This window comes from Diabrotica virgifera, chromosome 9 (assembly GCF_917563875.1).
Source record: "Diabrotica virgifera virgifera chromosome 9, PGI_DIABVI_V3a".
NCBI classification, from domain to species: Eukaryota; Metazoa; Arthropoda; class Insecta; order Coleoptera; family Chrysomelidae; genus Diabrotica; species Diabrotica virgifera.
In genome coordinates this window covers 148,308,534-148,596,891 of record NC_065451.1, presented here as the reverse complement: position 1 = coordinate 148,596,891, position 288,358 = coordinate 148,308,534, and the positions used below count along the sequence as shown (strand labels likewise).

Genomic DNA, 288,358 nt, shown 5'->3' with positions numbered 1-288,358 from the left:
AGAGAGAAAAGAAGAGCGGAAGTAGAAAATAACATATATTTTAAGAGAATAGACGGAAAGGAACTATATTTAGTGACACAGACATTGGCCGAAAAGATAATGAAGAAATTACATGAGGACAATGGGCATATCCGTAGCAGAAAAGTTTGGCTCGTTTTTAGGGAAAATTACATCAGCCGACAGGATAACCGCATTGCAAAGGAAATTACCCAGAAGTGCGATGTATGTCAAAAATATAAGAGTCGGAATTTCAAAAACGAAAATGTTGCCAAAAATATTGAAGCCCGAAACAAACTAGACATTGTAGCAATAGATATGTTAAGCGATCTAATTATGACCACTAAAAGGAACAAACATATTCTGGTAATGGTGGATGTGTTTTCAAAATACGTAAAATTATATAGTTGCCGCACCACAAAGGGGGAAGAAATATTAAGAAAAATCGACAATTTTATAGCCATAGTAGGAACACCAAAAAAAGATTCTACTGGACAATGCAACGTATTTCCGAAATGATCGTTTCAAGGGACAACTTCGAGAACGAGGAATAGAGACAAATTTTGTCAGCATCAGGCATCCACAGAGTAATCCTTCGGAACGATTCATACAGGAAGTGACGAAATTTCTTCGCATTGCAACAGATGGTCAACATCGCCACTGGGACAGGAAAATGGCGGAAATAGAAAGGTATCTAAATACAATTCCGAGCACAGTAACAAAAGAGACCCCAGAATACATCATGAAGGGTGTACTGCCGATAAGGCCATGGGAAGACCAAGAGCCAAAAGAATATCAACAAGTGATTGAAACCGTACAGAGAAGATTACGGCGAAGCAACGAAAAATATATCCAAAGACAGGAACAAAATAGAAAAAGAAGACCAGTGACTTTCCAAAAGGGTGAAAAAGTACTCGTGAGGGCATTACGAGTATCAAATCTTCCTGGGGGCATTTGCGCAAAGTTGATGCCTGTTTTCGAAGGCCCGTACATCGTGAATAATGAAAATGGGATAAATAGTTATGAGTTGAGGCACAGGAACTCGGAAAAGATCCGAGGAATTTATAATATTCACGATGTATACAAATATCACGAATAAAAGACAGAATTATATGAAGTAGATAGTAAGTTAGGATAATAAGACGTAGATTAAAGTAAGGAAATATACAGGGAGTTGGTTTTGCCTCGAGAAAATTTATTTAAAAATACAGATAAATTTTATCGAATACAAGGCGGGGATTTGTTATATTTCTATTTGATATGAAAATTAAATTTTGATAATTATAAACAGAATTCAATTTAATATAAAATATTTTCAATTTTCTCAACCACGGGCATATAAATTTAGAACAACCTGTATACAACAAATTTTTATATTTAATTTTAAGAAGTGATTAGAAGAAGCATACGAAACTCGGGACAATGCGCTTAGAATAAACAAAGTGAATGGCGCGTACCATTATCGTTGTTCGCGGAAGGTTCGATCATTAGCCTATGCTAAATAAGACTCAGTTGAAATAGATAATAGTTCATTATCGTTTTCGCGGAAGGTTCGATCATTAGCCTATGCTAAATAAGACTCAGTTGAAGTAGATAATAGGTCATTAAATTTTGTAAATAGTAGAAAGTAATTTTAGAATGGGAATTAACTATTTTTTTTGGAAATCCATTAAGCATATTTAGAAAGATTAAAAATTGGTTTTGAGGAATACTGCGAATGAGAGTTGGTGGTGGAAGGTTGATTTGTGAATCTGGAAGGGATATTTAGAAAGTAGGGGAATGAATGAAAAAGATAGATCAGAATGTTTTGAGCTGTCGAGAAGTGAAGTCCAGTAGTAGACGGTAGTGTACGGAGAGTGAGAAAGCCGGTGTAGTTCCGTGAGTGTGGAGTATCTATCGTGGAACGAGAGGTAGGCCAGGTTGAGAGTAAAAGAACCTCCTTGAGCCAAGAGTGTCCCGGTAGCTGATTGCAGTTTCGAAAAAGGTAGAATACAGCATCACGACAGAAGCAGGAACGAAAGCTATACGAGCTAGTTTTCAAAGGAGAACATTACTGAAAGCCAGGACGAGGTTTTGATCGCAGCCAAGGATAGCAGGAAACGGGTCTTGTGTGAAGACATTCTCAGTTCACCAGAAAAAGGTCAGTCTCATTTGTTTGGACATGAATGTATGGGTTTTTCGTATTAAATACCACATTATAAATTGAAGAACATAATAAATAATATCAGAAAAGCTTCATCAAACTTAAATAGAATTGTTGCTAATAAATCCTAATAGTTAAATGTTAATAAAAACTTTCAATTGGAAACCAAAAGGAAATAAGATTCCCATTTGTAAATGTTATGTTTAAGAAAAATAAGATCTAGCAAATATTAAGCAGTGATTGCCATTTAAATAAAATAAACAATATTTTGATTATAATTGTAACCCATATGTGTGTATTATTTTACTCTTTTCTTTCCTATCCCGATTAGGAACCATTGAGAAATACTTAGAAGCCACGAGAGTAAGTAATTAATTTTATAATTCGCCCTGAGATTGAAAACATATTGATATGTGATCTGGTAAATTAATTAGATTATGATTAATGCATTGATTAAATTAAATGACATATAAGAATATTATCTCATATCAATAATCAAGATCACATCAATATACTTTTGTGTTATTATTTGGGTAAGATTGTTAATATTTTATATCAATATTGTTTTTGTTGCTTGGTACAAAATCCTTCTAATAATTTAAGTTTATCACTCATTCATATTGACAAAGGACGATTTTATTGAAAGATAGTTTATTCGATTACATAAAATCAAATTTAACTTAAGAATATCCGTCAGAAAAATCATAGCATGTGATTTGACTTTAAAAATTTAAACATCAAATAAATTTAGTTTCAATCTTAAATTCTGTACCATCTGTGAATAAGTCGATAACTCAAAAATGCAAACTTTTCGGTATGGCCATTTTAAACATTTTATTAGTTTTGAAGAATAAAAAATTTAAGATTTGACTTATCCACATATTCACGGTCTGTACCATCTGTGAATAAGTTGATAACTCAAAAATGCAAACTTTTCGGTATGGCCATTTTAAACATTTTATTAGTTTTAAAGAATAAAAAATTTAAGATTTGACTTATCCACTTATTTACGGATGGTACAGAATTGTGACTTATTCCCACGGAAATTGTAAATAACATTTTATATTAAGTTCCAATGTCATGGTTTGTTCGTTAGTTCTTTGTTTTGTAGTTTTAAGTCTGATGAAGTATATAAACAGAAGAAAGCTGACACTATTATAGGTTTGTTCTAGCAAACAGTCAAACTAGTCAGAAACCGTCAACAAACAGTTGGTCAGTGAGAAAACATAATACAGTCACCAGTGCTATCCCCTCTACTCGCGCTGGTCCACTATTCGCTGATGGTTTCAAATCGTTTGAAACTGATGCTAGAACAGATCTAATAAAACGGTAGGTACATACTATGAAGCACCCAAGTTTTTCCTTCCTTTCAGTGAGAAATAAAAGGTATCTCCTAGTGTTTTCTCTATGTTCTTTGAATATTTGATTAGTACCCATTACTCCCCAACAAAAATAAAGTAATATCACACTATTTTGTCATTTTTAGTGGGGTAATATCAATATCCACAAATAGCATTGACATTTAGAATTTAAAACAGTTTCATGTTTTCAATATCATACATTTATCTTGAATACCTACATTAACTCAAAAATAAAAATAGATACATATTAGGTATATTTATATTAGCATAAGTATAAACAGAACATTATTTACATGTAGGTACCTACATAAAACCATTGTTTTGTACAATAGATCCAAATGTACAATGCAATCATTTATCACAAACACAAATAATAGGGCTTTTCATTCACAGTCATTTGTTTCGAGCTTCTGTCATATGTCGTATAATCCGTGTATATTAATATTATACACAGATTATAAAACTTATGACAGAAGCTCGAAACAAATGACAATCGATGAAAAGCCCTATAATGAAAACTTGAAAACTATAAGATTACGGATATACCGATTACCAACAATACTCTGAAATAATAAATTTTATTGATCTTGAGCATTTAAATAATTTATTTTTAAAAAACAAATTATGTAAATAAAAATATTGCAAAGATAATTGACAGAATCTGCATTTTATTTGGTGTCCTATAGTCCTATGTCAAATAGTGTTGGGAACTATCGAATAAAACTATCGAATAATTCGATAGTAACTGAAGTATTCGAATTATTCGATGGTTGAAAAATCATTCATTACTTTTTTTTAATACGCATGCGTCTATTTTATATTCGAATGTTTTTAGTAGAATGAATAGTTTTTAATGAACGAATGTTTTTATTCGAATGTTTTAAGTAAATAGTTTTAGTAATAGTAATGGACGAATGTTTTTAGTCGAATGTTTTAAGTACCTAAATAGTTTTAGTTGGACGAATGTTTTTAGTCGAATGTTTTAAGTGAATAGTTTTAGTAATGGACGGACGAATGTTTTTAGTCGAATGTTTTAAGTGAATAGTTTTAGTAATGGACGAATGTTTTAAGTCGAATGTTTTATGTGAATAGTTTTAGTAATGGACGCATGGTTTCAGTCGAATATTATTTTAAGTAGCATGAATCCTTTTAGTAAACTCAGATGAATGAATTTTATTAGTTGAAATGAAAACCTGTTACAGAGGTAGATGAAAAAAGGAATAAAAAAAATAACAAAGGAATTAAATTTAATTTAATATTGATTTAATAAAGTTTATATAAAGTAGAAAATAAATAAATGTGTTGTTTTTGGTAAAATATTTAAAATGCCTTTATAGGTATACCTATTAAATAATCTAAAAAAACTTATTTCTGTGCTTACAATTTGGAAATTTAATCTAATCTAATAAAAGAATTGAATACTTGGTTTTATGCCCAATCTAAAAAATAAATAGGTAAAACTTGACTTTCATAAGTTTTTTGGTCTTTAAGTGTTGTATTTTTTATTCGCTCCGAGCGTTAACAAAGTGTCAAAGCAAAATCGACCGACCTGCTCATGGTGGCGGTTTTTTGAAATTTTATAAGGACGCTTTGTGTATGTTTAAATGAGACATTTAAAAAAATGCCGTATCACGCTAGTGATATTATGTATTAATATAAACAGAAAATAAAAACGCACTATAAATTCTTCACTTTCCAATATTGATTATCAGTTTGATTTTGTATGCATAACCTCACTATCGCAGTTTATGTCAATAAATATTTATTAACGAAAAAGAAAATATTTTGTTGCACTATAAATTACAGTATAAATTAATAACTAATGAATTCTAACAATTGTATTTGGTTATTATCACTACAAAATAAAATATTCAAGTTTAACAAAATAATCCCATAAGACTCAATGTTAAAACGTCCTTACAAAATCTGACAGCGTATCACGTGACTGTACGTAGAGGGGAGACGCACGGAGCCAATAGTCTTGTATGTTAAGAAATATACTTGATCCTATTTAAATTTCTACTTGAAAGTTTATTTCTGTGGTTCTTTATTATTTTTCTTTATTTGTATTAAATAATAGAAATTGGTAGATGCATTTGTCATTTTTAGCCTTAAAATATTAAATGATGTATTTTATTGATTATACACGATAATAATATTGTTGGTAATTATTAATATTTTGGCAAGTAATGAAAATCAAGTATAAATACAGTTATAATATAAGATAAATACAAGATACGATGTAATAATGCCGTTATAATCCCTAACGCATCACGCATCAATAATATTGATCATCACAGTAGAAAACTGTAATTCAACATGGTGGCTGTGCATGAGCTCGTCACATGATAAATGATAAAAAGTCCTGTAGAGGTACATACTAAATTAGCAATGATTAAATAAATTGATTGACATCATTAATTGGGATAAAAAATTATATGCCTAACCTCTCTATCTTCATTGTTGATCTAAATCTTAGAATATAAAATTTATTTTATATTGCTAGATCAAAATAGTAGGAAACTACTGTTTCAAAATGGCGGCTGCGCATGCGCTCAATTAAATTAGTAACGAATAGATTTATTGGAATGAATTCATTCGATAGTTAAATTCATTCATTTAGTAATTATTCGATAGTTCAAATCATTCGATAGTTCCCAACACTAATGTCAAATTTAACTAACTAAAATTCCCTAGATTTCAAATGCTTGAGCACAACCTTAGCCGAGAAAACCCGAAGTATCGTTTATGACAGAACGAAAACTTGAGTACGACGCTGCCGTAAGGTCGACTTCCATAGAAAAAAGTGTTGTGTGATTTGGTAGAATGCGATATTACCCTTCAAAAAATATGTCACGTATTTCAGCACCTGGAAAATTGGAAGGATACTACAAATCTGGCCTCCACATAAGTGGTCTGTAGCTTCGACATGATAGGTGTGAAATTTTAAACGTTCTTGCTGTTGATTGGATAGGAAGGGTCAAGGTCCCTATACCATAGGTTGTATGGTAACTTTGACATTGACAAATGAAATATTGTCATCGTGACGTCACCCAGACGATCAATTTTACGAATTGTTTGTAAACATAATAGGATACGTGGTTTGGAGGCTATATTTTGTTATTAAATATTGTTAGTGTTTTAATTTGTGTTTATATCTTGAGATATAATGTATCTATAGATATCATTAAGTGTTTTTAGTATAATAACTTAAACCCAAAACTCTTTTACAAGTGTTAAGATACATTTTAATGTGTTTATATTAAGTACCTACTTACTTACTGGATTTTCTTTCTGCTGTATTGTATAGTAAAGGACATTCTTGTATAGAGACATTACAGTTCTGTAACGTCTCTTGCGGTTCTTCAGCTTAGACTTATTGAACAATATATCTAATTAAGTCTAACTATAGATAATAGATCTATATTATATGTAATTGTTTCATATAAAATTATAACAAATATTGCAGCCATCTGAAGATCGTTTGAATAAACAATTATAAACTAAATGAATATATAAAATGGGGAAAATTCCCTTTATTGCACTGAAATTGTATTTTTTATAATTTATGTTAATGTAAAATTTCACAGGTACCTATTGGCTGTGAGTTTCGACGGTAGCGCTATCTCGCGGTTTGAAACTTATACTTTTCTGATAAAATTTATGTATGTGAAATATACAAAACGAGAAAAATAGATACTTATCTAGAAAGACACAAATTATGAACTGAAATATTATTGTAACCTGATTACTAAACGAATACACAGAATTAATAGTAAAATTAATTATGATTTTTTATTTTATTCATTATAATTTTAATATTTAATATATAAGTTCGTGAGACTGGATGACTGCTTACGCAAGAGACCATTGAGAAAAAGAATAAGTTTATATGAATTATTTAACATTTTAAAGGTTACCTCTGTTTATTTTTGTGTGCTTACTGCTTTGATTATTAAAATTTGCAATTTGTATGAATTGTAATTTGTTTGAATTCTATCAAAATGGATATTAAACATTATACTGGATTCAGTCTTATTTCCCATGATATCCAATTTCAATCAGCAACACCAAAAAAGGAAAGGATTTAGTTGATACAGGACATGTACGCAATGTTTCCGAATATAATAACTGCATCCAGTACTGTTATATTCAATATTTTTACATGAATCAATACAACAGCTGCAATATCTTGTTTTCTTTTTTGAAAAATCCATATTACCCGCCATTTCAGTTTGTGAAGTTTATCAAATGCACAAAACAAAACTGCCAACTGCCACTAACACAGCGTTGCCACATTTTATTTAGAAAATCTACTGTAAGTTTAGCTTACTAAAATCTACTTATCAAAAACTAAAATATACTATAAAACTTTATTAATATATTTGTATATAATTTATGACTTTTTGTAATAAAAATAACAGCTGACTAACTAGAAATTTTTTTTATTTAGCTAATGCCTCGACAACTAATGGGCATTGGCATGGTGATGGTACAGTGGATTTTACCAATTAGGTAGCTAGTGTTAAGTCGACTTTACATTACATGATTTATCATGTGATTTGTCATATGATTTGTTCATGGAGTAAAATTTACATGTTTACACTGTGTGATTTGTCATATGATTTTGCCATAAGCATTGTGTTTTATCATAAGCATTGTCATGCGGCTCGTCATGGGCAAAATCATATGATAAATCACGTGATAAATCATGTAGTGTAAAGTAGACTTTATGTGTAGTGTGTGTGTTGAGTAAGTGTCTTGTTACTTTGGAAAGTCGATGTCATTGTCTTTGCAGAGACGCTAATTGTATCCGAACGTCTGCGGTCCCTCCGGTGGGTACCGATCCCCCAAGGATAGAAACTATTTTCATTTATTAATTTATAATAAACGAAAAATTCTCTACCCTGGTGAAATTCAAACTCACGACCATTCGGACCTTTCGATCCAAAAGTAGGCGCTCTTACTACTGAGCCACAGAGGGAGTTTAACTAGAAATTAATATGACTGTTTGTAAACAAAAACCAAACTTTTTTATATTTTAACTGGGGAACAAAATGACCAACTATAATTAATTTTTATCAGTTTCATATTTAATATTTATATATAATATTTTGTCATCCACTGATTTTAACATCTGCATATCTGGATCACATTCTTCAAACAATTATTTCGCATTTTACATTAGAAACACGCAAACACAACATTTGTTGTTTTGCAAAGTTACATATATTATAATTAGGCCCGGTCTTTTCACCTCCGAATAAATATTTATTAGGAATCAAAAATGAATAAATGAATAATGAAATTCAATTCATTTTTGATTTACATTTACTCTGTGTGGAGTATGAAGGGAACCAGTCTCGTTGGAACTTTACCGCGCTGAGCAGATGTGACGTGAATTGTAAATTGTAGAATTCCCTCATCTTCCTTAGTCTCAGCATCCGTATGGCTTGCAAATTGTAGAAGCCTCGGAGGTGTAACCAGAGAAGGTTCCCATTGTCTTCATTCTGGTGGGATATGTTGTATGCCATTAGAGTGAAAACTTAGTCTTTTAGTCATTTATTAGGAAGTTTATCCGGCAGATTACATGTAAATCTGTCAAATAACCTCCGAATAACTTTTATTCGGAGGTGAAAAGACCGGGCCTTAGATATTTTAGTTTTCCATCGTTAGCTTCTAACAGGCTCACCGACCACCGAATACCAGAACTCTTCAATAACACCTGAAATAGGTACTGATTGCACTGCTACTTGAAATCTGCAAGTTTGTTACACCAGAATCCAGTTTCATTTCTGTTTAATATTCATCATCTACGTCCTGGGGCTAGATTCCATGCACTGTAGATATTTACACTTCGCTTTCTATCGATGTCAATTGTCGTGAAATTATTTGAATTTTTATTTTTAATTGAATTATTTTCTAGTTTTGCTAGTTGATGCTGAAGTGACACTTGTAAAACAAGAAAATATTTGAATTAAAACTAAAAATTCAAATATATTGACATTGATAGAAAGCGGTCGGCGGTAGGTTTGTTCCAACATGAACTTTTGGACGGCCCAAAAACCGTCACGAAACTGCTTGTACCGTTTGTTGTGCGCATGTTCGTAATTGTATCGCCCAGTTATCGTCCCATGACGGTAATCATATATTTGTCATTTTTGTTGGTGACAGCTTGTGTGCTTTTAGTCGATCAAAGGCTCAAAAAATTTAAAGAATTAAATCCTAGTGCTCAAGTCAGTCCAACCAGCACATTATGCATTTGCCCGATTACTGAAATGATCATCACGAAACCGTCACCGAAAGATCACAATTCTTGTTGGAACAGTGGGAAGGACGATCCGATGACGATCATATTTTTGTTGGAACGGATTTTCTTTACTGCGCAGGATCGTTACCGTTTCCTGACGGTTCTCGGTCGTGTTGGAACAAACCTGGTGTTAGCGATTGTACACAGAATCCCACCCCTGAATCTTATTTTCGGTAATGACATTGGGAAATTGTAACAAAATGTCTAAAAATTAATTTAGAAATGGGGTAAATACTATTAAAAAGCAAATTTTATTTTAGTCATAAGAAAATGTTGAAATATACCAAAAATCTACTAAAAAATATTGCCTACTAGAATTTTTTAAAAAATATCAAAAAACTACCAAAAAAGTAGAAATCTACTAAATGTGGCAACGTTGCACTAACAGCTGTGGCGAAAACCGTCAAATCCCCTCTCCTCTACCCATGGCGCGCCATTTAAATTTATCAGATAAATGCACAAAACTGCCACTAACAGCGCTGGAGAAAGCTGTCAAATCCCCTCTACCCATCGGCTCATGGCCAATTGAATGGAATCATAATGTTTTAATAGTTTTAGATATTATAATCCAGTACCTAACGTAATCAGATGCTCTTATGTTAAACTTAAGGGAAAAACTACTAATTTTGATACATAAATCTTTAGTTGAATCTTTTTTTCACCATGGTTTACATGTTAGGAGGAATTTATAATAATGTACTACATGCATTATCCCCAATTCAAAATTATTATATACCTACTCATTTAAAAAAGTAAATTGTATTCAACCCATTATTAATATACCTAGGATATTTCAATGATTTAGTCCCATATATACACAAGAAAGAATCTCCTTCTGCTTTAATTAAGTAGTAATGCTATTCTACTGCATATATTTAATTGCAATTATATTCCATGATTTTTGTAACTCTACAGGTATCTACCACATTTTTTAAAGAATATATGAAATAAATAGTCATTAAAAATGCAAACGTATTTTTTTTTAAATATACACATTTTCAATACATTCCTACTTTCCGAGTTCATTTCAATGAGTGAAGTGAATGCATTTGAATGCAGCATTCTGGGTGACGTCACTCCCGCTATTAGATTCTCGACGCTGATTGGTGGAAAGTTACCATGCAACCTGTCTATTTATGAACCTTGAGGAAGGGTAGCGTTATCTAGCCTCCACGCTAGGTACACCATAGCCTCCATACGGTACTTCCAATATTTAATATTATAATTTTATTGAAGTGGACAATAAAGGTAAAACACAAACAACTTTTGTTTCTTAATTATTTATTTATACAATAATGTGACATTTTACATAGAAATATGAGTATTTAATGTCGATTAAATATATGTTTACTTGTTGAATTTATCGGCTGCACACAACAGTGATCGGCCATTAGACCCAACAACAAAACGCGAAATAAAATGTGTATTTTAAAACTATTGGATAAACAGTACCTACAATCAGAAAAACTTACCTTTAAAAAGGTACTCGATTATGAAATAACAAAAATATCAAAAAACGACTGAATATCAGCTTTTTATGGTGACACAAACTAAACACAAACACCAAACACATCACATAACCCACGGTTCTTAGACTATACTAGTATAGTATAACTATATATAACTATATATATATATATATATATATATATATATATAGTATAATTATACTAGTATAGTCTAAGAACCGTGTCACATAACCGACCATATAAAATAAGTGACCGACAACGAACGAACGAACACGAACACATATTACAGATTCACAGATAGCGCAGGATTTGTCAAAAGTCATGTTCCACCAATCACAATGCCGACATCAGCGCCTTTGACTAAACGGAAGGAAAATAAATACGATTACATGTTTTTTATTCGAGTTAGCGGGGCATGTCGACTTCGACTTGGCTGAGCACGGCCTCAAGCTCAAGTATGGCTTGAGTACCGACTATGAATACGGGGCTTAAGTGTAATTTATGTAATAAAATAGGGCATTATGCAAAAAAATGTTTTCAAAAACAAATTAAGTATGTAGATGATTCAAAATCAGATGATTTGTTTATAGGCTTGGTAAATACCAAAAATAGCAGTTTTGATGATGATTTCATGATACATTTTGAAGTTAACAAGCGTAAATTAAGCTGTAGATTAGATACAGGGGCAATGGCAAACGTAATATCAATAAATAAGTTAAATTCTCTAGAAGTTAATGTTGAACTACAGAAAACAAACTGCAGGTTAACGACATTTTCGGATGAAACACTTAGGGTCATTGGAAAATGTAGTTTAGAATGCAAGTATAAATATAACATGTACAACATAATGTTTTATGTGGTAGAAATTAATTCACCAACGGTATTAGGTCTTCCTACATGTAAAGCTTTAAATATATTAAAAAGAATCAATACTATAGAAAAAAGTGAAAATAATTTGAATTCTAGAGAAGTTACATTTAAAAATGATTACTCTGATGTGAAAAAAATATTTAAAGAAGTTTTTTCAGGTATAGGCTGCTTGGATGAGCCATACAAAATCATGCTAAATGAAACTGCACAACCAGTTATACATCCTCCAAGAAAGATTCCACTACAATTAAAGGAGAAACTAAAACTTGAATTAGCTGAAATGGAGAAAAATGGAATAATTGAGAAGGTTGATGAACCTACAGATTGGGTCAACTCGATAGTCTTGGTAAGAAAACCAAAAAGTAATTCCATAAGAGTTTGTATAGATCCTAGAGACTTGAATAAAGCTATCAAAAGAGAGCACTTTCAACTCCCTACGATTGATGAAATAGCTGCAAATTTAAAAGGTAACGTTTATTTCAGCAAGCTTGATGCCTCAAAAGCATTTTGGAGCATAAAGCTTGATGATGAAAGTAGCAAATTATGTACTTTTAACACTTGCTATGGTAGATATAAATTTTTAAGACTGCCTTATGGCATTAGTTCAGCAAGTGAGGTGTTTCACAAAAGATTCAGTAAAATATTTAATATGGAGGGTGTAGAAACATATATTGATGATTTAATTGTTTATGGCTCATCAAAACAACAACATGATAAATGTTTATATCAAGTTTTAGAAAGAGCTAGGATAAATAATGTCAAATTTAATTATGAAAAATGTAGTTTTGGTGTAAAAAATGTAAAATTTTTAGGATTTAATTACAATAAAGATGGTCAAAGTGTTGATAGTGATAAAATTAAAGCCATTCAAGATATGAAAAAGCCAGAAAATAAAAAAGACATACAGAGATTATTAGGAATGATAACGTATTTGTCTAAACACATAAAAAATTTGTCAGACTTAACCGCACCTCTTAGGGAATTAATTAAAGAAAATGTAGAATGGCATTGGTCACATAAACATGATGAATGTTTTAGTAAAATTAAGGAAATAATTTCAAAAAGCCCAGTATTAAGACATTTTGATATAAATGAAAAGTGTTTAATATCGGTTGACTGTTCAAAAGACTCAATAGGAGCTGTACTTTTACAAAAAGGTCAACCAGTAGCTTACATATCAAAGGCTTTAACTTTAACACAACAAAATTATCACTAGAGACTGGAAAATATGCACTAAAAAATGTCTAAAATATGCATGCAATATGCATTTTAAAACAAGCTGAATATGCACAATTAACATGCAAATATGCATTTATATATGCACTTATTTTTATATGAATAATTTTATGGTTTACGTTAAATACATAAATAAATAAAAAATAATAAAAATAAATAAATAGGTTTGAATTTAAACCAAATTGTATTATTATTTCTTAATATATTTTTTTAACTTCAGGTTTTGTGACAAATAAAACGGCAAAATATTTTATTTTGACCACAAGATAAATAAGAGTACAATAAAATAAATGTACATATTTTTATTGTTACAATATTGATTCATATTTTCTAAACTAATATTATAAAAAGAGTACAATAAAACAAATTTACATATTTTTATTGTTACAATAAATAATCATATATTGATTCATATTTTCTAAACTAATATTATGTCTTCTATCTGTTAATATTTGTTTATAGGCAGAAAAAGATCTCTCAACGTCACAAGATGTAATTGGGGCATATTTAAACTTTGCTATTAGAGACGGATCCATATTAATATTTTCATCGAAGTTTCCAAAATTGATTATATTATTTATTGAACGCAATAAAGTGAAACCCTCATTTTTGTTTAAAACGTCATCAAGTTTATCTTTAATTTTTACTCCAATTTCCCCATTCAGATTTGTTATTTTCTGTTTAACCGAATCAACAATAGACATACTATTGTGAAGACATAAATTTTGAGCCTCTAATTTTGTAATTGAACTTTCAATGATATCGAAATTCGATTTTATATACAACAATTGATTTTTAATAGACTTTTCTTTAAAAATATTTTGACAGTTATCAATAGCGGTACAAGTCGGATCAAAACTTGAAATAACGCTTTTGATGTCGTCGTAGTGTTCAGATAAAAATATAGCACTTTTAAGCCAAGTTCCCCATCTGGTTAATACTGGTTCTGGTGGTAAAGGAATATCGGGAAGCATCTCCCTATATACCTGTACACGTAGTGGTGCTTTCAGAAATACTTTTTTTACATTATTTATTAAGGTGTTTACATTGGGAAATTCAATTCTAACTTTCTCTGCAACTCTGTTTAGGCCGTGCGCCAAACATGTACAGTGAATTAAATTAGGGAAAAAGATTTTAAGATTGGATGCAGCTTTCATCATATATGAGGCGGCATCACTAAGCATTAATAATATTTTTTCAAATGGTACTTGATCAGGTAAAAAAAAATTTGTTAGGGATTCGTTAACAAATCTAGCTATTGTAGCATAGTTTGTTTTTTCCAAACATTTTACACTAATTAAGTATGAGTTTTTAAAATCGCCAGAGTCGTTAAGAACTCCAACAATTAGATTCGCAATTTGTCGACCCTTTGTATCCGTTAAATTGTTTCGTCGACGGAAATCCAAAGATATTCGGCTTTTAACTGATTTTTAATACTCGTCATCACATCTTTGTAACATGCACTGACATATTTTTTCCGAAGAGTTGAAGAACTTGGTATTTGAGCTGGTTTATCTTTAATCTTGCAATAAGTTTTTAAAAAGTTTTGACACGATTTATGTTCTAACTTGTGCAGAGGGATATTGCAGTTCAAAAAAAAATGGCATAAATCCTTTGCAAAGGTTTCTTGCCCAACTGACGTATTCTGAATCTGCAAACTGTTCTGTAGAATCTGCTGGCGAGGTTTATTATCATTTTTTGATAGCTTAGTTTGGTGAAGTGAAGTTTTTATGTGTTGAACTACTTGGAATTTCTTTTGACATGGAATCTGGAATATAATGATAATGATGTTTTAGATGTTTTCGTAAATAGATACCTACATTAAAATGATCAAACTTTTTAAACCTCCCCCAATTTTTTTTTATTTCTCAAAGTGAAATTGAAATCGTCAAACAATAAAGTACAGTCAGTGTACCGTAGTATACAGGGTGGGCCACTCTCAACACCTCGCTCTGTATAAGCCAAACCGTTGCGAACTTTAAAAAACAGTTTTTGAAGAAATGGGACGGTTTGTCATTTTAGAATAGACAGACACATAGATGTGCAAAGAAGTTTGATAAGTTTAAAAATCTATTGAAGTGGAGAACTTACCTTTTTATCACAAATGGTGCAAAACATACTTTCACTGTCGATAACTTTTAGATGATTGTTACTTCCAATCCAACTTCTGAGAAGACTTGATTTTTCCCTTGCTACTTTAGGCATTTTCACAATAATAATAAAATGATTTTTTTACACAGTATAGTCAATAACTTGCAATCACAAAAGTTGAATAATCGGCGATTGATTTAAGACTAACCATTCATAAAATAAAATAATCTATCCTACCCTTAAAATGCTTAAAATTTCGTTTTGGTTGGTTTTCCCAGAATAATTCATAGTTGGCCGACACCAGCAGAAAGTACAGGTAATATTTGTAATGTTATTCAAAATATAATCGGTATTTACTTAGGTAATTTGTAAATTCTGAGAAGTCTATAAATCTTAAATATCCGGATAATGATACCTGCAGCTATAAATAACGCCCATTATGTTTATGGGTACAACAACAAAGGAGCTTAACAGCAAAATATTTACTTTCACATTTTATTTTAATGGATGTTGATGTTACTAATATATACCTTATTTTTAAATGGGGTAGAGTAAATTCCCATCAAAATATGCATTTATATGCTCTTAAATCTCCAAATATGCAAGGCATATGCATTTATGAAAAACATGAGAAATATGCAGCATATATATGCATATGCATTTTGCATATAATCCAGTCTTTAATTATCACACATAAATTAAGAGATAAAACCTACTCGATTAAATTAAGAGATTCTGGGTCAGAAATTGCAAGAAATAGACAATTTTTAGTTCGCATTCCTGCAACTTCTGACGATGAACATTCAGATAACGAATCTGAAACTAGAGAGTCACAAAATTTTGAAAGTGTCTCTGATAACCATTCTGATCATCACTCTCCAATAAACTTACCTCCACAAACCTCTTCAGGTCGAATTGTTAAAAAACCTGATAGACTAGATTTATAAGTAATTTTATTATAAAATAAAAGGGGGTAAAGGATGAATGAAACAATTGTGGAAATTTATAAGTGTTTATTTAAAGATTTGTTAAAGAAAGTTATGTTTATTTTGTCATTATAAAAAGAGGGGGATGTGATGTATGTAAATAGGTAGTATTCGGAACGCACTCAAGTTGGTAATATTGTAAGAGTGACGTACGTCACTCTTACAATATTACCAACTTGAGTGCGTTCCGAATACTACCTATTTACATACATCACATCCCCCTCTTTTTATAATTGTATCAGTTCACAAAATGTATTCCAATATTAACTTACTATACATAGGTACTACATTTATTATCTGCTAGATTTACTTAGGTCCATTTTTCAGAAGTAAAAGTATCTAATAAACGCAATATTGATTAAATAAAAATAAAAAAGGTAAAGTTGGTATGGGATTCGAACCACGATTATCCACGTCCGAAGACCAAAGACCATTTCTCGTCACCACCCGCTCCAACTGTCAACACATATTATAGGTCTGGATCCCGCGTATGAAAAAAAAGTTGATTAATAGCAAGCTGAAAATTTGTTAATAGCTTAAGGGTGTCTAGTCGGATAAACTTTGATATATGAGAACACTGGAACAGGGGCAGTTTTAATTGTGGAACAGGTTAAAAATTTGAAACGGTCAGACCACGAAAACGGCACATATATTTTGTCCGACAGAACAGACTTAAACTCTCCGAACAGAGATTAAACTCTCATGCAAAAATCAGACTGCTATTTATCACCTGTCATAATTCCTGTCATTTGATATATTCTACATGTTCCACTCACTAAAACGCCCATTTGGTGATAAATAGCAGTCTGATTTTTGCATAAGAGTTTAATCTCTGTTCGGAGAGTTTAAGTCTGTTCTGTCGGACAAAATACATGTGCCGTTTTCGTGGTCTGACAGTTCCAAATTTTTAACCTGTTCCACAATTAAAACTTCCCCTGTTCCAGTGTTCCCATATATCAAAGTTTGTCCAACTAGACACCCTTAAGCTATTAACAAATTTTCAGCTTGCTATTAATCAACTTTTTTTTCATACGCGGGATCCAGACCTATTACTCGATAAAGTGGGATAGTCACGTCGTCGATATTCCCCTAAAATTAAAAAGAGACTACCGACCAAATAGGCTCATTTATCTCTGTCGCAACCGTCACCCATTTTAAGATCGCAGGGCGCAATCTAGAGTATTATATATCTATACTTAAGGTAGGTCCATCGCAAGGTTCATAGATAGGGGTTAGCTTAGAGTATGGAAAATTTTTTACCCTCTCCCTGGAGTGACCGCAACGAGAACGAAACTGAAGCCAAAACCAAGTTAGAACCAAACACGAGTACCAGTGGCGTATCGCGTAGGCCAGAAGAAACTATATAAAACTACATAATTAAATAATATTGCTCGTAGGTTTAGTTCAATTTTCTATTTTTATTAATTACACAATATTATGCATGGCTTACATAGAAAGATTGAAACAAATAACAGTATTTTAGTATGTTGAACTTTTATACCTACTCAAAATAAAACAGGATTAGGAATTAGGGGATGTGACGAAAGCAAACTTTTTGAATTATTGATTTATGATAGATATCTTTATTTCACATAGGTCGCAAAATTTCGGCTCCAATACTATATTTAAATAGGATTTATTTTTTCGAATTCTGAGAAAAAAGTTACAGGGGTGAAAAACTAAGAGACAATTTAGTGTGATTTTTATTTTCAAAGATCTCATTCAAAAGAAACTTTTTGTTTATTCTGAGGGACTTTTAGCCCTCGGTAATAATTTAGTCTTTCATTCAGTCATTTGTTTCGAGCTTCTGTCATGTGTCACATAATATTAATATATTTACGTCATACGTTATTGGTATATAACAATGATACAAACTAGAGACGTATGACGTAGATATATCAATATTATGTGACACATGACAGAAGCTCAAAACAAATGGCAATCGATGAAAAGCCCTATAGGGCTTTTCATTCACAGTCATTTGTTTCGAGCTTCTGTCGTGTGACATAATATTAATATATCTACGTCATACGTTATTGGTATATAACAATGATACAAACTAGAGACGTATGACGTAGATATATTAATATTATGTGACACATGACACAAGCTCGAAACAAATGGCAATCGATGAAAAGCCCTATAGGGCTTTTTATTCACAGTCATTTGTTTCGAGCTTCTGTCATGTGTCACATAGTATTAATATATCTACGACATACTTTATTGGTATATAACAATAATACAAACCAAAGACGTATGACGTAGATATATTAATATTATGTGACACATGACAGAAGCTCGAAACAAGTGACAATCTATAAAAAGCCCTATTCGCTCCGAGCGTTAACAAAGTGTCAAAGCAAAATCGACCGACCTGCTCATGGTGGCGGTTTTTTGAAATTTTATAAGGACGCTTTGTGTATGTTTAAATGAGACATTTAAAAAAATGCCGTGTCACGCTAGTGATATTATGTATTAATATAAACAGAAAATAAAAACGCACTATAAATTCTTCACTTTCCAATATTGATTATCAGTTTGATTTTGTATGCATAACCTCACTATCGCAGTTTATGTCAATAAATATTTATTAACGAAAAAGAAAATATTTTGTTGCACTATAAATTACAGTATAAATTAATAACTAATGAATTCTAACAATTGTATTCGGTTATTATCACTACAAAATAAAATATTCAAGTTTAACAAAATAATCACATAAGACTCAATGTTAAAACGTCCTTACAAAATCTGACAGCGTATCACGTGACTGTACGTAGAGGGGAGACGCACGGAGCCAATTGGAAAAAAATGAACACCATGTCAGTGGTAATATTTTCCAAATTAAATATTCGCTATCTTTGTCGTACAACGCACTCAGTCGAACAGAATGTGCTGACAAGACAGCGGCAATTTTAGATATTTGACACGGCTTTAGGAATAATAATAACGTTTGATCCAAAATTATTGTCACCATAGATGGCCCTCAACGACAGAGACAGATATACAGTGCATGTCTGTTCTTAATTCAGATATACTACTTTCCAGTGTACGTCAACTTTGCAGTGCACGTCAACTTAACAAGAAAAGTTAGGTTATGTAGAGATGTTGGTGGTGGACATATACAGCATCCTGTTTGATTTTATTTTATTATTGTTACTTATAATTGTGTTAATTCTTTTTATTTTAGATTAAAGTTCTGTGTTAAAGGCTTTGACTGATTTTTTATGTTTTATAACGTTAATCAAAATTAATTGATAACAATTCAGATTAAAACAAGACATACGTAATTTTTTGCACGGCTAGCTTTGATCCAATAATTGTGTATCGCTCGTTATTTTGAGTTGTTTATTAAATAATATTGATAGTGTATTGGCTAAAGAATTTAAGACGTGACATTAATAAAAAGTTATTTATTGTTTATTATTTATGGAAGATCCCAAGCAGAGACTACACCAGGATATATATTGTGATATAAGCATTTTGTTGTTAAAGATATTCAAAATTTATCTAAGCGTTCCATAGTAACAATATATTATTAAAAAAATCACTTTTCCTCTTTTCTCGATTAAGTATTATCTTTTATGGCATAGTATATAAATTATTATAATCACTGAATACATAGTTAGTGAAAAATTATCATATTAATTAATTGAATTAATAATTTAAGCGATGATACAAGTAACAGTTATCCAAGAACATTCAAAAGTCATCTTAAGTTAATGGTGACAATGTCATTGTCAAGTAATGTTTATGTACGTATCCATACCAGTGAAAACTTTACTACATATAATTTGCCGTGTAAAAAAAGGAAAAGTAGAGATAGCCGTAAAATATTTGCGCCTGTGCTCTTAAATAATTTTTTTACATATAAACAAAATAAAATCAAGCAATAAAATGTTTAACAACAAAAAAAGTCAATAATATGTAATAACAATATACGCTATTAATTCCATTTTCGAAGTTGCCACAATATATTTTATAATTTCATTTATTTCGTACCGTTTCGTACCTACACCACTGGTAAAATGGTGATTTTTTATGTTACTTTTAATTTTACATGTAAATTTTTCTCATTTTATAACTTAACCATGTAATTTTAATTATGTAATAAGGTACATTGAAGTGTTAATTTTCAAATTATTAATCATTTAAGAGGCAATATCTAAGAATATAGGAGTATTTATTGAATTTTCATCTACGCACACATAACAGAAATATTTATTTACCTGTAAAATGTAATTCGCACTTATTTCCTGCTGCTGTCGCTTTTACAACCGTAAGCCGGACACATCACCACTATAAAGAGTTAAAAAAATTGCTAGTTTTCACTCAGAAATCGCACAAAAATCACTAATAAAACAAGTGATGAAAAATCTCAATGAGAACCAACCGTATTAAAATAAGGATTCACTTTCGTTCGAAAAACAGATTGCGTGTTAGATCTCCAGAGAAAGAAAATTTTTTCCATGCTCTAAGGGGGTTAGGTTATCTCATAACTATGTGGGCGGAAGCGAGAGGGAGGGGAATGCGTACGTCACTCGTACGACAAAGTCAAGTTTGACAGTTGTTTGTGGTTATATTTCCGTATATTTTTGTGGAATTTTCTTATAATATCGTTTATTTGTTTAATATTTGTTGAGTTTTTAAGCATATAAGGACAATATTACTATAATTACTTATTTGGGTCCTATACAAAGGCAGTAATGACTTGTGAAGTGTGTTTTCGTAACCGTGTAAAGTTAGTTTAAAAATTATAATATTACACATAATAATATGTAGTTTTGTATGTTATAATAGTAAAACATTTTTTAGATGAGTGGTGGTAACATTTGTAGCATAGCTATATGTAAAAGCAACTCCAAAATTCCTGAACCGGATGGAAACAAAATAATGTTTTTGGACATTTCCCAAATACCTTAACATTATCAAACAATAATGGATAATAAAATGTTACAAGATAAATGGGCCTCTAAACATAAGAAAATAGGTAGCAAACATTTCCTCGTGTCTGAATATGTTAATATTATGTTACGTCTTTTTTATATTTTAACCTAATAATAAATTATTTATATTATTCGTTCTTTTGTTGTTGCATACCACCAAAAATGATAAAAGTGCTGCACATTCCACGAAAAACATAATAAGTAAGTACCTACATATTAGTATTTTTGATTTTAAACTTTTTCTTCTATTTTTTTGGAGTTTTGTGCTAATTAAATTGTTTTCTCCATTTAAAACACACATAATAAGTGTTAAATGAATTCTAGTTTTTTGTTAGCAGACTATTGATTTTTAAGGGAAAAATTGATATAATTACCAATATAAGAACCACTTAATATACCTATACCCAAGAAAATCTCAAAATATATTGCAAAACCTAAGTTTTTGAACCTTTTATTAGCATTGACTCTTATGACAATTTTAAAATTGTCGTACGGATGACGTATTCCCGCCTTTAAAAAGCCAGCCTTTGATTGGTCTACAGTTATGAGACAACCTACGCCCTAATCTATTAACCTTGGGTCCATCGACGACTTGAGACTCAGCTGTCATTAGTGTCATTTTTTGGCTCTTCAAGACCGCATTTCACGTTGAGTACGGTTTATGAAACACAAATTTGTTCAAGGTCGACCTTAAGCATCGACGCTGACTTGAGTACCGACTATGAATACGGGCCTTAGCTTTATATGCTTTGCATGGTTGGCCTCTGCTCCATTCCGCACCTACTGCACCCTGAACTGCTTCCAGATTTACCATTGAACTGGCCGTCTTGGGACTTCGAATGAGTTGGATTCACTCTTCTGTCTTCCCACTGTTCTCTATTTCATATTTCTTATTGAAGTTTCTTTTCTTTATGTAGTGCACCTCCTCTGACTTCATTTTTTCAGACTGGATTTTCGAATTTTCTATACTTTTACACAGATTGATTGCTTTTTCCAAGCTCATCTCATCTTCTTCTAATAGCCTCTGTCTCATCGTTTCATCTGCTACCCCACAAGTTATGCAAGTCTTAATCAGACTGTCCTCCAAATTCTCTAGCTCACAATTTTTTGCCTTGTTTATAATATCTGTTATAAATTTGTCTACTGACTCACCTTCTTCTTGTTTTCTGGTGAACAGGCAATACCTTGCATTTGACACGTTACTTTTTGGCTTGAAATGTGCTTCAAATTTTTCAAACTTGTCTTTTTCTTCTGTTGAGAACTTAAACGTGTTATATATTTTGAACCCTTCGTCCCCTATTAACTGTAATAGCTGTGCACACTGGGTTATTTCAGGTTTCTTTGTTAATTCTGTAGCTTGTAAGTAGTTTTTGAATCTTTGTATGAAGAATTTCCAATTTTCATACACGTTACCTGACATTTGCATCGAGTTTATAGCTGCCTTGAATTCCATTGCACTTATATCTTCTTTTTTTTAACGTATTCGATTTAGTTCGGCACCATGTAATATTATAATGTAACACGTGGTAGGGTTCTTAGGTTAACCTTGGAGGAGAAACAACTTGTATCTATCGTGTCTAGATTCAGAATGGTTTTATTTCCGCTTCACTGTACTTGTCACTGTCACGTCACTCTTACAATATTACCAACTTGAGTGCGTTCCGAATACTACCTATTTACATACATCACAATGACCAACACTGTATTATATTTGACGATTTAGTTTAGATCTTCTTGAACGGCAATTAAAAGCTTAAGTATTTTTTTCTGTCTACTGTATTATCTTTCTTTTGCTTAATAATAGAGTATGACAACAGAAGCTTTTTTAATAGCCCCAAACATTTTTTTAACAAAATAAAAATTCTTTGAAGGCCGGGGGGCCCGGTTAATTACTTTCTAAATCGTCCCAAATTTGGTATAGGATTATATAAATACTAGTTCCAACTTTTAGCAACTGGCAAGGCTGACAAGAATTAAAAAATAAAATTTCGACCCAAAAAAAAAAATTAAGTCTAAATATTTTTTAAACCGGCCCAAATTTGGTATAGGATTATATAAATACTAGTCCCAACTTTTGGCAACTAGCCGTGTAGAAAAATTAAAAAAAAGTTTTTTCAGCCCGGCCTAATGTATATTAATAAATAATTATACTAAACAAATTTACCTCTTTCGAATGGTATATATGGATGTCCTTTACCTAGGTGTCATAGTTTTTGCGTAATTTACAATTATTTAAATTCTTAATTTGTAAATCGATTTTAAAACAAAAGATGTAGTTAATTAATGACATTGTCAGTTTATGACAGTACGGTCTGGTAATTATCAAAACTATAAACATCGTTGTATGATATTCAACTTTTTTTTTACTTAAAAATGGCTTTGGCAGAGCCAATTACATTCAAAGTTTATTGTTCCTAAAAATGAATAATCACGATATCTATGAAAGAGTAGACATGATACTTTTCATTGGGGAATATTTTTAAAATTGTTTCTTAGCTTCTAAAGTTTACGCTTAAAGGTATCCTGATAGAAGACACCCAAAAAAGGACTTTTTTGAGAGATTTCTTGATAGATTCCGTGCTACTGGTAATGTTGCATAGGTACGAAAAGGTAAATAAGAATAAACCATTTATTTTTAATGACGTCAACGAACTTGATGTCCTGCTTTCTGTTACGGAAAACCCAAATACTAAGTAGTACGTGAAAAATTTCGAGTCAATTGGAAATCAGTCAAACGAGTGTATGTACGTTTAACTTTTCGTTTATAGACTTAGGAATTTGGAGAAGATCCTGATTTTTTTTTAAGAATGTATTGTGTACAGACGAATCTACCTACTTTTCATAATAATCGTCTAGTTAATATGATACAGTAAACAAAACATTTTACTGTTGATCACCAACACCGATGGAAGTGTTAATGTTTGGGTCAGTATTCTGAGCGAGTACGTTATCGATCCATATTTTTTTGACGAAAATCTGAATAGAGCAGCTTTTTTCAATTTCTTAAAACAAGTTTTTTGGATCCTTCTTAAAATCTTCCACTTAGCGTGCGAACATACATGTGGCTCTAATTGGACGGAGCTCCTGCTTATTTTTGACGTGATGTTAAGAACAACCTACATAAAATTTAGAAATAAATGGATAGGTCCATATATTTGGCCACCTAGGTCACCAGGATTGACCAAGATGAACTTTTTTAAATGGGGTTATAATAAAAATATTGTAAATGCTGCACTTCCTACTCTACTACTTCAGATGATATTTTTATGAAATTAAGAATTTTGAACGCTTTTGCGTCTATAACACAAGCTATGTTAAATAATATAAACAAATCATTTAAAATCGCTTGTTGTATAAACATTTTGAACATGTATTACATAACTGATGATTTTTTACTTATGGTAAATTGTGGTTCCTTTTGTATTTAGTTATTTTCTTAATATTACGTATTACTTAATATCGAAAAAATTTATTTTACAAATCAGCAAATAAAAATATATCTACATATTTATTTACAACTACACTCTATAACAACTATGCCAAGATGATGGGTTTAAAAATTAAATTACGCAAAAAACTATGGCTCCTAGTTATAGAACATATCATATACCATTCGAAAGAGAAAAAATCTGTGTTTAGTATAATCCTTGAATAATATGCATGGTTTTCTAATAAAATAACCATCATATTATGCTACATTGAATAATTCAATAATGAAACTGTAAATTTTGAACACCCTGTAAATAAATGTGTAATAATCAAGCATGGAATGCATTAATTATAAGATAGTTACCAGACCATATTGTCATAAAATGACAATGTCATACAATGACGTTAATTAACTTCATCTTTTGTTTTAAAATCGATTTACAGATTAAGAATTTAAATAATTGTAAATTACGTAAAAACTATGACACCTAGGTATAGGACATCCATATACCATTCGAAAGAGGTAAATAAATTTGTTTAGTATAATTATTTATTAATATACATGGTGTTCCATTTAAAATAAGCATCATATGACACATTGAATATTCCACTAATGAAACTGTAAATTTTGAACACCTTGTAGACAAATATGTAATAATTAATCATGGAATACATTTAACCGATATCCAACTATTTAGATGTAAAAGTAATGTTTTTATAATTTTGTAAATAACTTGAGAATAAGCTTTCTTTTAAAACTTTACATTTTAAGAAAAGTCAGCATAACTCAGAACACTCTGTACATAGGTATAGGGAAGCCTTATGGAACTATACCTTATTTTTTGCGGACAATTAAAAAATTCAATAAAATACAGGGTGTTCCATAAGAAAAAATATAACTTTGATACGCCGCCATTTACTGGGACACCCTGTATATTTCAAAATAATTTTAAAATGTAGCTTTTATCAACTTACAAACTATTCAATTTAATTTTTTTTTCAAATCTTTTACCATTTCGTTGTAATCTTCCGTCGCGTTAGTGGTGACTCACCCTGTATATTAGAATTAACAACTCTGCAACATTTGGGCATAAATTACCTATCGCAAGATATAATGGAGTAACTTTTTTGGATATAGTCTTCTTGTTAACATCTGCACCATTTTCAACCAAATATTTAACCATTTCAATTTTATCCCCCCATGTACAAGCTTCATGCAGAAGAGTATATTCTTCATTTGTATTGAAATTCGCGTCTGCCCCTATGCTGATAAAATACTTTACGATTTCTAGTCGATCGGTTCTACATGCCCAATGAAGTGGTGAAAAGTTTCGGGATTTCCCCTGTAAGTTACACACACTGCACCGTTTTTTAAAAGTAATTGGACTATTTCTAAATGCCCATCTCTACAAGCCATCTTGTTAATTTTGACAAAGGAGTCATCTTGAACATATCTTTAGCATTTATATCAACTCCTTTTTCTATAAGGCCATGCACGATTTTAGCATTCTTTCCTATAACACCATAATGAATTGAACTCCGATTCTTACAATCTTTGAAATGTACGTTAGCGTTATTTAGCAACAGATAGTCCACTACTTCGAAGTGACCTCCACGGGCACCCAGTTGAAAAGACGTCATTCTGAGGTCTTGATTTATAATATCTACATCTACACCCTTCTCTAAAAAATATTTTACAACATCTAGATATCCTTTTTCGGCTGCCATATGAATAGGCATACTTCCATTTTTATCTGAACACTCCATATCTGCTCCAGCTTCTGTGAGTAATCGAATTATTTCAAGATCATTTTTGAACGTAGCATAATGTAAAGGACTCCACCCCTTACACTTTTCGATGGTGTTTACATCTGCACCCTGTGCCAATCAATATTTGGTTACTTCCATGAGTTTCAAATCTGTAGCTGCATTAATGCCGTACGGCCACATGAATCTATTGTTTTAGTTTATTGGTTTAGTTATTGCACTATGCAAGCTTCTTGCTTTACAGTTCTCGTCAGAATAATAATTATCTGCTTCATCAATTATTGCTGTAATCATCTGAAGAAGCTCACTTTGCTCTATATTTAAAAACAGGGCCGCCGCCAAGGTGTTGGCCGCCCGTGTGCAACTTAATATTTGCCGCCCTCTTCCAATTTCAACACTTCAGAAAAATGTACCTTACTAGTATTTAAAGAAATGTGCAGAAGTAATATGTTGAGTAAATGTCTTGTTACTTTGAAAAGTCGACTTCATTGTCTTTCCAAAGAGACGCTAATTGTATCTGAAGGTCTGCTGTCCTTCCGGTGAGTACCGGGTCCACAAGGATATAAACTATTTTCACCAATTATTTTTAATAAATGAGATGTCCTGTCTGTCCGTTCTCTTCTCTTTCTTTTTCTCTTCCTGTTCTCTTTCTTTCTTCCTCTCTCTTGGTTTGCTGTTTCTCTCTTCCTTCCCTCTTATCTTCTGTGTTTTCCATTGCTTTTGATTGCACTGGTTCTAGATCCGATCTTTTCCTTTTCTTCCACTTCTCGCCTCCAGCTTTACTCCCCTCGAGTTTCGTCCCTTCCTTTTTCCCTCGCTCTTTTGTTTTCTCTTTCGCCCCCACTGCTCTCTCTTCCGCCTTTATTGTGTTTCTTTTTTTTTGTCCCATTTTTCTTCCCACGAGTTGGGTCGTGCTGATTGGTTCAATGGGGCAGTGCGCCCTTGCCCCTCCAAGGCTATTTTCCACTCGGGTTCGTCATCTTCCTTAGGCATCGCTTGTAACCCACTATGTTACCCCTGGGCTATCACACCTTCGGCATGATGGTGTTACACCTTCTGAATGATGGTGTTATACCTTGAGGTTGGGGTGGCGGTATATTAGGATGATCGCCGTCATCCCTATGCATATCTGTTGGTTTTCAGTGGTTTCCTCCACTTGTTTCAGAGGTTTTCTCCTCGGGTATAGGTTTGGGTATCGGGACGTGTACCTATAATGGGTAGGGGTGGGTTTCGTATGATAGTTGGGAGTATTAACTATCACACAGGGACACGTTAGGAGCTTGGCTAGAGGAGAGCGGACAGCTGCACCAATTTGTTGCCTTTTACGATGAGCAGGAGAAGCTGTAGAGATATTTTACTTGATGAGAAAAATATTCTATTTGATGAGAAAAATATCTAAAAGTCCAAAAGCCACCAGCCGCTTTGAATGAAAAGTATTCCCGGAACTGCTTTATGACTATAGTCTAAAGTCGGCCATTGCAGTGAAAAATATTTTTTCTTACGGGTTCTCCTACGGTCTTCCATACTATGATCGCCGTTTAAATGGTAACATGCACAATACAAACGCAATAATTAATGTTGTCAAACAAATGTGTTAAAACAAAACTTACCAGGAATTGCCTTTAAAAACTGTTCAAAAATAACTGTTAATTAGAATTTTAAAAAATATGGTATAAAAATTTTAAGAATATTAAATACCTACATGTATATGTATTTTATTTCAATTTATGCATATAATACACCTAAAAGTACCTAAATTATTTAATTTTAAACTTTGAACTCTTGACAAAACCGCATCCATAGAAAAAGTACAGTGTATAACACATGAGAAAATGACATATTTCTCTCTCGCTTGATTTGCGGCCCTCGTCTCGTTCCTCGGCTCGTGCCAACAAGCTTCTGCGTTCGTGAGAAATATGTCTTTTTTCTCACTTATTGTAGAATATACTATTTCTGATATTTTTGTTTAGATTAGGATGAAAAAAAGAACTAATATAATAATAGTCTCCCGTTTTATACCGCTGTGGCTTTGGGAGTATAGCAGGGTAGTCTGCTATATCTAGGGCCAGTGAAGCTGGTCAGTGTACTGGTGGGACTGATCCTAATGTGCTGATTCTATCTTACCCTTATCTTTCTTTTCAATATATGGTAGGTGGTACCATGTGGTTCCTTTCACGTATCAAGATATGGTCAAGAGTAAATTTGTTAAGACAAAGTAGCTGGGACCTGGGGCCCATATTTCAGTTGCGTTTTAGTTTTTATTTCTCCAAAATAACTAATTTCCTCAGTAACAATTTATATAATAAAAAGGAAAAGATTCCTCTCATTGGCTGTATACCATAATAAAAAACTTACTAAGGAAGTAAAACTTCACTTGTACGTAGATGGTATATAAAGTTATTAAAAATTTTTATCTAAAAAGATCTAAATTGGATTGAAGTGGGTACATCACTAGTACAAAAAACACAAACGTTTTCGGACCAATCAGTCCATCATCAGGTTGAAAACCTAAAATAAGCAAACCACTGTATAAAAAGGCCAAGTTGAAATTTTGACTGTTAGAAAATTAGGAAAAATTAAAACATGTGGTTACTTCCTTTAGATTAAAAGTAGTTGGAACTAGCTACATAGTTAGGTCGAAAGACCTTAGTAATACAAGAATTAGGTCATTTCGGCTACAACAATGTCGACAATAAGTCGATGTTAATGTAATGAGACTATAAAGGAGTCTTCATCTTGGCTTCAAACTGACAGACTGAAATATGACATTGAAAGAATATTGACAAGACCTTAATAGGTAGGGAATTTTATGTGTATACAGTTATTTATATTGTAATTATTTTGGAATTTTTACAATATAAAATAACTGTATATACATAAAATTCCTTACCTATAAGGTCTTGTCAATATTCTTTCAATGTCATATTTCAGTCTGTCAGTGTGAAGCCAAGATGAAGACTCCTTTATAGTCTCATTACATTTTTATATTCTTTTAACATCGACTTATTGTCGACATTGTTGTATTAATAAGGTCTCGCGACCTAACTATGTAGCTAGTTCCAACTACTATGGATCTAAAGTAAGTAACCGCATGTTTTAATTTTTCCTAATTTTCTAACAGTCAAAATTTCAACTTGGCCTTTTTATACAGTGGTTTGCTTATTCTGGGTTTTCAACCTGATGATGGACTGATTTATCAGAAAACGTTTGTGTTTTTTGTACTAGTGATGTACCCACTTCAATCCAATTCGGATCTTTTTAGATAAAATTTTTTAATAAATTTATATACCATCTACCTACAAGTGAAGTTTTACTTCTTTAGTAAGTGTTTTAACAATTTATATCTTTACGAAAGGTCTCGGGGGCCCCAGCTTAGCCCAGGCCCCTCTTCCAATGGCATTTTAGGTTTTAGTGGAGGTCACTTCGAAGTAGTGGACTATCTGTTGCTAAATAACGCTAACGTACATTTCAAAGATTGTAAGAATCGGAGTTCAATTCATTATGGTGTTATAGGAAAGAATGCTAAAATCGTGCATGGCCTTATAGAAAAAGGAGTTGATATAAATGCTAAAGATATGTTCAAGATGACTCCTTTGTCAAAATTGACAAGATGGCTTGTAGAGATGGGCATTTAGAAATAGTCCAATTACTTTTAAAAAACGGTGCAGTGTGTGTAACTTACAGGGGAAATCCCGAAACTTTTCACCACTTCATTGGGCATGTAGAACCGATCGACTAGAAATCGTAAAGTATTTTATCAGCATAGGGGCAGACGCGAATTTCAATACAAATGAAGAATATACTCTTCTGCATGAAGCTTGTACATGGGGGGATAAAATTGAAATGGTTAAATATTTGGTTGAAAATGGTGCAGATGTTAACAAGAAGACTATATCCAAAAAAGTTACTCCATTATATCTTGCGATAGGTAATTTATGCCCAAATGTTGCAGAGTTGTTAATTCTAATATACAGGGTGAGTCACCACTAACGCGACGGAAGATTACAACGAAATGGTAAAAGATTTGAAAAAAAAAATTAAATTGAATAGTTTGTAAGTTGATAAAAGCTACATTTTAAAATTATTTTGAAATATACAGGGTGTCCCAGTAAATGGCGGCGTATCAAAGTTATATTTTTTCTTATGGAACACCCTGTATTTTATTGAATTTTTTAATTGTCCGCAAAAAATAAGGTATAGTTCCATAAGGCTTCCCTATACCTATGTACAGAGTGTTCTGAGTTATGTTGACTTTTCTTAAAATGTAAAGTTTTAAAAGAAAGCTTATTCTCAAGTTATTTACAAAATTATAAAAACATTACTTTTACATCTAAATAGTTGGATATCGGTTAAATGTATTCCATGATTAATTATTACATATTTGTCTACAAGGTGTTCAAAATTTACAGTTTCATTAGTGGAATATTCAATGTGTCATATGATGCTTATTTTAAATGGAACACCATGTATATTAATAAATAATTATACTAAACAAATTTACCTCTTTCGAATGGTATATGGATGTCCTATACCTAGGTGTCATAGTTTTTACGTAATTTACAATTATTTAAATTCTTAATCTGTAAATCGATTTTAAAACAAAAGATGAAGTTAATTAACGTCATTGTATGACATTGTCATTTTATGACAATATGGTCTGGTAACTATCTTATAATTAATGCATTCCATGCTTGATTATTACACATTTATTTACAGGGTGTTCAAAATTTACAGTTTCATTATTGGATTATTCAATGTAGCATAATATGATGGTTATTTTATTAGAAAACCATGCATATTAATCAAGGATTATACTAAACACAGATTTTTTCTCTTTCGAATGGTATATGATATGTTCTATAACTAGGAGCCATAGTTTTTTGCGTAATTTAATTTTTAAACCCATCATCTTGGCATAGTTGTTATAGAGTGTAGTTGTAAATAAATATGTAGATATATTTTTATTTGCTGATTTGTAAAATAAATTTTTTCGATATTAAGTAATACGTAATATTAAGAAAATAACTAAATACAAAAGGAACCACAATTTACCATAAGTAAAAAATCATCAGTTATGTAATACATGTTCAAAATGTTTATACAACAAGCGATTTTAAATGATTTGTTTATATTATTTAACATAGCTTGTGTTATAGACGCAAAAGCGTTCAAAATTCTTAATTTCATAAAAATATCATCTGAAGTAGTAGGGTAGGAAGTGCAGCATTTACAATATTTTTATTATAACCCCATTTAAAAAAGTTCATCTTGGTCAATCCTGGTGACCTAGGTGGCCAAATATATGGACCTATCCATTTATTTCTAAATTTTATGTAGGTTGTTCTTAACATCACGTCAAAAATAAGCAGGAGCTCCGTCCAATTAGAGCCACATGTATGTTCGCACGCTAAGTGGAAGATTTTAAGAAGGATCCAAAAAACTTGTTTTAAGAAATTGAAAAAAGCTGCTCTATTCAGATTTTCGTCAAAAAAATATGGATCGATAACGTACTCGCTCAGAATACTGACCCAAACATTAACACTTCCATCGGTGTTGGTGATCAACAGTAAAATGTTTTGTTTACTGTATCATATTAACTAGACGATTATTATGAAAAGTAGGTAGATTCGTCTGTACACAATACATTCTTAAAAAAAATCAGGATCTTCTCCAAATTCCTAAGTCTATAAACGAAAAGTTAAACGTACATACACTCGTTTGACTGATTTCCAATTGACTCGAAATTTTTCACGTACTACTTAGTATTTGGGTTTTCCGTAACAGAAAGCAGGACATCAAGTTCGTTGACGTCATTAAAAATAAATGGTTTATTCTTATTTACCTTTTCGTACCTATGCAACATTACCAGTAGCACGGAATCTATCAAGAAATCTCTCAAAAAAGTCCTTTTTTGGGTGTCTTCTATCAGGATACCTTTAAGCGTAAACTTTAGAAGCTAAGAAACAATTTTAAAAATATTCCCCAATGAAAAGTATCATGTCTACTCTTTCATAGATATCGTGATTATTCATTTTTAGGAACAATAAACTTTGAATGTAATTGGCTCTGCCAAAGCCATTTTTAAGTAAAAAAAAAGTTGAATATCATACAACGATGTTTATAGTTTTGATAATTACCAGACCGTACTGTCATAAACTGACAATGTCATTAATTAACTACATCTTTTGTTTTAAAATCGATTTACAAATTAAGAATTTAAATAATTGTAAATTACGCAAAAACTATGACACCTAGGTAAAGGACATCCATATATACCATTCGAAAGAGGTAAATTTGTTTAGTATAATTATTTATTAATATACATTAGGCCGGGCTGAAAAAACTTTTTTTTAATTTTTCTACACGGCTAGTTGCCAAAAGTTGGGACTAGTATTTATATAATCCTATACCAAATTTGGGCCGGTTTAAAAAATATTTAGACTTAATTTTTTTTTTTGGGTCGAAATTTTATTTTTTAATTCTTGTCAGCCTTGCCAGTTGCTAAAAGTTGGAACTAGTATTTATATAATCCTATACCAAATTTGGGACGATTTAGAAAGTAATTAACCGGGCCCCCCGGCCTTCAAAGAATTTTTATTTTGTTAAAAAAATGTTTGGGGCTATTAAAAAAGCTTCTGTTGTCATATTCTATTATTAAGCAAAAGAAAGATAATACAGTAGACAGAAAAAAATACTTAAGCTTTTAATTGCCGTTCAAGAAGATCTAAACTAAATCGTCAAATATAATACAGTGTTGGTCATTGTGATGTATGTAAATAGGTAGTATTCGGAACGCACTCAAGTTGGTAATATTGTAAGAGTGACCTGACAGTGACAAGTACAGTGAAGCGGAAATAAAACCATTCTGAATCTAGACACGATAGATACAAGTTGTTTCTCCTCCAAGGTTAACCTAAGGACCCTACCACGTGTTACATTATAATATTACATGGTGCCGAACTAAATCGAATACGTTAAAAAAAAGAAGATATAAATGCAATGGAATTCAAGGCAGCTATAAACTCGATGCAAATGTCAGGTAACGTGTATGAAAATTGGAAATTCTTCATACAAAGATTCAAAAACTACTTACAAGCTACAGAATTAACAAAGAAACCTAAAATAACCCAGTGTGCACAGCTATTACAGTTAATAGGGGACGAAGGGTTCAAAATATATAACACGTTTAAGTTCTCAACAGAAGAAAAAGACAAGTTTGAAAAATTTGAAGCACATTTCAAGCCAAAAAGTAACGTGTCAAATGCAAGGTATTGCCTGTTCACCAGAAAACAAGAAGAAGGTGAGTCAGTAGACAAATTTATAACAGATATTATAAACAAGGCAAAAAATTGTGAGCTAGAGAATTTGAAGGACAGTCTGATTAAGACTTGCATAACTTGTGGGGTAGCAGATGAAACGATGAGACAGAGACTATTAGAAGAAGATGAGATGAGCTTGGAAAAAGCAATCAATCTGTGTAAAAGTATAGAAAATTCGAAAATCCAGTCTGAAAAAATGAAGTCAGAGGAGGTGCACTACATAAAGAAAAGAAACTTCAATAAGAAATATGAAATAGAGAACAGTGGGAAGACAGAAGAGTGAATCCAACTCATTCGAAGTCCCAAGACGGCCAGTTCAATGGTAAATCTGGAAGCAGTTCAGGGTGCAGTAGGTGCGGAATGGAGCAGAGGCCAACCATGCAAAGCATATAAAGCTAAGGCCCGTATTCATAGTCGGTACTCAAGTCAGCGTCGATGCTTAAGGTCGACCTTGAACAAATTTGTGTTTCATAAACCGTACTCAACGTGAAATGCGGTCTTGAAGAGCCAAAAAATGACACTAATGACAGCTGAGTCTCAAGTCGTCGATGGACCCAAGGTTAATAGATTAGGGCGTAGGTTGTCTCATAACTGTAGACCAATCAAAGGCTGGCTTTTTAAAGGCGGGAATACGTCATCCGTACGACAATTTTAAAATTGTCATAAGAGTCAATGCTAATAAAAGGTTCAAAAACTTTTAGGTTTTGCAATATATTTTGAGATTTTCTTGGGTATAGGTATATTAAGTGGTTCTTATATTGGTAATTATATCAATTTTTCCCTTAAAAATCAATAGTCTGCTAACAAAAAACTGGAATTCATTTAACACTTATTATGTGTGTTTTAAATGGAGAAAACAATTTAATTAGCACAAAACTCCAAAAAAATAGAAGAAAAAGTTTAAAATCAAAAATACTAATATGTAGGTACTTACTTATTATGTTTTTCGTGGAATGTGCAGCACTTTTATCATTTTTGGTGGTATGCAACAACAAAAGAACGAATAATATAAATAATTTATTATTAGGTTAAAATATAAAAAAGACGTAACATAATATTAACATATTCAGACACGAGGAAATGTTTGCTACCTATTTTCTTATGTTTAGAGGCCCATTTATCTTGTAACATTTTATTATCCATTATTGTTTGATAATGTTAAGGTATTTGGGAAATGTCCAAAAACATTATTTTGTTTCCATCCGGTTCAGGAATTTTGGAGTTGCTTTTACATATAGCTATGCTACAAATGTTACCACCACTCATCTAAAAAATGTTTTACTATTATAACATACAAAACTACATATTATTATGTGTAATATTATAATTTTTAAACTAACTTTACACGGTTACGAAAACACACTTCACAAGTCATTACTGCCTTTGTATAGGACCCAAATAAGTAATTATAGTAATATTGTCCTTATATGCTTAAAAACTCAACAAATATTAAACAAATAAACGATATTATAAGAAAATTCCACAAAAATATACGGAAATATAACCACAAACAACTGTCAAACTTGACTTTGTCGTACGAGTGACGTAGGCATTCCCCTCCCTCTCGCTTCCGCCCACATAGTTATGAGATAACCTAACCCCCTTAGAGCATGGAAAAAATTTTCTTTCTCTGGAGATCTAACACGCAATCTGTTTTTCGAACGAAAGTGAATCCTTATTTTAATACGGTTGGTTCTCATTGAGATTTTTCATCACTTGTTTTATTAGTGATTTTTGTGCGATTTCTGAGTGAAAACTAGCAATTTTTTTAACTCTTTATAGTGGTGATGTGTCCGGCTTACGGTTGTAAAAGCGACAGCAGCAGGAAATAAGTGCGAATTACATTTTACAGGTAAATAAATATTTCTGTTATGTGTGCGTAGATGAAAATTCAATAAATACTCCTATATTCTTAGATATTGCCTCTTAAATGATTAATAATTTGAAAATTAACACTTCAATGTACCTTATTACATAATTAAAATTACATGGTTAAGTTATAAAATGAGAAAAATTTACATGTAAAATTAAAAGTAACATAAAAAATCACCATTTTACCAGTGGTGTAGGTACGAAACGGTACGAAATAAATGAAATTATAAAATATATTGTGGCAACTTCGAAAATGGAATTAATAGCGTATATTGTTATTACATATTATTGACTTTTTTTGTTGTTAAACATTTTATTGCTTGATTTTATTTTGTTTATATGTAAAAAAATTATTTAAGAGCACAGGCGCAAATATTTTACGGCTATCTCTACTTTTCCTTTTTTTACACGGCAAATTATATGTAGTAAAGTTTTCACTGGTATGGATACGTACATAAACATTACTTGACAATGACATTGTCACCATTAACTTAAGATGACTTTTGAATGTTCTTGGATAACTGTTACTTGTATCATCGCTTAAATTATTAATTCAATTAATTAATATCATAATTTTTCACTAACTATGTATTCAGTGATTATAATAATTTATATACTATGCCATAAAAGATAATACTTAATCGAGAAAAGAGGAAAAGTGATTTTTTTAATAATATATTGTTACTATGGAACGCTTAGATAAATTTTGAATATCTTTAACAACAAAATGCTTATATCACAATATATATCCTGGTGTAGTCTCTGCTTGGGATCTTCCATAAATAATAAACAATAAATAACTTTTTATTAATGTCACGTCTTAAATTCTTTAGCCAATACACTATCAATATTATTTAATAAACAACTCAAAATAACGAGCGATACACAATTATTGGATCAAAGCTAGCCGTGCAAAAAATTACGTATGTCTTGGTTTAATCTGAATTGTTATCAATTAATTTTGATTAACGTTATAAAACATAAAAAATCAGTCAAAGCCTTTAACACAGAACTTTAATCTAAAATAAAAAGAATTAACACAATTATAAGTAACAATAATAAAATAAAATCAAACAGGATGCTGTATATGTCCACCACCAACATCTCTACATAACCTAACTTTTCTTGTTAAGTTGACGTGCACTGCAAAGTTGACGTACACTGGAAAGTAGTATATCTGAATTAAGAACAGACATGCACTGTATATCTATCTCTGTCGTTGAGGGCCACCTATGGTGACAATAATTTTGGATCAAACGTTATTATTATTCCTAAAGCCGTGTCAAATATCTAAAATTGCCGCTGTCTTGTCAGCACATTCTGTTCGACTGAGTGCGTTGTACGACAAAGATAGCGAATATTTAATTTGGAAAATATTACCACTGACATGGTGTTCATGTTTTTCCAATTGGCTCCGTGCGTCTCCCCTCTACGTACAGTCACGTGATACGCTGTCAGATTTTGTAAGGACGTTTTAACATTGAGTCTTATGAGATTATTTTGTTAAACTTGAATATTTTATTTGGTAGTGATAATAACCGAATACAATTGTTAGAATTCATTAGTTATTAATTTATACTGTAATTTATAGTGCAACAAAATATTTTCTTTTTCGTTAATAAATATTTATTGACATAAACTGCGATAGTGAGGTTATGCATACAAAATCAAACTGATAATCAATATTGGAAAGTGAAGAATTTATAGTGCGTTTTTATTTTCTGTTTATATTAATACATAATATCACTAGCGTGACACGGCATTTTTTTAAATGTCTCATTTAAACATACACAAAGCGTCCTTATAAAATTTCGAAAAACCGCCACCATGAGCAGGTCGGTCGATTTTGCTTTGACACTTTGTTAACGCTCGGAGCGAATAGGGCTTTTCATAGATTGTCACTTGTTTCGAGCTTCTGTCATGTGTCACATAATATTAATATATCTACGTCATACGTCTTTGGTTTGTATTATTGTTATATACCAATAAAGTATGTCGTAGATATATTAATACTATGTGACACATGACAGAAGCTCGAAACAAATGACTGTGAATAAAAAGCCCTATAGGGCTTTTCATCGATTGCCATTTGTTTCGAGCTTGTGTCATGTGTCACATAATATTAATATATCTACGTCATACGTCTCTAGTTTGTATCATTGTTATATACCAATAACGTATGACGTAGATATATTAATATTATGTAACACACGACAGAAGCTCGAAACAAATGACTGTGAATGAAAAGCCCTATAGGGCTTTTCATCGATTGCCATTTGTTTTGAGCTTCTGTCATGTGTCACATAATATTGATATATCTACGTCATACGTCTCTAGTTTGTATCATTGTTATATACCAATAACGTATGACGTAAATATATTAATATTATGTGACACATGACAGAAGCCCGAAACAAATGACTGAATGAAAGACTAAATTATTACCGAGGGCTAAAAGTCCCTTAGAATAAACAAAAAGTTTCTTTTGAATGAGATCTTTGAAAATAAAAATCACACTAAATTGTCTCTTAGTTTTTCACCCCTGTAACTTTTTTCTCAGAATTCGAAAAAATAAATCCTATTTAAATATAGTATTGGAGCCGAAATTTTGCGACCTATGTGAAATAAAGATATCTATCATAAATCAATAATTCAAAAAGTTTGCTTTCGTCACATCCCCTAATTCCTAATCCTGTTTTATTTTGAGTAGGTATAAAAGTTCAACATACTAAAATACTGTTATTTGTTTCAATCTTTCTATGTAAGCCATGCATAATATTGTGTAATTAATAAAAATAGAAAATTGAACTAAACCTACGAGCAATATTATTTAATTATGTAGTTTTATATAGTTTCTTCTGGCCTACGCGATACGCCACTGGCACTCGTGTTTGGTTCTAACTTGGTTTTGGCTTCAGTTTCGTTCTCGTTGCGGTCACTCCAGGGAGAGGGTAAAAAATTTTCCATACTCTAAGCTAACCCCTATCTATGAACCTTGCGATGGACCTACCTTAAGCATAGATATATAATATATAATACCTTAAGTACGCGTTTCTAACCTAACTTTGTTTGTTTATGTTTGAATCTTGATTGAATATTAATTTTTTCCAATTCAGTTCCACTTCCAATCCATATTTTTTCGTTTTTCTTTTCTAATTACAATAAAAAATGTATGAAGAAGTTGAAGAATTTTTAGAGTTTGTTGATTGTGTTGAAGAAGAAAATCGCCCGGAAAGTATACAAATTCGTGATAAAATTATATATCTAAAATCCAATGGAGTTTTAATATTGAATTTCATCAGAGCATTCAAGAATACAGTTACTATCAAGTTATGACATCTTAATAGTTGATCCAAAGTGCATTAGCAGATCGAAGAGCTAAACTGGAAAGTAATTCTGTGTCTTTCTCTTGTTCTACACTCAACTGGAATTTGTTTATTTATTCTGTGAATATATTATTGAATCCTTGTATTATGTTAGATACATTCTTTTTATTTTATTTCTCAATATGTATTTTTATATTTTATTTTAAAATAAATGAGTATGAGTTTCCCTCCTTTATTTGACAAACCTTTCCTGACCAATTATAAAGTTAATTATGCATGTAAACAGCAATATGCAATATACTATTTATGCAGATGAGATTGTCTTAATAAGAAAAAACTGAAGTTGGTTAGGAACTTTAGTGAAGAAAGAAAAATGCATGTCTATAAACGAAACCAGAACAAAATATTATATTGAAATGTGTGGAGAGATAAAGTAGAATAAATTTGTCACACTAAAAACAGGAACAAATGCATACATAATTCTGGACCTCTGAGGTAAACTACACTATGTCATTTCGAGCAACTGTGTTTGCAACAAAGTTTAGAACACTTAGGATGTTAATAAAGATCTGATATATCCCATAATTGGTTGAAAGTCAATATGACCATATTTTAATGATAATATATTACCAATTTGTATAATCCAACTAATAAAATAAGTGGATTAAAGGAACTTGTTTAAAATAACACCATGTCGACAGTGTAGTTTACCTCCGAGGTCCAGAATTGAAAATGCCAGTATTTGTCATTTCAATACAAGTATTTGGGAGTGACAATAATTGATAAATATAGAAGAAGAAATAGAAAAGATACTTCTAAACGGAAGCATGGCTGAGGAATATCAGAGATTGAACTAACCTCAGCGTTGAATAGATATTTCATATTGCAAAAGATAGAGAACCGTTTAAAGAAGTCATTGCCAACCTTCGTTAGAACACAGCACAATAAGAAGAAAAGGCAGCAGAACAATGGTATAAGATTGAAGTCAATCTTATACCATTGTCAAGTATGTAGGGCAGCTATAATTCAAATATGTAGGTATATGAAACAGGCATTTGACCAGTGGCTTCGTATGATTGTGACAATTGGACAATAAATAAGAAAGATGAAATGAAAGTAGACATCTAGAAAAGAAAAGTATTGTAAGAAATTTTTAGTGGATTAAGGCACCAGAGTTTTATTTGCTTAGTAAGAAATAAAGGAGATCTCCCAGTGTTTTCTCTATGTACATACTTTGAATAATATTTCATTAGTACCCATTACTCCCCACCAAGAATAAAGTAATATCACAGTATTTTGTTATGCTGGGGTAATATTTACAAATATATTGTTATATTTCTATTCGATATAAAAATTAAATTTTGATAATTATAAACAGAATTCAATTTAATATAAAATATTTTCAATTTTCTCAACCACGGGCATATAAATTTAGAACAACCTGTATACAACAAATTGTTATATTTAATTTTAAGAAGTGATTAGAAGAAGCATACGAAACTCGGAACAATGCGCTTAGAATAAACAAAGTGAATGGCGCGTACCATTATCGTTGTTCGCGGAAGGTTCGATCATTAGCCTATGCTAAATAAGACTCAGTTGAAATAGATAATAGTTCATTATCGTTTTCGCGGAAGGTTCGATCATTAGCCTATGCTAAATAAGACTCAGTTGAAGTAGATAATAGGTCATTAAATTTTGTAAATAGTAGAAAGTAATTTTAGAATGGGAATTAACTATTTTTTTTGGAAATCCATTAAGCATATTTAGAAAGATTAAAAATTGGTTTTGAGGAATACTGCGAATGAGAGTTGGTGGTGGAAGGTTGATTTGTGAATCTGGAAGGGATATTTAGAAAGTAGGGGAATGAATGAAAAAGATAGATCAGAATGTTTTGAGCTGTCGAGAAGTGAAGTCCAGTAGTAGACGGTAGTGTACGGAGAGTGAGAAAGCCGGTGTAGTTCCGTGAGTGTGGAGTATCTATCGTGGAACGAGAGGTAGGCCAGGTTGAGAGTAAAAGAACCTCCTTGAGCCAAGAGTGTCCCGGTAGCTGATTGCAGTTTCGAAAAAGGTAGAATACAGCATCACGACAGAAGCAGGAACGAAAGCTATACGAGCTAGTTTTCAAAGGAGAACATTACTGAAAGCCAGGACGAGGTTTTGATCGCAGCCAAGGATAGCAGGAAACGGGTCTTGTGTGAAGACATTCTCAGTTCACCAGAAAAAGGTCAGTCTCATCTGTTTGGACATGAATGTATGGGTTTTTCGTATTAAATACCACATTATAAATTGAAGAACATAATAAATAATATCAGAAAAGCTTCATCAAACTTAAATAGAATTGTTGCTAATAAATCCTAATAGTTAAATGTTAATAAAAACTTTCAATTGGAAACCAAAAGGAAATAAGATTCCCATTTGTAAATGTTATGTTTAAGAAAAATAAGATCTAGCAAATATTAAGCAGTGATTGCCATTTAAATAAAATAAACAATATTTTGATTATAATTGTAACCCATATGTGTGTATTATTTTACTCTTTTCTTTCCTATCCCGATTAGGAACCATTGAGAAATACTTAGAAGCCACGAGAGTAAGTAATTAATTTTATAATTCGCCCTGAGATTGAAAACATATTGATATGTGATCTGGTAAATTAATTAGATTATGATTAATGCATTGATTAAATTAAATGACATATAAGAATATTATCTCATATCAATAATCAAGATCACATCAACTGTCGTCCAACGTGGAAAGCATTGAAAAGTATTTCTAGTGGCAAATTTGAAGGATAGAAAGAGTAAAGCCGGTATTTGAAAATTTATATGCCTGTGGTAAAAAGTGAGATACTTACATTTGATAACATAAAATTTTAGATCTCTTTAGGTACAAATTTTACATAACTGATTTAATATTTTATTTTTACGATATTTACATTTGATATATTTATTGACAATTTATAATATTTGGGTGAGAAAAAGTCGTCTTGGTAACATACTAGTAAAATTTCATATTTGGCGGGGACAGTACTTCTTGAAAACAAATGTCTGTGACAAGAAGCCAAAGCAAAGACAATAAAAAACAAAAAGAACATTCAGACCAAGAAGATATTTTAGACACGACAATCATGGCATCAGAACAGCAAGAATTATCAGGAATAGATAAACTATTACAACTGATGCAACTCCAGTCACAAAAACTGGATGACAATCAAAGAGAAACAAAACAAGCAATGGAAGAAGCAAAAAGGACAATGGATAAAAATCAGGAAGAAACATAAAAAAAATGGATGACAATCAACAGGAAACAAAACAAGCCATAGAAGAAAACAACAGAAATATAGAGAGTATTAAGAAGGAAATGGTTAAAAAAATAGAAGAGATTGCAGAAAAGAGCGAGAAACAGGAGTTAGAGATTAAAGAAATCAAAATCAAAATAAAGCAGATAACGAATTGCCAGCAAAAGGAAATAGAAAATTTGGAAAACAAGTTGGAAAACGCTATTAAAGCAGACCTAGAAGAAGTGGAAAGAAAGATTGCGGAAATCAATATTCAACAAAATGTCGGAGAAAGAAGAGAAATGGTTATACATAGCACAGATGACGTGAAGATAAGGTTTGGCGGGGATGTAAGAAGATTACACCCAGTGCCGTTCATAAATAGCCTGAAAAAGAAAATACAGCACATCGGAAATTTCGAAACAGCAAAAGAAACTATCAGAAACCATCTCAAATATGAAGCAAATCAGAAACCATCTCAAATATGAAGCAAGCCTATGGTTCGATAGTAAAGAAGAAGAATTCGGCAATTGGCAACAATTTGAACAAAAATTTTTGAATTATTTCTGGGGAAAGGTCCAACAATTGGAAATTAACAAGGAATTGCAAAATGGGAAATACAATGATAGGATGGGTGTATCAGAAAGGACATATGCTTTGCAAATTTACAATAATGCAAAACATTTACAATATAATTACTCATCGGAACAATTAGTCGAACTGATTGCAAGACATTTCGAGGAAACGCTGGAAGACCATATCACATTGCAAAATTACAAAGACATAGATAGTTTATGCCAATTCCTACAAATAAGAGAATCACGTCTAAAAGAAAGAAAATCAAGAAGGTCGCGAGAAGATTACAGGCCCCGAGAAACACAAGATTACAGAGATAGAAATCAAAATAGGAGGGACTATACAAGACGAGATTTCAATCCCAGAAGGGAAAACGAAAATAGAGACAACGGAAGAGGAAATTATGAACAAAGAAATAGGCAATGGAATGAGGACAGAAATCGAGAATACCAGAATAGAAACACCACACGCTCAAATCAAGAAAACAGAAATAATGGTAGACAAAATGAACAGGGATATCGAGAAAACCGAAACAGATCCGACAGACCAAGAGAAAATAGAAGAGAAGTAAATAATACCCAGACAGATGAATATGACGGAGAGAGGCATTATGACGAAAATATAAACAACGATGAGCAACCGGCGTCTTTTCACGACGGCGCTCACTAAAAACAAAAAAAACAAACAGGAATCTTTTGTCACCCCAAGGAGTTTATTAAATTGGCAGGAAACAACGAAAAGAAAAATGGAGTTAATTTAAAATTTGTGGATGGATTTATCAACGAGAAACCAATTAAAATTATGATAGACACTGGATCTGAAATAACATTGGTCAACAGAAAACTAATAGAAGAAGTTAACTTAACAAATTTAATTTACAAAATACCTAGGGTAAATTTAGTGGGCGCAAACAAACGGACATTGGCAACTATAAATGAAGGCATACGAGTAATGGTACGACTGGGTAAGAAGATGTATGCACTACAATGTGTAATAATGCCAAACATGTCACATGACATGAAAGTAGGAGTTGACGAATTGGCAGAAAAACATGTAGTGATAGATTTTAAAAATAATACGATGAAACTAACAGAAGAAAAAGAAAAAGAACAGGACAAGGAACATGAGAAACAAAATACGGACGAATCAGGTAAAGAACAAACAGTGGAAATGAATTTGGCAGCGAAGCAAGGACAAAGAAAAAAAAGGAGAAAAGGTCAGAAAAAGATAAAAGAAAATGAAACCTGTGGCTCCTCAAAAGAAGAGTTGAGCCCAGAAGAAGAAAATTTGAGAGTATCAGAAACAAAGGAAACCTGGGATTCCTCAAAAGAAGAGACGAGCTCAGGAGAAGAAGAAATAAAGCTACAAAATGAAAGTGAAAAGAATATGATTGAAACAGTGGTATTTGAAGAGGAGGTATATGCAAACGAGGATGCAGAATGCACGGTAAACATGTGTGAAGAATCTGAAAAAAAAGACAGAAAATTGATATGTGGAGAAGGGAAAGAAAAAGAATTGCGGTTGATGTTAAGAAACTACGAAAATTTGATCAATGAGGAAAACAGAGTGGCTAAAAAGTACGAACATTCATTTGAGGTGAAAAACTTGGGAAATTTTCGATCAAAGACTTACCCGATTCCATACAAGTATCGACAAGAGGTGAAAGAAGAAATAAATAAAATGTTGGAAGATCAAATCATCGAAAGATGTGATTCACCGTATGTTAACCCGATTGTGATAGTAAAGAAAAGCAATGGAGAATTGAGATTATGTTTAGATGCCAGGAATATCAACCAGCACACTGTATCACAATATGAATCACCTCTAAACATCGAGGCCATTTTTGGAAGAATCACCGGGTCACACATATTTTGGAAAATTGACTTAAAACACAGTTTTTGGTTGATACCGTTAGCTAAAAAGTGTAGAAACTACACCGCTTTTTCTATTAATGGTATTGTCTACCGGTTTAAGGTAGTGCCATTTGGATTGCAGAGTGCTTGTGCTGCACTCGTCCGAGCTCTACATACCATTTTGAATCGACATGAAGATTTCATAGTTCATTATATCGATGATTTATTAATTTTTTCACAAGATACTCACGAGTCATCTGGAACACATAGAAATAATTCTGGAAGAATTGGACACAGCGGGATTGAAATTAAACATTGAAAAATGTCAATTTTTTCAAAAAGAAGTCATTTATTTGGGTTTTCAATTGGACACCAAAACAGTAAGATTAGCCGAAGACAGAGCTCATAGATGAATACCCAAGACCAACGAATTTGAAAACATTGAGAGGTTTTCTTGGCACGATTAATTATTTTAAAAAGCTGATTCCCGATTTGAGCCAAAAGGAAATCCCTCTGATAAAATTGCTTAAAAAAGGAATAAAATGGAATTGGAAAGAAGAACAGGAGGAAGCTTTCGAAACATTAAAACGAGAATTCGCAAAAGGAACGAAAATATACCACCCCATTTACAATTTACCTTTTATACTCCGAACTGATGCGTCCATACAAAAATTTGCAGGAGTTCTGTCTCAAATACAAAACGACCAAGAAGTGCCGATATGTTTTATATCTCGAGTGACTAAAACACATGAGAGAAAATATAGTGTTACAGAATTGGAGTTTGCCAGTGTACTATATTGCGTAAACAAATTGAGGTTTTACTTATTGGGAGCAAAATTCACAATCGAAACAGACCATGCAGCTTTAGTACATATCATGAAGAATAGATTAGTAAATAATAGAATACATAGAGGCATTCTATTATTACAGGAGTATGATTTTGAGTTCCGATATATAAAAGGAAAAGACAACATAATAGCCGACGCTCTAACACGGGATGAGGACACCGGAAAAAAGGAAACAATTACTCTACAGGTGGGACTAAATAGATTAATACAAGAAGAAGGGATATATTCGTTAAATGAGATAAGGACAAACCAGGAAGACCTAGAGGAAAGAGAGAAAAGAAGAGCGGAAGTAGAAAATAACATATTGTAACAAAAACGAGCGTTCGGGTATTTATTTACGACTTTATTATTTATTTATACAAGTTTACTTTACAAACTTTAGCTTAAGACTAACTATATTCACAAAAATTATGCCTTATATATCCTAGTCGTTATTCTCGATCATTCCGGGCTAAGCCAGCTCTCCGACTATCGTGTGACCTTCCAACAACCGCGCATCGGTTCCACGTATAGCGTGCTTCGATCTAGACTTTTCTCGGCTTACGCCTTGCGGCTGGTGACTCATTGTTTTGCTACATTGCTCCCCTCTTAAGATCTGAGCGTCCCGATCAGCAACTCTAGATGAAGGCCCAGGATGGCGGAATCTACACGACTCTCCAGCTTTGCATACACCCTTCAAGAAGAAATAACAGTCTACTGTCTTTGAAGGATCCGACATCTTCGGGTTCATGCAACACACAGTAATTCGTACGCCAGTTTCTCTGAAGACCACTTCAAGCATGCTTCTCACAATCTTCCAATCCAGATTTTCTACTGCATGGCCTATTTTTGGTAAAGCCAAATCTTTGATGTCATAATTACACACGATTTTGAGACTTCCTGGTATAAGTCCGTATAAGACTTCCTGGTCACCATATACAGCAAAGATCGAGGACCATCTTCCAATCGCAGTACTCTTCCAATTTTAGGCTGCTGATTTCTTAACTCGTCCAGGCGGCCGAACTTTCTATTGAATACGGACGATATTCCTTTAGTCATCTCGAGGTCTTGGGCAACACAGTGGGCCAGAGAGACGTTTTCTGGAACACCAAACAGATCTTGCTGAACTTCTGTGGTCACGCCGAATCTAGCACTCTTTCTCGCTGCGTAATTTGACATAAATTGATTAAAACTTGGCTGTGCGACATCTTTCATCTCCTGTTGGAGGACTCGTGCTTCTTCTGTTTCATTTGAGCCAGCATATGGTGCAAGACGATTTATGTGAATAACTTTTGGTTTACCGTTTGGCAACTTCTTAATTCTATATATTACGTCATTTATTTTCTTCTTAACTTCATATGGACCTTCCCATTGTCTTTGCAGTTTAGGACATAAGCCTCGACGACGTTGAGGATTATAAAGCCAGACAAGATCACCTACTTCGAAGCTTTCATTCTTGCATCGAGAATCATATTGATCTTTCATTCTGTCACTGGCTATCTGGATGTGTTGTCGGGCAAGTTCATGAATGTTGTTCATTCGTAATTTCAGGCGGTCAACGTAGTCTTCGCCTGCAACATGTTCCTCGGAAGGTCCGCAGCCAAACTCTAGGTCGCAGGGCAACCGAACTTCACGACCCAACATCAGGCAGGTTGGTGTTTGACCTGTAGTTTCATTTACGGCCGAGCGGTAGGCCATCAGGAATAAATGAATGTGTTGGTCCCAATCTCGCTGATGTTCAGATACAACTTTGGACAAGTGTTTACCCATCGTTCGGTTCATCCTCTCGACCATCCCATCTGATTGAGGATGCAGGGGTGTTGTTCTGGTCTTATTGACACCAATCAATTTACAAACGTTTTGGAAAAGAGCTGACTCAAAGTTTCGCCCTTGGTCGGAGTGGATCTCCAAGGGAACACCAAATCGGCTGAAGAATTCTTTAACAAGTACCTCTGCAACGGTAGCAGCTTCTTGATTTGGTAATGCATAGGCCTCGGTCCATTTCGTAAAATAATCCATGGCTACCAGGATGTATTTATTTCCAGCATCAGTTTCTGGAAATGGACCTGCAATGTCGATTGCTACTCTTTCCATAGGACTGCCAACATTGTACTGTCTCATGGGTGCTCTCTTTTTACCAACTGGACCATTACCGGATGCACACAGTTCACATTTCTGGCACCATCTTCTTACATCATCTTTACAGTTCACCCAATAGAACCGTTCTCGAACCTTTTGCAGAGTCTTCGTAATACCAAAGTGTCCACCTGATGTACCGTCATGCAACTGACGCAATACTTCTGACACTTTACTTTTAGGTACAATCAACTGAAGCTTAGATTCTGTACCATCATCGTTCTCAAAGGTTCTGTACAGAAGATCATCTTTTAGTATCAGGCAATTCCATTGGCTCCAGTAGGCCTTGACTTCCGGACTACATGCACTAATGTTTTGCCAACTAGGTCTCTCACCTCGACGCATCCAATCCAATACTCTTTTTATACATGGATCGTCTTCTTGGGCTTCTTGTAACTGTTGTGGCTGCCATTGCTCATTAACGACGGTAGTTCGTCTCACAGGGCAAAGCTGTTCATCTACTTTAAGCCGGTGATTACAACTTTCACTGCATGGCCGTATCGAGGAAGCATCTGTATTTGAACCAACTCTTCCAGCCCTCTTCATGCGTCTCTTCGGCATCGTGTCACGAATCACCCTCCGTACCATTTCCACCAAACGTTCATCTTTTCTCTTATCGCCTTTTTCCACGGTTATTACTCGATTGTTTCGTGAAGCTTGGCTAGCTGCTTCGTGTTCCAAGGCAATAGCAAGTGCTTCATCTAAAACTTTCGGTCTTGCTAGTCGTAAAGCTTTCTGTAGTTCATTATCTTTCAGCCCATTGACGAAGGTATCTACTGCAATTTCTTCTAAAACGCTGTCTGGCACCTCTGGATAAGCCAACCGCACCACACGAGCCACATCTGCTTCAAATTCTTGCAGATTCTCACTTGCTCGTTGACTTCTACTTCGCAGTTGTGCTTTGTATACTTGTTGTAGATGGGCATCTCCATAGCGTTTTTCTAGACGAGTGAACAAGGTCTGGTAACAATTTTCTTGACCCTTAGGAATTGATCTTAATATATCTGCAGCATCACCTCGCAAAGCAGCAGTCAAGGAAACAGCCTTTTCCTGTTCGGTCCAATGATTGGCGGTCGCAATAGCTTCAAATTGTCTAAGATATATGGACCAAGAGGACTTTCCATCGAATGGTGGTAATTTGAATCTCATATTATGCGACGTTTCGTCTCTCGGTAGTTCATCTTTCACTACAGGATCTAACGCTGCTGCATTAACTGATGGTTGTACTTTTGTATCGGTTATCATGCTCTCTAGTTGTTTGATCTTTTCTTCTACGGTCTCTACACTTTTCTGCATCTTATCGAATGTTCTAGAAACTTCTTCAAATTTCTCGTCATTCTGTCTACAAACGTCTTTAATTACTTGAGAAACACTTTCAAATTTCTCGTCGCTTTTTCTAGAAGTTTCATCGATCTTTTGAGAAACACTTTCAAATTTCTCGTTGTTCTGTCTACTAACTTCCTCAATTTTCTCGTTGTTCTGTCTACTAACTTCCTCAAGTTTCTCGTTGTTCTGTCTACTAACTTCTTCAAGTTTTTCGTTGTTCTTTCTAGAAGTTTCATCGATCTTTTGAGAAATGGTTTCGAATTTCTCATTATTTATCTTAGAAGTATCATCGATCGTTTCAGAAACAGTTTTTAATTTCGATAAGATTGCTTGTTCTGCTGACTGGAAGTGGAACGTCTCTGGATCATCTCCGTTCTTCGTTAAGACTTCCTCGAGTCGTGCTTGCAGGACTATCTTGAGCCCACTGCTGTCCAGATCCCGTTCCTCTAGCTGTTCACGGAGCTGTTTTACCGTAAGTTCTTGTAGCAACATCTTTGGTCGGCACACACGTACTTTCCGAAATGTCTTTTAAAAGTCTTTCCGAATACCGAACAATCAACGCACTTTTATTCCCGACGAATAAAGTCCAAAAGTCTTTTAAAGTCTTTCCGAATACCGAACAATTAACTCACTCCGGTTATTCCCGACTAATAAAGTTCAAAAGTCTTTTAAAGTCTCTCTGTAATTCACTTATTTATATCGCACTAAGTTAACCGAACACCGACACCAATTGTAACAAAAACGAGCGTTCGGGTATTTATTTACGACTTTATTATTTATTTATACAAGTTTACTTTACAAACTTTAGCTTAAGACTAACTCTATTCACAAAAATTATGCCTTATATATCCTAGTCGTTATTCTCGATCATTCCGGGCTAAGCCAGCTCTCCGACTATCGTGTAACCTTCCAACAACCGCGCATCGGTTCCACGTATAGCGTGCTTCGATCTAGACTTTTCTCGGCTTATGCCTTGCGGCTGGTGACTCATTGTTTTGCTACAATATATTTTAAGAGAATAGACGGAAAGGAACTATATTTAGTGACACAGACATTGGCCGAAAAGATAATAAAGAAATTACATGAGGACAATGGGCATATCGGTAGCAGAAAAGTTTGGCTCGTTTTTAGGGAAAATTACATCAGCCGACAGGATTACCGCATTGCAAAGGAAATTACCCAGAAGTGCGATGTATGTCAAAAATATAAGAGTCGGAATTTCAAAAACGAAAATGTTGCCAAAAATATTGAAGCCCGAAACAAACTAGACATTGTAGCAATAGATATGTTAAGCGATCTAATTATGACCACTAAAAGGAACAAACATATTCTGGTAATGGTGGATGTGTTTTCAAAATACGTAAAATTATATAGTTGCCGCACCACAAAGGGGGAAGAAATATTAAGAAAAATCGACAATTTTATAGCCATAGTAGGAACACCAAAAAAGATTCTACTGGACAATGCAACGTATTTCCGAAATGATCGTTTCAAGGGACAACTTCGAGAACGAGGAATAGAGACAAATTTTGTCAGCATCAGGCATCCACAGAGTAATCCTTCGGAACGATTCATACAGGAAGTGACGAAATTTCTTCGCATTGCAACAGATGGTCAACATCGCCACTGGGACAGGAAAATGGCGGAAATAGAAAGGTATCTAAATACAATTCCGAGCACAGTAACAAAAGAGACCCCAGAATACATCATGAAGGGTGTACTGCCGATAAGGCCATGGGAAGACCAAGAGCCAAAAGAATATCAACAAGTGATTGAAACCGTACAGAGAAGATTACGGCGAAGCAACGAAAAATATATCCAAAGACAGGAACAAAATAGAAAAAGAAGACCAGTGACTTTCCAAAAGGGTGAAAAAGTACTCGTGAGGGCATTACGAGTATCAAATCTTCCTGGGGGCATTTGCGCAAAGTTGATGCCTGTTTTCGAAGGCCCGTACATCGTGAATAATGAAAATGGGATAAATAGTTATGAGTTGAGGCACAGGAACTCGGAAAAGATCCGAGGAATTTATAATATTCACGATGTATACAAATATCACGAATAAAAGACAGAATTACATGAAGTAGATAGTAAGTTAGGATAATAAGACGTAGATTAAAGTAAGGAAATATACAGGGAGTTGGTTTTGCCTCGAGAAAATTTATTTAAAAATACAGATAAATTTTATCGAATACAAGGCGGGGATTTGTTATATTTCTATTTGATATGAAAATTAAATTTTGATAATTATAAACAGAATTCAATTTAATATAAAATATTTTCAATTTTCTCAACCACGGGCATATAAATTTAGAACAACCTGTATACAACAAATTTTTATATTTAATTTTAAGAAGTGATTAGAAGAAGCATACGAAACTCGGGACAATGCGCTTAGAATAAACAAAGTGAATGGCGCGTACCATTATCGTTGTTCGCGGAAGGTTCGATCATTAGCCTATGCTAAATAAGACTCAGTTGAAATAGATAATAGTTCATTATCGTTTTCGCGGAAGGTTCGATCATTAGCCTATGCTAAATAAGACTCAGTTGAAGTAGATAATAGGTCATTAAATTTTGTAAATAGTAGAAAGTAATTTTAGAATGGGAATTAACTATTTTTTTTGGAAATCCATTAAGCATATTTAGAAAGATTAAAAATTGGTTTTGAGGAATACTGCGAATGAGAGTTGGTGGTGGAAGGTTGATTTGTGAATCTGGAAGGGATATTTAGAAAGTAGGGGAATGAATGAAAAAGATAGATCAGAATGTTTTGAGCTGTCGAGAAGTGAAGTCCAGTAGTAGACGGTAGTGTACGGAGAGTGAGAAAGCCGGTGTAGTTCCGTGAGTGTGGAGTATCTATCGTGGAACGAGAGGTAGGCCAGGTTGAGAGTAAAAGAACCTCCTTGAGCCAAGAGTGTCCCGGTAGCTGATTGCAGTTTCGAAAAAGGTAGAATACAGCATCACGACAGAAGCAGGAACGAAAGCTATACGAGCTAGTTTTCAAAGGAGAACATTACTGAAAGCCAGGACGAGGTTTTGATCGCAGCCAAGGATAGCAGGAAACGGGTCTTGTGTGAAGACATTCTCAGTTCACCAGAAAAAGGTCAGTCTCATTTGTTTGGACATGAATGTATGGGTTTTTCGTATTAAATACCACATTATAAATTGAAGAACATAATAAATAATATCAGAAAAGCTTCATCAAACTTAAATAGAATTGTTGCTAATAAATCCTAATAGTTAAATGTTAATAAAAACTTTCAATTGGAAACCAAAAGGAAATAAGATTCCCATTTGTAAATGTTATGTTTAAGAAAAATAAGATCTAGCAAATATTAAGCAGTGATTGCCATTTAAATAAAATAAACAATATTTTGATTATAATTGTAACCCATATGTGTGTATTATTTTACTCTTTTCTTTCCTATCCCGATTAGGAACCATTGAGAAATACTTAGAAGCCACGAGAGTAAGTAATTAATTTTATAATTCGCCCTGAGATTGAAAACATATTGATATGTGATCTGGTAAATTAATTAGATTATGATTAATGCATTGATTAAATTAAATGACATATAAGAATATTATCTCATATCAATAATCAAGATCACATCAATATACTTTTGTGTTATTATTTGGGTAAGATTGTTAATATTTTATATCAATATTGTTTTTGTTGCTTGGTACAAAATCCTTCTAATAATTTAAGTTTATCACTCATTCATATTGACAAAGGACGATTTTATTGAAAGATAGTTTATTCGATTACATAAAATCAAATTTAACTTAAGAATATCCGTCAGAAAAATCATAGCATGTGATTTGACTTTAAAAATTTAAACATCAAATAAATTTAGTTTCAATCTTAAATTCTGTACCATCTGTGAATAAGTCGATAACTCAAAAATGCAAACTTTTCGGTATGGCCATTTTAAACATTTTATTAGTTTTGAAGAATAAAAAATTTAAGATTTGACTTATCCACATATTCACGGTCTGTACCATCTGTGAATAAGTTGATAACTCAAAAATGCAAACTTTTCGGTATGGCCATTTTAAACATTTTATTAGTTTTAAAGAATAAAAAATTTAAGATTTGACTTATCCACTTATTTACGGATGGTACAGAATTGTGACTTATTCCCACGGAAATTGTAAATAACATTTTATATTAAGTTCCAATGTCATGGTTTGTTCGTTAGTTCTTTGTTTTGTAGTTTTAAGTCTGATGAAGTATATAAACAGAAGAAAGCTGACACTATTATAGGTTTGTTCTAGCAAACAGTCAAACTAGTCAGAAACCGTCAACAAACAGTTGGTCAGTGAGAAAACATAATACAGTCACCAGTGCTATCCCCTCTACTCGCGCTGGTCCACTATTCGCTGATGGTTTCAAATCGTTTGAAACTGATGCTAGAACAGATCTAATAAAACGGTAGGTACATACTATGAAGCACCCAAGTTTTTCCTTCCTTTCAGTGAGAAATAAAAGGTATCTCCTAGTGTTTTCTCTATGTTCTTTGAATATTTGATTAGTACCCATTACTCCCCAACAAAAATAAAGTAATATCACACTATTTTGTCATTTTTAGTGGGGTAATATCAATATCCACAAATAGCATTGACATTTAGAATTTAAAACAGTTTCATGTTTTCAATATCATACATTTATCTTGAATACCTACATTAACTCAAAAATAAAAATAGATACATATTAGGTATATTTATATTAGCATAAGTATAAACAGAACATTATTTACATGTAGGTACCTACATAAAACCATTGTTTTGTACAATAGATCCAAATGTACAATGCAATCATTTATCACAAACACAAATAATAGGGCTTTTCATTCACAGTCATTTGTTTCGAGCTTCTGTCATATGTCGTATAATCCGTGTATATTAATATTATACACAGATTATAAAACTTATGACAGAAGCTCGAAACAAATGACAATCGATGAAAAGCCCTATAATGAAAACTTGAAAACTATAAGATTACGGATATACCGATTACCAACAATACTCTGAAATAATAAATTTTATTGATCTTGAGCATTTAAATAATTTATTTTTAAAAAACAAATTATGTAAATAAAAATATTGCAAAGATAATTGACAGAATCTGCATTTTATTTGGTGTCCTATAGTCCTATGTCAAATAGTGTTGGGAACTATCGAATAAAACTATCGAATAATTCGATAGTAACTGAAGTATTCGAATTATTCGATGGTTGAAAAATCATTCATTACTTTTTTTTAATACGCATGCGTCTATTTTATATTCGAATGTTTTTAGTAGAATGAATAGTTTTTAATGAACGAATGTTTTTATTCGAATGTTTTAAGTAAATAGTTTTAGTAATAGTAATGGACGAATGTTTTTAGTCGAATGTTTTAAGTACCTAAATAGTTTTAGTTGGACGAATGTTTTTAGTCGAATGTTTTAAGTGAATAGTTTTAGTAATGGACGGACGAATGTTTTTAGTCGAATGTTTTAAGTGAATAGTTTTAGTAATGGACGAATGTTTTAAGTCGAATGTTTTATGTGAATAGTTTTAGTAATGGACGCATGGTTTCAGTCGAATATTATTTTAAGTAGCATGAATCCTTTTAGTAAACTCAGATGAATGAATTTTATTAGTTGAAATGAAAACCTGTTACAGAGGTAGATGAAAAAAGGAATAAAAAAAATAACAAAGGAATTAAATTTAATTTAATATTGATTTAATAAAGTTTATATAAAGTAGAAAATAAATAAATGTGTTGTTTTTGGTAAAATATTTAAAATGCCTTTATAGGTATACCTATTAAATAATCTAAAAAAACTTATTTCTGTGCTTACAATTTGGAAATTTAATCTAATCTAATAAAAGAATTGAATACTTGGTTTTATGCCCAATCTAAAAAATAAATAGGTAAAACTTGACTTTCATAAGTTTTTTGGTCTTTAAGTGTTGTATTTTTTATAGTCTTGTATGTTAAGAAATATACTTGATCCTATTTAAATTTCTACTTGAAAGTTTATTTCTGTGGTTCTTTATTATTTTTCTTTATTTGTATTAAATAATAGAAATTGGTAGATGCATTTGTCATTTTTAGCCTTAAAATATTAAATGATGTATTTTATTGATTATACACGATAATAATATTGTTGGTAATTATTAATATTTTGGCAAGTAATGAAAATCAAGTATAAATACAGTTATAATATCTCTGATGTTTGGGAAAAAGGGCTTAAGTCATAAAATCAAAGTTTACAGGGGGAATACTTGAATGTTTCAAAAATTGTTATAAATCGCAGATGTTACCTTTAACCAATTTAATACAATAGTACCATTCAATGTACCATAATAAAATGATAATTATAGCAAGAAGACGATTTTCGTAGATTTTTAATATTTTAAATGCACTTAAGACATATAGATCTTACTATTTACTGACTTAAGACCTACTGACCGCAACTTTTCTATATCTATATTTTTGTGTATCTACCATTGAAAGTGATAGTCAGAGAGATAGAAGCGGATTTTGTGCGTGATAAGTAATATGGAAAAACTATATGGGGATATGTTAAATTAGTTGTGTACATGACTTTCCCCAACGGGCGGAAACCAGAGTGGAGCACGAGGGTAGTTATAAGGGGCCAAAGTCGCGGTTTTTATTATTTTTTTTTGACGCTCCTGATCGAGATAGTGCACCAAAATTTGGTAATAAGTAGGTCATGACGCAACTTAGTAAAATCTCCAGGGGCGGAACGCTGCTTGGCCGAAAACGGGGTGGGGGTAGGGGTGAATATAAAAATTATAAGCGGTTTTTTGTGACGTTCGTGATTGAGGTGGTGCGCCAAAATTTGGGAATAAGTAGACCATGACATAACTAAGTAAAATCTTCAGAAACGGAAACCAGAGTGGGCGATGAGGGCAGCCATAAGGGGTCAAAGTCGCGGTATATATTATTTTTTTTGTGATGGTCCAGATCGAGATAGTGCACCAAAATTTGGGAATAAGTAGGTTATGATGTAACTAAGTAAAATCTCCAGGGTCGGAACGCTGCGTGGCCGACAAAGGGGTGGGGGCAGGTGTGAACCTAAAAATTATAAGGGATTTTTTATGACGTTCGTGATCGAGATAGTGAACCAAAATTTGGGAAAAAGTCGATCATGACGTAACTAAGCAAAATCTCCAGGGACGGAAACCAGAGTGGGGGACGAGGGTAGTTATAAGGGGTCAAATTCGCGGTTTTTATTATTCTTTTTGTGACACTCATGATTGAGATAGTGCACCAAAAGTTGGTAATAAGTAGGTCATGACACAACTAATCAAAATCTCAAGCGGAGGAATGCTGCGTGGCCGAAAAAGGGGGTGGGGGTAGGGGTGAATATAAAAATTATAAGGGGTTTTTTGTGACGTTCGTGATTGAGATAGTGCGCCAAAATTTGGAAATAAGTAGACCGTGACATAACTAAGTAAAATCTTTTTAGAGGCGGAAACCAGAGTGGGGGGCGAGGGTAGTTATAAGGGGACAAAGTCGCGGTTTTTATTATTTTTTTTTGTGACGCTCATGATCGAGATAGTGCACCAAAATTTGGAAATAAGTAGGTACCTATGTCATGAAGTAACTAAGTGAAATCTCCAGGGTCGGAACACTGCGTGGCCGACAAAGGGGTGAGGGCAGGGGTGAATATAAAAATTATAAGAAATTTTTTGTGACGTTCGTGATCGAGATAGTGAACCAAAATTTGGGAGTAAGTAGATCATGGCGTAACTAAGCAAAATCTCCAGGGACGGAAACCAGAGTTGGGGATGAAGGAAGTTTTAAGGGTTCAAAGTCGCAGTTTGTATTATTTTTTTTTTGTGATGCATCACAACATTTGTCCCCCACGCAGCGTTCCGCCACTATGGAGATTTTACTTAGTTATGTCATGGTCTACCTATTTTGCCTATACAACTAAAATAAAAAAGTGCTGTGCTAGAAAATAGACAACCATTTAATAAATAATTAAAATATAACTAATGTCAATATTATTATTTATTAGTATCCAAAACTTTTATTTTTCGGTGTATACACAATATTTTTATAAAAACATTTACGTATTGATCAAACAATAATCGAAAATAAATTAAGATCAGCAAGGCTTATGTCAAGACATATGCCCTATAGATCATAGCAGTTATGCTCCAATATATGGTACAAGAGACGTAAATTGACTTAAGTCTTATTGCCATACCATTTTGAACAATCATGTTTGGGACCTTCATATCATCGTGAATAACTTTTAATTAAAATGTGGTAGACTTAAACCGTTTGTACCAATAAAAAGAGCTGATTTTTTTGGTCCAGAAGGCATCAAAAAATTTTTTTGCTAAATTCTGACTTAAGCCCTTTTTCCCAAACATCAGAGATATAAGATAAATACAAGATACGATGTAATAATGCCGTTATAATCCCTAACGCATCACGCATCAATAATATTGATCATCACAGTCATAGATTAGGGGGTGAGGTAGATAGGGAACTCTATAGGCCAAATTGGTCCCATATTCCAACGCCGTCGATATTTTTGGAAGCCAACTAAGCCTTTACAGTTGGAAGATTTCTGTAACGATTTGGAAGATCTCTGTAACATTTTGGGAAGATATCTGTACCGTTTTGGAAGCTTCGCTATTCATACCAAATTCTATAATGTGCATTATTAATTTTTAGTTTTTGCAATAAAAATATTTTTATTACAGAAACCATAAAAATAAAAATAATTATTGCAAAAACAAAAAATTAATAACATACACAAACATAGAATTTAGCATGAGCAGCGATTATATTTAAAAAATGATAAGTATGTATGTAAGAACAATAATGAAACCAACAAATGACAGTAATTATTATTATTTATATAAATTTTGACATGAATTCATTGTTTTCATAACATAATGTAAAATAATTGTCTTTCTACCTTAGGAATTATTAACATTACCTGGAAACAACTAGGCACAGTTGAGGGAAGAAAAATAATTTATACACTGTAAAAATGTCTATTAATAACTAAAATATGAAACATTCACTTCACTAATCACTTGGGTACGGGATAAAAACTTAATACACAAATATTGTATAAAATTGATATAAAACGCATACACAACACAACAATTACAAAATGACGCACTCAATTCAATACAAGACAACGTTGCCGTATTTTATTTAGGAAATATATTGCATGCTTGGCTAAAATCTACTAAATCAAGAATTAAAACTTTATTAACTTATTTGAATATAATTTAGGTTTTTTTATAATAAAAACAGCAGCTAACTTAACTAGAAATAAATAAGTATAACGTGAATGTAAAAAAACCAAACTTTTTTTATATTTTAACAGGGAAACAAAATGACCTAGGTACTTAATTAATTTTTATCAGTTTTATATTTAATATTTTTATATAATATTTTGTCATCCATTGATTTTAACATATGCATGTCTGGATCAAATTTGGTACAATTCCCAACCTCATTCATACCTTCTTTGACAAATAATCATGAAAATACATTTTTTTCTACAACCGTGTTAAAATAGTATATTGTGCAACAAGTGCAGAAAGGTACTAATTTCTCACGAGTTTGAAAAGTTGCGGTACGAGCGCAAGCGAGTGCCGCAATTCAAACGAGTGAGAAATTACCTTTCTGCACGTGTTTCACACTATACTTTTTTACAAGCACAATTTTTCCTAAAAATAAAAATCACAATTTCCAAACGACGATTAATTATAATAGGTACCTATGTGATAAATTTTAAACTGTATTTAATTAATACCTACTAATCAATTTAAATTCCTTATACCTAAATAAATTGCACAGAAATCAGTTAAAAAATTAATGCACTGCCTTAATTTGTTTAAATTTAAACAATTATTACACATTATTGACATTATATTTATGCAGTCACGGATTTACACAAAACCTACTTCATTCGACGTCTCTTGCACAGGTTGCTAAATCCTTATTGGTTATTTGATAATTATAAAATGTTTAATAAGAATAAAATTGTAAAATAAAACAGTTGTAACATCCATAATTTAGTTTCTATGCTATAGTTAAATATAATAATTGTCTTATAGGTTATATATTTGTCTAAAGTTTAACCACGGATGTAAACAGAATATAACGTTACTCAGAATGCGGTAGTCCACGGATGTAAACAGAATATAACGTTACTCAGAATGAGGTAGTCAACTGTGCAGAAAAGAACTTTGCGGCACAGAAACGTCACTTTGCGGCACAGAAACGTCACTTTTCTGCACACTAATGTCAAATATCTTATACTGTGAGAAAATATCAAGTTTGCTAACATAAAACCGTGCAGAAAAGTGCACTTTGAATAGTGGTTGTAGAAAAATGCAATTTTTAGCACTCCATACGAGCGTTAAAAATGTTACTTCAAGGAACTAGTGCTTTAAAAATTTTAAGGCACTGCAGTTCGTATTGACCGCAATACGGCAATTTGATGTAATGTCAAAAAAATATAAAAATGGAATGTCAGTCAAGTTCAAGTAAAAGTTTTTGTAGATATTGTCCTGTAATTACGTTTGTAGAAAAAATATTGTGTGATATGCGTGTTAAAAAGTACATGTTTAAGGCACTCATGTGAATTTGCAGAACTCGCTTCGCTCATTCTGCAAACTGTGTACTCACATGCGTGCTTTAAACGTGTACTTTTAACACTTATATCATAAATAACTATTTATTCAAAAGTTTATTGCGATCATCAGTTGTAATACGATTAAAACCGGAAAAAAATCTTTCTCATTTTACGTTAATAGAAACGGGTAAACACATTATTTTTGCAAAGTTACATTTTACATACATATTTTAGTTTTCCGTGGTTAGCTTAATTTTAATAGCCTCACCGAACCGAATGTCAAAACTCTTCGTTATATAAATATTATCCGAAACACTACTGCACTGCTGCTTGAAACAAGAAAGTTTGGTATCAGACTGCAGTTTCATTTCTCTAATCTCTGTATTCATACCTACGTCCTGAATCTTATTTTCAGTAATGACATTAGGAAATTGTAACAAGATGTGAAAAATGTAAATACTATTAAAGAGTTAATTTCATTTTAGTCATAATGCATATAGCACAGAAAATGTTGATATACAGTGATGAGCGCGCTAATAACCGGCAAAATAGCTCAAAAGATGGAAAACATAATACATTGCGAAACAAAAAGAGATGAAACTAGTGGAGGTGGAAATTATCGTTAAGGCCGCGTCCCACGATCAAATAATTTGATCAAACTGGTTTGAGCAAACTGAAAGTGACAGTTAGTGACGTCACATCCTGAGTGTTCATTGTGGATAATAATGAAAAATTTTAATTTTAAATAAAGTACAAACAAGTTAGACAACTCAATACAAAAAATTTGATCAAACTAGACTGATAGTGAGAGCACAGATTTTTAGAATTTCAAAAAAACTGCAATTGTGACGTCACTTTGACGTACTTCTTCAAGTACGTCAGGTTTGCTCAAACTGTTTGATCAAATTATTTGATGGTGAGACGCGGCCTTTATAAACGTCTAAAATACCATTACATTACATAGTTTCTCACCTTTAGACGTATCAGAGGTATGACAACTGTCACTGTGAGAGTAGAATTTTATAAAATACTCCTGTCACAGACGTCTACAGGTGGAAAACTATGTAATGTAATGTTAATTAATACGTTTATAACGATAATTTCCACCTCCACTAGTTTCATCTCTTTTTGTTTCGCAATGTATTATGTTTTCCATCTTTTGAGCTTTTTTGCCGGTTATTAGCGTGCTCATCACTGTATACCAAAAACCTACTAAAAAATATTGCTTACTAGAATTAAAAAAAAATATATCAAAAATCTATCCAAAAAGTAGAAATCTGCTGAATGTGGCAACGCTGTTACAAAATAAACACCACTGTCCAACTCAAAATTCAATTGTCAAATATTCTTCTTCTTTTCAATTAGCCTTGTACCACATATATTAGCGATCTACATTATGTGTCGCCATCTCTAATTCCGGAAGCTCACTATATATATGGAACCAATTTTTTCCATTGAGTTCGCAGCCCATGATCACAGTAGAAAACTGTAATTCAACATGGTGGCTGTGCATGAGCTCGTCACATGATAAATGATAAAAAGTCCTGTAGAGGTACATACTAAATTAGCAATGATTAAATAAATTGATTGACATCATTAATTGGGATAAAAAATTATATGCCTAACCTCTCTATCTTCATTGTTGATCTAAATCTTAGAATATAAAATTTATTTTATATTGCTAGATCAAAATAGTAGGAAACTACTGTTTCAAAATGGCGGCTGCGCATGCGCTCAATTAAATTAGTAACGAATAGATTTATTGGAATGAATTCATTGGATAGTTAAATTCATTCATTTAGTAATTATTCGATAGTTCAAATCATTCGATAGTTCCCAACACTAATGTCAAATTTAACTAACTAAAATTCCCTAGATTTCAAATGCTTGAGCACAACCTTAGCCGAGAAAACCCGAAGTATCGTTTATGACAGAACGAAAACTTGAGTACGACGCTGCCGTAAGGTCGACTTCCATAGAAAAAAGTGTTGTGTGATTTGGTAGAATGCGATATTACCCTTCAAAAAATATGTCACGTATTTCAGCACCTGAAAAATTGGAAGGATACTACAAATCTGGCCTCCACATAAGTGGTCTGTAGCTTCGACATGATAGGTGTGAAATTTTAAACGTTCTTGCTGTTGATTGGATAGGAAGGGTCAAGGTCCCTATACCATAGGTTGTATGGTAACTTTGACATTGACAAATGAAATATTGTCATCGTGACGTCACCCAGACGATCAATTTTACGAATTGTTTGTAAACATAATAGGATACGTGGTTTGGAGGCTATATTTTGTTATTAAATATTGTTAGTGTTTTAATTGTTGAGATGTATCAAAAAATAAGTATTTTAATACATGTAGCGCCATCGGTTGATAACCAATGTAAACATATTGTATTGTATTGTAAGTTGCCTATGTGACGTATTGAAATAAAATAGTCGTTGATATTGAACTGAACATGGCGTGTCTCATTTTCTAAGTACCCCAGATAATCCTTCCTTCCACATTAATTTCAAGAGGTTTTGGGCCCAATTAACGAGTTTTAAGGAAGTCTTAATCTGAAGTAATAAGTTGAAGGTTTTTCTGGTAACGTTGTCACGTAGGGTCAAGTGAAAAGTGAGTTAGCAGTTTGTTCGTAGACAGAAAATGGCGACGGCTAATTATTTAGCAAGTGTTCCAAAATTAATGGGTCGTGAGAATTACGATGACTGGTCGTTTGCAATCGAAAACGTGTTTGTGCTCGATGGACTATGTGATTGCCTGGTACAGGGCGGGGAAAAAGATGAAGACAAGCAAAAGAAAGCGAGAGCAAAACTTTGTTTGTGTATCGCTCCCTCCATTTACGTACATATTCGCGAAGAAAAAACAGCGTTTGACGTGTGGATAGCACTAAAAAAACTGTATGGTGAGAAAACTTTTACGCGAAAGATTGATTTACTTAGGACTCTCATAAATATACGACTAGATAATTGTGATAGTATGGAACAGTATATAGGGCAGATGATTGAAACAGCCCAGAAATTAACTCGGAGTGGATTCGAAATTACTAGTGAATGGGTCGGTTCGTTGTTACTAGCGGGGTTGCCGAATAGATTCGCTCCAATGCAAATGGCTTTGGAACATTCGGGCATTAAAGTAACAGCAGATTCAATAAAATCCAAGTTAATCGATATGCAGAAAGATTGTAACAGTGAAAAATCTACCGGTAGTGCTTTTGTAAGCCAAAGTCAAGGCAAGTTCCGAAAACATCCCAAAGAGGGCGGTGGTAGTTCCAAAAACAATGACAGAAATGACAGTCATAACAAAAACAAAGAACATGTGGTTTGTTATGGATGTAAAGAGGTCGGCCATTATAAAAACAAGTGCCCAATTTTGAAACGGGAGTTTGAGCATTTTAGAAAACAGCAGAGAAAACCGGAAGATAAAAGTGCCTTTAGTGCGGTCTTTTTAAATGGTGGATTTAATAATAGTGATTGGTACATTGACTCTGGAGCTAGTGTGCATCTAACGTCAAGAAATGACTGGATTAAGAATGCATCCCAGGATATGGAGCTCAAAGAAATTTTAGTAGCCAACAATGAAAAGATGTCTGTATTGTGTACCGGAGAAGTAGAGTTAACTACAGTAAGTAACAACAAAAACTTTGACATTGTAGTTAAAAACGTTCATTGTGTACCAAATATTACAACCAATTTACTGTCAGTTAGCCAGTTGATTTTAAATGGCAACAAGGTTGTTTTTAACCAGAAAGGTTGTGAGATTTTTAATAGTAAAGGTACAAGTGTGGCTACAGCTGATTTAATAAATCAAGTTTATAGACTTAATTTTGTCAAGTCTCAGCCAGTGGCGTTCTCTACGTATTCTCAAGATGGTTGTGATTTATGGCATAGACGTTTCGGTCATATCAACTTTAGAGACTTGGGTATAATGAGGGACGGTGCAGTTGCAGGCTTGGACTATAAAGTGCGGACAAGTTTGCATAATCTGTGTCAGGTGTGCTGTGAGGGAAAGCAGACTCGGTTACCGTTCAAGAGTAGTAGTAATAGTGCTGCAGAACTACTTGAGGTTGTGCATGGTGATTTGTGTGGTCCCATGGAGGTGATGTCCATCGGAGGATCCAGATATTTTTTGGTTCTTGAAGATGACCTGAGTAAGATGGTTTTTGTTTATTTTTTAAAACACAAAAGTGAAGCTCTAGATAGGTTTAAGGAATTTAAATTGCTAGTTGAGAACCAAAAAGGGCACAAAATCAAATGTTTTAGGTCTGACAACGGAGGAGAATTTTGTAGTGCTGACTTTGAATCTTTTTTAAGTAAGAATGGTATAACACATCAAAAAACAAATCCTTACACCCCAGAGCAGAATGGTACTTCGGAGAGAATGAACCGTACGCTGGTGGAGAAGGCGAGGTGCTTGTTGTTCGATGCAGATTTTCCTAAACAGTTTTGGGCTGAAGCCATTAATACAGCTGCTTACTTAAGAAATAGGTCTGTGGTCAGAGGTCTTAAAGGTAGAACACCGTATGAACTATTCTATAATAAAAAGCCAGATGTGAGTCATGTTCGAATTTTTGGTAGTGAGACAATGGTGCACGTACCCAAAGAAAAAAGACAGAAGTTTGACAAAAAGGCAGAGAAGATGTTCTTGGTTGGTTATGGTCAAAATGTAAAGGGCTATAGGCTCTATGATCCCATTAAGAAGAGTGTAATTACCAGTAGAGATGTGGTCATTAAGGAAAAACCAAAACTGCTTAAAAACTTTGATTTTTTAGAATCACCAAGCAATGAGATTGCATTGACAGAGGTATTACCTCAAGTGGGGGATCCAGACCAAGATAGACTCTCAGATGAGGAAGAAAACCATAATATTTTGGATGATGACCTCAGAGATGACTCAAATGACCCAGAGTATGTTCCAGATAAAGTGATCACACCAGAAATACCAAGTATCTCAAGACGATCCGATAGAACGAAGAAGCCCAAGGTCTTCAAAGACTATGTGACATTTCAGTGTCATAAACAGCAAGTAGATCTAGAAGATATCCCATCCAGTGTGTCAGAAGCTCTATCCAGACCAGATTCGGACAGATGGAAGAGGGCCATGGATGAAGAGATGCAGTCTTTTGCAGAAAGTGATGCATGGGAGTTGGTCGATACTCCAAAAAGTGGAACTTTAGTTGAGTGTAAGTGGGTTTTTAAAACCAAAGTTGATTGTGATGATCAGGTGTGTTATCGGGCTCGCTTAGTGGCTAAGGGATACACTCAACGTGAAGGTGTGGATTATGAGGAGACGTTCTCTCCTGTAATAAGGTATTCAAGTTTACGATTGTTATTAGCCTTATCTGTAAAGTTAGATTTAGATGTTATTCACTTGGACGTGAAGACAGCTTTTTTAAATGGTGACTTGCAAGAAACAGTATTCATGCGTCAACCAGAAGAGGTCCGTGAACTTAGCCCGAAAAAGTCGGGAAAAAAAATGCGATTGATGCCATTCGTTTGTCCATTGATTGTCCACGTTTGTCCACCATTTTATTTCGTTAGTCCACCCATCAATTCTTTTTTATAAACAAAAATTTTTTTTCGGGCTAACTTCACAAATCCACAAATTTTGGAAAATTTAAAAAAACTCTTGCTATATTGTTTGTCCATCGTTTGTCCATGTTTGTCCACCACATAATTTTTTTTGTCCACCCTCTGAAACAACCCCCTGTTAATTGTAATTATTTTTTTATTTCTTAATTCGGGCTAACTTCACGTTCTCTTAAATGGGCATTTAAACGTTAATTCGGGTGCAGAGTCACAACTAAGCGTTTGTCCACCCCTTTGCAGCGTTTGTCCTGCCCGTTAAAGTGCGAAACAACCCCCTCGTTAATTGTAATTATTTTTTAATTCTTAATTCGGGCTAACTTCAAGTTCTCTTAAATAGGTATTTAAACGTTAATTCGGGTGCAGAATCACAACTACCCGTTTGTCCACTCCTTCGCAGCGTTTTTCCAACCCCTTAAAGTGCGAAACAACCCCCTCGTCAATTGTAATTATTTTTTTATTTCTTTATTCGGGCTAACTTCACGTTCTCTCAAATGGGCATTTAAACGTTAATTCGGGTGCAGAATCACAACTAAGCGTCTGTCCACCCCTTTGCAGCGTTTGTCCAACCCCTTAAAGTGCGAAACAACCCCCCTGTTAATTGTAATTATTTTTTTATTTCTTAATTCCGGCTAACTTCACGTCCATTTAAACGTGTATTTTAAAGTTAATTCGGGTGAAGAATCACAACTACCCGTTTGTCCACCCCATCGCAGCGTTTGTCCAGCCCCTTAAAGTGCGAAACAACCCCATAGTTAATTGTAATTATTTTTTTATTTCTTTATTCGGGCTAACTTCACGTTCTCTTAAATGGGCATTTAAACGTTAATTCGGGTGCAGAATCACAACTGCCCGTTTGTCCACCCTTTCGCAGCGTTTGTCCAGCCCCTTAAAGTGCGAAACAACCCCCTAGTTAATTGTAATTATTTTTTTATTTCTTAATTCGGGCTAGCTTCACGTTCCCTTAAATGGGCATTTAAAAGCTAGCCCGAATTAAGAAATAAAAAAATAATTACAACTAACAGGGGGGTTGTTTCGCACTTTAAGGGGTTGGACAAACGCTGCGAAGGGGTGGACAAACGGGTAGTTGTGATTCTGCACCCGAATTAACGTTTAAATGCCCATTTAAGGGAACGTAAAGCTAGCCCGAATTAAGAAATAAAAAAATAATTACAATTAACAGGGGGGTTGTTTCGCACTTTAAGGGGTTGGACAAACGCTGCGAAGGGGTGGACAAACGGGTAGTTGTGATTCTGCACCCGAATTAACGTTTAAATGCCCATTTAAGGGAACGTAAAGCTAGCCCGAATTAAGAAATAAAAAAATAATTACAATTAACAGGGGGGTTGTTTTGCACTTTAAGGGGTTGGACAAACGCTGCGAAGGGGTGGACAAACGGGTAGTTGTGATTCTGCACCCGTTTAACGTTTAAATGCCCATTTAAGGGAACGTGAAGCTAGCCCGAATTAAGAAATAAAAAAATAATTGCAATTAACATGATGGTTGTTTCGCACTTTAAGGGGTTGGACAAACGCTGCGAAGGGGTGGACAAACGGGTAGTTGTGATTCGACACCCGAATTAACGTTTAAATGCCCATTTAAGAGAACGTGAAGCTAGCCCGAATTAAGAAATAAAAAAATAATTACAAATAACTAGGGGGTTGTTTTGCACTTTAAGGGGCTGCACAAACGCTGCGATAGGGTGGACAAACGGGTACTTGTGATTCTTCACCCGAATTAGCTTTAAAATACGCGTTTAAGCGGACGTGAAGTTAGCCCGAATTAAGAAATAAAAAAATAATTACAATTAACAGGTGGGTTTTTTCGCACTTTAAGGGGTTGGACAAACGCTGCGAAGGGGTGGACAAACGGGTAGTTGTGATTCTGCACCCGAATTAACGTTTAAATGCCCATTTAAGGGAACGTGAAATTAGCCCGAATAAAGAAATAAAAAAATAATTACAATTAACTAGGGGGTTGTTTCGCACTTTAAGGGGCTGGACAAATGCTGCAAAGGGGTGGACAAACGCTTAGTTGTGATTCTGCACCTGAATTAACGTTTAAATGCCCATTTAAGAGAACGTGAAGTTAGCCCGAATTAAGAAATAAAAAAATAATTACAATTAACAGGGGGTTGTTTCAGAGGGTGGACAAAAAAAATTATGTGGTGGACAAACATGGACAAACGATGGACAAACAATATAGCAAGAGTTTTTTTAAATTTTCCAAAATTTGTGGATTTGTGAAGTTAGCCCGAAAAAAAATTTTTGTTTATAAAAAAGAATTGATGGGTGGACTAACGAAATAAAATGGTGGACAAACGTGGACAATCAATGGACAAACGAATGGCATCAATCGCATTTTTTTTCCCGACTTTTTCGGGCTAACTTCACGGAGCTAACCAGAAGGTTATGTTTTTAAAGGCAATGAAAATAAAGTTTGTTATTTAAAAAAGGCCATTTATGGATTAAAGCAGTCTTCTCGAGCCTGGTATCAAAAAGTGAATGAAATTTTGATTGGCCTCTCATTTAATAAATCAGATTATGAATCATGTGTCTATATTAAGAAAATTGATAAGAGCTTAGTTGTAGTGGCTCTATATGTGGATGATTTTATTATTTTTAGTAATGATAAAGCCCAAACTGATTTATTAAAGGCAGAATTATGTTCAAAATTTAAAATTAAAGACTTAGGTCAGTTAAAATTGTGTCTTGGTATGAAAATTCATAGGGATAAAGATACTATTAGATTAGACCAGAGTGCTTATATTGCAAACTTATTAAGAAAGTTTAATATGGACCAGTGCAATGCTGTAAGCTCACCGATAGATAGCTTTGATTTTGGAGAAAGTAGTTGCAAAGAAAAAATTGAAAATCCTTTATATCAAAAGTTAATTGGTAGTTTAATGTTTTTAGCAGTTTTGACAAGGCCAGACATTGCATATAGTGTAAGTTTTCTAAGTCAATTTAATAAAAGTCATAATGAGTATCATTGGAAATGTGCTAAAAAGATATTGAGGTACTTAAAGGGGACTAAAGATATTTGTTTGACATATAAAAGGGATGATTTAGATTTAACAGGGTTTGTTGATGCTGATTGGGCCTCAAATAAGTTAGATAGAATATCTTACACAGGTTTTGCTTTTAAACTTTCGGGTGGTGCAATTTCTTGGAAGAGTGTTAAACAAAAATCAGTGGCTCTTTCTAGCACTGAAGCAGAGTATGTAGCTTTAGGGGAGGCTACTAAGGAAGCCATTTATTTGAGAAATTTGTTGTCAGAAATTCAAGGAACACTGGAATCAGTTGTTTTGTATAATGACAATCAAGGGGCTCAGAAGTTATGTATGAATCCAGTATTCCATGAAAAAACAAAACATATTGACATCCGTCACCATTTTATCAGAGAGGCTGTTCAAAATAATGTTGTTGAATTGAAGTATTTATGTACTGATGAAATGTTGGCTGACATCCTTACTAAAGGGTTGAAGAATGTTAAAAATTCTAAATTTAGGCTAGGTTTAGGTTTGAAGGTTTAGATTTTTTGATAAGTGGGGGTGTTGAGATGTATCAAAAAATAAGTATTTTAATACATGTAGCGCCATCGGTTGATAACCAATGTAAACATATTGTATTGTATTGTAAGTTGCCTATGTGACGTATTGAAATAAAATAGTCGTTGATATTGAACTGAACATGGCGTGTCTCATTTTCTAAGTACCCCAGATAATCCTTCCTTCCACATTAATTTCAAGATTAATTTGTGTTTATATCTTGAGATATAATGTATCTATAGATATCATTAAGTGTTTTTAGTATAATAACTTAAACCCAAAACTCTTTTACAAGTGTTAAGATACATTTTAATGTGTTTATATTAAGTACCTACTTACTTACTGGATTTTCTTTCTGCTGTATTGTATAGTAAAGGACATTCTTGTATAGAGACATTACAGTTCTGTAACGTCTCTTGCGGTTCTTCAGCTTAGACTTATTGAACAATATATCTAATTAAGTCTAACTATAGATAATAGATCTATATTATATGTAATTGTTTCATATAAAATTATAACAAATATTGCAGCCATCTGAAGATCGTTTGAATAAACAATTATAAACTAAATGAATATATAAAATGGGGAAAATTCCCTTTATTGCACTGAAATTGTATTTTTTATAATTTATGTTAATGTAAAATTTCACAGGTACCTATTGGCTGTGAGTTTCGACGGTAGCGCTATCTCGCGGTTTGAAACTTATACTTTTCTGATAAAATTTATGTATGTGAAATATACAAAACGAGAAAAATAGATACTTATCTAGAAAGACACAAATTATGAACTGAAATATTATTGTAACCTGATTACTAAACGAATACACAGAATTAATAGTAAAATTAATTATGATTTTTTATTTTATTCATTATAATTTTAATATTTAATATATAAGTTCGTGAGACTGGATGACTGCTTACGCAAGAGACCATTGAGAAAAAGAATAAGTTTATATGAATTATTTAACATTTTAAAGGTTACCTCTGTTTATTTTTGTGTGCTTACTGCTTTGATTATTAAAATTTGCAATTTGTATGAATTGTAATTTGTTTGAATTCTATCAAAATGGATATTAAACATTATACTGGATTCAGTCTTATTTCCCATGATATCCAATTTCAATCAGCAACACCAAAAAAGGAAAGGATTTAGTTGATACAGGACATGTACGCAATGTTTCCGAATATAATAACTGCATCCAGTACTGTTATATTCAATATTTTTACATGAATCAATACAACAGCTGCAATATCTTGTTTTCTTTTTTGAAAAATCCATATTACCCGCCATTTCAGTTTGTGAAGTTTATCAAATGCACAAAACAAAACTGCCAACTGCCACTAACACAGCGTTGCCACATTTTATTTAGAAAATCTACTGTAAGTTTAGCTTACTAAAATCTACTTATCAAAAACTAAAATATACTATAAAACTTTATTAATATATTTGTATATAATTTATGACTTTTTGTAATAAAAATAACAGCTGACTAACTAGAAATTTTTTTTATTTAGCTAATGCCTCGACAACTAATGGGCATTGGCATGGTGATGGTACAGTGGATTTTACCAATTAGGTAGCTAGTGTTAAGTCGACTTTACATTACATGATTTATCATGTGATTTGTCATATGATTTGTTCATGGAGTAAAATTTACATGTTTACACTGTGTGATTTGTCATATGATTTTGCCATAAGCATTGTGTTTTATCATAAGCATTGTCATGCGGCTCGTCATGGGCAAAATCATATGATAAATCACGTGATAAATCATGTAGTGTAAAGTAGACTTTATGTGTAGTGTGTGTGTTGAGTAAGTGTCTTGTTACTTTGGAAAGTCGATGTCATTGTCTTTGCAGAGACGCTAATTGTATCCGAACGTCTGCGGTCCCTCCGGTGGGTACCGATCCCCCAAGGATAGAAACTATTTTCATTTATTAATTTATAATAAACGAAAAATTCTCTACCCTGGTGAAATTCAAACTCACGACCATTCGGACCTTTCGATCCAAAAGTAGGCGCTCTTACTACTGAGCCACAGAGGGAGTTTAACTAGAAATTAATATGACTGTTTGTAAACAAAAACCAAACTTTTTTATATTTTAACTGGGGAACAAAATGACCAACTATAATTAATTTTTATCAGTTTCATATTTAATATTTATATATAATATTTTGTCATCCACTGATTTTAACATCTGCATATCTGGATCACATTCTTCAAACAATTATTTCGCATTTTACATTAGAAACACGCAAACACAACATTTGTTGTTTTGCAAAGTTACATATATTATAATTAGGCCCGGTCTTTTCACCTCCGAATAAATATTTATTAGGAAGTTTATCCGGCAGATTACATGTAAATCTGTCAAATAACCTCCGAATAACTTTTATTCGGAGGTGAAAAGACCGGGCCTTAGATATTTTAGTTTTCCATCGTTAGCTTCTAACAGGCTCACCGACCACCGAATACCAGAACTCTTCAATAACACCTGAAATAGGTACTGATTGCACTGCTACTTGAAATCTGCAAGTTTGTTACACCAGAATCCAGTTTCATTTCTGTTTAATATTCATCATCTACGTCCTGGGGCTAGATTCCGTGCACTGTAGATATCTACACTTCGCTTTCTATCGATGTCAATTGTCGTGAAATTATTTGAATTTTTATTTTTAATTGAATTATTTTCTAGTTTTGCTAGTTGATGCTGAAGTGACACTTGTAAAACAAGAAAATATTTGAATTAAAACTAAAAATTCAAATATATTGACATTGATAGAAAGCGGTCGGCGGTAGGTTTGTTCCAACATGAACTTTTGGACGGCCCAAAAACCGTCACGAAACTGCTTGTACCGTTTGTTGTGCGCATGTTCGTAATTGTATCGCCCAGTTATCGTCCCATGACGGTAATCATATATTTGTCATTTTTGTTGGTGACAGCTTGTGTGCTTTTAGTCGATCAAAGGCTCAAAAAATTTAAAGAATTAAATCCTAGTGCCCAAGTCAGTCCAACCAGCACATTATGCATTTGCCCGATTACTGAAATGATCATCACGAAACCGTCACCGAAAGATCACAATTCTTGTTGGAACAGTGGGAAGGACGATCCGATGACGATCATATTTTTGTTGGAACGGATTTTCTTTACTGCGCAGGATCGTTACCGTTTCCTGACGGTTCTCGGTCGTGTTGGAACAAACCTGGTGTTAGCGATTGTACACAGAATCCCACCCCTGAATCTTATTTTCGGTAATGACATTGGGAAATTGTAACAAAATGTCTAAAAATTAATTTAGAAATGGGGTAAATACTATTAAAAAGCAAATTTTATTTTAGTCATAAGAAAATGTTGAAATATACCAAAAATCTACTAAAAAATATTGCCTACTAGAATTTTTTAAAAAATATCAAAAAACTACCAAAAAAGTAGAAATCTACTAAATGTGGCAACGTTGCACTAACAGCTGTGGCGAAAACCGTCAAATCCCCTCTCCTCTACCCATGGCGCGCCATTTAAATTTATCAGATAAATGCACAAAACTGCCACTAACAGCGCTGGAGAAAGCTGTCAAATCCCCTCTACCCATCGGCTCATGGCCAATTGAATGGAATCATAATGTTTTAATAGTTTTAGATATTATAATCCAGTACCTAACGTAATCAGATGCTCTTATGTTAAACTTAAGGGAAAAACTACTAATTTTGATACATAAATCTTTAGTTGAATCTTTTTTTCACCATGGTTTACATGTTAGGAGGAATTTATAATAATGTACTACATGCATTATCCCCAATTCAAAATTATTATATACCTACTCATTTAAAAAAGTAAATTGTATTCAACCCATTATTAATATACCTAGGATATTTCAATGATTTAGTCCCATATATACACAAGAAAGAATCTCCTTCTGCTTTAATTAAGTAGTAATGCTATTCTACTGCATATATTTAATTGCAATTATATTCCATGATTTTTGTAACTCTACAGGTATCTACCACATTTTTTAAAGAATATATGAAATAAATAGTCATTAAAAATGCAAACGTATTTTTTTTTTAAATATACACATTTTCAATACATTCCTACTTTCCGAGTTCATTTCAATGAGTGAAGTGAATGCATTTGAATGCAGCATTCTGGGTGACGTCACTCCCGCTATTAGATTCTCGACGCTGATTGGTGGAAAGTTACCATGCAACCTGTCTATTTATGAACCTTGAGGAAGGGTAGCGTTATCTAGCCTCCACGCTAGGTACACCATAGCCTCCATACGGTACTTCCAATATTTAATATTATAATTTTATTGAAGTGGACAATAAAGGTAAAACACAAACAACTTTTGTTTCTTAATTATTTATTTATACAATAATGTGACATTTTACATAGAAATATGAGTATTTAATTTCGATTAAATATATGTTTACTTGTTGAATTTATCGGCTGCACACAACAGTGATCGGCCATTAGACCCAACAACAAAACGCGAAATAAAATGTGTATTTTAAAACTATTGGATAAACAGTACCTACAATCAGAAAAACTTACCTTTAAAAAGGTACTCGATTATGAAATAACAAAAATATCAAAAAACGACTGAATATCAGCTTTTTATGGTGACACAAACTAAACACAAACACCAAACACATCACATAACCCACGGTTCTTAGACTATACTAGTATAGTATAACTATATATAACTATATATATATATATATATATATATATATATATATATATATATATATATATATAAAACAAACAAATGAAATAGAGAATGCGGAAAAATCCCCTTACGAACAATTCACACATCCACTACTTCGGGCTGGGAAAAATTTTTTGAATAGAATCGAAGATCCAAACACCAGCTCTTAGAAATGTGTTTCGCCCTCTTCAACCTCTATGGGCTCATCGGTGAAGATGAGAGGTTGAATATCTTCAGACACGTTCCAATCAAAAAACAACATTCGAGACCTAGACATAGCAGGAACGTAAATCTACGCCCAACCTGACAATGCCATTCTCAAGTTTTAATTCCCTAATTACTTTAGAAGATATTCAACCTCTCATCTTCACCGATGAGCCCATAGAGGTTGAAGAGGGCGAAACACATTTCTAAGAGCTGGTGTTTGGATCTTCGATTCTATTCAAAAAATTTTTCCCAGCCCGAAGTAGTGGATGTGTGAATTGTTCGTAAGGGGATTTTTCCGCATTCTCTATTTCATTTGTTTGTTTTCGTACGAGTGGTCGTCCAAACCAGTACCTGTGGATCTTTTGATCACTGAGTGTGTTTCAAAGATCTACATCTTTTGTTTTTATATATATATATATATATATATATATATATATATATATATATATATATATATATATATATATATATATTGTTATATTTCTATTTGATATGAAAATTAAATTTTGATAATTATAAACAGAGTTCAATTTAATATAAAATATTTTTAATTTTCTCAACCTCGGGCATATAAATTTAGAACAACCTGTATACAACAAATTGTTATATTTAATTTTAAGAAGTGATTAGAATAAGCGTACGAAACTCGGAACAATGTGCTTAGATAAACAAAGTGAATGACGCGTACCATTATCGTTCTTCTCGGAAGGTCGATCATTAGCCTATGCTAAATAAAACTCAGTGAAATAGATGATAGTTCATTATCGTTTTTCGCGGAAGGTTTCGATCATTAGCCTATGCTAAATAAGACTCATTTGAAAGAGAGAATAGGTCATTAAAATTTGTAAATAGTTAGAAAGTATTTTAGAATGGGAATTAAATATTTTCTTTTGAAATCCATTAAGCATATTTAGAAAGATTAAAAATTGGTTTTGAGGAATATTACGAATGAGAGTTGGTGGTGGAAGATTGATTTGTGAATCTGGAAGGGATATTTAGAAAGTAGGGGAATGGATGACAAAGTGAGATCAGAATGTTTTGAGCTGTCGAGAAGTGAAGTCGAGTAGTAGACGGTAGTGTTCGAGGAGTGAGATAGCCGGTGTAGTTCCGTGAGTGTGGAGTATCTATCGTGGAACGAGAAGTAGGCCAGGTCGAGAGTAAAAGAACCTCCTTGAGCCCAGAGTGTCCCGGTAGCTGATAGCAGTTTCGAAAAAGGTAGAACACAGCATCACGACAAAAGCAGGAACGAGAGCTATTCGAGCTAGTTTTTCAAAGGAGAACATCACTGGAAGCCAGGACGAGGTTTGATCGCAGCCAAGGATAGCACGAAAGGGTTTTGTGTGAGGACATTTTCAGTTCACCAGGAAAAGGTCAGTCTCATTTGTTTGGACATGAATGTATGGGTTTTTCGTATTAAATTCCACATAAAAAATTGAATAACATAATCAATAATATCAGAAAAGCTTCATCAAACTTAAAAAGAGTTGTTCCTAATAACTCCTAATAGTTAAATGTTAATAAAAACTTTCAATTGAAAACCAAAAGGAAATAAGATTCCCATTTGTAAATGTTATGTTTAAGAATAATAAGAAATAGCAAATATTAAGCATTGATTGCCTTTTAAATAAAATAAAAAATATTTTGATTATAATTGTAACCCATATGTGTATTTTTTTTACTCTTTTCTTTTCTATCCCGATTAGGAACCATTAAGAAATATTTAGAAGCCACGGAAGTAAGTAATTAATTTATAATTCGCCCTGAGATTGAAAACATATTGATATGTGATCTGGTTAATTAATTGGATTAGTATTAATACATTGATTAAATTAAGTAACATATAAGAATATTATCTCATATCAATAATCAAGATCACATCAACTCTCGTCCAACGTGGAAAGCATTGTAAAGTATTTCTAGTGGCAAATTTGAAGGATAGAAAGAGTAAAGCCGGTATTTGAAAATTTATATGCCTGTGGTAAAAAGTGAGATACTTACATTTGATAACATAAAATTTTAGATCTCTTTAGGTACAAATTTTACATAACTGATTTAATATTTTATTTTTACGATATTTACATTTGATATTTATTGACAATTTATAATATTTGGGTAAAAAAAAAAAAGTCGTATTGGTAACATACTAGTAAAATTTCATATTTGGCGGGGATAATACTTCTTGAAAACAAATGTCTGTGACAAGAAGCCAAAGCAAGGATAACAAAAAACAAAAAGAACATTCAGACCAAGAAGATATTTTAGACACGACAATCATGGCATCAGAACAGCAAGAATTATCAGGAATAGATAAACTATTACAACTGATGCAACTCCAGTCACAAAAACTGGATGACAATCAAAGAGAAACAAAACAAGCAATGGATGAAGCAAAAAGGACGATGGATGAAAATCAACGTGAAACGAAACAAGCCATGGAAGAAACATCAAAGAAAATGGATAAAGTGGATCAAAAAATGGATGAAACACAGCAAAAAATGGATGACAATCAAAAAGAAACAAAACAAGCAATAGAAGAGAACAATAAGAAAATAGAGGAACGCATAGAAAAGTATGAAAAGGAAATAAAAGGATGTTTGACAACAATGAAAAACGAGATAGAACAGCAAGAAATGAAAATTAAAGATCACATGCAAGAACAAGAAATAAAAATGAAGGAGTTAACGAATTGCCAGAAAAAAGAAATGGAAAGTTTGGAAAACAAGTTGGAAAATGCTATTCAAGTAGACAGAGAAGAAGTGGAAAAAAGAATCACAGAAATAGAAAAACAAGTCACGGAAAACAGGACGCAACAGAATGTCGGAGAAAGAAGAGAAATGGTTATACATAGCACAGATGACGTGAAGATAAGGTTTGGCGGGGATGTAAGAAGATTACACCCAGTGCCGTTCATAAATAGCCTGAAAAAGAAAATACAGCACATCGGAAATTTCGATACAGCAAAAGAAACTATCAGAAACCATCTCAAATATGAAGCAAGCCTATGGTTCGATAGTAAAGAAGAAGAATTCGGCAATTGGCAACAATTTGAACAAAAATTTTTGAATTATTTCTGGGGAAAGGTCCAACAATTGGAAATTAACAAGGAATTGCAAAATGGGAAATACAATGATAGGATGGGTGTATCAGAAAGGACATATGCTTTGCAAATTTACAATAATGCAAAACATTTACAATATAATTACTCATCGGAACAATTAGTCGAACTGATTGCAAGACATTTCGAGGAAACGCTGGAAGACCATATCACATTGCAAAATTACAAAGACATAGATAGTTTATGCCAATTCCTACAAATAAGAGAATCACGTCTAAGAGAAAGAAAATCAAGAAGGTCGCGAGAAGATTACAGGCCCCGAGAAACACAAGATTACCGAGATAGAAATCAAAATAGGAGGGACTATACAAGACGAGATTTTAATCCCAGAAGGGAAAACGAAAATAGAGACAACGGAAGAGGAAATTATGAACAAAGAAATAGGCAATGGAATGAGGACAGAAATCGAGAATACCAGAATAGAAACACCACACGCTCAAATCAAGAAAACAGAAATAATGGTAGACAAAATGAACAGGGATATCGAGAAAACCGAAACAGATCCGACAGACCAAGAGAAAATAGAAGAGAAGTAAATAATACCCAGACAGATGAATATGACGGAGAGAGACATTATGACGAAAATATAAACAACGATGAGCAACCGGCGTCTTTTCACGACGGCGCTCACTAAAAACCAAAAATCAAACAGGAATCTTTTGTCACCCCAAGGAGTTTATTAAATTGGCAGGAAACAACGAAAAGAAAAATGGAGTTAATTTAAAATTTGTGGATGGATTTATCAACGAGAAACCAATTAAAATTATGATAGACACTGGATCTGAAATAACATTGGTCAACAGAAAACTAATAGAAGAAGTTAACTTAACAAATTTAATTTATAAAATACCTAGGGTAAATTTAGTGGGCGCAAACAAACGGACATTGGCAACTATAAATGAAGGCATACGAGTAATGGTACGACTGGGCAAGAATATGTATGCACTACAATGTGTAATAATGCCGAACATGTCACATGACATGATAGTAGGAGTGGACGAATTGGCAGAAAAACATGTAGTGATAGATTTTAAAAATAATACGATGAAACTAACAGAAGAAAAAGAAAAAGAACAGGACAAGGAACATGAGAAACAAAATACGGACGAATCAGGTAAAGAACAAACAGTGGAAATGAATTTGGCAGCGAAGCAAGGACAAAGAAGAAAAAGGAGAAAAGGTCAGAAAAAGATAAAAGAAAATGAAACCTGTGGCTCCTCAAAAGAAGAGTTGAGCCCAGAAGAAGAAAATTTGAGAGTATCAGAAACAAAGGAAACCTGGGATTCCTCAAAAGAAGAGACGGGCTCAGGAGAAGAAGAAATAAAGCTAAAAAATGAAAGTGAAAAGAATATGATTGAAACAGTGGTATTTGAAGAGGAGGTATATGCAAACGAGGATGCAGAATGCACGGTAAACATGTGTGAAGAATCTGAGAAAAAAGACAGAAAATTGATATGTGGAGAAGGGAAAGAAAAAGAATTGCGGTTGATGTTAAGAAACTACGAAAATTTGATCAATGAGGAAAACAGAGTGGCTAAAAAGTACGAACATTCATTTGAGGTGAAAAACTTGGGAAATTTTCGATCAAAGACTTACCCGATTCCATACAAGTATCGACAAGAGGTGAAAGAAGAAATAAATAAAATGTTGGAAGATCAAATCATCGAAAGATGTGATTCACCGTATGTTAACCCGATTGTGATAGTAAAGAAAAGCAATGGAGAATTGAGATTATGTTTAGATGCCAGGAATATCAACCAGCACACTGTATCACAATATGAATCACCTCTAAACATCGAGGCCATTTTTGGAAGAATCACCGGGTCACACATATTTTCGAAAATTGACTTAAAACACAGTTTTTGGTTGATACCGTTAGCTGAAAAGTGTAGAAACTACACCGCTTTTTCTATTGATGGTATTGTCTACCGGTTTAAGGTAGTGCCGTTTGGATTGCAGAGTGCTTGTGCTGCACTCGTCCGAGCTCTACATACCATTTTGAATCGCCACGAAGATTTCATAGTTCATTATATCGATGATTTATTAATTTTTTCACAAGATACTCAGAGTCATCTGAAACACATAGAAATAATTCTGGAAGAATTGGACACAGCGGGATTGAAATTAAACATTGAAAAATGTCAATTTTTTCAAAAAGAAGTCATTTATTTGGGTTTTCAATTGGACACCAAAACAGTAAGATTATCCGAAGACAGAGTCAAGCTCATAGATGAATACCCAAGACCAAGGAATTTGAAAACATTGAGAGGTTTTCTTGGCACGATTAATTATTTTAAAAAACTGATTCCCGATTTGAGCCAAAAGGAAATCCCTCTGATAAAGTTGCTTAAAAAAGGAATAAAATGGAATTGGAAAGAAGAACAGGAGGAAGCTTTCGAAACATTAAAACGAGAATTCGCAAAAGGAACGAAAATATACCACCCCATTTACAATTTACCTTTTATACTCCGAACTGATGCGTCCATACAAAAATTTGCAGGAGTTCTGTCTCAAATACAAAACGACCAAGAAGTGCCGATATGTTTTATATCGCGAGTGACTAAAACACATGAGAGAAAATATAGTGTTACAGAATTGGAGTTTGCCAGTGTACTATATTGCGTAAACAAATTGAGGTTTTACTTATTGGGAGCAAAATTCACAATCGAAACAGACCATGCAGCTTTAGTACATATCATGAAGAATAGATTAGTAAATAATAGAATACATAGAGGCATTCTATTATTACAGGAGTATGATTTTGAGTTCCGATATATAAAAGGAAAAGACAACATAATAGCCGACGCTCTAACACGGGATGAGGACACGGGAAAAAAGGAAACAATTACTCTACAGGTGGGACTAAATAGATTAATACAAGAAGAAGGGATATATTCGTTAAATGAGATAAGGACAAACCAAGAAGACCTAGAGGAAAGAGAGAAAAGAAGAGCGGAAGTAGAAAATGACATATATTTTAAGAGAATAGACGGAAAGGAACTATATTTAGTGACACAGACATTGGCCGAAAAGATAATAAAGAAATTACATGAGGACAATGGGCATATCGGTAGCAGAAAAGTTTGGCTCGTTTTTAGGGAAAATTACATCAGCCGACAGGATTACCGCATTGCAAAGGAAATTACCCAGAAGTGCGATGTATGTCAAAAATATAAGAGTCGGAATTTCAAAAACGAAAATGTTGCCAAAAATATTGAAGCCCGAAACAAACTAGACATTGTAGCAATAGATATGTTAAGCGATCTAATTATGACCACCTAAAGGAACAAACATATTCTGGTAATGGTGGATGTGTTTTCAAAATACGTAAAATTATATAGTTGCCGCACCACAAAGGGGGAGGAGATATTAAGAAAAATCGACAATTTTATAGCCATAGTAGGAACACCAAAAAAGATTCTACTGGACAATGCAACGTATTTCCGAAATGATCGTTTCAAGGGACAACTTCGAGAACGAGGAATAGAGACAAATTTTGTCAGCATCAGGCATCCACAGAGTAATCCTTCGGAACGATTCATACAGGAAGTGACGAAAATTCTTCGCATTGCAACAGATGGTCAACATCGCCACTGGGACAGGAAAATGGCGGAAATAGAAAGGTATCTAAATACAATTCCGAGCACAGTAACAAAAGAGACCCCAGAATACATCATGAAGGGTGTATTGCCGATAAGGCCATGGGAAGACCAAGAGCCAAAAGAATATCAACAGGTGATTGAAACCGTACAGAGAAGATTACGGCGAAGCAACGAAAAATATATCCAAAGACAGGAACAAAATAGAAAAAGAAGACCAGTGACTTTCCAAAAGGGTGAAAAAGTACTCGTGAGGGCATTACGAGTATCAAATCTTCCTGGGGGCATTTGCGCAAAGTTGATGCCTGTTTTCGAAGGCCCGTACATCGTGAATAATGAAAATGGGATAAATAGTTATGAGTTGAGGCACAGGAACTCGGAAAAGATCCGAGGAATTTATAATATTCACGATGTATACAAATATCACGAATAAAAGACAGAATTACATGAAGTAGATAGTAAGTTAGGATATAAGACGTAGATTAAAGTAAGGAAATATACAGGGAGTTGGTTTTGCCTCGAGAAAATTTATTTAAAAATGCAGATAAATTTTATCGAATACAAGGCGGGGATTTGTTATATTTCTATTTGATATGAAAATTAAATTTTGATAATTATAAACAGAGTTCAATTTAATATAAAATATTTTTAATTTTCTCAACCTCGGGCATATAAATTTAGAACAACCTGTATACAACAAATTGTTATATTTAATTTTAAGAAGTGATTAGAATAAGCGTACGAAACTCGGAACAATGTGCTTAGATAAACAAAGTGAATGACGCGTACCATTATCGTTCTTCTCGGAAGGTCGATCATTAGCCTATGCTAAATAAAACTCAGTGAAATAGATGATAGTTCATTATCGTTTTTCGCGGAAGGTTTCGATCATTAGCCTATGCTAAATAAGACTCATTTGAAAGAGAGAATAGGTCATTAAAATTTGTAAATAGTTAGAAAGTATTTTAGAATGGGAATTAAATATTTTCTTTTGAAATCCATTAAGCATATTTAGAAAGATTAAAAATTGGTTTTGAGGAATATTACGAATGAGAGTTGGTGGTGGAAGATTGATTTGTGAATCTGGAAGGGATATTTAGAAAGTAGGGGAATGGATGACAAAGTGAGATCAGAATGTTTTGAGCTGTCGAGAAGTGAAGTCGAGTAGTAGACGGTAGTGTTCGAGGAGTGAGATAGCCGGTGTAGTTCCGTGAGTGTGGAGTATCTATCGTGGAACGAGAAGTAGGCCAGGTCGAGAGTAAAAGAACCTCCTTGAGCCCAGAGTGTCCCGGTAGCTGATAGCAGTTTCGAAAAAGGTAGAACACAGCATCACGACAAAAGCAGGAACGAGAGCTATTCGAGCTAGTTTTTCAAAGGAGAACATCACTGGAAGCCAGGACGAGGTTTGATCGCAGCCAAGGATAGCAGGAAAGGGTTTTGTGTGAGGACATTTTCAGTTCACCAGGAAAAGGTCAGTCTCATTTGTTTGGACATGAATGTATGGGTTTTTCGTATTAAATTCCACATAAAAAATTGAATAACATAATCAATAATATCAGAAAAGCTTCATCAAACTTAAAAAGAGTTGTTCCTAATAACTCCTAATAGTTAAATGTTAATAAAAACTTTCAATTGAAAACCAAAAGGAAATAAGATTCCCATTTGTAAATGTTATGTTTAAGAATAATAAGAAATAGCAAATATTAAGCATTGATTGCCTTTTAAATAAAATAAAAAATATTTTGATTATAATTGTAACCCATATGTGTATTTTTTTTACTCTTTTCTTTTCTATCCCGATTAGGAACCATTAAGAAATATTTAGAAGCCACGGAAGTAAGTAATTAATTTATAATTCGCCCTGAGATTGAAAACATATTGATATGTGATCTGGTTAATTAATTGGATTAGTATTAATACATTGATTAAATTAAGTAACATATAAGAATATTATCTCATATCAATAATCAAGATCACATCAATATATATATATATATATATATATATATATATATATATATATATATAGTATAATTATACTAGTATAGTCTAAGAACCGTGTCACATAACCGACCATATAAAATAAGTGACCGACAACGAACGAACGAACACGAACACATATTACAGATTCACAGATAGCGCAGGATTTGTCAAAAGTCATGTTCCACCAATCACAATGCCGACATCAGCGCCTCTGACTAAACGGAAGGAAAATAAATACGATTACATGTTTTTTATTCGAGTTAGCGGGGCATGTCGACTTCGACTTGGCTGAGCACGGCCTCAAGCTCAAGTATGGCTTGAGTACCGACTATGAATACGGGGCTTAAGTGTAATTTATGTAATAAAATAGGGCATTATGCAAAAAAATGTTTTCAAAAACAAATTAAGTATGTAGATGATTCAAAATCAGATGATTTGTTTATAGGCTTGGTAAATACCAAAAATAGCAGTTTTGATGATGATTTCATGATACATTTTGAAGTTAACAAGCGTAAATTAAGCTGTAGATTAGATACAGGGGCAATGGCAAACGTAATATCAATAAATAAGTTAAATTCTCTAGAAGTTAATGTTGAACTACAGAAAACAAACTGCAGGTTAACGACATTTTCGGATGAAACACTTAGGGTCATTGGAAAATGTAGTTTAGAATGCAAGTATAAATATAACATGTACAACATAATGTTTTATGTGGTAGAAATTAATTCACCAACGGTATTAGGTCTTCCTACATGTAAAGCTTTAAATATATTAAAAAGAATCAATACTATAGAAAAAAGTGAAAATAATTTGAATTCTAGAGAAGTTACATTGAAAAATGATTACTCTGATGTGAAAAAAATATTTAAAGAAGTTTTTTCAGGTATAGGCTGCTTGGATGAGCCATACAAAATCATGCTAAATGAAACTGCACAACCAGTTATACATCCTCCAAGAAAGATTCCACTACAATTAAAGGAGAAACTAAAACTTGAATTAGCTGAAATGGAGAAAAATGGAATAATTGAGAAGGTTGATGAACCTACAGATTGGGTCAACTCGATAGTCTTGGTAAGAAAACCAAAAAGTAATTCCATAAGAGTTTGTATAGATTCTAGAGACTTGAATAAAGCTATCAAAAGAGAGCACTTTCAACTCCCTACGATTGATGAAATAGCTGCAAATTTAAAAGGTAACGTTTATTTCAGCAAGCTTGATGCCTCAAAAGCATTTTGGAGCATAAAGCTTGATGATGAAAGTAGCAAATTATGTACTTTTAACACTTGCTATGGTAGATATAAATTTTTAAGACTGCCTTATGGCATTAGTTCAGCAAGTGAGGTGTTTCACAAAAGATTCAGTAAAATATTTAATATGGAGGGTGTAGAAACATATATTGATGATTTAATTGTTTATGGCTCATCAAAACAACAACATGATAAATGTTTATATCAAGTTTTAGAAAGAGCTAGGATAAATAATGTCAAATTTAATTATGAAAAATGTAGTTTTGGTGTAAAAAATGTAAAATTTTTATAATTTAATTACAATAAAGATGGTCAAAGTGTTGATAGTGATAAAATTAAAGCCATTCAAGATATGAAAAAGCCAGAAAATAAAAAAGACATACAGAGATTATTAGGAATGATAACGTATTTGTCTAAACACATAAAAAATTTGTCAGACTTAACCGCACCTCTTAGGGAATTAATTAAAGAAAATGTAGAATGGCATTGGTCACATAAACATGATGAATGTTTTAGTAAAATTAAGGAAATAATTTCAAAAAGCCCAGTATTAAGACATTTTGATATAAATGAAAAGTGTTTAATATCGGTTGACTGTTCAAAAGACTCAATAGGAGCTGTACTTTTACAAAAAGGTCAACCAGTAGCTTACATATCAAAGGCTTTAACTTTAACACAACAAAATTATCACACATAAATTAAGAGATAAAACCTACTCGATTAAATTAAGAGATTCTGGGTCAGAAATTGCAAGAAATAGACAATTTTTAGTTCGCATTCCTGCAACTTCTGACGATGAACATTCAGATAACGAATCTGAAACTAGAGAGTCACAAAATTGTGAAAGTGTCTCTGATAACCATTCTGATCATCACTCTCCAATAAACTTACCTCCACAAACCTCTTCAGGTCGAATTGTTAAAAAACCTGATAAACTAGATTTATAAGTAATTTTATTATAAAATAAAAATGGGTAAAGGATGAATGAAACAATTGTGGAAATTTATAAGTGTTTATTTAAAGATTTGTTAAAGAAAGTTATGTTTATTTTGTCATTATAAAAAGAGGGGGATGTGATGTATGTAAATAGGTAGTATTCGGAACGCACTCAAGTTGGTAATATTGTAAGAGTGACGTACGTCACTCTACAGTGACTTTAAAAATAGTACTTCCTCTACAGCGGATTTAGTGGAACCACTGCAATATAAAATTCACCAAAAGGGGTGCAAAATGAGGTCCAGACAAAAATCGATTTCCTTGTACCCCAACCATTGTTACATCGAGATGTCACTATATACACGTGAATACAAGGTGAGATCCAAAATCGGATCTCGCCTTGCAAAACGGATCTCATCTTTTATAGCTTATGATACAAACGGATCTCGCCTTGATATGAAGACATATATATATATATATATATATATATATATATATATATATATATATATATATATATATATATATATATATATATATTTTTCATCTTTTGTTTTTTCATAAACATTATCTTACTTACTCTAAAGTAATTAGGGAATTAAAACTTGAGACTGTCATTTTCAGGTTGGGCGTAGATTTACGCTCCTGTTATGTCTATGTCTCGGATGTTGTTTTTTGATGGAATGTGTCTAAAGATATTCAACCTCTCATCTTTACCGATGAGCCCACGGAGGTTGAAGAGGGCGAAACACATTTCTAAGAACTGGTGTTTGGATCTTTGATTCTATTCGAAAAATTTTTCCCAGCCAGAAATAGTGGATGTGTGAGTTATTCGTAAGGGGATTTTTCCACATTCTCTATTTCATTTGTTTGGTTATATATATATATATATATATATATATATATATATATATATATATATATATATATATATATATATATATATATATATATATATATATAATAGCACAATATTTACCCTTAAGTGGTCGCTAATCAGTGGCGGATCCAGGGAGGGGTGATGGGGGTGATCACCTCCCCCCTCTCAACCAAGTGGTATATTCAAAGATTATAAAAATATTTATTTTTTTTTATAGAAATACTTATGTTATATTATTATTTTTATAAGAATGGCGTACTTTTTATGCTTTAGCGACAGTGGAGGATCCAGCATCGTTAGGAGCAGGGTGCCAATTGGCCAAATTTCTATAAAAATAAAAGAATATTTTTATAATCTTTGAATATAATATCACTTGGTTTGAGAGGGGGGGAGGTGATCACCCCCATCACCCCTCCCTGGATCCGCCACTGCTTAGCGACCACTTAAGGGTAAATATTGTGCTATTAAGGTAGCATTAATGCAATAAAATGCCTGGAGGTGGCGAAAATATGCAAAAATTGATTTTGGGCCACCACTGTGGCTTTGGGGCGCAAATATTGTAAAATGTGCATAGGTCATAATTTGTAGGTTACACTGTGTTGTTTTATTTTACATAAGTACTTTATCAATAAAACGAACAGATGACGAAAAACAAAACAAAAACTGGAGCCCGCCAAAGCATATATGATGTTTACGGCGCCACTGTGCCGTAACGGTTGCTTATACGAAAAAAATGAATAGGATCTAATTTTTAGAGTAAATAGTGGTCTTCAACCCTGTATAAGTTTTTTTTAAGAAGAATGCATACGTAATGAGAAAATCGTAAAAACATGCTCGCCAAGGGATAGGGGTAGTTTCTGCAGTATATTTTCAAGGATAGGGGTGGTTTCCGCAGGGATGTTGCAATAACCATATATATTTTTGAAAAGCACTATTGATGAAGCATATGCCCATACGGATCAAAAAGCAAAAAACAAAAAAAAATTTCAACCCCCCATTTTATTTATTTTTTTTTTGGCTACAGGGGTTGCACTAGGAAATCGCTTTTGGTGTCCATGCAAGGGTGATAATAACGTGCACAAAATGATATATAAAGCATATTAATAAAGGGCATTGTGTGTGAAGGATTCAAAGAAAATCACTTTATTTATTAATTCTTCTTTTTTTGGGTGGTTCCGGGGAAAAAATGGGAATACATTACACAAATTTGTAAATAGTACCAGTACATGGGTAATCGCTGAAAGTCATTTTACTCATAAACGGTTCAGATGGTATAAAACGGGGTTTTTTTAAAATGTAACACCCTGTAATTAAAAAAGGGCAATTACATTTAAGTAAAACCTATACCAAAAAATCAATCAATTATTTGTGAATAATTGCCGCAGGATTTCTTCTTAATTTCCTTTACAGTTAAGGAAATATATTATATATTTTTAAAAACATCTTTTTTAAAAACTTGTCAACTTTGGGGTTCCACTCCCGCTAAACGGTGCATGATAGACAGATACTGTCGGGAAATAAATCGTAGAAAATATAGTCATCTTCACATTTCTATAAAAGAAATTTTTTGTAAAAGGTACAGGAAGGGCTACGTTCCGCAAAAACCACAAATTACCCCCTTTAAAGGGGTGAAAAGGGAGGTTCCGGGGCGAAATTTTTTCAGAAAAAGTTAGTCTTATAATAAGCACCCTTTGATATACCAGAAAAAAAATAAAACCGGACTTGTGTCCATTTTGCAAGGTTCAACCTTTGTTTCCTACACTATTATTTCTTTTTGGCAGTCGTTATAGTATTACAATAATTTTTCCGAGAAACAGTCAACGCTCTGCAAAAATCTGAAAGGAGACGTAAGGGCACACGAAGGAGGATAATTATCTCGAATAAATTTTTCAGTGGGATTGTACATTAACACTGTGTATTTGATTATTAGTTCAGCAAGGACTATACCTCTTTATTCAAACCCAGTATGATAATCATACTCGTTACTTTCATTATTATACACATGTGTTCCGATATACAGGGTGAGTCACCACTAACGCGACGGAAGATTACAGCAAAATAGTAAAAGATTTGAAAAACATTTAAATTAAATAGTTTGTTGATAAAAGCTACATTTTAAAATTATTTTGAATTATACAGGGTGTCCCAATAAATGGCGGCGTATCAAAGTTATATTTTTTCTTATGGAACACCCTGTATTTTATTGAATTTTTTAATTGTCCGCAAAAAATAAGGTATAGTTTCATAAGGCTTCCCTATACCTATGTACAGAGTGTTCTGAGTTATGTTGACTTTTATTAAAATGTAAAGTTTTAAAAGAAGGCTTATTCTCAAATTATTTACGAAATTATAAAAACATTACTTTTACATCTAAATAGTTGGATATCGGTTGAATGTATTCCATGATTAATTATTACACATTTGTCTACAGGGTGTTCAAAATTTACATTGTTATTAGTGGAGTATTCAATGTGTCATATGATCCTTATTTTAAATGGAACACCATGTATATTAGGCCGGGCCGAAAAAGGGCAAAAAAAATTTTTTTGGGAAATTTGAAACTGGCTAGTAAAAAAAAGTTGTGTATGGTAGTCCTAATACTGTGTACCAAACATAGGCCGAATTAAATTATTTTTGACCGGGCCCCTGGGGGCCTAAAAAAAATTATTTTTTTTGCTTTATTTTTGGGGCGGGCTAGTGTCTAAGATATTAATATTAATGCTACTATCTTGTTAAAAAATTTTCATCATGATCTAAAAAGATTTAACCGGCCCCCAGGACTAAAAATATAAAAGAGGGGTAACCAATGCATTTTTATTTACTATTTTGGCGCTGTGAACTGTGCAGCTCTTTGCTTGAATCAATATTCGGCACAAAAAGTTTTTTTATATTGAACTATTATGCACATATTTAACTTTATTTCGTATATTCATTTAACCCAGAACTCACCACGATGAGGTTGCTGCACGGTGAGTTCCACCCGTCCACCTCCCTTTGCTCAACATTTTTACTTACTCATTCCTTGAACCACAGCGTCGACATTTACTTTCAAATATCGGCTAATTCTTTCTGGCATCAAGTTTAGCTCGGATATAACCATCTCTAGATTCTTCACCACACACTTTTATTGATGCATCAGTAATTATTATCTTCACACACCTCTCCACCGCTTAAGTATGTCAAGGAAAATTGTCAAACTTTGGAACTTGTTTCACCATGTCCCACAATCCACAATAATTATTCTTCGTTGGCCAAATGCTGTATTAGAGGATGATCTGTTAGAGTACCATTCATCTAGTCTATGAGATCTATGTAATCTTCTGCATCGAAATTGATTTAGGGATTTGGGATACTATGAAAACACAATTTTTATACCGGCCTTCCTACATTTTAAAATCCTTCTGAGAGCATCCTCTCTAATACCTTGGTGTTAATCTGTTAACATACAAATTTGAATGATTTCCGGGTGCGCAAATTAAGCATTGTCTTAAATAACTTTATTGATAAATTGATGAGACATTATTCGGAAAATCTCTCGAGGGCTGCATTAATCTCCGTAGATGCCTGGCACCATATTCCAATCTTGGCTGTGTTTTTATATCAAACCTCATACGTAAATATACTGGTATTACAAACTCAACTAAAATCTTTAAACTTTCACAAGGATCAGTTGTAGCTACATAAACTCTAAGAATGCGGTTAACTGTCGTGAACCAACGTGTTTGTGCCATCTTCTCTGGAATTTTCTCTGAACTTTGAGAACATATTCCATCTCCAATTATTGCTTAGGATAGTTTGGACAAATACTATTGATCTGAACTTAGATCATTTTCATTTACAAGAGGCAGGACAGCTTCTATGGTGTTAAATTTAATAACAGGCATTTTTTCGTAATTGGGAAGAAGGGATCCAATCGGCTCAGAATCAGTGGCGGCTCGTGATTTTTACAATAGGGGAGGCTATACCTAACTGTAAAATATCTAGACAAATTTGCACTACCAAAAAAATGCGCCAAAAAATGTAATTTAAGGCCCCATCTTTTGACCATTTTTTATTTACATTTCATAATATCATCCTAATTCATAATTTCATGATATCATCATTTTAAAAATAGTACTGCGAATAGTACGTCACGTGACAGTGACAAGTACAGTGAAGCGGAAATAAAACCATTCTGAATCTAGACACGATAGATACAAGTTGTTTCATTATAACCTCTCCTCCAAGGTTAACCTAAGAACCCTATCACGTGTTACATTATAATATTACAGTCATCAACAAAAATAAAATTCGGAGAGGAGTTAAGGGAAACAGACGGCAAATCCAGCATGGGAATAAAAATTTAAACAAGTCAATATTGAAGGGCTACACTTTGATGAAAGGAAAGATCAAACCATGGTCTTCGGAAAGGCGAGACGAATTATGAAAACTGAAGATCATACAGCTTTAATTGAAGGACCCGTATTTTATATTTTGGGTACTTGGCTCTTAGCCAGTCTCGTGTAATAAATATTGTCGAAGGAATATTAGACTACTTACAAAGCCATAATATAGATCTAAGCAAATTAGGTGTTATGGGATGTGATTGTTCAAATGTAAATACGGACTGGAAGGTATCATACGAATTATAGAAATGCGAGTAAATAAACCATTACAGCAGAGTGTATTCCCGTTGCACGTTAATGAACTTCCCTTGTGATATTTGCTGCAAAAACTAGATGACCACACAAAAGGTCTCTATTCATATTCTGAGCAGTGGCGGCTCGTCAGAGGAGGCAAGGGAGGCTCAGCCTCCCCATAAATTTTTTACACACTCTATACTGTTTTGTTTATCGTGAATCGCGAAAACAACAATTACTCTCACTATTATACAACGTGTAAATTCCATATTATCACTAATTATCCATACGTACGGAGCATTAGCATTAGAACGCATGAGTCTCAGTTAGCATTAGAACGCGTCTCAGTTTTATTACATATTATTGTAGGCAGGACCCTGGGTTATCCCGAGATGCACGAACGGAGCCGAGAAGCCCAGCATTCTCCGTTGTTAATGCTCCGTGCAGCGCAGCAGGCGTTTATGGCGACCCGGTCTCCTAGCAGTGGCATCTACGGCGCCATCACACGCTGCCCGGAGATATACCAAGGGAGGCAGAATAACTTCTCAGCTCCGTTGGGTGGTTGGGTGCGTCTCGGGACAACGAATTTTAGGGTCCTGACTAAAAATAATGAAAAATCTAAAAGTGCGAATTTTGTTATGAAATTTGGTATGTGGGGTTATAATAATATTTGGAACAACTTGCTCAAATAACTTTTTCCGATATCTCTAACTCAAAGCAAAATATCGGTAATTTATCGTGTTTTTGAATTCGCAGTAGGCCGCGTTTAGAATTAAAAAAATTCAGTTGAGTATCTTAAAAAATTTGAAGCTTCATTACGTATGGACTGCAAAACTTCAAATCTGTATTTATTTTGATATGCATAGGTATCTATTTACAAATAGATGGAATTGTTAACAAATAAACGACACAAACTTTGGTATTAAACTTTTACTATTAGACTAACTATTTTTAAAATGATGATATCATGAAATTATGAATTAGGATGATATTATGAAATGTAAATAAAAAATGGTCAAAAGATGGGGCCTTAAATTACATTTTTTGGCGCATTTTTTTGGTAGTGCAAATTTGTCTAGATATTTTACAGTTAGGTATAGCCTCCCCTATTGTAAAAATCACGAGCCGCCACTGATTCTGAGCCGATTGGATCCCTTCTTCCCAATTACGAAAAAATGCCTGTTATTAAATTTAACACCATAGAAGCTGTCCTGCCTCTTGTAAATTAAAATGATCTAAGTTCAGATCAATAGTATTTGTCCAAACTATCCTAAGCAATAATTGGAGATGGAATATGTTCTCAAAGTTCAGAGAAAATTCCAGAGAAGATGGCACAAACACGTTGGTTCACGACAGTTAACCGCATTCTTAGAGTTTATGTAGCTTCAACTGATCCTTGTGAAAGTTTAAAGATTTTAGTTGAGTTTGTAATACCAGTATATTTACGTATGAGGTTTGATATAAAAACACAGCCAAGATTGGAATATGGTGCCAGGCATCTACGGAGATTAATGCAGCCCTCGAGAGATTTTCCGAATAATGTCTCATCAATTTATCAATAAAGTTATTTAAGACAATGCTTAATTTGCGCACCCGGAAATCATTCAAATTTGTATGTTAACAGATTAACACCAAGGTATTAGAGAGGATGCTCTCAGAAGGATTTTAAAATGTAGGAAGGCCGGTATAAAAATTGTGTTTTCATAGTATCCCAAATCCCTAAATCAATTTCGATGCAGAAGATTACATAGATCTCATAGACTAGATGAATGGTACTCTAACAGATCATCCTCTAATACAGCATTTGGCCGACGAAGAATAATTATTGTGGATTGTGGGACATGGTGAAACAAGTTCCAAAGTTTGACAATTTTCCTTGACATACTTAAGCGGTGGAGAGGTGTGTGAAGATAATAATTACTGATGCATCAATAAAAGTGTGTGGTGAAGAATCTAGAGATGGTTATATCCGAGCTAAGCTTGATGCCAGAAAGAATTAGCCGATATTTGAAAGTAAATGTCGACGCTGTGGTTCAAGGAATGAGTATGTAAAAATGTTGAGCAAAGGGAGGTGGACGGGTGGAACTCACCGTGCAGCAACCTCATCGTGGTGAGTTCTGGGTTAAATGAATATACGAAATAAAGTTAAATATGTGCATAATAGTTCAATATAAAAAAACTTTTTGTGCCGAATATTGATTCAAGCAAAGAGCTGCACAGTTCACAGCGCCAAAATAGTAAATAAAAATGCATTGGTTACCCCTCTTTTATATTTTTAGTCCTGGGGGCCGGTTAAATCTTTTTAGATCATGATGAAAATTTTTTAACAAGATAGTAGCATTAATATTAATATCTTAGACACTAGCCCGCCCCAAAAATAAAGCAAAAAAAAATAATTTTTTTTAGGCCCCCAGGGGCCCGGTCAAAAATAATTTAATTCGGCCTATGTTTGGTACACAGTATTAGGACTACCATACACAACTTTTTTTTACTAGCCAGTTTCAAATTTCCCAAAAAAATTTTTTTTGCCCTTTTTCGGCCCGGCCTAATATACATGGTGTTCCATTTAAAATAAGGATCATATGACACATTGAATACTCCACTAATAACAATGTAAATTTTGAACACCCTGTAGACAAATGTGTAATAATTAATCATGGAATACATTCAACCGATATCCAACTATTTAGATGTAAAAGTAATGTTTTTATAATTTCGTAAATAATTTGAGAATAAGCCTTCTTTTAAAACTTTACATTTTAATAAAAGTCAACATAACTCAGAACACTCTGTACATAGGTATAGGGAAGCCTTATGAAACTATACCTTATTTTTTGCGGACAATTAAAAAATTCAATAAAATACAGGGTGTTCCATAAGAAAAAATATAACTTTGATACGCCGCCATTTATTGGGACACCCTGTATAATTCAAAATAATTTTAAAATGTAGCTTTTATCAACAAACTATTTAATTTAAATGTTTTTCAAATCTTTTACTATTTTGCTGTAATCTTCCGTCGCGTTAGTGGTGACTCACCCTGTATATCGGAACACATGTGTATAATAATGAAAGTAACGAGTATGATTATCATACTGGGTTTGAATAAAGAGGTATAGTCCTTGCTGAACTAATAATCAAATACACAGTGTTAATGTACAATCCCACTGAAAAATTTATTCGAGATAATTATCCTCCTTCGTGTGCCCTTACGTCTCCTTTCAGATTTTTGCAGAGCGTTGACTGTTTCTCGGAAAAATTATTGTAATACTATAACGACTGCCAAAAAGAAATAATAGTGTAGGAAACAAAGGTTGAACCTTGCAAAATGGACACAAGTCCGGTTTTATTTTTTTTCTGGTATATCAAAGGGTGCTTATTATAAGACTAACTTTTTCTGAAAAAATTTCGCCCCGGAACCTCCCTTTTCACCCCTTTAAAGGGGGTAATTTGTGGTTTTTGCGGAACGTAGCCCTTCCTGTACCTTTTACAAAAAATTTCTTTTATAGAAATGTGAAGATGACTATATTTTCTACGATTTATTTCCCGACAGTATCTGTCTATCATGCACCGTTTAGCGGGAGTGGAACCCCAAAGTTGACAAGTTTTTAAAAAAGATGTTTTTAAAAATATATAATATATTTCCTTAACTGTAAAGGAAATTAAGAAGAAATCCTGCGGCAATTATTCACAAATAATTGATTGATTTTTTGGTATAGGTTTTACTTAAATGTAATTGCCCTTTTTTAATTACAGGGTGTTACATTTTAAAAAAACCCCGTTTTATACCATCTGAACCGTTTATGAGTAAAATGACTTTCAGCGATTACCCATGTACTGGTACTATTTACAAATTTGTGTAATGTATTCCCATTTTTTCCCCGGAACCACCCAAAAAAAGAAGAATTAATAAATAAAGTGATTTTCTTTGAATCCTTCACACACAATGCCCTTTATTAATATGCTTTATATATCATTTTGTGCACGTTATTATCACCCTTGCATGGACACCAAAAGCGATTTCCTAGTGCAACCCCTGTAGCCAAAAAAAAAATAAATAAAATGGGGGGTTGAAATTTTTTTTTGTTTTTTGCTTTTTGATCCGTATGGGCATATGCTTCATCAATAGTGCTTTTCAAAAATATATATGGTTATTGCAACATCCCTGCGGAAACCACCCCTATCCTTGAAAATATACTGCAGAAACTACCCCTATCCCTTGGCGAGCATGTTTTTACGATTTTCTCATTACGTATGCATTCTTCTTAAAAAAAACTTATACAGGGTTGAAGACCACTATTTACTCTAAAAATTAGATCCTATTCATTTTTTTCGTATAAGCAACCGTTACGGCACAGTGGCGCCGTAAACATCATATATGCTTTGGCGGGCTCCAGTTTTTGTTTTGTTTTTCGTCATCTGTTCGTTTTATTGATAAAGTACTTATGTAAAATAAAACAACACAGTGTAACCTACAAATTATGACCTATGCACATTTTACAATATTTGCGCCCCAAAGCCACAGTGGTGGCCCAAAATCAATTTTTGCATATTTTCGCCACCTCCAGGCATTTTATTGCATTAATGCTACCTTAATAGCACAATATTTACCCTTAAGTGGTCGCTAAGCAGTGGCGGATCCAGGGAGGGGTGATGGGGGTGATCACCTCCCTCCCTCTCAAACCAAGTGATATTATATTCAAAGATTATAAAAATATTCTTTTATTTTTATAGAAATTTGGCCAATTGGCACCCTGCTCCTAACGATGCTGGATCCTCCACTGTCGCTAAAGCATAAAAAGTACGCCATTCTTATAAAAATAATAATATAACATAAGTATTTCTATAAAAAAAAATAAATATTTTTATAATCTTTGAATATACCACTTGGTTGAGAGGGGGGAGGTGATCACCCCCATCACCCCTCCCTGGATCCGCCACTGATTAGCGACCACTTAAGGGTAAATATTGTGCTATTATATATATATATATATATATATATATATATATATATATATATATATATATATATATATATATATATATATATATATATATATGTATATATATAACCAAACAAATGAAATAGAGAATGTGGAAAAATCCCCTTACGAATAACTCACACATCCACTATTTCTGGCTGGGAAAAATAGAATCAAAGATCCAAACACCAGTTCTTAGAAATGTGTTTCGCCCTCTTCAACCTCCGTGGGCTCATCGGTAAAGATGAGAGGTTGAATATCTTTAGACACATTCCATCAAAAAACAACATCCGAGACATAGACATAACAGGAGCGTAAATCTACGCCCAACCTGAAAATGACAGTCTCAAGTTTTAATTCCCTAATTACTTTAGAGTAAGTAAGATAATGTTTATGAAAAAACAAAAGATGAAATATATATATATATACAGTGCTGTTTTTGTAACAATATAGGTTCCGGTACGCAATGTTACGGGGGAACTGGGGGGTATTTATAAGGGGTCCGCCCCTGGGAAAACTTTTTAAACTAAGCCTCAAATAGGGCTTAATAGGGATGGGAAACAGCTACCGGTTATAACCTAAAACCGGATTTTTAATCCACCGCAACAACCGGTTTTACCGGTTGTTTTTTTTGTCCCGGTTATAACCGGTTTTTTCTTTTTAAAGTAATAACCGGTGAAAAACCGAATAAGTTACCTCTAAAAAAAAATAATTATTTCAGAGAAAAAATGAGGAGATTTCTATCTCTTTTTGATGCCAACCATATGTACATATTATAAATAATATGCGGAGTAATTAACCTAAGCAACCATAATTCAAAATTTATTTACTAATAAAGAACTGGACGAAAGTGAAACATAAGATTTTGAAACAAGTTTTATTATAGTTTGGAAATAGTTAAACGCTCACTATACTACTCGCGAAGTCGATCGAAGTTCAGCGAGTACAAGAGTGTAGACAGGCACCTCATGCGACTTCGCTGCACCTCAGTCTACTTTCATTCGGTGGTGGTTTTTGCGATCAAGTCAAAGGAATAGAAGTCGATATCGCCCCGCGTGAATGTGTTTCTCGCGAAGTTGAACGAGTGTGTAGTGACGGTACTTTGGACCTCGGTCAACTTTCTCGAAGTAACTTCGCAAGAGTGTGGTGCGTGCTTAGATGATAATATTTACATAAAACTGTAAGTGATCTGCTTGAAATCGATATTCCAACCATCATCTATAATAATTGTTTATACTTGAGTACTTGAGACTCTTGTATAAGCGAGCACCACACTCTCGCGAAGTTACTTCGGGAAAGTTAAGCGAAGTCCGAAGTACCCGTCACTACACACTCGTTCTATTTCGCGTGGAACACATTCACGCCGGGCAATAAGGACTTCGGTTCCTTTGACTTGGTCGCAAAAACCGCCACCGAATGGAAGTAGGCCGAGACACAGCGAAGTCGCATGAGATGCTTGTCTACATTCTCGTACTCGCTGATTGACTTCGCGAGCAGTATAGTGGACGTCTTATGATTGTTAATACCGAAACCCGATTAGGAATCTCCATTTGTAATGTTTAATTCTTAGGAATTAAAAGGCATTATTATGTACAAACAGATTAAAAATACTACTAAATTTTTTTTGATGATAATGGAAGTAAAAGATGAATTGGGTTATCAAATTTATTTTTAAGTAAAATAAAAGTGCATTTGGATATTTCCCAATTGAATATCCCAATTGACAACGCAATACACGCCGACGCCGTCTATAACGACTAACGAGCGACGAATCAGAGTTGCCAGATTTGGGTACTTTGGCCCAATTTTAGGGTAATGTGAAAGCGCCTGGGAAAATTGTTATACGTTAAAATGATTGGGGAATTTTTCAGGAGGAAAATTGAGCAAACTAAAGTGCAATATAAAAATGTAACATTGTACCCTACCGAGTATTTGCTATTGATTAAAAAAACCGAAAACCGGTTTTTGGAATAACCGGTTTTTTTGACCGGTTATAACCGCCAGGTTGAACCGTAAGTGAAAAAACCGGTATAACCGGAAACCGGTTTTTTGTCAACAACCGCTATCCCTACTTAAAGCTATTTGGGAGCAAAGAAAAAATTCCTGAACTCTATAAAAAATCTCTATCCCTACTTAGCTAAATCAATGATAAAAAAAGAGTACAAAGATTATTTGTCTGATTTTTTTTACTCCTATCAAACTTGTGGTTTCTTAAAAGTTACCAACACAATATTTTTTTGTTTTTGTCCCAAAAGGTACCGGTACGGCGTACCGGCGCGTACCGTCACAAAAACAGCACTGTATATATATATATATATATATATATATATATATATATGAAAAATAGATAATTGCATTTCAGTTAGATTCGAACCCCACCGGTGCCCCGACTAGTTTCGACTCATGTCAAGTCGTCATCAGGAGACACTAGGTAGGTGTTCGAAGCTAACTGATTTGCCGCTATTACTTCGTGAATTTATTTTCGTGATTTTCTCTTTTCATATATATATATATATATATATATATATATATATATATATATATATATATAAAAATAAATAAGCTTTTTATATATATATATATATATATATATATATATATATATATATATATATATATATATATTGTTAAGATATGTAAAATTTGAATTAATATGGTTTCGATCTTAATATTTTAGAAAAGTTAAAACATATAATAAAAATATACCAAAATTCATTTCGAAGAAATGAAAGTCAATTATCTTTGGATGGCCGTAGGTAAACAAAATTTAAATAGGGATTAAGTATTTTCTTTGTACAGTTAGTATGATAAGAAAGTGGTTATGTGTTTGGACAATGAGACCGGGTTTCCCAAATGGACTTTTGCGGCGAGGGAACAATTGTATTTAGAAATTTAAATGAATGTAATCTTTGTTTAGATATTAAGAAAGGAAAAAAAAACCGATTGGCATGTAATTAGTTTTAGGAAATTTCTAATGGTAGGGAAAATTGGTGTTTGTTATCTGAAAGGTAGATGGGGATAAAATTGAGGAACTCGGATTGGTGAAGAAGGAAAAAGGAGGGGCTAGGTATGAAGAATGGGAGTTTAGCGAAATGTTAGAGGGTGGAAGAAGAGTCAGTTGTTAAATGATCGTTAAGTCGACTAGTGGTGATCTCTAAGAGTCTCCTGAAGTAGTAAGGCAGATAAGTGAATAGTTGTGAGTTTGTTGAAATAAGTGTCCTGACGGAAGCTCATCACGTAAAGCATTGTAAGTTATATTGTTCTACTTATATTCCAAGAGTCACCGTTGCATGCCGGAACGAGAAATAGATTCAGTTTATCGAGAGGAGAAAAGGCTAGCATTGTTTTTTGAAAGATACGTGCATCTGTAGGGGGTCATTAATGACAATAGGCTTGCAATAATTTGTTGCGAGATTGCTGACTACATAGGGGGCTGCTAAGAGTAAATTGTAGGCGACCAGAGACAAGAATTTGGACAACTCATCATCCGAGAGACAGTTTTATTTTTTTTGTAGAATTATTCATAACGCAAATTTCAATAAGTACTTTAGATAGTGGTAGGGTTATTTCAATAATCAGAATAGGAGATATTATTTTTAGAGGATATTTTGAGGGTGAATTTATTTCAATAGATGCTTTTGTACCATATATGTGTTTTATTCCGTTAATCTTTGACCTTATTTATCATATGTAAAGCAAAGGAGATATTGAAGCACGAGAATATAAAACCCTGAGATTAGAGCATTAAATAGTGTGATTAAATCATAAGTGCATCATTAAAATTAAATTTAATTAATTAGTTAATTATCTAATCAATTGCTTTGAGCACACCGATCTTTGAATATCACATTAATATATATATATATATATATATATAAATTTTTATATATATATATAGTGGCTAAAACACCCCCGTGGGAGTAGCGCAGCCTTCACAGGCTCTCTAGATCCATGTTTTCGAGGTGGATCAGTCCTCCATTCTTCTTTTCTTAGACTGCATTACATATCCGGTTCCAGCTCCTTCTGTCTCTTGCTCTTTCTTCTGCATTTCTAATTCCCATGTCCTCTAGATCTCGCTTCACCTCTTCCAGCCATTTGGACCTCGGTCTTCCTCTTCGTCTCCTACCGGCCGGAGACCACTTTGTTACTATGTTTACTATCGCCTCTTCTCCTGCTCTCCATACATGCCCAAGCCATCTCAATCTTTGTCTCTTTATTCTCCTGACTATATCTTGCCCCTTCAATTCCTCATTTATTTCATTATTTCTTCGACTCCTGTATTCACCTTCTGCTGTTTTTATTGGTCCTAATATTGCCCGAATTATTTCTCTCTCCGTTCTTCTCAAATTTTCTTCGTCTGTCTTGGTCATTGTCATCACTTCTGCTCCATACATTAATGTCGGTCTAATTAATGTTTCATAGAGCCTTAATTTTGTTGTTTTTGTTAATATCTTGCTTTTTATCATTTTTTTGTTGGCTTGGAATGCTCTATTTATTGCCAATGATTTCTCTTTTATTTCGTTTTCTCTTGTTCCATCATTTGACAGCATGACTCCTAGATACTTATATTTACTTACTTCTTCAAATTTGTATCTTCCCACTTTGACCTCACTATTGGTAGGTTTTTTTCCTAATCTTAACATTTTTGTTTTGTTTTCGTTAATACTCAAACCCACTGTTTTTCCTTCTTGAATGAGTTCTTCTACCATTTGCGTTAATATATCTCTTCTCTTTGCCATTATCACGACGTCATCGGCATATGCTACAATTTGACCTCCTCTATTTCTGAGTGTTCCTTTGTTCATTTTTCTGGTAATATATTCTATTGCCATGTTGAATAATGTTGTGGACAAACTATCACCCTGCCTCACTCCTTTGTTTGTTTCGAACTCTTCTGTTTCCCCTATTTGCGTTTTCACACTCACTCTGGTATGACTCATCGTCATTTTTATAAGTTTTCTTAATTTAAGAGGTACCTGTAGCGTTTTTAGTATTTCCAATAGTTGCTTTCGTTTGATGGAATCAAAAGCTTGTCCAAAATCTACGAAAAGTATTTCTAGGTTTATGTTAGATTCGTTCGCCTTCTCCATTATTTGTTTTAGTATGTATATCGCATCTATTGTGGATTTTCCTTTCCTGAATCCACATTGATATTGCCCTATCTTATTGTCTGTTGCTTCCTGTAATCTTCTTTGAATTATGGTTGACAACACCTTATATACTGTACTCAGTAATGTTATTCCCCTGTAATTTTGACATTCTTGTTGGTTTCCTTTTTTATGTATCGTTATTATTTGCCCTGTTTGCCATTCTTTTGGCATTTTCTCTTCTTTCCAGATGTTTACTATCAGTTTGTGTATTTCCCTATGCAACGGTTCTCCTCCTAATTTTATGAGTTCGCTGTTTATGTTATCTTTCCCGGGTGCTCTTCCGTTTTTGTTATTTTTAATTATTTCGATTACTTCTTCAAGTGTTGGCTCATTCGTTCCATTATTTTCCCACTCTTCCTCCATTTCTGTAATCTCTTCTGTTTGATTTTCTGCCAATAACTCCTTGAAGTGTTCCATCCAGACTTCCATATATGGTTGATCTTGTGTTACTATTTGCCCTTGTTTATTTTTAACTCCACTTACTTTTGGTTTGAAACCTCTATTCTGTTCTCTGATTTTTGTGTAGAATTTCTTGGTGTTTTGAGTCTTACTTTCCGCCTCAATTTCCTCTAACTGACGTTCCATGAATTTTCTCTTATGTTGTCTTATTATTTTGTTGCTTTCCTTTCGTTTTTGTTCGTACATGTCTCTATGTTCAATTTTATGTGTCCGCATAATTACTTTAGAGTAAGTAAGATAATGTTTATGAAAAAACAAAAGATGAAAAATATATATATATATATATATATATATATATATATATATATATATATATATAAAAATAAATAAGCTTTTTATATATATATATATATATATATATATATATATATAAATTTTTATATATATATATATATATATATATGAAAAAATTATATACTCATTTTATATACTCATTTCATTTTATATATATATATATATATATATTTTTACCAATGTTTCTTGGGTTTAGGTTCATAAAAAAAGCTTGTCTATGATGTTATGACCATATTTATTTATATATTATCCGACGTTTCGGCAGGAAATCCATGCCTTTTTCAAGGATTGACTAAAACAACATTTATTGAAAGCTACAATACAATTTAAAAGAAAATCGACTTACCATGCAATCGTAAATTTAGTTTTGAAACAAGTACACAAATAGACGTCACAATTAAAACAATGTTAAAATGTTAAAGCATAGGAACGGACCCACTAAGTCATTGCGTTAAGAGAGTAATGAACTGTGTCAAAAATTATTATGGTGTTTATTGTTGTTTGATTTTATGTTAAGTCAAAATAGTTGTCTTCGTCTCATAGGCGTGCTGAAATATTATATAGTTAATTTTAGATTAAGTTGAAATATACCCTATTAAGGTTTTTGACATCCCGTTTATCATTGACAGCTTTGTTATTTTTTTTAATTTCTATGGACTCTAGCAGTTCCCTCTTCTTTTTGTTGGGTTCACTTTTTAGGATTTTAGTTTTATCGAAATCAAATTTGTGTTTCTTTTCGTTTTCATGTTTTGTGAGGGCTGTAGTGTTATTTTTGTCATATTTGTGAGACCGAATTCTAGAGTTTAGTAGCTGGCTGGTTTGTCCGATATATACCCCATCGCAATTTGAACAAGGAATTTCATATACAACATGTGATTTTTTTGATTGCGGGGTTTTAGTTTTAAGTTTAGTAAAATTCCTTTTCAAGAGATTATATCCTTTGTGAGCAACTGTAATGTTATGCTTGGCTAGGAGATTCGAAATTTGTTCAGATAACCCTTGTATGTAAGGCAAAGACATATATTTCTTCTTTTCCTTATTATTTTTGTTGTTGTTTTTGTTGTTGTAAAATGTATGTAGTCGTGACTTGAAGGTGTTTTCAATGAGGTGATGTGGGTATGAATTAAGTGTTAGTGCTGTTTTTGCTTTTTTTATAGCATGAGGTCTATTGATGGGATCAGACAATCTGATGGCTCTGTCGGCTAGGCCAATAACTACTGATTTTTTCTGGGACAACGGGTGATGAGAGTTGAAGTTTAGGTATCTTGACGACCAGGTTTTTTTGGTGTACCATGAAGTAGTTATGATGCTGTTGTCTCGATGTAAGGTCAGGTCCAGAAAATTGATTTGACAATTTTTTTCAACTTCTAACGTGAATTTGAGTTTTTGGTGGAAGTTATTGAACTCATTTAGCAAAACATTCATTTTGTCCTCTGGTGCTGCACTTAAACAGTCATCTATGTATCGAAAGAAAAAAGGAATATTGAAATCTATTTTATTGAAAACAATTTCCTCTAGGTGCTCTAGAACTAATTGAGCTATGGCGCTAGATATGCTAGCACCCATAGCGCATCCATCTGTTTGTTGAAAAATTTTGTTTTTATATATAAAATATGTTGATTTTAATGTTGTTTCGACTGCTGAAACAAATTCTTCTAGAGGGATGTCTGTAAATACTTTTATTTCATTCCACTTTTTTCTAATGATGTCTTTCGCTAAATCTATGGGAATATTGGTGTATAAAGATACAACATCGAGAGACACTAATTTATACGTTGTAGGTAAATGTATATTTTTGAGTTTAGATTTCAGGTCCTCAGCGTCTTTTAAATAGTGCGGATTTTTGTTAATTACGTTAGAAATAATGTTCTTCAAATATTTAGAAAGGTTTTCAAAAGGAGACTGAATACATGAGACAATAGGACGCAGAGGCATACCTTCTTTATATGTTTTGGGTAGACCATATATTTTTGGAGCTACAGCATTATGTATCTTGAGAGATTTTGCGGTGTTTGGTGAGATGTAACACATTTTTTCCCATCTATCAACTAATTCGTTATTTCTTTTTTGGAAGATGTTCGTATTTAAAAGACGCTGAGGACCTGAAATCTAAACTCAAAAATATACATTTACCTACAACGTATAAATTAGTGTCTCTCGATGTTGTATCTTTATACACCAATATTCCCATAGATTTAGCGAAAGACATCATTAGAAAAAAGTGGAATGAAATAAAAGTATTTACAGACATCCCTCTAGAAGAATTTGTTTCAGCAGTCGAAACAACATTAAAATCAACATATTTTATATATAAAAACAAAATTTTTCAACAAACAGATGGATGCGCTATGGGTGCTAGCATATCTAGCGCCATAGCTCAATTAGTTCTAGAGCACCTAGAGGAAATTGTTTTCAATAAAATAGATTTCAATATTCCTTTTTTCTTTCGATACATAGATGACTGTTTAAGTGCAGCACCAGAGGACAAAATGAATGTTTTGCTAAATGAGTTCAATAACTTCCACCAAAAACTCAAATTCACGTTAGAAGTTGAAAAAAATTGTCAAATCAATTTTCTGGACCTGACCTTACATCGAGACAACAGCATCATAACTACTTCATGGTACACCAAAAAAACCTGGTCGTCAAGATACCTAAACTTCAACTCTCATCACCCGTTGTCCCAGAAGAAATCAGTAGTTATTGGCCTAGCCGACAGAGCCATCAGATTGTCTGATCCCATCAATAGACCTCATGCTATAAAAAAAGCAAAAACAGCACTAACACTTAATTCATACCCACATCACCTCATTGAAAACACCTTCAAGTCACGACTACATACATTTTACAACAACAAAAACAACAACAAAAATAATAAGGAAAAGAAGAAATATATGTCTTTGCCTTACATACAAGGGTTATCTGAACAAATTTCGAATCTCCTAGCCAAGCATAACATTACAGTTGCTCACAAAGGATATAATCTCTTGAAAAGGAATTTTACTAAACTTAAAACTAAAACCCCGCAATCAAAAAAATCACATGTTGTATATGAAATTCCTTGTTCAAATTGCGATGGGGTATATATCGGACAAACCAGCCAGCTACTAAACTCTAGAATTCGGTCTCACAAATATGACAAAAATAACACTACAGCCCTCACAAAACATGAAAACGAAAAGAAACACAAATTTGATTTCGATAAAACTAAAATCCTAAAAAGTGAACCCAACAAAAAGAAGAGGGAACTGCTAGAGTCCATAGAAATTAAAAAAAATAACAAAGCTGTCAATGATAAACGGGATGTCAAAAACCTTAATAGGGTATATTTCAACTTAATCTAAAATTAACTATATAATATTTCAGCACGCCTATGAGACGAAGACAACTATTTTGACTTAACATAAAATCAAACAACAATAAACACCATAATAATTTTTGACACAGTTCATTACTCTCTTAACGCAATGACTTAGTGGGTCCGTTCCTATGCTTTAACATTTTAACATTGTTTTAATTGTGACGTCTATTTGTGTACTTGTTTCAAAACTAAATTTACGATTGCATGGTAAGTCGATTTTCTTTTAAATTGTATTGTAGCTTTCAATAAATGTTGTTTTAGTCAATCCTTGAAAAAGGCATGGATTTCCTGCCGAAACGTCGGATAATATATAAATAAATATGGTCATAACATCATAGACAAGCTTTTTTTATGAACCTAAACCCAAGAAACATTGGTAAAAAAATATATCAAGGTTCAAGAATTAAACTCAAACAATATATATATATATATATATATATATATATATATATATATATATATATATATATATATATATATATATATATATATATATGATAAGTTGGGATGTTTTAAGTGTAAACACAGCTTAAAGTGAGTTGGTAGCTCTGAGAGAGATGGCCATCTGGCACTTACTGTTCTGCGGTGATGTTCCATGCGGACTGACAGGTAGGGGAGAGAACAACGGGGCAAGGAGAGTAGTTATAGAAAAACTGAATGTAAAATGTATTGAATAACATATGAGTAATAAATATGAATTATTCCATCGACAGTGGTCTTATTAATTAAACAATGGTTAAGGTACTTAAGGACATATCAATGGCGACGAGGATAAAAGTGGTAACGAAGTAAATACTAATTGTTTTATGTAAACCGATGTCCGGTACCTTTGTTAGTGAATCAAGATGGCGAACAAAAAGTTCGAAGAATTTATTCCAGATTTACAACCGTGGAATATTTACGAAGAAAGATTGGAACAACATTTTGTGGCAAATGGGGTTGAAGAGGAAGCTATTAAAGTGGCGATCCTAATCAGTTCGGTAAGTGCACCCACATACACCTTGTTGAGAGATCTATGTTTTCCAGAAGCTCCCAAAACCAAAACATTTGCAGAATTATCACAGTTATTAGCTACCCATTACGGAGGTCAAGTGAGTACATGGAGAGAGAGATGTACATTTTTTGACCTGCGGCAAGAAACTGAGGAAAAAATAGCGGACTGGTATGCTAGGATAAGAAGTGCTGCAGTTACGTGCAAGTTTGGGGCAGATCTAACCAAAGTGCTGCTAAATAAGTTCGTGAGTGGTATGTGTCCTAGTAAAATTCTCGACAGATTATGCGAAGAGGATGAAAAGGCGACGATGGAGCAGATGGTGAGTTTGGCAATGAAGACAGAAAATGCTATTATGGCTTCAAAAACAAGCTCGAGGTCAACTGTAAATGTTCAGGTGATAGATCATCAGCAAGCTTCGTCATCGTCGAGTTCTCGAGTTCGTCGGCAGGGACAGGATGGAGGTTGGCAACATGGGACAAGGCGGACAATGCATGGCAGCTCAAACGTCAATGTAAATTCAAGTGTCAATCAGATGTCAAAATGTAAGATATGTGGAAATAAACACAAAAATAGTTGTAAATATAAAGATTACATTTGTAATATATGTAAAAAAATTGGGCACTTGGCTAGGGTCTGTTTGGCACATAAAAATAGTGTTAATTTTATAGATAGTGAGGCGGAAGAGGACATTTATACATTAGACAGCATAGAATCAAGAATTGTTGATCTGTGCCATGTACAAGTCAAGGTAGACAATCCCTTTAAAATCCAGGTAAAGATTGAAGGCAAAATATATGAGATGATCATTGATAGTGGCGCTGGTATAAGTGCAATCACAAAAGAAACATATATAAATAATTTTTCTCATTTTAGGCTAACCAGTGATGATCTGTTGCTAAAAAGTTATGAAGGTAGTGTCTTTTCACCAGAGGGATATTTTATAATAGATATGGGCTATAAAAGCAAGAAAATACCAGTAAAGCTATACGTTGTTCAAAAAGGTTCTGCAAATATTCTAGGGAGAGACTGGATAAAGGCCTTCAATATTAGGCTTGAAATGATGAATCAAATTGTAAGTAATAGTAAAATTCTAGATCTAATAAACAGTTTTTCAAACGTATTTACTAGTAAGTTAGGAAACTTTAATCATAAGGAAATTTCAATTAAAGTTGTGGAAAATGCTAAACCAGTTTTTTGCAAGCACAGAGCTGTTCCTTTAGCCTATGCGAAAGAGGTAGAGTTAGAGTTAGATAGGTTAGAGAAAGAGGGAGTAATAGAATTAATAGACAATTCAGATTGGGGAACACCTTTAGTCTTTGTTCAAAAATCAAATGGGAAAATACGAATATGTGGGGATTACAAAACAACAATAAATAAACATTTAGAAGATGTGAAATATCCACTTCCAAAAATTGATGAATTATGGAATAAACTAAAAAAAGGTCAACGTTTTTCAAAAATTGATTTACAACTAGCTTATATGCAGTTCTCCTTAAATATTGAATCAAGTAAGTTGTTAGCGTGGAACACTCACAGGGGTTTGTACGCAGTTAAAAGATTACCATTCGGAATAAAATCAGCAAGTAGTATATTTCAACGAGAAATTGAAAATCTCTTTAAGGGCATGAAAAATGTAACAAACTTTTTAGATGATATAATAGTAACGGGGGAAACAGCAGAAGAACATATGACTAACTTGAGGGAAGTTCTTAGCAAACTTGAAAAGGCTGGGCTGACAGTTTGTAAAGAAAAATGTGTATTTTTTAAAGAGGAAGTTGAATACTTGGGGTACAAAATATCAAAAGAAGGCCTTAAGAAAACAGATAGTAAAATTGCTGCAATAATAAATGCACCTAAACCAGAAAATATAACAGAAGTTAGAGCTTTTACAGGGCTAGTAAATTATTACCATAAATTTATACCTCGGGCTGCCCAGATCTTAGAACCAATATACAAGCTTTTAAAAGGTAATGTAAAGTTTTTCTGGTCAAAAGAATGTGAAAGGGCATTCAATATTATAAAAGATATAATAGCATCAGATAATTGTTTAGTTTATTTTGACCCTGACCTTCCAATAATAGTAACAACAGATGCAAGTGACAAGGGTATTTCAGGCATGTTAAGCCAAGTTAAAGAGGGAGAGGAGAGAACAGTAGCATGTGTGTCAAGAACTCTCATGCCAGCAGAAAAAAAATATTCTACAGTTGAAAAAGAGGCTTTAGCAGTTCATTTTACCATAAATAAATTTTACCAGTACCTCTGCTGTAATAAGTTTAAATTAAGGACAGATCAAAAAGCGCTAGTTGCATTATTTGGAGAACACAGGAGCATCCCTAAAATGTCCGCAAACAGGATACAAAGGTGGGCTTTATTTTTGTCATCGTTTGACTACAGTATTGAACATATCAAGGGAATAAACAATCCTGTAGCTGATTATTTATCAAGGTCACCAGTGCAGGTTACGGGAACAGTAGAGGAACCAGCGGAAGGAATGACATATATTCATTTCACGGAGTCTATAGAATACTGACCAATTAACAACAAAGTACTTAGAGAAGAAACAGACAAAGATGGCATTTTAAGGGCAATAAAGATGTATATTAAAACGGAAAGATGGCCCAAACATTTAAGTGATGAAATAATGCCATTTTACCATAAACGACAAGAGTTGTATTTAGATGAGCACATAATAATGTGGGGACATCGTATTGTGGTACCATCAAGTCTAAGACCACAAATCCTCGATGAGCTCCATGCAGGACATTTTGGAATAGTCAGGTGCAAGGCATTAGCGAGATCATATGTTTACTGGCCTAAAATAGATTCCGACATAGAGCATAGGGTAAAAAGTTGTGGTCCATGTTTAAAGAATAGAGACAACCCTCCATCAGAGTTTTCACCGTGGCCTGAAGTGGACAAAGTATTTGACAGAGTGCATATAGATTTTTTGCAATTAAAAAGCAAGTTGTGCTTAATATTGGTGGATGCTTACAGCAAATGGGTAGAGGTATTTCCTATGAGTAGGGCGACAGCAGCAGAAACGCAAGAAAAACTAAGGGAAGTTTTGCCAGAATGGGACTACCAAGGTTATGTGTGAGTGACAATGGACCTCAACTAGTTGACAAAACCATGGAAATATTCTTTAAGAAAAATGGGATTAAGCATTTAACAGGGGCACCTTACCATCCATCCAGCAACGGAGCTGCAGAACGGTATGTCAGGACATTTAAAATGAAGCTGAAAACAGCCCTAGATGATCCAAGAAACTCTGGTATTCCACTGTCTACATTAATATCAAGATATTTACTAACATATCGCAACACAAAACACCCAGTAACAGAAAAGTCACCAGCTGAACTTGTATATAATAGATCATTGCGAACAAGAATATCAATGATGGCCGAAAAGCCCAGTAAAGAACAGCAAAATATTTCTATAAAGGAGAAAAGATGTTTTGAAATAGGAGAAAGGGTTATGGTAAGAGACTATAGGGAAACAAACCGAAAGTTGTGGGTGGCAGCTAAAATAATAAATAAAGTAGGTAAGAAAACTTATTATTGCAGATTAGATAGTGGTCAGGTATGGAAGCGTCATACGAATCAGGTAGGCAGGTGTAGCACTGAGTTTGCAAACAACAGGGAAAATGAACTTGACAGTAACAATGACTTTCAATGTATAAAACTACCAAACGTAGTACATCCGGCAGGTGAGAGTATAACACAATCTGAATCAAATTTGGAGAAGTTAACGATGGAAACCCAAGGTGAGCCAGTTTTGCTGGACATGGCTACTTCTTCAGACACTGGCAACAGATCATCAACTGATACAGTTTACAGGTCAGATAATGAACAAAACATTATTGTTAATTATCCATCTGATAATATGTCTCAAACAGGTAGAAGCAGACGCGTTACAAATATGCCAAAGAAATACAATGATTTCATTCTAGAGTAAGTCAAAAAAAAAAAAAAAAAAAAAAAAAAAATTGTTCAGTTAGGTTTTACATAATCATATTAATCATATTTGGGTAGATATAAATTAAGGGTGAGGGTGATAAGTTGGGATGTTTTAAGTGTAAACACAGCTTAAAGTGAGTTGGTAGCTCTGAGAGAGATGGCCATCTGGCACTTACTGTTCTGCGGTGATGTTCCATGCGGACTGACAGGTAGGGGAGAGAACAACGGGGCAAGGAGAGTAGTTATAGAAAAACTGAATGTAAAATGTATTGAATAACATATGAGTAATAAATATGAATTATTCCATCGACAGTGGTCTTATTAATTAAACAATGGTTAAGGTACTTAAGGACATATCAATATATATATATATATATATATATATATATATATATATATATATATGAAAAATAGATAATTGCATTTCAGTTAGATTCGAACCCCACCGGTGCCCCGACTAGTTTCGACTCATGTCAAGTCGTCATCAGGAGACACTAGGTAGGTGTTCGAAGCTAACTGATTTGCCGCTATTACTTCGTGAATTTATAAACTAAATCCACCAGAGTATACTTAGTACGACCTCTATATGTGAAAAGAGAAAATAATTATTCTCTTGGTAGCCCGGCGAATAGCAAAATCAAGCTTTATAACAATAAAGCTATGAAAGGCGATGTAACGGAATCCTTTTTCCGACAATACATCATGCAAACACCGTTTGGGCTAACCAATTCGTCTCTTACTGGAGAATACAGTAAAATGAAAAATAGATAATTGCATTTCAGTTAGATTCGAACCCCACCGGTGCCCCGACTAGTTTCGACTCATGTCAAGTCGTCATCAGGAGACACTAGGTAGGTGTTCGAAGCTAACTGATTTGCCGCTATTACTTCGTGAATTTATAAACTAAATCCACCAGAGTATACTTAGTACGACCTCTATATGTGAAAAGAGAAAATAATTATTCTCTTGGTAGCCCGACGAATAGCAAAATCAAGCTTTATAACAATAAAGCTATGAGAGGCGATGTAACGGAATCCTTTTTCCGACAATACATCATGCAAACACCGTTTGGGCTAACCAATTCGTCTCTTACTGGAGAATACAGTAAAATGAAAAATAGATAATTGCATTTCAGTTAGATTCGAACCCCACCGGTGCCCCGACTAGTTTCGACTCATGTCAAGCCGTCATCAGGAGACACTAGGTAGGTGTTCGAAGCTAACTGATTTGCCGCTATTACTTCGTGAATTTATAAACTAAATCCACCAGAGTATACTTAGTACGACCTCTATATGTGAAAAGAGAAAATAATTATTCTCTTGGTAGCCCGGCGAATAGCAAAATCAAGCTTTATAACAATAAAGCTATGAAAGGCGATGTAACGGAATCCTTTTTCCGACAATACATCATGCAAACACCGTTTGGGCTAACCAATTCGTCTCTTACTGGAGAATACAGTAAAATGAAAAATAGATAATTGCATTTCAGTTAGATTCGAACCCCACCGGTGCCCCGACTAGTTTCGACTCATGTCAAGTCGTCATCAGGAGACACTAGGTAGGTGTTCGAAGCTAACTGATTTGCCGCTATTACTTCGTGAATTTATAAACTAAATCCACCAGAGTATACTTAGTACGACCTCTATATGTGAAAAGAGAAAATAATTATTCTCTTGGTAGCCCGGCGAATAGCAAAATCAAGCTTTATAACAATAAAGCTATGAAAGGCGATGTAACGGAATCCTTTTTCCGACAATACATCATGCAAATACCGTTTGGGCTAACCAATTCGTCTCTTACTGGAGAATACAGTAAAATGAAAAATAGATAATTGCATTTCAGTTAGATTCGAACCCCACCGGTGCCCCGACTAGTTTCGACTCATGTCAAGTCGTCATCAGGAGACACTAGGTAGGTGTTCGAAGCTAACTGATTTGCCGCTATTACTTCGTGAATTTATAAACTAAATCCACCAGAGTATACTTAGTACGACCTCTATATGTGAAAAGAGAAAATAATTATTCTCTTGGTAGCCCGGCGAATAGCAAAATCAAGCTTTATAACAATAAAGCTATGAAAGGCGATGTAACGGAATCCTTTTTCCGACAATACATCATGCAAACACCGTTTGGGCTAACCAATTCGTCTCTTACTGGAGAATACAGTAAAATGAAAAATAGATAATTGCATTTCAGTTAGATTCGAACCCCACCGGTGCCCCGACTAGTTTCGACTCATGTCAAGCCGTCATCAGGAGACACTAGGTAGGTGTTCGAAGCTAACTGATTTGCCGCTATTACTTCGTGAATTTATAAACTAAATCCACCAGAGTATACTTAGTACGACCTCTATATGTGAAAAGAGAAAATAATTATTCTCTTGGTAGCCCGGCGAATAGCAAAATCAAGCTATATAACAATAAAGCTATGAAAGGCGATGTAACGGAATCCTTTTTTCGACAATACATCATGCAAACACCGTTTGGGCTAACCAATTCGTCTCTTACTGGAGAATACAGTAAAATGAAAAATAGATAATTGCATTTCAGTTAGATTCGAACCCCACCGGTGCCCCGACTAGTTTCGACTCATGTCAAGTCGTCATCAGGAGACACTAGGTAGGTGTTCGAAGCTAACTGATTTGCCGCTATTACTTCGTGAATTTATAAACTAAATCCACCAGAGTATACTTAGTACGACCTCTATATGTGAAAAGAGAAAATAATTATTCTCTTGGTAGCCCGGCGAATAGCAAAATCAAGCTTTATAACAATAAAGCTATGAAAGGCGATGTAACGGAATCCTTTTTCCGACAATACATCATGCAAACACCGTTTGGGCTAACCAATTCGTCTCTTACTGGAGAATACAGTAAAATGAAAAATAGATAATTGCATTTCAGTTAGATTATATATATATATATATATATATATATATATATATATATTTAAAAACATAAGATGTAGATCTTTGAAACACACTCAGTGAACCAAAGATCCAAGGTTATTGGTTTAACGACCACTCGTACGAAATCAAATAGATGAAATAGAGAATGTGGAAAAATCCCCTTACGAACAATTCACACATCCGAAATGGTGGATGTGTGAATTGTTCGTAAGGGGATTTTTCCATATTTATATATATATATATATATATATATATATATATATATATATATATATATATATATATATATATATGAAAGGAAACGGCAATTGCATTTTATTTCACTTCGACCACCACCGATATTCTACACGACGTGTTTCGAGCTCATGTCAAGCTCTCGTCAGGAACATCTATATATATATATATATATATATATATATATATATATATATATATATATATATATATATATATATATATACAGGGTGAGTTTTTAGTGCGGGATCATCGGTCGATAATTCCATTACGGTATAGAATATCGAAAAAAGTTATTTAGAAAAAATGTAGGCAATCATTTTCTCCACGCTTGGAAAATATGTCCATTTCTACAGGGTGATCAATAACAGCGTGGTATATCAAACATATAAATTTTTAAATGGGACACCCTATATATTTTTTCATATTTATATTCCCCTCGTAATTCTTGTTCATATAATATAGGGTTTTGCATTACTATACAGAGTATTTAACAAGTTATGACCATTTTTATTTCGAAATCTCTATGAGATTAACACCCTGTATATAAAGAAGTAATTCATAGACAATAATTTGTTTTATGTAGTAAGATAAACAATATACTGTAGTTTTTAAATTAAGTCCCATTAAAATCATTGACGAATGTTTGTATACAGGGTGAACTACAAAACCAAATTACGATTTTCTCTATTTTTTTAAATGGATCACCCTATATTTTATTTTTCAAAAATATTGTATTTATTATACTCTTTCATATTTATATAGCATTCCCTATATCTAAACTTATTACTTTCGGAGATATTTTTAGTTTTCTTCAACTTTCGGGAATACATTCAATTTTTCTAGTAGAAATAAGTTGGTATTGAATGATAATTAAACAAAATTATTTTTATTTAGTAAATAACTAATACAAAATTTGAACCATAGCAATATGCAATGAATGTATCAATAAATGTGATATTAAGGAATTATCATATTTCCCTAATATACAAGAATCATACAATTCCTACAAAAAATATAGGTATCTTGTGTATAATAAAATTACATGAATATTTTTATTTAATAAACAACTCACACAAAACATAAATCAAAACAGTATACAACTAATTTAATAGTTTTTAGATTATTATATCAACAGCATTCTAAGCCAAGAAGTTTTTAGTAACACATTCCTAATTGCAGATTGTGACCCGCAGTTATTAATAATATAATTTTCATATTAAATTTCATTAATATGCATCAAGAAATCCCTACTTTGTTAACACTCAAACTAGGTGATCTATAAATGTTTAAGGTGATATTGTTAGAGATTATGTGATTGGTCCACATTTTTTGACGGTTGAGGTTTTTATACGACGGTGCTCCAGTTCTTCCAAAATTGATTTTTTTCAAGTGGGGCTATATAAAAAACCTTGTATACCAGAAGCATCCAACAACGCTTGATGATATGAAAAATAGAATAAAAGAAGCTTTTAATAATATTGACTTACAAAAATGTTAGAAATGTGGCTCGGTCATTTGAATATCGGTTACAAAATGGCATAGACGTTGAAAGTGGTCATTTTCAACATTTACTTTAGACTTAAATCCTTAACATCACATTAATTGGTACATTCATTAAATTATGTTATGGTTTATTATTTTTTTGTTAGTTATTAATTGAATGAAAATATTTGTTATATTATTACATAATACTTATTTGTTAAGTTATTTATATTTATAAGAATTGAATGTATTCCCGGCAAATGAAGAAAACTAAAAATATCTCAGAAACTAATAAGTCTAGGTATAGGAGATGCTATATAAAAATGAAAGAGTATCATAAATACAACATTTAAAAAATATATAGGGTGATCTATTAAAAAGAAAATTGAGAAAATCTTAATTTTGTTTTGTAGTTTAAAAGTGCTTATAAAAATGAATGTTCTACTAAAAAATTATTGGCTTAGAATGCTGTTGATATACCAATCTAAAAACTGTTACATCAGTTGTATATTGTTTTGACTTATGTTTCAAGTAAGTTATTTATTGAATAAAAATAATCTTGTGATATTATTATATACAATACAAAGTTTTTTTGTAGGAATTTTACGATTCTTGTATATTAGGGAAATATGATAATTTCTTAATATCACATTTTGGGTATATTCACTGCATATTGCTATGGTTTATATTTTGTGTTAGTTATTTATCTAATAAAAATAATTTTGTTTAATTATCACTCAATACTAACTTATTTCTACTAGAAAAATTGAATGTATTCCCGAGATTTAAAGAAAACTAAAAATATCTCGGAAAGTAATCAGTTTAGATATAGGGAATGCTATATAAAAATGAAAGAGTATATTAAATACAATAATGTTAAAAAATAAAATATAGGGTGATCCATTTAAAAAAATAGAGAAAATCGTAATTTGGTTTTGTAGGTCACCCTGTATACAAATATTCGTCAATGATGTGAATTGGACTTAATTTAAAAACTACAGTATATTGTTTATCTTACTACATAAAACAAATTATTGTCTACGAATTACTTCTTTATATACAGGGTGTTAATCTCATAGTGATTTCGAAATAAAAATGGTCATAACTTGTTAAATACTCTGTATAGTAATTCAAAACCATATATTAAATGAACAAGAATTATGAGGGGAATATAAATATAAAAAAATATATAGGGTGTCCCATTTAAAAAATTATATGTTTGATATACCACGCAGTTACTGATCACCCTGTAGAAATGGACATATTTTCCAAGCGTGGAGAATATCATTGCCTACATTTTTTTTTTAAATAACTTTTCTCGATATTTTATACCATAATGGAGTTATCGACCGATCCCGCACTAAAAACTCACCCTGTATATATATCCCTAATAGCACACGACGTCCTTTGGACGTCCAAAATAGGTCCATTTTTGGTCCTTACGTCCATGGACTATAAACGGACGTCCTTTGGACGTCCCATGTTGGACGTCCTTCGGAAGGAATAAATATGGACGTCCTTTGGACGTCCGACGTTGGACGTCCTTCGGACGGAATAAATATGGACGTCCTTTGGACGTCCGACGTTGAACGTCCTTTGGACGTCCATACTGGACGAAATACGGACGTTTTATGAACGCTTATATATTTTATATTGGACACATTATTACGGGATCAAATAGCAAAATAATTCAATAAAATATTAACTTACGCGTTAACTTTACGTTAATGAAATACAGTCAAACCTGTCAGTAACGGCCACTAAAATGAAAGAACTATTGGCCGATATAGAAAGGTGGCCGTTATTACCAGTTTTTGTAGTCTAGATATACAGTAAAACTTGTGTTACTGGCCACCTGATAAAATCGGCCACCTGTACTAACGGCCGGTTTAAATATTCCCCAAACCAATTATATCTGGACTACAAAAACTGGCAATACCGGTCACCTTTCTATATCGGCCAATAGCTTTTTCATTTTTAGTGGCCGTTACTGACAGGTTTTACTGTAATTGGTTTGGGGAATTTTTAAACTGACCGTTAGTACAGGTGGCCGGTGTTTGCAGGGGGCCGGTAACACAGGTTTTACTGTAGTTTAAATCGAAAAGATTAAATCTTAATTCAAAATTGTATATACAATTATTACAATTATAAACAAACTATATAGTTTAATATCCAAAACATGTTTTTGATTTTATGTAATGTAATGAAAATCTTATTTGTAAATTATTGGTTACAATGTTTAACAATAGGAAATATTCAAGAATAAATAAAATAAAAGTTTAATCCTAACAACACAAAACATTCCAGGAATATAGGTACTACCGTTCTATTCCGTGAACATCTATCTGATTAAATTATGGGTGGAAAGTTACCACAAGATATTCTATGAACATAGTACAATGGGTGCGTTCGGACGACCACAGCGGCTGGACAGCTGAGCCAGCAGTAGCTGTCAGACGTCACCGCTGGAAGCCAGCCGCTGAGAGATTTACTAAGCTTTCCCTATCACGGCTGGATGCAACCACTCAGCCGATTTCTGCTGGCAGCCAGCCGCTATGGTCGTCCGAACGCACCCAATGTCTTCCTGGAGGGGTAAAATTTTCCATTACAAGATTTTAAGAGAGGCCATTTACTGTTCAATTTGCGTTCATTTTCAAATTTGCCGCGCGAGTATCTATGTAGCGTCGCGTGGTCATTGGTCATCACATTTCATTTTCATAAGATAAAAGATAACCGATAACCTAAAAATTTAGTAAAAATTTTGATTGGAAAAAAATGCATCGATAAGGGGGTGTGGGAAATGGAAATTAGTGGCTTTTCTGCTGTACTGTCTGCTAGTCAAATCACACAACACTTTTTTCTATGCTGCTAGTTTTTGCTCTGTGCTCTGGCTGGATCTCTTGTTTAAACAATTTTGTAAGTATTATAAAATCCGTTTTCAATTTTCTTTATTCTTTATGAAACGAATCATTTATGCATGCATATTATTATCTGTAAATAGTACCTATTTTTTTTGATTTTTAATTGTAAAGAATAGAAAAATTACCCTTCATTTTAATTTTTTTTAGAATCAGCTGAAAGTGGCCTACAAAAAAAAACCAAGAAGGAAATATATAGCCTTGTGGCTATGAAAGGCAAAAGAGAGATATAAAAAGTGTATTGGCTAGTTGGAAGAAAGTCCACATTGTCCATGCATAATAAGTTATTACTTTATCAACAAATATCAAGAAGATAGCAGGGTCAGGAGCAACAACTTCATAAGTTCAAGAATATCGAGGAAATCCAGCTCCTCGATACTACTGGGCAAACTAGAAGATTGAAGAGGACAAAGCCTTTTGAACTAGTTTGAGTGATAGGTGATAGTGAAAAACGGAGCATAGTGCTTGTGTGCTGTGCCTGTGTATGTTAAAATAGTGCACGATCTTGTTAGATTAGATAAGAGACGCTATGGGGTAAGCTCTTCATTTTAAGAAACAGTAGTAATTTAGGTTAAATTAAAATTGCTCATTGGTCAGTTATGACCAGATTGTTTTTTATGTTTGGCAAAAAGGACTTAAGTCAGAATTGCACATTGATAATGTTTTGATGATTTCTGGACCAGAAAAAAACTGTTGTAGATGTAAACTGTACCCTAACAACACACAACATTCCAGGAATGTACTACCAAAGTTCTATCAATATTTGAATGTCCTGGACATTTAGGGAACATTCGGTGAACATCTGATTAAATTATTCCTGGAATGTTACCATAAGACATTCTGTGAACATACTACCAATGTTCCTATATTTTAAGTTGCGAAATAATACATACGTGTAAGAGATACAACATTACTTATAACATACCAGACAAACTAAGTGACATTTTAGGCCTACAGTGCAATAATATGTCAAATTTAAAGAGTTTCCCAAGTTCAATGAATACAATATTATAAACATACAAATGTAATAAAAATTATTGTTCGCGAATATTCAATTTGGAATGCGATTTTGTTAATAAAAAAAATACTTATAACTTATGCAAAACCCAAGCGAGGCATTTATATTTATTTCTTTTGCGTTCATTTTCAAATTCGCCGTGCATATATGTTTGTGCATGGCGCTTGAGAGGGCATCACGTGACTAAAAACGACCAACCAACGACCTCGCTTCGGCCATCTTGGCATCTTCATCTTGGCGACCTTGCCGTTGCCCGGCCTTGCCTTGCCGTGGATTGTTGTTTGTATTTTGTATTATTTGTGCTTTTTAAGAATATTTTTTTAATTCGGATACTTTTATAATAGCTTTAATAGTATTATTAACATAGTGCATAAAATGGTGTCCTGTTTTTAACGCAGTTGGAGTAGCAGAAACAAATGTAGATAAAAAAATCTGCAGGAATAACGTTTCAATTATGACAGAAGCTCAAAACAAATGACTGTGAATGAAAAGCCCTATTAAAAGGTTAGTATGCAAATATGTAAACGAAAGCATGCCCTGTATTTCAGAAAATAAATTAATACTATTAATACCCTAATAATACTATTCATAAAAAATCTTTTAAGTAACGTAGATATAACAAAGTGAATAAAAGGCATAAATCAGAAGAATTATTATTTTATTTTATAAGTTAATAATTGGTCATATCCATTTATTATTTTAATAATAATTGTGAATAAGCCACAAACTTCCCTTATTCCTAACTAAAATAGTAAATAGAGATAGGTAATAACAAAAGGATTTGTAAAACTAAAATAATTCTTTTTGCGTTTTTGCTAGTGTATGCGTTTATAAATAGGATGGTAGACCACACACTATAATATGCAGTACCAACTAATGAATACACAGAATATTATAGTCGATTTGCTAAACTCAGTCTCAGTACTAATTACTGTAATTTTGGCAAAATTGGCCAAAAACAAAAAAAATTACCTACTAAAATCACTAGCCAGTTGTGTCTGAGTTTGGGGAACCGACTATACTAATAAACAATTTCTAAGCTGTTTTATAATAATTTTGTGAGTTCATTAATCATATTTTTTATTTAAAACTAAAATTTGTTAATAATGCTTAGTAATGCATATATTTTGTATTTTTAGCTTTCCAGAAGATCCTGCGAAGAAGACAAGAAAGTATAGATTAGATTTGTTAATAGAGGAGTATGTTCAAAACACTTTTTAGAAAAAGATATTGACAGAACTTCACTTTCATCTGTTCGTTTGAGAGACTGTGCTGTTCCAATAGCTTATGTCACACAGGTATATGCATAACCTAATTAATAATACAGTCCGTACAATATAGATACTGTTGTAATTCATTATCTACATCGGAGATCTAAGTTGACATTGTTGCCCAACTACAAAAAATTTTTGAATTCATTTTAAGTCAAATATATCACATAATTATTGCGAAGTAGATTATACAACAAAACAGATTAATATTCAATGTAAATAAATAAAAACATCAGAAATCGAAAACAAGAATTAAGGTATAATCTTATGTTACAGTTATTAAGGTACCAAGGGTATTATAGGGATATATGTTGACCGAAAGCGTTATTATTATAATACCTGTGGTGCCTTCAACGTTTAATGTCCGACTAAATTATTCTTTATATGCGAAAAATTTGAATGAATTTTGAATTGATTAGTTTTTAAATAAGTACATTTACCAGTAACAGTAGTAACGTAATTGTGGTAACCATAGTTTTAGTTAGGTTGATATTTGTCAACTTGACAGTATCTAAGTCGTTATTTAAATTTAATGCCCAAGGGCGTTATATCGTACTTAACAGACTTCGAAATGTCATTATTTGTCAAATAATGTACCAGTAGGACATTAAAGTAAATAATAAAAACAATAAATATAATGAATACTAAATACTTATTTGTTTGTGAAAAATCTATTTCTTTGTGGCTTTTTTGTAATTAATTATTCTAATGGGGAAATAAGCCACAATTTACTTGAAAAAATAATTTTATTAAAGTTTCTACTTCCACATCGGATGTCGTTGTCAAAATACAAAATGTTCATTATTATTATTTTATTTATTAAATATTATTTAGTATTTATTTTTTTATTATTATTATTTATGCATATTATTACCTGTAAATAATATTTCTTCTGATTGTTAATTGTAAAGGATAGAAAAATTACCTTTTATTTTATTTTCTTTTAGAATCAGCTGAGAGAAGTGGTCTACAAAAAACCAGAAAGGAAACGGAATATGTGGCTACGAAAAGCAAAAGAAAGGTTTACAAAGCAAATGTGACACATTTTTTTATAATATTTAGGAATGTCAGCAAATTACATTAAAAAATGTATGTAAAGATTTTTTGCAATAAAAATGTTTATATTTATCAAGGATGTATTATTTGGTATGGCCATATATCGTCAGTGATGTGACAGTACCTCCTATCTGTTTTTTTTTCAAGAGATTTGTAAGATAGACTAAAAACTTGTTTCGGCCACCTCCTGTTTTCATATATTTTTTGACTTGTTTTGCAGTAAATTCAACTATCTATTTACTACAAAAAAAGTCAGAATACGTACGAAACCAGAAAGTGACCTTAAAAAATGTTTTTCGTCTCCTGCAAACCTCATGAAAAAACATAGGAGGTATTGTCACATTACTGACGATATATTTCAGTGAATGTCTAAAAAATATACTGTGAATGTTCAAAGAACGTTCGTAGACATTCATGGAATGTTCTAACAAGACATTCAGTCTAAAAATATACTGTGAATGTCCAAAGAACATTCATGGAATGTTCCAACAAGACATTCAGTCTAAAAAATAGACTGTGAATGTCCAAAGAACATTCGTAGACATTCATGGAATGTTCCAACAGAACATTCTAAGAATATTTAAAATGCTGACACAGCACTTTCCTGGTACTTTCCAGGGACATTCGTGTGCATTTGGGGACATTCCAGGAATGTTTTCAATGTCCTGTGTGTACATTCTAGGAACATTCATGGAATGTTTTGTGTTATTAGGGTATGTATTGTCGAAGCGAAGATCGGTGGAATATGTGCATTTTATCAATGAAATTCGATATTTTTAAGATATTCCAGAAGCCGCTATAGATAAAATGTTTTAACAACCTATTAATCATTCATAATTACACGACGAATATTAGTACAGTTAAAATAATTAACACCATAACCGGACAATAATTATTTAATGAGTGAAATTTAATTTTTTTTACTTTAATGACAAAAAAAGCAAGCCCAGTAGCAGAATCCAATTAAAAATTATTTTTCACATCATATTTGAAACATTATTTGGTTGAAAAATCTCATTTTTGTTGGCAAAAAAATATATTAATTTGTTTGGACTAAATTACAGTTGTGTTTATCTTAAAAAGGATATGTTACTATCAACATTCACACAGTGTTGCCAAACTGAATTTTGTTATTTTGAGTGTAAATTTTTTCCATGGATCTCCGAGGGTACTATACAGTAGAATCTACTACAGTACTGTAGAAATCATCAAAACATTATCGATGTGCAATTCTGACTTAAGCCCTTTTTCCCAAACATCAGAGAATTGTAATGTACAATAATTCTCCTATCTGCTTTTTCATGAATTTTGTAGGAGATGAAAAACCATTTTTAGGATCATCTGCTTTCACATGTAAATTTTGACATGTTTTGTAGTAAATAGATAGTTGAATTTACTACAAAACATGTCAAAAAATATATGAAAACAGGAGGTGACTATAAAAAAAGTTTTTAGTCTCTCTTACAAAACTCATGAAAAAACAAATCGGAGGTATGTCACATCAGTGACTATATCCAGGGAATGTCTAAAAAATATACTTTGATGTCCCAAGAACCAAATATAACCTACAGTCCATCTAATTTACTTACTGTTGCACGTCATTATCTACGCCAGAGATCTAAGTTGACATAGTTGCCAAAGTATAAAAAGATCCTGAATCCATTTTAAATCCATAGAGGTATATATTAACATAGAGTGAGCCCTCACTCCGCCACCACTGACGACAAGATCTCTTCGACTGGTTTGCGGTATCTCTTTCTAGCACAATGTATCGAGAAACATAACATGAAACTAAGTGGGGGTACGGGACGGCAAGTGAAATAAGGAGAATTGCTTTATTCTTCTTTTTTCTTTAATTATTATGACAAGTGACAAGACAACATAACCCAAATAATTTAATCCGGCCCTATTTCTATTTTTGAACAAAATGTTGGAAATATCTTAGTTTATTTTTAGTTCTAGCTTATTTATGGCTAGATTGAAAATCTGAATTTTCTAATATTGCTTCATGATTATCATCAGGGACTTGATTCGGTTCTTAAACAGGTAAATTTTCTGTCTCATCTGATATTGATTTGGTAGTGGAATTCTTTAGTGTATTATTTGGACTTTCATTTTCATCTTAATCACTATTGTGATTCAATAATTTTAGGTCACTTTTAGGAGCTGAGTACTTCGTTGCAACTGTACTTTTCTTTCTGTTTGGATACTGCATTAAGGCATAATGTACATTGGCTTCTAAAAGATAATCCTTTTCAACTAAAGGATCAAACTTACTCATTCATACAAATTTTCTTAGTAATACTTTGTCTGAATCTTTCATGAAGAAATAGAATTTCTGCTAGTTGATCTTCATTGATAAGTAAACACATGTTCATGATGTGTACAATAGGGAACTTGCACAATTTTTTTTTATTGCATAATAATGTTCAGTTTTGTTTAAAAATGAGATTTCCAAAATTTCACGCTTCAAAAACTCGTAATAACTTAGAAATACGTATTTAAAGTCTTCAGCGGTATAAAATAGTTCAAACGACCCGTGACGTCACATAGTTTTACATTAGTTATTATTATGGTTATATTTCGCTGTGTCTAAGTACACGCTAACGTGTACGCAAATAAAAAAGTTAGGTATGTACACGCGAATTAAACTTCATCAAGCCAGTGACGTTATTATTTAGCGTGCGCAGTGACTGTATATTTTGGTACATGCTATTTTGATATGTTTAGCGTGTGTTTGATAGAAAAATATTTGTTAAAGGAAGGGAAGCAGAACGATTCAGATGTTTCAAACTTAATTGTAATAAATCAATGTATATATTAAAGTATATATTTAGGTTAGCAAAATAAATATATGTATTTAGTTGACATAACACGTACAAAATATTATAATTTTTATACGTAAGTTAATTATTATAATCAACTATTCTAAATGGGAAATAAGCCACAATTTAACTAAAAAAATGATTTTATTAACGTTTCGACGTCCAAATCGGATGTCATTGTCAAAATACAAAAATTAGTCATATTAAATAATTAGAAAAATTTTTTACTAAGCAACACCATTTTTGTTTAATTTAATAATATTTTGTATTTTGACAACGACGTCGAAACGTTAATAAAATTATTTTTTGGTTAAATTGTGGCTTAGTTCCCATTTAGAATAGTTGATTACAAAAATGCCACAAGGATAATAGCTTCAGAACAAGTTAATTATTATTGTGAAAGCTTTAGGTCTTCTTTTTATTTTAATCTTTTACGGTAATACATACTATTTCATTTATAACTAAAAAAAATATATATTAATTTATAGTCTCTTATCTTTTTCGTACTGTTTTAAAATGTTCTTAAACTCATTAAAAGAACTAAATAATTGTCCACACTCCGTAGTTAATTTAAAAACAAACACTAAACAAATAAAAAATAAGAATTCACTGACACTCTAACTTTTTTATTTGCGTACACGGTAACGTATACCTAGACACAACCTTATATTTAGGTATATTCTTCTTCTCCTTCTTTAGTTTATTGGCCTCCACCTACTTGGGTATTTGGCAAGTTCATCGTCGTGGAATTAGTCAAAAATATTTATATTCTAATGACATTTATCGTATGTCATTGTAATAATAATATACCAGTTTGTTAAAATTGTAGTTTTATACTGTTTTTGAAGGAAAGGAACGAAGGTTTACTATTGAAAATAAAACCATTTTGTAAAAGTACGAAATTTTCTATGAATAGTTCAAACGATCAAAAACACTTGTAACGTCACATAAATGTATTTTCTACTGACGTTTATAACGTCTAATTTAAAATTCTGTTTACTTTATTGGAAAAATGTAAATGTAAAGCCAAGTGACGTCACGATGCGTTTTGGACCACCTGTTTAAATTTGAATTTTTAATCGTCTTTAGGGGCCAAACGAAAGACAAACAAAACTTTTTTTTCTTTGATACATGTTTTAAATTATGTTGTGTGGTGATTTATAACATTTTTTTCGAATTTAAAAATTTATGCAAGTTCCCTATTGGTTGCTGTAGACAGTAAACTTCATATAGAGTGCAGAGCATCTGGTATATAGAACATTTTTCCATTTAGTGATGTCTAAATTTCTGGTTTTCAATGCTAGATTCACTGCTTTCCATATAACTCCATTGTATCTTTTAACTTAACCATTTCCTTCAATATGGTGTTGTTCTACTTGAAGATATTCCTTTAGAGTGTAGGTAATTAATAAATTCTTGGTAAGTCAAGCTAGTCCCCCTGTCTGACTGGACGTATCTTAGCATGGAAATCTTGAAAATTCATCAATTTTTTTTTGTTCAGAATCTGTGAGGATACGTGAGAAAAAAGTAACGGGTCTTCCAGATTGACTCAGCATGATAGCAATAGCAAATTCATTCATGTATCTGTTTCAACAATGAGAATTTATTTTTCATTAATTACTGTCCATAGAAGTGCAATATTGTATATCCCAAAATATTTATAGCTTTTGATTGTAGTGACATTTATTTTGATTTAAAGTTAACCCATATTTTTTAACGGCATTTAAAAACTTCAAATCATAGCTATCTTGATCCTCACCACTAACTGTTACTTCATCTAAATAAGCGTAAACCCCTTGTAGATTTTCTTTTTTATTGATAGAATCAATGGCTCTCTAAAAATATGATACTCCATTGGTCACCCCAAGAGGAATACGACAAAATTGGTAAAGGCATCCACTTTCCTCAAAAGCTGTACATGGTTTGTCAGATTCATGAATTGGCTATTCTCATTTAAAAAAATATTTGATTACGTCATCACGCCCAGATGGATGACGTCACTAGTATGTTGTATACAGTAGAACCCCGAAAATCCGAACTAATTGGGGGGACAGCCTGTTCGGATTCTGAAAAGTTCGGATTATTCGAAAGTCAGCCTAACCAGTAATTCAAAGCTCTCCTGCAAAACGTGTAACCTGGCTATGAGAAAACCGAAGTAAATTTATGTTTAACCTTTATAAGCACTACATATAAAGTACCTACGTATTTATTTTTAAGAAATTTTAAATGTCAAAGTCCTACGAATCCAATATTGTTCAATTTTCTGGTTATACTTTGTATAATAAACATGTATTTAAGTTTTTGTCTTGAATTTTTAAAAAAAAATTCACTTTCCGTTAGTTTGGATTTGCAGGGTTCTACTGTATGTCAAAAATATATATGAGGGGGGCAAAATATATTGAATAACCCTGTACATCAAGAAATTTACTACCAACGTCTCTGTTACTGAATATATCACTAAGTACAGGGCAACCTATTTAAAACTTAAAAAATCAGCTAAAAAATTAAACTATCAAAATCATCTGAGAAGCTTTAAAAGTGTTGCAAAAGAAATTTGGTCCATAATAAACAATCTTCTTCGAAATCAAACTCACAAAGCTCAAACATTTTCCCTTCCAGACCATGAATACTTTATTAATGTGAGTAAAATTATAACATCAACTATTTTGTCACAAGAGATCAATTTTGTTAAGATCCGATTTCCTATCTCCCTAATTCAAGAAAGGTCTCAAATTCATTATTTATAAGACTAGTTGATTAATCTGAACTGATCCAAACAATCAATAGTATCAAAAGCAAATCTTCCTGTAGTACTGATGGACTATCCATAAAAATTGTCTCAAATCTCCCAGAAAATGTGTTGGGAGTCCGCATCCCACTAATGACTCTTTTAAGGGGCTATCCTAGTGTAAAAGAACGAAATTCACATACTTTTTTTGGGAATATCTAAAATAAAAAGTACTGTACCAATTGTTTTGAAAATTTGCATGACTATTTATTATAAAAAGAAGTACAAGTAAAACAATTTTCATAAAAAAAAATAATGAAAATTTAACGATTTATGCCCTATCTACTGGCACAGTGAAAATAAAAAACATGGCTCCACTGCTGCAGCGATTGGGACTAATAGAGATCCTGAATTATAAAATTGCAAATACATATTGATTATTGAAATATTAGTTATTTCCTATACCATCAATTAGGATTTTTGGAAAAATGACGAAGTGTTGAAATTTTTTTAAATTAGCTAGAACATTTTCAGTTTCAAAAACCGCCAAATTGACATTTTTTATCCGATTAAAAAAATCCCTATTTGATGGTATAGAAAATAACCTATATTTCAATAATAACTTTTGATATTTTATGTTTCAGGATCTCTTTTAGTCCCAATCACTGCAACAGTGGAGCTATGTTTTTATTTTCACGGTGCTAGTAGATGGCGAATAAATCGTTTAATTTTCAATATTTTTTTATGAAAATTGTTTCACATGTACTTTTTATAACAAATGTTCAGTAGTAATAACCAGAGGACATTGATAATTGTTCGAAAAATTTTTATAACAGATTTCGAAAGCTTGTTCCTTGGAAACAGACCGACGCCGTAGGCGGAGGTCTGTTGCCTGTAAGCAACAAGCTTGAGAAAGTTGTTAAAAAATTTTTGAGCATTTATCAATGTTCGAGGGTTATTCGGATAGAAAATTTTTTGCTGATATAAAATTAATAATAATTTCATTAATATTCTCATCAGTATTACAACCAAATCGTGACATTTTGAAATATTGAATATTTGAAATGTCAAAATTGAAATGAAACGAAATGTAGGTATCCATAGCTACATGATTGAGTGAAAACAGCCCATGGGATCTGTTTTCAGTATAATGTTGGTTGTATTCAATCAGATGACCACAAATTAATTGATTTCATTGGATTTCTAATTGAGCAAAAAATTTTCAAAATAATTGGTACAGTACTTTTTATTTTAGAAATTCCCAAAAAAGTATATGAATTTCATACTTTTACACTAGGATAGCCCCTTAAGAAAGGTAAATTTCTAGAGCTGCCTAAAGACAGCCATCATTATTCCTCTTCATAAGGGTGGTGAAAAATCTAATGCCTGCAATTATAGACCTATTGCATTACTACTGGTACTCTCAAATAGGACTCATATTACACAAGTATAAAAACTTGTTGCTGGTATGAGCACATTGTGTAAATGTTAGGATTTAAAGAGGATATAAAAACCTTCAATACAATTATGAGCGTTAGTCTCTTTATATCCTAACATTTTTTTTGTTATTGTTTTAGTTTATTATTGTTTTTTATGACTCTGTAAGTTTTGTGTATAAATTGTACAATTTTCCATGACAATAAAGCATTTTTCTATTCTAAGTTGTCTATTTGTTAAACCAAAGCATTGATTATTATTACAAAATATTAATATAATCAATTAAATAATAATATTAATCTCACAAACAATATAGGAAGTATAGTTAAAAAGAATAAACATAGTAATCCACAAGGAAATAAATCTGCACATAGCTATAGCCCAAAGTAACTTCTGTTGTTTATCCAAATCTTCAATAGTCAAAAACATTTGTGTAAAATTATATTCCAGCAGTTTCTCCTTTTCCTACATTTAAAATAGCTGGTGTTTATTCCTAAAAACAACAAATACATAAATAAAAACTCTAAATTGTATACCATAAAAAAATCATACAAATATGACAAAATATCACAAGAGTATTTTAACATTATTTAAGGACAATTGCCATAATAAGCCACAACAAAAATGTATTAAGCGAAAAAGCTATAGAGCTGAAACAGGAAGTTGCTATGTTTGGTCTATATATTAATGAAAGTAAAAAAAAATACCTAAATGGAATATAACAACGGGTTCTTATCGGTAATAAGAAGTGTTTTTATGCATACAAAGACGTAATGAAAAGTAAGTTACTGTTACTGAATCGTGAGTATTGGCTCCGTGCGTCTCCCCTCTACGTACAGTCACGTGATACGCTGTCAGATTTTGTAAGGACGTTTTAACATTGAGTCTTATGGGATTATTTTGTTAAACTTGAATATTTTATTTTGTAGTAACAATAACCGAAAAAAATTGTTAGAATTCATTAGTTATTAATTTATACTGTAATTTATAGTGCAACAAAAATATTTTCTTTTTCGTTAATAAAGATTTATTGACATAAACTGCGATAGTGAGGTTATGTATACAAAATCAAACTGATAATCAATATTGGAAAGTGAAGAATTTATATCAGATTAAGTGCGTTTTTAATTTCTGTTTATATTAATACATAATATCACTAGCGTGACACGGCATTTTTTTTAAATGTCTCATTTAAACATACACAAAGCGTCCTGATAAAATTTCAAAAAACCGCCACCATGAGCAGGTCGGTCGATTTTGCTTTGACACTTTGTTAACGCTCGGGGCGAATAAGCTTAGAATCTACAAAACAGTAATTAGACCAGTGGTCACATATGGATGTGAAATGTGGACCATCTCAACCACTAATGAAAATCAACTGAGAATATTTGAGCGTAAAATACTAAGGAACATATTTGGACCAACACATTGTAAAGATGGTTCATGGATAATTAAAATGAACCACAAGCTGAATGAACTAATGCAGAGCGCAGATATTGTTAGATTTGTAAAGTGTCAAAGACTAAACTTTCTTGGTCGCTTAGCAAAAATGTCAGATAATCGAGCTGTGATGTCAGAGATGGAAGCCCCAAGGAAATATAACAAGAGGAAGGCCCTGTAACAGATGGATAGACGATGTAGAGAAGGTTCTTAAAACCATAAATATCAGGCAGTGGTGCAGGAAAGTAGCAACAGGGCAGAATAGAAGAATGCTGTTAAGCAGGCAAAGATTTACAAATGGTTGTAGTGTCATTAGAAGAAGAAGATTTAAGGACAGTTTAGGCAGGCTATATGCATTAAGGCATTATTAAGCTTTGCATTTAACCATATTGTAATACACTATATCTTACATGGTCAAGCATGATTTTCTTTACATAACCCTTGTTCTAAACTAGAACCGAATTGGTAAGTACATATATATTTTTATTGTAGACATTTTAAAAACTTATTACTTAGTTGAATTACTTTAAACTTACCACTTATAAAATGTTTACTACATACTCTCATATTTTAATTTGTGGTCTGTTCTCTTTATTGCTTTTATCCAATGTTCCTGCCTTTGTTTGGATAAAATTCATTTAAATGTATTGCATGGGGGAAATGTATAGCCTTGGGAACAGTAAAAAGTGAGGATTTTATCCCTGTCTGTCCTATTCCCGCAATTTACAGGCTTCTCAAGAAAGCCCTTGCTACAAGTCGGTCAAACACAAGGAAAGGTGTTTTTTCTTTTTTGCACACAAACAAATTGACACAAACTGATAATTACTATGGGATAATTCAGTTCTGTAGGCTATAAACAACTTTATATTTAATTTACTATCACAATTTCGCTGCACAATTAACAATAAAAAACAAAACCAAACAGAATATTCGTCTAACAACATCTACAAATAAATGTCAATGTCCAATGTAAACAGTGACTAAATAAAAATAACAGGAAAGACATCAGCTAACTTCGTACTTCTCCTAACTTAAAAATGACGTTTATCATACTGTCGCAGCTTTACTATGTGTAAGAGTGAAGTAGCACTAATCCAAAGAAAAAAGATGGTGTCGTCACTTCGCTTCGAATGACACTCTCTCTATGTCAATATATACCTCTATGTTTAAATCAAATATATCACATAATTATTGTAAACGTGGATTATACAACAAAACAAATTAATATTCAATGTAAATAAGTAAAAACTTAAGAAATAGAGAACAAGAATTAAGTTATAATCTTTTAAGATTTGCAGTGCAAGAGTTTTTGCACTGCATTGTTAATAATTAAAAAACGGCTCCGAACTCTTGGCAAAAAGCGGGTAGGTTTCTTTGTATAAGTTTGTCTACAATAACAACTAAAAAAGTTGTCAGATACCTCGATTATTCCAAGTCGTTATAAAATTAGGTGAAATTTATATTTTTATAGTAGAGGATCTTTTTATAGTAAAGTAAATAATAAAAACAGTAAATATAATAAATAAAACAGATACTTATAGTAAAGAATATAAACAAATATGAAGTGTCATCACCGTAACTGTCAAATAAATGTTACCAATTTATTCTAAAATGTCACCTTCGTTCGATTACAGTTACAGTGTGATCCGAACAAATCTGCTTCATAAAAACGCTTTATAATCCATTTATACAAATTAAATGAAACATATTATTGTGTATTTCTTTAGGTTAACATTAATAGAAATCTTCAAATATTATTTCTACGCGTATATAATAAAATATGTCTAGTGGCTGTAATTCCATTGTACTCGGCAAAGTGATTCTAAAAAAGAACACACCTACCGCCTAAATATTTCAGTTAAAATAAATAACAGTTAGTAAATTAGACGAAGTATGTAGATATATACAGGGTGTAACAAAAATACATGTCATAAATTTAATCACATATTCTGGGACCAAAAATAGTTTGATTGGACCTAACTTACCTTAGTACAAATGTGCACACAAGAAAAGTTACAGCCCTTTGAAGTTATATATATAATAGCACTACGGGCCTTAGAGGCCCATGGCTTGAAAAGTTTGTTTTTTTCTTCATTTTCACGTTTCTTTATGTACTGAGATCTTCTCTGGCTTGATATGTGATTTTTCTCCATTCCTTCCTGTTATTCATTTTTCTTTTCTGACCCTGTAGCACCATTCTTTCCAAATCTTTTTCGACCTCTTGCTTCCATCTATTTTTCGGCCTTCCTCTTCTCTTTCTTGAAGCTGTAGTGTAGTTTAGTACCATTTTTGGAGTCCTCGTGTTTGGCATCCTTTCAATGTGACCTCGCCATGTAAGTCTCTGTGCCTTTATCACTCATTTGAAGTTACAAGATGAAGTGATTTTTTCCAATATATCGAAAACTATTAGAGATTTTTTATTGAAAATGGACATGTGGCATTATTATGGCAGCAGTATCTTACGAAAAAACTATAGTAAAATTTGGACACCCCATAAAAATATTTTGGGGGTTTTGTTCCTTTAAACCCCCCCAAACTTTTGTGCACGTTTCAATTTAATTATTATTGTAGTACCATTTAAACACAACGTTTTAAAAACTTTTTTGCCTCTTATTGCTTTTTCGAAAAGTCAATTTTTATCGAAATATTTTGAATATTTGTCAGATCCACCACATATTTGTATATGGTTAAGTACGATTATGGAGACTTGGTAATAATATGCAGACTTATTTATGCTTTACATTTTTAGGTATATTTTGAACCATATTAAAAAAGAAGCCAGATCTCGATAAAATGTGCCTTATCGAAAAAATACAACGAGGCAAAAAAATTTTAAAAACATTCTGTTTAACTAATGGTACCTCAGTAATAGTTTAGTTTAATTGGAACGTACACAAACATTTGGGGGGGTTTAAAGGAACAAAACCCCCATAAAATTTTTATGTAGACATGTTAAAAAAGAAGTCGCAACTCGATAAAAACTGCCTTATCTGAAAAATACTAAGAAACAAAAATATTGAATTTAACTAATGGTACCACAATAATAAAATTGAATTGGAACGTACACAAAAGTTTGGGAGGATCTAAGGGATCAAGACCCCCATAAAATTTTTATGGGGTGCACAAATTTCACCATAATTTTTCTTTAAGATATTCCTGCCATAATACTGCCACATGTCCATTTTCAATAAAAAATCGCTAATAGTTTTCGATATAATCGAAAAAATCGATTTTCATTTTGTAATTTCAAAGGGCTGTAACTTTTTTTATGTGCATATTTGTACTAAGGTAAGTTAGGTTCATTCGAACTATTTTTGGTCCCAGAATATGTGATTTAATTTATGACGTGTATTTTTGTTACACCCTGTATATACAACCGATTACGCACCACCTTAAAAAGTGGGCATTTTTGATGTCTCGAATTTCCTAAACCTGTTGTTGCATCTAAGTGATTTTTTTATAATATTCTAGCCTAGGCCCTAGGCTATAGGTTAAGTACCTCCTTATGCTTGTCATGCACGGGGAGCTATACTGTAATATATATTATATCACATCGCACTCTATAGTAATGAGTGAGCCTGCACATACGGAACCATTTGTTTCCTGTCTGCAGGCTCACTCATTACTATAGAGAGCGATATGATATAATGTACATATATTACAGCATAGCTCCCTGTGCATGACAAGCTTAAGGAGGTAACCTATAGCCTAGGCTATAATATTATAAAAAAATCACTTAGATGAAACAACAGGTTTAGGAAATACGAGACATCAAAAATACCCCATATTTAAGGTGGTGCGTTAATTTCTTGGAGAAGTGTATTGTAATTTAATGTAAATAATGTAATATCCAATAATTGTAATTTAATATAAGATGTAATATAAGTTCCTTAAAAAATATATTTTTTATTTCCCACGACATTAGATGGATGTTCGGCAGCAAGACATTGGACCAAACTGGGACGTCCTATGAAGGCCAATTGACGTCCACCGAACGTCCCTTCGGATGTTAAGTGGACCTCCATTGGGCGTTTGGCAACGTGGCATTTGGACCAAAATTGGACGTCCTGTTAAGGTCCAATTCACGTCCCCTAGAACATCCGGTTAAGGTCCAATTTACTTCCGATTAAGGTCCAATTTACGTCCGATTAAGGTCCCATTTACGTCCGATTAAGGTCCAATTTACGTCCTATTAAGGTCCAATTTACGTCCGATAAGGTCCAATTTACGTCCGATTAAGGTCCAATTTACGTCCGATTAAGGTCCCATTTACGTCCGATTAAGGTCCAATTTACGTCCTATTAAGGTCCAATTTACGTCCGGTTAAGGTCCAATTTACGTCCGATTAAGGTCCCATTTACGTCCCATTAAGGTACAATTTACGTCCTATTAAGGTCCAATTTACGTCCGATTAAGGTCCAATTTACGTCCGATTAAGGTCCAATTTACGTCCGATTAAGGTCCAATTTATGTCCGATTAAGGTCCAATTTACGTCCCCTAGGACGTCCGATCAAGGTCCAAATTACGTCCGATTAAGGTCCAATATACGTCCCCTCGGACCTTAGATGGACGTCCAATGGACGTTCGGTAGCGCGACATTTGGACCAAAATAGGACGTATAAAGGACGTTCCTCGGACGAAAACGGACGTCCCTAAAGTCCGTGAAGGACGTCCAATGGACGTCCATTGGACGTCCTTGTGCTATTAGGGATATATATATATATATATATATATATATATATATATATATATATATATATATATATATATATATATATATATATATATATATATATATATATATATATAGTGGCTAAAACACCCCCGTGGGGGTAGCGCCGCCTTCACAGGCTCTCTAGATCCATGTTTTCGAGGTGGATCAGTCCTCCATTCTTCTTTTCTTAGACTGCATTACATATCCGGTTCCAGCTCCTTCTGTCTCTTGCTCTTTCTTCTGCATTTCTAATTCCCATGTCCTCTAGATCTCGCTTCACCTCTTCCAGCCATTTGGACCTCGGTCTTCCTCATCGTCTCCTACCGGAGACCACTTTGTTACTATGTTTATTATCGCCTCTTCTCCTGCTCTCCATACATGCCCAAGCCATCTCAATCTTTGTCTCTTTATTCTCCTGACTATATCTTGCCCCTTCAATTCCTCATTTATTTCATTATTTCTTCGACTCCTGTATTCACCTTCTCCTGTTTTTATTGGTCCTAATATTGCCCGAATTATTTTTCTCTCAGTTCTTCTCAAATTTTCTTCGTCGTTCTTGGTCATTGTCATCACTTCTGCTCCATACATTAATGTCGGTCTAATTAATGTTTCATAGAGCCTTAATTTAGTTGTTTTTGTTAATATCTTGCTTTTTATCATTTTTTTGTTGGCTTGGAATGCTCTATTTATTGCCAATGATTTCTCTTTTATTTCGTTTTCTCTTGTTCCATCATTTGACAGCATGACTCCTAGATACTTATATTTACTTACTTCTTCAAATTTGTATCTTCCCACTTTGACCTCACTATTGGTAGGTTTTTTTCCTAATCTTAACATTTTTGTTTTGTTTTCGTTAATACTCAAACCCACTGTTTTTCCTTCTTGAATGAGTTCCTCTACCATTTGCGTTAATATATCTCTTCTCTTTGCCATTATCACGACGTCATCGGCATATGCTACAATTTGACCTCCTCTATTTCTGAGTGTTCCTTTGTTCATTTTTCTATGAGCATCAAGTTAGCTAAACACCTATCACAAATCGATTCGAAAGTAGGTGGATAATTTGCCGCTAATTAGTCGTTAATTAGTTGTGAAAATACCGATTTTGTCGTTTCTTTTTTTTTTATTTTTTTAGGTGCTTTGCTAACTTGATATAAAGTTAGCAAAGCACACCTCCGAAAAATGACTTTAGAGCGTTCGTAGGAGAATCGGAATAGGATTAGTTTTTGCCGCTAATTAGTTGTGAAAAAATTAATTTTCTAAATTAATTTTTTTTTTTGTTTTTTTGGGTGCTTTGCTAACTTGATATAAAGTTGGCAAAGCACGCTTCCATAAAATGATTTTAGGGATTTCGTAAAAGAATGAAAATAGAATGAGAATTTGCCGCTAATTAGTCGCTAATTAGTTGTGAAGAAATTAATTTTCTAAATTAATTTTTTTTTGTTTTTTCGGGTTCTTTGCTAACTTGATATAAAGTTGGCAAGCACACCTCCGAAAAATCATTTTAGGGTTTTCGTAGAAGAATAGGAATAGAAAAAAAATTTGCCGCTAATTAGTCGTGAATTAGTTGTGAGAATACCGATTTTGTCGTTTATTTTTTATTTTTAGGTGCTTTGCTAACTTGATATAAGGTTAGCAAAGCACACCTGCAAAAAATGACTTTCGAGCGTTCGTAGAAGAATGGGAATAGAATGAGAATTTGCCGCTAATTAGTCGCTAATTAGTTCTGAAAAAAATAATTTTTTTAATTAATTTTTTTTTTGTTTTTTTGGGTGCTTTGCTAACTTGATATAAAGTTGGCAAAGCACGCTTCCATAAAATGATTTTAGGGATTTCGTAAAAGAATGAAAATAGAATGAGAATTTGCCGCTAATTAGTCGCTAATTAGTTGTGAAGAAATTAATTTTCTAAATTAATTTTTTTTTGTTTTTTCGGGTTCTTTGCTAACTTGATATAAAGTTGGCAAGCACACCTCCGAAAAATCATTTTAGGGTTTTCGTAGAAGAATAGGAATAGAAAAAAAATTTGCCGCTAATTAGTCGTGAATTAGTTGTGAGAATACCGATTTTGTCGTTTATTTTTTATTTTTTATTTTTAGGTGCTTTGCTAACTTGATATAAGGTTAGCAAAGCACACCTGCAAAAAATGACTTTCGAGCGTTCGTAGAAGAATGGGAATAGAATGAGAATTTGCCGCTAATTAGTCGCTAATTAGTTCTGAAAAAAATAATTTTTTTAATTAATTTTTTTTTTGTTTTTTTGGGTGTTTTGCTAACTTGATATAAAGTTGGCAAAGCACGCCTCAATCAAATGATTTAAGGGTTTTCGTAAAAAAATGAGAATAGAATGAGAATTTGCCGCTAATTAGTCGCTAATTAGTTGTGAAAAAATGAATTTTCTAAATGAATTTTTTTTTCGTTTTTTTGGATGCTTTGCTAACTTGATATAAAGTTGGCAAAGCACGCCCCCATAAAATGATTTTATGGGTTTCGTAAAAGAATGAAAATATAATATGAATTTGCCGCTAATTAGTCGCTACTTAGTTGTGAAGAAATAAATTTTCTAAATTAATTTTTTTTTTCGTTTTTTTGGATGCTTTGCTAACTTGATATAAAGTTGGCAAAGCACGCCCCCATAAAATGATTTTATGGGTTTCGTAAAAGAATGAAAATATAATATGAATTTGCCGCTAATTAGTCGCTACTTAGTTGTGAAGAAATGAATTTTCTAAATTAATTTTTTTTTTGTTTTTTTGGGTGCTTCGCTAACTTGATATAAAGTTGGCGAAGCACGCCTCCCTAAAATGATTTTAGTGTTTTCGTAAAAGAATGAAAATAGAATCAGAATTTGCCGCTAATTAATCGCTAATTAGTTGTGAAGGTATTTCATCCATAAATTCTGTTTTTTTTTTTTTGGTTTTTACGGTGCTTCGCTTACTCAACATTAAGTAGGCAAAGCACGCATCTTTAAAATGATTTAAGTTTTTTCGTAAAAGCATGGAAATAGGATGAGAATTTGTCGCTTATTAGTCGCTAATTAGTTGTGGACGAATTTTTTTAGCAATTTTTTTGATATTATTTTTGTTGTTTCAGGTGCTCCGCTAACTCGATGTAAAGTTAGTAAAGTACACGTTCAAAAAATGATTGAGGCGTGCTTTGCCAACTTTATATCAAGTTAGCAAAACACCCAAAAAAACAAAAAAAAATTAATTAAGAAAATTATTTTTTTCAGAACTAATTAGCGACTAATTAGCGGCAAATTCTCATTCTATTCCCATTCTTCTACGAACGCTCGAAAGTCATTTTTTGCAGGTGTGCTTTGCTAACCTTATATCAAGTTAGCAAAGCACCTAAAAATAAAAAATAAAAAATAAACGACAAAATCGGTATTCTCACAACTAATTCACGACTAATTAGCGGCAAATTTTTTTTCTATTCCTATTCTTCTACGAAAACCCTAAAATGATTTTTCGGAGGTGTGCTTGCCAACTTTATATCAAGTTAGCAAAGAACCCGAAAAAACAAAAAAAAATTAATTTAGAAAATTAATTTCTTCACAACTAATTAGCGACTAATTAGCGGCAAATTCTCATTCTATTTTCATTCTTTTACGAAATCCCTAAAATCATTTTATGGAAGCGTGTTTTGCCAACTTTATATCAAGTTAGCAAAGCACCCAAAAAAACAAAAAAAAAATTAATTTAGAAAATTAATTTTTTCACAACTAATTAGCGACTAATTAGCGGCAAAAACTAATCCTATTCCGATTCTCCTACGAACGCTCTAAAGTCATTTTTCGGAGGTGTGCTTTGCTAACTTTATATCAAGTTAGCAAAGCACCTAAAAAAATAAAAAAAAAAAGAAACGACAAAATCGGTATTTTCACAACTAATTAACGACTAATTAGCGGCAAATTATCCACCTACTTTCGAATCGATTTGTGATAGGTGTTTAGCTAACTTGATGCTCATCATTTTTCTGGTAATATATTATATTGCCATGTTGAATAATGTTGTGGACAAACTATCACCCTGCCTCACTCCTTTGTTTGTTTCGAACTCTTCTGTTTCCCCTATTTGCGTTTTCACACTCACTCTGGTATGACACATCGTCATTTTTATAAGTTTTCTTAATTTAAGAGGTACCTGTAGCGTTTTTAGTATTTCCAATAGTTGCTTTCGTTTGATGGAATCAAAAGCTTGTCTAAAATCTACGAAAAGTATTTCTAAGTTTATGTTAGATTCGTTCGCCTTCTCCATTATTTGTTTTAGTATGTATATCGCATCTTTTGTGGATTTTCCTTTCCTGAATCCACATTGATATTGCCCAATCTTATTGTCTGTTGCTGCCTGTAATCTTCTTTGTATTATGGTTGACAACACCTTATATACTGTACTCAGTAATGTTATTCCCCTGTAATTTTGACATTCTTGTTGGTTTCCCTTTTTATGTATCGTTATTATTTGCCCTGTTTGCCATTCTTTTGGCATTTTCTCTTCTTTCCAGATGTTTACTATCAGTCTGTGTATTTCCCTATGCAACGGTTCTCCTCCTAATTTTATGAGTTCGCTGTTTATGTTATCTTTCCCGGGTGCTCTTCCGTTTTTGTTATTTTTAATTATTTCGATTACTTCTTCGAGTGTTGGCTCATTCGTTCCATTATTTTCCCACTCTTCCTCCATTTCTGTAATCTCTTTTGTTTGATTTTCTGCCAATAACTCCTTGAAGTGTTCCATCCAGACTTCCATATATGGTTGATCTTGTGTTACTATTTGCCCTTGTTTATTTTTAACTCCACTTACTTTTGGTTTGAAACCTCTATTCTGTTCTCTGATTTTTGTGTAGAATTTCTTGGTGTTCTGAGTCTTACTTTCCGCCTCAATTTCCTCTAACTGACGTTCCATGAATTTTCTCTTATGTTGTCTTATTATTTTGTTGCTTTCCTTTCGTTTTTGTTCGTATATGTCTCTATGTTCAATTTTATGTGTCCGCATCCACTGATTTCGTGCTTTTACTTTTTCTTCAACTGATTCTTTACATTCTGTATTGAACCAGTCCTTCTTTTTGTGATTTGCTTCGTCCCTAGTGTAGTCTCCGCCGTGTGGTTAATTGCTTTTTTAATATCCCCCCATATTTCTTCGATATCATCTCTATCCTTATTCAGTGCGGCAATTCTTTTACCTATTTCATCTCCATACTTTTGTATCTCTTTTGCTTCATTCAATTTTTCGATATTCCACCTCTTATTCCTCTCTTTCTGCCTTCTCATTACTTTCATCTTTTGTCTCAGCTTTGCTACCACCAGGAAATGGTCTGAATCTCCGCATGCACCTCTGTAGCTTCTCACATCCATTATACTTGATTGTCTTCTTTTCGATATTAATATGTGGTCTATTTGTGACTCTGTTTTTTGGTCTGGAGAAACCCATGTGACTTGTGTTTTCTTGGATGCTTGAACATTGTACTGCTGATAGACATATTGTTTCCTGTCGCCATGTTGCATATTCTGTGATATTATATTCAAAGATTATAAAAATATTCTTTTATTTTTATAGAAATTTGGCCAATTGGCACCCCGCTCCTAACGATGCTGGATCCTCCACTGTCGCTAAAGCATAAAAAGTACGCCATTCTTATAAAAATAATAATATAACATAAGTATTTCTATAAAAAAAAATAAATATTTTTATAATCTTTGAATATACCACTTGGTTGAGAGGGGGGGAGGTGATCACCCCCATCACCCCTCCCTGGATCCGCCACTGATTAGCGACCACTTAAGGGTAAATATTGTGCTATTAAGGTAGCATTAATGCAATAAAATGCGTGGAGGTGGCGAAAATATGCAAAAATTGATTTTGGGCCACCACTGTGGCTTTGGGGTGCAAATACTGTAAAATGTGCATAGGTCATAATTTGTAGGTTACACTGTGTTGTTTTATTTTACATAAGTACTTTATCGATAAAACGAGCAGATGACGAAAAAAGAAAAACAAAAACTGGAGCCCGCCAAAGCATATATGAGGTTTACGGCGCCACTGTGCCGTAACGGTTGCTTATACGAAAAAAATTAATGGGACCTAATTTTAAGAGTAAATAGTGGTCTTTAACCTTGTATAAGTTTTGTTTAAAAAGAATGCATAGGTAATGAGAAAATCGTAGAAACATCCTCGCCAAGGGATAGGGGTAGTTTTTGCAGTATATTTTCAAGGATAGAGGTGGTTTCCGCAGGGATGTTGGAATAACCATATATATTTTTGAAAAGCACTATTGATGAAGCATATGCCCATATGGATTAAAAAGCAAAAAACAAAAAAAATTTCAACCCCCCATTTTATTTATTTTTTTTTTGCTACAGGGGTTGCACTAGGCAATCGCTTTTGGTGTCCATGCATGGGTAATAATAACGTGCACAAGATGATGTATGAAGCATATTAATAAAGGGCATTGTGTGTGAGGGATTCCAAGAAAATCACTTTATTTATTAATTCTTCTTTTTTTGGGGTGGTTCCGGGGAAAAATGTAGGTGCATTATAAATATTTGTAAATAGCACCAGTACATGGGTAATCGCTGAAAGTCTTTTTACTCTAGCATAAGCGGTTCAGATGGTATAAAAAGGGGTTTTTTTAAAATGTAACACCCTGTAATTAAAAATAGGGCAATTACCCTTAAGTGAAACCTATACCAAAAAATCAGTCATTTATTTATGAATAATTGCCGCAGAATTTCTTCTTAATTTCCGTTACAGTTAGGGAAAAACATATATTTTTTTAAAACATCTTTTTTAAAAACTTGTCAATTTTGGGGCGCCACCCCCGCTAAACGATGGATGATAGACATATGCTGTCGGGAAATAAATCGTAGAAAATATCGTCCTCTTCATATTTTTATAAATAAATTTTTTTGTTTAAGGTACAGGAAGGACTACGTTCCGCAAAAACCACAAATTACCCCCTTTAAAGGGGTAAAAAGGGGGATTCCGGAGCGAAATTTTTTCAGAAAAAGTTAGTCTTATAATAAGCACCCCTTGATATACAAAAAAAAAAAATAAAACCGGACTTGTGTCCATTTTGCAAGGTTCAACCTCTGTTTCCTACACTATAAGAAGGATGAAAAATGTGTTAATAAAAAATAGTACTGTTTCATTTTATCAAATAATTTGCGACTGCAATAAATGTAATAATGCGTTTATTAAATATCTATATAATGACAATATTAAAAACGAGTTACGAAATATTGAAGATTACCTTAAAGACTTTAGCATATATGGTAATATTCTTCCGGTGATGGTACAACATTGGGTTAAGAATGGCTTTCAAAGAATGAAATTACTCTCAGATGCTGACTTAATATTGAAAAAAATTGCGCCTAAGTTACCATCAGAAATAACATGGAAAATATTCGACTACTTAAACATGACTGATCTGAAAACTGTGATACAATCAGATTTATTCAAATAAAAATTATTATTTGTTATTATTTATTCTTCTTCTTCCTGTTTATAAGCAATTCAACTTGTTCATTGTAAACGAGACAATTAATAAAAAACAAACAATTACAATCCCTGCAAACAGAGGCGGTCAGGGTAGGCAAGGTAGGCGCCTCCTAACCTCTTCAAATGTACAATAATAAATTATTTATTAATATAAATTACTTATTTCAAAACTGTAATTTATAAATTTTGATACAATACCTAAGTATCTAAAAATCTAAAATAAAGCAAAGCTACTTTTTAATTCATCTCCGAAGTTGTAATAATTATTGTACGCTCCCCGTTGCGTAGCATTACTATGACGGCTCTACTCTAGGGCAGGCTCTTTTAAAAGTAGCCGAACAGAATTCGCATTTGTCTCACTCTTTACGCTAAGCACAGCGCTGTATTGTCGCTTGCCTGGCCATGTATTTCGGGCTATAGGTAGGCTAGATTGTTTTGAGCCTTTGACATTGGTTTTGCCGAGCTGCATCTCGGGACTGCCAATTGCATGTTTTAGGATCCTGACTAGGGATGACAACGACGTATCGATAAAGTAAAGTTATCGAAATATTTTAAAATTTTATCGATATTTTTATATCGATATTCAACTTTCGATTGATCGGAAAATATATCGATATTTGAGATTCAATATATCGCCCACACAAGATTAATTAGCCATATTGGCAAGATATAAAATTCTAATAAAATCTTATAATGTAAATCATATCCTTATTTTTTTGAGACGCTTAGTATATTATGGGTACTAAAGAAATATTCTACTACACTACTACACTCTAAAAATATTATAATCAAGATTTTCGACCAGTATTATTTTATTTGAATGTCGTATACCCACCCTTGCCCTTAACTTGTTGTCCAAGTTGCAGGCTTGCAGGTAGTACCATATTTTTTAACTTTTAACAATGTTTTTCAAGAGGACAGGCTATGTAAACCCTAATAAAACGATCTCAAATTTACCATTTGTCACGTTCACGTAGTACATTCTATAAAGTTTTAAAATAATTGTATTGTATTGACAAAAACCCTAAAACTCAAGATGTCAATATTACTGGTGTTGGAAGGACCATGTGCTACCAAAACAAGGAACCGCTTAGCAGGCAAACGGTTGTCAACATTAATATTTTAGAATTCACTGCCACAAGAATTAAATTTATTTTGAATATATATATATATATTCATAAATACATACATAAGACATAAATTTATATAAACATACATATAATTATAATTTAAGTAATTTTTAATATAATAGTTTTAAAAATTCTGTATTGATACTGTATGTACTTCTTTACTGATACTCTGTATGTATTAAAAATATTAAAGGATTTTATACGTAAGTGCATCTTTACTTTTAAATTTTGAAGAAAACCTCATCCTTTTGTTTATTATGTTGTATAATTTACTTTTTTAGTAGTTTATTTTAGTAATTCTTTTATTTTATTTAATTATATAAGAATATATCGATATATCGCACCTATCGATATTTTTTCTGATATATATCGTATATCGATATCTTCATTCGATGTATTATATGATACAATATATCGATGTACAATTTGTTTTTGCCATCCCTAATCCTGACTACCAATTCAGAAAAAAAAACGAAAAGTTCGAATTTTGTCATGAAAGTTGGTATGTGGGGTTAGAATAATATTTCTAACAATTTTTCCAAATAACTTTTTGCGATATCTCTAACGCGAAACAAAATATTGAAAATTCGTCCTGTTTGTGAATTCGCAGTAGGCCGCGATTAAAATTTAAATTTCAGTTGACTATCAAAAAATGTAAAACATCAAAATGAATGGCTGCAAAGTTTCAAATCTGTATTTATTTTGATAGCCGAAGTATAAGGGTGTCTTCATCTTAATGCGACACACTCTATACAGGGTGTTTGGTAAAGAATGGGCCATAGCTTAACCCTAGATTCCTGAGCTTAAAATATGTCGATTTAAGCTAACTTACCTTAGTACGAAAGTTGATAATAACCGAAAAACAGGGTGTTAAAGTTAAAACTTGTATTTTATTTATTCTTGAATATTTCCTAACAGACATGGGATAATAACACAAAATTTAATAATCATAAAAATGATGTATTATCCAGAGGGCGCCACATACGCCTTTCAGCGATCATTTAATAGGTTCAATTTTTTTATTACCCACTCTACATACTTTTTGAATCAAAATTTTTATTCTTTTAATATTTTTACTTAAAAAAGGTATACTACATTCATCTCGCTAAACTCTACCGTTTTCGAGATAAACGCATTTTAAATCTGCGAGGCAACATCATTTTTTGCATAATATCATTGTAGTTATTATTATTATCACTTATTACCAGCCTTGCAAAAATCTTTGAAAAGGCATTAGCCGAACGAGTTAATCAATATCTTAAAAAGTTTAACCTGCTTTCTACAAACCAATTTGGTTTTAAAAAAGGATATTCCACTTCAGATGCTATAACATCTGCTACTGATTATTTATATAAGATGCTGGACAGTGGTTCTCCTACTTTAGCAATATTTTTAGATTTAGCGAAAGCATTTGATACTGTTAGTCATCAACAGTTATTAAGTGCTTTGAGCGATCTTGGAATAAGAGGAATACCATATTTACTATTTCAAAGTTATTTAAAAAATAGATTACAAATTGTCAAAATTAATAACAAACTTAGTACTGAAAGAACCATTGAGTATGGTGTGCCTCAAGGTACTGTTTTAGGCCCTTTATTGTTTTCAATATATATAAATGATCTAGCGGCAATGAAAATAAATGGAAAGATTATTTGTTTTGCTGACGACACAGTTATACTTTACACTAGTAATTCTTGGAATGAACTTAAAACTTTGGCAGAAACAGAAACTGTAAAGGTTCTAGATTGGCTAAGTAGGAAACTACTGACAGTTAATACAGATAAAACTTACTTTATACCATTTTCAATATATAAAAATAATTTACCCGAATTCATGGAATTAAATCTAAACTATAATAAGGCGTACATTAAAATAAATAGGAAAGAATACATAAAATATTTAGGCGTTTATATAGATTGTCACTTGAAATGGGATATACATATTGATATGGTATGTAAAACTCTAAGAATGATACTATACAGATTTAGATATCTCAGCAACATTCTTGATTTATCTTTCTTAAAGATGGTATACTATTCCTTAATAGAATCACGTCTTAGATATGCCATTATAGCATGGGGTGGAACATATTCCTCACATTTGATTAAACTCGAAATACTTCAAAGGAGATTTTTAAAAATAATGTTAAAAAAAACTCGCTTATATTCATCAGAACTTCTTTATCAGCAAGCTGGTGTTTTTAAAATTAGACAATTATATTTATTAAACATAATTTTGCATACATACAAAAATAAACAAATATTGAAATCAGTAGATCATAATTACGACACTAGAAGAAAACTTCATGACTATGTAAAAATTATTAGTAATTTTAAATCAATTGGTAAACATAATTTCACATACTATATTCCTAAAATATTTAATTATTTACCCGAAATTTATAAAATATATTTGAGAAAAATAAACTCATTCAACATGATTAAATCCATTTTTAAAAAATTTATTAAGAACACTGGAACTGAATTTTTGAATGCGATCTTTAATTAAATTTATAATATAACTACTAATATATAATATATTTGTTATGCATTATGAGTTGTTATGAGTTATGTATTGTTAATTTTTAATATTTGTTATGCGTTTTTGTATTGTTAATGTTTAATATTTGAATAATGTAATCCCTGAGCACAACCTCTGGTTCTTCAGGGAATTTCTTCTTTTGGTTTATTTACTATTTATTTATATGTGAAAATATTTAACTTAAAATTAATTTGTAATTATGTTAGTATTGAATTATTCTATTATAATATTGTTATATATGAGAGCATAATGAGAAGTAAATAAACATTATTATTATTAGTTACAGCCGAAAAATAACTTAAAATAATAAAAATTTACAAAAATGTATCTCAAATTTTTTCAAATGGAATTTGCGATGCAATGACATAAATATGAGAACTGGCACAATTATTATGGTTTCAAGTTTATTTTTCGGGTCTAACTATAATGATATGCAAAAATTATGTTGTATCGCAGACTTAAAATGAGTTTATCTCGAAAACAGTCGTTGAGCTTAGCGAGATGAATGTAGTATAGCTTTTTTAAGTAAAAATATTAAGAGAATAAAAATATTGATTCAAAAATACGTGGAGTGGGAGATAAAAATAATTGAATGTATTAAATGAGCGCTGAAAGACGTATGTAACGCCCTCTGGGTAATACATCATTTTTGGTGGAAAAATTTAGATTACTCATCCCAAAAAACCCCCGCTTACCAAATTTCGTGTTGTTATCCCATGTCTGTCAGGAAATATTCAAGAATAAATAAAATAAAAGTTTGACACCCTATATTTCGGTTATTATCAACTTTGGTACTAAGGTAAGTTAGCTTAAATCGACCAATTTTAAGCTCAGGAATGTAAGGTTAAGCTATGGCCCATTCTTTACAAAACACCCTGTACCTATATAGGTATGTACATATTATATTATACACTGTATGTGTCGCCTATCCGTATACTGAGGTCACCAGCCGCCACTGCCTCTGAGAAGAGCTAGCCAGAGCAGAGATCTCCATGATTGTCTTTGTTATGATGAGTAGGAGACAATTTAGCTAAGGTTGACTATCCTAAGTCAATCGAGGATTTCAAAAAGGTATAACCCACGTGTTTAGAACCTTACAACACAAAGAAATTAAAACGTCTTTTTAACAAAATTTAGTAAAAAAATATTACATATGAAATAAGAACTTAGCGGAGTACAAAATCAGTGAGATTCTTCTGGAGCTTTGATATCCTTAACATCCTGGAACGCAGATATTAAAGCTGTGAGTTGAATATTCTCATTGGCACCAGCACACAATCGATATTCAATTTCGCCCATCTTCTCGAGCAAATCGATCATGACATCAAACGGAAACTCGATCCTATGGACGTACTTGTGCACCTAGAATAGAATAGAAATATGCTTTATTGTCTCTGAAAATTTCACAATTTTATGGACAAAGCTTACATACAGTCAAAAAATAACAATAACAAATAATGCTTCTTTAGATGCAAATTCACTAATTGGCTGTGAGTTTCGACGGTAGCGCTCTCTCGCGATTTGAAACTTGTACTTTTCTGATAAAATTGGTGTATGTGAAATATACAAAAAACGAGAAAAATAGATATATATCTACAACAGGGGTTCCCAAATTGGGGGGGGGGCGCCCCCCCTGGGGTGCGTGAGGACATATCAGGGGGGGCGCGAGACAAGTTGAAAATTAAATTAACTTTAGGTATTTTTCTAAAATTCAAAATTAACCGCTTGTTAAACTGTGTCTGGTAACGCAGAGTAAGCAAAAGTTCTCAAATACCTCTTTTTGACAACACTGTGAAACGCCGCATTGATGATATGAGCGAAGACATACAAAATCAGGTAGTTGATACAGTAAAATAATCGCCATTTTTTGCTATTCAGCTAGAAGAGAGTACTGACAGCACAATATTATCAGTTAATTGTTTATGTTTGGTATATTCAAAATAAAAGAATGAAAGACGAGCTACTCTTTTCTACAGAGTTGGAGACTGGAGACCACGACAAAAGTTATTAATGTTATTAACGCAGTGTGAGAGTTTTTTGACAAACATGAACTCTCTTGGAAAAAACTGATAAGTTTATGAACAGATGGCGCACCTTCAATGCTTGGTTTTCGCTCAGGCTATTTGCAATTAGTAATAGAGAAAAATGCTGATGTGATTGGGATACATTGTTTTATATATCGACAAGCCTTGGCAGCAAAAACCCTTCCAAATGAACTTATGACTGTCTTAAAGTTGTGTATTAAAGTAGTGAAGTACATAAAAAACAGTGCGTTGAATACTCAACTGTTTAAAATTCTTTGTGAAGATTTAGAAAGTGATCACAAAACACTGCTACTTCATACAGAAGTACGATGGCTCTTAAAATGAAACATTTTGGCAAGATTATTTGACCTTTGAGATGAAGTAATCACCTTGGAACATCAAAAGCAAAATGAGCAAAACATGGACTTTAAAAAACTCTAAAATTTCTCTAAAGTAGAGCCAATCTAAGAAGAAACACGCTTCAAGGACATTTATGAAGGATCAAGTTTGAAAATCCAAATATCAAACCATTTGGAGAGCCTAATTGAAGAGTTCCAGAAATACTTCCCAAACACTTGTGACAATTTTATTTACAGAATGTCAACTGATCTATTCCATGCCGACATAGACTCCCTGCCTGAATCTTTTATTAATAATTTTTGTATTTTATGGAAACTATTTAATAATTTTTGTATTTTATGGAAACTATTTAATAATTTTTGTATTTTATGGAAACTGATATTGTTGTATCTTATGGAAGAATAAATAAATGTTTTGCTTTCAAGCTAATACTTATTTGTTTTTGTTTTGTTCCTATTTAGGCGCATACAACTTATTGTAAAAGGGGGGGGCGAGAAGCTTTCATTTCAACAAAAGGGGGCGTGGTACAAAAAAGTTTGGGAACCCCTGATCTAGAAAAACACAAATTATAAACTGAAATATTATTGTAACCTGATTACTGAACGAATACACAGAATTAATAGTAAAAGTAATTATGTTTTTTTTTATTTTATTCATTATAATTTTAATATTTAATATATAAATTCGTGCGACTGGATGACTGCTTACGCAAAAGGCCATTGAGAAAAGAAGAAGTTTATGTGAAATTTAGAGGTTACCTCTGTTTTTATTGGCTGTGGGTTTCGTCGGTAGAGCTCTCTATCGGTTTGAAACTTTACTTTTCTGATAAAATTGTTCAAATTCAATACACAAAACTGTCACTAACAGCGCTGGCGAAAACTGTCAAATCCCCACTACTCATCGGCTCATAGCGAACAGGCGAGGAAATGAAGCATTACACCTAGGAAGTTTGTGCAGTAAGATGAATCGCCATGCAACTTTTTGCAGTCGATTCAGGAGAGTGTCAGGAAAGTTTGTAAACTTGATCCCCTGCAGATGAAAATTTCCATGAAAAATGCATTCGAAGAGATGGAAAATGAAAAATTTATAACTCAGGAAATACTGATGGAAATTCAATTTTTACACTCGGGGGGGGGGGGTTTGGAGGTCGTTAAACACGAATTTCGATAACACGTTATTTTGATATTGATTGTATTTTATATTTACAAACGGTAGAAGTCGAAACTGGTTAGGATCGAGAATTGCAAGATCTTTAACCGTTACAAATATTTATAAATACATACTTTAATCATTTGAATAAGAAGAAAGATGACGGACGGTAATGATAGCATTAACGAAGACGATAAAAGAAAAAGCAAAGAGGAGCTAGACATATTTAGCAGGAGCAGCAAAGTGAACCGAACACCAGACAGGTCGAAACCATCAATGAATGAAACCAGCAGCCAGAACGAAATTATGGAACTAATGAGACAATTAGCAAGCGATAATAAAAAGAAAAACAAGGACCTGATATAAAAAATACAATGGGTAAGATTGAGGAATTAAAAGAAATTAGGAAGGAGAATATTGAATACAAATTGCAAATGAAAGAAATAATAATAGTGTAGGAAACAGAGGTTGAACCTTGCAAAATGGACACAAGTCCGGTTTTATTTTTTTTTGTATATCAAGGGACGCTTATTATGAGACTAACTTTTTCTTAAAAAATTTCGCCCCGGAACCCCCTTTTAGCCCCTTTAAAGGGGGTAATTTGTGGTTTTTGCGAAACGTAGCCCTTCCCGTACCTTTTGCAAAAAATTTCTTTTATAGAAATATGAAGAGGATTATATTTTCTACGATTTATTTCCCAACAGCATATGTCTATCACCCACCGTTTAGTGGGGGTGGGGCCCCAAAGTTGACAAGTTTTTAAAAAAGACGTTTAAAAAAATTATTTTCCCCTAACTGTAATGGAAATTAGAAGACATCCTGCGGCAATTATTCACAAATGAGTGAGTGATTTTGTGGTATAGGTTTCACTTACGGGTAATTGCTCTTTTTTTAATTACAGGGTGTTACATTTTAAAAAATCCCTTTTTTATACAATCTGAACCGTTTATGCTAGAGTAAAAAGCATCCCCATTTTTCCCCGGTACCACCCCAAAAAAAAGAAGAATTAATAAAGAAAGTGATTTTCCTGGAATCCTTCACACACAATGCCCTTTATTAATATACTTTTATGTAATCCTTTATTAATATCATTTTATGCACGTTATTATTACCCACGCATGGACCCCAAAAGTGATTTCCTAGTGCAACCCCTGTAGCAAAAAAAAATAAATAAAATGGGCATATGCTTCATCAATAGTGTTTATCAAAAATATATATGGTTATTGCAACATCCCTGAGGAAACCACCCCTATCCTTGAAAATATACTCCAGAAAGTACCCCTATCCCTTGGCGAGCATGTTTTTACGATTTTCTCATTACCTATGCATTCTTTTTAAACAATACTTATACAAGGTTAAAGACCACTATTTACTCTAAAAATTAGGTCCTATTCATTTTTTCGTATAAGCAACCATTACGGCACAGTTTCGCCGTAAACCACAGATATGCTTTGGCGGGCTCCAGTTTATGTTTTAGTTTTCGTCACCTGTTCGTTTTATTGATAAAGTACATATGTAAAATAAAACAACACAGTGTAACCTACAATTATGACCTATGCACATTTTACAATCTTTGCGCCCCAAAGCCACAGTGGTGGCCCAAAATCAATTTTTGCATATTTTCGCCACCTACACGCATTCTATTGCATTAATGCTACCTTAATAGCACAATATTCGCCCTTAAGTGGTCGCTAAGCAGTGGCGGGGCGATGGGGGCGATCACCACCCCCCTCTCGAACCAAGTGATATTACATTTAAAGATTATAAAAATGTTCATTTATTTTTATAGAAATACATACTTATATTATTATTTTTATAAGAATGGCGATCTTTTTATGCTTTAGCGACAGTCGCGGATCCAGCATCGTTAAGAGGGGGGTGCCAATCGGCCAAATATCTATAAAAATAAATGAATATTTTTATAATCTTTAAATGTAATATCACTTGGTTCGAGAGGGGGGTGGTGATCGCCCCCATCACCCCGCCACTGCTTAGCGACCACTTAAGGGTGAATATTGTGTTATTAATTAAGGTAGCATTAATGCAATAGAATGCGTGTAGGTGGCGAAAATATGCAAAAATTGATTTTGGGCCACCACTGTGGCTTTGGGGCGCAAAGAATGTAAAATGTGCATGGTCATAATTTGTAGGTTACACTGTGTTGTTTTATTTTACACAAGTACTTTATCAATAAAATGAACAGGTGACGGCATAAACGGTTCAGATGGTATAAAAAGGGGTTTTTTAAAATGTAAAACCCTGTAATCAAAAAAGGGCAATTACCCTTAAGTGAAACCTATACGAAAAAATCAGTCATTTGTGAATAACTGCTGCAGGATTTCTTCTTAATTTCCATTACAGTTAGGAAAAAAAAATTTTTTTTAAAACATTTTTTTTAAACTTTGAGGCCCCACCCCCACTAAACGGTGGGTGATATACATATGCTGTTAGGAAATAAATCGTAGTAAATATAGTCCTCTTCATATTTCTATAAAAGAAATTTTTTACAAAAGGTACAGGAAGGGCTACGTTCCGCAAAAACCACAAATTACCCCCTTTAAAGGGGGGTTCCGGGGCGAAATTTTTTAAGAAAAAGTTAGTCTCATAATAATCATCCCTTGATATACCAGAAAAAAAAATAAAACTGGACTTGTGTCCATTTTGCAAGGTTCAACCTCTGTTTCCTACACTATAAGAGAAAATGAATATCTAAAGAAAGAGATGGCTACGATGAAACAAAAAATAGATAAAATAGAAATAACCTTGGAAGCATGTCAGAAAGAAAAGAAGAAAAATAACCTAATAATATGAGAGAGGCTTACCAATAGACACAATAGAAGCAGAGCAACTAGAGAACTTCATAGAAACAAAAATGGGAGTAAAATCAGAAATAAATATGGTACAAAAGATAAATGAAACAATGTGTGTTATCGAATGTAAAAAAATCGAAGATAAAATGAAAATACTGAAAGCCAAGGGTAAACTAATGAACTATAAGCAACATAGAGTATATATAGAATGTGACCTAACACTGAAAGAGATATAAATACAAAGAAACCTTAGGAAGATAGCAGCAGATGAAAAGACTAATGGAAAAAGGACAAAAATTGGCTATGGTTTCATAGTTATTGAAGGCATTAAATGGAAATGGAACCAAAAAACAAGCAGGATAGAAAAAGTAACAAACAATACAAAAAAAACTAGTTAAAAAAACTATCTAAAGAAAACACAAGGACGGAACGAGAAACAAAACAGGCACAGCACAGGGACATGAGCAGATATGAAGATAATAACACAAACGGAAGGATAAACAAATTAAAACAAAGTACAAGTTAAGCACAGAAAAGAACAAAACAACTCTGAAAATGACATCATGGAATATAAGAGGTATAAATGGGAAGGAAATAGAACTGGGGAAAGAAATTAGAGATAAGAACATTGAAATAGTAGCTATAACAGAGACAAAGAAAAAAGAAAGAGGATCAATAATATTAGAAAACGGAATGCTACTAATATACAGTGGAGTGGAAGAAACGAAGAGAGCTCAGGCAGGAGTAGCGTGCATGATAAAGAAGGACAGTATCAACAAAGAAAAAAATTGGATATATTACAACGAACGTATACTAAGAGTAGACATAGATATGGATACAGAGGAAACCAATACAAACCTAATCATATGCTATTGACCAGATGACGACGCATCAAAAAACGAAAAGAATGAGTTCTGGGACAAATTACAAGACGTGGTAAATGATTGTACAGAGAAAATTGTGATCAAAGGAGACATGAACAGTAGAGTGGGGAAAGAAGCAGAAAAATGAACAAAAACAAAAATAGAAAATTACTACTCGAAATCTGTGTAGACAATAACTTGGTGATTATGAACACACACTTCCACCATAAAAGGATACACAAGATCACAAGAGAAGTCAAATCAAGAGACGAACAATCAATTATGGTAGGGGAGCAAAGTATGCTAAATGTGCAGTCACTCGAGCGCTTTGGGGACCTATTGGGTTGTGATTATTAGGTCCTAAAACCAAAAAAAGTTAAGTAAAATTTTCCATTTTAGCGGGCGCTTGCCATTTTTTAATTTAATTTTCCATTTCCATTAATCGTTTTTTCCGAATATAGCGCCATCTATCCATAATTCGAAAAAATGTTTCGAATAAAAGTTGCTTATTTTTATGCAGAGAATTCAAATCTGCAATAAAAAATGGGGGCTCCCATTTAATATTTTAAAGTAACCTCCCACCCCACCTCCTTGGTGCGTCGCGTTTGATACCATTCGATATATTTTTCAAAAATATTAAATAAGTGTATTTTGCAGTTTTTCGATCTGATGTTTATTTTGATAAATATCGCGGGATTTGTATTTACAATTTTAAATTTACCCCCCACCCCTCTCTGTGAGATGTCGTGTTTGGTATCTATCGATAGATTTTTGAAAAATATTGAACGTGTAGTTTTTAGTTTTTCGATCTGACGTTCATTTCGCGAAATATTCGCCTTTTTCTTGTGAAACTTTGTGACTCACCAATTCCCTTACGCCCCGCTCAAATCGTCAGATTTTTTAAATATACACTGTTTTGCATGTACTTAACTTACCTTATCTTAATCTGACAATTTCGAGTATTTTTAAGGATAGATTTTGTTTTTCGGGCCCCCCTAAACGAACTCCCCTGTGCTAAGAGCCAATATATGGCAGAGGTACATCTGCAGGGTACCACGTTTCTCCCCATATGATAATCTGACGCGCTCGAGTAACTGCAAAAATCCCCGCTTGGGCTCCCCTACCATTATAGACTATACTATAGTGCAAAAAACAGAAAAGGAGTTATGAAATTGGCAGTGACCACTATCTACTAGAAACCACATTCAGAAGCAAAAGAAAAGAAATAAAAAGGAATGAGAACATAAACAGAAAACACAAAGAAATAATAAAAAATTATAAACTAAGGGAAGAATAAATGAAAATGAGATACACAGAGGAGCTAGAGAAAGAGATGGACAATGAACACGAAACAACAGAAATAATAGAAGAAGAATGGAAATTTTTTTAAAATGCGATGATAAAAACAGCTAAAGCAATATGTGGGACTACAAGAAACAACAACAGAGAGAAACGAACATCTTGGTGGAACGATGAAGTGAAAAGAGAGATAAAAGAAAAGAAGAAATTATGGAAAGAATACATACAAGACAAAACACAACAGAAATATGAAAATTATAAAAGACAAAGAACAAAAGTTAAAGAGACAGTTAAGAAAGAAAAAAAGAGAAGTTAAGAAAAATTCGGAGAAAAAATGGAAGAAAACGTAAAATTATTTTATAGAACACTAAAAAACCTAAGAAGCAACAAAGAAACAAATAATGAACAAGGAGGGAACAATAATAAACGACGATAAGAAAATAATGGAAAGATGGAAAGAACACTTCGAGCTGATACTGAATGGAAAGCAAGGGAATACAATGGAAAAAGAAAAACACATCAATAGAGAAGGAAACACGAAAAATAAGGAAATGATAGAAAAACGAGAACTGGAAGAAGCAATAAGAAAGATAAAGATTTTAAAAGCACCAGGAAGCGATGAAGTAGCACCAGAAATGATGAAATATATAGGAGTAAAAGCAAAAGAAAAATTATTATAAATACAGTCGGAAAAATGAAAGAATACCCATGAACGATCACATCAATCACTTATTTTGTATTTGCTATCTTTTTCTATAACAAACGTTTGTAATTTATAGAAAAAGACAGCAAATACAAAATAAGTGATTTATGTGATCGTTCATGGGTATTCTTTCATTTTTCCGACGTATATAACCTAATATGGAAGATAAAAATAATAACCAGAGAGTGTTTACTTCAAATTTAGCAAATATTATGGAAAAATCGTTTAAAATAAAACTAAAATTTTATTTTGCATCAAAATGAAAATACATTTTCGCGCCACGTAATATTCATATCAGATCTTTTGTAGCTGGAATATTGTATGCGCCAATAATTTTTACGGCGTTTAGCAGTTTTTTATTGTTATATAGAATACAAAGAAGATAATTAAAGTAAAGCAAAAACAAAAACAATATACATATTGCAAAATTTATGTAAATTGCAAATTGAACATACAACAAATAAAATACAATACACATTAGGAAATAATAAGTTTTAGCTGCTGCATATGAAACCCAATTTTCTTAGTTATTCATTAAGAAATTCCTTTTTACTGAATAATATGGTCTTTTAGATAGACAGGCTTTTATCATTTTGCGGAACTTTGGGAAACATGTTGCAGATTTAAGTTGTGAAGGGAGATGGTTGTATAGTTTTTTTGCGGAATATAATACAGATTTCTTTTCTAACTCAGTGGACGGGATCGGTAAATAAATATCAAACGTTGAATTTCTGGTGGAGTAGAAATGATTAGGCCTTGCTGAAAAGACATGAAGGTGTTTACGAATGAAGCAAACCGTTTCTAAAATATATAGAGTTGGAAGTGTTAAAATTTCGTGATCTCTGAAGTAACCTCTCCAATGTGTAGTTCTTCTGAGGTCAAACAGATATATTATTGCTCTGTTTTGCATTTAAAATTAACATCAGATTGAGCAGCTGTATTAGAACCCCAAAAAGGAAGACCATATCGAAGATGAGATTCGAACAACGAAAAATATGTTATTTTAGAAAATGCCAAATTGATTTTTTTGAAACAGATTTTATTGCATAGCAAGCTGAGGCGAGTTTCTTATTTAACGAATCGATATGAAGGGACCATTTGAGGTTGCTGTCTAAAAAAATACCAAGAAGTTTTACAGAATCAGCGGTACTGATCTGGCTGTTATTAAGAAGCAACGGTTGAAGAGCTCCTTTATCAGATAATGCTACTGTCTTATCCACGTTGAAAGAGAGTAAATTAGAGTGAGACCAGGTTTTTATCGTAAGTAGATCAGAAGTTATAATTGCATGAAGAGTTGCAAAAGTTAAGTTGCTTCAAGTAATACTGGTATCATCAGCAAAAAGAAAAATTTTTCCATTGATTTTTAAATTAGTGACCCCTGTTGGGCTGCCCCCCCCCCACTTGCAAAAATTAAAAAACAAATAGCGCTGATTTATGAGCTTGCATATTCCGCAAATTAAAAATTTTGAGCTCGTCACACTCAGCAAGAATTTAATATTTTAGTGGGGGACTGAGCCAGCCCCCCCCCTTACTTAAAAATAGGGATATTGAATCGATTTTAAGCCAGAATTACGAGCTATTTATGAGCTCTTGAAATTATATAGTTTCGATTTTTAAGCTCATCCCCTTCATCCCCAAACAACCCTTTAATTGATTTAACTTAAGAGAAACGTGCTGAAAAAAATTAAAATGTATCGCGGATATAATTCCTATAGCTTATATATTCTAAGAATAAACTCTTACATCACGGGCAATTCAATTATTGAGCTACAACCCCTTCCCAAGAAAACCATCCCATCTTCCCGGCTTAAAGAGAGACTTGTACTTAAAATGCATTAAATTAATTATTTGGCGACTACATATCATTTAATAATTTATGAGCTCCAAAATACGCGCATTTAGATCATTAAATTGCAGTTTATATAGTGCAGTCACTGAAGGTAAAAATCAACTATTACCTTCAATTTCGGTGAACCTTCATCGATTTTCACGAAAATTGGTGAGTGATTAGAGGATACCTCAAGAAACAAAGGAGATATGGTGCCACATTGCGCCTTTACCCTGAGGGTGAATACCGCCCCTTCTCGGGGGTGAAAATTATTTTATTAAAAATAACTCCACAAATTGATAGAAGGACAAATTATAAGCAAAATTTGTTATATAAAGTTATTAAAATAAATCAATACTTTTTGAGTTATTAAAGATCAAAGATTTTATTTATTCGTGAAAATAATAAATGTTTTAAAGCGGTTTTTCATAAATCACTTAAAAATTGTAAGTTTTTACATAAAATATATCATTACCAAAAATAAAGCTTTGAAAAACCTTTTATTATTAATGTAAAGTGAGTTATAAGTAATTAAATGTATTTCGGCGAGTACTTAAATCTAATGATTCAAGCCTAATTAATAGGAAAACGATGCATTTTATAAAATATACTGTGATGTATCGAGCTCTCGGACTATTCAATCACGAGACGAACCGCGAAGTGCGCGCGCCGAAGATTAGACACACACATGCGCGAAGGACTTTCAGATTGGCATGGCGTCCTCATGCATTATTGTTTTTTACATGCAATTAGTTATATTTACGTAACATGTATCTATGCTTAAATAAACGGGTAGTAATTCCAAATTACTGTTGTATTAATTAGATATTATGTCAACCCAGGCTCGTACTTTAAACTGGCGACGGAGATAAATGGGATTTAAGAGCTTTGTTCTTGTTCATTCCCGGAGATAAATAATAAGACAACATGGCAGCTTACGGGAACATCGAAAACTTCAATATTAGTGAGCCAAAAAATTGGGACTCCTACGTCGAACGTATGGATTTTTTCTTCACGGCCAATAATATTACCGATCCAGAGAAGAAAAGAGCCACATTTCTGAGTCTGTGTGGGGCAAATATTTATGAAATTATAAGGTCTTTGGTTGCACCAGCAAAAGTTAGTGATTCGAGCTACGAAGAGATCACTGCAGAGTTGAAAAAACATTTTGCGCCAAAAACGTCCGAAATTGTCTGCAGATTCAAGTTTTATAGGCGAAATGAGCAAACTGGTGAAACAATTTCTGTGTATCTAAAAGAATTGCGAAAATTGGCAGAGCCATGTGATTTCGGAACTGCCCTCGACACAATGCTACGAGATAGATTAGTCTGTGGGATTTTTGATGAGACCTTACAGCAAAAGTTGCTCGCCACAGAAAAGTTAAAACTTAAAGACGCACAACACATGTGCCTGGCACACGAAGTGGCTGTTCAAAGTTTGCAGGTGTGGAGAGTGAGTTGAGCACGATCAGCTGATCGCGAACGGAAAAAGTGTTTTCGGTGCGAAAAGGAACATTCTCCTGAACATTGTGAACACATTAAATCAACCTGTACATTTTGCAGGAAAATTGGACACATTGAAATAGCTTGTTTTGGTAAAAAGAAAGACCAAAATCAAAGACGCAAAGTGCATCGGACTACCGAGGAATCGACATCAGATACCGAGCCAGTTTCGGGAAATACTCAAAGTGTTTGTTATCAAAGTATCGACTATAATTTTTCGTTATTTAATATTTAGTGAAAATCGACCTAAATTAAATCAATCCAGTGTTATTCTAAGAGATTATCAAAATACAGTGATACCCATACTGGGTCAGTGTCTAGTGGAGGTGCAAAGGGGTCAACGGTCGGCCAAGCTTCCACTTATAGTCACGGAAGGAAACCGCGCCAGCCTTCTGGGTAGAAACTGGTTTGAGAGGTTAGGATTAACCATAGCAGGGATAAGTCAGATTTATTCCATTATTAATATCCAGAAGAATACCCAGATGTATTTAACACGGATTTGGGATCTTACCGGTGTCCCCCAGTAAATTTTTCTTTAGACAAAAATGTAAGGCCAATTATGCTTAAAGCGCGCAAAGTTCCTTTTGCACTAAAAGACAAGATTGAAGCTGAATTGGACAGGCTTATAGCGCAGGGTGTTTTAGAGCCGATTACACACCCAAAATGGTGCACCCCAATTGTGACCGTTTGCAAAGACAACGGAGAGGTTCGGATCTGCGGCGATTATAAATCTACATTGAACTTAGCGCTAAATCCAGAACCTTACTCAGTGCCAGCGGTACAGAACATTTTATCCACTCTCGCGGGCGGTAAAGTGTTTGCAAAACTAGACATGGCGCAAGCTTATCTGCAGTTAAGTGTCAACCGCGAAGCTGCGGAAGCACAAACAATTATTACGCATAAGGGGGCTTTTAAATGCAATCGTTTACAGTTCGGTATATCCGTGGCTCCACAAATTTTTCAAAAATTCATAGACACTCGATTATCGGGTATTTTGGGTGTACTACCGTATTACGATGACATTTTAATAGTAGGTAGCTCAGAAATAGACTTAGACTCAAAAGTGCGCGCAGTATTAACGCGTTTCCAGGAAGACATTTGCGCCAGGAAAAGTGCGTTTTTCGAACAAAGACAATAGAGTTTCTCGGGTTTCAAATTAGTAAAGAAGGTTTACGACCCACTAAAGACAAAATCGCGGCCATCACCAATGCGTCTGCTCCGACTAATAAAACCGAATTACAAGCTTTTTTTGGACTTTTAAATGTTTATCATGCTTTCCTAAAAGACAAGGCAACTATTGCAAATCCGTTACATGCACTGCTCCGAAAGGACGTTCCTTGGCAGTGGCGTTTTAAGGAACAAAAAGCTTTTAAATTATTAAAAGACATTTTGGCAAAAGAACCGGTGTTGGGACATTACAGTGAACGGAAAGATTTATTTTTGACGTGTGATGCTAGCCCTTACGGGGTCGGTTGTGTGCTTAGTAAGCGCGATGATGAGGGATGCGAATATTCAGTGGCGTATCATAGTCGTACTCTATCGTCTGCGGAACGAAACTTGGCCCAAATCGACAAAGAAGCACTGGCCATAATATCGGGCGTAAAAAAATTCCATGAATATGTATATGGCAGGAGAATAAGCATAAAAACGGACTAAAAACCATTGCTGAGTATTTTTAATAAAAAAAAAGGTGTTCCAGAGATACTGTCACCCAGAATGCATAGATGGGCTCTTATGTTATCTGCGTATGATTACGAATTATGCTACATACCGGATGCAAAAATTGAGAATGCAGATGCTCTGAGCAGGTTGCCACAAAAGGTAAAGGCGCCAGACCCGCCAAACTCAGATGACGTTTTGATGCTCGAGAACATCCCAGAAAAACTAATCTGTGCCAAAGACATCGCGAGTGAAACTAAGAAGGACCCAGTGTTATCTAAAATTTTGCAGTGGGCATGGAAAGGCTGGCCTGAGGAGAAAATTAAATTTTCAGACGAATTTACTTCTTATCTACAACGTAAACACGAAGTTAGCTGATATCAAGACTGCCTGTTATGGGGTACAAGGGTAATAGTTCCACTCGGAGGGAGGACAACAATACTGAATTTGCTACACTCAGCACACCCTGGAATCGTAAAAATGAAGTCACTGGCACGCTCATATGTTTGGTGGCCAAATCTCGACAAGCAAATTGAACACCTAGTACTTGCAGCGAGTGCCAGGAGTCTATAAATATGCCAAAAAAGGCTCCAATCCATCCTTGGGAGTGGGCCAGAGCTCCATGGACAAGGATACACCACGATTTAGCCGGTCCATTTAAAGGGAAAATGTTTCTGTATATTTCATTCATAGGAGATTCTCACCAATAGAAAGCTACAGAAATCTGAATTAAATCCATCATTTTTGATAATCTCCCGTCGTTAAGTATATTACGTCAGATGCCCTTTGTTGCTACGAAAAAATACATTCAGTGACATTAATGACAATTAATGTTTTAAAAATTATTAAAAGTGATGACTTTCAATCGTCAAATATTTATAAAAACTGTGTGTTTAATGGTACTTACATAAATAAATTACAATAAAATTTTGGTTTTGAACAGTTTTATTCATGAAATAATCGCAACAAATTGCACTCGACCTCTGAAATTAATATAGAATTTTTGCTCTCGTGACACTTTGACATAATTTCACTCGCCTTCGGCTCGTGAAATTAAAACTGTCAAAGTGTCACTCGGGAAAAATTCAATAATTTCAGAGCTCTTGTGCAATTACTACTGATAATCATAGACTCATATTCAAAGTGGTTGGAGGTAAAAATCGTTCCAAATACCTCTAGTGCTGTGACTATAGACATTTTACGCGGTTTATTTGCCACTCATGGCATCCCAGATGTTGTGGTATCGGATAACGGAACTAGTTTTACGTCGGCTGAGTTCCAAGAATTTTTAAAGAAAAACCTTATTAGACAAGCATTGGTTGCACCGTACCATCCAAGTAGTAATGGGCAAACGGAACGCATGGTACAAAATGTAAAAAATGCACTTAAGAAAATGACAGATAGCAATGAACACACCAACATACAAGTAGCATTGCACAGATATCTCCTTACTCAGCACATTACACCCCATTGTGCGACAGGGAGATGCCCATCCGAAATATTAATGGGGCGGAAGTTAGGCTCACTTTTTGATCGTCTACAGCCTGATTTTAGGAAAGAGATGCTAGCCAAGCAAGAGATCAAATATCCTAAGGAAGCAGGGTCCAGAGTTTTTCACGAAAACGAGACTGTATTTGCAAGGTCATTTACTCCTGGTCAAAAGTGGCTTCCTTCCAAAATAATTGAAACCACCGGACCATTAAGCTACAAAATTCAAACACCTGATGGTAAAATTTTACCTCGTCATTCTGACCAAATAAGAACTCGTGTATGTGACCAGGAAACCACAGACGAAGTTACACCGTCAACCTCGATGGAAACGGGAATACGCGAAACTCCGCAACAGCTTTTCCCGCATCCTAACGATTTGGTAGATCCAGAACCACAACTTGGAGAGCAGGTCTCTGAAGTCAAGAAGCCACCCGCTCGAATAAGAAAACCTCCAAAGTATTTGGAGGACTATGAGTAAATTCATCTAGGAGGGAGGAGTGTGATGTATCGAGCTCTCGGACTATTCAATCACGAGACGAACCGCGAAGTACGCGCGCCGAAGATTAGACACACACATGCGCGAAGGACTTTCAGATTGGCATGGCGTCCTCATGAATTATTGTTTTTTACATGCAATTAGTTATATTTACGTAACATGTACCTATGCTTAAATAAACGGATAGTAATTCCAAATTACTGTTGTATTAATTAGATATTATGTCAACCCAGGCTCGTACTTTAAATATACTTAATATACGTTTTGTCAAAGTACTCAGAAATACCTATTAAATGAGCAGCGAAAGAAGTTGATATCATCAAAATTAAGCAAGTGAACATGAAAATAATAGGACCCTTTCGAATTTTTTAGTAAAAAGTGAAAAGTAAAACGAACAACATTTCCACAAAAATTAAAATCCTTATTAATCCCTATAAGACTTACTTTACTCTAGCATAAGTAATGACGTTAAACATTTTGACCGATTTAGAATGCATATTTTATAAAAAATATATATTTTATATGGGGTCGTGATTGGATACATACCTGAACAAATCAGTAGAAAGCAGGAAGCACTCCTTTAGAGCTTCCGCATAAACAATACAAATAATCCCAAAAAGGTAAGATGGCGAATGGACATTGACTCCGAAGCCAATAATGCTCAAACACACACACACACATATTTTATATGATTTAAAAAAATCAAATTTTTTCAAATTGTCGTAAATTATTTGCTTTTGATAATAATTCAAACAATACTCGATACACTTAAAAAATGATAGATAACGAAATTTGAATTTTTTTTATTAGCAAAAATTTTACTTGTCTTTTGATTTCTGTATGAATTAAAATATCCAAGATAGAAACGTTTAAGCCTAAATTTTACTGCGAGAACAATGTAACTGGAGCCCTTTAACCTATTGTCCTAAAAAAATAAAGTATTTTATAGCTCTTGAAATTACCTTTTAAATAGTTGGATGTGCCTGATATCATAAAAATTAACAGAGTTATTAAAAAAAACTATATCATTTTTTTGGAAAAAGTTTTGGAATATAAATTTTAATGCTCTCAACTTCTTCTGGAGCTCATTTGATAAGTATTTTCTAAGAACTTTGACAAGTATTTAGTAAGTGTTATAAAATGCATCATTTTCCCGTTATTTAAGCTTGGATCCTTAGATTTGAATACTCGCAGAAAAAAATATACATTCAATTACCTATAACTTACTTTAAATTAACATTAAATGATATTTCAAGTAAGGAGTTTATTATATTGTTTATTAGCTTCAATTTTAGTGACGAAAACTTTTTTGTAAAAACTTACATTTTTTTAGTTATTTATGAAAAATCGCTTTAAAGCATGCATTCCTTTTTTTTCACAAAAATAAAATATTTGATCTTTAATATCTCAAAAAGTATTGATTTATTTTAATAACATTATATAACAAATTTTGCTTAGAATTTGTCCCTCTATCGATTTGTAGGGTAATTTTTAATAAAGTAATTTTCACCTCCGAGAAGGGGTAACATCTACCCCAGGCTAAAACGGCAAGTTGGTACCATGTTACTTTTGTTTCTTGAGGTGTCCTCTATCCACTCACCAATTTTCGTGAAAATGAATGGAGGTTCACCGAAATTGAAGGTCGTAGCTGTTTTTTACCTTCAGCGACTGCACTGTAGAAAGAAAATTGCAATTCAATAATTGAAATGCGTATATTTTGCGATCTCATAAATTATTAAACGCTGTGTAGCCGCCAAATAATTAATTTAATTCATTTTAAGTACTTACAACTCTTCTTAAGCCAGGAAGATGGGGTGGTTTTCTTGCGAAGGGGTTATAGTTCAATAATCGAAATGTGCGTGACTTAAGAGTCTATTCTTAGATTATAAGCTATACGAATTAAACTACTATTAACTTTTTTGTAAAAACTTAGTTTTTCAGTTATTTACGAAAAACCGCTTTAAAACATTTATTATTTTCACGAATAAATAAAATTTTTGATCTTTAATAACTCAAAAAGTTTTCGACTTATTTTAATAATTTTATATAACAAATTTTGCTTATAATTTGTCCCTTTATCGATTTGTCGAGTTATTTTTAATAAAATAATTTTCACCCACGAGAAGGGGCGGTATTCACCCTCATGGTAAAGGCGCAAGGTGGCACCATATCTCCTTTGTTTATTGAGGTATCCTCTAACCACTCACCAATTTTCGTGAAAATCGATAAAGTTGTTCTGAAGCTATTTCCTTGTGGCATTTTTATAATTAACTATTTTCTATGGGAAATAAGCCACAATTTTACTAAAACATGAATGTATTAACGTTTCGAAACCCAAATCGGGTTTCGTTGTCAAAATACAAAATACTATTAAATATTAAATACAAAATACTAATAGTATTTTGTATTTTGACAACGAAACCCGATTTGGGTTTCGAAACGTTAATACATTCATGTTTTAGTAAAATTGTGGCTTATTGCCCATAGAAAATACTTAATCGATAAAGGTTCAAGGAAATTGAAGGTAATCGTTGATTTTTACCTTCAGTGACTGCACATATAAAAGAAATTGCAATTTAATGTTCTAAACGCGGGTATTTTGCAGCTCATAAATTATTAAATGATATGCAGTCGCCAAATAATTAATTTAATGCATTTTAAGTACAACACTCTCTTAATCCGGGAAGATGGGGTTGTTTTCTTGCGAAGGGGTTGTAGCTCAATAATCGAAATGCCCGTGACTTAAGAGTTTATTCTTAGAATGTATAAGCTATAGGAATTATATCCGCGATACGATATATTTTAATTTTTTTCAGCACGTTACTCTTAAGTTAAATCAATTAAAGGGTTGTTTGGGGGTGAAGGGGATGAGCTCAAAAATCGAAAATATATCATTTCAAGAGCTCATAAATAGCTCGTAATTCTGGTGCAAAAATCGATTCAATATCGCAAAAATCGATTCAATATCCCTATTTTTAAGTAGTGGGGGGCTGACTTAGCCCCCCCACTAAAATATTAAATTCCTGCTCAGTGTAACGAGCTCAAAATTTTTAATCTGCGGAATATGAAAGCTTATAAATAGCTCATAAATCAGCGCTATTTGTTTTTTAATTTTTGCAAGTGGGGTGGGGGGGTGCAGCTCAACACGGGTAAATTAGTGATGTCATTTATAAAAATAAGGAAAAGTAGAGGACCCAACATTGAACCTTATGGTACTCCACACACAATGTTTTTGAGACTAGAGTCAGTATCATTTGCTCTAACCAGTTTTTTCCTATTATTCAAGTAGGATTGGAACCAATTCAAAAAATACCTCGAATTCCGTAGAAATTTAGTTTTTTTTTATCAAAATATCGTGATTTACAGAATCAAAAGGTTTGGCATAGTCACAATAACAGTGGCAGTATAAAGATTATTGTTTAGTGCTTGGTAAACCTCAATACCGAAAACGTGGCATCAGTGGTACATTTATTAGTTATGGTAGGTATGACAGCCCTGGGCACTAAGGCTATCTGCTCCCGGTGAGGGTGGTTATCCCTTATCCGAGGGGTGGAATAATTGATACGCTTTTACTTGTTGAGTTGTTTTATTTACACTCACATGAGCATAAGCTGGTAGCACCGCACCCAAAGAACGTCTCGTGTAGAAAGAGACACTATCTTTAATGTGGAAATATTACGTCTGATCACCAAAATAGAATGACGAATGTCTAATATAATATTATGAATTCCCTTGTTATAGTTTTACTGTTTATATATTTAGAAATGCCTATTCAGCATCGACCATGAAAAGTGTTTATAATTGACTCTGCAATTATTAGTTGAATCGTGATCTAGGATAATAATATTTATATAATCGAATGAAGGTTGTAATATTGTTATGATGACATAAATAACTGAAAGTAATTATCGTAGATAATTACAGGGTGTTTTTAAGATATATCTACTGAGTACAGATGAATTCTTGTACACCTTCCCTTTTTAGGAATTTTCCGACTACGGGGAGGGAAATTTGCAAGTCGTGCTACCAACCCATACTGTGTTGTAATCAATACAAAAAATTTATTTTATATACAAACTTCCTAAGCCTACGCAAATACATAAATAATATAAAATGTTCGTTTAACAACATTGTTTCGTAACACTTGTCACTCACTGTGTTTTCGGATTGTATAGTCCTGTCGCCAGGGGGGGTACAACGGCCTCGTTAATTCAGATGGACTTACTCAAGTTGTTTTTATGTATTTTGACCCGTAGAACACGAATTTTTTGGGTAACAGTTGATCCGGATGTCGATAAGATTGTTATAGACCAAGAACTTGAGGAATCAAATAACAGCGATTTTTGGCAAAACAAAACACTATTTTGTATTTTTTGGGCCATTTTAAGTAAAAAATATTTCTACAAGTTTTTTCGTAGGATGCACAGTTTTCGAGATAAACGCGGTTGAACTTTAAAAAAATCGAAAAATTGCAATTTTTGAACCCGAATAACTTTTGATTAAAAAATAAAATAGCAAGTCTGCTTACCGCATTTAAAAGTTTAAGTCAAATTATATCGGTTTTGATTATTTCCATTGGTAAAAATTTATTTTTTTATTGTTTAACAAAGCTATAAACACGTAGGGTTTCCCGTGCTTTTACATGTGTTTTAACGCATGTAACGTAGAAATAGTCTTGATTGCACTAGTACCTATTCTACCTACTCGTTCGATTTTAAATGAGAAATCATAGAAACATCACTCACGCACTAGTTGTTTGTAGCTTTGTTTAACAATAACACAATAAATTTTTAGCAATGCAAATAATCAAAACCGACATAATTTGACTTGAACTTTCAAAGGCGCTAAGCAGAATTGCTATTTTATTTTTTAATCAAAAGTTATTCGGGTTTAAAAATTGCAGTTTTTCGATTTTTTGAAAGTTCAACCGCGTTTATCTCGAAAACTGTGCATCCTACTAAAAAACTTGTAGAAATATTTTTTGCTTAAAATGACCCAAAAAATACAAAATATTGTTTTGTTTTGCCAAAAATCGCTGTTATTTGATTCCTCAAGTTCTTGGTCTATAACAATCTTATCGACATCCGGATCAACTGTTACCCAAAAAATTCGTGTTCTACGGGTCAAAATACATAAAAAAAACTTGGGTAAGTCCATCTGAATTAACGAGGCCGTTGTACCCCCCCTGGCGACAGGACTAGTAAGCATATAATCTATTCTTATGTATTTCCTTGATTTTATTGTTTTCTATTCTGATTTTACAATTAACGTTATTTACTTCTGTTATCGTGAAAGGACCTACATAAAGACTATCAAACTTACCATTCTCTTCCCTTTTTACAAGGACTAGGTCTCCTCTTTTAAAGTGTTGTGGTGTTGCTTTGAGCTTATTCTTTTCTTGCCGCTCTTTTTTGTGTTTTAATAAGAAGATTCTGGCTCTCTCGTGTGCGCTTTGTAGTTTGTATCGTAACTCATTGTAGTAGGCATCTATATTGTAACATGGTTGAATCTCATGTGTAAGGTCTTCCGGTAGGTTAACCTTCCTGATAACAGTTCGAACGGTGTGTATCCATGATACGCGTTAGGGGTTGTATTGTAGCAGTATGTGAACATTCTGCAACACACATCCCAATTTTCTCTGTCTTCGTCTATGAATGCTCTTACGTACTCGTTCAACGTTCTGTGTAGTTTTTCGCAACTTCCAATGGACTGTGGGTGGTATGCCGTTGAAAAGTTGTGTTCTATTTTTAATAGCTTTGTTAATTCCTGCATTACTTCGTTCTTATACTCTGTGCCTTGGTCTGTTCTTATTTGCTTCATGAGTCCGTATGTTGGTATGAAATGATCAAAGATTCCTCTTGCTATTGTCTCTGCTTCTTTATTGCACACTGGTATGCTGACCGCGTATTTTGTCAGTTCACACAACATTGTGATACAGTATTTATTACCTTCATTACTTCTCGTGAATGGACCTATTGTATCTATGTATACTATGTCCCATGGTTTGGAAGATGTGTCCGATATCACGAACTCTTCGACATGTGTTCTTTTCGGTTTGTTAATTTGACATTTGTGGCATTGTTTTACGTATTTTCTTACGTCTTTTTCCAAATTTTTCCATCGGAATCTTGCCTTTAGCTTCTTAATTAGTCTGTTATTCCCTACGTGTCCTCCGAACATCGGGTGATTATGGTATTCTTCTATTAATCTGTGTTTTTCTTTGTCATCTTTTATTGTTTCTGGTACTTCACCTATGTATATTTCTATATTCTTCAATTTTTTATTTCCTTCTTTAATAAATTCATCAATTGTGCACATTTTAAAAATAATATCATTTACGTATATTTTTACTTTACGTACTGCATTCTCTACCGCCAGCTTATCAAGCTGTACCAACGCTTGGTTTAAATCGAAACGATTCAATCCTGTGGCTATGCTTTTGCTGCATTTTATTTTGTTTTTGGCCCTAATGCTCAGTCTTGGTGAGATTAGTTCTGCTCCAAAGGACAAAATTGGTAGTCTATGCGCCTCTAAATTATTTAGTACCTTCCTTACTGTCTGTTTGGTGGCTTCTGGCTGTAGTGCGAGTTCACTTTCAGCCTTTGTTTGTCTTGCTTCTTTCTCCTTTTCTTTTGCTTGAGCTCTTGTTATAGCTAGTATATGGGCGTTGTCTATGTATAGGTTTTTTAGTTGATGCAATGTTATTCTTGAAAGGCTGTCTGCGTAGTTACTTTTCCCTGTTATATACTCTATTTCGAAGTCATATTCTTCTAGGTCTAATCTGATCCTCGTGAGTTTTGAGGTTGGTTCTTTCATTGCAAATAGGTGTGTCAAAGGTTTATGGTCTGTTTTTACTTTGAATGTTGGTGCTCCATATAGATAACATTTAAAATAATTAATTCCCCAATGAATCGCTAGTAATTCCTTAACGATTATAGGTTTATTACATTCTCCTTTACTAAAACTTCTTGATGCATATGCTATAGGTAGGTCAATTCCGTTGTAATCTTGACTTAGGATTGCTGAACAACTCTCATTGGATGCGTCTGTTGTTAAGATAAACTGTTTGTTGAAATCGGGATATTTTAAAATTGGTGGTTTCGTCAGAGATGCTTTAAGCTTTTTGAATGCTTCTTCACACTCCTCGGTCCACGAAAATTCTACTCCTTTCCTCGATAATTTGTTGAGTGGTCTGCATATTTCCGCAAAATTTTTAATAAAACGTCTGTAATAGTTGCAAAATGCTACAAATCTCTTTGTTTCTTCCGCTGTCTGAGGTGTCGGATATTGTTCAATTACTGCATACTTCGCTTTGTCTGGTGATACTCCCTCTTGAGAAAGATCATGTCCTAAATATGTTACTTCCCTTCTAAAGAATTGACATTTTCCTGGGTTAAGTTTCAAATTGAATTTTCGACATGTCTCGAATGTCTTTTTCAGGTTGTCTAAGTGATGCTTTTCGGATATTCCAATTACTACGATATCGTCCATGTAAAGAAATGCTTTGTCTGGTGTTAATCCTGAAAATGCTATTGACATCATTCTTGAAAAGCTATTTGGGCTTACATTTAATCCAAAAGGTAATCTGGTAAATTGAAATGCTCCATTTTCTGTGCTGAACGATGTGTATTTTCTCGATGATTTTTCTAATGGTATCTGGTGAAAGCCTGACATTAAGTCTATAACTGAAAACCATTTTGCTCTTCCTAGTTGATCTAATATCGAATCTATTCTTGGTAATGGAAATTTGTCTGTAACTATCTTCTTGTTCAGTTGTCTAAAATCTATGCATAATCTCCATGCTTTTCCTCTATCTATAGCTTTTTTCGGTACCAGTACTACTGGGCTGTTGTACTCGGATGTAGATGGTTCTATGATTCCTTGGTCTCTTAGGTTTTGTACTTGTTGATTTAATTCCTCTGTTTGCGCATGAGGTGTCCTATAATTCTTGATATATACCGGAGTTTGGTCTTTAACTCTTAGTTTTTGTTCGTAGAAATTGTTACAGGTTAACATATCATGCCTTAGGGCGAATATGTCTGAATATTCCTCGCATAACGATACTAAGTTGTCTCGTATGTATTCTGGTATGTCTAATTTCAGTGATTCTCGTAATTCTTTTTTTCTGTCCTTGCTGTCGTTGACTAGCCTATATATATATTGAATAGTTTAATATCCAACGTCCTGATTGTGCTTGCGTCTACATTTACTGTTTCGTACGTTGTGTTCAAAATTTTGATGTATGGATTATTACTTGAAATAATTGCTCTTGCTATGAATATTCCTGGTTGTATTTCTTGCTGTTCCACTATCCTGTCTTTCTTTAACGTTTGAAAAATTTTTACGATTCTGTAAATTTCACATCTAGGCGGTATTATTATGGTGTCATTGTCTATATTATCCAGAATTTTCGTACTAATGTAACAATCGTTGTCCTCTTTAATGTGCATTTTAAGGTTTGCGTAATCTAGTATACATTGAAAGTTAGAAATAAAGTCTCTCCCAATGATTCCGTCTGTTGGAATTGGAAAGTTAGGTTCTACCAATTGAAAGATGTGTTCGAATCGAGTTCCTTTTACTTCGAGTGTTGTCTCAACTTCTCCCATTGTTTGCAACTCTCCTTTAGTGACTCCTTTTATTTTCGCTTTTGTGTTTGGTTTCACCTGTTCCTTCATAAAATCTTGTGAACATTTTAGTATTGAAATGTCAGCTCCTGTGTCTATGATAAAAGTGCTTGTGTTTTCAAGAATTCCTGTTTTCATTCGTACAAAGTTCGTTAGGTTTAGGTCGAAGTTGTAAATGTTATATTTTATTTCTGCCTGTGTGCTTCCAACTTCTTGTTCATTCAAAACCCCAACTGCTGGTTTTCTTGCTCTTCTTGACTGTCCTCTATTTCTAGTAACCTTACGTTCCTGTTACGTCCGCCTCTCTGGTTTCCTCTGTATGTTTGATTGTTAAATTGTCTGTATCCTCTGTTCGAATAATTTCGTTGATTGTCCGTTGCTTCTCCTTCGTTCCGTTGTCCGAAGTTATTTCTTCTTCCTCTGTCATGTTTGTTATGGTATCCTCTTCTGTATTGCTGCTGTCCTCTCCTATTCTCGTAGTTTGTCCTATAATTTAAGACTCTTCCTTGTGCATTTTCTTCAGTCGTATCGATCGACAAAAATTTAGATACTACTTCCTGCGGTGATGTAAAGTTACCTGCTTCCAGTATTAGCTTAGCTTTCTCTGCATTAGCGTTTCGTTTCATTGTTGTTACTACTGCTTCCGTCGTATATTTCTTTGCTAAGTCAAGTGGCATTCCTTCCGCTATGTATGCTACTTTTAATTGTTCTGCTAACTCTTCCACTTCAGATGCGTACACTGCTGCATCTCTATGCCCTTGCCTTTTCTTGGCTAATTTGGCTATTAAATTCTTTGGATTATCACCTTTTAATTCTTTCTTTAGTGCTTCAGCTATCCGTGGAATCGTATCTTCTGTGGTTATTAGGTTCCTAGCCTTATTGGTGAGTCGCGTTTTTATTAGCGTTACAGCTGTGTCTTCATGACCTTCTGCCAATTTTCCAAGTAGTTCTAATGCGTCTAAAAATGGTTGTAATTTCCCTGCGCTTCCATCGAACTCGTTGGGCAATATCTTGCTTGCGATATTCAAAAATTCATTGATTGTCAAAGCCATGTTTAATATTGTTATATCTTGTTTTATGTCACCTTTTTTCTCTTTTATTCCGTCGTTAATTATTTCTTCTTCTCCTTCCTCGTCGCTTTTTCCTTCTTCTATTTCCTCATCGCTTTGTTCCTCTTCAACTTCCTTGTCGATTGGTTGATGTATTGAACTTGGAACCACTGTTCTCACATTTACTGCTTGAAATGATCGTATAGCTTTGTCTCTGATTTTTCCAAAATATTTGTTGCACGATTCCCTTTGTTTGTCCGAAAGTGCTTCCCAGTTTTTCCTAGTCAATTGCGTGAACTTGTTATAAGCTTTAATTAGCTGTGTCGTCACTTCTTCCTTTATGTCCTTAGATTTCGGAACTTTTTTCTTTAAGACTCTTCTGCTTTGCCTGTCTATTTCTTGTGCAATTTCCTCAACTATTTTGACAAAATCTTCCCAAGTAACTTTGTTGCTACTCATTTATACATAATTTTTTTTCTATTTTCCAGCTTCTGCACTTCTTAGCGAAAATATAAATTCTATAGTCTTACGGTGTATATAGATATGTAGTATATAAATATATAGTAAAAAAAATATGGAGATAAAATAATACGTCAATATATGGTAAAAATATGTAGAAATTGCAGTGGTAATAAAAAATTCAAAAATAAATAACGTTATATTAACCCTTGTAAATAAGTAGTTAGAATAATAATTTAAATGTATTATGCATATAGCGTATATTTGTTATATATCGTATATTTATTTTGATAGGTATATTTACGATAGCAAATATTAAAATCATAAAAAATTGCAAAAATGTATTAAAAATCAGTAGTCAAATAATAAATGAATAAAAGTCAGCAAGGATAAAGTATACGTTGATAAATATGTAAAAAATCATATAAAATAGTATCATTGCGTCCTATAATAACTTAATATGAGGGTAAAAAAAATCTTTGTATATTGATAAATATTGGTAATAGAATAGAATAATTAAGTAAAAATAGGTAAACTTGAAACATATATTAATGTAATTAAGGTAGCACATAATGTTTATACTTTATATTAATCAGGAAATACCATAAAAATAGCTAATATGGACTTACCACTTTTACGCGTCTTTGTTCGTATCACAAGTCCTCGCTGCACGCTCCATAGCATTGTCCATTTTCCATTGTCCCACGATGTTCCATCTCCATACTATTCCCTTTTCAGCTCCGCGTCGGCCTGATCTCTCCATCCATTTTACATACTGTTGTCTAAGGTGGTCTAGGTGCCTGAACATTGACGTGTTTCTTCATACCTGTCCTGTTCACCAGTCCTGAGTTCTTCCCTGGTTCTGGATCGCCATATGACAGCCCTGGGCACTAAGGCTATCTGCTCCCGGTGAGGGTGGTTATCCCTTATCCGAGGGGTGGAATAATTGATACGCTTTTACTTGTTGAGTTGTTTTATTTACACTCACATGAGCATAAGCTGGTAGCACCGCACCCAAAGAACGTCTCGTGTAGAAAGAGACACTATCTTTAATGTGGAAATATTACGTCTGATCACCAAAATAGAATGACGAATGTCTAATATAATATTATGAATTCCCTTGTTATAGTTTTACTGTTTATATATTTAGAAATGCCTATTCAGCATCGACCATGAAAAGTGTTTATAATTGACTCTGCAATTATTAGTTGAATCGTGATCTAGGATAACAATATTTATATAATCGAATGAAGGTTGTAATATTGTTATGATGACATAAATTACTGAAAGTAATTATCGTAGATAATTACAGGGTGTAAGATATATCTACTGAGTACAGATGAATTCTTGTACATAGGGGAGCAAAGTATGCTAAATGTGCAGTCACTCGAGCGCTTTGGGGACCTATTGGGTTGTGATTATTAGGTCCTAAAACCAAAAAAAGGTAAGTAAAATTTTTCCATTTCCATTAATCGTTTTTTTCCGAATATAGCGCCATCTATCCATAATTCGAAAAAAGGTTTCGAATAAAAGTTGCTTATTTTTATGCAGAAAATTCAAATCTGCAATAAAAAATGGGGGCTCCCATTTAAGATTTTAAAGTAACCCCCCACCCCACCTCCGTGGGGGGTCGCTTTTGTTACCATTCGATATATTTTTCAAAAATATTAAATAAGTGTATTTTGCAGTTTTTCGATCTGATGTTTATTTTACTAAATATCGCGGGATTTGTATTTAAAATTTAAAATTTACCCCCCACCCCTCTCTGCGAGGGGTCGTGTTTGGTATCTATCGATAGATTTTTGAAAAATATTGAAAGTGTAGTTTTTAGTTTTTCGATCTGACTTTCATTTCGCGAAATATTCGCCTTTTTCTTGTGAAAGTTTGTGACTCACCAATTCCCTTACGCCCCGCTCAAATCGTCAGATTTTTTAAATATACACTGTTTTGCATGTACTTAACTTACCTTATCTTAATCTGACAATTTCGAGTATTTTTAAGGATAGAATTTTTTTTCGGACCCCCCTAAACGAACTCCCCTGTGTTAAGAGCCAATATATGGCAGAGGTACATCTGCAGGGTACCACGTTTCTCCCCATATGATAATCTGACGCGCTCGAGTAACTGCAAAAATCCCCGCTTGGGCTCCCCTACCATTAAGAAGCTGAACTGATTTTGTAATAAAATGTTGTTATCAACGAGAAAGGACATAAGTCGAGTTTTTATGAGTCTCTCAATAATTTTGGAGAGTACCGGTAGTAAGGCAATAGGTCTATAATGGCATGCATTAAATTTTTCACCACTCTTATGAAGAGGAATAATAATGGCTGTCTTTAGGCAGTCTGGAAATTTACCTTTTTCAAAGGAGTCATTAATTAGTGAGACGAGGAGTTACAACTCATTTTCTGTGAGATTTAAGAAAAGTTTTATAGATAGTCCATCAGTACTACAGGATGATTTCCTTTTGATACTATTGATTGTTTCGATCAGTTCAGAGTTATCGACTGGTCTTATAAATAATGAATTCGAGACCTTTCTTGAATTAGGAAGATAGTAAAGGGGACCTTGTTGCGGCACAATAGTAGATGTTATATTTTTACTCACATTAGCGAAGTATTCGACTTTCAGGATTTGGAAGAGAAAATTATTGAGTTGTGTGAGTTTTATTTCGAAGATCGTTTATTATGGACCAAGTTTCTTTTGCAACACTTTTAGAGCTTCCAAGAGGATTTTGATAGTAGACTTTTTTAGCTGATTTGACAATTTTAGATATATTGCCCTGTACTTCGTGATATATTCAGTGACAGAAACGTTGGTAGTAAATGTCTTGATGTATGGTAGTGAAAGCATATTCTTGGCTGATATGCGGATACCTTTCGTAACCCAGGGTTTGCGATGTTTTGGCTTAATTGTAATTAAAGGAAATGCCTTATTGAAGATACAGAGAAGCATATCTAGAAAAACAATGAAATTATAGTCTACGTCCCTAGAAGGAAAATGCCACTCAGAAGTCAAGCATAAATTTTGGAATTTAAGAAAATTCTGAGTGAAAAAAATCCTACCTAAACGTCGGGTTTTCGAGGAGAGTTTGCTGAAGATGTTTCGTATACACTGCTTCCTGATCAGATAGTCCCGCATTAATAACTGTAGAGCAGACATCAAGGGGTGAGAAATCTGAGACAATATAAAGTATAAGTATATATAAAATCGATTATGGTAGATGTAGTTTTTGTAATCCTTGTAGGAGAATTAACGTGCATTGAGAGACCTTCTTCTTCTTCTTCTTATAATAGGCATCTTGGCCTGTTCCTTACCGATTTTGAGCTTGTATTCGTAGCTGTGATGTTGACTGCCAGCTATCTCGCCACCTTTTAAAGGGCCTTCCTATTGGTCTCTTGCCTTGTAACGTTACAAACGTCACATCTTTGATATTTTATTTTTAAATAATTATTTTACCTTATTTCCTTTAATATTTCATTAATAATTATCTTCTCCTATTTGGTTTACCCATTTTCCCCTTTAAAAATCGGTTGGCGCCCTCTTTTATTATTCCCTTTTGATTATCCTCTTTTATTATCTTCTATTTAATATATCTCTTTTCAAAAGACTAAGTTTTCACTCTAATGGCATATAACATATCCCACCAGAATGAAAACAATGGGAACCTTCTCTGGTTACACCTCCGAGGCTTCTACAATTTGCAAGCCATACGGATGCTGAGACTAAGGAAGATGAGGGAATTCTACAATTTACAATTCACGTCACATCTGCTCAGCGCGGTAAAGTTCCAACGAGACTGGTTCCCTTCATACTCCACACAGAGTAAATGTAAATAAAAAATGAATAACCATTTTCAATTTCGTTGCAAAACGAAAATACAGCCGAACCATATTCCAGTCCAATCAGAGAGTGCTGCAAGCACCTCTACCGGTTTCGAAACTTATTAGTCTCTCATCAGGAGGCACATATGCTGCCCTCCCTGATCCAACCAAAACAAACCCCAGCGTGCAGTCCCGAATTGCAACGAACGAAATGGCATAGATGCCCTAGCGGCAACTGCTAGCAAAAGACTAAGTTTTCACTCTAATGGCATATAACATATCCCACCAGAATGAAAACAATGGGAACCTTCTCTGGTTACACCTCCGAGGCTTCTACAATTTGCAAGCCATACGGATGCTGAGACTAAGGAAGATGAGGGAATTCTACAATTTACAATTCACGTCACATCTGCTCAGCGCGGTAAAGTTCCAACGAGACTGGTTCCCTTCATACTCCACACAGAGTAAATGTAAATCAAAAATGAATAACCATTTTCAATTTCGTTGCAAAACGAAAATACAGCCGAACCATATTCCAGTCCAATCAGAGAGTGCGGCAAGCACCTCTACCGGTTTCGAAACTTATTAGTCTCTCATCAGGAGGCACATATGCTGCTCTCCCTGATCCAACCAAAACAAACCCCAGCGTGCAGTCCCGAATTGCAACGAACGAAATGGCATAGATGCCCTAGCGGCAACTGCTAGCAAAAGACTAAGTTTTCACTCTAATGGCATATAACATATCCCACCAGAATGAAAACAATGGGAACCTTCTCTGGTTACACCTCCGAGGCTTCTACAATTTGCAAGCCATACGGATGCTGAGACTAAGGAAGATGAGGGAATTCTACAATTTACAATTCACGTCACATCTGCTCAGCGCGGTAAAGTTCCAACGAGACTGGTTCCCTTCATACTCCACACAGAGTAAATGTAAATCAAAAATGAATAACCATTTTCAATTTCGTTGCAAAACGAAAATACAGCCGAACCATATTCCAGTCCAATCAGAGAGTGCTGCAAGCACCTCTACCGGTTTCGAAACTTATTAGTCTCTCATCAGGAGGCACATATGCTGCTCTCCCTGATCCAACCAAAACAAACCCCAGCGTGCAGTCCCGAATTGCAACGAACGAAATGGCATAGATGCCCTAGCGGCAACTGCTAGCAAAAGACTAAGTTTTCACTCTAATGGCATATAACATATCCCACCAGAATGAAAACAATGGGAACCTTCTCTGGTTACACCTCCGAGGCTTCTACAATTTGCAAGCCATACGGATGCTGAGACTAAGGAAGATGAGGGAATTCTACAATTTACAATTCACGTCACATCTGCTCAGCGCGGTAAAGTTCCAACGAGACTGGTTCCCTTCATACTCCACACAGAGTAAATGTAAATCAAAAATGAATAACCATTTTCAATTTCGTTGCAAAACGAAAATACAGCCGAACCATATTCCAGTCCAATCAGAGAGTGCTGCAAGCACCTCTACCGGTTTCGAAACTTATTAGTCTCTCATCAGGAGGCACATATGCTGCTCTCCCTGATCCAACCAAAACAAACCCCAGCGTGCAGTCCCGAATTGCAACGAACGAAATGGCATAGATGCCCTAGCGGCAACTGCTAGCAAAAGACTAAGTTTTCACTCTAATGGCATATAACATATCCCACCAGAATGAAAACAATGGGAACCTTCTCTGGTTACACCTCCGAGGCTTCTACAATTTGCAAGCCATACGGATGCAGAGAGACTCCTGATGAGAGACTAATAAGTTTCGAAACCGGTAGAGGTGCTTGCAGCACTCTCTGATTGGACTGGAATATGGTTCGGCTGTATTTTCGTTTTGCAACGAAATTGAAAATGGTTATTCATTTTTGATTTACATTTACTCTGTGTGGAGTATGAAGGGAACCAGTCTCGTTGGAACTTTACCGCGCTGAGCAGATGTGACGTGAATTGTAAATTGTAGAATTCCCTCATCTTCCTTAGTCTCAGCATCCGTATGGCTTGCAAATTGTAGAAGCCTCGGAGGTGTAACCAGAGAAGGTTCCCATTGTTTTCATTCTGGTGGGATATGTTATATGCCATTAGAGTGAAAACTTAGTCTTTTGCTAGCAGTTGCCGCTAGGGCATCTATGCCATTTCGTTCGTTGCAATTCGAGACTGCACGCTGGGGTTTGTTTTGGTTGGATCAGGGAGAGCAGCATATGTGCCTCCTGATGAGAGACTAATAAGTTTCGAAACCGGTAGAGGTGCTTGCAGCACTCTCTGATTGGACTGGAATATGGTTCGGCTGTATTTTCGTTTTGCAACGAAATTGAAAATGGTTATTCATTTTTGATATCTCTTTTCATTTAAATCATCGATTGAACATACTGAATATACCTCGTATATTCATACTATCTAAAGATCTGTATTTCAATACGGAACATGCCTCTACTTCATAGTACTTGGTTGTCATTTTAAATGTCGTTTTCAATGACAGTGTCACTTCATCAACACCCCTACTCCCTGACATAAAATGGAAGGGAAAAATTAATCCTTAAAAAGGGATGTAATTTGAATATTAAATCATTTTTATTTCAACAAATGTTCCTCTTGGGGAAGAATAATATATTGTAATTATATTTCTCCGTCTAACAGTTTTTCTAATGTTTTTTTATATCTAACATAACTTCCAATGTCAGACCATGTGTTCTGATATTTTAGTTTCAAATATAATTATCTTTTTAATTTAGATGTATGCACGTTTAGTAATCAGAATTTTAACTATTCTCCTCATCTAAATTTCATTTAATTTATTCTTGTCATCTGCTACTCTTTCTGACGATTAGAACGGCAGATGGCACACGTTGGTTTTTCTTCTTGATGATTGATATGTGTCTCTATTTTATAGTTTTTGGATAAAATCACTTTTCTCCCTTCGGGAGCTTCAAGCCATCCACAACGGTGATGGAACTAAGGCTGACACAATGGGGACCATGACATCCAGACTCCAGCATCCAACATCTTTAGCTGCAGGGGCCTAGGGCCGAAGATCCGCCCAGGCCTACGAGAAGTCCACAACAGCAGTACCATTCGACATCAAGAAGTTACCATCGAACCGAATACCAAAAGCCATAAGTATAATCCAGAATTGTTAGTTTTTGGCAAGAATTTGAATATATTTGTTAATGCAATTTACTAAGTCATATTTTTATTATATCTTTATGAACAATAAACATGATTAGTTAAAAATATTGTTTTGTTTGCTACCATTCTAAATTTTCAGAGTTCATATCTAAGGTTAGGACAAGACGAACACGCACCTGAGTGACTGAGCTAAGCTAAGGGTGTAACGATGGCTATCTTGGTTGGTTGAGGTAATATTTTCGAATATTGTTTCAATTAGTTGGGGTAGTCCAACGCTTACTCGTTTCAGCCTGTTGGCTTCGAATCCCTGGCAATACGGGCTATTCTCTCGCTGTCCATTCTCGTTACATGCTGATTCCACTCTCGTCGTCTATGTCTTCCCCACCGTACTATATCTTGTATGTTACAGACATCTCTTATTCTGTCGTTCGGTATTCTGTCTCTCAGTGTTTTCCCAGTTATTGACCTCAGCGTTCTCATTTCTGATGTTCTCAGTATTCTCTTGGTTTCTGCTGGGTCACATCTTGTTTCTATCGCGTACGTCATGATCGGTCTTACACATGATTTGTATATGCGTACTTTCCCTTCCAGCCTCATACCTTTGTTTCTCCAGGTAACATCCCTCAGACATCCTGACACGTAATTGGCTTTATTTGCTTGCTTTTAGTTCGTTGTTAATTACTAATTTGCATCTTATGGGTTCCCTTGACACTACCAGGGATTTTGTCTTGGCTTTTGATATTTTCATGTTGTAGTTCTTCGCCACTGTATCGAAAGTTTGTGCCATTCGCTGTAGGTTATCCTCGTTATCGGAGATTAAGATTGCCTCGTCAGCATAACAGAGGATTTTTATGTTTTTTTCCGCCATCTTATATCTTTTCCAGTACCTTTCATGTTTTCTATTATTTTGTCCATGACTAAATTAAAAAGCAATGGGCTCAAGCTATCCCCTTGTCTGATTCCCGAGTTGATTTCTACTTCCGATGTTAGTTCGTTCTCGACTTTTATTCTGGTTTTGTTCTTCGTATTAATGTCTTTAATTATCCTTATCATCTTGTTGGGCTGATTTTTCTCCTTTAGTAATCTTAGCACATCTTCCAATCTTACACAATCGAAGGCCCTAGTCAGATCTATAAAGCACATAAATGCAGGTTTATTATATTCCAGTGCTTTCTCAGCAATTTGTCTGGCTATGAATATGGCGTCTATTGTGGACCTATTTTTCCGAAAACCTTGTTGTTCCTCACTAATTGTGTATTCTTCATTTATTTTATTGGCCATTGAGCCAACTGCGCCTATCCACTGTTGGGTGAACTGAGTAGCTCAGCAGCGGATTGGCGATCCCAAGCCCGGATAAAGGAGGAGGGTTCGAGGGTGAGGCTAGCGACCTACCACGGTAAAAACAAAAATGCTCATAGAACCGATCACCATTGAGAGACCATACGATTCAAATAAATATATTGGCCAGGGACACTTGGGTAGCACAAGCAGCAGCATAATTAATGTTGAAGTCCCCGCATAGAATTTTTCTGCTTTTATGAGGCAGGCTATTTAACAAGCAGGTTCTGAAAAAATAGTTCTACGGTAGAGTCAGGTGATCTATAAATCCCATCCTACACAACACAAACTAGCAGCCTACCATAGCATGATACATAGACTGACAGAAATTCCCATGACAAAAAGTAACTTCGAGATAGAACTGAACATCATTAAACAAATAGCAGTAAACAATGGCTATAACGAACAAACAATTAACAAAATTTTAAACCAAAAACTCCATAAGAAAGCCCTGAAATTAGTCTATCCACCACCACAGAAAGAACCCAGTACCTTCTGCTCTATCACATATACTGGCAAGATAACAACAAAAATAGCCAGGTACATAAAAAAGAAAGGAATAACACCAGCTTTCAGAACTAACAACAACTTAAGCAAATATATTAAGAACAATAAGAGCCGAAAGATAAAACCGCTACAGAGTGGTGTTTACAAACTAACTTGTGGTGACTGTCCGAAAACTTACATCGGTCAAACTGGCAGAACTTTTGACAAACGGATAGCAGAACATAAAAGGGCTTTCAACAATAGAAAAACAGACACTTCTACATACGCACTTCACCTTCTAGATCATAATCATTCTTTTAATGAACAGTTTCAAATTCTGTATATTCAAAATAAAGGCCTTAAGCTATCTTCATTAGAATCTATGGAAATTAATAAATTAAAAAATACAGATATAATTCTGAATGACCAACTCGAGATAAACAGCTCCCCACTCCTCAACCTCTTCAGTTAAAGACTTTAAATAGGCAAACCATTGTAAACTAAATCACTTGAGAAAGGCACTCTGCCGAAACAGCTGTAGTCACATAGTTGTAATAAATTTTGTGGAAGTATAGAAAACAAACGTTTTCAGTGTTTTATTATTAGATAAAATGAACGTCCATCAAGAAACGGGCGAATCCATCAATGATCTATAAATGAAGATAATGTAAAGATTAAGATTCTTATTATAGACTAAGCAAAACTAAAAGAAGGCTTCCTTACTTACCTCTGTAAGTATATCGTGCAGGGCCAGCCCTTTGATCATTTTTAATTCTTTGATGTTATTGTACGTGGTTTTGAAGTCTTCGTTCAGCAACCATTTGACGATGCTCTCGATGTCCGTTCTGAGCGGGTGGCCCACGCACGTGTACACGTTGTCCTCTGTGACTTGTTTGTATGCCAACCATGTACTTTGTAGCACGTTCAGTACTTTTCGCATATCGCCATTAGCTAGAGTAAGTAAAGCTTTTTTGCCGTCTTCTGTTACAGATACTCTGAAAGTTAAACAGTCCATTAGAATGTTACATTTAAAGACAGAAAAAATTCTCTATAAAGGGTGATTGATTAGTAAGGTAAAGCTCAATAGCTCCGCTATAGTAATAGATAGCAATAAAAGTTAATAACAAAAATTTTAGCCACCTTTGAGCTTCACATTAGAAAATTAGTTAGAATGTTACAGGGTGTTCGATAACACAGTGGCAGACCTAACTTTTGTTTTTTTAAATGGAACACCCTATATTTTATTTTAAATTCGAAATACCGTTAACTTCTCCATCACAAAAATATAAAGGTTTGTTATGTTATACAGGGTATTTACAAAGTTATAACAAATTTTATATGAAAATCGTAACAAGTTCAACTCCCTGTATAAATAAAAATAAGCAAAACAACAATGGTTTATTAATGCCATATTTTTTAACGTATTGTCAAAATTTTCAAGAATGGTCGATATTGCTCATTTTCTTTATATCAAATACAGGGTGAGTCAAAACGCAAGTACATTATTTTCTCAGTAATTTTAAATGGAACACCCTGTATTTTATATCACTATTGAAAAGTAGCATTACCGTACTTTAATTTTTAGATAACATTCCCTTTGTCTAAATTTATTAGTTTTCGAGATATTTTCATTTTTCAATGGACGACCAGTAGCGTGGCCACCCAAATCACCAGAATTTAATAAACTGGACTGATTTTTTTTGGGGTTACGTTAATAATGAAGTTTATAAAATACCTCCAAAAACAAGGGATGAGATGAAAAATAGAATACGAAGTGTATTTCGGTGTGTTAATTTACAAATGCTCCGTAGAGTAAGTAGCTCATTCAATGATCGTTTTTAGGCGTACATAAATGTGTTAGGGGATAATTTTGAACACCTTATGTAATTAAATATTAAAATATTTTAATAAAAGTAGCTTCTAATTTTTTCAAACATGTTTTTTTTTTTGCAAAATGTATTACTGATAAATTATGTTTCGTTCTTTATTTGTTACATTGTTACATTTACATACAAAAGTAGTGTTTAATTGTCTTCACAAAATATTGTATTTTGTGTTTGTGGGTTTTTTTGTAAAATTTATTACTAATTTTCTTTGTTTATGTGTTGCATTTACATAAAAAGATAGTTTTTAATTGTTTCAAAAATGTTGCATGTAGTGGTTGTGTTTTTGTTCGTAAAATGTATTACTAATAAATTATTTTTATTTCTTTATTTGCTACAGTGTTACATTGATTACCGGATTGATAATCGGTAATCTTCAATTGTCAACTCAGTCACGGCTTACTTAAAATTTAGATAAATGTAAACACCTAAAATAATTTGCTCTGAAAAATGAAAATATCTCGAAAACTAATAAATTTGGGCATAGGAAATGTTATATAAAAATTAAAGTACGTTAATGTTATTTTTCAATAATGATATAAAATACAGGGTGTTCCATTTAACATTACTGATAAAATAATGTACTTGCGTTTTGACTCACCCTGTATTTGATATAAAGAAAATTAGCAATATCAATAATTCTTAAAAATTTTGACAATAAATAAAAAAATAGGACATTAATAAACCATTGCTGTTGTGCTTATTTTTATTTATACAGGGGGTTGAACTTGTTACGGTTTTCATACAAAATTGGTTATAACTTTGTTCCGATTTTCATACAAAATTGGTTATAACTTTGTAAATACCCTGTATAACATTACAAACCTTTATATTTTTGTGATGGAGAAGTTAACAGGATTTCGAATATAAAATAAAATATAGGGTGTTCCATTTAAAAAAACATAAGTTAGATCTGCCACTGTGTTATCGAACACCCTGTAACATTCTAACTAATTTTGTAATGTGAAGCTCAAAGGTGGCTAAAATTTTTGTTATTAACTTTTATTGCTATCTATTACTATACCGGAGCTATTGAGCTTTACCCTACTAATCAATCACCCTGTAGGTCGGAGTGCAGATTCCTTGATAACTATCTGTTGCCTGAGCCTTTTACAAATTTATAAAGACACAGGCAGATAAATAGGACAAGGGAGGATCTACAATATACATCCATCACCTGCCCGCTTATCTAGATAAAATTACAACAGAATTCTGCATTATTAGTACTAGTTCAAGTAATGAAGCTTAAAATAGGACAAAACCTCGCAATTTTTACAGAATCGATCGATTTGCTTGAAAATTTGAGAATAAGTAGTGGATAGTCCAAGTATCAAAATCTATATGATGCCGAAAGGCGCATTTACCATGGGGGTGGTTGCCACCCCATCTCGGGGGTGGAAATTTTTTATTACATTTTGACCGCATAATTTGGTAAAAACGTTCATTCTAAGCAAAAAACGTTCTATACATTTTTTATTTGATAAAATTAATAGTTTTCGATTTTTTCGCTATCGAAAGCGTCAGTTTTATACCGAAAAAATCAATGTTGTTAATAAGTTTTCTGCTAATAACTCCAAAAGTTTTCGTTTTATGAAAACAACTTTACTTAACAAAAATGCACCTTTTGAAAAAATAAACAAAACCGTTTCTTTTAATTTTCTTTAAGACCAATAGTAGTCGAGCTATACATTATTATATAGTGCTAGTCAAAAGTCCGTACTCCCCCTCGTATCTTTTGAACGGTTATACCTATAATAGTGAAATTTGAAGGGAGGAAATAAACGGACGTAAGCTTCTTAACTAGTCATGACAGGTGACGTAATTATGACAGATGACTTTACAGCGCCACTGTGACAGATAATTTTAAATGGGACCTTATGGCAAGTGATACCTCGTTTGAAAGGTATTAAAAATACCTATTCGGTCATACTAATTTTGTTTGAGTTTAAGCTAATTTTGATCAATAACTGAAATAAATATAAAATTGTAGTTTCGCATTTAATTAATAAAAATTCAAAATTCCGCATATGTTTACTTGTCAAAAAGGTTGACGTTGACGTAAAAACTACTAGAGAATTGAAAAAGTCAACTTTTTTGACAAAAAAATCATAGGCGGACATTTGAATTTTTCTTAATTAAATGCGAAACTACAATATTATGTTTATTTAATTTATTCACCAAAATCAAAATCAACTAAAATCCAAAAAAATTAGTATGACTGAATAGGTATTTTGAATACCTTTCAAACGCGGTATCACTTGTCATAAGGTCCCATTTAAAATTATCGGTCACAGTGGCTCTGTTACGTCATCTGTCACTATTACGTCACCTGTCATGACTAGTTAAGAAGCTTAAGTCCGTTTATTTCCTCCCTCCAAATTTCACTATTATATGTATAACCGTTCAAAAGATACGAGGGGGGGGGGGTACGGACTTTTGACTAGCACTGTATGTTAGCTCTTCGTCAAATGCTAAAGACTGTAGTTTCAAAGTCAAAAGACGGGAAAACTATGCATTTTTCGAGGATAACTTGTGCAAACTAATTTAAAGCACTTTAAAATATCTATCTCCAGAAATAAAAACAAAGTTTCTAGCTCAAAAATTAAGTGACGTATATTGAAAAGAACGTTAGTCCCTATTTTTTCAGCGAAAAGTGATCGGAAGCAACCTCTTAAACACCACCCTAATTAAAATTAGTCATTGCCCTTATTTGGTCTTCTTTATTTATGTATTATTAATAGGTTCTAAAAGTTTGACCGGCTTTGAATGATTAGTTTAAAAAAAAATGGAGTGAGAAGCGAATAACGAATTTTTGTAGTTTGGAAAAAATGGCCTTTTCTTCAGAATAGAAAGATTAGCATCAGAGATACGAAAAAATGTTTAAATGTAAAAGTGTAGCTTATTTAATTCCCAAGAAACTGATTTGCAAAAATTTAAAAATATTTAATATTAATAGGCTTATAGACCTTGTAAAAACCTACAAAATTCTTTTTTACCAAACGTTCTAAGATAAAAAATAAAAAAGTTACGGTTAAAAAATCAACATATTTTTTTGAAAAAAAAGGAAAATCCAATTGAAAGCATAATAATGTAAGTTAGCGGTGTTTTTAGTAATTGGCCTTATTCATTCTTCTTTATTTATGTATTATTAATAGATTCTAGAAGTTTGACTGTCTTATCAACTTTTGCGATCAAAATATAATAAAAATTTCCACTCCCTGGTTGGGGTGGCAACCACCCCCATGGTAAAAGCGCCTTTCGGTATCATATAAATTTTAATCCTTGGACTATCCACTACTTATACTCAAATTTTCAAACAAATCTATCCATTCTGTAAAAATGGCGAGGTGAAAAGCTTCGGTTCCTGGACTATACTCAAATATGAGTAAAATGAAATATAGACCAGGAAGGATCTGTTTTTAGATGGATGTGAGAGGTGGCATTCAGATTTTTGCGGATAAAGTTAGGTGATAACTTCGTTAATAATAATTGATTTATGCTCCTTCTCAAATATGCCCGGAACATTAATAAAAAAAAATAAAATATTTAAAAATTTAAAAAAATTTCGTTTTTTTTTCTATTTTCTTAACGTATACATAACTTTAAAACGATTCGTTTTGGAACAAAGTCGTATAGGAATAAAACAAAGATAATTAAATTGTCTATCAGATACGATTGGTTAAAAATGTCTTAATTTATCACCCTTGCTGCAAAATAGCAATAAATATAAAATAAGGGGGCAAAACAAACCTGTCTTTATTCAATGTTTTTCCATCACTTAGGTTACACTTGGAACCTTCCTAATTCGCTTTGAAAATTTTTGTAATGTGCTAAAACCGTCCACCAAATTTCATTAAAATTGACTTACTAGTTTTTGCATAATAATTTTGCAATCTAAACTTTTTTTAAAAAATTAAAATTTTTTAAAATCTTGCACAACAAAAATTAGAACATACAAAGATTTATCAATTTTTTTACATATAAAAAAGCACTCCACCTATTTAATGCACTTTACAGAATTGAAATCAGATTATTTAAGCAGCCTCAGCAATGTTTTAAAGTTATAAACAATTTTTTGGCTTATAAACAAATTAGTGCTGTGGCCAGGAGGGGGTCATTAGAACACCAATTTTTTGGGTAACAGTTGATCCGGATGTCGATAAGATTGTTATAAACAAAGAACTTGAGGAATTACATAACATCGATTTTTCTCAAAATAAAACATTTTTTGTATTTCTTGGGTAATTCTAAGCAAAAAATGTCCTAACAAGTTTTTTCGTAGGATGCATAGTTTTCGAGATAAACGCGGTGAAACTTTAAAAAAATCGAAAAATTGCAATTTTTGAACGCGAATAACTTTTGATTATAAAATGGCAATTCTGATGACATCATTTGAAAGTTTAAGTCAAAATATACCGGTTTTAATTATTTGCATTGCTAAAAATTAATTTTTTTATTATTAAACAAAGCTCTTTGTTTATAAGCCAAAAAATTGTTTATAATTTTAAAACATTGCTGAGGCCCCTTAAATAATCCGATTTTAATTCTGTAAAGTGTATTAGATAGGTAGAGCACCTCTTTATATGTAAAAAAAATGAGCCAACTTCTAAATGGTCTACTTTTTGTTCAGACGGATTTAAAAAAATAGTCTAAGAGCTAGTGAACCCTCCGACTAACGGTCGTCCTGTAAGGCTAAATATTTTTCTGGTGATAATTTATAGCACACCAAGGCTAAAAACCATGACCTGGCAGGCCTCAGCGGTGCACGTGTATCTACCAGGTGAATCGAAAAGTGCAAATTGAGGGGGTAAAATAAACTTTCTCCTGTAAGGTTTAAATTTAAGTATGTGTTTGAGTAAGTCATTTAGAAGAAATGTGTACAATGACAGGCGATTTTGAAGAGCATAAGACCTTGCCAGGCGAGGGGAAAGATTAGGGGTTTTTCCTAAAATTATTCTTTTTGCATCGAACAATTTTTTTTTAGGTTTTTTGAATCATTTCAAACAGAAAACGTCTTTAGTGATTTTTCTCTTAAGTTAATAGTTTTTGTTATATAAGCGATTGAAAATTTTGAAAATTGAGAAATTGGCCATTTTTAACCCTAAATCGGACATTTATCTAAAAATTTCAATGTTGCCAAGGTACGTAGATATTCTTTAAACATTGATTGATGAAATCCCGAAGAGTTTTTTGCAATAAAATATCGAAAAACCCTTTGTTTTTTTAATTGCTAATCAAGCGTGTGCGACACTGTAGTATAAGTGAGGACGTTTGAGTTTGCATAAATTCATTATCTCGAGAATGGGCAAATTTCAAGAGAAATCCTCAGACAGGTCGATTTTTATTTTTGAATTAGGACTTTTTGGCATATATATAATACTAGTGACGTCATCCATCTGGGCGTGATGACGTAATCGATGATTTTTTTAAATAAGAGTAGGGGTTGTGTGATAGCTCATTTGAAAGGTTATTTAATTCTCTATTCAGTAATATAAACATTAACATAATTATTTATACAGGGCGTACAAAAAAATGTTTCTTCTATTTGTCAAATTTAATCAAAGTTAATTTAATAAAAAAAATTTTGTACACCCTGTATAAATAATTATGTTAATGTTTATATTAGTGAATAGAAAATTCAATAACCTTTCAAATGAGCTATCACACAACCCCTACTCTCATTTAAAAAAATCATCGATTACGTCATCACGCTCAGATGGATGACGTCACTAGTATCATATATATGCCAAAAAGTCCTAATTTAAAAATAAAAATCGACCTGTCTGAGGATTTCTCTTGAAATTTGCCCATTCTCGAGATAATGAATTTATGCAAACTCAAACGTCCTCACTATACTACAGTGTCGCACCTGCTTGATTAGCAATTAAAAAAACAAAGGGGTTTTCGATATTTTATTGCAAAAAACTCTTCGGGATTTCATCAATCAATGTTTAAAGAATATCTACGTATCTTGGCAACATTGAAATTTTTAGATAAATGTCCGATTTAGGGATAAAAATGGCCGATTTCGCAATTTTCAAAATTTTCAATCGTTTATATAACAAATACTATTAACTTAAGAGAAAAATCACTAAAGACGTTTTCTGTTTAGAATGATTCAAAAAACCTAAAAAAAATTGTTCGATGCAAAAAGAATAACTTTAGGAAAAACCCTTAATCTTTCCCCTCGCCTGGCAAGGTCTTATGCCCTTCAGAATCGCCTGTCATTGTACACATTTCTTCTGAATGACTTACTCAAACACATACTTAAATTTAAACCTTACAGGAGAAAGTTTATTTTACCCCCTAAATTTGCACTTTTCGATTCACCTGGTAGATACACGTGCACCACTGAGGCCTGCCAGGTTATGGTTTTTAGTCTTGGTGTGCTATGAATTATCACTAGAAAAATTTCTAGCCTTACAGGACGACCGTTAGTCGGAGGGTTCACTAGCTCTTAGACTAAAAATGAACTTTTTTAAAAACATTTAGATAGCAAATTTATTATACAGAATCTATTAGGTCGATTTTAATGAAATTTGGTAGACCGTTTAAGTAAGTTATAAGAATTTTCTAAGCGAATTACTAAGGTTCTAAGTGCCACCAAAGTGGTTAAGAAACATTGAATAACAACAGACGTATTTTGCCCCCTTATCTATACCCCTTCCTATATCGCAGAAAAGGTAATACCTCAAGACATTTTTGACCAGTCGTATATCATACAAAATTCAATTATCTTTATTTTATTTCTGTATGACTTTGTTTCAAAACGAATCGTTTTAAAGTTATAAGCAAAGAAAGCAGAAAAAAATCGATGTTTTTCGAAATTTTTAAATATCTTAATTTTTTTAATAACGTTCCGGGCATATTTGAAAAGGAGCATAAGTCAATTATTATTACTGAAGGTGTCACCCAACTTTATCTGCAAAAATTCGAATGCCACCTCTCACATCCAAAAATAGACGTTTTTTTACAGATTAGTCCTGGTCTACCCGTGTTGAGCTGCCCCCCCCCCCCCACTTGCAAAAATCAAAAAACAAATAGCCCTGATTTATGAGCTATTTATGAGCTATTTATGAGCTCTCATATTCCGCAAACTAAAAATTTTGAGCTCGTTCCACTGAGCAGGAATTTGATACCTTAGTGGGGGGGGGGCTGAGTCAGCCCCCCCCCCCACTACTTAAAAATAGGAATATTGAATCGGTGTTTGCGGCAGAATTACAAGCTATTTATGAGCTCTTGAAATTATATACTTTCGATTTTTGAGCTCATCCCCTTCACCCTTAAACAACCCTTTAATTGATTTAACTAGAAAAATGCTGAGAAAACTTAAAATATATCGTATTGCGGATATAATTTCTATAGCTTATATACTCTAAGAATAAACTATTAAATCACGTGCATTTCGATTATTGAGCTACAACCCCTTCGCAAGAAAACCACCCTATCTTTCCGGCTTAAGAGAAAGTTGTACTTAAAATGCATTAAACTATTATTTGGCGACTACATATCATTGAATAATTTATAAGCTTCCAAATTACGCGCATTTAGATCAGTAAATTGCAATTTATTGTGTATAGTGCAGTCACTGAAGGCAAAAATCGACGATTATCTTCAATTTCGGTGAACCTTCATCGATATTCACGAAAATTGGTCAGTGGTTAGAGGATACGTCAAGAAACAAAGGTGACATGGTAACACATTGCGTTTTTACCCTGAGGGTGGATACCGCCCCTTCTCGTGGGTGAAAATTATTTTATTAAAAATAACTGCACAAATCAATAAAAGAACAAATTAAAAGCAAAATTTATTATATAAACTTAATAAAATAAGTCAATACTTTTTAAGTTATTTAAAATCAAAGATTTTAATTATTCGTGAAAAAAAATGCATGTTATGAAGCGGTTTTTCGTAAATCACTGAAAAACTGTAAGTTTTTACAAAAAAAAATAATAGTAGTTTAATTCGTATAGCTTATATTCTAAGAATAAACTCTTAAATCACGCGCCTTTCGATTATAGAGCTACAACCCCTTCGCAAGAAAACCATCCCATATTCCCGGCTTAAGAGATAGTTGTACTTAAAATAATTTAAATTAATTATTTGGCGACTACATCTCATTTAATAATTTATGAGCTTGCAAAATTACGCATCTTAATTATTGAATTGCCATTTTCTTTCTATAGTGCAGTCACTGAAGGTAAAAATCAACTATGACCTTCGATTTCGGTAAATCTTCATTCATTTTCACGATTAACAATAACAACTTGGGGTTTTAACCTGGGGTATATGTCAACCCTTCTCGGGGGTTTAAATTACTTTATTAAAAATAACCCCACAAATCGAGAGAGGGACAAATTGTAAGCAAAATTTGTTATATAATGCGATTAAAATAAATCAATACTTTTTGAGTTATTAAAGATCAAATATTTTAATTTTTGTGAAAGAAATTGCATGCTTTAAAGCGATTTTTCATAAATAACTCATAAACTGTAAGTTTTTACAAAAAAGTGTTTATCACTAAAATTGAAGCTAATAAAAAATATAATAAATTGCTTACTTGAAAAACCCTTTAATGTTAATTTAAAGTAAGTTATTGGTAATTAAATGTATATTTTTTTCTGCGACTGTTCAAATATAAGGGTTCAAGCTTAAATAACGCGAAAGAGATGCATTTTATTACATTTAGGTACTAAATACTTGTCAAAGTACTTAGAAGTACCTATCAAAAATTAGCTCCAGAAAAAGTTGATAGCATCAAAATCCGCTCACCAATTTTCGTGAAAATTAATGGAGATTTACCGAAATCGAAGGTCATAGTTGATTTTTACCTTCAGTGACTGCACTATAGAAAGAAAATGGCGATTCAATAATTGAGATGCGTATATTTTGCGAGCTCATAAATTATTCAACGATATCTAGTCGCCAAATAATTTATTTAAATTATTTTAAGTACAACTCTCTCTTAAGCCGGGAATATGGGATGGATTTCTTGCGAAGGGGTTGTAGTTCAATAATCAAAAGGCGCGTGATTTAAGAGTTTATTCTTAGAATATAAGCTAAACGAAAAAAACTACTATTAACTTTTTTGTAAAAACTTACAGTTTTTCAGTGATTTACGAAAAACCGCTTCAAAACATGCATTTTTTTCACGAATAATTAAAATTTTTGATCTTTAATAACTTAAAAAGTATTGACTTATTTTAATAACTTTATATGATAAATTTTGCTTATAATTTGTTCTTTTATAGATTTGTGCAGTTATTTTTTATAAAATAATTTTCACCCCCGAGAAGGGGCGGTATCCACCCTCAGGGTAAAGGTGCAAGGTGGTACCATGTCACCTTTGTTTCTTGAGGTATCCTCTAACCACTGACCAATTTTCGTGAAAGTCGATGAAGGTTCACCGAAATTGAAGGTAATGGTTGATTTTTACTTTCAGTGACTGCACTATACAAAATAAATTGCAATTTACTGATTTAAATGCGCGTAATTTGGAAGCTTTGGAAGCTTACAGATTATTAAATGATATGTAGTCGCCAAATAATTAATTTAATGCATTTTAAGTACAACTTTCTCTTAAGCCCGGAAGATAGGGTGGTTTTCTTGCGAAGGGGTTGTAGCTCAATAATCGAAATGCACGTGATTTAATAGTTTATTCTTAGAGTATATAAGCTATAGAAATTATATCCGCAATACGATATATTTTAAGTTTTCTCAGCATTTTTCTCTTAAGTTAAATCAATTAAAGGGTTGTTTGGGGGTGAAGGGGATGAGCTCAAAAATCGAAAGTATATAATTTCAAGAGCTCATAAATAGCTCGTAATTCTGCCGCAAACACCGATTCAATATTCCTATTTTTAAGTAGTGGGGGGGGGGCAGCTCAACACGGGTTCCTGGTCTAATAAGGAAAGACAGCTTTGCATATGCAAAAACAGTATGCATGGAAAACCATGCATACTTGTACAACTTGGATTCAGTTCGCTTCGGGATACACTACAGGCAGCTCTGAAGACGCTGAAAAGCAGAAGCCTTGGTCAGCCAATGGTGGTGAACCCGAATCGAATTTAATCTAAAGCTGTCTTTCCTAGGGTAGGACCAGTGCCGGCCCCTAGGCAACCCAAGCTGTGAGGCCCCTTAAGAAACTTAGGTTTCTCCGTTTTTAATAATTTTTATTTTTGAAAATGTCCGTTCGCCTGTTGCGAAATAACCCAAAATTACTGTGAAGCAGGAATAAATTGTTTTCCCTGGAAGTTTGAAGCTGGGCTTTAAAATATTTGAACTGTTCCAGTTCATTTTCAAGTTCAGATTCAATATCATCAGGACAGTTTTCTTGTAGTTTTAAAGCACACTCCTTTATTTGACTATAACTTAATTTTGGAAAAACACAAAAGACCAAATACTGAGTTCATTGACCCGTACACTGTCAACCGACGACTCAGCTTAGTAATTAGAGTATAGTAGACAATATTCAGAGTATTATAGGTCGCAGGCCCTCTGCTTGTAATAAGCAAAATTATCTTTTTGGAATATTAAGAACTTCAAAAGTGAATTTAGAAGCTGAACTGCAGTTTGAAGTTCAATCTCTTCTCTCTACAATAATTCACTGACAGCGTTCATGCGTTCTAAAATTGTTACCCAAAACTCATTCATTATTAATGTTTCTTTTTTTGACATTTCTTTCAACAAATACTTAGTTGCTCATGAAATACTACTCATGAACTGTTTCACCTTGTTGATTAGTGTCTTCAGCAAGAGTATGAAGAGCAGATTTGAAAGCATTTTAAACTTTAGGCAAAGATCTTATGGCATGTGCTGATTGTTCTTATAAGGACTAGATCGTGGCAAATGAGATGGCTTGGGGTTTCATTTAAGCATTTGATCATAACTTCCCGACAGTGGGTAGAGGATGAAAAAAAGTTGTACACAGACTGAACAAATCCAAAATACGATATTCCATTTAAGGGAAAATACCTCAGACAACCTCTTTTAATTTTTGTTAAACTGATTTGTTTTCGAAAAACCATAGATTGTATAAATCTTGTATCTAATGCCTTCAAAATTTCTTTTTGACGCTGAAACAGTTCCATCACGGTTTTTGCATTCTGAAGACCTTTCATAATCCAAAATGTCCTTACTTCTTTAGTTACTGTATTCCGTAATCCTATGCCGTTTTCCGAATTTAGGACCCAATTTATCTTTAACTTCAATTGTTAACTTAGTTTCGGTTTCTGGTTCTTTAACTTCTTGACCTGGAATAGAACTGTCGTTACATGTTTTTCATCTTCTTCGGTTACGGAAGGTATGTTTCCCTCAGTTATTTCTATTCCAACACGTGCATTTTCATTGGTTGAAGCTTCACTAGCTATGGATTTCCATGTGAAACTGAGTTTAAATAAGTTTTGCTCTGTTTTGGATTTTGATTAAGGATCTTTTTTTCTCCTCATTTTTCTTGTGTTTTTTGCTCACTTTCGAATCTTGTTTTGTTGTTTCCATCTGTAATACTGGTCCTTCTATCAAAGGGTATTCATTAGCGATGTATTCCCACAGCATATACTTTCTATGTGAACAAAAGTATGCATTCTAATGTAGCTACGTCCACCATAACTTTTATGGTATTGCGCGATATTTGAATCTTTCAACTTTTTTTCGTTTTGGTCCACGCGAGGCCCCCTTTGGGGCCGAGGCCCCTAGGCAACTGCCTACTTTGCCTAACGGTTAATCCGGCACTGGGTAGGACGACAACCCCGTGGTCTAAGTAATGCGTTAGGTAGGTGGCTGTACTCGAGTTACTTGGGAACAAAAAAAAAGTAGAAAACTGCTCCATGGGCAGCCGAGAAAATACAAGTTTTTTAACGTATACCGATTTTGATTTTTGAGATTATGATTTCTTCAACCTAAGTTTTTATTGGGATTTTGGTATTTTTGGTATTTTTCACGTGTAAAACAGGTCGTTTTTATGATTATAATAATATATCTTATTCTTATATACCTTATTCTTAAAGATATGAAAATTTGTGTGGAGAAAGAGGACCGATCTAAAAAAAGGTAGTAGTTCAAAAATTACCGCCCTATCGTTTACAACTTCGCCGCACATGCCAGTCAACTTTGACCAATTGTATCTCAGGAACCACTTATTAGGGCAGTCAATGAGGGTATTTGGCTCCGAATTCCATCCTACTACATCGATTTACTTGATAGTTTCACAGTATGTAGGGAATAGCTAAAGAAACAAAGTCTACCCTATGCCTATGTGTGCTTTTATCATGGGAGTGGTTCCCACCCCTTCTCTGGGGTGAAATTTTTTTTTGGTTAAAATAGCTACGGAAAAGGCTAGAGAATCTAATTCTAAGCAAAAACTGTTCTATAATTATTTTTTGAAAACTCAATACTTTTTGAGTTAGTCGTGGTAGTCCAGGGCGCATCTGTTTTGAGATGGACGTTGAGAGGTGACTCAAATTTTTTTGCAGAAATTGCTTGAAAATAAATCTAATAATAATATTTGAGTTATCCTCCCTCTCAAAAAGGTCCGGAACATTGTTTAAATAATCAAAATGTCAAAAATTGAAGGAAAAATTCGATTTTTTTCTTCGTTTTTTGATTATAACTTTAAAAGTATTCATTTCCGAGAAAATTTGTACTGACATAAAAGCTGCGTAATTAAATTTCCTACAATATAGAACTGGTTAAAAATTTAAAAAATAGTCACCCTAGTTGCAAGAAAAAAACCATACAAAAACAAGTATTCGCATTTTACGTTTTTCAACCATTTATGCTACACATAGGATCTTCATATTTCACCCAGAAAAACTTTATGATACAGTAAAACAATACTGTAGCTTTTGCAAAAAAATTCATTTTTTCAAAATGTTACAGGAATGAAAATAAAGCAGATAGCAAGTTGAAATTTTTTTTGCTTATAGAAGTGTATAGAAGTGTACTGTACCTTTCATTTGCAATTTTCAAAATTAAAATCGATTAATTACCACGGCGTCAGAAAATTTTTAAAATAAACAATAATTTTTGGTGCTACGCGCAGGACAGCGTTGTTCGATTCACACAAGTTGATTTCCACCAAAATTTCTTCCAATCTTTATCTAATATATTATTTTCTTACTCTATATTTTGTTGTATTTTAATATTTTAATTCCACAAAAATCAAACTAATTTTATTATTGTTTGTGAAATATTGTTTAAACAATTGCATATGTTTAAAAATAATAAACTTTTATTATTTAAGTTAAATTTATGAACAAAGAAAGTTTTTGCTAATAAAAGTGTTATTTCAAAGGATAGAGTATGTGTTTTTATTTTGCAATAAACAAATTTATTTATTTATATCGAAATGTAATAAAAATTAAAATGTATCAATCATTATCAAAGGTCATTGGAATGCCCAATCAGAGCAAACTATCCGCTGTCCTGCGCGTAGCACCAATAATTAATGTTTATTTAAAAAAATTCCTGACGCCGTGGTGTTAATCGATTTTTATTTTGCAAAATTGCAAATGAAAGGTACAGTACACTTCTATACGCAAAAAAATTTTCAACTTGCTATCTGCTTTATTTTCAGTCCTGTAACATTTTGAAAAAATGAATTTTTTTAACGAAAGCTGGATTGCAAAATTTATTTTGCAAAATCTATTAAACCGATCTTAATAAAATTCACAGTATTGTTTTACTGTATCATTAAGTTTTTCAGGGTGAAATATGAAGGTCCTAAGTGTAGCATAAATGGTTGAAAAACGTAAAATGCGAATACTTGTTTTTGTATGTTTTTTTCACAATTATTGCTATTTTACAACAAGGGTGACTTTTTTTAAAATTTTCAACCAATTCTATATTGTAGGAAATTTAATTACGCAACTTTTATGTCAGTACCACTTTTCTCGGAAATGAATACTTTTAAAGTTATAATCAAAAAACCATGAAAAATATCGAATTTTTCCTTAATTTTTTGACATTTTGATTATTTAAACAATGTTCTGGACCTTTTTGAGAGGGAGGATAACTCAAATATTATTTGATTTATTTTCAAGCAATTTCTGCAAAAAAATTTGAGTCACCTCTCAATGTCCAAATGCACTAATATTTTTACATGGTCTATGGTTGAAAATTGGCCATTTTCATTGAAAAATGACACCTTTTCGGACGAATTTTTGCGGATACTTTAAAAAGTATGCATCTAACCAAAAAACTATGCAAAGTATATTTGTAGCTTGTAAAAAAACAAAGAGATTCATAAATCTTCTAGTTATAACCCAAAAAGGGATATCGTAGGTGAGAAGAGTTTGTTTTTTTGGTGCACGCTCAAATCGGTGCATTCAACTTGAAATAACATGAGAAACGGTCGATTTTAGGTGTATAATGATATTAATAACTTTTGTAGTGCTTGGAAAAGACCTTTTAAATGAGCAATATTAAATGTCGATTACATTCAAACTAAGCGAGATATGCTGCAAAAAAGTTGATGACTAATGTATTTTAAGAAGAAATAAAAAGTATATTTAACCCCTCATCCATCAGAATTTAAATACATCGTTTTCCTTGTACAATACTTTTTATTATAGTGTTATTTTTATGTTCAATAAGTTGAGCTGGTTTAAAATAAATGGCTTTTGAAAAAAGTAAGATCAACTTATAGAGCGCATTTTAAAATTTTCTTAAAAATCTTTCTTTTTCTCTGTGTAACTCGAAAATGATAAGAGATACGAAAAAAGACACCACACAAAAATGTAGGGTTTTTTAGATAAAAACTTCGCTTTTATTTTTCATTACTGTATCTCTTATCGTTTTCAAGTTACATGGAGAAAAAGAATATTTTAAGAAAATTGAAAAACGTGCTCTATAATTTGATCTTTTTTTTTCAAAAATGATTCATTTTAAACCCGTCCAACTTTTTAAATATAGAAATAACACTATAATAAATGGTATTGTAAAAGTAAAACGATGTATTTACATTCTGGTGAATGGGGATTAAAATTATTTCTCATTTTTTCTTAAAATACATCAATTTTGATTACAGCATATCTCGCTTAGTTTGAATGTAATGGACCTTTAATATTGGTCATTTTAAAGGTCTTTTTAACCACTACCAAAGGGATTGGCAGCATTAAACACCTAAAATCGACCGTTTCTCTGTTATTTCAAGTTGAATACACCACTTTGAGCATGTAACAAAAAAACAAACTAGAAGATTTATGAAGGCAAGTGTCTCTTTGTTTTTTTATAACCTACAAAAATGTTTTATATAGTTTTTTTAGTTAGATGCATAGTTTTTATGTTATTCGCAAAAAACCCCTTCGAAAAGGTGTTGTTTCAATGAAAATGGCCAATTTTCAACCACGAATAACTCAAAAAGTATTGAGTTTTTAAAAAAACATATAGAACAGTTTTTGCTTAGAATTAGGTTTTCTAGCGAATTCCGTAGTTATTTCAATCAAAAATTTTTCCACCCCTGAGAAGGGGTGGGAACCACCCAGAAGATAAAAGCACACATCGGCATTGGGTAGACTTTGAATTAGGAGATAAACTAGGTAGACTATTCCCAAAATTTTATTAAAATCCATGCAGTAGGATATAATTTGGAGGTAATATCCTATTCTTGGTCCCATTGACTGGCGTACATCGCAATTAAACGTTTTTTTTTTTTAAAGAAGCATCCTGCCGCGTTCGTTCCAGTAGCGTTTTCATAATTTAATTTAATCTAACAGTTACCGAGGTATTATATTTGTTTATAAGCCAAAAAATTGTTTATACACTCACAAGCACGAAAAACGGGCACCAAAAAAATTGGGTCATATTTGATGTCTCGTATCTCCTAAACTTCTTGTCCGATTTAAGTAATTGTTTTAATATGTTATAGCCTTATTCTTAATCAATATCGCTGTAATAATATTGTTGCTAGACAGGTAAATTTTCATTATATACCGGGTGTACCTATCAAATTGGGTTTTTCTCAATTTTCACAACACACTGTGGAATATTCTAGCCTTTATGAAATATTTAAATTAAAACCCAACTATAGCCCCAGGTTTTCTTAACATTCTGTTTTTTATTCATTTGCTTATGTTGGATAATAAAAAAGTTAGGGACTTAACAACTAGCCATGTTCTTTGACAATACGATTTCTAAATAAGTGCGACAAACTTTAAGGGGTAATTCTGCATGAAAAAATAATGACAGTTTGTTTTATAATCGTATGTCCGCAAATGCTTCGTTTCCGAGATACGGGATGTTCAAGTTTTTCTTACAAACTGACGATTTATTTATTGCTCTAAAACCCGTAGAGATATGCAAATGAAATTTGGTAGGTTTTAAAAGGTAGTTATTACACATTTTTTGACATACAATTAAGAATTTATATTCACCATTGGCGTGCATACGGGTCATATTACCCGGTCATATTACCCGCATGCACGCCAATGGTGAATATAAAATTTTTAATTTTATGTCAAAAAATGCGCAATAACTACCTCTTAAAACCTACCAAATTTAATTTGCATATCTCAACCGGTTTTAGAACAATAAATAAATCGTTAGTTTGTAAGAAAAAATTCAACATCCCGTATGTCGGAAAGGAAGCATTTGCTGACATAGGCTTATTAAGCAAACGGCCATTATTTTTTCATGCAGAATTACCCCTTAAAGTTTGTCGTACTTATTTAAAAACGCCCTCTATTGATAAAGAACATGGCTAGTTGTTAAAGTCCCTAACTTTTTTATTATCCAACATAAGCCAATAAGTAAACAGAATGTTAAGAAAACGTGGGGCTATAGTTGGGTTTTAATTTCAATATTTTATAAAGGCTAGAATATTCCACAGAGTGTTGTGAAAATTGAGAAAAAAACCCAGTTTGATTGGTACACCCGGTATACAATGAAAATTTACCTGTCTAGTACCAATATTATTAAAGCGATAATGTTAAAGAATATGGCTATAACATATTAAAAAAATTACTTAAATCGGACAACAGGTTTAGGAGATACGAGACATCAAAAATTACCAATTTTTTGGGGGTGTATATCCTGAGGCCGCTTAAATAGTCCAATTTCAATATTGTAAAGTACGTTAGATAGGTATAGTGCCTTTCTATATAAAAAAAATCAAATTATTCTGATATAATAATTATTGTGGTTATTATTGTGACCCAAAATTGTTAATTAACAATTTAATTGTTGCTAAACTATTCATTCAACTTCCACCGACTTCTGGAAATATAGGATTTTGTTGGAAAAACCCTGATTTTTCGAGAAAAATTTTCGTCGAAGCAAATCGGGAAAGAAAAATCTCTATGCAGAAGTAAATGACGGTGAATTTTTATTTGGGTGTTTTTAGTGTAAAGTTAAAATCTTCGGAGTTACAGAGCAATAATTGAAAATAAAAAAAATTGAAAAAATCTAACACATCCGTCAAAGAAAAGCGTGACGCGTGTTCATCGAATAAACGATTTTCGCCCCATGCTTTTCTTTAACGAATGTTTTAGATTTTTTCAATTTTTTTTTAAATTATTTGCTTTTTAGCTGATTTTTTTATAATATTTTTAATTTTAGTCACTCGTAACTAAAGAAAAGCGTTTCTTAAATTTTTTTTCATATTTTTTTATTTTTTACTTTTTAGTCTTACACTTTTCAAACATTAAAATATATCGTTATGTTTATTAAAATATGTATAAAACATATGATGTACTAACATGAAAAGTAGTCGGAATCAGCAAAAAATTTGAAACTTTATTGTTTATTAATGAAGCATAACGTAAACAATTAACGTAAAAAGTGAAATTATGTATTGATCATATCAATAGCTATACAATCCGTAAAAGTTTCAAGTATTTACATTGTAAAAAACAAGAGAATTTAAGCGTTTTCCATTAAAATCGTTTTTTTGGATTTAAACAATTAATAAACATGAAAAATTTTTGTTTTATTGACTATTCGTGTATTGTTCCCGCGAATGCATATGCCTGCAAATTTTAATTTATTTACATTGAAGAAAAGGCAGTCGAATTAACGTCTAAAAATTTGACGCAAACTATTGAGCTAAATAAAAGCGTTTAAAAAACATGATTTCGGAGCGCCAATTTGTTTATAAAAAAATAGCACACTATCTGCGTACTTTGCATACCTATATAGACAAGGCGAAAACGGCGGGTTCGGAGGGAAAAATATTCCCATGAGATTTTTTTGCATAATCACATTCGTGAGATATCCCAGAATAAGTTTCAAGAAGTCGCCCACGTGAAAAGTGGGCCAATTTTTTTTTAACAATTTTTTTTAATCAAATTGCAGTAATCAATATTTTTGGCCCGAACAATTTTTTCTTTAATTTTTTGGACCATTCTGGACAGAAAAGGTCTCTTATAATTTTTCTCTAAAGTTGATCGTTTTCGACTTATAAGCAATTTAAAATTGAAAAAAACGAAAAATGGCGATTTTCAAGGCTTAATAACTCGGTTAAAAGTTATTATTATGAACGTCAATATATGACTAAATCAAAGTTTAAAGCCCCCCCTACAAGATCCTGAAGAAATTTTTGTCTTTATTTTATTACTAAGCTGTTATTTTTAAGTAATAATAATAAGCACCATGCACGTGTACGGCCGCTGTAAATTCTGAGTGCGAGAGAGAAGCCATTCCAGCAGTCCAATTGTGCATCTTACTCGCACTCAAATTTACAGCGGCGTCAATACGATCTAACCGGTCATTGTTATTAATTAAAAATAACAGCTTAGTAGTAAATTAATGACACAGATTTCTTCAGGATCATGTAGCGGCGACTTTAAACTTGGATTTAGTCACTTTCTGACTTTCATAATAATAATTTTTAACCGAGTTATTAAGTCTTAAAAATAGCCATTTTCGCGTTTTTCAAATTTTAAATTGCTTATAACTCGAAAAAGATCAACTTTAGAGAAAAATTATAACAGACCTTTTTTGTCCAGAATGGTCCAAAAAACCTAAAAAAAATTAGTCCGGGCCAAAAATATTGATGTTTGCAATTTGATTAAAAAAAATTGTTAAAAAAAATTGGCCCACTTTTCACGTGGGCGACTTGTTGAACCTTATTCTAGGATGTCTCACGAATGTGATTATGCAAAAATATCTCATGGGAATATTTTTCCCAACGAACCCGCCGTTTCCGCCTTGTCAAATAATATTAATGTATACAATCATAAGATTCGCTCCTAGCAATAAATTTGCAGGTAAATAATTTTTTCTTCAAACGTCAAATAATGATGACATTACTTATCTAACTTGATCCTGTCAAAGTTTGATGTCTCCGCCGGCAGCAGTTTTTTTCCCATTTTTTTACGGCGGAGGGAAAAATGTTGTCATGGCAACAATATGAAACATGTCACAAAGCAACAATACAAATGTCATTAACAACAATTAATAGCTATTTGTATAACAAGGGAGGAAAGTGCTACTTTTTCTCCTGAGAATGAAGTTTACTGCCCGACGCGTAGCGGAGGGCAGTAATCATTCAAGGGAGAAAAAGGCACTGTACTCCCATGTTATACATATGGTTTTTCCACCTTCCTCAATTAACAAGTCATTTTTTTATATTTACTTAATTTATTTATGTATCTAACCAACAAAATTTATTAGAACTAAAACTAACAAGTAGGTACAATATAACTGTCAACTGTCACATATAAGTCAAATAATTAATGTAAACATTGTTAAATCAGAATAACAATTTACTGTTTTTTACCATTCTGCAAAATTCAAAGTGTTTTTAAATAAACGTTAAAATGTATAGATACTTACGTAATAGAAAATATATATTGTACAGGGCGTCAATAAGTTATATTTCATGAATGAAATACCATGACGTCACTTTTACTTTTCCTCCCTAGGGAGGAAAAATATTTTCCTCCCTAGGGAGGAAAAGTACAACTTTGCTCCCTACAATCAGGTCCGGAAAAGTATACTTTTGGTAGAGGTAGGTGGAAAACATCATTTTTATTTATAGTAATATTAAAAGTACAATTAGTTAATGAGGCATTTTCAAAATTGAAACCGTGCAAAAATGTTCCCGACTCTTGATACGCATTGGTAATTGTTGATGATGCTGATGGTAGAGAGTTATGGTAGAGATTTATGCTCAATATCTCCACGCTTGCAAAGAATGCGTTTACGGTTGTTACATTATGACTTAAATGTAGTATATAAACCTGGAAAGTATCTGTACATTGCTGATACATTATCACGAGCATTTTTACAAGAATGTGGTCTGAAATCAGATGCTGAATTTCAGTTTGCAGTTCATGCGGTAGTAAATAATGTAGCTATGTCTGATGCTAGAAAATCAGAATTTAGAAGAGAAACCCAAAAAGATGAACAGTTGCAGACTGTCATAAACTTATGCATACAGGGATGGCCAGAACACCAGCGTGATGTTCCACAGACAGTTAGTAAGTTCTTTAAACTCCGAGACAACTTATGTGTCTGTGACGACTTGTTATTTTATGGCAACAAGATTGTTACTCCCAAAAGCTTGAGATCTGAAATGTTAGGACTGGTGCATGAAGGTCATATTGGCATTGAGAAGTCAAAAGCTAGAGCCAGGCAAATTTTTTACTGGCCAGGAATGAGCTGTGATATAGAGGCTTATATAAACAAATGTAAAACTTGTGAAAAATTTAGACCAAAGCAGCAAAGGGAAACGTTATGTCCATACCCTTTACCAGAAAATCCATGGGAAAGAATTGGCATTGACATTTTCTTGTTTGATTGTTCTTCTTAATAGCGGTACAGGCTCGTTTTTTTAATATTGTATTTTATTTCAGAGTAATTTCCACATATTAATATATTTTTACGCCATTCTCTATTATATTACGAATACGTGTGCCAAATATCTCGAAAAAATATTCAAAATTACAGCCGCAATCTTGGAACGCGTTTTGGCTACCTGTTGATCGCTACTGTATCACCTTAAAGTAGATTCTGTAACTAATAGTCAAAAAAGATACATGAAAGAAAGGGAAAAATTCTTAAAGAAAAATGTTGAGGTTTTTTCAGGGCTTGGAAGTATAGGAATTTATAAAATGAGGTTGGCTGATAATGCTGAGCCTGTAATAAAACCAATTAGAAGAATTCCAGAATCAATTAAAGATCAGTTAAAGGTTACTTTATCAGATTTGGAAAACAAAGGTATAATAGCAAAAGTAAATACACCAACATTGTGGTGTCACAATTTAGTAATAGTAGAGAAACCCAATAAGACTTTAAGATTGTGCTTAGATCCTAAAGAATTAAACAAATGTATACTAAGGGCCGGTTGTTCGAACGCTAATCAACAATGATCATTATTAAATATTTAATTACTGTCACCAAAACTGTCAATGTCAACTTTGTTTGGGTTGCTGAAAACATAATTAATTACAATTATGAGATTTATTATTAATTATGTTAATAATTATTGTTATATTAATTGATTATAGTCTCAGAATTGTAATTAATTATGTTTTAACAATTGACATTGACAATAATTAATTATTTGATAATGATCATTGTTGATTAGCGTTCGAACAACCGGCCCTAAGAGAAAGATACTTGATTCCCAGTCCTGACGAAATCTATAATAGATTAGCAGGTAAACAAGTCTTTGGTGTTTTAAATTTAAAAGATGGGTTCTTTCAAGTAGTACTGGATAAGCAGAGCAGCTACATATGTACATTTGGTACTCCTTTCGGTAGATATCGCTTTAAAAGAATGCCTTTCGGCATATCATCAGCACCGGAGGTAATGCAAAAATTAAACACCAACATCTTTGGTGACATACCAGAAGTTGAGGTTTATTTTGATGATATCATATTTTGATGATATCATCGTAGCAGGAGAAACCAATAAGGAGCATGATGAAATAATGGAAAAAGTTTTACTAAAAGCAAAGGAACATAACATTAAGTTTAATAGAAGTAAGTTACAGTATAAAGTGGATCATGTAAAATATGTTGGTCTAATAATTTCTAAAATAGGAATTAAAGCAGATAATGAACAAGTTGAAGCAATATTAGGTTTAGAATCCCCTAAAAATGTAAAATCTCTTCAAAAATTTTTAGGAATGGTAAATTATCTGAGTAAGTTCATACCAAGATATTCAGAGGACTCATTTCCTTTGCGTCAGCTGCTTAAAAAAGACATAGAGTGGCATTGGGGAGAAGTTGAAGAAAAAGCGTTTAGGCTATTAAAGAAAAAAATTAGTTGCGCTCCTACATTTAGCATTTTGGACAAGAATAATGAAATAGTGTTGCAAACTGACAGCTCAAATGTGGGGTTAGGATCTTGTTTGTTACAACAAGGGAAGCCCATTTTGTTTTCTTCACGAAGCTATACAGAGAGCCAAATTAGATGGGCTCCAATTGAAAAAGAGCTGTTTGCAATATGTGCAGCAGTGGAGAAGTTTCATCAATTTATTTATGGAAGGAAAGTAGTTGTGGAAACGGACCATAAACCATTGATTGTCATAGTAAGAAAAGATATAAGTAAAATTAGTACTAGATTGCAGAGAATGGTGCTCAAGTTATTAAAATATGACTTAGATATTAGATATATACCAGGAAGTAAGATGTATGTGGCTGACTTTCTGTCCAGAAACTGCTTAACAAATAAGGCTAAGGATGAACCTACATTAGCTGATGTTGTTCATTGTATTGAAATAGACCTTCCAATATCAGAGTCTAGATTGAAACAGTTACAGTCACATTCAATAAAAGATGAAGTTCTTAAACAGGTTGTTAGTTTTTATTTTGAAGGATGGCCAAAAAATAATAAAAATATTGCTGTTACTGAACTGAAAGAATTCTATAAAGTCAAAGATGATCTGCATGTCAAAGATGGTATAGTGTATTTTAATAATAAAATAGTAGTACCAAAGTCCTTGAGACAAGAAATGCTTAATCTTTTACATGCAGGTCATATAGGAATAACTAAATGTAAAAAAAGGGCTAGAAGTTTATTTTATTGGGTTGGAATGTCGAGTGACATAGAAAAATTGGTTGAATCATGTAAGGCGTGTGAAAAATTCCGACCATCAAATACAAAAGAACCTCTCATGTCACATGATATTCCAGAACTGCCATTCTTGAAAGTAGGTGTAGATATAATGTATTTTGATGGCAATGATTATTTAGTTTTAGTAGATTATTTATCTAAATGGATAGAAGTGAGAAACCTTAGAGATAAAACAGCTCATAGTGTTACTGTAAAACTTAAAAACATTTTTGCAATGCATGGTATTCCTAAATTTATAATTGCTGATAATATGCCATTTGCTAGTGTCAAATTCAAGGAGTTTGCAGAAAGTTATTATTATTATTATTATTATTACATAGCAAGTAAGGGCAGAGGAGCAAGCTCCTATTATTCCCAAAAACAAAGAAAAATAACAATGTAAAATAACTACTGACAGTTACATAAAATAAGAGATATTAGTAAAATATCCATAGAAAATTTAACATCGTGCAATTTTTATGTATGAAATATTGTCGTATCCAGTCTGTTTTTAAACGTATTCACTGTAGTTGCTGATATGGTGTCTCGATCTAAATTATTCCAAATATTAAATATCCTGTTAGGCAAGAAGTTTACTCTGGACCGTGCTATTGCCTGCTCCTTCTTTAATTTGTATTGGTGGCCTCTTAATCTATCATCTCGGTTTATGGTAAACATGGTATTTAGGTTTCCAAAGTTGTATTTCAGGATTCGGAAGCACAAAATTAGATCACCTCGAAGACGTCGACGCTCGAAAGTCGTTAGATGAGCCATGGTGAGTCTATCTTCATAACAAGGTCTTACGCGGCCGAATGCGAGTCTTGTAGCTTTACGCTGCACATTTTCGATTAATATTGGCATAAAAGTTATTAATTCAAGTCCGAGGTACCCAAAGTCAAACGGTTTAAGTGAGAAAGCAGTAGGTATAATAAAAAACATGATGAAAAAATGTAAAGAAAGTAAGTCTGATTTTTATTTAGCATTGCTCAATTACCGTAACACACCAGTGGCTGGATTAGATGTGAGCCCAAGTCAGATATTGATGAGTAGAATGCTAAGAAGTACCATGCCATGCACAGCAGAAATGTTAAAACCTAAAGTAGTAGAAAATGTTAGAGATAAATTGTTAGAAAACAAACAAAAGGTTGAAAAATATTATAATAACACAGCTCATGAAAGACCTCCATTTCAGCCGGGGGATAATTTGGTAATACAAAATTGGCCTAATAGAACGTGGTCTCCAGCTAAGGTACTACAGAGTCCAGGGCCCAGGTCATATGTATTACAAACAGACACAGGTAATACTGTTAGACGAAACTCAAGTCATGTGAGAAAATCTAAACACCATTGTAATGTGTTACCGGATCACTCTGAGAATGTGACAGAGGTTGATCCTTGCACTAGTGCTGTGGCTGAGCCTTGTAATAATGAAGCTGGTTATGTGACAAGGTCTGGTCGCAGCATTAACAAACCAAGTAGGTTAAAAGATTATGTTTTGTAAAAAGGGGGGATGTTGTATATAGTGTTGCATATGTTTAATGTAGGTAAATATATGATCGTAAGTTGGCTACAGGTGACAAGGGAGTGGTCTTGTCACTTGACGTTGACATTTTTAGATTTAGACATACTTGTAATCTTGTAAACAATACATACATGGAGTTCTTAATAAATTATAATAAAACAAGATATTTATTTATATTAACAATATACCAGATATAACACCCACCCGATACATTTCCTTTAACAATCTTAAAATTTGTTTAAAATAAATTTAATTTGAAAAAACATTTATATAGCCTAAAGATGGGGCTATAACAAGAATATTATCGTTTTTCAGAAAAAGTTATGGGTTGCCTATATTTAAGGGGTCAAAATTTGACATAAATTTGAACTAGATTTTCTCAAAAATGGCTCCAAGGAATTTGTTTATTTTTTTATATATTTTTTATATCCTATCGGTAAGTTGAATAACATTAGTCAGATTTCTTAACTCCTCATAGAAGGGAAGTTATGAATTTTTTATTAAAAAAATATTCGAGTCCCCGTAACTTCCTCTGTAATAGAAACTAAAATTTGAAATTTGGCAGGCATATACAGTACTTTGTTATCTATTAGCACAATAAATTTTACCTACAATATGGCTTCCGGTTGAACCGGAAATGAAAAAAAAATCTTAATTTTTTTGATACGCCCTGTATATTTTTACATATTTTGAAAGAATGTAAAATTACCTTTCCAATGACATAAAAGCCGTTGCTGTAACTCAAAAACTCGAAAAGTTACAGAAAATAGAAATTTTGCTAGAATCTTGTGCGTGTCCCCTCTCACGCGATCATAGCAGAGCATTATTATAGGGCAGTCAATGAGGGTATTTGGCTCCGAATTCCATCCTACTACATCGATGTACTTGATATTTTCACAGTAAGTAGGGAATAGCTCAAGAAACAAAATCTACCCTATATACTATGGCGGTTTTATCTTGGGACAATTCCCACCCTTTCAAGGGGGTGGAAAATTTGTTGGTCAAAATAAGCATGGAAGTGGCTAGAGAACCTATTTTTGAGCAAAAACTGATCTATACTTTTTTTTTGAGAACTCAATACTTTTTGAGTTATGCGTAGTTTAAAATTGGCGATTTTCATTTAAAATGACACGTTTTCGGACGGTTTTTTGTGAATACCTTAAAAACTATGCATCAAACTAAAAACACTATATAAAAATTTTTTAGATTATAAATAACAAAGAGATTCGTTCCTTCGTAAATTTTCTATTTATAATACAAACAGAGATATGGTAGGCAAAAAGAGTTTGTTTTTTGGTGCATGCTCAAAGTGCTCATGCTTTTGTAGTGTTTGAAAAGGCCATTAAAACGAGCACCGTTAAATGTCGGTTACATTCAAACTAAGCGAGATATGGTGCAAAAAAATATATGACTAATGTACTTTAAGGAAAAATGAGAAGTACATACATTTAACCCCTCATCCACCAGAATTTAAATGCATTGTTTTTCTTTTGCAATACCTCTTAATATAGTGTTATTTCTACTTCCAAAAAGTTGGACGCGTGAAAAAAATAAGATCAAGTTATAGAGCGCATTTTTAAATTTTCTTAAAATTCTTCTTTTTGCTCCATGCAATTCGAAAATAAAAATGTTCTATCCCCGAGAAGTGGTGGGAACCGCCCCCATGATAAAAGCGTCATAGTACATAGTATAGTATATAGGATAGACTTTGAATTAGGAGACTGGGCTTTGGGCTACTCAAAAAATTTCATTAAAATCGATGCAGTAAAATGCAAATATTGTAAACTATTAATTTCTCAGAAAAATGAACTAATTTGAAATGAAAGTATGACTGATATTCTATTGATTTATGCAATAATCTATAGTGTGTCACCGAACATTTTCTCAAATGCAGGAATTAATGATGCGTAGAACCATAAAATATTTTCAAGTATACAAGGTGTTTCTAAAATATTAAAATAACGAGTAGGTAACTTTGTTATTTTTATAGAATGCCAGTATCTAGTACGATAACGATAATAGATCGGTACGATAAAGTTCTCGGGCGGCCCTTCCGTCCAGCGTTTTTTCTAATTTCTAATTTTCTAATCCAGAGTATTAATCACAATATGACAAAGTGGGAACGAGTAATTAATAGAACTTACTTTTATTGTACTTACTTTTCTTCATCGATGACGTAGTTCAGTCTTGGCAGAATCTGTTCAGGAGACAGAGGACCAAATCGAAATCGAGTACAACGAGACTGAAGGGCAGGTATGATCTTGCTCAGGTAATTGCAAATTATACAAAATCTCACATTTTCCGTATATTTTTCGATTACTGCAATAAAAAAATTAGAAACACTTAAAAACTAGAATTAAACTTGCAAAAATATAACGTTGTAAACGTCACATTTAAAATTGTTTTCAATAATCAGATATCATTTACAACTAAATAAACTCACTATTTAGTGCAGTCACTGAAGGTGGATAGGAGCCATTACCTTCGATTTCGTTGAACCTCCATCAATTTGCATGAAAATTGGTGAGTGGTTAGAGGATATCTCAAGGAACAAAGGTGACATGGTGCCAACTTGCGCTTTTACATTGGGGTGGATGTCACCCTCTCTCGGGGGTGAAAATTATTTTATTAAAAGTAACCCCACAATTCGAAAGAGGGACAAATTCTAAGCAAAATTTGTTATATAAAGTTATACGTTTAAATGAGTACTTTTTGAGTTATTGAAGATCAAAAATTTTAATTTTTCGTGAGAAAAATGCACGTTTTTAACCGATTTTTCATAAATAACTTAAAAATTATAAGTTTTTACAAAAAAGTTATTCCCAGAATTGAAGCTAATAAAAAAAGAAATCAACTCCTTACTACAAAAACCCTTTTCGGGTCAAGTGAGTTATAGGTAATTGAATGTATATATTTTTCGGCCAGTACTCAGTATGCTTTCGGTTCGGTGTTTAGAAGTATCTATCAAATAAGTCCCCGAAGAAGTTCATAGCATTAAAATTTATGCTTCAAAATTTTTTAAAAATTCTTCTTTTAAAATTTTTTCCAAAAAATGATATTGTTTTCTCTTAAATAACTCCGTCAATTTTTACGATATCAGGTTCACGTAAAAACCATTTGAAAGTTAATTCCACGGGCTATTAAACCACGTTGAACTTAATCTTTTAAACCCCCTGCTTTTCTAAAACTAAAATGATAAATGACCCCGGTTACATGATTCTAGCAGCAAAATTTTAGCTTTAGACGTTTCTATCTCGGTTATTTTTTACCCTACAGAAATAGTAAAAAAGGTAAAATATTTGATACAGAAAAAACTAAAATTTGGTTATACAGGATGTCCCGAAAAGATTGGTCATAAATTATACCACACATTCTGGGGTCAAAAATAGTTCGATTGAACCTAACTTACCTTAGTACAAATGTGCTCGTAAAAAAAGATACAGCCCTTTGAAGTTACAAAATGAAAATCGATTTTTTTCAATATATCGAAAACTATTAGAGATTTTGTATTGAAAATGGACATGTATCATTCTTATGGCAGCAACATTACAAAACAAAATTATAGTGGAATTTGTCCACCCCATAAAAATTTTATGGAGGTTTTGTTCCCTTAAACCTCCCCAAACTTTTGTGTACGTTCCAATTAATTCATTATTGTGGTACCATTAGTTAATCACAACGTTTTTAAAACTTTTTTCCTCTTAGTATTTTTTCGATAAGCCAGTTTTTATCGAGATGCGGCTTATTTTTTAATATATTTAAATAAAAATTTTATGGGGGTTTTGTTCCTTTAAACCCCCCAAATGTTTGTGTACGTTCCAATTAAACTATTATTTTGGTACCATTAGTTAAACACAGTGTTTTTAAAACTTTTGTGCCTCTTAGTCTTTTTTTGATAAGTTACCTTTTATCGAGATGTGGCTTCTTTTTCAAAATATACCTAAAAATCTAAATTATAAATAAATTTTCAGATTATTAACAGGTCTCTATAATCGTACTTAACCATATACAAATATGTGGTGGATTCGACAACTATTCAAAATATCGCGATAAATAGTGGCTTATCGAAAAAGTACTAGGAGGCAAAAAAGTTTTAACAACATTGTGTTTCACTAATGATGCCACAATAATAGTTTAATTGGAACGTACACAAAAGTTTGGGGGGTTTAAGGGAACAAAACCCCCATAAAATTTTTATGGGGTGCACAAATTTCACTTTAATTTTTATTTAAGATGTTGCTGCCATAAGAATGGCACATGTCCATTTTCAATAAAAAATATCATAAGAGTTTTCGATATATGAAAAAAAATCGATTTTAATTTTGTAACTTCAAAGAGCTGTAACTTTTTTTGTGTGCACTATTGTATATAGGTAAGTGAGGTTCAATCAACCTATTTTTAACCCCAGAATCTGTGGTATAATGTATGACCAATCTTTTCGGGACACCCTGTATATCATTTTTTTAGGTATGTTCAGTATTTTTGGAGTTATTATCAAAAGAAAATGAAAACTACGATAATTTTAAAAATTCTGATTTTTTTAATTATATCTTTTTTTCAAAAAATATGCATTTTAAACTGGTCAAAATTGTTGAAATCATTACTTATGCTAATATAAAGAAACTCTTGTAAGAATTATAATAAATTTTAATTTCTGAAGAAAAGGCGTAAGTTTTATTTTTCACTTTTTCCTAAAAAATTCGAAAGGGTTCTCTTATTTTCATCATATCTTGCTTAATTTTGACGCTATTAACTTCTACTGGAGCTCATTTGATAGGTATTCCGAAGTACTTTGACAAGTGCTTAACAAGTAAATTATATAAAATGCATCGTTTTCCCGTTATGTAAGCTTGAATACTTAGATTTGAGTACTCGTCGAAAAAAATATACATTTAATTACCCATAACTCACTTTGAAATAACATTAGTTTAGTTCTTTAAGTGGGGAGTGTATTAAATTTTTTATTATCTTTAATTTTGGTAATAATAGCTTTTTTACAAAAGGTTATAGTTTTTGAGTAATACGTGAAAACAGCTTTAAAACATGCATTTTTTTAAGAAAAATTAAAATCTTTAATATTTAATAACTCAAAAAGTATTGATTTATGTTAATAACTTTATATAACAAATTTTGCTTAGAAGTGCCCCTCTATCGATTTCTGGTATTATTTTTAATAATTTCACTCCCGAGAATGGGTGGCATCCACCCCCAGGGTAAAAGCCCAAGCTGGCATCATGTCACCTTTGTTCCTTGAAGTATCTTCTAACTACACACCAATTTTCATGAAAATCGATGAAGGTTCAACGAAGTCGGAGGTGAAAACCTTCAATTTTAATTTTTGTGGAAATGGCCTGTTTTATTTTTCACTTTTTCCTAAAAAAATCGAAAGGGTTCTTTTATTTTCATCATAACTTGCTTAATTTTGATTCTATTAACTTCTTCTGGAGCTCATTTGATAGGTACTCCGAAGTACTTTGACAAGTGCTTAGCAGATATATTTTATAAAATGCATTGTTTTCCCGTTATTTAAGCTTGAATATTTAGATTTGAGTACTCGTCGAAAAAAATATACATTCAATTACCCATAACTCATTTTGAATTAACAATAGTTTAGCTCTTTAAGTGAGCAGTGTATTCAGTTTTTTATTATCTTCAATTTTGGTAATAAGACCTTTTTTGTAAAGCTGACAGTTTTCGAGTTATACGTGAAAAACAGCTTTAAAACATACATTTTTTTACGAAAAAATAAAATCTTTGATCTTTGACAAACTCAAAAAGTATCGATTTAAATTAATAAGCGAAATGAATTTAATCAAAACGAAACCGTAGATTTTCTTATTTATTTTAAATTAATAACTTTATATAAGAAATTTTGCTTATAATTTGTCCCTCTATCGATTTATGTTATTATTTTTAATAAAATAATTTTCACCGCCGAGAAGGGGTGGCATCCACCCCCAGAGTAAAAGTGCAAGTTGGCAACATGTCACCTTTGTTCCTTGAGGCATTTTCTAATTACTCACCAATTTTCATGAAAATCGATGGAGGTTCAACGAAATCGGAGGTGAAAACCTTCAGTTACTTACAAACCTACCTTTTGTCTTGCAAAATAAGTAAGATCTGCAAAATAAGTAAGATTTGTGTACATAAACTTTGTTGACCAATTTCTGAACCGAGCAAACTAAACTTACGTGCATAGAAATCGGCCCACCTAAAAACTTGGTCATTTTTGAAGTCTCGTATTTCCTAAACCTGTTGGCAGATTTAAGTGATTTTTGAAATGAAAACTTCTTTAGGGACGTTGTGCGATTTTTGGATAGGGGAAAAAGCATTGAATTCGCGACCGTCATTGCGACCGTCATCGCGACCGTCATTGCGACCGTCATCGCTTATGCTATATATTATTTGTATGTATATACAGGGTGTTTCATTAATAATTGTCCATATAGTAACTGGAGAAACCTTAGCACAAAATACGAGTATTTAAGCTAAAATACTTAAATAAAATGTGGTTCCTTACTAAGTTACAGGGTGTTTTATCTAAAAATTTAAAAACTATTTTTGCTCAGAATTTTAAAACTATTCGACGTATCCTTTTCAGACTTAGCAGGAAGTATAGGTACTGTACCAACTACTAACTTATGTTAAACAAACGTTTCTGGCTATTACCAGAGGCGTACGACGGGGGAAAGTGAATGGTTGACCCTTTCAAAATTCTACGCCACTGGCGAAATTACTATTTTAGTTCAATTTTGAGATTCTCCAATAATTTCTATGAAAATAATATACTCTTAATTCGTAACGTTACAGTCATTAGTTTTCGAGATCTTTGAAGTTAAAAATGAAACGAGACTGTTATTTTGATTAATGTATTGTGTCGCTTCATTTTTAATTTCAAATATCTCGAAAACTAATTATTTTATCGTTACGAGGGAAGAGTATAATATTTACATAAAAAGTATTGCAAAATCAAAAAATTACACTAAAATAGCAATTTCGTCAGTGGCGTAGAATTTGGGAAGGGTCAACCAGCCACTATGCCCTGTCGTACGCCTCTGGTAGTAGCTAGAAACGTTTATTTATCTTAATGTAGTAGGGTGTACAGTACCTACACTTTCTGCCCAGTATGATAAGGTTACGCCAAATAGTTTTAAAGTACTGGGTACGAATAATTTTTAAATTTTAATCATATGAATCATATCATCAATTAATCAAAATAACTGTGCCGTTTCATATTTAACTTCAAATATCTCGAAAACTAATGACCTTATCGTTACCAATGAAGAGTATATTATTTACGTAGAAAGTATTGGAGAATCTAAAAATGGTACTAAAATAGTAATTACTCCAGTGGCGTAGAATTTGAGAAGCGTCAACCATTCACCATCCCCTGTCGTACGCCTTTGGTAGTAACTAAAAACGTTTGTTTATCATAATTTAGTAGTGTGTCTAGTAGTCGCACTTTCTGCCAAGTATGAAAAGAATACGTCGAATAGTTTTAAAATGCTGAGCAAAAATAATTTTTAAATTTTTAGATAAAACACCCTGTAACTCAGCAACGAACCACATTTTATTTAAGTGTTTTAGGTTAAATCTTCGTATTTTGTGCTAAGGTTTCTCCAGTTACTATATGGACAATTATTAATGAAACACCCTGTATAAATTGTATAGAAATATTTAAATTTAAAATAAATGTAAAACCTATTTTAGGATGGGGAAAAAATATTTATTTCGCGACCGTCATAGCGACCGTCATCTCTTCGACGAAATAAATTTTGTACGTATCTATATGATGTGTATCTATACATAAATTGTATAGAAGTATTTAAATTTAAAATAAATGTAAAACCTATTTTTCGATAGGGAAAAAGGATTTATTTCGCGACCGTCATCTCTTCGGCGAAATAAATTTTGTACGTATATGTATTGAAGTGAAAACTTCTTTAGGGACGTTGTTCACTTTTTGGATGGGAAAAAGTATTAAATTGGCGACCGTCATCGCTTCGAAGAAACAAATTTTTGAAGTGGAAACTTCTTGAGGGTCGTTGTGCACTTTTTGGATGGGGAAAAATTATTAAATTAGCGACCGTCATCGTTTCGACGAAATAAATTTTTAAAGTGAAAATTTCTTTAGGGACGTTGTGCACTTTTTAGATAGGTTAAAATTATTGAATTAGCGAACGTCATCGCGACCGTCATCGCTTCGGCAAAAAAATTTTTTGAAGTGAATACTTCTTTTGGGGACTTTGTCCACTTTTTAGATGGGGAAGAAGTATTAAATAAGCGACCGTCATCGCTTCGACGAAATAAACATTTGAAGTCAAAACTTCTTTAGGGACGTTGTGCTCTTTTTGGATGGAAAAAAGTATTAAATTATTGACCGACATCCCGACCGTCATCACTTCGATGAAATAAATTCGTGAAGTGAAAACTTCTTGATTGACGTTTTGCACTTTTTGGATGGGGGAAAAGTATTGAATTATGGACCGTCATCGCTTCGACGAAATAAATATTTGAAGTGAAACTTCTTTAGGGACGTTGTGCACTTTTTCGATGGAAAAAAGCATTAAATTAGCGACCGTCATCGTTTCGATGAAATCAATTTTTGAAGTGGAAACTTCTTAAGGTATGTTGTGCACTTTATGGATGGGGAAAAATATAAATTAGCGACCTTTATCGCTTCGACGAAATAAATTTTTGAAGTTAAAACTTCTTTAGGGAGGTTGTGCACTTTTTGGATGGGGAAAAATTATTAAATTAGTGACTGTCATCGCTTCGACGAAATACATTTTTGAAGTGAAAACTTCTTTAGGAACTTTGTGCACTTTTTGGATGGGGAAGAAGTATTGAATTAGGGACCGTCATCGCTTCGACGAAATAAATATTTGAAGTGAAACTTATTTAGGGACGTTGTGCACTTTCTTGAAGTAAAAAAGTATTAAATTAGCGACCGTCCTCGCTTCGATGAAATCAATTTTTGAAGTGGAAACTTCTTGAGGGACGTTGTGCACTTTTTGGATGGGAAACTATTATATTAGCGAACCTTCATCGCTTCGATGAAATAAATTTTTGAAGTGAAAACTTCTTGAGGGACGTTGTGCACTTTTTGGATAAGGAAAAACTATTAAATTAGCGACCCTCATCGCTTCGACGAAATAAATTTTTAAGTGAAAACGTTTATAGGGACGTTGTGCACTTTTTGTATGGAAGAAAAGTATTGAATTACGGTCGTAATCGCTTCGACGAAATAAATATTTGAAGTGAAACTTATTTAGGAACGTTCTGCACTTTTTCGATGTAAAAAGTATTAAATTAGCGACCATCATCGCTTCGACGAAATAAACATTTGAAGTGAAAACTTCTTGAGGGACTTGTGCACTTTTTGGATGGGGAAAAAGTAGTAAATTAGCGACCGTTATCGCTTCGACGAAATAAATTTTTAAATTGAAAATTTCTTTAGGGACGTTGTGCACTTCTTGGATGGGGAAAAAGTACTGAATTTGCGACCGTCATCACTTCGCTGAAATAAATTTTGTACATATATAAATTATGTGTATGTAAACATAAATAGCATAGAGCATACGCATCGCGTATATCGAATATGATATAGGTATAGCACTTCTTTTAGGATGGGGTAAAAGCATTGAACTCGTAATTTATATACTATAAGAAGTTTTCACTTCTGTCGGCACTCCCACGAGTACCTTTATTTTTTTTTTAATATATTATAGCCTTATTCTTCAAGAATATCGATATAATAATATTATTGCTAAACAGATAATTGTCGTTGTATACCGGGTGTAACAATGATAGTGTGTTTTTTCCTCCTCAAAGTTTGGAACACCCTGTGGAATATTCTAGCACAGGGGTCACCAATTAGTTTCCCTGAGGGTCCGTTTCGAAAACCTATGACACTTCCGGGGTCCGGATTTATGCTTCCTGTGTCTGACTGTTCTGATTCGGTTTCTTTGTGGATTCTTGTTAAAAAATATCCCCTATAAACAAATCAGAAGGGTACCGGGCGAAATATTTGGGCAGAAATTGTTTAATATTTTTTTTAACAAATTCAAAACATCACCTTTTTTGCCCTCGAAAATATGGTTTTAGCATTTTTGGGTCATCTTGAATAAAAAAGAATTTTTATTAAAACTTAAGAGTTTTCAAGCATCGCAAATGCATATTTTCGCATTTTTCAGATTTTAAATCGCTTATAACTCAAAAACTATCAACTTTTTAGAAATATGACAAGAGACCTTTATTGTTTATAATTACCCAAGAAACCTAAAAATACATATCGAGGCAAAAAAGTAATTTTGAATTTGCTTAAAAAATTGTTTCACCCGGCACCCTTTTGATTTGTTTAAAGGGGACATTTTTGAACAGGAATCCGCAAAGAAATCGAGTCAGGAACATTTTTCATACGAAAGTGGCCTCACACATGGACTAATATGGAAAGGAAAACTAATAATATCTGATTGTTTTTTGGTTACTGTATACTTTTCTGTAAGTTTTCCTGGTACAATAAATAAAATATAAATTCATTGTGTATTGTTTTGATGTTATTAGTTATTATCAGTATATTTTGAAAGCAGCAGTATTGTAAATTGTTACTGAGAATATTTTAAAAATTAGGAATTTATATTTTGAATGCTAATGAAGTTTTTAGACATCTTCAATTTTGTAGAAAGGAAACTGAGGAATTTAAAATAAATAATCATAGCATAAAATGCTAATTAACATGTTATCTTTTCTATATTAGTTTCAATGCAAGGTGTTTGTTGCAAACTTATTAAATCTGAAAATTATTTTAATTAAATGCACATCTGAAAAGTACTCCTACTTAACATATAGTAGAGAGGAAATGAATATAAAAAATGCACATGACAATTTTATATTACAGCTTACTTAATTTCAAAATTAATGATTAGTAAGTATAACAATAAGGGGGAAAACTCTTAACAAAATTCAATTATCAGAGAGAAAAATGACATTTTTTATGTACAACCTGTCTGAAGTTTGGAGTGAGTTTAGTGCAACTGAGTCTCATTAGGGAGTTGAGATATTCTTGTGTTAAGTGAGATCTCTACCGATTTTTAATAAAGTTCATTCTTGATAAAGCGGCTTCGCACACATAATTTGAGCCAAACATAGTACACAATTTCATGGCCAAATATTTTCAAAATTGCCAAACACCAGGTATATTCTGAATTTATTGACGGTCCGCACAAAACTAGCTCACGGTCCGGATGCGGACCGCGGTCCGCTAATTGGTGACCCCTGCTGTAGCATATATACAATATTGAAATTAAAACTCAACTGTAGCCTTAGGCTTTCTTAACATTTTGCTTTTTGATTCATTCGCTTATGTTGGATAATAAAAAAGTTAGGTATTTTAACAACTAGCAACGTTCTTCATCAATACAGGGTGTTTCTAAATAAGTGCGACAAACTTTAAGGGATAATCCTGCATGAAGAAATCATGACCGTTAGGTTTATAATCATATGTTCGCATATGCTTCGTTTCAGAAATACGGGATGTTGAATTTGTTCGTACAGTCTGACGATTTATTTATTGCTCTAAAACCGCATGAGATATACAAATGAAATTGGGTAGGTTTTAAGAGGTAATTATTGCGCATTTTTTGGCATACAGTTAAGAATTTTATATTCACCATTGATGTGCATATTGGTAATATGACCCGTATGCACGCCAATGGTGAATATAAAATTCTTAATTGTATGTCAAATATGCGCAATACCTCTTAAAACCCACCAAATTTCATTTGCATATCTCAACCGGTTTTAGAGCAGTAAATAAATCGTCAGTTTGTAAAAAAAAATCAACATGCCGTATCTCGAAAACGAAGCATCTGCGGACATATGTTTATAAATGAAACGGTCATTATTTTTCATGCAGAATTTCCCCTTAAAGTTTGTCGCACTTATTTTAAAACACCCTGTATTGACGAAGAACGTTGCTAGTTGTTAAAATACCTAACTTTTTTATTATCCAACATAAGCGAATCAATCAAAAAGCAAAATGTTAAGAAAGCCTAAGGCTACAGTTGAGTTTTAATTTCAATATTTTATATACGCTAGAATATTCCACAGGGCGTTCCGAACTTTGAGGAAAAAACACACTATCATTGTTACACCCGGTATAAAATAACACTTAGCTGTTTAGCAACAATGTTATTACAGCGATATTGTTGAAGAATAAGGCTATAACATATTAAAAAAATCACTTAAATCGGCCAACAAGTTTAGGAAATATGAGACTTCAGAAATGACCAAATTTTTAGGCGGGCCGATTTCTATGCACGTAAGTTTAGTATTTTTTTTCTCATGATCATCTTTCAGTGCGTCACAGTTTTTCGATTTCTTTCTAACGCATTAAATTGTATGTGACAGAAAAAAGGCACGTCCTTGATTACAGACATTTACAACATTTATTCTAGTTATTCTAGTTGTCGATAGATGGCGCCATAATAAAAAAAATATTTTTTGTAATTAGATAATAATATTACAAATATAATCTGTATAATTTATAAGACTATACAAATCAAAGAAAATACCATTTTATAAATGCAAGAAACACATTTGATTTGTTTTTATTCCAAATTGAAAATAAAATGTGACAACTGTCAGATTTAACTAAAATGTCATGTTAGAATAAATGTCATAAATGTGTATTATCACGGACTTACCCTTTTTCCTATCATTTGTTACGCACTGAAAAATGCTCATGAAAAGGACAATGCACATTCACGTACAATAACGTTTAGATTTATTTATTTGCAAAATACTTCATATATCTAGAAGTATAGAGTATAGGTAACTCTAGTAAGACTACGTGTAGGTTTTGCTTCATGAAATGGCACCCAAAGTGAGGCTTTCGGTCTTTTAAAAAGGCAGCAGTAACTAATTTGTTTGTTAGAGGGGAAAGTTTGGTGTCGGTCACCACATACTAAAACGGTTAGGTACCTCCGTTAAGATAGGCAAAATGCTTTCACTTTAATTGAATTTTTTTTACGTTTAAAGGAATTCTTCTGATTGGTTTCTGTGACCAGATATATGTGAAGGCATCCACACGTTCAATAGTATAGTTCTTCTTCTTCTTTTTATATAGACATTACTCTGTTTTCTCACTGATCGTCTTCCTATTGGGGAACCGTCTCTCGCCGTCCTTACTACTCTATTTGTTGTCATTCGGCTTATGTGGTCGTTCCATTCTACTCTTCTGCTTTTCACCCAGTTATTAATGTTGTCCACCTTGCATCTCCTTCGTATATCTGCACTTCTAGCTCTATCCCACAGCGTCTTACCATCGATTTTTCGCAATGTTTTCATCTCTGCTGTTTCTAGCATTCTTTTTGTCCTTTCTGTATCAGGTCGTGTTTCTGCCGCGTATGTCATTATTGGTCTGATGACTGTTTTGTAAATTCTGCCTTTCATTTCTTTTCCGATATTTTTATTTCTCCACATTGTGTCATTCAGGTAACCTGCGGCTCTGTTTACTCTATTCACTTGATCTTTCACTTCTGTTTCGAGCTTTCCGTAGCTGCATAGTGTGATGCCTAGATATTTAAACTCCATGACTTGTTCTATTATTTGACCCTCCAGCTCTAATTTACACCTTATTAGATCTGCTGTTGTAACCATGCATTTAGTCTTTTTTGGGGAAATTTACATGTTAAATTTTCTAGCGGTTATATTAAATTCGTGAAGCATACGTTGTAAATCATCTTCACTTTGAGAGATTAGTATTGCGTCGTCTGCGTAGCAGATTATTTTAAGTTGTTTTTCTCCCATTTGGTATCCTTTTTTTGTTCTTACTTTTTTTATTATATCGTCCATGATCAGGTTGAACAACAGAGGACTCGGGGAATCGCCCTGTCTCATCCCATTGCCAGCTTCAATTGGGTCAGTTAGTTCTTCATCTACTTTTACTGTGTTGTTCTGGTAGATATTTTCGATCGTTCTAATTATTCCTAGACGTACCTCTCTTGTGTACAATAAATGGATAACGTCCTTTAATTTGACCCTGTCAAATGCCTTCTTAAGGTCCACGAAACATAAGTATGCCGGTTTGTTGTATTCTAACGATTTTTCTTGAATCTGCCTCATTATAAATACAGCGTCGGTGCATGATCTTCCCGACATAAAACCTTGTTGTTTTTCTGCTAATGTTATAATTTTATTCAGTTTGTTTGTTATCACTTTGGTCGTTAATTTTAGTGTTGTGTTTAATAAATTAATTCCTCTGTAATTCTCCGGGTCCGATTTTTCTCCCTTTTTGAAGAGAGGTATTAGGATGCTTGATCTCCATTCTTGTGGTATTCTGTTTTGTTCTATTATTTTTTGGATTAGTTTTAATAATTGTTTGATCAGGTCTTGTCCTCCATACTTTAGGAGTTCATTCGATATTCTGTCCTCTCCTGGTGATTTTCTATTTTTTAATTTCCTTAATGCTTCCGTTATCTCTGCTTCTTCAATATTTATTTCTTCGTTTGTTGTCACTTCAGGTGTTGGTGGTTCGTTATCGTTATCTTTAGCAAAAAGAGATCGAAAATAGTCTGCCCAAGTTTCCTTCTGAATGTGTTTCGTTTTTATTAGTTCGTTCATCTCTTTTCTTTGTCCTCTGATCATTCTCCATATTTCCTTTTGTGTTCCGTAGAAGTCGTGTTCCATTTGTTTTGAGAAACTGTCCCAGTGTTCTCTTTTTATTTGTCTGACTAAAGTGTTTGTTTCGTTTCTAATTCTTTTATAGTGGTTATATGCCTGTTGTGTTTGTTGTGTTCTGTATTGTAAAAAGGCTTTCTTCTTTTCTTCACATTTTATCTTCACTTCCTCTTGAAACCATGGGGTTTTCTTTTTTTATATATTGGTATTGGTAATAGTATAGTTGTCTATTGTTTGTTTTTTAACCAAGAGGAGTGATTCAAATTTACCGCGCCGTAATGCTTGTTTCTAATTGGTCCAACCGCAGGCAAGTTTACTCTACTGTTATTAAATTTTGACACTAATGACATTTATGAAATTTTGGCACTTCTGTCATTTTATAGGTTAATTAAGTATATCGGCGATTTTTTGTGTTTTCTGTATTATTCCTTTAATTTTTAGATTTTTAGTCTACTTTTATATAAAAACAGTTGTTTTTAGAACTCTTTAGCGATGTGTTAATATAATATAATATGTATTGATTTATCATCGAAAGCTGACATGATCAACAAAAAAAGAAGATGAATTTGGTGACTTTTCTAGTAACTTTCTTGGGTGTGAATCTGTGTTTTTAGTTTACTCCTCTTGGTTAAAAAATCAACTATAGTATAGTTGTCTATTGTAATATAATTTTCATTGTCAGGTGTTCTTTTGACGGTCATATACTTCGTTTTTCCTTTGTTTATTTTAATCCCCCTTTTTCGTCCTTCAGGATCAATTTCTCTGAACGCTTCAATTAGTCGTGACTTGTTCCTACTAATGATAGCTACATCGTCTGCATATGCGGTAATTTGTACTGCCTTGGTGTTTGTATGGACAGTTACAGTTTGTATGGCCAGTTTGTATGGACAGTTAGATTAGTTTTCTGATGACTAACTCAAGAACTTGGTTGAATAGCATGGTTGATAGAGCGTCTCCCTGTCTCACTCCCATGTTGATGTCAAACAGGGGGTCAGTTCTCCATTTACTCTGACTGCTGCTTTTGAACTCCGTCATTTTTATGAGGCTGATATATTTATTATGTATACCTAGATTACGAAGATCTTCCAGCATTTTGTTCCTTTTTAAAACCTTTTTATATACTTGGCTTGGCTGGTGTCACGGACTCCGCAAATTTTGTAATCCATTATAAAAATAGTTCTAGTCTACCTAGACACCTGAAATTTTCAGGATAGCTTAGGACTAGCTAACAATGCAATATTTTACTGCTATTATACAGGGTGATTAATAATTAGTGGGGTGAAGCTCCGTAGATCCGTTATAGTAAAGCATAGCGATAAAACTTATAACAAAAATTGTAGCGAACTTTGAGCTTCACATTACAAAATTAGTTAGAATGTTACAGGGTGTTCGATAACATAGTGGCAGACCAAATTTATGTTTTTTTTAATAGAACAATCTGTATTTTATTTTATATTCTAAATCTTCGTAACTTTTCAATTACAAAAATATAAAGGTTTGGTATGTTATACGGGGTATTTACAAAGTTATACCCAATTTTATATGAAAATCGTAATAAGTTTAACTACCTGTATAAATAAAAGCAAGCACAAGGTCAATGGTTTATTGACGTCATATTTTTTTATTTATTGTCAAAATTTTCGTAAATGGTTGTTTTGCTAATTTTCTTTATATTGAATACAGGGTGAGTCAAAACTCAAGTACATTATTTTCTCAGTAATTTTAAATAGAACACCCTGTATTTTATATCATTATCGAAAAGTACCATTACCATACTATAATTTTTGTATAACATTCCCTATGTGTAAATTTATTAGTTTTCGAGATATTTTCATTTTTCAGAGCAAAATTTTTAATAATTACGGGTCTAAATCTTTCGAAATTTTAAGTAAGCCATGACTGAAGAATTGTCTAAAACTTACAATTTACGATTACTGATTATCAATCTGTAATCAAAGTTGGCTACAATTTTTGTTATTAACTTTTATTACTATCTATTACTTATAACGGATCTACAAAGCTTTACTCCACTGACCAATCACACTGTATGGATAAATCGATCTTTTTTTTAATTTCAAACTATTTTAAAAATGTGACTAATGAAATGATATTTCAAAGTACTATTTATAATGGGAAATAAGTATATTATATAAATATTATAAGTACTATTTATAATAATATAAAGCTTATTTCCCGTTATAAATAGTTAAAATTGTAAAAATGCCACAAGAAAATAGCTTCAGAACAACATTTCAAAGTACGTTAATAAATCGATATCTACAAATTGATGGTGTCTCAGTGGCATTAGACTGCAGATCGAGAGGTCCCCAGTTGGAACCCGGCTGTTGCGTATCTTTTTTTTAATTGTTTTAATAAATAATTAAAAGTTTATATATTTAAAATTATAATATACCATTTTAACAACCATTAATATACCATTTTAGTGTAATTTTTGGAATCATAATTATAAATAACAGTTAATACACCTACTAAAAATTCATAATTTATAAGTTAATTATTCTTTCCAAATGTGTTGTGTCCTATATGTACAATAACAAAAGCGTGATATTATAAAAAGTACTTTTTTCGTAGAGTGTAATTTTTGGAATTTTAAGCATGTTATCGCTAAATCGTTTATCGTTAAATTATTTTATATTCTTTCCTATAAATAATAAAAAGGTTTTATTATAAAAAAGTTCTTTTTTATAAAAGTGTAATTATTACACTATTAAAGTTTGTTTAAAGTCTATATACATATTATATAGGGTGTCCAGAAACTCTACCGACAAACGAAGACAGGAGATTCCTCAGATAATTTTAAGACAATTTAACCAAATTCACCTAATCCGAAAATGCTTCCTAAGGGAGCTAGAGCTCTTTAAAGATGGCGTCTGGTAATTATTTTTTCTTAAATATCTCCAGAACTCTTCTATTTAGAAAAACTAAACTTGGTACATATATTTATCTTCCAGATATAAATCGATTCCATCTATTGCAAATTTTTAGTACCGGTCATAGGCGTCCGTTATGGGTAGGGCAACAGTTACATTATCGCATAACTTTTTTGTTTTTAATTTTTAAGCATTCTTGACCCTGGATTTTTAAAACGTAAGGTATTATAGTATTAAAAGGTACTCTTACTTTAAGTCGATAGGATACACCGTTTTCTAGATAAATCGATTTGAAAATTTTTCGTTTTTTCAATATCAAAAAAAAATATTAAAAAAAAAACTATTTTGAAAAACGAAAACTGGTACGTTTGTTTATATTCCAGAGATGAATCGATTTCATTACTTGCGAATTTTTATTACCGGTCATTTGCGTCCGTTTTGGGTAGGTCAACGGTTATTTTATCGCATAACTTTTTTGTCTTTAATTTTTACGAATTTTTACACTAGATTATTAAATTAAGAGGTATTCTAGTACTAAAAGTTACTCTTGCTTTAAGTTGGTAAAATACACCGTTTTTTTGATTTTTTTTTCAATTTCAGGGGACGAAAAATGTTCATATTGATTTTTCTAGAAAACGGTGTCTCCTACCGACTTAAAGCAGGAGTAGCTTTTAGTTCTAAAATACCTTTCAATTCAATAATCCACTATCAAAAATGCTTAAAAGTCAAAGCCAAAAAAGTTATGCGATAAAATAACCGTTGCCCCACCCAAAACGGACGCCTATGACTGGTACTAGAAATTCACACTGGATGGAATCGATTTATCTCTGGAAGATAAATATGTGTACCAATTTTCGTTTTTCTAACTAGAAACGTTCTGGAGGTATTTAAGAAAAACTAATTACAAGACGCCGTCTTTAAAGAGCTCTAGCTCCCTTAGGAAGCATTTTCGGACTAGGTGAATTTGGTTTAATTGTCTTAAAATTATTTGAGGAATCTCCTGTCTTCGTTTGTCGGTAGAGTTTCTGGACACCCTGTATAATATGTTCTTTGTCGTATTCATAAGCTTTTTCTTGTATCATTCTTAGTATGAATATATCATCTGTAGTGGCTCTATTTGGTCTGAATCCATTTTGATAGTCACCAATTACATTCTCGGAGTACTGCAACAATCGATTGTAGATTATACCAGAAAGAATTTTGTATATTACATTTAGCAATGTAATTGGCCTGTAATTCTGGCATTCTCTCTTATCTCCTATTGGCTGTATAAGGCCAACTATCCACTCCGCCGGTATTTACTCTTTGGTCCATATTTATGTTACTAGGTAATTAATTCTTCCCCAAAGTCCAGTTCATCCATGTTTTAGTAATTTTGTTGAAATTCCGTCCGTTCCTGGCGCTTTATTGTTTTTTAGTTTGTTTATTATTTGAACTACTTCTTCATAACTCGGATTTTCAATGTACTGCTCCGCAGTGTAATATATTGTCTCGGTTCTTGTACTTGTTTTTTCAAAGCCTCACTTTTTTCTTCTGCATATTCTAGTCGCTTGTATTCTCTTTTCGTTATAAATCTCCCTGCTATTTCTTGTGTTTGTTTGGAGTTGTTTGAGTCTAGCTTGCCATTTTTCCTCTACTGCAGTTCTGCATTCATCATCATACCATTCCGCATTTCTTTGACTATTGGCTCTTTCAACAGTTATTGTTTTTAATTGTCTCTATTCCTCCATGGCCTTGTCAGGCCATGTTGTCACGGAATGTGTGGGCTCCAAAATTATATGGGAGTGCATGCATTTCGTTACATCATGCTATGGTACGCTGGACAAGCCATACAGTCTGTAGTCAACACCCCGATGTATGAGCGGGAACAAAAGGTGAAAAATACTCATACTCTCATGAGTCGCATCTGGCGAGTTTAATATACATAAAAGCTTAAAGAAATTACCTACACTCAGAGAAAAAGAACTCCTCACTTTATGAGAAACTCCAAAGGTAAAATAATTCTCGACTTGGATGAAAAAAAGGAAGAATGGACTAACTATATAAAATAGCTCTTCCTGGATACGAGGCCACCACCTAACACCACAAAGTATACGAATACTGATCCTAGTATTTTAAAAGCGTAAGTAGAGAAAGCCATCAAACAGATCAAAAATGGGAAATCTCCAGGCCCTGACCAAATCCCATCAGACTGGCTCAAACTTCTGGATGACGACAATGTATCACAACTAACAAACATTTATAACCATATACACGAGACTGGCATGATGCCACAGATATGGTTAGAGTCTACATTTATTACACTCCCAAAAAAACCTAATACATCATCATGTAAAGACTTTAGACTAATTATAGTATGGTATAGTTAGACCCAAACCCAGACATCCAAAGTGAAAGTTATCCTCCAACACCAAATTGTTCTATATGGTCCACATAATGTTCAGAAAAAAGTCACACCATTTTGAGCGTCGGGTTTGGGGGGGGGGGGAGAGGGGGGAGAAATCTGCAAATTCCTAGTTTTTTAGGTTTTTCGTCAATATTTCTAAAACTAAGCGGTTTAGCATGAACAACCCTCTACACAAAATTGTTCTACATTAAATTTGAAATAAAAAAGGCCCTGTGCATAACTCTTCTAAAATGGACGGTTCCAAAGTTACGGAGGTAGTATAGTATAATTGGTCCAAAAAAAGGCCTAACCCAAACATCCAAAGTAAAAGTTTTCCTTCAACACCAAATTGTTCTATATGGTCCACATATTGTTCAGTAAAAAGTTACACCATTTTGACCGTCCGGTTTGGGGGGAGATGGGGGAGAAGTCGGTAAATTAGTAGTTTTTTTACGTTTTTCGTCAATATTTCTAAAACTATGCTTTAGCGTAAGGAATGTTCTATAGAAAAATATTCTACATAAAATTTAAAACAAAAAAGGTTCTATCCATAATTGTTATAAAATCAACGGTTCCAGAGTTACGGAGGGTGAAAAGTGGAGGTTTTCGATACTTTTTATATTTACCGATTTCTCCCCCCTCTCCCCCCCCCTCTCCCCCCCCCCCAAACCCGACGCTCAAAATGGTGTGACTTTTTTCTGAACATTATGTGGACCATATAGAACAATTTGGTGTTGGAGGATAACTTTCACTTTGGATGTCTGGGTTTTTGGTATAGTTATATCATAAATATTGCCCAAAAAATATAAAAAGTATCGAAAACCTCGACTTTTCACCCTCCGTAACTCTGGAACCGTTGATTTTATAACAATTATGTATAGAACATTTTTTGTTTTGAATTTCATGTAGAACATTTTGGTATATAACATTGTTTACAATAAAGCATAGTTTTAGAAATATTGACGAAAAACTTAAAAAAAAAACTACTAATTTACCGGCTTCTCTCCCATCTCCCTCCCAAACCGGACGCTCAAAATGGTGTAACTTTTTACTGAACAATATGTGGACCATATAGAACATTTTGGTGTTGGAGGAAAACTTTTACTTTGGATGTTTGGGTTAGGCCTTTTTTTGGACCAGTTATACTATACTACCTCCGTAACTTTGGAACCATTTATTTTAGAAAGATTATGCATAGGAACTTTTTTATTTCAAATTTAATGTAGAACAATTTTGTATAGAGGGTTGTTCATGCTAAACCGCATAGTTTTAGAAATATTGGCGAAAAACTTAAAAAAAGTACGAATTTACCGATTTCTCCCCCCTCTCCCCCCCCAAACCCGACGCTCAAAATGGTGTGACTTTTTTCTGGACATTGTGTGGACCATATAGAACAATTTGGTGTTGAAGGATAACTTTCACTTTGGATGGCTGGGTTATGCCATCTTTTGGATTAACTATACTATACTATTAGTCTCATGAGCCACTCTCTCAAGCTACTTCTTAAGATAATTCTTAATAGAATCAAGCAGAAATGTGAAGAGACAATGGGAAACAAACAATTCGGTTTCAGAGAAGGATTGGGAACAAGGGAAGCTTTGTTCTCAATGTTAACATTACTTCAACGATCATGGGAAGTACAGAAACCAATTTACGTCTGCTTTATAGATTTTGAGAAGGCGTTTGATAGAGTTCAACATGATAGGTTGTTTGAATATCTAGAAATGATTGGAATAGATGATAAAGATCTGAGACTTTTACAACATCTATATTGGAATCAAAAAGCTTATATTCTGGTAGACGGCAAAGAAACAGACAAAATTTGCATTCAAAGAGGTGTCAGACAGGGTTGTGTGTTATCCCCAACTTTGTTTAACGTATACTCAGAAATAATTTTTAATGAAGCCTTGGAAGGACAATGTGGAGTTCGAATCGGGGGAGAAACTATTAACAACATCAGATATGCAGACGACACCGCGATCATGGCTGAAAATATCGAAGATCTTCAATTCCTTATAGATCGAGTCACTAGAGAATGCTCCAATAACGGACTTAACATAAATGCAACAAAGACAAAGTTACTTGTGGTTAGTAAACAAGACGTCGGCCCTATGCAACTAATTGTCAATGATGAATCAATAACAAAAGTTAACCATTTTAAATACCTAGGATGTTGGATAAACGAGACACTAAATCTGGATGAAGAAATTAAAACTCGTATAGAAATTGCAAGAGGAGCACTTATGAAACTTAGATCTATTCTGAGCAACTCTCAGATGAACTTACAACTAAGAATCAAGTTCCTAAAATGTTATGTGTATCCTGTATTACTATATGGATGTGAAACCTGGATCATGACGGTTAACATGATGAACAAATTAGAAGCCTTTGAGATGTGGTCGTATCGTAGAATGCTCAGAATATCTTGGGTTCAACGCATTTCAAACAGAGAAATCTTAAACAGAGTCGGTCAAGGCGCAGGTGACTTAATGAAGATGATAAAAAAGAGAAAACTTAAATATATGGGGCATATGATGAGAGGTAGCAGATACAGGATGCTGCAGTTAATACTCAATGGAAAGATCGACGGAAAAAGGGGAATTGGTCGAAAGAAATATTCATGGCTCCGAAACCTTCGTCAATGGACTGGCTTATCAGTAGATCAATTGTTACATGCCGCACATGATCGAGAACGATATCGGCAAATTGTTATGGATACCCACGAATAAAAATTTGGGCACGGTACTTAAAGAAGAAGATTCCTCTTCTGCAGTGTTTTCCTCTCCGACTTCGTTGAGTTTTATTTGGTTGGAGAGCACTTTAATATTCTTGTCTCTTTGTTGGACTTTTGAGTTCTTCAACATTCCGTTTTTTAATTTTACCATTTGTTCCTTTTGCCACTCGCGATTTGGCTGTTTTGACGTTTATTAAACGTTATTTAATGTTACGTCATGTAATATATCGACAAATATACCGTACCGGACACATTGCGTGACTTGTCGCATTAGGATTTTATAAGATTAAATAATATGTAAAGTAAAAAGGGGGTGTTCCCTAGGTTGGCTGTATACCATATAGTTAAAAAACTTTAACATGAAGTAAAAACCACTTCTATGTAATAGGCATATTTATTAAAAATTTTAAAAAATCTCAATGGATTGAATAAAATGTGTCCAATTCAGAACGCTTTCGGACTTACCAGTCCATCATCAGTGAATATAAAATATAATAAGTAATCCCACTATTAAAATTGAAAAATGGGTTGAAATTTTGAAAGTTAAAAAAATGTGGTTATGATTACTTACTCAAATACTTGCTAAATAGCCCCAGAACTAAACAATGGTTGAAATTGTAATTCAATCTACATTATGTTGATAATAGGCTAAACAGATTGTAACAGGCTAAACGCCGATGTTAAAAGATATAACCTTCGGGAACATGGTGCAACTCTATCAAGAAACTTAATCAACCATCTTAGGCCAACGTTGACTACCAAGTGTCAAAGGTTTGTAAGGAACTGTTTGGAGTGACATTGACAGTAGAGAAGAAGGTAGTTGATTTTCAAAGGTTTTAACAAAAGGTCACGATCCAAAACAATGATATGGTAAAGATTTTAATATCTGAAAATGTCTATTATTTAAATCTATTGTTTAAAAAAAAAAGAAAATTGTGTTTTACAAAATTTTAAAATATAAAATTATTTTACTTCAACTGTTGACTATAAAATTGAACTGATCAAATTGATTAAAAAGGAAGAATGAGCTGATTAGTAATAATGATAAACAAAAAGATAAAAACAGATGATGGTGAGAGAGAAGAAAGAATAAATTTTGAATTGGAATACTATTATACAGAGTGGTGTCATGGTGCGGGAACGCCGTTCCGGCACTGGTTAAGAAAAGAAAAAAATAATAAATAGAGAATTTAGGTTTTGTAAATAAAAATTAGCAGTGCGTTCCAGCACTGCTAATTTTGCCATGACACCACTGATTATACAGAGAAATTACCATGTTGGCAAAATTATTTACATGCGTGTTGTATTGGTGGTTGTATATGTAGACGGGAAATTTTTATTTAAATGTGAATGAAAATTGTTAAAATAATGAATTGTAGTTAGGATATAGTCAATCTAATAATAGGAAATATGTAAATTAAAAGGAAAAATTGAAGAAAGACTTCTGTGTAAAAGGTATATTTATTAAAACCCCAATAAAGGGCTACATTAAAAGACAGAACGTTTTCGCTCTAAAGAGAGCATCATCAGTGTTCTAAGCAAGCTCTACATGCTAAGCCACCAAAAATACATAGGTTAAAACCCTTAAAACGCCGACCAAAGGGTTTAAAACGCCGACCAAAGGGTCGGCTTTAAGGGTTTTAACCTATGTATTTTTGGTGGCTTAGCATGTAGAGCTTGCTTGGTCGGCTAAAACGCCGACCAAAGGGTCGGCTTTAAGGGTTTTAACCTATGTATTTTTGGTGGCTTAGCATGTAGAGCTTGCTTAGAACACTGATGATGCTCTCTTCAGAGCGAAAACGTTCTGTCTTTTAATATAGCCCTTTATTGGGGTTTTAATAAATATACCTTTTACACAGAAGTCTTTCTTCAATTTTTGTAATTAATGGTCTACAGCCAGTTACGGGAAAATTTTTCCTTATGGATTTTAAATTAAAAGGGTTGTAATTATTATGAAATATTTTTAAAAAAATTTTGAGAGAATTCTTGTGACAAAGTGGTGGGAATGTAAAATTGAAGATAAAGAAATGTAAGACTATAGGTGAGCCCAGTTGATACAAAATGAAATTAAAATTAAATTAATATTGAAACAAGGTGTAATGGATAAATAAAATTAGTAAAACCGAATTAAGAGAACGAATTTAAATGTAGTTTAAATGTGAGAACTGAAATTAAGTGATGTAATGTTAAGTGGAGAGGTAAAATATATTTGGAAATAGTCAAAGACAAAAAGTAAAGGAATGTGGTGTAATGTCAAAGGACAAGTGTAATAAGGGAAAGAGAAGGATTTAGAGAAAAGAGGGAGTGTGAGGGTTAAACTGAATGAAGTAATGAAATAAAAGAAAAGTGAGAAGATAGTAGGGTGAATTAATTGGGTTTAGATTAATAGGGGTTCGTGTGGTTAGTAATGATTAGTGTGTGTAAAGGAGTTTGGAAACAGTGAGGAAAGAAGAAGATAGTTGAAAAGGGTGAATAGGATAAAGAAAAGAGAGAATAGGATAGAAGAAGAGAAAGTTAGAGAAAAAGAAGTAATAGGAATTATGAGAATAATTGACGGTGAATGGTGAATGGGTATATGAATATGTACTTACTACGTCTAAGGGCATTTTGTGCATCCATTGTCATCGCATCAGCTTCATCTAGAATAATAAGCTTAAAGCCAGACTTGAACATTGTTCCTGTACTGGCAAATGTCAGAATCTGGCCTCTGACAATACCTATTCCTCTGTCATCTGAAGCATTCAACTCTAAGACCTGTAACAGATGCAAAGAAACATATTTAAGCTTTTAAATTACAACATAGATCATTATACAAGGTAGAAAATACTCAAAAATACATATAGAAGAAAATAGAAAGGCAAAGACTAACAAGGCATATAAAACCATAGACAGATATAAAATGATCATACATATTAAATCGTTAATAGAACACAGAAATACTTGTACATAGTAAAGCATAAATCCGGACTCAAACGACTCGTGTATTTGGCGAATAATCGTCACTTGCTTATACTTTCCATGTCGTCTGAGTGGGTTACTCGTACAATAGGGATGTTCACTAATTTTTAAATATAGTTAAATTCAATAGATTACAAGGTATATAAAAACGTAACAATAATAAAACTGTTTAAAAATGTATATTTTTTAAGATAAATGAGTTCATAATGTTGATTTTCTTGGAGGCTAGAAAAACGGTACCCTGCAGCGACGCTACGGTCTGTGACGTCAGCAGTCGTAAGGTCTTTGATCGACGACTAGTTTTGTATACTTATTTACTCAGTGTATTTGAATGTGCGCAGTTTTTTACGTAATTAATTATTAAAAATAAAGCCAAATAAGTGGTGTTTTGTTCCTTGGTGTGTAAATACATCAAAAAACAGTTCTGACAAGATTTTTATTACCGTTCCAGCCAATTTAAAACAGAAAAAGAAATGGTCTGTTGCAGCTAGAACTTAAAATAACTAAGTTAAAGAACTAACTTAATAAAATAAACATTATAGAAGTTTTCCAGAGACTTTCGGCCCTTGGTAATAATGTAATTGTTCTTTCTGCATTTACATTTTTCAAAAATACTTATTAGTTTTCTCAGGATTCGAAAAAAATGAATGAATTTAAATAGCATTGGACCAAGATTTTGCACCTAGCCCCTTAAAGAGTAAATGAAAAAGTTTAGGGACCTCAAATTTGTATTTTAAACTGGGATATTCCTAAAAACGGGATTCTAATAATACATACAGTAAAAGTAAACCTTGAAATAACTACATGTGGATGTGTAGGTATGACTTTATATTATATTAAAATCATTAATAATTTAGTGAAAAGATTGGTTAAAATGAAAATGTATAATACCCAAGTTCAAAAATATTTTTTACCTTGGAACAGTTGTCAACTCGAAATACGAAACAACCGAAATAAGATCTAGAGTTAAAAGGACATAGCAACATTTAACAACATGCATGAGAAATATTTTCACCCATTGCGACATAATATCTCTCCCACTAAAAATGCGGCTGCTAAAATGTTATTATTTCCGGTCTTACTATATGGCGTAGAGGCCTGGACAATAATGGAAACATTAATGAAAAAGCTAGAGGCATTCGAGATGTGGGTGTACCCACGTATCCTCAAAATATCCTGGGCGACCCACACCAACGTACAGGTATTGCGTCGAATGGGAAAACAAAAAGAAATCTCTTTTACAATTAAGAAACGAAATCTTAAATATTTCGGTCATATCATGAGGCATGATAAATATAGTATACTCCAACTGATAACGCAAGGTAAAATAGAGAGCAAACTCGGACCCGGAAGAAAAGACACTCATGACTTAAAAACTTACGCCAATGATTTGGACAAAAATCGATCGAGTTATTCAGAAACGCCTCAAATGAAATTAAAATTGCCATGATGATAGCCAACGTCCACAACGGACAAGGCACATGAAGAAGAATAAAAATATTTTTAATACACCTAACCAAGGTAAAGTAATAACCAGCCAATGTATGTATACAATATGCATGCGTACAATGCATGCATACAACTTTCTCTATTTTTTTTGTGGAGTATTAAGCATTTATTTTTTTAGCTTAAAGAAGACATGGAAAATTATATGGAATATACACTCAGTAAAGATGTGGTATATTTATTTTTTTACAAGATGCCAATAAATCATACACCATTGTTACATCTACACTACAGTCGGTAGTTTATACGAATCGGCTTTCTGAAAACCTTCTTCCATTTTATTTGTTTATTTTTGTAAAACCCAAAATATGTCCTTACAAACAGTCTATCCACTTTAAACTAAACAAATTATTATTATTATTATTATTATTATTACATAACAAGTAAGGGCAGAGGAGCAAGCTCCTATTATGCCCAAAAACAAAGAAAAATAACAATGTAAAATAACTACTGACAGTTACATAAAATAAGAGATATTAGTAAAATATCCATAGAAAATTTAACATCGTGCAATTTTTATGTATGAAATATTGTCGTATCCAGTCTGTTTTTAAACGTATTCACTGTAGTTGCTGATATGGTGTCTCGATCTAAATTATTCCAAACATTAAATATCCTGTTAGGCAAGAAGTTTACTCTGGACCGTGCTATTGCCTGCTCCTTCTTTAATTTGTATTGGTGGCCTCTTAATCTATCATCTCGGTTTATGGTAAACATGGTATTTAGGTTTCCAAAGTTGTATTTCAGAATTCGGAAGCACAAAATTAGATCACCTCGAAGACGTCGACGCTCGAAAGTCGTTAGATGAGCCATGGTGAGTCTATCTTCATAACAAGGTCTTACGCGGCCGAATGCGAGTCTTGTAGCTTTACGCTGCACATTTTCGATTAATACCTTGTCACGAGCGAGATCAGGATTCCAAACCGGTCCTGCAAACTCAAGAGTAGGTCTGACGTATATTGAATAAAGTCTGCACATGGAATTTAAAGAAATACGTGTAAAACACTTACGTATCAGAAATAGTTTCGAGTTTGCACGTTTACACACCGACACAATATGCTCCGACCAATTTAAGTCACTGTTAATTATCACTCCGAGGTCGTTGTGGGAGGTTACCGAGCTTAAGGGATGTCCATTTATAAAGTACGGTAGTGACGGGTTGTTCTTGCCAATGTGTAGTACAACGCATTTCTCAATGTTAAGAGGAAGTAACCATTCCAAAGACCACTTCAATATTTTATCGAGATCATGTTGAAGAACATGTTGGTTAACAATAGGATTAACGTACAACTTGGTATCATCAGCGTAAATGGAAACCTTACTAGATATAATGAGTGGAAGATCGCTTGTATAGACACAGAAGAGAAGTGGTCCAAGTACCGATTCTTGTGGAACTCCGCTCTTGACAGGTTTATCTGATGAATATGCTTCCCCAACACGAACTCGGAAATACCTATCAGATAGGAAATTCTGAATCCAAAGGTTTAACTTTCCGCGGATACCAAAGTGATCCAATTTAGCTAGTAGTCGACGCTTGGGAACACGGTCGAACACAATGGAGTAAATTCGTGATTGCTGAACGACCTTTAATAAAACCATGTTGTTGGTGAGGAATCACATTTTCGTGAAGGAGAAACTCAGACATAGCTTCAGAAATAATGGCTTCCATGATCTTGCTGACAATAGGTACTAGGCTGATTGGGCGATAATTATTGCAATCAAGTTTATTGCCTTTCTTAAAAATAGGAGTAACCGAAGCCAATTTCCACGATGAAGGGAGATAACCCTGATTAAAGGAAGTATTCATCATAAGGGATAGAGGGATTGCTAGAGAATCTGCGCATTGTTTTAGGAAAAAGGAGGTTAGTCCGTCCAAACCAGGCGATGAATTGTTGCGTAGTTTCCGTAAATGTTGTTTAATTACCTCCGGTGTGAAAGAGATGTCATTAAGAGTTGCATGCAAACGTGGACACATTATTTGAGGAACGGCATCATTAGGTTCATCTGTAAAAACCTGAGTGAAAAACAGCGATAAAGCATCACAGGATTCTTTATTCGAAGAACATAAAGACCCGTCGGCTTTTTGAAGCAATGGTATGGAGACTTTAGATGATAAAGATGTGCGAATGTACCGGAAAATTTTCTTACTATTATCAGTTGCAATGATAGATTCTTCAAAATCTTTCCTTAGGTTTAGCAAAGATTGTTTTACTCTATTGGAAAATCTACGGTGAACAAGAAAATCATCAAGGGAACCTGTGCGTTTATAAGATTGCCAAAGCTTCCGTTTATGTCGAATTAAGCGTGTAGCGGCAAGGTTGATCCAAGGTTTTAATTGATTTCTAAACAGCTGACGTTCAGTTGTATGAACTGAAATAGTTCTAGTTGTAGTGTCAAGAAAAGTGTCCCACATTGACGAGGGATCGATTAAGTTATGAAAAAGGTTATTCCAATTAAGTTGATGTAAAGCGGAATTAACTTTAAAGAAATCTGTAACTGTTATAGTCTTTGTATACATTTTGTTAAGACTTTTCGATAAGTTAAACTGAATGTGGAAAGTTATCACTGCATGATCGGATTTTCCAATTGGAGAAGATATGTCTATCGTTGAAATTAATTGTTCTTCGTTTGTAATTACCAGGTCGACCGTTGATGGTTGATTATTAAGTCTAAATCTAGTAGGTTTGGTGATAAGTTGCGACAGGTTGGAATTTATAATAAAATTTTTAAATAAATTATGAGAGCTAACACCGTCAGATAACGAAATAGCTGGCCATGAGATATCGGGAAAGTTAAAGTCACCTACCATAACAAGATTGTCAAGAAGTGATATTTCCTCAAGTAATTCAATAAAAAGATTATCAGTTCCTGGTTGGGTATCAGGGGGACGATACAAGCAAATTAGATTCATGGTAAATGAATTTCTGGTGATAGTCAGGTGAAGAATATCTAATCCGGCAGTCTGAATATCTTTAGCACAAATAGAAAAGTTATTAGTAATTAACTCCGAAAGATAAATACAGACCCCACCTCCTACGCGATTTTGTCGGTCTTTACGATAAATAGTGTAACTAGGTATGGCAATTAAAGAGTCAGGAATATTATTATTCAACCAACTTTCAGCTATACAGATAATATGAGGTGTTATTAATTGAATATTACATACAAATTCAGTAAATTTAGCATTAAGTGAAGCAATGTTTGTATAAAGAAGTAGCCAATCGTTGAACATAGAGGAGTTTGGGTCAATGGCGAAATGTAGTAATTTTAGGAATGCCTTGGATGTACTTAATTGTCAAGTCCCGTTCACCATTGTTTTTTCTAGTTTCCAGTTCGCTTCGAAGGTCTTTCAGACGTTGTTGTTGAATTGGAGTTTGGTCGTCAATTATGGAGAAGGATTCAGTGTCTTTATCTTCTAGAAGCTTGGATTTGTTGCGTAGAATTTGTTTAGCAAAATAGTCGGAAGACATAACTTTTAACATATCCTTTTAACATACGAGGGAAACGTTGATTAGGTTTGCCAACCCTGTAAAAACTCAGCGGAGTTTCTTGACACCCAACAGAACTCAATACCGATGTAATAACATTATTGTCATGATCTTTTTTAGCCTGAGATGTAGAACCCACTTCGGGGACGCCTCTGATTAACACATTTTTGGCTCTTGTAATACGATCAACAGCTTCGTTAGCTATATTATCCGCAAATTCTACTGATTTAAGAGAGTCAATCTGCTTCAATTTTTCATTTAATTCGGCCAGTTTATTATCAAATGCATCCATTTTACTGTTAATATCTAATTTGAGATCAGATAAAAGATCCTTAATTTGAGAAATGTTAGCAACGTTTGTGTTACAAGAGTTGCACAGAATACAAATACCACGAACTTTCTGTCTGGTTACCCGATCGTCAAGTGAAACCTCTGTGCAGCCCATGTGAATTTGTCGTTTACATCCATCGCACTGAAGTTTTCGATCGTTGGCAGGTATCGGTTTTAAACAATTCCCACAATTAGGTGACGTGGGCATTGTAAAGTTTTTACTGTGAATATGCTGATACGGTTTACGAATATGATAAAATGTACTCACAAAAACTGTTCCAAAAGGCACTTTAGATTGCAAATTTTACACTAACTAATTAGCACTTTTTGTAGAGTTTATTGCACTTAATAGGATAGTTTATGTCTAATGAATTAATAATTAGTATATTATACAAAATCAAACGATTTGTTCGGAGCTACGAAATACGTGGCGATTGACTTGCCAGTGAAAATTCACTATAAAACTCCACTTTAACCCTGATAAAACAAGAAGAGAACAAAATAAAATGACCTGAAACGTCAAACAGGTAAACAGTAACACTATGAGAATGGCGCGCGCTTGGGGTATGCAACTAGTGACGTCAGGCCAATAGAGAAACGTTCTTGAAATTTAAAATAATACTAGATTTCTAATAAAGATTTTTTATAGAAAGGCTTTTTCAATTTTGTTGAAATTTTGGACAATTATTCCTAGGGTGTTTCTTAATCGTTTTACATGTTTGAAATGACTTTTTAATTTTTTGTGAACATCCCTATTGTTTGTCACTCGTTGCCACTCGTTCGTCTTCCAACTGCTGTTGGTAAAAATGACCCGAGTCAAAGGGATCACGATTATTCGCACACTTTCTTGCGAAGTACATACTTGTCTATACTTGCAGATGCGGTCAAACGAAATGTATAAATAATTGGCATTTACTGCGACTATTCATTTAGACCAGTGCATTTAGCACTAAAAACACTGGAATAAATCGATTTTTAAATATACCACCTACAGACTTGCTAGTTTTGCATTGTGTTCAGGATGATGTCAGGCAAAAAGTCTACAATAGAAAAGTGGGTGGAAATGTCTAATTAATAATTGCTTTTTAAAGTTCTTAACATGCATTAAAAAGTGCATAAACATGTCAAGTAGGCATATTAAGGGCCAAGTTTTGTTACTCGCGGGGTTTTTGAGGTCGCAGAACGTGGCTACGCTATCAGAACCTACCTCTGGTGCCAGGGTCACTGCTAAGGGTCACTGCTAGGGCATGTCATCTGGAGGTTCGAGGGTTAACGGCCCTAAATTGATGCAATCAGTTTACTTGGAGGTTTGTGGAGTCGCTGAGTACGAATATGCCATCAGAACCGATCCCCGTAGCCCCTATTGCCCAGTGTCACTACTGTATGCTTTTATCATGAGCATTTTTCAGTGCGTCACAGTTTTTCGATTTCTTTCTAACGCATTACATTGTATGTGACAGAAAAAAAGGCACGTCGGTGATTACTTTGGTAATTATTCTAGTTCGGTGATTATTCTAGTTGTCGATAGATGGCGCTATAATAGAAAAAAATTTATTTACTAATTATATAATATATCTACGAATATAATCTGTACAATTTATAAGACTATACAAATCAAAGAAAATACCATTTTATAAATGCAATAAAGACAATTGATTTGTTTTTATGCCCAATTGCAAATAAAATTTGACAACTGTCAGATTTAACTAAAATGTCATGCTAGAATAAATGTTATAAATGTATATTATCACAGACTTATCTTTTTTTCTATCATTTGTGACGCACTGAAAAATCCTCATGAAAAGAACCATATAGCACGTCATTTTCGGAGTTTCGAGGGATTTTGGTACTAAATTAATGTAAACGGAATATACGGGGGTTTGGGTGCTGCTGAACACGAATACTCCATCAGAACCGACCCCCGGAGCACCTTGTGCCCGTGGTCACTTCTAAGGCACGTCATCTTCTGGGGTTTTTAAGGCTTTCGGCACTGAATGCATGTAAATAGATTAAGTAGGCGGTTTTTGGGGTCGCTGAATACGAATACGCCATCAGAACCGACCACCTGCTAAGGCATGTTATTTTCAGGAGTTTGGAGGGGTTTTTGGGCATCAGGTGCAACGGAGAGTCGGTTTTGATGGCGTATTTTTGCTCAGCTACCCCAAAAACTCCCGAGTAATCTGTTTGAATTTTAGTACCGAAAACCCTCTAAACTCTAGATGACGTGCCTTAGCAGTGAACCTGGACACCAGGTGCCCCGATGGTCAGTTCGGATGGCGTATTCGTCCTCAGGGACCCAAAAACCCCCGAGTAATAAAATCTGGCCCTAATACACTTATTTTGACATGTTTATGCATTTTTGAATGCATATCATGCACTTTAAAATGCAACTATGCATTTCCAGCCATTTTTCTATTGTTGACTTTTTTACTGGTGTCATCTTGAACGCAATGAGAAAAGTTATAACTTTCTACGTGCTGTATTTAAATATCGATTTATTTTTTCCTAAATGTCCTGGTCTATTTATTAGTCATCACACCACTGATTCATTTGTCAAGGTCGTTAAGCCAAATGTTTACGCTCGCGTACTTGTAAATTGTACACGTGGTGTGAGTGCCTTGTTTGTCATTGCAATCGCAAACTCGTATACTTTCCAAGTAGGCGAATAATTCTGTACTTGCGAAGTACACGAATTGTTTGAGGCCGACTTAAGGAGGTAAGTAATATACAGGGTGGGGCATTAGTGTGACAAAGTCCAATTACTCGTTTGACGTGAGAGATACGAAAAAAAGTTATTTAGGTAAAAGTTGGGGCACAGATAGGACCATGGTTTAAAAATAGTTTTAAATATACAGGGCCACCCGTATTGACAGGGTGACACAAATTATGTTTGTTTAAATGGAACAACCTGTATATTTTTACATTTTTGGATTCTACTCGATGTTTTCTTTTGTTAATTTGATGTTTTTTTGTTAATTTCGTAGCAATATTCCCACTCTGCAGAATTGTAGTGATTTGACATCAACATTTCTATTTATGTTCAAACGATTTTTTATATAGTCTACTAGTGTTAAACATAAATAGTATAGCGAATTGTTTTTATTCGAAACTCGGAATGAGTATTTTCTGAGTTTTCTTAAATGGAACACGTATTTTAGTATTGTAACGAAATGATATACTTATTGATGGTACTTTTTTATTTCTTCAGCATTCCCTATACCTAAGTGCTTTAATTTGTGAGTTATCTAAATTCCTATGTAGTTAACGATTGTTGGGCCCTAAACAACATACATAAAAGCATACAATATTCTACCTAGTTAGCTTTGACACTAAATTTGTGCTAAGTAGAGTATAACAAAAATGTGTTATTAGCAATACGAATTTTACAAATTGCAAATTTTGTAAATTTACAATTTACACTAAAAATAGTATAATGCATATAATATAATTTACGCACCAATAATCTAACTACCAATGTATTTGGATATCTCATCCAATATTAATAAATTAAAGATCAGTCTAGATTAATATATATTTTTTTTCGAAAAATTTTTTTTGATTGAATATTTTCATGGCCCCTAATAAAATTTCACGTAATTTTTGTTGCAATTAATGTTTGGCTTAAAGAATCACGAATAATTCAGAAACTAAAGCACTTAGATATAGCGAATGCTTAAGAAATACATAGAAAAGTACTATAAAATATCCTTTCATTGCAATAGTAAAATCCAAGGTGTTCTATTTAAGAAAACTCAGAAAGTACTCATCCCAAGTTTCGACCAATCCTGTATACTAAAATTAAACGTTTCGTTATATTAATAATGTTTAACAATAGTAGACTACAATAAAATCCGTTTGAACATAAATAAAAATATTTATGTCAAATCACTACAATTCTACAGAGTGTGAATATTGTTACCAAATTAACAAAAAACGTAATTATCTTTTAAACTACCTCGTATAATATTACAAAACCTTATATTTTATGAAAGAATGCATCGAGGAGAATCCAAAACTGTAAAAATATACGGGGTGTTCCATTAAAAAAAAACATAAGTTTGTGTCATCCTGACAATACGGGTGGCCCTGTATATTTGAAAATATTTTTAAATTATGGTCCCGTGTATCCCAACTTTTACCTAAATAACTTTTTTCATATCTCTTACGAAAAACGAGTATTAGGACTTTGTCACATCAATGCCACCCTGTACACCTACCATTATACAGTGTAAGTAAAAAAACAAAGATACAGCAAAATAGAAAATTAAAAAAGTCATGGAAGAACATACATATAAAGACAGGTTTAAAAAGGTATAGCGATATATTACGTAGACATAAAAAAAAAACAAGAAATACATAGAAAAGTATAAAAATAAGGCAAAGAACATATATGAGTGTATAGGCATATAAAATACTACAATTAGTATCATTATACAGTGTGAGACAAAAATACAAAAGGGAAAACAAAATAAAAAGGCCCAAAAGCTCATGGAAGAACCCAGAAATTATATATAGTAAAACATACAAAGAAGGCAAAAAAGTTATTTACTTATATGACAATTTACGGAAAAAATCACCTTGAAAAGAAAATATAACAGTTATATCAACAATAGTACATTTTCTCACTGTTTTTGCTGTATATTTTAAAGAACCGATTGGATTGACATGAAATTTGGCAAACGCATATCTAACGTCAAAGAAAAAAATTTTTAACAGTGGCGCACCCAGGGGGTTTTGGGGGTTAAAACCCCTCCCAGGGCATATAAAAAATATAAAGAATAGTAGGAAAATGTAACTTGTCTTTCAGAAACAATACAAAAAAATTTCGGTGCCAAGCGAAGCTAGGACAAATAATCCCCGGACAAATAATCCCAGACAAAAAATCTTCACAAATTATTTCTAGACAAAAAATCCCCAGACAAATAATCCCCGGCAAATAATTCCAGACAAAAAATCTCCACAAATTATCCCTGGACAAAAAATCCCCCGACAAGAAATCACCGGTCAAATAATCCTCGGACAGTTAATCCCCATAAATTTTTTTTTGGACAAAATATCCCTACAAAAAATACCCGGACAAAAACTCCCCAAGAAATATTTGCTGCCGAATAGTTCTCTAAAAATTTTCCCGTGAATGCAATCGACTCAAATGTTTTTCAGCCTCAGTGCGTGAGAGCTATAGCAATAGCCAAGAAACCGCTTTTCGGCACGAAAATAATGATTAGCAATTAAGATTAAGCATGACTTGTAATTTCGATTACCTAATTTCGAATTTCAATTCCATGCCGAAAACTTCAAATTTTACATGAGAAACGAGTGTGAGTTTTTTCAAAAATTGTGGAAGATATGGGGAATGCGCTAAGGCTGTGGGAACCATGTTGTAATTATTCGCTTAAATCTTTTACTAACTCTGCTTTGAATAACTATGTTCCAAACATTGCCTATTCGTGATAAGAACTGCTGGTCCTGAAAACGATAATCTTGATTGTAATGCAAAAAACCTGTTACTTTTTGTAAATGTATTGTCAAAAATATTTAGTTATTATCATCATCAATGGCGTTATAACTCTTCGAGTGTCCTTGCGAGTGGTTTACTTCCATGTGTCGGTTCCGTGCCACTATTTCCCATTGTCTCACTCCCATTTTCTCCAGATCTTCTCTGACAGCATCTTTCCACCTTTTTCTAGGCCGCCCTACAGACTTTCTCCCATCTGGCATCTCCCCAGCAGCTATTTCTGGTTTGATTTTTGGATAAATTTTTCGCATGGCATATTCTAAGGCTAGCTTAAACAACAATGGGAATAACGGATCTCCCTGTCTCAGTCCAGAATTTACGCAGAAAGCATTTGATATTTCCCCACCTCTTCTAACTTGTGCAAAGAAGTTACTTACACACATTTGCGTTACCGCAGTTCGACCATTGTATTTCATAGTGTAGGATGATTAATTGAATCATAAGCCTGTTTGAAATCTATAAAGATCTGATGCACGTCTTGATTATACTCCCAATCCTTTCAAGCATTTGTCTAATAGGTAGTAAATATTTGATCAAAAATCGATCTTCCGGGCCTGAAATCACACTGATAGTCACCAACTATTTCTTCGTAATAATCTTTTTAGTAATACATAACGAAAAATATTTAGTCCTCAGTTTCAATTCACTGCAAGCAACATTTTAGAAACCTGCTTCAAAAGCTTTCAAAAGCTATGTCAAAAACCTGTGTTCTGCATTTTCATAACAAAGCTAAACATTCTTAATAGCGCAAACATTTTTCATGGATGCACACAGATAATAGACAATGTTTTGAACTTAGTTATCCAAGGCAGAGTGAGAAAAATATTTAAGCGAATAATTTCAACATGATTCCCACAGCCTTAGCTCGTTCTCCATATCTTCCACGATTTTGGAAAAAACTCACTCGTTTGCCATGTAAAATTTGAAGTTTTCGGCATGTAAGTGGAATTCGAAATTTGGTTATCGAAATTACAATAATTCATGCTTAATCGTAATTACTAATCATTATTGTCGTGCCGAAAAGCGGTTTCATGGTCATTGCTACAACTCTTATGCACTGATGCTGAAAAACATTTGAGTCGATTGCGTTCACGGGAAAACTTTTAGAGAACTATTCGGTAGCAAATATTTCATGGGGATTCTTTGTGGTGATTATTTGTCCGGGATTTTTTGTGGGGATTTTTTGCCCGGGGATTATTTGTCTGGAGAATATTTGTCCAGGGATAATTTGTGAGGATTTTTGGTCAGGGATTACTTGTCCGAACCCAGTCCAAGCCAACCCCCCCTAGAGTAAAATTCTGGGTGCGTCACTGAATTTTAAGCAACTTTTGTTTTATACAGCTTTTTCATTAATTCAATACTTTTCGAGTTTTTGCGAGTGAATGTTTAGTTTTCAACAAAATAACGACGTTTTTAGAAGGTTTTTCGCAGATAACTCAAAAAGTAAAGTAAACTTTTTAAAGTGTTTAAAAAAGCCTTAAGTATTTCTGGTTTTATAAACAAAGTTTCTAGCATCAAATATAAGCAAATTACACTCAAAATAAAGTTGGAACCTTTTGTTCTCGCAAAAAAAATCGGGAAAGTCACCCTCTAATTAGAAACTTAAATGAAATTAATCTTTACCGCTTCACAAGTTGCTTTACTTATGTTGTGTTTATATGATCTGTAAGTTCCATCGATTCAAAGTGGTTATTTTTAAAAAAATTTGACCCAAAATAACCGGAAAAGTTTTGACTTAATGAAAAAACTCTATAGAACAGAAGTTGCTTAAAATTAGTCAGTTTATTTTGGACGTATATTTTTTTACCCCGAGAAGGGGTAGTATTCACCCCCAAGGCAAAAGCACACTTCGGCACAATATCACTTTTTATAACTGACATGTTAGCTATGGGTATGCCAAATTTCATGTGAATACAAGCGGTTCTTTAAAATTTATAGGTTTTGCAATATTTTACCATTAGCGAACATACTACGAGACACATTCTTATACTTACCATCGACGAAAACTGGGCGGGAGTATATAATTGTTTCGCACATGCCAAAATTGTACTTGTTTTTCCTGTACCAGGGGGTCCATAAAACAGCAAGTGGGGTACCTGATCATCTCGAATAAATTTACTGACTGAAAGAAATATACGCCTTGTAAATATTCAATAATAAATTTTTTTTTTAATTTTGAAACTAGATGTATTTTTTAGTGTCGCGTAGATTTTTTGTAAAGTTAGAATGAAGGAAACATTTATTTTAAATTTTTTTAAAGACTCTTACAAAAAAACCCAAAAGTTTAGATTTTATTTTTTATTTTACTTGTTTTTGTACAGTTTTTAATAAAACTCTACGCGGCACTTAATATTATCTATCTACAACTACTGTAAAAATTTGGACCTTTTATCGTCTAAGGATCCAGAGATATTTGACATCAAAAGTTAAAAAACCTAGTATTCGGGAAATCGCAAAAACATAAAACACTCTCAATAGGCTATAAAGAAAGCTACCGGTACCAGTGGCGTAACCGGAAGGGTTGTGGGGGTTATAACCCCCATTGGGATGTACTTTGAGCTTAATCCATACCCCCCAGAGACCCTCCAGTAGTTGTAACCCCCTCCCCCCTTATGATCATCCTGGTTACGCAGTTGACCGGTACACAGTAAGTTGAGTGCGGATGTTCAATTAACAAATAATTTTGTAACCATGGATATTTTTTACTATAATGATATATTGTTGGAAAGAGAAGATTTCAGACAATAATTTTCAATCATTACCCAAAAAAAGCTAAAAAATTCAATTTTCGGACTTTGGCTGCCCTTAATTAAGTAAAACAATTTACCTTTGTAAAATATTTACTTAATAGCAATGAATATAGACATATAGAACTCATACATTTAGGCTATTGATTATGTACTTTAGAAAGGAACTAAAAGGGGTTTTATTGTTTCATATGGTCAATGGACCTCTAAATATGAAAAAACCAGAGTGCTACCATTTAAAGGGGTGCGTTTTTGAGAAAGGGGTAAATTGACACCTATGCACCCTAGTGCATAGGGGTTATACATCATTTTTGGTGACGAATTTAATCCTATCTCCTTTTTTGTATATGGGTATTATTAGCTTTGTTTTCTTTACCTTATTCTCAAATATTTTTGTCATTTATTTGTGTCTCAGCTTATACTTTTTTATTGTCTCTTTTTTAATTGTTTTTTTCTTTTCTGTACTCATTTTTTCTTTTTTTTTTATTTCTTCTCATACCATCTAAGAGTCACTGCCATTTTGAGTCTTCTGTGTACTTTTGTTCTAAAGATTAACTTAACCCATACTGTTGTTAATGTCATACTTACTGGCGAAAGCACATATTTTTCTGCTCTGTTAATGATGTACAATTTAAGTGATATTTATTAGTGTTTAATGTGTTGTTTTGTATCAAAAAATCCGTAACAGTTCAGACCCTATTAATCTGTAAGTTATCTTTCATTTTTATTAGTGAATGTTCCAGAAATTGCATTTATTTGCAATTAGAAGCACATATTCTCCTAATTGAGTTCAACAAAAACTTAAGTACTCTTTATAAAAAGTTATCAGTACTTCTACAAATAATATATTTTGAAGATAGGCCAGTGCTTGATCTAAATTTTTAAATATGTCATGCACAAAATGTTTGTTCGATGTCAAGGGTGTAACGTGGTAGTTCTTTTAGGACGACAGACTCAGTAAAACACAAGTTAAAAATAAAGTAAATATATTAAATATAATTATATACAGTTTAAAACAAATAAAATTAAAATATAATTCCGTCTTCTGCAAAGGAAAAACAATATTAAACTTTCTTACAGTGATCCGATCATAATAGCAACATTAAAATAATACGATAAACAGTTTATTTACATACAATAACAAGCTCTCTACGTTAAATCAACATAGCCCTATACTCCGATCCGGAGATCATTCCTCGCTACTACCGCACACTGCGATAACGGTCATGGCAAGACTCCACGTCACTACTGTTGCGTCCGCCTAGGCATAGTTCCACCTCAATATACGGTGCATCTATTGCCAAGCCAGCTAATGCTCGTTCAATACGCGAGCAGCAGCTGTTGAGTCATGGTTAGTTCAACACGCTAGCCACGACTCATCTTCTCATTCTCCTGGTTCGCCTTAAATATGCTCTCGCTGCCACTACTCCTTCGATTTCCCCCAGCGGTGCTATGAAGAAGGAATGCGCAAACACTGACACTCCTTCGGTCGTCTATGGTATTGCAGCTCATCGCTTGCCGAGGTATCATATCGTTACAAGGGTGGTGAATATTGGGCTTGTGATGGTTGCAGTCAAAATATTCATCATCAATGTGCCAATCTGATAGCATCAGAAATCAGGGTGTTGGAGTTGAAGGGTAGAAGAGTCCTTAAACTTTTTTGCTAATCCTGTGAGGATGGAATTAAAATGATTCCTATGATGAAGAAACAAATAAGTTCTCTTGAACAAAAGGTGGAACAACTTATTGATAAACTTAGCTCACTAGAGCTGCCTAGAGATAATAAAGCCACAGATCTTGATACCATCATCCAGGAAGTTGAAGAACGTAAATTTCGTGAAAATAATATTATTATTTATAACCTCCATGAAACCAACTCTAGCACAGCACCAGCAAGAATTGAAGAAGATACGAATAAAGTTAAACAAACTTTAAGCGTGATTAACCCCAACATTCAAGTTAAAAAAGTCATTAGACTTGGTAATATCAAGAATAATATGTCACGTCCGCTTAAAGTAGTCTTTGAAAATAAGAATGTAGCACTGTCAATTTTAAAAAATAAAAATGAACTTGCTGCATCCAATATTAAGATTAGCTCCGATTCCACCTATCTACAGAGAAAGTACCTAAGTGAGCTTCATACTAATTTGGCGGATAGGGTTTCAAAAGGTGAAGAAAATCTTACCATTAGGTACATTCGTGGCGTACCAAAAATAGTAATCCAGAAAAAAAACTGAATTCCAGGGGTACCTCCCACATTGTGTCTGATGAACTAACAGTATATTATCAGAATGTTAGAGGAATTAGAACCAAGCTTAGTGCTCTTGAAGAAAGTGCTGCTACAACTGACTATGATGTGCTCATATTTACTGAGTCGTTGTTGTGTGATGGTATCAGTAATGACGAATTGGGACCTTTAAGTTTTTAATATATATCGAAAGGACCGCTCTACATTAACTAGTGATAAAGTAATTGGAGGGGGTGTCCTTATTGCAGTTAAAAAATGTTACTCATCGAGGTCTATTCTGTTACCACATGTTCACTTGGAGGAGCTGTTTGTTGAAGTTTGCACTCTGAATGAATGTTATATATTTGGTACAGTTTATCTTTCTCCTAATTCAGCCTTAATATCCTATGAGAATCATTGTATTAGTATAGAATCTGTCTGTAACAATTTTCCTGAACACAAGTTCATTCTAAAGGCTGTATGACACTATGCATTTTCTTGTATAATTTCTAATATCGTTTCTGATATACATTTTCTTGTATCGTTTCTTGTACGTACATTTGTGCCCTGTATGACACTATGCAAGTTCTTGTATCGAAAATTGTATGAAATTCGGCACGTGATTGGTCGAAATTTTGTTTGTCACCCTGTGTCACGTTGGTATGGTAGTACTGCGTCTACAGCCGATTTTATTGATTTTATAAAATTTATAAACTTTGAAAAACTTATAAATTTAACATTTTAATGTTAAGCAGAATTTTACTTTGAATATAGAATAGAATAGAAATATGCTTTATTGTCACTGAAAATTATATAATTTTATGGACAAAGCTTAACATAGAGTCACGAAAAAGATATAAATAACAATAACAAATACAATTTTATAAAATTAGATAAATCGTCAATAAAAAAATTATAAACAAGTTAAAAAAGTGAAGTAAAAAAACAAAAACCAATATATTGCAAAATTACTATAAATTGCAAAATTGAACATACAACATAATATAATAAAGCACAAACAAAGGAACTAATAAGTTTAAGCTGCTGTATGTGACACCCAAATATAGATAAATACACTTTAGTTACTTGTACATTACTGTGATTTCTTAGTCATTAAGAAACTCTTCTACTGAATAATATGGTCTTTTAACCCGTGTTGAGCTGCCCCCCCCCCCACTTGCAAAAATTAAAAAACAAATAGTCCTGATTTATGAGCTATTTATGAGCTCTCATATTCCGCAAACTAAAAATTTTGAGCTCGTTCCACTGAGCAGGAATTTAATACTTTAGTGGGGGGCTGAGTCAGCCCCCCCCACTTAAAAATAGGAATATTGAATCGGTTTTTGCGGCAGAATTACGAGCTATTTATGAGCTCTTGAAATTATATAGTTTCGATTTTTGAGCTCATCCCCTTCACCCCCAAACAACCCTTTAATTGATTTAACTTAAGAGAAAAATGCTGAGTAAACTTAAAATATATCGTATTGCGGATATAATTCCTATAGCGTATATACTCTAAGAATAAACTATTAAATCACGTGCACTTCGATTATTGAGCTACAACCCCTTCGCAAGAAAACCACCCTATCTTCCCGGCTTAAGAGAAAGTTGTACTTAAAATGCATTCAATTAATTATTTGGCGACTGCATATCATTTAATAATTTATAAGCTTCCAAGTTACGCGCATCTAAATCAGTAAATTGCAATTTATTTTGTATAGTGCAGTCACTGAAAGTAAAAATCAACGATTACCTTCAATTTCGGTGAACCTTCATCGATTTTCACGAAAATTGGTAAGTGGTTAGAGGATACCTCAAGAAGCAAAGGTGACATAGTACCACCTTGCGCCTTTACCCTGAGGGTGGATACCGCCCCTTCTCGGGGGTGAAAATTATTTTATAAAAATAATTGCACAAATATATAAAGGAACAAATTATAAGCAATATTTATTATATAAAGTTATTAAAATAAGTCAATACTTTGTAAGTTATTAAACATCAAAAATTTTAATTATTCGTGAAAAAATGCATGTTTTGAGGCGGTTTTTCGTAAATCACTGAAAAACTGTAAGTTTTTACAAAAAAGTTAATACATAGTAGTTTAATTCGTATAGCTTATATTCTAAGAATAAATTCTTAAATCACGCGCCTTTCGATTATTGAGCTACAACCCCTTCGCAAGAAAACTGTCCAATATTCCCCGCTTAAGAGAGAGTACTTAAAATAATTTAAATTAATTATTTGGCGAATAGATATAGTTTAATAATTTATGAGCTCGCAAAATATACGCATCTCAATTATTTAATTGCCCTTTTCTTTCTATAGTGCAGTCACTGAAGGTAAAAATCAACTATATCTTCGATTTCGGTAAATCTCCATTCATTTTCACGAAAATTGGTGAGCGGATTTTGATGCCATCAACTTTTTCTGGAGCTTATTTTTGATAGGTATTTCTAAGTACTTTGACAAGTATTTAGTACCTAAGTGTAATAAAATGCATCTCTTTCCCGTTATTTAAGCTTCAATCCTTAGATTTGAACAGTCGCAGAAAAAAATATAAATTTAAATACCAATAACTTACTTTAAATTAACATTAAAGGGTTTTTCAAGTAAGCAATTTATTATATTTTTTATTATTTTCAATTTCAGTGATAAAAACTGTTTTGTAGAAACTTACAGTTTTTGAGTTATTATGAAAAATCGCTTTAAAGCATGTATTTTCTTTCACAAAAATTAAAATATTTGATCTTTAATAACTCAAAAAGTATTGATTTATTTTAATCACATTATATAAAAAATTTTCCTTACAATTTGTCCCTCTCTCGATTTGTGGGGTTATTTTTAATAAAGTAATTTTCACCCCCGAGAAGGGGTGACATACCCCAGGTTAAAACCCCAAGTTCTTATTGTCAATTCGTGAAAATAAATGGAGATTTACCGGAATCGAAGGTCATAGTTGATTTTTAGCTTCAGTGACTGCACTATAGAAAAAAATGGCAATTCAATAATTGAGATGCGTATATTTTGCAAGCTCATAAATTATTAAACGATATGTAGTCGCCAAATAATTAATTTAAATTATTTTAAGTACAACTCTCTCTTAAGCCGGGAATATGGGATGGTTTTCTTGCGAAGGGGTTGTAGCTCTATATTCGAAAGGCGCGTGATTTAAGAGTTTATTCTTAGAATATAAGCTCTACGAATTAAACTACTATTAACTTTATTGTAAAAACTTACAGTTTTTAAGTGATTTACGAAAAACCGCTTCATAACCTGCATTTTTTTCACGAATAATTAAAATATTTGATCTTTAATAACTTAAAAAGTATTGACATATTTTATTAACTTTATATAATAAATTTTGCTTTTAATTTGTTATTTTATTGATTTGTGCAGTTATTTTTTATAAAATAATTTTCACCCCCGACAAGGGGCGGTATCCACCCTCAGGGTAAAGGCGCAAGGTGGTACCATGTCACCTTTGTTTCTTGACGTATCCTCTAACCACTGACCAATTTTCGTGAAAATCGATGAAGGTTCACCGAAATTGAAGGTAATCGTTGATTTTTACCTTCAGTGACTGCACTATACAAAATAAATTGCAATTTACTGATCTAAATGCGCGTAATTTGGAAGCTTATAAATTATTAAATTATATGTAGTCGCCAAATAACTAGTTTAATGCATTTTAAGTACAACTTTCTCTTAAGCCGGGAAGATAGGGTGATTTTCTTGCGAAGGGGTTGTAGCTCAATAATCGAAATGCACGTGATTTAATAGTTTATTTTTAGAGTATATAAGCTATAGGAATTATATCCGCAATACGATACATTTTAAGTTTTCTCAGCATTTTTCTCTTAAGTTAAATCAATTAAAGGGTTGATTGGGGGTGAAGGGGATGAGCTCAAAAATCGAAACTATATAATTTCAAGAGCTCATAAATAGCTCGTAATTCTGCCGCAAAAACCGATTCAATATTCCTATTTTTAAGTAGTGGGGGGGGGCTGACTCATATAATACTGAAGTATTAAATTCCGGCTCAGTGGAACGAGCTCAAAATTTTTGGTTTGCGGAATATGAGAGCTCATAAATCAGGGCTATTTGTTTTTTGAATTTTGCAAGTGGGGGGGGGGGCAGCTCAACACGGGTGGTCTTTTAGATAAATGAGCTTTTGTCATTTTACGGAACTTGAGAAAGGATGTTGCAGATTTGAGTTGTAAAGGGAGATGGTTATATAGTTTTTTTGCGGAATATAGTATAGATTTCTTTACTAACTCAGAAGACGGGATCGGTAAATAGACTTCAAAAGTTGAATTTCTGGTGGAGTAGTTATGATGAGGCCTTGCTGGAAAGACATGCATGTGCTTATGAATTAAGCAAACAGTTTCTAAAATATACAAAGATGGAAGGGTTAAAATTTCGTGATCTTTAAAGTAACTTCTGCAATGGGTTGTTCTTCTGAGGCCAAACAGATATCTTATTGCTCTTTTTTGTAATTTGAAAATAACATCAAATTGGGCAGCTGTACTAGACCCCCAAAAAGGAAGACCATATCGAAGATGAGACTCGAATAAAGAAAAATATGTTATTTTAGAAGATGCTAAATTGAGTTCCTTCGAAACAGATCTTATGGCATAGCAGGCTGAGGCGAGTTTCTTACTTAACAAATCGATATGAAGGGACCATTTGAGGTTGCTGTCTAAAAGAATACCAAGAAATTTTACAGAATCAACGGTAGAGATCTGGCTGCTATTCACAAGCAGGCGTTGAAGAGCACCTTTATATGATAATGCTACCGTTTTATCCACGTTAAAGGAGAGTAAATTAGAGTCAGACCAGGTTTTTATCGTAAGAAGATCAGAAGTTATAGTTGCATGAAGAGTTGCAATAGTTGAGTTGCTCCAAGTGATACTGGTATCATCAGCAAAAAGAAAAATTTTTCCATCGATTTTTAAATTAGTGATGTCATTTATAAAGATAAGGAAAAGTAGAGGACCCAATACTGAACCTTGTGGTACTTCACATACAATGTTTTTGAGACTAGAGTCAGTATCATTTGCTCTAACCAGTGGTTTCCTATTATCTAAGTAAGATTTGAACCAATTCAAAGAAATACCTCGAATTCCATAGAAATTAAGTTTTTTAATCAAAATGTTGTGATTTACACAATCAAAAGCTTTGGAATAGTCACAGAAAACAGTGGCAGTATAAAGATTATTGTTTAGTGCTTGGTAAACCTCGTGAAGTACAGAAAACATGGCATCAGTTGTACATTTATTAGTTAAGAAGCCGAACTGATTCTGTGATAACATATTGTTATCAAAGAGAAAGGACATAAGTCGGGTTTTTATGAGCCTCTCAATAATTTTGGAGAGTACCGGTAGTAGGGCAATAGGTCTATAGTTGCAGGCATTAGATTTTTCGCCTCATTTATGAAGAGGAATAATAATGGCTGTCTTTAGGCACTCTGGAAATTTACCGTTTTCAAAGGAATCATTAATTAGTGACACGAGGAGTTCTAACACATTATCTGTGAGATTTGAGAAGATTTTTATGGATAGTCCATCAGTACTACAAGATGATTTGCTTTTGATACTATTGATCGTTTGGATCAATTCAGATTTATAGATTGGTCTTATAAAGAATGAATTCGAGGCAATTTCTGAATTAGGGAGATAGGAAATGGGATCTTGTTGAGACTGAATAGTTGATGTTATATTTTTACTCACGTTAATGAAGTATTCGTTTAGATTTTCAGGGTTTGGAAGGGGAAATGTTTGAGCTGCGTGGGTTTTATTTCGAAGATCGTTTATTATGGACAAAGTTTCTTTTGCAACACTTTTGGAGCTTCCCAGACGATTTTGATAGTAGGCTTTTTTAGCTGATTTGATGAGTTTTAGGTATGTGACTCTGTAATTGGTGATATATTGAGTGGCAGAGACGTTGGTAGTAAATTTCTTGATATAAAGTAGTGAACGCATATTTTTTGCTGATATGCGGATACCTTTGGTAGTCCAGGGTTTGCGACGTTTTGGCTTAATCGTAATTAAAGGAAATGCCTTATTGAAGATACAGACAAGCTTCTCCAAAAAATCACTGAAATTATAGTCCACGTCCGTAGAAGGAAAATGCCAATGCCAGTCAGAAGTCAAACATAAATTTTGGAATTTATGAAAATTCCGAGCGGAAAAAATCCTACCTAAACGTCGGGTTTTCGAGAAGGGTTTGCTGAAGATGTTAAATTTCGTATATACTGCTCCATGATCCGATAGTTCCGCATTAATAACTGTAGAGCAGGCATCAAGGGGTGAGAAATCGGAGACAATATAATCAATTATGGTAGATGTAGTTTTTGTAATCCGTGTAGGAGAATTAACGTGCATTGAGAGACCATATGATTCAAATATGTTGACCAAGAACATTTGGGTAGCACAAGCAGCAGCATAATTTATGTTGAAGTCTCCGCATAGAATTTTTCTGCTTTTGTGAGGCAAGTCATCTAACAAATTTAGCAGGTTCTGAAAAAATAGTTCCACGGAAGAGTTAGGTGATCTATAGATGCAAATAATGTAAAGATTAAGACTTTTATTAAAAACTAAGGAAAATTCAAAGAAGGCTTCATTCAACAAAAAGTCATATTTTGTTATCAGAGAAAAATCATTGTTTGCAGAAAGAATTAGGGTGCCTCCATGAGCTGAGTTTGGACGATCATACCTAGCAATTGTGGTATATTTCTCTACAAAAAAAGGCTCGTTGACTTCAAGCCAGTGTTCTGTGTTGACTGTTTGAGGTTGATTTTGTGTTTTTATTTTGTTTTGATATTTGTGCTAAAATATTTGCATTAGAATTATCTTCAGTTTGATCCAAATTAGAAACTAATTGTATTTTCCTCTATTAAAAAATTATGCAACATGAAACCCAAAGTTATACATAGTTTGAACTTTACTAGGAGCTAAATATTATATGGTTATTAATAGAACAGTAGTCCATATCAAACGGTATATTAAGTATCAATAAAAGATTTATAAATAATACCTACAAAAACACAAATAAATTCATCAAGACATAAATCATATGATTTTCAGCCGCCATTATGACATTTAGATGTTTTATCAGCAGGTTATACGTTTTTGCTCTTTGCGCAGAAATTGGCGCAGTTCTTGTACAAGAATCTGTGTCTGGCACAAATTCTTGTATCATTTCTGATATCGTTTCTTGTATCTGTCTATGACACCATACAGTTTTTTGACATATCAGAAACGATATTAGAAATGATACAAGAAAATGCATAGTGTCATACAGCCTTTACAGGAGACTACAATCTGTCACATAGTGATTCTTACCATGATAAAAGAGATGTCTTTAGTAATAATAGTATAGTCTGTTCGCTAAACTCAGACGCAACTGCAACTGGCTACATATTTTAGTCGATAATCTTTTTGTTTTTTGCCAATTTTGCAAAAATTGGCGAAATTACTAAGTATTTAGTGATTATTAACTATTAAGTAATTATTTTTTGCCAATTTTACTAAAATTGGCAAAATTACCGACTAAAATATCTAGAAAGTTGCGTCTGAGTTTAGCGAATAGACTATAACACTGCTACTGATACTTTAGTTGATACTTTTGCATTTTATAACCTATTTCAGCTTAATCACATCACAAATTGTAACGGAGTTTTACTTGACCTAGTTTTTGCTAATGATAATGAAAATGTAACAGTTGAAATTGCTAATGATTATTTATTGCCTTGGGATTGTTATCATCCTGCGTTATCTATTTCTTTAGCTATTAAAGATAATATGCCTGAGCTTCAATATGATAGTTTTGCCTTCAATTTTAGGAGAGGAGACTATGTTGCTCTTAATATGTATCTTGCTAGTATCTCCTGGGAGAATGTTTTAGGTATTTGCAGAGATATTAACGAAGCCACGGAACTATTCTACTCCATATTGCAGTTTGGTATCCATTGTTCAATACCACGTGTAAGATTTAAAAAACCCCAAATTTCCTCAGTGGTTGACTAATGACCTAAAATCATTAATATTTAGGAAAAAAATTGCTCATAAGATATATAAACAAACAAATTCTTGGGACGATTATCTACTTTTCTCTTCCTTTAAAACCAAATGCAAAGAATTAAGCAGGTCATGTCATGATATTTATATAAGTCAAACTGAATCTAGAATTAGTTCAAACGTAAAGCACTTTTGGAATTTTGTTAACAGCAAACGCAAAAATAATGGTCTGCCAAACACTATGTTTCTTGGAAACACAGTGCTTAATAATGGTGCGGATATCGTTAATAATTTTGCGCAATGCTTTCAAAATATTTACAGAGCAAATGATGATGATTCAATACAGCCCACCTTAGAATATGAAAAAACAGTGAGTCTAAATTCTTGTAATGTATCTATTGAAATCATATTTGAAAAATTAGTCAATTTAGACATTTTTAAAGGCTCTGTACCAGATGGAATTCCACCCATACTATTAAAAAAATGTAGATGTACTTTAACCCGTCCCTTATATTTTCTGTTTTCTCATTCACTTGATTCAGGTATTTGTCCAAGTTTGTGGAAATCTAGTTTTATTGTTCCTATTCATAAATCAGGTGACAGGAGTAATATAGCTAACTACAGACCAATAAGCATTCTTTCTTCTATTCCTAAAATTCTAGAGAGTATAATATGCGACTATATTAAAACACCTTTATGCAATGTACTAATTGAAGAGCAACATGGTTTTCTTTCAGGTAGATCAACTTCTACAAATCTTTTACTTTTCACGCAATACATATCTGATGCTTTGGAAAGGAGACTACAGGTGGATGCTATTTATACAGATTTCTAAAAAGCATTTGACACTGTGAATCATAAATTGTTGTGTAACAAGCTTAAAGCTATTGGATTTACGGGCAATCTGTGTAACTGGTTATGTAGTTACCTAACTAGCAGAATACAACTTGTTAAAATTAAACACTTTCAATCTAGTGAAATTTCCGTAACATCTGGTGTTCCACAAGGAAGCCACTTAGGGCCTTTCCTTTTTAATATATTTGTTAATGACATTAAATCTCAAATTAACTCTAAATTTCTGCTATTTGCTGATGACTTAAAAATCTATAGAATTATCGAATCTGTCTCAGATTGTGAAAAACTTCAAAATGATATTAACAAAATTATGGCATGGTGCAATTGGAACCAAATGAGCATTAATGTTGGAAAATGTCACTTTATTAGTTTCTGTAGAAGAATTAACAACCTCTTTTATAATTACAAATTAGCTGAAGAACCACTGAAGGCTGTATCAACTGTAAGAGATCTAGGTGTTCAATTAGATTCCAAACTAAATTTTTGCGCTCATTTTGATTATGTAAATAACCAGGTATTTAAAATGTTAGGCTTCATTATTAGAACTTCTAGATGTTTGCATAACATTAATTCCATCAGACTGATTTACATTTCCCTAGTTAGATCTGTTTTTGAGTATTGCTCAGTTGTTTGGTCACCCACTTATGAAGTCTATATAGCCAAGCTTGAAAAAGTCCAAAATAAATTCATTAGGTACATAAGTTTTAAATTACACAAACCTTTAAGTGACCATTCCTACTCAGAAATTAGAAATAAATTAAACCTTCCTAGACTATCTTCCAGACGGATGTATGCTGATGTTTTGTTTCTTCATAAACTACTGATTTCAAAAATTAATTGCAATGATCTACTGTCTCTAACTGACTTTAATGTTCCCTCTAGAGTTACAAGAACATCCCAAAATTTTGCAATTAAATTTCATCGCTGCAACTTTGGTAGGCATTCTCCACTGAGTAGAATCATTCTAAATGGAAATAGAATAGACCTTGATTTGTTGCTGTGCGCTTCGGAAAATGTTTGTAGACAGTGTTTAAAAAAAATTGTAATCTTATGTGATTTATATTTGTTATTTACTTTGTATTATTTTAATTTTTGTCATACATATTTACTATATCTTTATATTTATTGTATCACTAGATAATAATTATAATATTTTGTGTATATATTAAATTGGGTGGTATCCCGTTAATAAATAAACAAATAAATAAATAGACCCATTCACTGCCGATCACGCTCCAGTGTGTGATATGGTTACTTCAGTCAGGTGCCGTTTAACAGAATGGTTCCTAGCCGAGCTCCAGCCGCTTCAGTAGGCAACGAATGGGTTAATAAACAAGTAGTTCCATAATATTTAACCCTTTCGCTGTGGATGAAAGATATCAGTCACTTGAGGATGACAATAGCTAAAGTAAGTTATGTGCCCGTGATGTCATCTTCCTGTGACTTAAAAAACGAATGACATCTTTTGACGTCATCCACAGCAAAAAGATTAACTAAGCAAGTTCATATTCCAAATTATGAAGTATATACAATCTCACCAGTTTTTATAATATCTTCATGAGACACTAAATCATCAAGTGTACTTGGACGATATTTTTCAACCCTAGAATGAATAAAATCATTAGTGTTTGATTGAACCGACAGTAAACATATATTACACTAAAAATATTGGTAAATTCTCAATAACGCTTTTTACTCAGGGACTCAGGGAGATGATAAATACTTTAAAATAGGAGTCAGTGTTTAACTTAAGCTCGGTGCTTAGTCTTATTTATTCTCATTAGTTTTGGACCAGATAACAGCGAAACTACAGGGTAACATTCTATGGTGCTTAATGTATGCTGATGATGTGGTGTTAATAGGATAGGAAATAGTGAAAGAGATTTAGAACAAAAACTGGAACAGTAGAGACAAGCTCTGGAGAAAAATGGTTTAAAACTTAGTAGAACAAAAACAGAGTATTTAGAATGTTTATTTAAAGATGGAGTTACTACAATTAAAATGGTATCTTTGGGTGGTGAAATGATTGTGAAAACAATAGTTTTAAGTACCTAGGATCAGTACAAAGTAATGGAGGAATAGATAAAGATGCATGCAGTAGAATTAAGGCTTGATGGATGAAGTAGAAGGAAGCCAGTGGTGTGTTGTGTGACAGAAAAATTCCAATGAAGCTGAAGGAAAAATTCTATAACACACCCATAAGAATGACTATGATGTACCTACAGAACTGAATGTTGGGCAGTGAAAAAGATAGAGGAACAATGAATGCATGTGGAGGAAATGAGAATGCTTGGATGGATGAGTGGAGTGACAAAAAAGGATAAAATTAAAAATGAGTATATTAGAGGAAGTCTAGGTGTGGCACCAATTGATGCCAAAATGAGAGAGCATAGGTTAAGGTGGTTTTGTCATGTTCAATGTCTAGATGTTAATCACAAAATACGAAGAATTGCTGAAGTGCAGATTCCTGGAGGAAGTAGGAGAGGAAGGCCAAAGAAGACCTGGGGGGAAGGGGAAGACGATTAGGCAGGACATGTTGGTAAAGGGGATTAATCTTGATATGCCCGGCAAAGAAAATGATGAGGAGTCAGTATTCAACTATCAGTATTCCTGTTAAAGGGAAAATACAGTTTAGACTTTAGAACAAAGAAGAATACGAAGTTTTACAAAAACGTTGTAATTTACAACAAATTTTGCTTTTTTCAAACACACAGTAAATTAATACTTACCAAGGTAAATTTACTTTCTGAAGTTCCTTTTGTACCATATTTAATAAAGTTTAAACAAAAATTAACGCTACAAAAATTAAAAAAATATTATTTACTTGTTTTGAATTTTTGAAACTTAGGTTAGGTTTGAGAAGTAAACATAACCTTAACAGTTGCCGGTTGCCTGCCTCGTACCTCGTATCTTATTTTATAACATCCAGTCAGGTTCCCTTGAAAAAATGAGACTGTAATGATGGTAGAAAACGGTAACGGTAAGTTGTCTACATTTGGCGCAATTCTGTGATGGTCTTGTTCTTGTCTTGTTGCTTAAAGGTTACCACATATTAAAATTATTTCATATAAAACTATGAAGTATTTTATTATATCACACTCGAACTGTTTTTTCTGTTTGGAGTTTTAGATTAACAACAACACTTATTTGGTCTTAACTGAAATTATCGTATATACAGTGCGTCCATAAAGTAACGCATAAATTCATTCTTTTGTAAACCGGCGACTTTAAGGAAAAATCCCGAAACAGATCGATTTTTATTTGTAAATTACAATTTTCTTGCATATATAGCATATTAGTGACGTCATCCATCTGGGCTTGATGACGTAATCGATGATTTTTTTTAATAAGAATAGGCGACAGGCGTCATGTGATAGCTCATTTGAAAGGGTATTAAATTCTCTATTCACTATTATAAACATTAACATATAGTATTTTTACTACAAAAGCGATATTACGTAGGTCAAAATTTTTGACGTAAGGGAACTGTCAAAACATTAGAATGTGACTTTTCATTATCACCGTGTTTATAATAAACATGGCAATAATGAAAAGTCACATTCTAATGTTTTGACAGTTCTCTTACGTCAAAAATTTTGACCTACGTAATATAGCTTTTGTAGTAAAAATACTATAATTATTTATACAGTGTTCAAAAAATATTTTTTAATTAAATTAATTGAGGCAAAAAGAAGAATGTATGTAATTTATTTAATTAAAAATTCGTTTTACTGTTGTCAGAAAACAGGAAAAACATATTTATTTGACAAATAAATATTGCGTTTCGCTTAATTTCAATGTAAAGATGCCGCCCACTGGCCTCTTGGAAATTTGAACATTACGTTTAAGCGAAAATCAATGTTTGTTTTTTAAATAAAACATTTTATGTTTTCTGACAGCAGTAAAATGTATTTAGAGTTAAACAAGTTACATATATTCATCTTTTTGTGTCAATTAATTTAATTTAAAAAAAAAATTTGGACAACCCACATTAATAATTATGTTAATGTTTAAATTACTGAATAGAGAATTAAATACCCTTTTAAATGAGCTATCACATGACCCCTATTCTCATTTAAAAAAATCATAGGTTACGTTATCACGCCCAGATGGATGACGTTACTAGTATGATATATAAGCCAAAAAATCGTAATTTAAAAATAAAAATCGACCTTTTCGGGTTTTTTCTTTAAAGTCGCCGGTTTATGAAATAATGAATTTTTGCGTTACTTTATGCACTGTATTTTATTATTACGGTCTACTATCGGACTACCTGGAACGTTGCCAATTTTCTTATTTCACGGCTTGTTAGCTTTAGGTGGCTGAAGAATTAGATCTCACTCCCGCCTATTTACTTTTATGTCAATCAGGGATGCCAGGTCTGGGGATTTTTCTCCAGAACTGGGGAAAATTGATAAACTTTGGGGACTGGGGAAAAACTTTTTTAAAATGACTAATCTCTGGGGAAATCAAACTGGCTAATAAAATATATGTTATTAAATTTAGTTAAAAAATAGTTATTTTAGAAAGTCCAGTAATTATGTGAATATTAAATGTTTTACAACGACAAGATCGTGGTGACTGATTCCACATATATGCCACACTCAATACAGTTTGGTGAATTGTGACTACCGCGAACAATGATATTGCCTGGGGTTCCCTGACTCTGTCATGCTCTCGCTCTGTCATCTATTATGAACACCTGTGTAGGTCCGGGGTTCCCGACTAACATCTGTGAATTCCCTATGGGGTGCCTACATGGCAGGCAACACACACCGCCACACGGGTTGCATACATGTAGGAGAAGAATTGTTAAAAACTGAACTAACTAGAACTAGGTTTATCCAACTCGATAGAAAACCGTTCATGAACGGTTGCGAGTATGCGCAGTAACGGAAAATGTGTAACTGCGCAGACATTTTCGTTATTGCGCATGTGAGTAACAAACCTTTAAATCTGGGGAATTCTGTTGAAAATCTGGCAACTTTTAAAACACAATTTGGGGAAATAAATTTTTTGGGCCTGGCAACGCTGATGTCAATGTCAATGAGCTCCCGCCTAATTTAACGGTTTGACCGGTAGATCTGAAGAATCTACTAAACATTTTTTGTTGCTAAATACATTTTACAAACTAAATAAAATGTCTGGACGTGGAAAAGGAGGAAAGAATAAAGCAGATAAATATAAATCCCGTTCAAATCGTGCAGGACTCCAATTTCCTGTAGGAAGAATACATAGATTCTTACGTAGAGGAAACTATGCTCATCGTATTGGGTCAGGAGCTCCAGTGTATCTTTCAGCCGTATTGGAATATCTAGCAGCCGAAGTGTTGGAGTTAGCAGGTAATGCCGCTAGAGACAATAAGAAAACCAGAATTATACCAAGGCATCTTCAGCTAGCCATAAGAAATGACGAGGAGTTGAATAAACTTCTATCTGGTGTTACAATAGCCCAGGGTGGTGTATTGCCAAATATACAAGCTGTTCTACTGCCCAAGAAGTCTGGAACTGGAACTGCAGCTTCGGGAGGAAAGTCAACAAAGAGCCAATCTCAGGATTATTGATAATTTTTTAAGTAAGAATGTTTTTTACCTAATTGTAAGCTCTAGAAGTCTGATGTATTTGTTTGTAATAATATTTGGTAGTCACTTGTACAATATTCGATTCATGAATGTTTGTTTAGTCTAATAAAGTTTTTACTTATATGTTTTATTTTATTACTTAATAATTTTAACTTTATATTAATAGGTATACAGATCTTGACTTTCTTATCCTGCCCCAAAAAGTTAAAACCAGTTCGTTTCAGCTTGGTCTAATGGTAGATTAAGAGGTAACAGTAGCGATCAACAGGTAGCAACAAACATGGTCCAGGATTGTGGCTGTAATTTTGAATATTTTGTCGAGATATTTGGCACACATATTCGTAATATAATAAAGAATGGCGGTACAGAGCCCAATTTGAGAAATATGTTAGTATGTGGAAATTACTCTATAACTAAATATAATTTCAAATAAACTTTTTTATTCCATGCCTAGATTTTGTGTCTTATTGGACCTAGTAAAATTTTTTATCTGTAACAAGAAATCGAACATATTATTACTAAATAACCGATTAGTCAACATAGAGAAAGTATCAGTGTCATTTCGACAAACCTGCGTCAGATTTCTGTTCCTTTATCTGCACTCGATATGAGTCATATAAGTGTTCGTAATCCCTATGCAGATAACAGAACAGAAATCTGACGCAGGTTTGTCAAAATGACAGTGACACTTTCTGTATGTTGACTAATCAGTTATTTACTTATATGTTCGATTTCTTGTTAATAAAAAATATTACACAAAATATAGGCATGGGATAAAAAAGTTTATTTAATATGAACAGAGTTCATATTAAGGGGAAAATTGTAAAAGAACCAAACTTTTTTTTCAGTTTTGGAGCATATACAAATTTTTATACAGATGAGAACAGGATTTTGGTCTACCGACTACTCACTGTTCACAGCTGCTGGTGAAAAGCACTGCTGTACTGTACCTTACCTACATTCTATGCTTTGAACCAGCACATTACAAGAGTTTATTTTCAAATTCAAATTTGGCTACAGGATAAAGCTCTCCATGCAATTGATTGGGGATGGGATAATGCTAATGGATATTTGCTGTCCACAAAAATGCATAAATCACTTGAATTACTAGCAATAATTTTTTGGAACTGCAAAAAAGGATTTTATACAGTCACTGGCATAAAATTCTGCCACTCAAAATTTTTCACTAAGTTTGACAATTTATAACTTTATTATTATTTTGTACTCCGATTTTCAAGATTCTTGCATCAGTTTATAGGTACATGTTTTGGTGTCATTTGTTATTATTTCGGTAACAAAATTTTTTTGCTTAGATGGCATTATACGGGGAAGAATGGAAGCGTATTTTCTCCTAACTTTAAAAATTCTGTGGAAACATTGGAGAGCTGATTTTATTACATACAGTAGAACGTCGATAATCCGAACCCTGGTAATCTGAATGCAAAAAAAATTATAAAATTAAAAAATATGATTGAGGATCGAATTTTTGGATTTAATATGACAATATAGGCAAAATATGACCGCGGATTTTTGTTTTGTTTATGCACATATACATACAATATATTTGTTTATTATGCAGGTGTTTTATTCCTTGTAACTAAAACGTATGTACCGGGTGTCCCAATAAGAATGGCTCTCGGCCATATCTCAGGAACCGTTTATAATACAGCTTTGGAAAAAAAAAATTGTAACAAAAGTTGCCCCTAGAAAAGCCTGGAAATTATTTTCATAATTGTAAGTCCACCGCTAGAGGGCGTAATTGAATATCAAAAATTAAAAAATCGAAATTTTACCAAATGTGCCTAATGAAAGGGCACTGGAAATCCAATCATCGTATTCTTCATACAATTTTGTGCATATTTTATTAGCATTTTAGATGCATATTACAGCCTATTACATAATATGCCGGCTAGAAGGCGCTGTTTATTTTTTTTTTAGAAATCTAGTTTTCTTTGGAAAATATTAAATACAAGTATGTATTTTTTTCCCTGTATTACAAGATTACACCAAATTAGCAACAGAATACTGAAAACCGCATGTCGATACCTTTTTTCTATCTCGAGATATCTTAAGAAACGTGTAAATTTTAAACATAACTGTTGCTGTCATATAAGTGGAAATATATAGAAGCACGTAGTGTGCTATGGAAAAAAACAAAGGAACATTGTCCAGATGTCACCGTATATAATGAATCAAAACAACAATAAGACAAATAACACTATAAAATACAACAAAAAAAGAGTGTGTGCACTTTGTACGTGAGTAAGAAGTTATACTTCTATTATTATGATTTTAACGAAATAAATATATTTTAAACAGTTTAATTTTATTTTTATTTAAATATCCTACACTAATTTTAATACTTAAAATAATTCCAAAAAAATAGCGTTAATATGTAAATTTTTATGAATTGTTGCCTCCGCGCATTTGATTTTCTCTCGATGAATCGTAGAAAATGTAAAAACGTCAGATTTTCTACACAAATTTTTAATTTTTATTTCATTATATTTTAATATCAATTATCCTATTCCCAACTAGGATAAATACATAACTGTTATTGTCACCGGTAAACTAAGTTAGGAAGTCAAAGTGGAAACAAGTAGTGTGCTATGGAAAAAATAAAACTATTAACTTCAAGAAGTCATCATGTGTCAAATCAGTAAAACATAAAAATTTGTTCATTGATGGTTTGTTGCGGTTTGTTTCTATTAAATTTTATATAAAATTTATATAGAGTGAAATTCAAGATGATTCTTACAAACTAAGAAGCATTTGACATGATAGCCGCATTCTTTGAATGCATAAGAAATGCAACTGTTGCGGCTAGAATATATGCAATGAAATATCCCCAAAGACGTCCCCCAGTAGTAGAGTTTTTCATATTTTGTTTTGATTTATTATATACGGTGACATCTGGAAAATGTTTCTTTGTTTTTTCCATAGCACACTACTTGCTTCTATATATTTCCACTTATATGACAGCAACAGTTATGTTTAAAATTTATATGTTTCTTATTAAGATATCTCGAGATAGAAAAAAGGTATATGCGGTTTTCGGTATTATGTTGCTAATTTGGTCTAATTTTCTAATATAGGAAAAAAATACATACTTGTATTTAATATTTTCCAAAGAAAACTAGGTTTCTAAAAAAATAAACAGCGATTTTTTCATAACAAGATTCCCACTCACCCCCCCCCCCCCTCTTATTTGCACAGCTAGACTTAAACTTGTGAAATAAAATATGCACAGAATTTTATGAAGAATACGATAATCGGATTTCCAGTGCCCTTTCATTAGGCAAATTTTGTAAAATTTCGATTTTTTAATTTTTGATATTCAATTACGCCCTCTAGCGGTGGACTTACAATTATGAAAATAATTTTCAGGCTTTTCTCGAGGCAACTTTTCTTATAAATTTTTTTTTCCCAAAGCTGTACTATAAACGGTTCCTGAGATATGGCCGAGCGCCATTCTTATTGGGACACCCGGTACATATGTACTAGGTTTATGAACTTTGAATGTATTTTGAACATATGTTCGATAATCCGAACAATTTGATAATCCGAACTACCCTGTACCAATTAGTTCGGATTATCGACGCTCTACTGTACTTCTTTTGTATTATCTTTTGATTCCGAAAGATTTCCTAGAGATATTATTAAAATTTTGCTTTTTGAATTATCCGAATATATCTCTTTTTTTGTAAGAGCTATACAATTTTTTGTAAATAAAAACACTGATTGACTCATAAACATAAATATTTTAAATAGAGGTTGAATTGATACGATTAGAATGGCCCGCATGCAGCCCAGATCTTAATTCTATTGAACATTTATGGGATGAATTAAAAATAGCTATTCGCTGCCTCCTACTTCTTCATGTACCACGTTTTTTCAGAACGTTGGTTACGATCATAGCTATCCTAATTTTATTCACTGCCACCCTATAGCATGCTTGTATCAACACCATACCATTATCGAAAGTTCTCCAACCATGAGGTTCTTCTTCGTCCTGGACTGCGTTTGCCTGCTATTTTTCCTTGCATAATATTTTGCAGCAACCTATATTTGGGACCTCTCATTACATGTCCGAGATACTCCAGCTTTCTCTGCTTTTTATTATCTCGGTAGTCTTGCTGAGACCTTCTAGTATTGTGGAGTTTCGAATCTTCTCCACCCAGGAAACTTTTAAAATTCTTCTATAGCCCCACATTTCGAAAGCCTCAAGGCGATTTAGGTCGATTTTATTCACAGTCCAGGACTCGACACCGGAAAGTAAGTAGGCGGATCCTCGATGTCAATTTTAGGTCTCTGTTACATAACATCTTGGACATTCTTCTAAAAGCGGTTCTGGCCTGCTCTATCCTAGATCTAATTTCACCGTGACTTTCTGCGTTACAATTTAATTGCTGTCCAAGGTAAACGATTTTATCAACTTGCTCAAGTTTGGTATAATTTACATATATACCTAGACGGTTTTATATTAGTCCAGAAAGCCACTGCGCATCCGCTAGGAAAAATATTCTAATTCGGATTTTTAGCACAATCTTACTCAAAAAGGACCCCTTTTAAAAAATGTGCATGTTGCCAGGACCAAAAGTTGGTCAAACATTTTTTAAACTTTTTTTTTTGTTTTTTTCCTAAAATTATTTTTTTTGGATGGAACAAAATTTTTTTAGGTTTTCATCATTCCAAACAGAAAAGGTCTTTCGTGACTTTTCTCTAAAGTTGATAGTTTTTGACATATAAGCGATTAAAAATTGAAAAATTGCGAAATCGGCCATTTTTAACCCTCAAAAACTATGTGAAAAACTGAAAATTTGAATGTTGCCAAGGTAGGTAGATATTCTTTAAACATCGATTGATGAAATCCCGTAGAGTTTTTTGTAATACAATATTCAAAACTCCTTAATTGCTAATCAAGCGTGCGCGACACTATTTTCCACCGTTGCATGTGTATGCAGTATGGTGCAAATGAAAAGAATAAATTCGTTATTTCGTAAACCGGCGACTTTAAGGAAAAATCCCGAAACAGGTCGATTTTTATTTTTAAGTTATGATATTGTGACATATATGGTATACTAGTGACGTCATCCATCTGGGCGTGATGACGTAATCGATGATTTTTTAAATGAGAATAGGGGTCGTGTGCTAGCTGATTTGAAAGGTTCTTCAATTCTCTATTCAGTAATATAAACATTTACATAATTATTTATACAGGGTGTCAAATAATTTAATTTTTTTGTCAATTTGCCAAATGATTTAATTTAATAAAAAATTTTTGGACACCCTCTATAAATAATTATGTACATGTTTAGATTACTGAATAGAGAATTGAAGAACCTTTCAAATGAGCCAGCACGCGACCCGTATTCTCATTTAAAAATCATCGATTACGTCATCACGCCCAGATGGATGACGTCACTAGTATACTATATATGCCACAATATCATAACTTAAAAATAAAAATCGACCTGTTTCGGGATTTTTCCTTAAAGTCGCCGGTTTACGAAATAACGAATTTATTCCTTTCATTTGCACCATACTGCATACACATGCAACGGTTTAAAATAGTGTCGCGCACGCTTGATTAGCAATTAAAAACAAAGGAGTTTTGAATATTGTATTGCAAAAAACTCTTTGGGATTTCATCAATCGATGTTTAAAGAATATCTACCTACCTTGGCAACATTCAAATTTTCAGTTTTTCACATAGTTTTTGAGGGTTAAAAATGGCCGATTTCGCAATTTTTCAATTTTTAATCGCTTATATGTCAAAAACTATCAACTTTAGAGAAAAGTCACTAAAGACCTTTTCTGTTTGGAATGATCCAAAAAAACTAAAAAAATTTTATTCCATGCAAAAAAAATAATTTTAGGAAAAAAACAAAAAAAAAAACGTTTAAAAAATTTTTGACCAACTTTTGGTCCTGGCAACATGCAAATTTGTTAAAAGGGGTCCTTTTTGAGTAAGATTGTGCAAAAAATCCGAATTAGAATATTTTTCCTAGCGGATGCGCAGTGGCTTTCTGGACTATATGCTGTTGTTTACTTATTACGAGTACCTATTTTGGTTTCCACACCATCTACTAAAACTAATGTTGTTTGATTCCAATACAAATTTTCAATTATGCGGATCTCTCTGCCATCCAAGCCAATGTCTTTTAGAGCTTCGATCAATATATAGAGTGCTTAACACGATCAAATGCGTTTTGGAAGTCAATAAAACAACAGTATGTATATGTCTACAGATATACCTACACACATCAAAATAATCTAGGGGACAAAAACAAAATGCGAGATTACAAACGGATTTCAAATAATTTATTGCAAATGTTTAAAAAAGAAGTTATAAACAAGTGTCCCGAATATAAAATAAACATTTTTTCCTAGAATTATCGAAATAGCTCTGAGAAAAATTAAGAGAGAACTCCATAAGTCACAAAATGCTAACATAAAAAACTAATTTGTTGCCCCTCAACTCCCAACAAAGTAGTCTTTAGGTTAAGTTAGTATGGTGTATAATGTATGACCTCCACGGTTGTTAATTACTGCCCTACATCTGTTAGTCTAACTTATGATCAGATGGTCAGTGTCTTTCAGCGGTATTCTGCTCCACTCCATTGAAAGGACCTCCAACAGTTGCTGTCTTGTACACTGAACGCAATATTTTGTTGTAAAATGCATCTGCCCAATATGTCCCATACATGCTCAATTGGGTTTAAATCTAGCGATTGTGCAGGCCATGATAAAACCTCCATTTTATTACCTTCGAGGAATGATTGCAAGACCCTGGCATTAGGTGGACGCGCATTGTCGCGCACTAATTGAAATTGGGAACCAGCTTGTTATGCAAAGGGTAGAACAACAGGCTCGTGAATAATATCGCGGTAGTCTGTTGCATTTATAAACCGTTCCAGACAAACGAGATTGGTTATTACACCAAGAGTGATGCAACCCCATACGATTATACTGCCGTCTTGCTGACTATGAACCTCCTGCGCGGCGACCAATCGTTCAGCATTGTTAGATCGTCTCCAAATTCTTATCAGTCTCGTATCTGGTGCAAATCCAAATCGACAAAATACATGTGCCGTTTTCGTGGACTGACCGTTCCAAATTTTTAACCTGTTCCACAATTAAAACTGCCCCTGTTCCTGTGTTCCCATATATCAAAGTTTATCCGACTAGACACCCTTAAGGTATTAACAAATTTTCAGCTTGCTATTAATCAACTTTTTTTTCATACGCGGGATCCAGACCTATGTATCTCGACATCTTTGAGCAAGTACGTTCATCCCAAATAATGCCTCTCTCGTTCCACACCCGTTACGGAAACCAAACTGTGTGTCATCCAGGTATTCCTCGCATTTATTGTAGATACGACCATGACAAACTGATGGTTCTATAATCAGCACAGGTTTTTGCTGTTGTCTTCTTAGGTAGAGGTATAAACAGTGAATTGGACCAACCATTTGGTAGTTGTCCGCTGGTATAAATGGCATTGAAAAAGTTATAGCCTCTAAAACATTGCTATCATTTACCCTAATAACACAAAACATTCCATGAATGTTCCTAGAATGTACACACAGGACATTGAAAACATTCCTGGAATGTCCCCAAATGCACACGAATGTCCCTGGAAAGTCCCAGGAAAGTGCTGTGTCAGCATTTTAAATATTCTTAGAATGTTCTGTTGGAACATTCCATGAATGTCTACGAATGTTCTTTGGACATTCACAGTCTATTTTTTAGACTGAATGTCTTGTTGGAACATTCCATGAATGTTCTTTGGACTTTCACAGTATATTTTTAGACTGAATGTCTTGTTAGAACATTCCATGAATGTCTACGAACGTTCTTTGAACATTCACAGTATATTTTTTAGACATTCACTGAAATATATCGTCAGTAATGTGACAATACCTCCTATATGTTTTTTCATGAGGTTTGCAGGAGACGAAAAACATTTTTTAAGGTCACTTTCTGTTTTCGTACGTATTCTGACTTTTTTTGTAGTAAATAGATAGTTGAATTTACTGCAAAACAAGTCAAAAAATATATGAAAACAGGAGGTGGCCGAAACAAGTTTTTAGTCTATCTTACAAATCTCTTGAAAAAAACAGATAGGAGGTATTGTCACATCACTGACGATATGTGGCCATACCAAATAATACATCCTTGATAAATATAAACATTTTTATTGCAAAAAATCTTTACATACATTTTTTAATGTAATTTACTGACATTCCTAAATATTATAAAAAAATGTGTCACATTTGCTTTGTAAACCTTTCTTTTGCTTTTCGTAGCCACATATTCCGTTTCCTCTCTGGTTTTTTGTAGACCACTTCTCTCAGCTGATTCTAAAAGAAAATAAATTAAAAGGTAATTTTTCTATCCTTTACAATTAACAATCAGAAGAAATATTATTTACAGGTAATAATACGCATAAATAATAATAATAAAAAAATAAATATTAAATAATATTTAAATAAATAATAAATAATATTTAATAAATAAAATAATAATAATGAACATTTTGTATTTTGACAACGACATCCGATGTGGAAGTAGAAACCTTAATAAAATTATTTTTTCAAGTAAATTGTGGCTTATTTCCCCATTAGAATAGTTAATTACAAAAAAGCCACAAAGAAATAGATTTTTCACAAACAAATAAGTATTTAGTATTCATTATATTTATTGTTTTTATTATTTACTTTAATGTCCTACTGGTACATTATTTGACAAATAATGACATTTCGAAGTCTGTTAAGTACGATATAACACCCTTGGGAATTAAATTTAAATAACGACTTAGATACTGTCAAGTTGACAAATATCAACCTAAGTAAAACTATGGTTACCACAATTACGTTACTACTGTTACTGGTAAATGTACTTATTTAAAAACTAATCAATTCAAAATTCATTCAAATTTTTCGCATATAAAGAATAATTTAGTCGGACATTAAACGTTGAAGGCACCACAGGTATTATAATAATAACGCTTTCGGTCAACGTATATCCCTCAGGACGAAGGCCCTTGTTAAAAACACCATTGACCTCAAGCGTTATTATCCTTATAATACCCTTGGTACCTTAATAACTGTAACATAAGATTATACCTTAATTCTTGTTTTCTATTTCTGATGTTTTTATTTATTTACATTGAATATTAATATGTTTTGTTGTATAATCTACTTCACAATAATTATGTGATATATTTGACTTAAAATGAATTCAAAAATTTTTTGTAGTTGGGCAACAATGTCAACTTAGATCTCCGATGTAGATAATGAATTACAACAGTATCTATATTGTACGGACTATATTATTAATTAGGTTATGCATATACCTGTGTGACATAAGCTATTGGAACAGCACAGTCTCTCAAACGAACAGATGAAAGTGAAGTTCTGTCAATATCTTTTTCTAAAAAGTGTTTTGAACATACTCCTCTATTAACAAATCTGATCTATACTTCATGTCTTCTTCGCGGGATCTTCTGGAAAGCTAAAAATACAAAATATATGCATTACTAAGCATTATTAACAAATTTTAGTTTTAAATAAAAAATATGATTAATGAACTCACAAAATATTATAAAACAGCTTAGAAATTGTTTATTAGTATAGTCGGTTCCCCAAACTCAGACACAACTGGCTAGTGATTTTAGTAGGTAATTTTTTTTGTTTTTGGCCAATTTTGCCAAAATTACAGTAATTATTAAGTATTTAGTTATTATTTTTTTTTATTTACTAAATTATTTACTAAAATCACCAGCCAGTTGTGTCTGAGACTCGGTAGTACTGAGACTGAGTTTAGCAGATCGACTATAATATTCTGTGTATTCATTAGTTGGTACTGCATATTATAGTGTGTGGTCTACCATCCTATTTATAAACGCATACATTAGCAAAAACGCAAAAAGAATTATTTTAGTTTTACAAATCCTTTTGTTATTAGGTATCTCTATTTACTATTTTAGTTAGGAATAAGTGAAGTTTGTGGCTTATTCACAATTATTATTAAAATAATAAATGGATATGACCAATTATTAACTTATAAAATAAAAATTCTTCTGATTTATGCCTTTTATTCACTTTGTTATATCTACGTTACTTAAAAGATTTTTTATGAATAGTATTATAGTATTTTTACTACAAAAACGTTATTACGTAGGTCAAAATTTTTGACGTAAGAGAACTGTCAAAACATTAGAATGTGAATTTTAATTATTGCCATGTTTATTATAAACATGGCAATAATGAAAAGTCACATTCTAATGTTTTGACAGTTCTCTTACATCAAAAATTTTGACCTACGTAATAACGTTTTTGTAGTAAAAATACTATATTAGGGTATTAATAGTATTAATTTATTTTCTGAAATACAGGGCATGCCTTCGTTTACATATTTGCATACTAACCTTTTAATAGGGCTTTTCATTCACACTAATTCACAGTCATTTGTTTCGAGCTTCTGTCATAATTGAAACGTTATTCCTGCAGATTTTTTTATCTACATTTGTTTCTGCTACTCCAACTGCGTCAAAAACAGGACACCATTTTATGCACTATGTTAATAATACTATTAAAGCTATTATAAAAGTATCCGAATTAAAAAAATATTCTTAAAAAGCACAAATAATACAAACTATCCACGGCAAGGCAAGGCCGGGCAAGGTGGCCAAGATGAAATGAAAATGAAGATGCCAAATGCCAAGATGGCCGAAGCGAGGTCGTTGGTTGGTCGTTTTTGTCACGTGATGCCCTCTCAAGCGCCATGCACAAAAATATATGCACGGCGAATTTGAAAATGAACGCAAAAGAAATAAATATAAATAATGCCTCTCTTGGGTTTTGCATAAGTTATAAGTATTTTTTTATTAACAAAATCGCATTCCAAATTGAATATTCGCGAATAATAATTTTTATTACATTTGTATGTTTATAATATTGTATTAATTGAACTTGGGAAACTCTTTAAATTTGACACTGTAGGCCTAAAATGTCACTTAGTTTGTCTGGTATGTTATAAGTAATGTTGTATCTGAATCTGTTACACGTATGTATTATTTCGCAACTTAAAATATAGGAACATTGGTAGTATGTTCACAGAATGTCTTATGGTAACATTCCAGGAATAATTTAAACAGATGTTCACCGAATGTTCCCTAAATGTCCAGGACATTCAAATATTGATAGAACTTTGGTAGTACATTCCTGGAATGTTGTGTGTTGTTAGGGTATAGGCTTGTATATTTCCGTTGGAACTTCATCAGGACCTGTCGCTCTGCCATCTTTTGATGATTGAATGGCTTTTATTACCTCAGAGCGTGTTAGGGGTCCGTCGCAGTTAGTAATATCTGGAGGTGAACTACTCCTATCGTCTTCGAATAGGTTGGTAACGTAATTTTCCCATTCTTTAAGTTTGTCCTCCACTTCAAATATTACTTTACCGTGTTCATCTTGTAGCAATGCAGTTTGTTTCTTATTGAAGATACCAGCCGCGTATTTCACTTTTTTATACATGTTAAACGTGTCGTATCTGTTTTCAAGTTCTTCAATGTCATGACGCTGTTTGGCTAGTGTCTCCTAGGCCTCCAAAAAATTTGGTTCAGTTATGGCCCTGGTAGAGGAATATCGGGGTATTCCCCAGGTAAGGATAACACATCTTTATTCGATACTAAACAGATTGCGAGCAGTCGTTGCTGCGAGAGTTGGACATACCCACTATTGGATTGTTTTGTTTTGTTGTTAATTTTGTTTTGTGTTGTTAATTTTTAAAAGAGAAGAGATATTCGGATAATTCAAAAAACAAAATCTTGGAGATACCTCCAGGATAATACAAAAAATGTATGTAACAAAATCAGCCCTCCAATTTTTCCAGATAATTTTTTAAAGTTAGGAGACAATACAACTCTTCCATTCACCCCCGTATAATGCCATCTAAGCAAAAATTTTGTTACAAACGACATGAAAACCTGTACCTACAAAATGCAAGAATCTTGAAAATCGGAGTTGGTACATTTTTTTACGGTTTTTGCTCTAAATTTTAAAGAATCCCTTGGATTGACATGAAATTTGGCATACGCATAGCTTACATGTCAAAGAAAAAAAGTGATATTGTGCCGATGTGTGCTTTTGCCCTGGGGGTGACTTTCACCACTTCTTAGGGGTGAAAAAATATATGTCAAAAATAAGTCCGGAAATGGCTAATTTTAAGTAACTTTTGTTCTATAGAACTTTTTCGCTAAGTCAACACTTTTCGAGTTATTTGCGAGTGAATATGTTAATTTTTCAACAAAATAACTACATTTTTAGACGGTTTTTCGCGAATAGCTTAAAAAGTAAGTATTTTGTTGTAAAAAACGTTCTTAGCAAAAATATAGCCTGTAAAAAAGTAAAAAAATGGTGTACGCGTGAGGTCTCTGGACCTCGTAGAACCAGAGTTATAGCCAATGAACAATAGGTGCATATTAGCCAAATTTAAAATAGAATATTTCGACATGAAATATCCAAAAAATTAAGCACTTTTTGGGGAAAATCAATGATAACTTTTTTAAAGTGTTTAAAAAAAGCTTTATTTCTGTTTTTATAAAAAGTTTCTAGCATCAAATTTAAGCAAGTTACGCTCAAAATAAAGTTGGTCCCTTTTGTTTTAGCAAAAAAAATCAGGAAGACCACCCCCTAATTAGCAACTTAAATGAAATTAATCGTTACCGCTCCACAAATTATTTTACTTACGTTGTGTTTATATGATCTGTAAGTTTCATCCATTCAAAGTGCTTATTTTTGAAAAAATTTGGTTTTAACGTAAAATTTTTAAAACTTTTAATTTTGAAAAATATGTTTTTTTTTCCAAAATAACTTAAACGTTGTTAGAGATACCAAAAATCTCTAAAAATAAAAAGTCAGCATTGCTTTTCTGAATATCCTGTATTTTTTGTTTTTCTGTAAGACAAAAATTGATTAAGATTTGGTGTTTCTAAATTTGCATACATCCGTGATCAGTGACTCGTTCAACCCCTTTTAACTACAACCCTTTCAAAAATAAGGACATTAAACCGATGAAACCTACAGATTTACAGATCATACATAAACAATCACGATGAGTCAAAAAACTTGTGAAGTCGTAACGATTAAGTTCATTTGAGATACGAATTAGGAGGTGATTTTCCTGATTTTTTTACAAAAAAAAAGGACTAGCATTATATTGAGCGTAACTTGTTTACTTTTGACTCTAGAATTTTTATTTATAAAACAAAAATGAATCTTTTTTTAAACACTTTAAATAAGTAGTAATGTGTTTTCCCCGAAATGTGCTTCATTTTTGGTTATTTCACGTTAAAGTATTCCATCTGGAATTTGACGAATATAAACCTATTTTTCATTAGATACAACTCTGCTTCTACTAGGTATAGAGACGTGGTATGTACACCATTTTTAAAAAATTTTACAGGCTATATTTTTGCTAAGAATGTTTTTTGGACAAAATACTTACTTTTTGAGTTATTTGCGAAAAACCGTCTAAAAGCGTGGTTATATTGTTGAAAAAAATGGACATATTCACTGGCAAATAACTCGAAAAGTATTGACTTAATGAGAAAACTCTATGGAACAAAAGTTACTTAAAATTAGTCAGTTTATCCATTTCCGGACTTACTTTAAACGTATATTTTTTCACCTCCAAGAGGGGGTGAAAACCACCCCCAGGGCAAAAGCACACATCGGCACAATATCACTTTTTTCTTCGACTTGTTAGCTATGTGTGTGCCAAATTACATGTCAAGCGGTTCTTTAAAATTTAGAGGTTTTGCAATATTTTACCGTTAAGAGGATCGGTACGTTTTTTCGGCTGCAATGCTATTCAAATGGGGATTCATTTTTTTCGAATCCTGAGAAAACTAATAAGTATTTTTAAGAGGATCGGTACGTATTTTCGGCTGCAATGCTATTCAAATGGGGATTCATTTTTTTCGAATCCTGGTAAAACTAATAACGCCCGGTTTCATAATCAACTTAAAGTGAACATTAACTAAAGTTCACTTTAACGTTGACATTTACCCATATGAATTGCATTGACAAGGGTACCAACTTAAAACTTAAAGTCCACTTTAACTGATTATGAAACCGGGCGTAAGTATTTTTGAAAAATTTAAACGCAGAATGAAAGATTACGTTATTAGCGAGGGCCAAAAGTCCCTGAGAACTTCTATAATGTTTATTTTAATAAGTTACAGGGGTGAAAAAATAAGAGAAAATTTAGTGTGATTTTTAATTTCAAATATATCATTCAAAATAAACTTTTTATTTATTCTAAGGGACTTTCGGCTCTCGGTAATAGTTTAGTCTTTCATTCTGCGTTTAAATTTTTCAAAAATATTTATTGGTTTTTTCAGGATTCGAAAAAAATGAACACAATGCCGTGGTAATATTTTCCAAATCTATCTTTGTCTTACAACGCACTCAGCCGAATATAATATTGTCAGCATATATTGTCAGTCAGACACTGACAATCAGTGACAATTTTAAATATTTGACATTGCATCGGGAATATGTTGAGTTATTGATTAAATAATATTGATATAATATAGTGTATTTGATAAATAATTGATTTAAGACGTGAACTTAATAAAAAGTTATTTATTGTGTATTATTTGTGGAAGATCCAAGCAGAGAATACATCAGGATAATATATTCTGTGATCCAAGTATTTTGTTGTTAAAGATGTTCAAAGTTGTAAGCGTTTCAAACAATATATTATTAGAAAATCACTTTAACACTTTTCCTCTTTTCTCGATTGAGTATTAGTCTTTGTTATACAAATAAATTATTACAATCACTGAATACATAGCTAGTGAAAAAATTATCACATTTATTAACTGAATTAATAATTTGCAATTATACAAAAAATAACAGTTATCCAAGAACATTCAAAAGCCATCTCTTTAAGCTAGTTATGACATTGTCAAATAGAATGATATTCTAGTAATATGTACATATCGATACCAGTGTGAATTTTACACCTAATTTGCCATGTAAAGACAGAAAAGGTAGGGATAGCCGTAAAATATTTGCGAATTATGTACCCATAGCCTTAAAGAACGTAGTAAGTACAAATAATAAAGTTATAAATTGTCAAAGTCAACAATTTTAGGTGGCGGAATTTTGTGCCGATGACTGGATGACTGTATTTTTTTACATCTGTTGTCTAAATTTTACTATATTTTTTCTGCAAAGATCACTTTTTCTCTACTTGTATATTTTCCATCACGAAAAGTAGTTTAAAGGGACAAAATGATATTTTTTGTGTAAATAACAAAGTATCAATTTCATGTAAGTAGAGATAAATAAATGATGTGTTCAATTTTTTTTATTTTATAAAGATCGGGATTGTTTTCCGGGAGCAGTCACGCCGTTAGTAACATTTTATCCTTTTCCGTGATAACATAATGAAAAATTTTGCAACATAACTTTCTACTCATAAATGTCTCGAGGAAGATTCTAGGAATGCGTGGGAATTTTTTTGTGGAATTTTTTCAGTGCATCAACAATATTTTTTTTTCGAAAGTTCTACGAACTTTCAACAGTGCGACGGCAGTAAGACAGTGACAGCATACTATAAAAAACGAAGACAAAATATTGCGATAACAATAATTATTATACTCATAGGCGCGCTAAATGTTGCCAAGTCAGTCAAGTTCGATTTCTTGTCATAGATCAGGGGTCACCAATTATTGGACTGCGTTTCGCTTCCGGACCGTAGGCTAGTTTTGTGCGGACCGCAATTAAATTCAGAATATAGTGTTTAATTTTGAAAATGTTTGGCCATGAAATTATCTACTATGTTTGGCTCAACTTATGTGTGAGAAGCCGCTTTTTCAAGAATGAACTTTATTAAAAATCGATACAGATCTCACCTATAATAACAGATGAATATCTCAACTCCCTATAGTGAGAATCAGTTGCACTCAACTCATTTCAAACTTCAGACAAGTTGTATATTTTTTTACATAGAAAACAATTTTTTTAAACAAATTCAAAATTACCTTTTTGCCCCGAAAAATGCATTTTAGATTTTTTTGTTTATACATTAAATTTCAAGATTCTAACCATTGATAGACCGTAGAAAATATAGACCGTTGTTTTTTAATTGTTAATCGTCGCGCGTCGCTCTTTATGGTGAGTCTCTGTCCCACCTAGGTATACATATTATACGTACTTTGCGAAAAATTCCCAACAAATACTTGACATTTATTAAAATTTTATAATATATTGTAACAAAATAATTAATTGACCTACCCTCGTATACCAGCTCCCGTCTCCGCACAGACAGAACACTATCGATGTTTCGAGATACGCCGATGCAGCGCCGATGACGTGCAAGCGGTCGAGTCACATGGACATAGCTGGAGATATATAGATATTTCTGGAATATCTGTATCGCATATATAAATAGGACATATTTGTAAATAGAGTTAGTCTTAAGCTAAAGTTTGTAAAGTAAACTTGTATAAATAAAAATAAAGTCGTATATAAATTACGAACCGCTGGTTTTATTGTAATTAGAAGTAATTACACTAATCACGCTACAGTTGGTGTCGGTGTTCGGTTAACTTAGTGCGATATAAATAAGTGAATTACAGAGAGACTTTAAAAGACTTTTGAACTTTATTCGTCGGGAATAACCGGAGTGCGTTAATTGTTCGGTATTCGGAAAGACTTTAAAATACTTTTGGACTTTATTCGTCGGGAATAGTTAAAGTGCGTTGATTGTTCGGTATTCGGAAAGACTGTTAAAAGACATTTTGGAAAGTACGTGTGTGCCGACCAAAGATGTTGCTACAAGAACTTACAGTAAAACAGCTCCGTGAACAGCTCGAGGAACGGGATCTGGACAGCAGTGGGCTCAAGATAGTCCTACAAGCACGACTCGAGGATGTCCTCACGAAGAACGGAGAAGACCCAAAGACGTTCCACTTCCAGTCAGCAGAACAAGTAATCTTATCGAAATTAAAAACTGTTTCTGAAACGATCGATGAAACTTCTAGAAGAAGCGACGAGAAACTTGAAGAAGTTAGTAGAAGAAGCGACGAGAAACTTGAAGAAGTTAGTAGAAAAAGCGACGAGAAATTCGAAAATGTTGCTAAAAGATTCGATGAGACTTCTCAAATAATTAAAGAGGTCTGTAGGCAAAACAACGAAAAACTAGAAGAAGTTTGTAAACAGAACAATGAGAAATTTGAAGAAGTTTCTAGAACATTCGATAAGATGCAGAAAAGTGTAGAGACCGTAGAAGAAAAGATCAAACAGCTAGAGAGCAGGATAACCGATACAAAAGTACAACCATCAGTTAATGCAGCAACGTTAGATCCTTTAGTGAAAGATGAACTACCGAGAGACGAAACGTCGCATAATATGAGATTCAAATTACCACCATTTGATGGAAAGTCCTCTTGGTCCATATATCTTAGACAGTTTGAAGCTATTGCGACCGCCAACCATTGGACCGAACAAGAAAAGGCTGTTTCCTTGACTGCTGCTTTGCGAGGTGATGCTGCAGATATATTAAGATCAATTCCTAAGGGTCAAGAAAAATGTTACCAGACCTTGTTCACTCGTCTAGAAAAACGCTATGGAGATGCCCATCTACAACAAGTATACAAAGCACAACTGAGAAATAGAAGTCAACGAGCAAGTGAGAATCTGCAAGAATTTGAAGCAGATGTGGCTCGTGTGGTGCGGTTGGCTTATCCGGAGGTGCCAGACAGCGTTTTAGAAGAAATTGCGGTAGATACCTTTGTCAATGGGCTGAAAGATAGTGAACTACAGAAAGCTTTACGACTAGCAAGACCGAAAGTTTTAGATGAAGCACTTGCTATTGCCTTGGAACACGAAGCAGCTAGCCAAGCTTCACGAAACAATCGAGTAATAACCGTGGAAAAAGGCGATAAGAGAAAAGATGAACGTTTGGTGGAAATGGTACGGAGGGTGATTCGTGACACGATGCCGAAGAGACGCATGAAGAGGGCTGGAAGAGTTGGTTCAAATACAGATGCTTCCTCGATACGGCCATGCAGTGAAAGTTGTAATCACCGGCTTAAAGTAGATGAACAGCTTTGCCCTGTGAGACGAACTACCGTCGTTAATGAGCAATGGCAGCCACAACAGTTACAAGAAGCCCAAGAAGACGATCCGTGTATAAAAAGAGTATTGGATTGGATGCGTCGAGGTGAGAGACCTAGTTGGCAAAACCTTAGTGCATGTAGTCCGGAAGTCAAGGCCTACTGGAGCCAATGGAATTGCCTGATACTAAAAGATGATCTTCTGTACAGAACCTTTGAGAACGATGATGGTACAGAATCTAAGCTTCAGTTGATTGTACCTAAAAGTAAAGTGTCAGAAGTATTGCGTCAGTTGCATGACGGTACATCAGGTGGACACTTTGGTATTACGAAGACTCTGCAAAAGGTTCGAGAACGGTTCTATTGGGTGAACTGTAAAGATGATGTAAGAAGATGGTGCCGGAAATGTGAACTGTGTGCATCCGGTAATGGTCCAGTTGGTAAAAAGAGAGCACCCATGAGACAGTACAATGTTGGAAGTCCTATGGAAAGAGTAGCAATCGACATTGCAGGTCCATTTCCAGAAACCGATGCTGGAAATAAATACATTCTGGTAGCCATGGACTATTTTACGAAATGGACCGAGGCCTATGCATTACCGAATCAAGAAGCTGCTACCGTTGCAGAGGTACTTGTTAAAGAATTCTTCAGCCGATTTGGTGTTCCCTTGGAGATCCACTCCGACCAAGGGCGAAACTTTGAGTCAGCTCTTTTCCAAAACGTTTGTAAATTGATTGGTGCCAATAAGACCAGAACAACACCCCTGCATCCTCAATCAGATGGAATGGTCGAGAGGATGAACCGAACGATGGGTAAACACTTGTCCAAAGTTGTATCTGAACATCAGCGAGATTGGGACCAACACATTCATTTATTCCTGATGGCCTACCGCTCGGCCGTGAATGAAACTACAGGTCAAACACCAACCTGCCTGATGTTGGGTCGTGAAGTTCGTTTGCCCTGCGACCTAGAGTTTGGCTGCAGACCTTCCGAGGAATATGTTGCAGGCGAAGAATACGTAGACCGCCTGAAGTTACGAATGAACAACATTCATGAACTTGCCCGACAACACATCCAGATAGCCAGTGACAGAATGAAAGATCAATATGATTCTCGCTGCAAGAATGAAAGCTTCGAAGTAGGTGATCTTGTCTGGCTTTATAATCCACAACGTCGTCGAGGCCTGTGTCCTAAACTGCAAAGACAATGGGAAGGTCCGTATGAAGTTAAGAAGAAAATAAATGACGTAATATACAGAATTAAGAAGTTACCAAACGGTAAACCAAAAGTTATTCACATAAATCGTCTTGCACCATATGCTGGCTCAAATGAAACAGAGGAAGCCCGAGTCCTCCAACAGGAGATGAAAGATGCACCACAGCCAAGTTTTAAGGAATTTATGTCAAATTACGCAGAAAGAAAGAGTGCTAGATTCGGCGTGACCACAGAAGTTCAGCAAGATCTGTTTGGTGTTCCAGAAAACGTCTCTCTAGCCCACTGTGTTGCCCAAGACCTCGAGATGACTAAAGGAATCTCGTCCGTATTCAATAGAAAGTTCGGCCGCCTGGACGAGTTAAGGAATCAACAACCTAAAATTGGAAGAGTATTGCGATTGGAAGATGGTCCTCGATCTTTGCTGTATATAGTGACCAGGAAGTCTTATACGGACACGCCAAGCTACGAGAACATATGGCGTGCTCTAACTAATTTGAAGAAAATGGTCTGTAATTATGACATCAAAGATTTGGCTTTACCAAAAATTGGCCATGCAGTAGAAAATCTGGATTGGAAGATTGTGAGAAGCATGCTGGAAGTGATCTTCAGAGAAACTGGCGTACGGATTACTGTGTGTTGCATGAACCCGAAGATGTCATACCCTTCAAAGACAGTAGACTGTTACTTCTTTTCTAGGGGTGTATGCAGAGCTGGAGAATCCTGTAGATTCCGCCATCCATCTAGAGTTGCTGATCGGGACGCTCAGATCTTAAGAGGGGAGCAGTGTAACAAAATAATTATTGACCTACCCTCGTATACCAGCTCCCGTCTCCGCACAGACAGAACACTATCGATGTTTCGAGATACGCCGATGCAGCGCCGATGACGTGCAAGCGGTCGAGTCACATGGACATAGCTGGAGATATATAGATATTTCTGGAATATCTGTATCGCATATATAAATAGGACATATTTGTAAATAGAGTTAGTCTTAAGCTAAAGTTTGTAAAGTAAACTTGTATAAATAAAAATAAAGTCGTATATAAATTACGAACCGCTGGTTTTATTGTAATTAGAAGTAATTACACTAATCACGCTACAATATTATTAACATAGTTTTTTTAAAATAATTTATTTATTCAATTAATTATTGCCAATGTGCTAATTAAATACGCCAATCATATATTAAAAACAACTTGAATGTTTAAACTTCTATTTAGGTACTTGACAACCTCAAAAATAATAACTTACACATGAGTTTTCAAGCTTCGAAAATGTTTATGTTCGCATTTTTCAGATTTTCAATCAGTTTACTCAAGTTGATTACTTTTACATATAAGTTGGATACTCAGCTTAAAACTCGAAATCTATCAACTTTTAAGAAAAATGACAGAAGATCTTTTTTGTTTAAGATGGTCCAAAAATGCTAAAAATATATTTTCGGGGGCAAAAAAGGTAATGTTTTGAATTTGTTAAACAATTCCTTCCCAAAAATTTCGCCCAGCACCCTTCTGATTTGATTATAGGGAATATTAACAAGAATCCGCCCAGAAACCGAATCCGAACAACCAGACGCAGGTAGCATTAAATCTGGACTCCGGAAGTGTCATAGGTTTTCGAAAGGGACCCTCGGGGAACATAATGCACTACTAAGCGTCAAAATTATCGCATCCCCTTAAAGATGGGACATTTTAAATGCCTCATATTTCCTAAACCTGTTGTTCGATTTTAGTGATTTTTTTTAATATATTATAGCTTTATTCTTCAAGAATATCGATGTAATAATATTGTTGCTAAACGGATAAGTGTCATTGTATACCGGGTGTAACAATGCATAGTGTGTTTTCTCCTTAAAGTTTGGAAGACCCTGTGGAATATTCTAGCGAATCTAGCGTATATAAAATATTGAAATTAAAACTCAACTGTAACTTTAGGCCATCTAAACATTTTGCTTTTTGATTCATTCGCTTATGTTGGATAATAAAAAAAGTTAGGTACTTTAACAGCTAGCAACGTTCTTCATCAATACAGGGTGTTTCTAAATAAGTGCGACAAACTTTAAGGGGTAATTCTACATGAAAAAATAATGACCGTTTACTTTATAAACATGTGTCCGCAAATGCTTTGTTTCTGGGATACGGGATGTTGCATTTTTTCTTACAAACTGACGATTTATTTATTGCTCTAAAACCGGTTGAGATATGCAAATGAAATTTGGTAGGTTTTAAGAGGTAGTTATTGAGCATTTCGTGACGTACAATTAAGCATTTTATATTCACCATTGGCGTGCATATACGGGTCATATTACCCGTATTTCGGAAACGAAGCATTTGCGTACATATGTGTATAAAGCAAACTGTTATTATTTTTTTATGCAGAATTACCCCTTAAAGTCTGTCGCACTTATTTAGAAACACCCTGTATTGATGAAGAACATGGCTAGTTGTTAAAGTAGGTACCTAACTTTTTTTATTATCCAACATAAACGAATGAATAAAAAACAGAATGTTAAGAAAACCTGAGGCTATAGTTGGGTTTTAATTTCAGTATTTTATAAATGCTAGAATATTCCACAGGGTGTGGTGAACTTTGAGAAAAAAAAAAAAGAATATGTGTGTACTTTGTACGCACGTAATAAGTTATTCTTCTATTATATAATTTCAACGAAGTAAATATACTTAACAGGTTATTTGTATTTTATTTAAATTTTAAACTAACTTTCTTATCTACCACTTTCAAAAAATTTTTATTAAAACAACATTTTCAAAAATTAAGAAAATATATGAATCGTCCAGGATTGGAACCCGCGACCGGTGCGACCTTCCAATCACTGACCCAACGCTCTACCAACTACGCCACAGAGCTTCTTTAAATGACACGTAAGTTTTGGATATAATTACACAACACGGTGACAAATAGACATATAAAAATGTTATACCTACATAATATTTTATTATCTTACAACAGAGAAAGACAATTCCAAAAATTATAATAAATAATACATTTACTAAAAACACTAACATATTCTTTTAATGACTTAGGTATTTGCGCTGATACAGATACATACATACCTATCTTAAAAGATTAGCAACGAACTATTTATGAAATTTTACTCTCAATCGCATCGCGTCTAAAGAAGAATAACTTCAAAAACACAGTTTGATTGGTACACCTGGTATGTAATAATAATTTACCTGTCTGGCAACAACATTATTACAGCGATATTGTTAAAGAATAAGGCTATAACTAACCCATTTTGTGGGGTGGCCGTTTTTTGTGCCGGTCAGTGTATATTAAATTAATAAACAATATTAATAAATCACTTTGTTTACATTTTATTATCAATGTTGGTGGTTGTGGGGTGGTTTATAAAGGTTAAATTATTTAGTCAAACAACAATAATGTCTTAAAATATAAAAATACCTTTATTTAAATTCACGAAACGCTATCAAAGCCTAACAAGTACCTACATACTTTGATTTATGTTGCAACTAGTTTCATTCAATTTTGGCAATAAGGGATAGTTTTCAGCCCCAAAAATAATAAGCGCACATCGGCCTAGAGTAGACTTTGAATTGGGAGATAAGAGGCTATTTTCAAAATTTCATTAATATCCATGCAATAGGATAGAATTCGGAGGTAATATTCCTATTTTTCCTCTCATTGACTGGCGTAATATAGTGCAGTCATTGAAGCTTTTTAGCTCAGAAATTTTTTACTATGAACCGATTTACATGAAGTTTTGGAATTAGGCATATCCTACCCTTAACTTCAAAACTGATATTGATCCGAACTCCGTTTTCACCCTGGGGGTGGTTGCCACCCCTCTTCGGCGGTGGAATTTTTTTTTCAATATGACCCCAGATATCGATGGAAGACCTAATTTTAAGCAAAAAATGTTGTATAAAGTTTTTTCAAAAACCCAATATTTTTCAAGTTATTAGCAATTTAAAATTCGGAATTTTCTCACGATTTTCAACAGTTTTTTGCAAATATCTCCAAAGATATGCATTTTAACGATAATATTATACTGAACAAAATTGTAGCAGGTAAAAAAATGAACAAACTGGTTTTTATATTTACCGAATTCTCCCCCCTCTCCCCCCCCCCAAACCCGACGCTCAAAATGGTGTGACTTTTTTCCGAACATTATGTGGACCATATAGAACAATTTGGTGTTGGAGGATAACTTTCACTGTGGATGTCTGGGTTTTTGGTATATTTATATCATAAATATTGCCCAATAAATATAAAAAGTATCGAAAACCTCGACTTTTCACCCTCCGTAACTCTGGAACCGTTGATTTTATAACAATTATGTATAGAACATTTTTTGTTTTAAATTTTATGTAGAACATTTTTGTATATAACATTGTTTACGCTAATGCATACTTTTAGAAATATCGACGAAAAACGTAAAAAAACTACTAATTTACCGGCTTCTCGCTCCCATCTCCCTCCCAAACCGGACGCTCAAAATGGTGTAACTTTTTACTGAACAATATGTGGACCATATAGAACATTTTGGTGTTGGGGAAAAACTTTTACTTTGGATGTTTGGGTTAGGCCTTTTTTTGGACCAATTATACTATACTACCTCGGTAACTTTGGAACCATTCATTTTAGAAAGATTATGCATAGAGCCTTTTTTATTTCAAATTTAATGTAGAACAATTTTGTATAGAGGGTTGTTTATGTTAAACCGCATAGTTTTAGAAATATTGGCGAAAAACTTAAAAAACTACGAATCGGAACCGGAAAGAAACTGGAACCGTTGATTTTATAACAATTATGTATAGAACCTTTTTTGTTTTAAATTTTATGTTTAACATTTTTCTATAGAACATTCCTTACGCTAAAGCATAGTTTTAGAAATATTGACGAAAAACGTAAAAAAACTACTAAATTTACCGACTTCTCCCCCATCTCCGCCCCAAACCGGACGCTCAAAATGGTGTAACTTTTTACTGAACAATATGTGGACCATATAGAACAATTTGGTGTTGAAGGAAAACTTTTACTTTGGATGTCAGGGTTAGGTCTATTTTTGGATCAATTATACTATACTAGGGGAAGTATGCCTGAGACGGCATACTGGCTGAGATGGCATATCACGCGTTTTTCGTAAACTATTCCAAATTTGGTACCTAGTGTGACAGTTTTCAGTTCCTTAAGTTAAAATTTGTCAACATTGTTGAACTTATGCATGTTAGTTTTATTTTGACAGCAGTAGCCTTTGGAATGTTAATTAAGTAGGACAAATTATTTATTCACTTTTTTTGTATCACATTATAATTCGCGAGTCTTTACACCTGAGTTAAGTTTTTAAATTTTGTGATGTTCTTTTACCTTATGCCTATCACGCCTGTATCGATTTATATCTTAAAAATACGCTTAAGAAAAATTAGGTTAAACGGTATGATTGCAATGTTGCCTGAGATGGCATAGTAAGCATGTGGATTAGATGGCATAGGTATGCCATATCACCCTTATGCGTTTTTACACTGCATTAATTTTGTTATATGATTGAAGTTTATCCTTACAGTTATGAGTCGTTTTAAGAGGAATTCGAACCGACAAAATCGATTCCGTCGATGTTGAGGCAAGTGACGAGGAAGATGCTGCTTGCATTTTTTGTAATGACCTCTTTTCATTATCTCGTTCTCGAGAAACCTGACTAAGATACCAAATTTGTGGCAAGTGGTCATATTCCGAATGTGCCGGTGTGCCCAAGACTACAAAAAAATTATTTGTGACTTATGTCGAGATTAGTGCCTTTATTTCAAGGGTATGCCATCTTACCCACATGTATGTGGGTGAGATGGCACATGTAATACTTTACAATTTATTTTTTCAGAAAAAAACTATAATATGTAGGTTGTTAAAAAATAATATTATATTTATGTAAATGGTCCTAGCACTGACTTTGATTTTTATTACATGTCTAACTCTATCGGTTATCGATTACAAAACATTTAAAAAAAAGTATGCCGTCTCAGGCATATCTCCCCTACCTCCGTAACTTTGGAACCATTCATTTTAGAAGGGTTATGCATAGGGCCTTTTTTATTTCAAATTTAATGTAGAACAATTTTGTGTAGAGGGCTGGTCATGCTAAACCGCTTAGTTTTAGAAATATTGACGAAAAACCTAAAAAACTACGAATTTACAGAATTCTCCCCCCCCCCCCAAACCCGACGCTCAAAATGGTGTGACTTTTAAACATTATGTGGACCATATAGAACAATTTGGCGTTGGAGGATAACTTTCACTTTGGATGTCTGGGTTTGGGTCTAACTATACCATACTAATATTTTTTGAAAAAAATCACGATTTTAAGAAAAAAAAATTTCTTTTCCACCTTAAAAAAAACTAACTTATTTTCATAATATCTCAAAAATAATGAAAACTACGTAAAAAAGTGTAATAATAAAAAAATAGGTTTTTTTTGAAAAGAATTTTGGTTTGTTTGTTTTTCCTATCACACAAAAATTGACGACGATATGATTGATTAAAGAGCGCGCGATAGCGCATCCACAGTCTCTCTCGAGCCGTTTGACCATTCACCGTTTCAAAATACAAGGTTTTTCACTACATATTATACTGAAAAAAGTTGTAGCTCTTTTAATTACCTTCAAAATGGTTTTTTATAAGTTGTGATAGCTTCAAAATTGAAGTAGTTATGGCCCAAAAACTAAATCATCCATATTCAATGTTTTAATTTAGGGGTAGGATAAGTGTTAAAGAACTTGAGCATATGATTTTCCAGCATAGCTTTTTCCGAGAACGTGGAACGATATTTAAATCCTTTTTAGTGTATCAAAAGAAATTTGTTATACAATTTTAATTCGAGGGGTTGATTTTAAGGGTTGAAAGGGGTTAACAATTAAATAATAAGATAGAGAACGTAAAATATTATTTACTCTATATTTAAGTCTTCTTGTCAAACCAAATTAATTTTTTGTAAATTTTATCTATTTAGGGGTTGTTTTTAAGGGTTGAA

The 288,358-nt window shown here is 33.1% G+C and overlaps 2 protein-coding genes and 5 long non-coding RNA genes across 8 annotated transcripts; 3 read left to right on the top strand and 4 right to left on the bottom strand.

Moving 5' to 3' along the window:
* The first annotated feature begins 21,004 nt into the window (after positions 1 to 21,004).
* On the top strand, positions 21,005 to 21,540 carry LOC126892314 (uncharacterized). Its single transcript, XR_007700782.1, has 2 exons — positions 21,005 to 21,204; positions 21,279 to 21,540. It is a non-coding gene; the product is annotated as an uncharacterized LOC126892314 (long non-coding RNA).
* A 13,388-nt stretch (positions 21,541 to 34,928) lies between these two features.
* Positions 34,929 to 35,491, bottom strand: LOC126892313 (uncharacterized). Its single transcript, XR_007700781.1, has 2 exons — positions 35,265 to 35,491; positions 34,929 to 35,190 (listed from the first exon to the last, which is right to left on the bottom strand). It is a non-coding gene; the product is annotated as an uncharacterized LOC126892313 (long non-coding RNA).
* Positions 35,492 to 115,389: 79,898 nt separating this feature from the next.
* LOC126892302 (uncharacterized) lies at positions 115,390 to 120,526 on the top strand. Of its 2 annotated transcripts, XR_007700768.1 has the most exons (4): positions 115,390 to 116,928; positions 117,081 to 118,452; positions 119,088 to 119,246; positions 120,167 to 120,526. It is a non-coding gene; the product is annotated as an uncharacterized LOC126892302 (long non-coding RNA). The 2 variants fall into 2 exon arrangements; XR_007700767.1 differs by having other exon boundaries at positions 115,560 to 118,452; positions 120,167 to 120,367.
* Positions 120,527 to 127,475: 6,949 nt separating this feature from the next.
* Positions 127,476 to 130,074, bottom strand: LOC126892305 (uncharacterized). The gene is made up of 2 exons (XR_007700771.1): positions 129,242 to 130,074; positions 127,476 to 127,758 (listed from the first exon to the last, which is right to left on the bottom strand). It is a non-coding gene; the product is annotated as an uncharacterized LOC126892305 (long non-coding RNA).
* A 15,629-nt stretch (positions 130,075 to 145,703) lies between these two features.
* On the bottom strand, positions 145,704 to 259,622 carry LOC126892850 (replication factor C subunit 5-like). The gene is made up of 7 exons (XM_050662653.1): positions 259,153 to 259,622; positions 257,962 to 258,026; positions 244,571 to 244,698; positions 231,371 to 231,533; positions 208,246 to 208,405; positions 180,411 to 180,678; positions 145,704 to 145,947 (listed from the first exon to the last, which is right to left on the bottom strand). The coding sequence occupies exons 1-7, from the start codon at positions 259,188 to 259,190 to the stop codon at positions 145,768 to 145,770; spliced, it is 1,002 nt and encodes a 333-aa protein (XP_050518610.1). The 5' UTR covers positions 259,191 to 259,622; the 3' UTR covers positions 145,704 to 145,767.
* Positions 259,623 to 261,453: 1,831 nt separating this feature from the next.
* On the top strand, positions 261,454 to 262,127 carry LOC126891696 (late histone H2A.2.2). Its single transcript, XM_050660958.1, has one exon. The coding sequence runs from the start codon at positions 261,564 to 261,566 to the stop codon at positions 261,984 to 261,986; it is 423 nt and encodes a 140-aa protein (XP_050516915.1). The 5' UTR covers positions 261,454 to 261,563; the 3' UTR covers positions 261,987 to 262,127.
* Positions 262,128 to 269,785: 7,658 nt separating this feature from the next.
* LOC126892169 (uncharacterized) lies at positions 269,786 to 272,746 on the bottom strand. The gene is made up of 3 exons (XR_007700702.1): positions 272,440 to 272,746; positions 271,366 to 271,523; positions 269,786 to 270,370 (listed from the first exon to the last, which is right to left on the bottom strand). It is a non-coding gene; the product is annotated as an uncharacterized LOC126892169 (long non-coding RNA).
* Between the last annotated feature and the right edge of the window lie 15,612 nt (positions 272,747 to 288,358).

What these genes read in the sequence shown, in the direction of transcription:
- LOC126892850 (XM_050662653.1), bottom strand. Translation starts at nt 259,190, where the DNA reads ATGGTACAAAAGGAACTTCAGAAAGTAAATTTACCTTG. An exon ending in TGAAGATATTATAAAAACTG is followed by an intron (nt 244,699 to 257,961) that starts GTGAGATTGTAT and finishes TATTTCTTTCAG; the next exon opens with TCAGTAAATTTATTCGAGAT. An exon ending in TGCACGATATACTTACAGAG is followed by an intron (nt 145,948 to 180,410) that starts GTAAGTAAGGAA and finishes ATTCTATTCTAG; the next exon opens with GTGCACAAGTACGTCCATAG.
- LOC126891696 (XM_050660958.1), top strand. Translation starts at nt 261,564, where the DNA reads ATGTCTGGACGTGGAAAAGGAGGAAAGAATAAAGCAGATAAATATAAA.